This window comes from Schistocerca americana, chromosome 2 (genome assembly GCF_021461395.2).
Source record: "Schistocerca americana isolate TAMUIC-IGC-003095 chromosome 2, iqSchAmer2.1, whole genome shotgun sequence".
NCBI lineage: Eukaryota > Metazoa > Arthropoda > Insecta > Orthoptera > Acrididae > Schistocerca > Schistocerca americana.
In genome coordinates this window covers 1,058,105,254-1,058,377,755 of record NC_060120.1, presented here as the reverse complement: position 1 = coordinate 1,058,377,755, position 272,502 = coordinate 1,058,105,254, and the positions used below count along the sequence as shown (strand labels likewise).

The 272,502-nt window shown below is 42.4% G+C and overlaps 2 protein-coding genes across 2 annotated transcripts; one reads left to right on the top strand and one right to left on the bottom strand.

Moving 5' to 3' along the window:
* Positions 1-47,042: 47,042 nt before the first annotated feature.
* LOC124596470 (transcription initiation factor TFIID subunit 9) lies at positions 47,043-151,554 on the bottom strand. Its single transcript, XM_047135611.1, has 5 exons — positions 151,348-151,554; positions 90,591-90,727; positions 90,383-90,514; positions 73,571-73,877; positions 47,043-47,457 (listed from the first exon to the last, which is right to left on the bottom strand). Exons 1-5 carry the CDS (start codon positions 151,466-151,468, stop codon positions 47,309-47,311), a joined length of 846 nt encoding a protein of 281 aa, XP_046991567.1. The 5' UTR covers positions 151,469-151,554; the 3' UTR covers positions 47,043-47,308.
* Positions 151,555-153,900: 2,346 nt separating this feature from the next.
* On the top strand, positions 153,901-272,257 carry LOC124594673 (YLP motif-containing protein 1-like). Its single transcript, XM_047133041.1, has 4 exons — positions 153,901-154,081; positions 238,199-238,270; positions 266,366-266,724; positions 272,192-272,257. Exons 1-4 carry the CDS (start codon positions 153,901-153,903, stop codon positions 272,255-272,257), a joined length of 678 nt encoding a protein of 225 aa, XP_046988997.1.
* Positions 272,258-272,502: the final 245 nt, after the last annotated feature.

Sequence of the window (272,502 nt, the reverse complement as noted above, 5' to 3'; positions counted from 1 at the left end):
AATGCAAAGTTCATAACGGAAGAGGAGAATGAAGAACAACTTCTAGTTTTTGACGTAAGGCTCTCAGAAAAAGTAACTGAACTTAAGGGACAAAGTACACAGAAACCACGCTCACGTGGATAGATAGTGTCGCAAAAATCCCAGTCGTAAGGAGAGAGAGAAGTGTACTATGTTACAAGAATCTGAGAGCTACAGTATTTGAAGGGAGAACTCGATCATTTAAGAAATATGTTCAGAAGAAAGAGATAAGTAGGGCATTACATCCCGGTGCTGTTGTTTCTAGAAAAAAGGATTAGCTAAGGGGAAAGTTTTCACATTTCTTAAGAAGTTCTTATCACAGATCACGTCAGTCAAGTGCTAAGAAGACGCAGCATCTAAACTGACACAAAAGATGTGTGACTATTTGAATAATGCAAATGTCTTACACCCATTGCTGGCTCTGGCAGGAATATACAAATCTTTTGCACACATGGTCAACTCAACGTAGCAACAATACAACAGGCATCAACACCTCCATTAAAGAAACAAGCAGTTGTGTCCTGGGCAACACAGGTACAACGCCAGTAGCAGATCATCCGTCAGAGCCAGGTAACCATCAAATTCTAGTCTCTGATATTACAGTTTTGTGGAGGTACAATCGTGACTATCATAGCTTGTACAGAGAGGCCATAGAAATTCAAAAACACCTTTAACAAAAGAAGGAAGACTGAAACAAGACAAGTTTTTAGCCTTAGTGCAATATACACTCAGATGACAAAAGTCATGCAATACTTCCTAATATCTCCATTTGCCTAATGTAGTGCAGCAACTTGATGTTGCATGAACTCAACAAGTCGTTGAAAGTCACCTACATAAATTTTGAGGCATGCTGCCTCTATAGCCATTCATAACTGCAAAGGTGTTGCCGGTGCAGGATTTTGTGTGCGAACTGACCTCTCAATTCTGTACCGTTAATGTTCATGGGATTCGTGTTGGGCAATCTGGGTGACCAAATCATTTGCTCAAATATTTCAGAATATTCTTCAAACCAATCGTGAACAGTTGTGGCCCAGTGACATGGCGCAGTGTCAACCGTAAGGATTCCATCATTGTGTGAGAATGTAAAGTCCATGAATGTCTGCAAATGGTCTCCAAGTAGCCAAACATAAGCAGGACTCAGTCCATTTTACTTAAACACACCATTAACATCATTATGGGGCCATCACCAGTTTGCACAGTGCTTTGTTGACAACTCGACTCCACGACTTCGTGGGCTCTGGACCACACTTGAACCCTGCCGTCAGCTCTTATCGACCGAAATTGGGATTCATCTGACCAAGCCATGATTTTCCAGTTGTCTAGGGTCAAACCGATATACGTGTGCTGCAGGCAATGTCATGCTGTTAGCAAAGGCACTCATCTGTCGTCTTCTGCTGTAGCCCATTAACACCAAATTTTGACACACTGTCTACATTACATATGTCGTATGTCCCATATTGATTCCTGCAGTTATTCATGAAGTGTTGGTTGTCTGTTAGCACTGACAAGTCTGCACATGTCACTGCTATGTCATTAAGTGAAGGCCATCGGCCACTGTGTTGACCGTGGTGAGAGGTAATGCCTGAAATTTAATATTCTTGGCACGCTCTTGACACTATGGATCTCAGAATATTGAATTCCGTAATGATTGCCGAAATGAAATGTCTCGTGCAGCTAGCTCCAACTGCTCTTCCATATTCAAAGTCTGTTAATTCCCATCATGCAGCCATTACCTTTCACAAGAATCATCTGAGTACAAATGACAGCTTTGCCAATGCACTGCCATTTTATACCTTGTGTACGTGATACTTCTGCCATCTGTATATGTGTATAGCAATATCCCGTGACTTCTGTCATCTCAGAGTAAAGCAAAGAGCACCAACTCTTCTGCTGTACAGATGCCCTAACATATGAAGTGAGATGCTGGGGATCATTGACAGCAATCGGATGACATTTCAGATCAACTATTGCATGGTTACTAATAAACAATTTGGCAATTTCGTCTGTTTAAACAAGTTTATAATTGAAAATGAGTAAACTACATTTTTACAGAATGAGATTTTCACTCTGCAGCTGGGTGCGCCCTGATATGAAACTTCCTGGTAGATTAAAACTGTGACCCTTGACCGCGAAAGGCAAAGGTCCTGAGTTCAAGTCTCAGTCCAGCACACAGTTTTAATCTGTCAGGAAGTTTTTACATTTTTACAGTCTCTGAGAATGTCTAACGTATTAGAGGACAAAATGCTAGCCTTAGACCGCAACCTAATGCCCATATACTCAATGTCACCCAGGGCATAAATATTGACTGTGAAAGCCAGCATTGTATGATTGTGCATGAAATGTTAAATTTGCATGTATTCTCTGTAATATATAAACTTTAAATAATTTTCCCATGACTGCAGATCCTAAATGCTTAAACATTACGTTACATAGAAAATCATACAGGTGAGGTTTGTTCTCTCATAAAATTCTGAGAAAATGTCTGTTGTGCAGAACTCTGCACATTCTTGGAAAAAGAACACCACCATAAAGCATCTCCTAATGAGATGATACAAAAACTCATTCTGGGATTAATAAAATCAATATTTGCACAGTTAACTCAGTGTTAAATAATACTCTCATGAGTTGGTATTAATTTAAATTAAGGTTTCAGTGTGACAGTTTCTGCGTTAATGTAACCATTGAGACAAGTCCTTATGAATGGGTTCAGGAACAGGGAAGGCAGGGAGGGTGACGGCTGGGAAGAAGATGCAGCAGGGGATTGGCTGGCTACAGGTGTGGCACTGCTAGCCCATCTGGCTGCTTTGAAGAAAAGTTGCAATGAAATGAGATGATGATAATTGGAGATAGCTAGAACAGAGGGAGGGGAGACTGCAGAGAGGCACAAGGGACAGCTGGTAGGGAGGGGATCAATGAGGAGTTGTGAAACCAATCTCATCTGTGCAATTCAGAGAAGCTGACAGTTGTGAGAAAATTGGGGAAAGGGGGGGGGGGGGGGGGGTTGATGCAGTCCAGTCCTGGGTCATTTTGGGTAATGATTGGTGCACCTCTGCAGATAGTTTGTGGTGGGCTCTTGGATACCTGGGGATATGACTATGGAGATATGTTTGTGGATTGGATTTGCAGAGTAATAGCAGCCTGTGAAAGCCTCAGTAATATCTTCAGTATGCTGGTTAAGGAATTGCTCCGTACTGCAGGAGCACATATCGCGTCCGTTGGCCGTCGTAATTTAATATATCATTATTGTTGTTATTATTTTTTGATTGTTGCCAACTTACGTGGTGGACCTTAATAAAAATGATATTTCATTCAATTTTGATTTATGGTTCAATGCTATTGTGAAGTTCTCCTTTTTAACAATATTAATCTCAAATTATTTGTTACGTTAATGAATGTTGGACTCGCTGAATCTTAAAACATGTGCATACAAGTTGAACAATGGAATAAACTTTTCATATCAATTTCCTCGGCTAGTCAGTTCACTTTAAAGCAAGAAATCTTTAGTTATTAATTACAATTGCGGCCCCCACACGCGCGAGAGTATTTCTTACCTCCGTTAACCATTGTATTGTAGTCGGAGTCCTGGCTCTGGCTGTTGGCTATGCTACTGAAAATAAGAACCTTAAAGCTATGTATTTCTGCAACGTCGTGCAGCTATGGAGAAAAATTAATATTATGTTAATAGCGGGCAAGTGTTTTGCTTCCGCAAATTTTTCACAAGTTAATATCGCCATGTAATGGCGTCGTTGGCTGCATCGGCCGCTGCGATTGTTGAACTGTAAATTACTTGAATGCAGGTTAATTCAAGGAAGGCGGACATGAAATCGGGATCACCTCTTACAAATTAAATGTGCACAATAATATTAAATGAATATATTACATGCTTAACTCATACAAATATGCTTACATTTGCCAGCACTCGCAAGATGTCCGTCTATACACAATCAAGACAAGAGAAGAAGTGAAGACGACTAAAAAATTAACAGAAGAGCGTATCTTGTCATCTCTTTAGATCATTTTGCTATATTTCCTTGCACTCGAAACCTACCCAGAGAAATTAATATTTTACGGGTACATGATAAAAATATATTATTCAATTTTTAAATGTCTCTTCTTTATAAATACTGTTTTTTAAGTCTTTTCGTAATATAGCACTGGAGACGCTATATTGCCCTCCAAAATGTTTATGTCATAAAAAATGTTCGTGTTTTTTGACATAGATATTTCCTCTTTCATGTCCACAGTGTCCACACGCAGATTTTTCTTTCACAGTCTACATATGTCACATTGTATGTTTAAACCGTTGTAATTACTGAGGTATGTTGCACACAAAGTGTAATACAGATGAACTTATTTACATAACAATATAATATACAATTGGTTACGTATACAGTCATGTACAAAAGGATATAGAATACAATTAGTTTCATTTTGGCTGCTTCTTTTTAGGGTTGCAACTTTTGCAGCATTCAAAGGTATACAATCACGAGTTAGTCCGGAATATTTGAAGTCCCAGGGGTGTCAACTGTTCGCTCCCCATTTGGCGTGGCCGTAGGGAAACCCTGGGGAAAACCTCGGCGGAGCGACAGACTAACTGCTTTGGTCACTTTCACTTAATTGTTTCTGGGATGTCATTGGAGTACAGGATGTGCATACATTACAAATATTTTTTTGTTGCACTATGCAAAGAAATGAGGTCATTATAACAATTCATTGCGGTGGCATTGATGATCTACGCCGCGACGGTGTCGGTTGGTGTGTTCGGTGCTCGGCGTTCGCGGCGGCTGCGGAGAGGTCAACGCCCGCTCGACGCCAGCGTGTCTCTCACCATCGCGGAACGTCAGAATCAGCTGATCGTCTGCACGGTTGGCGATGCGTTTCTGTCTCGGACGGGCGTGGTGGTGTGGGATGATATCCGCCCCCCGCGCTTGTTGGCAGGATTCAGCTCTGCTACGCATCTCCGACGTAGTACGTGAAACATACACACAACCAACGTAATATTTGTTTCCTGCTGCAGATGGTTACGCTAGTGGTAAAGAAGCATTTATTAGTGCGGCAGTTGTTGTTAAGTTTTCGCCAGTTTCTGAGTGTCAAGCTAGCACTGTCTTGCAGAATACATGACATGGATCTCCTCCCGTGAATGAAGTTTTGATGCGCCACTGTTTCCATTACACGTCAGTTTTTGTCTTGATAAAATTATTTATGTTTTCGCCGCACTCGCAGGCACTGGTGAGTGTCCCAGTACAAGCTTAGCACAAACATTCGCCGTTTCTGCGGTCGCTGTTTTGCTACAGTCCACGCATCGCATTCCAATCTCGCATTATTGTGCTCACTGAAACTACAGTCTGTCTCAAAAATATTGACTGTGGGTTCCCTTCACGTTAACAGCTCACATTTATAAGCAAATTCACAGTTTTTCGTGCGTAATATTGGCGTTTGGCGTCCTTACCGCTGTTGAACGTTCAATACTAGCACTTCACTGTTCGTATCACAGTTTCACCTTCACAGTTTTTCACACGGCTTAAAGTAACTGTTTCGATTAGTTCACTAGCACTAATGTATTTCATTCAGTCTGAACTGGATTTTGGCTCGTGCTGGATTTTACTAGTCTCTCGCACTAATTATCTCTTTTCATTTTCCACTTAGAGTCGTACTTGCCTTCAGATTTTTTGACTATACAATTGTACTTCCGTCTCATCTGAGGTAAGTCTCCATGTCACGTCTGCCCACTCATTGCGTACTTGCCCTCCAGAGCCAGGCTCGACTTTACAAAACTTTGCCTCTCGCATTATTGTACACATTTTATAATCTAGGCCTAGCGTGCAAGTTTCTAGATTAATGTTAGATTTGTGACTTTTGTTTACATGATAAATTCGTGCAAATCTCTGCCTTGGCAGAAGGCAATATATTTTAACAGTGCTTAGCGGTAGTCGCATTTACTGATTTGCTTTGTACCTTGTCCACAACACGTGAGGTACCTTGGGTGATGTACACCCTGCACTCATGTTGTTTAGTAAATTATGATTGAGCATATTTCAAGATCGGTATAGACATAAATACATGGAACAACATATACACTATAATATTGAATTTCATAAGTTTCATTACTACTACAGTTCAAAAAGATTCATGACACACTAATGAAAAATTCCTTCATCATTACATGTTGTTGAATTTTTTTAAAAATATTTTTAAAGCATTTTTAAACATGAAATTTGTAAAATATTCTTAAACCTACGTTCATTTTCTTTTCTTCAAAATGCAATTGCTTAAAAATACTGTTATTCCATAACATCTACAAAATTGAATTGCACTAATCTTGTGTGCCTCATTGTCTTTAAATGTTACACTAAAATCTGAACGTTTACTCACAAAAAAAATACACTATAAACTTAACCTACTACTCATATATGTAAACGTTGCTCTACTGAGCGAACTTCTTTAAGTCTTTGTATGTATTTTTCTTGTTTCCTTCATAATTGCCTCCTTCTTTGACCACGGGATGGTGTAGTTCGCGTGACAGAAAGTATTGTGAGGTACCACTTCGATATTATAGGTATAGCCCTCGATAATACCGGGTTTTTCCGAAAACACATTCTCATAACCTGTAAGTAGCTGAGTCAATTCGTTTTGTTGTGCTTCAGTCAAATTTTCTGACTCCCTGACTTTCATGGCTATCAGTTTCCTTTTTTCCTCTTTGCTTCAGTAATAAATTCTTTATAATATGCTTGTCTTGTACTTAAGTCAGAATATAAATTCATTACCTGTATTCCTTCGAATCTAGACTGAAAGCTCCGGCAATATTTACCGTGCACTTCCCGTGTCCTCACCAATGGCAAAATTACCCGTCTACCACCGGCCGCGGTGGTCTTGCGGTTCTAGGCGCTCAGTCCGGAACCGCGCGACTGCTACGGTCGCAGGTTCGAATCCTGCCTCGGGCATGGATGTGTGTGATGTCCTTAGGTTAGTTAGGTGTAAGTAGTTCTAAGTTCTAGGGGACTGATGACCAAAGATGTTAAGTTCCATAGTGCTCAGAGCCATTTGTACCATTTTTTGAACCCATCTACCCTCATTCATAAGGCTTACTTCCCCGCACAAGAGGTCGATTTTTGCGTCCCTCTGGCGTAAAAATTCCATCCCCAGGATGCAATCAACACCTAATCCCTTAACTACTAGGAACGAGCTTTTCATTGCTTCATTTCCTACCGTAAACTCGACTTGTACGTGGTGCTTTATGCTATGAGATTGTGCACCTATTGCACCTGTTACCCGACAATTCTTCACTGGCAATACTGGTATTCTATTATTTTGACTCAAGTACTTGTAAAAATTAGCACTCATGACATTGATTGACGCGCCGGCATCGACTATTATCTGTATTGGTGCTCCGTACATATCTGCTTGCAGTATAGCCTGCACAACACTTTTGTCGGTTCGGTTACGTTTCTGCGGTATGTCTACAAGTTCCTTTTCTATTTTTATTCCCTCATTGTATCTCAACATACAAAGTTTATGGCTGTCATTCGTGAATGTGCCCTCACTACACCATCCTGCAGCCAACAACAGAGAGCATATTGTGGCTGTCATTAGTTTAACGGATGACCATTAGTGGGTTGACAGTTGTCTGTCACTTCCACTAACCTCACATTGTGGTTCTGGTTGTTGTTGTTGCTGGTGTTGGGTTGGCCGTCCTGCCTCCCCGATGGCGTATTTTGATACTGTGTATGGCCCTGGTTTTGCGGTGGTCGGTTGTAACTTCCTGACATGTTCTGTGATGGACCTGGGTTGGCGTTCCATTGTGGCGCTGTGTTTTGCTGCCACTGTGGTGTCGGTTCATTACTACCACGCCACTGGTTTTGGTTGTTCCGCCATTGCAGATTGCCGTTACCATTATATCCATTAGTCGTGCGTCCATCATGATGTCCCTTTCGATTTTAACGATTATAACCGTTGCCGTTATAACCATTGCCATTGTTTGTGCCTCAATTCTGTTGCCGGTGCTCGTGCCTATTCCCGTTACCATTTGGTACTACCATTACTGTGGCTGCCACTGTAACAGGCTTTTTGTTGATTACAGCATGCATGGTTCCACTTGTTTTCGGTTTTCATATCTTCGATCAATAAGTCAACAGAGTCCACTATTTCCATGAATATCGTATTCCGGCACATTGATGAAATATCTTTTAATTTCACTGGACAACTTCATTTTTATTAATCTGATTATGTCACGATCGGACATTGGCTCATCCCAGTACCTGGTTTTGTTTATATACTTTTCAAAATATTTGCGTAACTTTCCCATCTTAGGATTGTACATTTCTGGACTGTACAACTCCTTTCGTAGTCTTTCTTGGACGCTATCGGACCAAAATTTTTGCAAGAAAACACCTTCAAACTGTTGCATCATTAGACATTTTTCGGACATGTCGGTCACCCACAGTGCCGCGTCACCTTGAATAAAGGAGACCACGAACTGTATTCTTTGTCTCTCCATCCATGTTCTGGGAAACACATTCCTGAAGCTCTTAATAAATACAACAGGGTGGACATTTCGTTTTTCGCTATTGAAGGGTTGGAATGTCCTGTGTTTTATTACATTGTCCTCTTTTTTGCACATCTGATTGCTACATTCTGGGACATTCACTACTTTGTGATGTGCGCTGCACAGTATCGCATGTTGTTCGTGTTCATAATTCGCATTAGGTTGCGGTTGCGCACTCGCACCCTGCCTACCGTCAGCGTTATTATGGTAATCAGTCTGCGGAGTCGGATTCATTATCTGTCCGCCACTGTTTACATTGCTTTCCAACGCAGACAGTCTCCGCGCGACCTCCTGTTGCCAATTTGGCAACTCCGCTGTCACACGGGATTTGATCTGTGTTAATTCGGCACGTAGTGCGGCAGTGCTAGCGTCAATCTTTACACTCGCGGCTGCAGTCGCTTGTTCTACAGCTGTTTTTACGTCGCTTTCAATCTTTGCAGATATCTCGCGATCCTTTATTTCTAGCCATTCATTTAATTCTTTTTCTACTTTTTGAGCTTGCACTTCCAAATATGCGTCAATACTTTTCCGTGCATCTATGTCCACATTATCCACGTGGTTGGTTAAAGCCTGGACATTGTCTTCAAGCCTAGCCTGCAATATCTGTAATTTTTGCATCTCGCCGGCTAAGCTTTGCACAAGATCGGAGATTTCTTTGAAAGCGTCCCGCATCTCGGCAAGTTCGCTTTGGATACTATCTAGCTTCGCTTCACTGCACTGCTCTTGCTCAATGAGCTTTTGCGTTAATTTTTTCTCTTGCTCATGTAGCACCTGAGCCAGTTTTTCGTCTCTTTGTTTTTCCCTCTGTTCTGACATTCTTTCCTTTTCCCTATCTCTTTCTTCTAACCTGCGCAGAAATTCTGCAAATGGGTCTGCAATCGGTGAGCACACTTGTGCCCCGCTTGATCTAGCACTCGATTGGCCCCCCTGCCCAGGCAGTGGAGTTGTTGTTATTCTATTCCCATTCTGCTGTGGAGCGTCATTCATCCTTGCCCCCCGCTCCAGAAATTATGTTATCCGAGGCGGTGGCTTGGGATTCGTTTGCGTATTGCAAATGACCCTCACTTTCCATATTAACAAAATTTTGTTCGTCTGGTACGGATGCTTTAGCTTGTCCTATCTTACCCATAATAAATTCACTTTAAGCCACTGACGAATCTTTAACACTGATACACACATGAATAATTATCCCCTCCAAAAATAAACATATAAATACACAAAACGAATAATTATCCCCTCCAAAAAATAAACACATAAATACATAAAACACCAAAGGTATCTCATGTGCACATGGGTTCGATACTCCGCACAGAGCTACACAGGATGCTTGCACAATAGGCCTTACCTTTATTTTTCTTTCTCGTAATCCCTTTTCTTTTCTACACTTTTTCCTCTCCAGCTCTCCTCAGGGTGTGGTTTTGTTGTTGTACATGTAAAGGAATTCATATAGGCATTAATATTTTACAACAATTATACACATACATAATTACATTCATTACAATAGAGTCAGATTTAGTAAATTTCGTATTTTCTTTGATCGGGCCCCAAAGTTGCGGCGCCAATCTCGCGTCCGTCGGCCGTCGTAATTTAATGTATTATTATTATTATTATTTTGATTGTTGCCGACTTACGTGGTGGGCCTTAATAAAAATGATATTTCATTCAATTTCGATTTACGGTTAAATGCTTTTGTGAAGTTCTCCTTTTTAACAATATTAATCTCAAATTATTTGTTACGTTAATGAATGTTGGACTCGCTGAATCTTAAAACATGTGCATACAAGTTGAACAATGGAATAAACTTTTCATATCAATTTCCTCGGCTAGTCAGTTCACTTTAAAGCAAGAAATCTTTAGTTATTAATTACAATTGCGGCCCACACATGTGCGAGAGTATTTCTTACCTCCATTAACCATTGTATTGTAGTCGGAGTCCTGGCTCTGGCTGTTGGCTATGCTACTGAAAATAAGAATCTTAAAGCTACGTATTTCTGCAACGTCGTGCGGCTGTGGAGAAAAATTAATATTATGTCAATAGCGGGCAAGTGTTTTGCTTACGCAAATTTTTCATAAGTTAATATTGCCACGTAATGGCGTCGTTGGCTGCATCGGCCGCTGTAAATTACTTGAATGCAGGTTAATTCAAGGAAGGCGGACATGAAATTGGGATCACCTCTTACAAAGTAAATGTGCACAATAATATTAAATGAATATATTATATGCTTAACTCATACAAATATGCTTACATTTGCCAGCACTCGCAAGATGTCCGTCTATACACAATCAAGACAAGAGAAGAAGTGAAGATGACTAAAAAATTAACTAAAGAGCGTATCTTGTCATCTCTTTAGATCATTTTGCTACATTTCCTTGCACTCGAAACCTACCCAGAGAAATTATTATTTTACGGCTACATGATAAAAATATATTATTCAATTTTTAAATGTTTCTTCTTTATAAATACTGTTTTTTAAGTCTTTTCGTAATATAGCACTGGGGACGCTATACACTGTACACTGGCAGCTAGGTTTCATGGGAGAGGCCTTTAGTGGCGAAGGGATGATTGGTATTGACATTAATGGTTAGTGTGCTTTTTATGGACAGAGGTTTGTATGGAGCTGTGGGAGAGATGGAAGTCAATGTCCAAGAAAGTGGCATGCTAAACTGAAATGCACTGGGTGAAATGGATAAGTGGAAAGTTGTAAAGTTTGTAGATAAATGGGTAGAATATCTTGAGGTACAGATAATGAAGATATCATCAGTGAATCACAGACAGTATCAAAGTCCAGTACAGGATTGACACAAATTTAATGCAGCATTCCATTTTTCAGGATTGTGTGGATAACGCATGGAAAAGGAAATGTTACACTAAAGTCATCCTGTCTGTTTTCTAGAACTGTTCCAAGAAGAGACAAAAACTTTTCTGCTGTGGCATAGCCATATACGCCCAAATATTTTAATCAGTTTCTTGAATATTGGGAGGAAATAGAACCTGAAGGAGGCAAGAGGTTTAAGATCTAAGGTTGCTGGTTAGGTTTCTTCCAGTTATTCAACAAACAGATGAGCTTATGTGGGTGCCGCCACCGACTTGATTGTATATCTTCCTCTCAGAAGAAACCTAATTGTGGAAAAAGATAAAGTCGGTCATGTGTGCGAGGAATGAATTTGTGGGCTTCAAACTGGCTGGACAGCGGGAGAGGTAGGGCTCAATTGCAGCAGCTCATCCGTTGGCATCCGATGTTAATGTGTAGGTGGCAGCAATGATGCAGGTGGTATTAGAGGAGAAGTGAGGAAGGAAGTTGGTTGTGTCCTTAATATTCTAAAGCTGAGATTCTTCTCATGGGAGCACAGAAACCAGTTTTTGATCTTTTAATCTGATTTGATGGAACTGTTTGAGCTAGAGCTGCCTGGTCACAGGAGTCATTACTTACAGTTGACAAAGAAATTTAAGAATAAAAAAAATAATTTACATGTTCAACTTAACTGATTATTTTATTAGCTTTTAATGACAATTTTGCTTAGTCTATGGTTCCACGTAAAAAAATGTATACATTCCAAAGAACATAACACGCCTACCGTTGTTCAGGTTTGTACGGAGGTGGAGTATATAGGCCATCAGTTTTTGTGGTCGCCTTTTCTTATCTCTATTAACTGTTTGACTGGACCATGTTGCTCTATCTTGAGACAGCAGATACTGCTCTCGAAGATGCCAAGTCCTTGACAACTGGAAACCTCAAACACTAGCCGCTAAAAAATAAGTTAACGCGCTGCTTCTTTATGACACACGTATTTTACCTCATTCAGTGTTAGATTTTACTGTAGCAAATTTTGACATGCTCTTAATACATTTATGCCTCTGTAATTTAGCTCTGTCTGTCTTTTATGAGCCTTCCTGGACAAGTGGCATCATGCATGGCGAGGTTCTGTGGTCCGCAGCAAATCTCTGAGGTGAAATGCCTTTCTCGTGGTATAACTTTCCCGATGACCAGGTTCTCCATGCACAGGAAATCCAGATGCCCATCATCCGTGCCATGCAGGTACACTGCGTCCACTTCCATTCTCATGACATGCATAAAAGAAACAAATTTTCCTGCACAATATTCGGCCCAAAACAAACACTTACTTAGTGAAGTAACAAAAATGCTTATTCGAGGTCATGACTGTCCTTTGCCAGTTACAGAGATGGAGGGAATGACACATCACTTTTCCCAAAGGGATGTTACCTTTCATATCCCACCACTTAGACAAAGATTGTCATGACAATTCAGTTATGTAAACAACTAAAAATATGTTTAACAAATCAAACAATGGAAACTCCATGTAGGAATTCAACAATGTAACGTCGAAAGCTTTATGTAAGTGTCTTTTAATTGTGCCTGTCTGCAACTTGACTTTTCTGCTTTATGTTAATTAGCAATCTGTCTTTTCCTTCAATGTTGTAAAAATATGTTTAACTGTTTTACAAGTGACTTTGCACTTAACTCATTACAAGTAGACAATAAGCCCTTCTTTGCATTACTTATATCTACTTACACAAACAGATTACAATATATCATTTTACAGTGTTTTAGAGCTCATTTCAAAATGAGGACATAGCTTACACTAAATCCCATACCCTTATGTCGGTATTTCAGTCTTTGGAATTTGCAAGTACTAGTAATTACCTAGTATTGCCATACCTTTCTGTTTATACGTATTGCTTTTTCACAAACTCCTTTTATTAATAGTACATGGCACAGCAACGTTTTGCTCACTACACCATTCTTGTTAATTTTACCATAATTTGCAAGGACGAATCACCTAAAAAAACTGTTCCTCTATTTGTAACTTCCACTAAGTCATCTTGACTTTTTGGGCATCTGGTCTATCTTTATATTTCCAACTGTTTCACTCAAGGAACTGTTAAGTACATCTACCAGTAATTTTCTTGTTGCTATGTTCATTTTGTTCCGCAAGTTATGTAAGAGACTCTTGTACTTGGTATAGCCAGTTGGACCAGCCTTCTCAGGTGGACTCTGTTATTCGACGTTCTGTCATAAATTTGACGGGTAAGTATCTGGTTGAAGCTATATTGTCTGTCTTAAGTAAAGGGCTAAATTTTGCCCCTACTCCAAAGACTTTGCCGATATCATCTTTCATCAGTGCCATCTGAGCACTATCAGAGGATTCTGCTGAAGAAATCAGATGAGAAACCTGCTGAGCAATTATGAAGCATTGTCCACAAAGAAGTAATGTTTCCATGGAAGAAAGGTGTGCAATATGAAAACTGCGTGAGGATACTGACACAGTTGTCCAGCATGCTGATAAAGGTAGTGCTACTGTCCTTTTGCCTCAGGAAGACTACAAGGAATAGATATGTGGTCTACTTAGTTCTGGTACATACTGGAAGATTAACAAAGATCCTACTAACAAGGCGACAAGAAGGACTGCTGCCTTGCTGAACACTTCATCACTACCGAAGGAAGTCGTAAGAAGTTACAAGGGCGGGGTGCAGTACCACCGAGATTTTATGGTCTTCCTAAAGTTCCCAAGATGGGTGAGGATGAGCGTCTAGAGGACTTGTCTATGAGACTTATAACGAGCACTATTGGTTCACCAATGTATTTTTCTGCCAAAACTTCCTTATTAAAACAATTGGTAGGAAAATGTAGTTACCACATTCGTAATTCTGTGGATTTTATTCAGAGACTTAGCAATGTCAGGCTAAATAGTACGGATGTGCTTGTTAGTTTTGACATGGTATCATTATACACCAAGGTACCTTTAAAGGGCTCTTTTTTATCTTTTATCAGCCAACATTTTGATAAGAACATTACGGCCTTATTTGAGCATGTGCTTTTATCAGCTTATTTTCAGTTTAATGGTGAGTTTTATGAGCAGATTGATGGTGTTGCTATGAGGAGCCCCCTCTCCCCTCTGGTACCTAATTTTTTCATGGGAGACTTCGAGGACAAGGCACTGGACTCAGCAAGTTTTAAACCAACGGTCTTCTGGAGGTATGTGGACGACACATTTGTGGTATGGCCGCATGGGATGGATGAATTACATTGATTTTTTGAGCATTTGAATTCCATCCATGCTAGCATAAAATTTAATATGGAAATAGAAAAAGACGGCTGCCTCCCCTTTCTAGATGTTGTAGTTTGCCGTAAAGTTGATGGCACATTAGGACATGCCATATATCAGAAACCAACACACATAAATCTATATCTTCATGCCAGTAGCTGCCATCACCCTTCACAGACCATAGGTGTGCTTAAGACCTTAGTGCATAGGGCCCATTGTATATCCAGTAAAGACAATTTGCAAGAAGAGCTCACATACATCAAGAACATTTTTAAATCAAATGGATTTTCTCCACAACAAATTCGTAGAGCATTCAATGCAAAACCAAGAATGCTGGTATGTGACGGGACAGAAGATAGTAATTCCTTCAGATCTAGTGCGTTTTTGCCCTATGTGGGTGCTCTTTCCTCGAAGATAAGCCGTATTCTTGAGAAACACTGTGTTTAGGTGATCTTCCAGCGTCCCCTGTCGAGGGACATGAAAGGGAAGCAGTGGTTGGGAAGGGAGTGAGACAGGGTTGTAATCTCTCCCCGATGTTATTCAATCTGTATATTGAGCAAGCAGTAAAGGAAACAAAAGAAAAATTCAGACTAGGTATTAAAATCCATGGAGAAGAAATAAAAACTTTGAGGTTCGCCAATGACATTGTAATTCTGTCAGAGACAGCAAAGGACTTGGAAGAGCAGTTGAACGGGATGGATAGTGTCTTGAAAGGAGGATATCAGATGAACATCAACAAAAGCAAAATGAGGATAATGGAATGTAGTCTAATTAAGTCGGGTGATGCTGAGGGAATTACATTAGGAAATGAGGCACTTGAAGTAGTAAAGGAGTTTTGCTATTTGGGGAGCAAAATAACTGATGATGGTCGGAGTAGAGAGGATATAAAATGTAGACTGGCAATGGCAAGGAAAGTGTTTCTGAAGAAGAGAAATTTGTTAACATCGAGTATAGATTTAAGTGTTAGGAAGTCGTTTCTGAAAGTATTTGTATGGAGTGTAGCCATGTATGGAAGTGAAACATGGATGATAACTAAGTTTGGACAAGAAAAGAATAGAAGCTTTTGAAATGTGGTGCTACAGAAGAATGCTGAAGATTAGATGGGTAGATCACATAACTAATGAGGAGGTATTGAATAGGATTGGAGAGAAGAGAAATTTGTGGCACAACTTGACCAGAAGAAGGGATCGGTTGGTAGGACATGTTCTGAGGCATCAAGGGATCACCAATTTAGTATTGGAGGTGTAATGGATCTGGGAGATGTGTTATTTTATACCGGAATTGTCGATACCAAATTGTAAATGTTTTCTTATATTTTTGTCAGAATTTTTTTTATTGTCATTTGCCTTATTTTATGTTAATTTACTTATATTTTTAAGAGTGACAGCATATTGATTGCTATTAGTAGATGTGACGAAGAATATCAAAGAGACTGGTTCCAAGTGGAAGGTTGTGTGTTGTGTAAAATGTCTTTGACACTGGAGTCGTCTTTGGCTGTAGTCAGTCGGCAGTGAACTCTTGGTGTGTGTTGATGGTAGAACAATGTGCAGGTTGCCGTCATAATAATTTGCTAGTGAACAGGAAAAAATGAATTATGTTACTACCTTTTTTATATAAACTTTAAGAAGAAACCAAATTCGAAGAAATGGTATTTGAAGTACCAAAAATGAGGCAAACGCATTGAACCAGATCATTTCTGCAGCTGACGAAACTGCATTGTGGAATCATACTTCCACTAGACGACTGAAGCCAAGACAAATATCATCTTGTAAACATTTCACGGAAAAGGTACTGTCATGAAATATGCCAAATTTAAGTAAATAAAAATAGTGAGCATATTTCAGAGGGCAGCGTGGAGGGTAAAAATCGTAGAGGGAGACCAAGAGATGAATACCCTAAGCAGATTCAGAAGGATATAGGATGCAGTAAGTACTGGGAGATGAAGAAGCTTGCACAGGATAGAGCAGCATGGAGAGCTGCATCAAACCAGTCTCAGGACTGAGGACCACAACAACAACAACAAATAAAAAGCTATAAAAATAATGGCTGGTGAAGTGTTATTTTTACAGTTCATCAACCAACCACAGTCAGGCACTCCATAATTGCGAGGCAGAGTTATGTTTAGTAGCTGTTGTTATCAACACCAACCAGACCATGAGTGGAGCAGCCCTATAACAGATACTGAAAGGTTCTGGCAGTCGCTACAGTTCTTCTCCCATAAACTGATAGAGGCAGAGACAATATGGAATGCCTATGACAGGAAACGTTTCATGATCTATGAAGCCATTAAGCATTTTAGAACAGATATAGATGCATGCCATTTCACAGTTTTTCCGTCTTTGGCATTGAACACCCTGGCGACTTTTTTCACCATATCAATTATGCCTAGAATTCATCATCCAGTTTATTACTGACATTTGTCACTCGTGGCGTGCTGATAATGTTGTGCCTGATTACTTCTGAATAAGTGCAGTATCCATGGCCAGCAACTTCACACAACTGGGTGTGGCACAAGAACTGACCCTGGGCTACAGGAGTTTACCAAGAAATCAAATGCCGGACTCCCTGTCAAGGTTTCAAATATGTATTAACTGCAGTTCATAGATTTGCCTGATGGGTAGAAGCATCTTGGCAGAAACTGTCACACAAATATTTCTAACCTCATTGATAGCACGATTTGGTGTCCTATCGACATGGCAATGGAACAGGGCTGTCAAATTGAGTCAATCTTGTTCCGTGAATGGGCAAATTTATGTGTTTTTATGCATCGTTATACCACCAGCTACCACCCCTCTAGCAATCTAGCAGTGGCATGGTACAAGGTTGCCATCAGACCTTCAGGTCTACCATAATTAGTTGCAACTCTTCTTGGCTGAACATTCTTCCTGCCTTGCTTTATATGCAATTTGTATATGGCGAGTCTGTCAGGCTTCCATTAGAATCTTTCAGTCAGCAATGAGGCACCAAAACAATCTAAATCTGACAATAGGATGGATCCAGCGGATGCTGCAAGGCCACATGCCTGTTGCAGTGCAATAGAAAGGCAATACTGCTGTGCCCTTACAGCCAAATAATCGTCCACTCTTTCTGATGTCACACGTGGTCGGCCCTGTCCTGGTCTCCGGGATACAGTTTTGGTCTCTATAAGCTGTCGCCTCATCTCAGAAACAACTGAACAGTTCATATTAAGCCATTGGGCCACATCAGTTTGCAACACTCCTGCTTCCATTCTTCCTGTGGCCCTCCACAGCAGAGAGTCTGTAGGTGTCTTCTGTGTGCCATACCCTTCAAACAATACACTACTTGATAGGTGCCCTGATGTCTTCGTTGGCATGGTTGTCTGTTGATCGGAATGCCATCTCCCGTGTTTTACATGATCGTAATGACATCTGCTGACACTTTGTATGATTATACCATGAATTAGAAACAGGATGGGGAAATAACAGTTTGTTGCTTTAATTTTGGACACTAGTGCATAATTCCATTTCATATCCCTACAAAGTGTTACACACAGGTATTTGTATGAGTTGGTCAATTCCAACAGTGACTCATTTTATTTTATATTACGTGCCTAGTTCCGTTGGACCAAACTGAGGAGCAAATCTCCAAGGTCATGGAATGTGTCAATACATGAAATTATAACTTAAAAGTAATAACAGATAAAATAAAATAAAATGTTTATGAACCCAAAAAAAGACAAGCCACAAGTTTAAATAAATGCCATCACCAATATAACATAGGAATCAGCTTAATTTGTAAAGGAACTCCTCAACAGATGGGAGAACTCACCCACGAGGAAATACATTTTTTATTTGAAAGTGCGTGGATTACTGCTATGATTTTTGAATTCTTGTGGTAGCTTTTTAAAAATGGATGCAGCAGCATACTGCACACCTTTCTGCACAAGAGTCAAGGAAATATGATCCAAACGCAGATTGGATTTCTGCCTAGTATTAACTGAGTGAAAGCTGCTAATTCTTGGGAATAAGCTGATAATGTTAACAAGAAACAACAGTAAAGGATATATGTTTTGAGAGGCCAATGTCAGAATACCCAGATTAGCGAACAGGGGTCGACAAGAGGTTCATGAACTTACACCACCTATTGCCCAAACTGCCCATTTTTGAGCCAAAAATATCCTTTGAGAATGGGAAGAGTTACCCCAAAACATAATATAATACGACATAAGCAAACAAAAATAAGGAAAGTAGACTAATTTTCATGTCAAACGATCACTTACACCACATACCATTTGAGTAGTAAAAATAGCAGCATTAAGTCTTTGAATAAGGTCCATGTGGGCTTTCCACAGTTTACAATCTATCTGAACACCTAGAAATTTGAACTGTTCAGTTTCACTAATCATATGCCCATTCTGTGAAATTAAAATGTCAGGTTTTGTTGAATGGTGTGTTATAAACTATAAACTGAGTCTTACCATGGTTTAGTGTTAGTTTATTTTCTATAAGCCATGAACTTACGTCATGAACTGCACTGTTTGAAACAGAGCCAATGTTGCACACAACATCCTTTACTACAAAGCTAGTGTCATCAGCAAACAGAAATATTTTAGAATTATCTGTAATACTAGAGGGCATATCATTTCTATAAATGAGGAAAAGTAGTGGCTCCAACACTGATCCCTGGTGCATTCTCCATTTGACCATGCCCCACTCAGACCCCACATCACAACCATTCTCAATGCTGTGAATAATGACCTTTTGCTGTCTGTTGTTAAAGTAAGAGGTGAACCAGTTGTGAGCTACTCCCCATATTCCATAATGGTCCAACTTCTGGAGCAATAATTTGAGATCAACACAATCAAACACCTTAGTTAAATCAAAAAATATGCCTAGCATTAGAAGCCTTTAGTTTAATCCATCCATTACCTCACAGAGAAAAGAGAGTATAGCATTTTCGGTTGTTAAACCACTTCTAAAGCCGAACTGTACATTTGATAGCAAATTATGTTATATAAAATGATCCATTATCCTTACGTACAAAGCCCTTTCAATAACTGTAACAAACACTGATGGCATAGAAGTAGGTCTAAAATTATCTACATTATCCCTTTCTCCCTTTTTATAAAGCAGCTTTACTACTGAGCGCTTTAAGCGTCCAGGAAACTGACCATTCATAAAGAAAGAATTAGAAACATGACTAAGTGCAACACTAACAGGTGCAGTGCAGTACTTTAATTTTCTGCCAGGCACTCCATCATATCCATGAGAGTCCTTAGTCTTCAGTGATTTCATTATTGACTCCATCTAGCCTCTGTCAGTATCACAGAGGAGTATTTAAGACATCAATCTCAGAAAGACATTTTCCAAGAGAGTTGTATGATTCCTTGTAGAAACTAAGTTTTTATTTAATTCATCAGCAGTGCTCAGAAAATGATTGTTAAATGCTGTACATATATCAACTGTACATATATGAGACTTATCAGTATCAGAATTAATCCTGTGAATTAGCTATTCTATTTGCCTACCACATAATCTTTGGATTCATAATAATGTTTTTAAGCACCTTACAATACTGTTTGTAATGGGCCACTGTAGTCTGATTGTGACTTCTTCTAACATTTTGATATAATCCCCACTTTGTTTTACATGATAGCCTTATCCCATTAGTGAGCCACCCAGGCTACCTTTTAGTGGTAGTACCCTGTTTCTAATGTTATAATGGAAAGCAACTCTCAAAGAGTGTGGTAAATGTGTTAAGGAAAGCATTATATTTGTCATCTATGTTATTGGCACCATAAACATCCTGCCACTCTTGTTCCTTAACAAAGCTTAAAAAACTTTCTATTGCCATCGGATTAGCTTCCCTACATTGTTTGTAATTATATATAACATTTGTTTGAGTACAGAAGCCTTTTAGTGTTACAATTTGTGCATTCACCCTTTTACTAACAGAATGCCCATCTAGTAATGAAGAACGAATAAAAATATTGCCTATAGCTGTGCTACTGTTCCCCTGCACCCTGGTTGGGAAGAACACAGTCTGCATTAGATCATGTGTACGTGGCCACTCCCCCACTCTGCAGAGAACTCCTTGAAAAACAGCCAGCTGATCTGTAGCCTGGTAAAGGAAGCCTCTGAACTGTCAAATTATTTAGTGGTGCTTCAATATACCAATAATGCCAGTCAATATCTATAGGCACTTCAGTAACTTTATCTCTAATAAATCTTATATTTTGATGAAATGTGCTAATTCCTTTTCAACTTGGATACCTGAGCTCTGAAAATGATTCGTTTTTCAGAGGGATTTCCTTTAAGCAGGTATACGTATCAGCTGACTTCAGTCTAAAAAAGGTTCAGCTCTAAGACCAACTACTACAGGAATTTTTCCATGAGTCATCCCACCACCATCCACTACACTGTCACCTGTAAGCTTTGCCAGCCTCCTCTTCCCATACCTGTCGAGGTGCAGGCCATGCCTAATGAAACCTGATGTATTGATAGACTCAAACGGCACCTAACAGCAGCATTAAGATGAGGCTGATCATGACACTAAAACAGGTGCACAAAGTGCATATTAGTGCCACCAGTTTGAGTAGCTGTCTTTACCATTGATATAACAGTCTTAGGATACTTCATTTTTTGTTTTGTGATGTGCAAAGGTTTACATTTCTGAACATTTGGAGCATGTTGCCAATATCTGCACCACGTTGGAATCCTATCAAGATCTTACTGAATATATATGCAGTTTCTCTCAGATCGTACTTCATTATACATAGCTGCATCATCTGCAAAAAGCCTGATTTCAGTATGTCTGCAAGATCAGTTGGTCTTGCAAGAAAATCAGTGAATCACAAATGCATCACGCTCTGTCTACAGGTGAACAGAAACTGGTAATACTGACAATAATGCTTCATAATAAGGTATGCAATAATGGTTTATGGCTGCTGCAGTCTGAGCATATAACTCCTGTCCATGACGTGCAGGAAGGAAGGTATAGTGATTGTTGCTGCAAGGTGACAAGAGGGAAGAGGAGGAAGCTCAAGCAATGAGAAAGCAACTGTAAGATTAAATTTTGTTTTTAATTATTTTTCTAAGGGAAATAGTTATTACATTTTTGCATTCCAAGCATTAGTAAATTATCAAGAGACATGAATGATCATGAAATACACGTAAAAACAACTGAAACTCTATGATTCAGTGACATAAGCTACAGCTTAATCATGGAGAAATACTTTTGAACATGTGGATAATTGCAGTTTATTTACAGAAAACAAGAGTATATAAACATACATTTCACACATGAGAAGAATATATTTATTTTATTGTCTGTTCTTATTATGACAGACACTTTCCTTGATGTGTAACTATTTTGTAGGGAACCTGATGTTTTGCACGGTCTCATCTCACAACACACTCAACTTCCAGTACATAAATATTTTTGTAAATATAATTACTTTTGTTTCAAAAGTGAATGTGTTGAAGATTCTTGCCATTTGTGGCTCAAATGCAGCAACAGTTATGGAATTGGTTTCTTCTGTAATTGGAACCAGCTTTATTGCTTTTGTTCTTTTATTATCACGCGTGAGTGGTTTTTCCTGTACAGTTGTGGTACCTTATCTGCTTTGATAAATAATGCAGGTTTTTCATTCCTTACACGTTTCCCATATTCACTGATTTGACTGGAGGTGTAATGTAGAATACTTCACTTTTTGAGCAGAAACATGACGACTTTCTACAAAAGGTCAGGTCTTCTGCTGCTTACTAGCAATTTTTTTGTTCTTTCAAAATGTAACATTTTCCACTAAATATCTGTAGGTTACAAGAAATTCATAAATAAACTGTTCTATAATGTAGTAGTTCACACCTCCTAGGATTGTTAGTAGACCTGAAAAGAGACAAATGTGGTGTCTCCTTCTTCTTGCTACTGCAATTTATTGCACTACTGATGCTCCCATTTGTAAAAACCATTGTACAGACCAATATAAACAATTATGATTCACTACCACTCTCACAAGCTCTCGCTGAAGTCAACAGTATAACTTTCTGGCCGCTTGGCATGCTAGAATCGCAGTGGGTAACAAAAAAGAAGCGGAGTGCCGTGAGTGTTATGTAGTCTGATGCTGGCCGCTATGCATTTAGTCTCAAGTGACTGGTTGTAAGTGTTACTAACTCATATTTGTAACCACCATGGACATTTGTTATACATATAGCCATGAAAACAACCACATTATGGTTCCCTAGCATTTAAAGTTCTTCTGAAATTAAGGAAAGTATTTGCATGAAAATGGTCCAAGAGGATTAGGGACCCCAGGGAAGGAACTACAACTGCTTCAGGGTCATTGATACCACTTTAGCTACTGACATCATCAAAGATGTCAGAGCTATTTGTTTCCATTAGGTCTAATATATTTTCATCATGAGTGGCCTTCTAAACTACCTGTTCTAGATTCCAAGTCTTTACCCACTTTAATACTAGTTCTCCCTTTATCTGACTGCTCATTATATCTATTGGTGAAAACACTTTTGCTGAATGTGGTAATTCATTCAAAACCACCTCCACTTCTGACACAAATTCTACCCACCTCCAATACTGAACAACACTCTCATGATACATGTACATGACTAATCCGCAGTTCTCAATTAAGGACCTGGCAGATGGATCACCAAATCACATTCAAGCTATTTCCCTACCATTCCATTCTCAAACAGAGCACAGGAAAAACAGACACTTAAATATTTCAATGTTGAGCTTTGACTTTTCTATTTTATTATGATGATCGTTTCTCCGTAGATAGGTGGCAAAAAATATTTTTGCATTCCGAGGAGAGAATTAGTGATGAAATTCTGTGACAAGATCCCGCCGCAACGAAAAACACCTTTGTTTTAATGACTGCCACCCCAACTCACTTATCACTTATCATATCTGTTACAGGATCTCCCCTATTTCGTGATAATACAAAACGAATCAAACTTCTTTGAACTTTTTCAGTGTCCCTCATCAATCCTACTTGATGCGAATTTCATATAGTGCGGCAATACTCCAGAAGAGGAAGGACAACTGTAGACTAGACAATGTTTTTAGTAGATCTATTGCTTGTTCTAAGCTTTATGCCAATAAAACACAGCCTTTGATTCACTTTCTTGCCACAACATTATCAATGTGATGTTACAGTTATTCATAGTGTGATTTATCATGTAACCAGAATTTAGCTGATTCCTTTTATGACTCTTGAACATTTTTTCATACTTTTCATTGAACAGATCAATTGCCACTTTTTGCACCTTACAGATATCAAGTCTGAATCGTTTTGCAATTGGTTTTGATCTTCTGATGATGTTACGAGACTGTAAATGACAGCATCATTTGTAAACAATCTAAAAGGCCTACTCAGATTGTCTACTAAATTGTTTACACAGATCAGAAATGACAGAGAGATCAGCAGATATAACTTCCATTTTACTCAATGTCTTTCCATCAGTCACTATGAACTGTGGTCTTTCTGACAGGAAATCACAAATTCAGTCTCACAATTGATACACCACTCCATAGGCATGCAATTTGATTAGAATTCACTTGCAAGGAACGATGTCAAAAGCTTTCTGAAAATCTAAAAAAAAAAAAAAAAAAAAAAAAAAAGGAATCATTTTGAGGTCCCCTGTCAATAGTATTCATTACTTAGAGTGAATAAAAAGCTAGTTGTTTCACAACAATATTTTCTCAACCTGTGCTGCCTGTTTGTCAATAGATTGTTTTCTTCGAGGTAATGGATAATGTCTGAACATAGTGTATGTTCCAAAATCCAACTGAAAATCGATGTCGGTGATATGTAATTCAGCAGGTGACTCCCATTTCCTTTCTTGAGTGTTGGTGTGATCTGTGCAACTTTCCAGCTTTTAGGTATGAATCTTTTGTTGAGCAAGTGGTGGTTTATGACTGCAATGTATGAAACTATTGTGTCAGCATACTCTGAAAGAAAAATAATTGATATACAATCTGGATCAGAGGCCTTATTAAGTGATATAAGTTGCTTTACTACATGAAGAATATCTAAGTCACTTATGTTGCTCCAGTTTCAGAAGATTTACTTCATCTTCTTTGGGGAAGGAATTTCGAAAAACTGTGTATAGTAACTCTGCTTTAGTGACATTTTCATCAGTAACATTAACATTGCTGTCACACAGCGAAGGAACTGATTCTATCTTGCCACTGGTGTACTTTTTTTTATATCTATGAAGTACTAATCTTAATAAAAGTAAGCATATTAAGAGAAGAAAATATCTTCAAGCATAATTGTGATTTCCTCACTTGTGACACTAGACAGAAGCATTACCCACATACAAATTCTGTAAGTACAAACATTTGTGCGAGAGGATTGTATTGTACTGGCATTATGTTATATAACTTTCTGAAAGATACAAAATTTACCTAAATTTAAAGTGAAATTAAAAGAGTACTTGCTTGACCACTGCTTCTGTTCTGTTTCTGAGTTTTTGGAGCACCAAGAAAATATAATGTAATTGATCACATAGTTATTCTTCACCAGACTGTTCTTTCAATCATCTTATTGTATTTATAATTATGTTACCAGTATTCAAGATTTAATTACTGTTGTTTTCTAAATCACAGTATGTATAAACTTGTGTGAAGTATATCAAACATGACTTATCCTACATCGTTTGAACAAAGTTTACTCTTAATGACGACTTACAGGATGAATAAAGAAATACAAATACAAATTCAGTACATATGACCAGATTATCTCTGGTTTTTCTGACAGATTGTGACACAGAATTTCATTGTATAGACCAGTAAATTACCGAACTATCAGTTTAATAAGTCACAGCTGCAAAATACTAACACGAATTCTTTACAGACGAATGGAAAAACTAGTAGAAGCCGACCTCGGGGAAGATCAGTTTGGATTCCGTAGAAACACTGGAACACGTGAGGCAATACTGACCTTACGACTTATCTTAGAAGAAAGATTAAGGAAAGGCAAACCTACGTTTCTAGCATTTGTAGACTTAGAGAAAGCTTTTGACAATGTTGACTGGAATACTCTCTTTCAAATTCTGAAGGTGGCAGGGGTAAAATACAGGGAGCGAAAGGCTATTTACAATTTGTACAGAAACCAGATAGCAGTTATAAGAGTCGAGGGACATGAAAGGGAAGCAGTGGTTGGGAAGGGAGTAAGACAGGGTTGTAGCCTCTCCCCGATGTTGTTCAATCTGTATATTGAGCAAGCAGTAAAGGAAACAAAAGAAAAATTCAGAGTAGGTATTAAAATTAATGGAGAAGAAATAAAAACTTTGAGGTTCGCCGATGACATTGTAATTCTGTCAGAGACAGCAAAGGACTTGGAAGAGCAGTTGAATGGAATGGACAGTGTCTTGAAAGGAGGATATAAGATGAACATCAACAAAAGCAAAACAAGGATATTGGAATGTAGTCTAATTAAGTCGGGTGATGCTGAGGGAATTAGATTAGGAAATGAGGCACTTAAAGTAGTAAAGGAGTTTTGCTATTTGGGGAGCAAAATAACTGATCATGGTCGAAGTAGAGAGGATATAAAATGTAGGCTGGCAATGGCAAGGAAAGCGTTTCTGAAGAAGAGAAATTTGTTAACATCCAGTATTGATTTAAGTGTCAGGAAGTCATTTCTGAAAGTATTCGTATGGAGTGTAGCCATGTATGGGAGTGAAACATGGACGATAAATAGTTTGAACAAGAAGAGAATAGAAGCTTTTGAAATGTGGTGCTACAGAAGAATGCTGAAGATTAGATGGGTAGATCACATAACTAATGAGGAAGTATTGAATAGGATTGGGGAGAAGAGAAGTTTGTGGCACAACTTGACCAGAAGAAGGGATCGGTTGGTAGGACATGTTCTGAGGCATCAAGGGATCACCAATTTAGTATTGGAGGGCAGCGTGGAGGGTAAAAATCGTAGAGGGAGACCAAGAGATGAATACACTAAGCAGATTCAGAAGGATGTAGGTTGCAGTAGGTACTGGGAGATGAAAAAGCTTGCACAGGATAGAGTAGCATGGAGAGCTGCATCAAACCAGTCTCAGGACTGAAGACCACAACAAGAACAACAGACCAGTAAAAGTATTTTGCATTGAAATCCGCACTAAATTTTGAGCTTGAGTAAAACATTGCAAATCTCGTAGTTTTTTGTTCTTTTAAATCGGAATGCTTTCTTCGTTGTGTTCTGCAACAGTGTTCTGATCTGTCTTGTTTATCATGGTGGACCAGAACCATCTCTTATTAATTTATTTGGTATATATCACTCAACTGCTGTCGAAACTATTTCTTTGAATTTAAGCCATCTCGGGTCTACACTTACATAAACAGATTGGACGGAATGGAGTCTGTAACTTAGAAACGTGTCAAGCAAATTTTTATCTGCTTTTTTAAATATATATATTTTGCATTTATTTTTGGTGGATTTGGATGGTATGGTATTCAGTCTTGCTACAGCAACCTTGTGGTCACTAATCTCTGTATCCATTCATGATGCACTCTATTTGTTAAGGATTATTTGTTTCTAAGGGGTCAAGTATACCTTCACGACCATTTACACTTTAAGTAGACTCCTGAACTAATTGTTCAAAATAATTTTCAGAGAAAGCATTCAGTACAATTCCAGATGATATTTTATGCCTGCCACCAATCTTATAAACATGTATTTTCACCCACATATCGAGGGTAGATTGAAGTCATAACTAACTATTATATGAGTGGGATACCAATTTCATATGAGACTCAGGTTTTGTAGGAAACTTTCAACAACTGTATAATCTGAGTCAGAGGGTTGGTAAAAGTAACCAATTATTAATTTAGTCAGGTTATCAAATATAATCTCTACCAAACTAACTCACAGGAAATATCTACTTCAATTTCACTATGAGATACACTACTTCTAAGAGCTATATACATTGTGCCACCAATATATTTCACCTATCCTTTCTGAACATAGTTAGGTCCACTGTAATAATTTTGGCTTAACTTATTTCGAACTGAAGCCAGCTTTCAGTACCTATAGTGATTTGAGCTTTAGGGTTTTCTATTAGCATATGGAGCTCTGGTTCCTTCCCAACACACTTTACAACTACAATACCAATTGTTGCTAGGACTCCCCTCACTCTCTGTTGCCCTGCACACTTTCAGACTGAAGCTCTTTCTGTAATTTCCCAAAATCGTCTAACCTAAGAGACTGCTCAGTCCATTCCACACTGCCCCTGCTACATGTGTAGCTACTTCCTGTGTTTTATGTACCTCTGATGTATTAAGTGTAACCTTAAAGCCCACTTGCAAGTTGAGAAATCTGCAGCCTACGTGGTTGTAGAACTGTCTGAGCTGCTGATTCAGGTCCTTCACTAGGCTCTGAACTGAAGGACCATGATTGGTCCTGTCGACAATTCTACAGACGGTGTGCTCTGCTTTCATCTTGAAAGCGAAGATGGTAGTCTTTAAAATTTAGGTAGCTTCCCAAACCCAGAGAGAATCTCGTTCAATCCAAAAGACACACATAATTACTACTTTCATGAGATACCATATGCAGTTGGCTGCACCATGTGCTCTTCATGGTATCCGGAAGTATTCATTTCACATCCGGAATGACTCGCTATTATGCTTACATAGTACGCACTGGGCTTCTTCCCCTCCTTGGCAGCTATGTTCTGAAGGGGCCCAATTATGCACCTTACATTTGAGCTACCAGTAATCCAGTAATCCCACCCTCTGTGACTGCGCAAATCTTGCGGGTCGAGAGTGTTCTGTTCAAGAAGGACAAGTGACTGCATCTGGCTCAGGTTCTTTATCAGACACAGATAGTGCCAGAAAATTGTTCATCACACATACTGGTGAGTGGCGAGGGCTTTTGATCACCCCTCTCCCCAGGAAGGCCTTTCACTGCCGAGCATGCCTTGAAATAACCTCCCACTTGACCACAGATGAGGAGTCAACCTCAATATTCATGAATTGTCTTTTCTCATGTCCTGTAGCTTCACAAGTTTTGACCAACATTCAACAACAACTAATAACTATGGATTTCTCTCCACACACTAGACAATGGACCATACACATCCACAATCACTATATCCCACCATCCCTCTGGGAAAAATGAGTATAAATGTGTACTCATTTTTAAAGTAGATACTTTCAACTTTTGACAAACAATTTATGTCCTAATAACTTGCTTAATCTTTTGGTGCAAATTTAAAAGGAAATATGTATGCTAAAATTATGCATCCAACATTTCTAGCACAAAGATGCTAATATTCATTGTGAATATAACACACCTCGGTCTCAACAAATTCTTGTGGTACACATATTAACCATTAGTCATTTCCTGAATATACATATTTAAGTAGCACTCCTTCGTAAAGTTTCAACTTTTGAACTCCTTACTTGGAATCAACTCCAGATTTTTTAATAATATGTCCAAAATAGTTGTCCCACCATGGTATGGTCCCAAGATTTACACAAATTTGCTTCACCTCTTTTTCTTCAGTGCTCTTAGAAATAAAATATTCAACTTTCCTCACTTGTAAATCTTTTCATGTCCCTTTAATCCTAATGATAGTATCAAAAGAGCATATACTACTCGTTTTCCAACCTTTTGAGTGTCCATTTGGAATCTAAAATTCTGTCCACTGAATTACCGTACTGTAAAGTTACTTTTTGCCAACAATATTAAAAAAAGGATAGTTGCTACTCATCATACAGCGGAGATGCTGAGGTGCAGATAGGCACAACAAAAAGACTCAGAAAGTGAGCTTTTGGCCAGCTGGGCCTTCTTCAGACAAAACACACACACACACACACAAATGCAACTGACACACATCACACATATGACCACAGTCTCTGGCTACTGAAGCGAGACTGCAAGAAACAATGCATGATGGGAGTAGCAACCAAGTGGTGGGGTAAGGATAAGGGTAAGGGTAAGGAGGAGGTCGGGCTGCAGAGGGGGAAGGATGCAGGGTACATGTGGGGGACAGTAAAGTGCTGCTTGAGAGAATGTAGAGTGAAAAGGTGGAGTGAGGGTAGGGCAGCCAGGTGCAGTTGGGAGGTTAGACCAGGCAGGTGGGGGAGGAGTAATGGAAAAAGAGGGAAGTAAAAAGACTGTGGGTGCATCGGTGTGATAGAGGGCTGTGTAGTTCTGAAATGGCAACAGGGACGGGGCTAGATGGATAAGGACAATTACCAATGAAAGTTGAGACCAGGAGAGTTACAGGAACATATGGTATATTACACGGAGTGTTCCTACTGGTGCAATTGAGAAAAGCTGGTGTTGGGGGGAGGATGCAGATGGCACAGATTGTCAAGCAATCATTGAAATGAAGAACATTGAGTTGAGCAGCGTGCTCAGCAATGGGGTGGTCAAGCTGTTTCCTGGTCACAGTTAGTTGCTGGCCATTTCTGCAGACAGACAGTTTGTTGGTTGTTATGCCCACATAAAATGAAGCACAGTGGTTGCAACTTAGCTTGTAGGTCACATGATTGGTCTCACAGGTAGCTGTGCCTTTGGTGGGGTAGGTGATACTTGTGACCAGACTGGAGAACATGGTGGTCGGAGGATGTGTGGGACAGGTCTTGCATCGAGGTCTATTACAGGGATGTGAGCCATGAGGCAGTGGTTCGGGAGCAGGGTTTGTGTTGGGATGGACAAGGATATTGCATAAGTTTGGTGGGCGGTAGAATACCACAGTGGCGGTAAGGGGAGGGGGTGGGGAGAATAGTGGGTAGGACATTCATCATTTCAGGGCAGGACAAGACGTTCCAAAACCTTGGTGAAGAATGTGATTCAGTTGCACCTGTCCTGGGTGGTGCTGAGTCACAAGGGGACTCTGTGGCCGGACGGTGGGATTTTGGAAGGTGGTGAGTGACTGGAGAGAGAAGTCACAAGAGATCTGTTTTTATACAAGGTTGAGAGGGTACTTATGGTATAGAAAGGCCTCAGTGATACCCTTGGTGTATTTCAAGAGGGACCACCTGTCACTACAGATGTGATGGCCATGTATGACTCGGCTGTATGAAAGGGGTTTCTTGGTATGGTATGGGTGACAGCTGTCAAAGAGTCCCTCCCCCTGCCTGCCCCAAACTCCTCCTTACCCTCACCATCTCGTCGCCTATCACATTATGTGCTGCTACTCACAATGTGGCTTCAGTAGCCAGAGTGACTTGCAATTTTGTGTGTGTGTGTGTATGTGTGTGTGTGTGTGTGTGTGTGCGCGCGTGTGTGTTCTATTTTCAACGAAGGCGTAGTTGGCCAAAAGTTCTATTTTTGTTGTGCCTATGTGCGACTCAGTATCGCCCTTATATGGTGAGTATGACTATCCTTTTTATAACAATCTTACATACCATCCTGGATTTTCCATTGTTTAATTTAATTTTTTCCGAGAATGTCAATTCCTTGTGGTCAGTATATACCACAATATCTTGTCCTGTAAGAAATATTTAAATTTTTTGAATGCCCATACAACCACAAAGCTTCTTTTGCCATAATCCCTTAGTTTCTCTTGTGTTTTGTCATCATTGGGTGATGTTTAACATCGCCTTTACTTTCTAGCACTACTTCGGTTTCTACAAAATACATATGAGACCAATCTAGGTAATGAGAAAGGTAGATTGAGATCTGGATTATGTAATTGTGCTGCCTCCTATAAGCAACTTTTAGCTGTTTCAATCTCTTTACTACATCAATCCATCTATTGCCATTTGGTTTTTACTTTAAAGATGTGTAAAAGGGATGTCGTGTTCAGAATTGATCCTCGTATAAACTTTCTGTAGAAACCAACTATTCTTAAGAATGCCTTCACTTATGTTTTGTTAGAAGGAACTGAACATTTCGTTATGGCTCCTAATTTCTTAGGATTGGGCCTAATTTCCTTAGTACTCATTAAATGCCTGTGAATTTAACTTCCTTATGACCAAATTGGAATTTTGCAAGTTTGGGCATGATCCGTTTGTTTTGTAACCTGATTAATACTTGTTCCAAAATGTTCTTCCCAAGTCTGAGAAGCAATAGCTACCTCATCCACATATCCACATATACTATCATGTTCTATTTGAATTTCAGTCCAATAGCCTTGTGATTTCACACACTCCGGGGGTCAAATCAGAATTAGGTTAATTAGAGGTTAACAAATCTCTGAGGCTAGCAATGATATTCACTGATTTTGACAGTGATGAATGATTTAATGTGTGTTTCTAAGGCAAACAAGATACCAAACAGGCAGTAATGATGGCCCAGTATAGTAGTATTACCCATAATTTTTGCTGTTCATAATTGCAACTAATTCAGAAGTTGATAATTTTCTCCAAGATAGCAGTTTCTTTTGTAAGGGAGCCCTTTGTGCCGTTTGAACAGTCCTTTGTGCAAGAATACACCACAGAGGTGACACAGAACCAGTTTTGCCTGTTATGCTTCGTCAGTGTTGGCAGCCTCAGTCAAGAAAGAAACCTGCCCAAAACTGCAAATCAGTGCAGTCTGGTTGGCTGTGAAAAGTAGAGCCCTCATGAAGTCATTGTTCTACCATCTCGATTTGTCCACATTATGTATTTTTCATTTGACTTACATCATAATGGAAACACTCTACTGTTTAAATCTTGGTATTGCTTCCAAAATCAAGTTAAATGATCCATCCTCACCGTGCCTAGCAAAGATTCAGTTAAATGGTTCATTGTCACCTGACATTGCCGTGTTTATACAATATCACACTAAAATCAGTTCCCAACCAAATAAATTAATACTGATTGACAGATCATGCAGTCATCTCTATATGCACACAGCAGCTTGTGCCCACTGATCTGCACACCTTCACTGTACCAGTCAGCTGTGCAGGCACCACTAACTGTTCAGCTCTGCCATTGGTTCATTTGATGCACTTGCCCAGCCTCCATTGTAAATGCTGCACCCCTCTGTCACTGGTAGAGAGGCAATAGCTGTTAGGGCCTGATGTCATGAGGAAACTGCAAAATTGCACTAACAAAAGTGGGGGAGCGTTTGTCCCTCTCTTCATTTCTTCTTGTCCTCTTTTCTAATTGCACCAGACCTTTTACTAAGATAGTATTTCGTGCTAATTTCTGGTTGTACATCATCTTCTTTGACTCTATACTGTTTCTGAACTACCTCTCCTTATAGTTTTGATCCAAATAAATATGAATAATCTTCAATTGATGGTGTTAATTCTTCATTAACTAATAGTAACCCATCTTCCTTTCGTAAGACTTGCTCAGCATATTAATTTTGTGAGTATATTTGCTGTTGCTGAGTAGTTGTCTATGTGATCATTTGATTTCAATAAAACTCAGCATATTTATTAATGTTAATTTTTTCCCATTCTTCAAAATTCTTCTTCTTTGCTGGCTTACGTAGCATGCTGGAGCAATTACACAATAGCTTTCCAGTTTTCAGTCACTAATCTCAACTGTTTATTCATGGTCTTACTAACCAAGAAAATTTGAATTATCTTTAACATTGTCATGCCAAAATGACAATCAAGTCCAACTCCAAGAGCAGAGTTGTCAATGAAGTTTGACACTTAGCACTGAAAGTACGTTTATTACAGACACCAAGATACAGCCAGAACAGAACTGAACTCCAGGATGGAGAGTGCTGCTATTTACACGAACATTGAATATTCAAGAATGGCACTAGTCACATAAACATTGAGTATACCAGAATACACAAACACTTCAAACATATGACAATGACAAGAACATTCCAGAAACAGTAAATACTAAATAACGAATAACTGCTGGTGGCTAGGTTTGAACTGGCTACCTATAGCATGCCAGTCAGCAATGCTAACCACTATACCACACTGCTAACACCACAATTCACAGCAGTATTAATGGCTTTTTGCCCTCTATCTTCTTTCTTCATATTCAAAATTAACTCTCCACTAGACTAAATGCTCTTTGTAATCAATTTCAGGTCCAGTTACTTGGTCACCCTGAACAAGAGGCATTCGGTCTTCAAGAATTCACTTCATTGTATGGTATGATGCTTAAATAAACCACTCTTGAACTGACTTTTAACCTGTATGCCTCACTCAGGACTTCTAACTTTCAATAACTTGACATTGATTGTTATTCTCATAACAAACTTGCCTTACAGCAACCAAAATCAATTAGAGCCTTAAGGCTGACAACTTACTCCAGACTCCAGTAAACTGATCAGTCTTCATGTATCTCAAGCTTATTGACCAAAACCTGGTGCCTGCCAATGTTGCTTTGGTATTATCACTTCCAACCTTCTTGAACCAGTTTCTTTACTTGCTTACAGAAATAATGTTGATAAAAACACGTTACACATGAAATACTTTTATGAAGGTACAAATCTGTTTAGCAGGCATAATGTCATCTCTTAAGTCTTACTTCCCTGTCTCTCTTTTAAAAATAAAAAAAATATTGACTTGATTTTACTGTCTGATCTACCAATTTCTGATAATATGTGTGATGTGCTTTCACTCAGGATGTGCATGATTTCAGAGGGTGCGCATCCATACAGTTCACAGGCCTGCTTATAGAGGCCAGCTAGGTCAGCCCCCTGGCGCACTCTGGTGAGCTGCCAAAAAAGCAGCATTACTTAAGTGATTGCAAACAAGTGCTCAGCCTATTCTTTACACCGTATTACTATTGTCTAGTCAATATATTCAGTGCTTACCTTACTTGTTGCTCTATAAAGTATTATGTTCCATACACTGTGTTTGTTTTTGCTATACCAAACTTGGTGACTAGTGTTACGTTTTCTCCGTGTGTTAGTGTCAGTGCTAAATCACCCAAAGAGCATCTCGATGAAAGAAATACAACAACATCCAATAGCCCAGCAGCAAGCTTTTGTGGAACAACAACAGGCTCCTGCCATGACTCTCAATCAAGTGGCATCAGTGTGTTCGCAGCAGGTTACTCTCCTGTCAGTGCAACCATTGCTCTTTCTGACATGATGAATCGGCTGAAGATTGGGTCTTCTATGAGACATAGTTACGCAAACATTTCCATGTTTTTCATGTTGGCGATGCAAACCTATGTAGGGCATTCTTTCTTTGCTGGCTTTCACTGCACATGTATCAATTGTTGTGCAAACTTGCACCTTTGCAAGAACTGGTCAGTTTATCATTTGATGAAATGTGCAAGCTTCTCCTAACCTATTACTGTGACAGAGTGCATGTCATTATACCGTGTGTAGAATTTTACTATTGTTGGAAATGCCCAAACAAATCTCACAAAGCCTGGACTACAGAATTACAAGGATTGAGCCGTCGTCATAAATTCGTCACTAGTACCCATCATAATTCCTACGCTGATCACATGATGCGTGATGTTATTATTCGTCTCGCCTCGGATAGGGAAGTCCGCAAAAAAGCACGTCAGTGTGAGAATCTAACTCTTATGGATGTGCTCAATATTGCACAACCCTGTGACGTGTCATGGGCTGCAGTGAATTGTCACGGGCCGCAGACGATAAGGCTGCTGCATGAGGGGAGGTATCAGAAGTTGCTCAGTCAATGCCTGTTCTGCATGCTGTAAGTGTTCAGGATGATGGGGCAGTCCTTGCAGCAGTACAACCTTCAACTCAGTATCGCATGGGGCAGCTTCAGTTACAGCATCAGTTACGGCCACAGCAGAAACAGGCTGTGTCACAGCAGCAGTCACGAGCCGCCCTTCCGTCTTCCTTGTACTATTTTGTCCAACACTTGCGTGTTGCATGCCCCAAGTGTTGGCCTTTTGCAACAAGTGTCAAAAGAAAGGCCACATTGCTCTTCAAATGTGGTCGACACAGTAGTACCGATGGACATAAACTGTATCTCTACAATGAATGTTTCCCCAAACAAATTGCTTATAGACTTGAATGTGTTTAATAAACTGCTTAAAATGCAAGTGGACACAGGAGCTGCAGTAACTTTAGTAAATAAACAAATGTACTTGGATTTGGGCCCCCTCCCCTCACACAGGTTTCATGCTGTTGGTTAGCTACAATAAACAGCTGATTCCAGTCCTAGTTCAGCTCTCCACTCCTGTATCTTACAAATCCATTGTTGCCCTCTCACTTTCCTTGCTGTGGATCATTCCCATACCACAGACCTGTTCGGGTTAGACGTTTTTAACACTTTTGGTTTCTCCACTGCCAGTAAGATAAATTTAGTGTCAGATCAAGCTCCATATCAGCAACTGGAGTCCCTCTGCTCTAAGTTTTCATATCTGTTTTCCCAGGGCTAGAATGTGCTAAACGGTTTTCAGGTCCATATTACCACGAAACGGTCTGCCTGCCTTTGTTTTGTTTGGGTGTGACAGGTTCCTGTCTTATTGCATGACTGTCAAGGCCAAATTAGAGCATTTGATGTCATTTCACTTATTTGTTCCAGTGAATGGGCTACACCCCTACTCATCATTAAGAAGCCATCAGGTAAGCTTTATCTCTGTGGCAAGTTCAGTGTCACAATTAATATACATTTCGTGATAGATACCTATCCTTTGCCCCGCCCTGACGACTTGCTTGCAAAGTTGTCAGGCGCAGCCACTACTTTTCCAAGATTCATTTGTTGGAAGCATATGTTCAACTCCCTTTGGACGAGGCTACTAGCCACGTTCTCGTAGTCAGTACATCTTTCGACTTATACCAATATTAACACTTGCATTTTGGTGTCACTAGTGCGACTACAATTTTTCAACGTTTCTTCAAACTTACTTTACTGGGCGACCTGCAGCATATATTATGTCATAGTAGGACATTATGTAGAGAATTGGTAAACAGCATGCTTCTCGATATTTTAGTTTGGTATGTAAGCTTATTTCAGCTTTATTCCCTTCATCAGTGCATGACCTGATGATGTAAATGGGCATATGTTAACTTTGTGTAAACAGTTGTTGCTGCCTGTGGTTGTTATATTGTCACGTAGAAGAAAGTGTAATTAGATGAATGACGAACACTAACTTCACTAAATGAAGGTTTATTCAGCACCTGCACATACAAGAGCGCGGAGCGAACTGCCTCCAGCCAGAACACATTCCGTATATATTGTTGTTGTGGTCTTCAGTCCTGAGACTGGTTTGATGCAGCTCTCCATGCTACTCTATCTTGTGCAAGCTTCTTCATCTCCCAGTACCTGCCACAACCTACATCATTCTGAATCTGCTTAGTGTATTCATCTCTTGGTCTCCCTCTACGATTTTTACCCTCCACGCTGCCCTCTAATACTAAATTGGTGATCCCTTGATGCCTCAGAACATGTCCTACCAACCGATCCCTTCTTGTAGTCAAGTTGTGCCACAAACTTCTCTTCTCCCCAATCCTATTCAATACTTCCTCATTAGTTATGTGATCTAACCATCTAATCTTCAGCATTCTTCTGTAGCACCGCATTTCGAAAGCTTCTATTCTCTTCTTGTCCAAACTATTTTTCGTCCATGTTTCACTTCCATACATGGCTACACTCCATACAAATACTTTCAGAAACGACTTCCTGACACTTAAATCTATACTCGATGTTAACAAATTTCTCTTCTTCAGAAACGCTTTCCTTGCCATTGCCAGTCTACATTTTATATCCTCTCTACTTCGACTGTCATCAGTTATTTTGCTCCCCAAATAGCATAACTCCTTTACTACTTTAAGTGTCTCATTTCCTAATCTAATTTCCTCAGCATCACCCGACTTAATTCGACTACATTCCATGATCCTCGTTTTGCTTTTGTTGATGTTCATCTTATATCCTCCTTTCAAGACACTATCCATTCCGTTCAACTGCTCTTCCAAGTCCTTTGCTGTCTCTGACAGAATTACAATGTCATCGGCGAACCTCAAAGTTTTTATTTCTTGTCCATGGATTTTAATACCTACTCTGAATTTTTCTTTTGTTTCCTTTACTGCTTGCTCAATATAGAGATTGAATAACATCGGGGATAGGCTACAGCCCTGTCTCACTCCCTTCCCAACCACTGCTTCCCTTTCATGCCCCTTGACTCTTATCACTGCCATCTGGTTTCTGTACAAATTGTAAATAGCCTTTCGCTCCCTGTATCTTACCCCTGCCACCTTCAGAATTTGAAAGAGAGTATTCCAGTCAACATTGTCAAAAGCTTTCTCTAAGTCTACAGATGCTAGAAACGTAGGTTTGCCCTTCCTTAATCTATCTAAGATAAGTCGTAGGGTCAGTATTGCCTCACGTGTTCCAACATTTGTACGGAATCCAAATTGATCTTCCCCGAGGTCGTCTTCTACTAGTTTTTCCATTCGTCTGTAAAGAATTTGCGTTAGTATTTTGCAGCTGTGACTTATAAAACTGATAGTTCGGTAATTTTCACATCTGTCAACACCTGCTTTCTTTGGGACTGGAATTATTATATTCTTCTTGAAGTCTGAGGGTATTTCGCCTGTTTCATACATCTTGCTCACCAGATGGTAGAGTTTTGTCAGGACTAGCTCTCCCAAGGCCGTCAGTAGTTCTAATAGAATGTTGTCTGCTCCGGGGCCTTGTTTCGACTCAGGTCTTTCAGTGCTCTGTCAAACTCTTCACGCAGTATTGTATCTCCCATTTCATCTTCATCTACATCCTCTTCCATTTCCATAATATTATCCTCAAGTGCATCGCCCTTGTATAGACCCTCTATATACTCCTTCCACCTTTCTGCTTTCCCTTCTGTATATATGGCTACAGAATATTCCAGTACAATGATTCTTGACATTTGTGGATACTTTTAGAATGTACTCCAACCGAATATAGAAATTAAAATTGTACAGTCCAGGTGAGTTTTGAACTCATGACCCTTCATGCAACAGTTTATTATCATAACCACTACGCCATGGGGCTACTCAGCTTCTTCTGCGACATTGCTCCCTCCTTAAGGGAACAGTGTCTCGGTGTTATGTCCTCCTAGTCCGGAAAGGAGTCATCGGCCCTGCATACTCCGACTCCTGATTCTCGTCCTGGCAGTGATCTTCTTAAAACTTGTTTTGCCACTACACTCTTCATCACCTTTCTGCTTGTTGCCTGTCTCTGGAGCTTCGAATTTACCCTGGGTTGCAGGACTGATCTTTCATCGTCTTGTGTCGAGGTCGAAATCTTCAACTTCATAAGCAACATCAGACAACTGTTTTACAACCTTTTAAGGTCCAAAGTAGTGCCTGAGCAGCTTCTCAGAGACACCAACCTTCGAACAGGAGTGAAGATACAGACGAGGTAGACAACAGGGCGCGGATCGCGTCATACCTTCGGTGATCATTTTCTTGAGACAGCAGTGTGGGGATTCAAGCTAACTGCCGGGCTTCCTCAGCTCTGGTTAACACCTGGCTGATGTAGTTGTCGTCCACATCATCAGGATGTAACGGAAACAAAGTTTCCATCGCCGTAGTCGCCTCACGCCCATGCACCAGGAAAAGTAGCGTAAATCCTGTGGTGTCTTGTTTGGCGTTGTTGTAGGCAAACTTCACGTAAGGTAACACCTCATCCCAGTTGCTCTGCTCAACATTAACAAACACTGATAGCATGTCGGCCAAGGTCTCATTAAGGTGTTCAGTAAGCCCTTAAATTTGTGGATGGTAGGCAGTCGTCATGTGATGAGTAATGTTGCACTGATGGTTTATCTCTGTCACAAGATTCGATTGAAAAACTTTCCCTCAATCTGTAATTAACGAAGCTGGGGCACCATGTTTTAATACAATGTCTTCTATGATGAATTTGGCTACCTCGAATGCTTCGGCTGTTTTCACGGCTTTTGTAATGGCATAGTGTGTCAGATAATTAGTGCAATCAATAATCCATCTATTGCCACTAGCAGACTTTGGAAATCATCCAAAGAGGTCAATCCCAACACGGTGGGAAGGCATTTCGTCTGGTGGAATTGGTATGAGTCGGCCAGGTGGTTTCTGAGGAACTGCCTTTCTCCTCTGGCACTCTCGACAGTGTGGCACATAGTGACAGACACTCCTAAATAAACCTGGCCAGAAAAATCTCTTGCGGGTCCTATCATATGTCTTAATAAATCCTAAATGTCCAGCCTCAGGTGTGTCATGGAATTTCAGTAGAACATCTAAGTGCATGTGTTTAGGAATCACTGGTAGCCACCTCTTTCCAAATGGATCAAAGTTTTTCTTGCAAAGTAATCCATTAACTACTCTAAATTGTCCTTTCACATCCTTTGACCGATTTAAGGCAAGCATAATTTGAGATATCTTGGCGACCTTCTTCTGCTCAGCAGAGAGATCCTGGAGTGCAGTGACACAGTCACTATCTTCATCAAAGTCTTTATGGTCTTGCACAGGGTTTCTTGAGAGACAGTCAGCATCTTGGTACACTATGGTAATGTTATACTCTTGAAGATGTAGTGCCCCTGATGAGTCATCCTGTTGGATCCTTAAGACCTGTCAACCATCAAAGTGAATGGCCTTTCATAGAGATACTATCGAATTTGCACATGGCCCAGATCACAGCAAGACATTCTCTTTCTGTAGTTGAGTAGTTTCTCTCGGCTTTTGTAAGTGTCCTAGAAGCATAGGCTATAAACTTCTCTTTTCCATCTGAAATTTGAACCAGAACAGCACCGATCCCATACCTGCCGGCATCTGTGTGTAGTTTTGTAGGTGCTCTCTCATCATACAGACCAAGTACAGAGTCAGTTTTCAGAGCTTTTCGCAGCACATCGAAAGAATCTTGTTGAGCACCACCCCAGATAAATTTAGCATCAGCTTTTAACAACTCTTGGAGTGGCCTGGCTTTGATAAAATGATGGTAATAGGAACATAATCTGAGGAAGCTTCTCATATATCTAATACTTTTAGGAATAGGAAATTCCGTTATAGATCTCACCTTTTCTGGGTCTGGTCGCACACCTTCATTTGACACAAGGTGTCCAAGTATTTTGATTTCTTTTGCTCCAAAGAGACACTTTCTTGGATTAAGTTTCAGTCCGCCTTGTTGGACACACTTAAGAAAGGCACTCAGTCTTTTTACATGTTCATCAAATTTCTCTGAGAACACTATAACGTCATCTAAACAACAAAGATACATCGTCCACGTCAGGTGACTTAGAAGATTATCCACCATCCGTTCAAAAGTTGCTGGTGCATTACACAAACCTTAAACTCATACAGACCCTCAAGGGTAATGAATGCAGTTTTCTCACGATCAGCCTCATCTACTTTGATTTGCCAGTATCCCGAGTACATGTCCATGGTTGAGAGAAACTTAGCCCCCTTCAGACAATCTAGTGTATTGTCAATTCGTGGAAGAAGGTAAATGTCCTTTTTTACTTATTAAGCTTCCTGTAATCAACACAAAAGCGCCAACTGCCATCCTTCTTCCTGACGAGGACCACTGGTGATGACCATAGGCTCTGCGAAGGCTGAATAATGTCATTCTCCATCATTTTCTCTACCTCGTCACAAATTATTCGACGTTCCGTTGCTGACACATGGTATGCTCTCTGGCTTATTGGTTGATGGTCTCCAGTGCTAATCCGGTGCTTCACCGTCAATTTGCCTAATTTGCTCTTCACCTTTGGACTGAAGCATTCAGAGAATTCTTGAAGAATGGCAAGTAGCTTCTTCTGTTGTCTCCTGGCAGATTAAAACTATGTGGCAGAGCACTTGCCGACAAAAGGCAAAGGTCCTGACTTCTCGGTCCGGCACACAGTTTTAATCTGCCAGATAGTTTCATATCAGTGCACACTCCGCTGCAGATTGAAAATCTCATTCTGGAAGCTTCTTCTGTTGTTCCTTAGTGACATCTGGTGATAGTGGAGTTAGAAGATCTTGTCTCGTAGTGGTAGCGCTAATTTCGCCCGCAGACTCGGCATGGGAGGTTTCTATGATGCTCAGTTGTTCTTCAATTAACGGCTCAGCGTTTGCTATGCACATGCGTCTTGGAAGGATCTGCGGTTCTCAGTGATAGTTAACTATCCACAATTCACCGAATCCATTCTTAAATGAGACGACAAAGGCTGGGATGACCAAGTTATTCTTCAGTTGTATGCTTCTCTTACATTCCACTACAAGATCCATGGGTTGGTGCATGGCATGACACATGACAGTTACCTTTCTAGCGCTGACTGCAGGAGTGATCACTTCATCCAGCACACAGTCTCCCCACACACTCAGATGCGCATCTTCCTGTCTACAGTATCTCATCTCGTCTAGAATTATCTTTGAGTGACCACAATTTATAATTGCCTGAGAAGCTTTCAAAAAGTCCCATCTGAGAATGACGTCATGACTACACTTGTAAGACAATGAATTCTAAGGGCTGTGTAAGGCCACTAATACCCACATGAATGGTACATCTTCCTGTAGGTTTTACATATTTCCCATTGGCCACCTTCAGCAGAGATGTTTTGTTGTTGATGAATACGGTTTTATGCAATTGGCGACGGTACTTCTCCGAAATGACTGAATATGATGCTCCACAGTCCACAAGAGCTTAGGCTGGTCAGCCATCCATGAGGATATCGACGTAGTTTTTGTAGTGTTCGACGGCAGAGGGTTTTTCTCTTTGGCGGCCTCACCTCCAAGGAGTTTTCCAGGTTGCAGCGACTAGGTGATCGGCTGGAGCTTCTAAACGGCGCTGGAGACCTTGATCGTCCTCTCCAGCAGCTAGCTTGCGGCAATGGTGACCTATGTTGTCCTGCACCCACATCCTCTTATTCATCCTCGTTGTCCAGGAGATGGCATCAGCCAAGATCGGTCTGCTGTATTCTGGCGCGGGTGTCCTCAAATGTCCACTGCCTTCCTCGACAATAGTGCACCACATGTCCTGGTTGGGCACAGTGGAAACATACTGGTTGGTTATCTTGGGTCCTCCAGACATCAGTCTTCCTTGGTGCCCAAACAGGTTCCTCATGCGGCATTGTAGGAACATAACTCTGCCTGGGCCTCGACTTTTTCACCGTTTTAAAGGGAAATGAAGAACGAGAGATTGGGTTCAATGTCTGTTCCACTTCCTGCCTTATGACCTCTTGAAGAGTCTCGGTTTTTTGCTCGCCATGCAATCCAAGTTCCTTCTGAACTTCCTCTCTCACTATCTGATGAAGAACACTTGTGAAATCAGTTGCTACCTCCATCACAGACATCGATATGATGTTTGGAAGCTGTTCAAACTTCTTGCCTGTAATTCTTTTTTGATGCATTGTCTCGATATACTGGCACCATTTTATGAAGTCGTCTGCTGTTGAAACCTCCTTCAGGAGTAGGGTTTGATACATGTCCTCAGCAACACCCTTCATGAGATGTGCAACCTTATCTTCCTCCTTCATTCTAGGATCCACTATTTTACACAGCTTCAAGATGTCTTGAATGTAGGATGCTGTCATTTGTCCTGGATGCTATGCCCTGCACTTTATCTTTAGCCTTGCACTTCTGTCATTGTGTGTCGCCTAAATACTTGCGCAGTTCCGCCTGGAGTACTTCCCAGCTTGTGAACTTCTCCTCATTGTTCTCATACCATTACTTGGCAGTGCCTTCCAAGTAGAAAAATACGTTAGCCAAACACTCCCATTTGTTAAACTTGGCTATACACTCACATACCTTCAGCCACTTGTTTGGATCTTGGCCATTGTCACCAGAGAACCTGGAAGGCTGTCTCATGTGGTGACACATAGTTGCTGTCATCATAATGTCCTCCTCTTCTTCTGTCTCCTATAGATTGTGATCTGTTGAATATGGCTCAAACTCTGGTTTCTTGCCATGTAAATGGCGGCTCAGTCGTGGCCTGATGGGAGCCACTGTGTTGTCGATAATGTGTGCTATCACAAGTTCCATTACCCAGTGCCTCCACCGAATAATGTCACATAGAAGAAGGTATAGTTAGATGAATGATGAACACTAACTTCACTTAACAAAGGTTTATTCAGCACTTGCACATATAAGAGCGTGGGGCAAACTGCCTCCCATCAGAACCCATACAGTATATATATGGGTACAGAACATTCCAGTACAATGATTCTTGACATTTGTGGATAGTTCTAGAATGAACTCCAACTGAATATAGAAATTAAAATTGTACAGTCCAGGCGACCCTCCATGCAACAGTTCAGTATCATAACCACTACACCACGGTGCTACTCAGCTTCTTCTGCGGCAATATTATTTTCAGCAACGTTTTAAAGCTGTTCCACTTACATTATAATACGTCTTTTACTATCTGGCCGTTGTAGAAATTTAAGGTTGACATCTAGTTGTTTACTGAAAGAACAGCTGACCTCTGTACCCAGGTGCAACTGTTACTTCAACAACATTGTTTCATATTCTTACACTGAAGACCATCTTACCAATCTCCGATCGTTGTTTTCTGTTTTGCAGTCTGTGGGTCTAAAGTGCACTATTGCCAAATCCCAATTTTTTCAGCTGTCAATTGAGTACCTAGGTTTTGAGGTTTCTCGCATGGGGATCTAGCTGTTGGGTCACCATGTTGACACAACTGCAGCTTAGCTGCGGCCGACCTCTATTAGGGAGCTGCAGGTGTTTCTCGGTAAAGTTGCGTACTATCATGAGTTTTTACTGGAACGATTCACTGTTGCTCAGCCACTGCATGTGCTTTTACATAAAAATGTGCCTTTTTTCTGGTCCCTAGCTTGTGACTGAGCATTCACTTTCCTTAAATCTAAGCTTCAATCTGCCTCGTGCCTGGCCACTTTTCAGCAGGGTCAGCATCTCGTGTTGGCTACAGATGCCTCTCAGTACAGTCTTGGTGTGGCGTCGGCACACAGATACATGGGCAAGTCTAAATGACCCATTACTTACACTTCTAAGATGCTAACTCCTGCTCAGCGGCGGTTTCCTCAAATTGAAAATGAGGCTATAGCAAATGTCTTCACCTTCAAGAAATTCATGTTTGCTTGTGTGGTTCTAAGTTCCATTTAATCACAGATCACAAGCTGTTGATTGCTCTTTTTAGCTTTTCAGGTTCTTTGCCGGACAAGGCAGGGTCTCATTTGCACTCCCGTTAGCATTATCGGATCCATTACTGGCTGACAGTGCAACACGCGGATGATGATGCCTTATCTCACCTTCTGATCAGCCTAGACCCGGTTTTCAATCAATATGAGTTGCTTCAGCCGGCTGTTGTGGCCAAGTGGTTCAAGGCACTTCAGTCCGGAACTGTGCAGTTCTGGCCAGGTGCACCTATTTGGGCTCATAGTTTTGGCTGCCAGCCGAACTGAGTTCCTATTGGTCATCAAGCATCGCTGGAGCTGGCACATGTGTGTCATCCGCACTCCTGTCACATCGACCAGCTATGGGGCCTGTTCTGGAGGGTCTACCACCTCCATTGCTGATGCCTGCTCCTGCATCGCAGATTGTCCAGTTTGCGCCGCAGAAAGGGGCGCCGACTGCTGACCTTGACGAAGACATCGCTAGGGAGACACCATCCGCGATCCTTCCCTATGGCCTCTCATGAGTGGGGGGACAATGCGCCAAACCACCCCTGCTCGCCACGTGCTGCAGCTCTACATTTGCAGGACTTCCGTATACCATGGTTATCGATAAGGCTCCCAGTTTGTTTCCTGAGAATTTGCATCTCTTTGTTACGGTAGTTGTGTTCGCCATCTCATAACTCCCCCGTTTCATCCTCAATCTATGGCGAGACCAAACCCATGGTTCAAACATTTAAAACTCAGATGCATCTGGCAGGTCCCCTGAAGCTGCAAGCTGCTTCAGACAACCCCCCCTCCTCCCCACAGTAGCATTGTTTTCTTATGGGCTACGTTTTCTGTGTCTAGTGTTTTATACGTATGTGTGGCTTTCCCACACCCTAGAAGGGACGAACGACATAGCTTTACTCATGATGCACGATTCCAGAGAGCATGTGTCCATACAGTTCACAGGCCTGCTTAGAGAGGCCACCTGGGTCAGTCCCCTGGTGAGCTGCTAAAGAAAAAGTATTATTTAAGTGATCGCAAAAGAGCACTCTGCCTATTCCGTAACCTGTATTACTGCTGTCCAGTAAATTTGTTCATTGTTATGCACAACTTGTATCTTACATTTTGCTGTATTAACTACTATGTTCCATGCATCATGTTTGTTCTTGCTATAACAGTGTGGATACTGCTAAGGTTTTTTTACAACATTCCTTACACTGTTACAACAACATATAAGCACTTTGAGATATTTACTTGTTCTGGCTATTTTGTAGGTTTCCCTCATTCATTCTGAAGACACTCTGTTACCTGTAGTGATCCAAGATTTCCTAGTATCGCTTTTTTTCTTTGTGGAAACTACTTTCAATCATCTTTACAAACTTATTACTAAACATTTTGAATTTAGACCTGGCATTGTATTCACTGTAAATTTCATCCCAGTCAACATTTTTAAAATTTTCCTTAATGCCTTCTATTGTCACTAATCAATCTCATTCTTCACTTAATTATGAAGAGCCTCTGACAGGCACAATGATAAGACTGCTATACATTTAAGCTGCCAGCCAAAAGGCCTTCACACACACACACACACACACACACACACACACACACACACACACACACACGACCACTGTCTCTGGCCGTTCAATTTGGCTCAGTGGCCAGAGACACAAATAATGTGTGCGTAAGTGGAGACAGAAAGATTGTGGAGCTATAGAGTTTAACAAAAGTATAAAACTACATTTTTTTCACCAAGTATCTTTCAGAGTACTGTATTTATTAGACATTGTGATTATAATATACAGCCGTGCTCGCCTAATTACACGTGACATATGAGGGTGCTAAACTGGATGTAATAAAATACAACATGAATGCAACATCACAATTGCATATGGGTTGCTGCATATATCGAATGTGTATGTATTTTATAAATAAAAAGTAAGTATTAATCTGTTCATGCATTTGGTACCTATGGCTTGTATGACATATTTCAGAGGCTTCCATGAACCAGGGAGTTAATGATGTGCAACCAAGGGTCGAGTAACAAGTTTACTTGAGCGTTACCCTGTGCTTTTGGATTACTGAGGCTCTGTATTTTGTAATCCATTAAAACTGCCGATGGGGCCAATGGGGAAACCAGAAAATATATTACTCATCGATAATGCTTAAAATCAAACATTACTGGTTTCATCTTGTTAGTGTCATAGTTGGTCTGTGTTCACATTAAGTTTGCATTCGACTGGCGCACAATGTGCACAGATTAAAAAATGTATTAAAACCTGTTATAAGGATCACTGTGGATGCCATGTAAAGTAGTGTGTGTGTGTGTGTGTGTGTGTGTGTGTGTGTGTGTGTGTGTGTGTGACATGATCTCCCATGTTGTCACTGTTTGCTGCTCTCAGTACCAACAATTACTTCAGCTATTTTGTTTCATTTAGTGTTGACTGAATGCAGTACCATACACCGACTGCAACATATGATCAAAGTTATTACCACACTAAAATATTAGAGTTGTCTTGTGAAAATTTTGTTACATGCGACAGGAAACAGGGTAGTAATTTTAACACCAAAGAGTAAAGAATGACAGCACTGATGAAAACAGAACCATTTTTAATTGAATTGTACAATGCATATCTTGAAGTCCACAATAATAATAAAGTAGCTACAGTACTTTACGTCTCGAGCACTAACTGTCACCTCACAATTTTCTTCAGGACATAAAATAAATAAAAAATAATAATAAAAAAAAGCCATTTAACATAGTAGGTAGTGAAAACAAAGTTTCTCTAATTGTACAATATCATCCATTCAAAAACATAGTTAACTGAAACACAATCTCTTCCAGTTCACACACTTTCACTCTAAAGTATCATAATCTTCACTCTCATCTTCTCGCTTTCGTTTTAAGCTTCCCCCACTTGTGTCACTATCCTCCAGTTTTAAGGTGCCAGTACCTGACGTTATTTGGACTTTTGGCTTGGTTACAGGTTTCTGGATGCTGGGTCCTGGGAAAAAAGATAATCAAACAATATTTTTATGACTAAGTTAAAAAAATATTTTACATGGAACATCAATAAACGATTAGCACTGCTAAAATAATTTATGCAAATTCTGTAGAAAGGTTGACAGCAATTATATGAATTGGTGCATGGTGACAAATCATTAGATTTACACAGGAGGTGTGTTCATAAAATTTTGTTACCTTGAAAAGAAACAAAAAAAAAAAAAAGCATACCAGCAGACCTGGTAGAGACTGATATCAACAAGACACGATACCACAGTATCATGCTAGAAAAGTTAAAGCAAAATAGAACAGGACACTAATAACATGCAGCATCAAACATTAATTCGTTTTTGGCAGCAGTGGAAGTGTTGAGCCGTGTCCCGACGGCAAAAGAAGAGAAATGAATCAGCCTGAGACAGCTAAAACATTTCAACTGTTGCCGAAAATGAATTAGTGTATGGTAATTCACTACATCATTTTGTTTTGGCTCCTCTAGCAAGATGCTACAGTACATCTGCAGGTGTAGCTTAACAAACACCAAAATTAATCATGGAATTCCACTAAGTCTGTTGGCAAGTTCATTGCCATGATATCCGAGTAATTCAGCATCCACAGGAAAATTTCATTTCTATGGAAGACCTATAGCAGGCTGTGAATGTTACAGATCAGCGCATCTTCGATCTACTGCTTGCAGTCCACTCAATGAGTCACTCCATACAAGTAAGTTCAGGTTTGAGAGAGTTCCAGTGTGTTGAAGAGCTCAAAATACAGCTGTCAGTTTTGAAGTAAATGTGCCGATCATATCTGGTACCGGGCCTTGCACATTAAACTGACCTTGGAGCCCTCTGTATATACAGTTTAGTGAAGTCTATAATTGTCGTATAGAAAGTTAAATATCTAGTGGTAAGTGGTGGAGCCTTCATGCCACAGTGTGCCCTTTTCTCAAATGATATCCTGAGAACTGTGGATGTAGGGAAACACACAGATTCCGCATTTCTAGATTTATGGAGTGTGTTTCACATGGTGCCACCCTGCAGATTGTTAACAGAGCTCCAGGCATATGGAATAGGTTCCCAAATATGTGATTGTCTCGAAGATTTCTTGAGTAAGAGAACACACTACGTTGTTATCAACTGCGAGGGTTTGTCCCAGGGAAGTGTGATATGACTACTTTTGTGCTCTATATACATAAATGGATCTGATGGACAGGGTGAGCAGCAACATGTGACTGACTGCTGATGAGATTGTAGTACACAGAAACATACCATTACTGAGTAGCTGCAGAAGCATAGATGGCTTGGATGGAATTTCCATTCGTTATGACGAGAGGAACCTGGGTCTAAATAAAGAAAAGTGTAAGCGAATGCAGATGACTAGGAAAAACATCCTGCACTGTTCAAATACATTATTAGTGCTGTGTTACTCGTCTCAGTCATGTCAATTAAATATTCAAATAATAGAGGGAAAGATTCCACGTGGGAAAAATATATCCAAAAACAATGATGATGTAACTTACCCAACGAAAGTGTTGGTATCTTGATACCAATGCTTTCATTTGGTAAGTTACATCATCTTTGTTTTTGGATACAATTAAATATTCAGGCATAGCAAATCAATATGAAATGAAACAAACACTTAGTAGTACGATACGCGAATGTTCATCTTTGATTTATTATGAGAATTTTATGAAATTGCAGCTCATCTATAATGGAGACTGCATAAGACCACTAGTGTGACCAATTTTTGAGTACTGCTCTAGTGTTTGGGATCGCCACGAGATTTGGATTAATGGAAGATACTGAATCAATTCTGAGGCTTCCTGTAGATTTGCTAGTGGTAGATTAGAGCAACAGACAAGTGTTACAGAGACGCTCTGTGAACTCAAATGCGATCTGATATACTTTTCCTGAAACACTGAGAAAAGTTAGAGAATCTGAATTTTCAGCTCACAGCAGAACAACTCTACCGTCTCCAACATACATTATGTGTAACGAATGTGAAGACAAGATAAAAGAAATTAGCACTCGTATGGAGGAATATAGACATTCATTTTTCCCTCATTACATTTTTGATAGTTGATAATGATCGCTTAGCTGAGCAGAAGGAGCTAGTGTTGTACTCTTTGAAATGAGATGCCTGCTTCTTCAAGGATACTGTTGACTGGGCTTGTATGAAAGGCTCCAGTTGCTAGTTTTACGCTGTTATCGAATCCAGGTTCTAGTAAACCTAGTACAATGGAGCTGCTGAACCACAAGCAACACGTCCATAGCCAAGCTCGATAAAATTGGCATGCTCTAAAAGAGTCATAAAACCCCCAAAATCCATTCCCTGAGGAGCAAGTGGAGTAGGTTCAGTTTCTTCATGCAATTATCCTGGTGTTGTCATATGTTAGTTTACTGCAAATAATAATCCTAAAAAGCGAAGTTAGTCAGCTACTTCAAGTAGTTGGTTTCCTAAGTAAAGCTGTGGATGGGGAGGTACATACTAAAGTACAGACAAAAATACACAACATGCATTGTGTTGATGACACTACGTGTGCTTCTGGGCTCCATCTTGTATCCTCTGTGTGGCATTCTGAAGTTGCCATTACAAACTACATGGTGATGGAGATCTGTAATATGTACAGACATCATCGACAAGTAAAGGCAATAAGACTGTGGGGGGGGGGGGGGGGGGGGGGGGTCGCACAGTGAAGAGGGTAGCACTCAGCACCAATCCCTGTGGGACTCCATCTCCTGGACATATTGGGTACTAGGAATTGTGCCAAGTTGTACACGAAATATACCAAATGGTAAAAAGTGCTGTAGGAAAAAAAAATCAGTAGGCAACCCCAAAGACCACACTTGTGCAATATTGACAAAATGTGATAGCATGCTGTAGAATCGAAATGCTTTTTGGATATCAAAGAATACAGCACACAGGTGTTGTCGGTGCGCAACTGCAGACTCTAGTCCCAGAAAGTGGTCAATGGTAAACTGAAATTGTCAGAGGATGCACTGTTATGGAGAAAGTAGTCATTTGGATTCTAAGCACTAGCATAGTTACCTAGATACCATTATAACAATTTACATTAAGTAACTGTCTGATGAACTGGTTTGTAATTATCCAAGTTGAGTATGTCTATTCCCAGCATCAGGTAGGGGCCACTCTGCTCTCCGTCAACTTGGAGAGAAAAATTCCCTCTCGCCACATTCAATTAAGATGTTCCACAACACAGTACTCTTTTAACTGCTGTTGGTCAGACATCGAAGCATTGGTTGAGTATTCTGTAGAATACCCGGGGACATCTCTCTATACGAGGGCTTTTGAGTTTCCATTCAGTAAAAAGAGCATTATAAGTTTTTAGGTGGTGGGAGTGAAACGACAAAGTGCTGCATTCTGCTACATGTCAGTAGTCTGTAAAGGTAAGACGGTAATTAAAGGATTGATATTTTTCTCAGCGATATGTACAGCAATCCAAAGACACAGTGATAACGTCTTTACTCTGTGAAATGCTAAACTGCTGTGGGTAGTCAAGGTGTACAAATCTGTCAAAGTTTAAACTAGACTCAAGTATGTACTCTCATAGAGGAGACTTAGTGTTCACTTTACTTTCATCCTTTTTTCTGTTTTTTTTTTTTAAAAAATTGAACATGCACTGCAAGTCACTTAAATGCAATTAAGTTGGTCACAGAGTGATGGCATTTTAGTGCTCATCATCATTCACCAATGGCCCTGGTTATTTCATAGGACCACAAGGGTATGGATTTCCATTTGGGACAGTGTGTGGAAAATGGTATCACTTCTGCAACACCTTTGCTCACAGAAGTAGAATCCTACACCATATTTCTCCTCAGTGACTCAAACTTGCACTTTGGAGGTATGTGCTGGCCAATTAGCTCTTCTAAGGGACCAACGTGGTAAAAACTCACTGATGTTTTGATTTGGTGAGGAAAGTACCATCAGAAAGTGATCACTATTTCACAGGTCTCTGCAAACATTCTAACAGCATAGCAGATGCCATAGGCAGCAATAAAATGTGATTGTTCTCCTGTGTTTAATAGCCAGAGTTCAAATTCAGAGAAAAACAGTTGTCCTCTACGTTACTAGCACTGCTCCTCCACAAAGAATTGTCGGCAATAAAGTCCCCCATTAAACAAATAAAGGGTTGGGCTAGTTATACTATAAGGGTTGCTATTGCTCGATAAGATATTTCCCAATATGTGGATAGAGACAGTTATAGCTTTTAGTCTGGTGTTTAGTGGTAGCTGTTTGCTGTAGATGTTACAGTTTATTAGTGTGAATATGCTTCAAGACTCTCTCTCTCTCTCTCTCTCTCTCTCTCTCTCTCTCTCTCTCTCTCGACATGAGTATTGTAATAGGCTTGGTAATGTCTAACACTATAGAAAAGGTCTTCTAAGAAATTTTATTCCTGTACTGCAACACAGATGCAATTAGCTGGCATGCACAATTGTGCTACTTGGCCTTGCACCTCGTATGAGGTTGGTGGAAAATCCACGTACGAGGATTCTTCCTTATGTCAGGCAGGGATCCAATTTGGTCAGAATCGTCAGATATTTTTTTGGTTTGAGTTTTTGTTCTCTTTTCTTTCTTTTTGTTTCTGGTGAGTTAGAGTTTGTGTGAGATTTTGCTGTCTTTTTAGCTCTGGATTGGATTATGACCAGGCTTCTCTGCAATACAGTGCCCAATGCTCTTCGGTCCACTAGTTCGTGTGAGGTCACATCTCTGTTTCACGTTTGGAGGAGGATGCCTTGGACGGTGTCCTCTCCTATGTTGGGATCAGAGACATTCAAAGTGTTTTCGGCTGCATCAGCATGGAGGCCTCAGCTGGTGCTATAGGTTTGGGGACCAAAGGAGTTAGCAGCCTCTCCTTCCGATAGGTGGTTGAATGATTTGCATGGATGTAGCTAGAAGGTGTATCAGGTATAAAACTGATCACAGTACCTGCAGAAGCTGTGATAACGTTGATGGAGGGAAGATGTTCATACTTCTTTCTGGTGTAATCAGTTTAGTGTTTTACATTCTTGGATCTTCCTTTCTTATTTGAGCATGAGGCAGGCCTAGAACATGGAGAACGCTGGTATGGACAATTAACACATGTTGTCATGTTTGGTTCCTGGGTAAAGCCCTTTCAAAATATCCACATATAGGTTCAACGCTGCAGCTAGAGGACAAGTGACCATAATGTAGGCTCTGAAAACATCTCATCTCATAGGTGGGGTAACACAAGGTTTAACATTGCATCTCTAAACTATTACTTTAATTTTCTTGGGTAATATATTGCCTTCAAAACCAAGGATAAAAGCACTTGGGTCGTTTCAATTGTCCTTCAGGTCTTTCTGGATTTGGAGAATGAAACTGACTCATCACTTTCCTAGGTTGGTTCACAATTTGTCACTTTCTGAGGTATCGAGTCTTGGTGGAATGCAAACCTTCAGCCATACTGAAATTTTATGTGCAGTGACAATGTTTGTCACATTTCAAAAGTGCTTGTTGTTAACATAGCCATTGATGTTTTGATAAGCAGGGAACAATTTCTCATTTTTTCCAATCCAGCAAACTTGCGTAACTTATCCTCAATATGTTTGACGGCAGTCCAACAGCTCATTAAGCACAAGCTGCTGCATCTCATTAATGCACGAGCTGCTGCATCATCTCTGTCACAACAACCAGCCACATACATGGCACAACTTCCTTGCATCATGCCGTTCCAAGCTTTCAATGAACAACAACAGGAATGTAACCAGTGCTCATCAGGTCAACAATCACTGCGCTACACACTGTGAAACACTATCAGTGGGTCACTGAACTTCAGGGTTTGACACGGCAGTGTCTTTTCAATGTAGCTGTGAACAGCACTACAGTGATGCAATTACATACAATGTACCAGACAGTAGGATTTATTAACGAATTCCCACTATGATCCCTTTGAAACAATTGCTATAAATTATTGAACGTCAGAACTCATGTGGTAATGCCATGGAAATTTTTGAGGTGGCTCTGATTTGCAGTGTGACACAAAGTAACAAACAGTTATGGCCTTGCAACCAACCACTGCGTGCAAACAGGCCACCTCACTGTGGACAGAGTAAACAAGTGTGTCTACTGGGAGATCATGACCCCAGTGCTTTTCCATGCATAAAAGACAAAACTGCCATTCAGGTAAATTACATGTACCAACCACTGGAATGTCCTGACTGTTATATGCAGTAAGTTGCGTGCAAGATTTTGTCAACTGTGATGAGCCCATCTGCTCATAAGTGGTACATTTAAGCAATGTAACCGAAGCACCATTGCTTGCTTTGCTTGTAGAAAGCCAGGTCATGTCCTGTGTGTGCTTGCAACAGAACAAGAACTTTACCCACATTTGCTCTCGTAAGTGTGGGCACCTTCTCGCTCAGTGAACATAGTTTTTTTCTAAACCGGCTACTGGTACTAGTAATGACCAACTTCGGAACATGCCTTCACCCAGCCCAAGTGCTGTGCAATGATAGTCAAACAAACTGTTTGTGAACTTAGTCATTGCCGGACACCATGTGCGACTTCAGTTGGACAATGGTGCTTCGGTTACATTGCTTAAATGTGCCACTTATGAGCAGATGGGCTCATCACAGTTGACAAAATCTTGCATGCAACTTACTGCATATAACAGTCAGGACATTCTGGTGCTTGGTACATGTAATTTGCCTGCCAATTCCAGTTTCAAACCACAACGGTGACACATACAATTTTATGTTCGCGAATGTTAATATAGTTTTGGGTTAGATTCTTTCAATTTGTTTGGTCTCTGTATTCACGACATTGTACTTCCTGTTTCTACTTTCAATTCAAAAGACAGTGTTACTAATTTGACTGAGGAGTTTCCCAATTTATTTTCTGAAGCTCTTGCCAGGGCAAATAATTTTGTGGCACATGTTACAATGAAAGACAATGTGCAACCTCAGTTTTATCGGCTGTGTCTCGACCCTCACGCACTTAGAGACAAAGTTGAAAATGAACTTAAAGAATGGCAAGACAATAGTGTTATTGCTCCTATCCAGGCTAGTCAATGGACTTTTCCCTTAGTCATCTTACCAAAGCCTTCTGGAAGACTTTGTGTTGACTTTCCATCCACTGTGAATTCACGAACAATTATGGATATTTATCCGTTGCCTTGCCCTGAGGAATTAATGGACAGACTTGGTGCAGGAAGCTATTTTTCAAAGATTGACTTACACAATGCATATTTGCAAATTCCACTATACAAGAAGTCTCAGGAAGTGTTCGTCATCAACACACATTTAGAGTTGTTCAAATTTTTGCACTTACCTTTTGGCAGCACTTCTGCACCTGCCATATTCCAATGCTATTTAGAACAGTTTACTGCAAAAGTTCCATTCTGTTCAAATTACTTGGTTGATATTGCGTCAGGATGTACACCAGAGGAACATACAATAAACTTTGCGCGCTTTTTCAAGTGCTTTCAGCTGCCAGTCTGAAGTGTTGCCTGGACAAATGTGCCTTTTTTCAGACTGAAATTCAGTACTTAGGCCATGCTCTTAATTGCCAAGCTGCTCATCCCTTTCACTCACATTTGCTGGCCATCTGGAACCTCCCTGACCTGCAGAACATGAAATTGTGGGCAGTTTTTGGGAAGCTGACATTTAATATACGGTTATACCCATTGCAGCCCAGATCGGGGTTCAGTTGCATCCTCTGTGCCGAAAGCATGTGCCTTTTGTTTGGACCAAAGGGTGTCAGGATCCATTTCAGAAACTTAAAAATGCTTTGTCGAGTGGCAGATGCCTTGTTCGTTTTGATCCCGCGAAGCCTGTGGTTTTAGCAGTGGATGCTTCTTCGTATGGTATCATAGCTGTGCTCTCACACAGATTTGGTTCACAGGACACGCCGAATGCTTTCACTTGCAAATTACTGACCAAGACTCAATGTAATTATTCCCACCTCGAGAAGGCACTCTGTATTATCTACGGCCTGATAAAGTTTCACAATTATCTGTTTGATCAGAAGTTTTACCTAGTGATGGACCATAAGCCACTTCAGTCTTTTGTTTCAACCACCCAAACCTGTTCTGCTGTGCATGGCTCAGAAGCTGCCATGTTGGGCATTGTTACTATCACTGTATCAGTACAAAATCTTGTACCGGCTCACCCTTTCTTGTCTTCCTGTTTGTCCTGATTCTGAATTCTATGCTACTGCCACATCTTGTTGTCAGATAGATGCGCAGGACACTGAACGTTTACAGACTTTTCCACTCCACTATAGGAAAATTACTCAGGCTACAGATGCATACTTGAACCTTTTGTTGCACTACATCTGTACAGCCAGGCCCTCGTTCAGTGAAAAACATTCAGAATTCTTTTGCGAGTCGATATTTTCCAGTGTTAAAGCGTCGACTGCACACCGACCAGCGCAGTGCTGCGAAACAGATCAAAAATGGGCTGACCTGCATGCCAATGGAAAGAGCGGGCAGGAAGACAGAGTTCCGTGCCTGCTGTCAATGCTGATTAAACCAGCCGCCTCGTCGCTGCTCAGCCACTTTGAGAGCATCAGTACTCAGTAATAGGAGGACAATACTTAGCCTGTGCTCTGCGAGTGGTTGTAGTAGTAGTAGTAGTAGTAGTAGTAGTAGTAGTGTATGTACGAGGCACAGGCAAGCACTTTATAATGAGAAGTTATGTTTCTTTTCTTTTTAGAAATAAAGTGCCCTATTAATCTGAAAGTGTTTCATTGTTTTGTACAGATATTTTGGATTCCTGCCACCAGCCACTCAAACTTCTCTCTTTCCTTGTTTGTGCCAGTGCTGACTCCCACAGTAAAGAGACAACACAATTGGACGAAATTTTTTAGGAGGCAAGATTCATTACAGACAAAACCACGAGCGCATTGACTTTAAACACATCTGTGTGTCTACCAAGTTGTTGGTAATAGAGGATATGTAGGTAAGTTGATGCTATCTAACGTGTCCCTCCCCAAACAATTCACACTACAGGAAAAATAGTAGTTAAACCCAAAATGAGATAAAAATTACTTTACCCAGAAAGTTTGATGAAAAATAAAGGGAAAAGATCTAAATGAAAGAATGAACAACCTAGATAAAGACCCAGGTCAAGAGCAAGGACTGCCATCATGAGTTTTGTAGTAAGAGAAGTAAGGATAGTCTGTAATGGGAGACTGCAGCACACTAAGGGAAGAAAATGGTCCAGTAACTTGTGGTCTATACTTGCCACACACATACTCTTGAAAGAGTTGTGAGCTCCCTGAAGTGCCAGAGTGATGGCAATAGTCACTTAACGAATGCAAAACCACTTCAAGGAAACTAAAGAAGATATCTCTTTGTCAAATAAACATTTCTCACCAGAACACTAAGGTATTTAGTGCTGGATAAACTACTGAACTTCTGAATGTTTTGGAACACAAACAGCATTTAGCTATTGGAGGAACTGTATTTGAAGAAAGAATACAAAAGTGGAGATTAACAACAGAGTTCTAACAGACCAATCTCCCTTGCTATCAAAACTTCCTGAGAAAGTAGCTTACAAAAGAGTGAAGAAGCATCTTTTTGATAATAACCTTGTAGCAATAGTTCACTTTCACTTTTGTAAAGAATTCACTACTGAGAAGGAAATATATGATCTCACGAACTCAATTCTAGAAAAATTACCCTGTTGGCATTTTCTGCTATCTTACTAAGGTCTTTGGTCATAAGGGAAACTATAATTGTACACCACTAAAAGTCTTCCTCTTGCATGGATGGAGTCATATCATAATAACAAAAAACAGAAAGTCATATTAGCATATTATACGACAGGAATAAGAGATAATTCAGAGTGGGAAAACATTAAATACAGTGTGCTGCAAGGTAAGGTGCTCAGCTCACTTTTATTCTCAGTCTATATGCGTGATTCACCTGCAGCATTGGAGGACTCTTCAAAAACTGTAATGTTTGCTGATGACACAAAAAACCTATAAAGTGCCCAAACACAGCCAGGAGAATAGTGGGACAGCCTTTAACTTGTTCACAGGTAACAATTTAACCCTGTAATCTTACCTAAACTTTTACTATGCAATTCCAAACAAATAGAAATGATTTACAGGTATTAGAAGTAAAGATCAATGACCATACACTGGTCAGGGCTCCATGTGAGACACTCCTGAGCATCCAGATGGATAATAAACTGCTGTTGTACCAACAAGTGGGTAAGTTAGCCGAAAAGCTCAGTTCTGCCTGGTTTTCAATTAAAATCACTCTCGCCATATTGACATTTGTGAAGGATCGCTAGCACACTTTCAGTTTTGCCCTAGATCATAATATTCAGGGGAATTCCAGCTAATTAGAAAAAGGATTTATTCTACAAGGAACTCAACAATTCACAACCACAGTATTAGAAGTAGAAACAATTTCCAAATTGACCATATACCACTCTCTACAGCTCAAACTGGAGTTTCATATTCTGGTGCAAAAGTTTATAACAGATTATTTGTTTTTGTTTTCTTTTGTTTCAGAGTGCAAAAACAACTAGAGTCATACACACCCATGTCAAAACTGTAGAACACGAAGACAAAGGGAGGAGTTAAAAACGACTACATGTCGATCCCAATCGATGGAAGAGAAGATAGCCAAAAACAGGGACGTGGAGAAAGGTCTATAAAATACACCCTAGAGAAACGGAGGTCCAGAAGTAAAATTAAAAAGCCTTCGCCATATTGCTACAATGGATAAAAAGTAAAACGCGGTTGACAGACCGCACATTGTTCGCTAAAATGGTCCAAAACTCAGATGGCAAACACAAACAGGAATGTAAGCTGTTAAAAAAAAGGGGCATTCCGTCAAGAAATGGCGGACACTCACAAGTTCAGTGCAATGTGCACAAAGTAGTAGGGAGGACCACCACTTAACAAATAGTGCACAATACAGAACCTAGTTAAAATGATTTCCTCGCAGCGAGAGGGCTGAGGGGAGGTTGTCCAGACTGTTGCGAGAGGCTTAACAACTCAGACCTTGTTCTCATGAAGGGAAGATCAGTGGTGATGCCAAAGTGACACCACCTGCTGACACATGGCAACACAGAGATCATCAGGGGAATGTGAGAACTAGGAGGCTTAGGTACAAGGAGTGCAGCCTTGGCAGCAGCATCAGCAGCCTCATTTCCTGTCAGACCAATGTGACCAGGAACCCACATAAACATCCATCAAGAGTGAACAAGTGACAGCTTTCCTAGATCCCTTAGACGAAGGGATGGATGGTGTACAGCACACACAAACTTTGAAGGGCAGTAAGAGAATCTGAGCAGATGACACAGTTGAAAAACCTGTGTCGCTGGCTGAACTGCATGGTCTGATATAGAGTGAACAGCTCTGCTGCAAATACCGAGCATTTTTCTGGAAGCCGATACCAAAAAACTTCAACGCCATTGACAATGGCACACCTGGCACCATGGTAATCCAAGAGCCATCAGTGTACACAAAGGTACTATCATGGAGTTCCATGCAAAGGTCGTGAGACTGATGGCGATAGAGCGAGACTGAAGTTATGTGCTTAGGAAGGCCAAAGTGAACATGGGCAGCCTCATGATGCCAAGATGGTGAAGGGTTCACACCCACCGGGAAAGTTGCAGGTAGTGTGAAGTTAAGCTGCTGGAGCAAGAGTCAAAAGTGAGCTTCAGGAGGCAACAGAGAAGAGGGGCGCACCCCTTGCTGGGGTCATCAAAGAAGGAGGCATTGGATGGGTGGCCACACATGGCAGACAAACGGCATGCAAATCTGCTGAGGAGGAAGCCATGGCAGTAGGGCAGTGGTAGTTTGGCAGCCTCTGCATACAGACTCTCAACCACGGTAGTGTAAAAAGTGCCAGTGGCCAAACGGATGTCACAATGGTGGATAGTATTGAGACTACGTAAGATGGATGGACGTGCAAATCCATAAATGAAATACCCATAGTCTAGTTTTGAATGGACAAGGGACTGGTACAAACGGAGGGGGCTGGTTCGATCCGCACCTCAGGAAGTACCATTGAGGACACGTATGACATTGAGGGACCGCATACAGCAGGCTGCCAGGTAAGACACATGGAAGGACAAAGAAAGTTTCTCATCGAGTATGAGCCCCCAGGAATTTCGTAGTTTCAAGAGCAACAGGCCCAAGTTGTAAAGACAGTGGAAGAAACCACATGTGCTGCCAGAGATTTGAACAAATGGTTTTGTCAGTGGAAAAACGAAAGCTCTTGTCATTCATTTACTGTAATTACAAGGTAGAAAGACACAGGTACGCAATGTGCATAGATTTGAATAATGTGTCATTATGAGGAAAACAAATCCATTCCTACTGTGTTTATTAAAAGCGAAATTGTGGCTGAGTGTATATGTGTGTAAGCTGGATTAATGTTTGTAAAGAAATTGCAACTCACTTTTATTGTGAGTATTAAGAAGTAAGTAAACCTTGAGCACATAGTGTGCAGAGATTTAAATGATGGGTTGTAAAGAAATTTAGAGCTTTCATTTCAAATGAAATTATTAAGAGATTGAAAGACATCGGGCACATAATGAGCACCTAGTTGAATGACATGTTGTACTGTGGCTGTATTGGCATTCTTGTAGTAATGTCACAATGTATGTTCAAATTGCCCGAGTGGCATCCAAGTGAAAGACTAGCGTCAGGCCACTGAGTCACACAAAATTATTATGTTGTATCAGCGTTCTTGTAGTAATGTCACAACACGTTTGTTCAAACTGCCTGAGTGGTATCCAAGTGAAATGTATCAGGCTGTTGAGGCACATAAAATTATTATTATTATTATTATTATTATTACAGAATGATAATCTCGTAACAGACTACTGTGGTGTAATAGTCAAACAGCTAGAAAACTTGGCATGTTAAATTCTATTACTTTGAGGAGTAAGTTATTAGATTCATTTATCCAGCACTGTGCTGTAATTGACTTGTTATAGAATTAAAAAGTAGCAATCATAAAAATCTATATTGCTCATTTAGGAAGGGGAATATGCAGTGTTCCAGATATCGGTGGTAATTCTGATGTTCTTTCCACCTTAGCTACAATGGGTAATTATAAATTTTCATTTCAATGTATTTATAGTAGCCATCTTTCATAATATTCACTAAATGCTGTTTGCTTTCTATTATGTAAAGAGTTTAAAAGATTGTGACAATGTAGTATCATATTTCTCAGTTGATGCAGCACTTTGCAGTGCTGGTCATAGCAATGTTATAGCCAATGGCTAACGGGTGTGAGAAGCTGGGATCTGCAGTGTCACAAATCTTGTTTTGCATTATTGCAATAATTAAAAATAACAAGAAATTAGAAGTTTTTTTTCTTTAGAGCCTCCAGCATAATATATGTCTGATAATGACATGATTATTAGATCAGATGCACCAAATAATGCTTATAATAGGCAATCTTTATTTACAACATACTGTTTTGGCATTATCGCCATTTTCAAGTCCATCTAAATTGATGTGACGTCCATATTACACTGTTAGAGGACTGTCTGATAAATGTTACTCTTTTAATAAGCTGGTAAATATTGTCAATATGTTGAAAATAAAATGTTAATTATGATGTCACAGTAGTTTGACAGTTCCACGCTTACTGTCAAACTACTGTCACATCATAATTAACATTTTATTTTCAACATACTGACATCATTTACCATCTTATTAAAACAGTGACAGTTATCAGACAGTCCACTAACCACGTAATATGGATGTCACATCAATCTAGACATACTTGAAAATGGCGATAAAGCCGAAACAGTCTGTTGTAAATAAAGATTACTTATTATAAACAGCTATTTGGTGCATCTACTCTAATAATCATGTCATTATCAGAAATCAAAACCTTTGTGACTGAGCTTGTAATTAGATAATGAAAATGTTAAATCTCCATTAAGTCTTGGTCCATTCACATTGATAACATCAGTATTGTATACAGTTAGAGAGGAATTTATTAATGTAATCCAAACAATGTAAAGTCCAGATTGGAATATCAACACTATTATAAAAAGGACAGATTACTACTTATTGTAAAGATGACACGCTGAGTTGCAGACAGGCACAACAAAAAGACTGTTTACACATTTAGCTTTCGCCCAAAGTCTTCTTCGAAAGGAAAACACACATTCCTGCACGCAAGTACACCTCAGGCACACAACTGCTCTCTCTGGCCACAGAAGACTTTCACCAAAAGATAAGTGTGTAATAGTCTTTTTTTGTGGCTGCCTGCAACTCAATGTGTCACCTTTATGGTCAGTAGCAATCTATCCTTATCAGAATATTGTTACTTTCTCAGTTCTATGTGATAGGATTTATTACAAATTGGCACTGTGGATTCAGCAGCCAGAGATTGCAGTCATGTTGGTGTTGGTGTTGGTGTGTGTGTGTGTGTGTGTGTGTGTGTGTGTGTGTGTGTGTGTGTGTTTTGTCTATTTCTGATTAAGGCCTTTTTGGCTGAAAGCTTATTTGCTGACAGTCTTTTTGTTGCACTGATCTGGGACTCGGCATCTGTGCTACATGGTGAGTAGCAACTATCCTTTTCATAATATTGTCATTATTTCATGCTGGATTTTGCATCATCTGAACTTCCTTATTTATGAGAACAGAACTTCAAAGCTATGAGAGAGTTAGTTCTGGATGTGCGGTGTTTCGAGTTTCCAAGAAGTCCAGTGCTGATGAATTAATTAACACTGCAATCAGGATCAACACCAGTTTCCAGAGAAACACTGCACATTTGCCTGTAACTGATGAAAAACTGTTCTGTCAACATGCCAATAGTTTGTTCCACTGAAAGAAAATTTCCTTCTCATTTACTTACATGAGGCCTACTCCTCTTTATCTGTTGTACAATATGTTTTTCGTATTATTGTAATTATACTATCTACTGTGATGATCTAGATTTTCTTTCACAACAATTCTCTCACTGTAATCACTACAAGTTCAGGATGACAAGAATGTGTCTAAAAAAAATGAATATCCACATCTGGTGTGGTTTGGGTTAACTTTGAATGTTTCACATTCTTCCCTTTGCTGCTTTTAACGAAACATTAGAGTTCTGAATTGACAATAGTTTTAAGAAGTGGAATATATTTTTGTGAAGCCAATTTGAGTATTTCCTCTTTCCAAGAAGAAAGGTAGGCAATTGATTAACTTCAACCCTCGCAATATTAATGCATTTTCAGTAATGATTACTACTGACAGAGGTGTGTGTGTGTGTGTGTGTGTGTGTGTGTGTGTGTGTGTGTTTTTTTGGGGGGGGGGGGGGGGGGGCGGGGCAGTATTTCATTACCACCATAAGAAAAATAAAAGAAATACAACTTTAATTAATTGTTACACAAGAACTTCATTCATCCATACCAGGTGGGACCTGATATAATCTGACTTACTGAAAATCCAGACAATCTGGAAATATTCCACTAACAAGGGAACCTCCCCATCGCACCCCCCTCAGATTTAGTTATAAGTTGGCACAGTGGATAGGCCTTGAAAAACTGAACACAGATCAATCGAGAAAACAGGAAGAAGTTGTGTGGAACTATGAAGAAATAAGCAAAATATACAAACTAAGTAGTCCATGTGCAAGATAGGCAACATCAAGGAGAGTGTGAGCCGAGGAGTGCTGTGGTCCCGTGGTTAGCGTGAGCAGCTGCAGAACGAGAGGTTCTTGGTTCAAGTCTTCCCTCGGGTGAAAATTTTACTTTATTTATTTTCGCAAAGTTATGATCTGTCCGTTCGTTCATTGACGTCTCTGCTCACTGTAATAAGTTTAGTGTCTGTGCTTTGCGACCGCACCGCAAAAGCGTGCGACCGTGCGATTAGTAGACGCTTTTGCGGTGCGGTCGCAAAGCACAGACACTAAACTTATTACAGTGAGCAGAGACGTCAATGAACGAACGGACAGATCATAACTTTGCGAAAATAAATAAAGTAAAATTTTCACTCGAGGGAAGACTTGAACCAAGGACCTCTAGTTCCGCAGCTGCTCACGCTAAACACAGGACCACGGCATTCCTTGGCTCGTATTGTCCTTGATGTTGCCTATGTTGCACATGGACTACTCAGTTTGTATATTTTGCTTATTTTTTCATAGTTCCACGCAACTTCTTCCTGTTTTCTCGATTGATCTGTGTTCAGTTTTTCAAGGCCTATTCACTGTGCCAACTTATAACTAAATCGGAGGGGGATGCGATGGGGAGGTCCCTTGTAAGCAATACAATATAGAATGCTATATTTATTATAGTTTGCTCCCATTTATTTACTGAAATATTGTGTAAGTTTCTTTTGTTTCAAACTTGTGAGACATTTCAGAGCTGTGTGGGCGTTTCACTAACATCACTTAGTCTGAAGTTGTTCCCAGCTGTGCCATTACCGCAGCAGGGAGCATTATTTCTTTTCCTCAAGTGCCACTTTCATCATCCACTTCACCATTAGTATAATAGTAATGGTAGCTGGAAGTGTGGTACCAGTGATCAAAAATTAGGTACGAGCTCTGTACACTAGCTTAAACTTGCCAGTGAATCCTGTGATGTCATCTTTGGGCTTGCTGTCTCTGTGTGCTCTGAACTCGTACTCATGAGTGTCTGGCACTGCCCATGTAGCTAAAAACTTGTCACTCAAATCTGTTGTTGGGTACAATTCAACTTGCCCCACATACAAAGGAGAGCAAGTACACAAGTTCACGAGTAAAACTGCAGACACATGACACTGCCTCTACATATGAAACTGTAGACATGACAATTATTACATACAAATACAATGACTGGCCATTTACCAATGAATATTTTTCTGTTTATACGGTACATACGTTTATATAGAAGTATATGTGTGCTTTATATGTATGTACACTGAGATGACAAAAGACATGGGATAGCAATTTGCACATATACAGTTGGTGGTAGTATCCTGTAAACAAGGTATAAAAGGGCAGTGCATTGGTACTCAAATGGTTTATATGAAAATGTTTCCAATGCGATTTTGGCCGCATGATGGGAACTGACAGACTGAACACATAATAGTAGTTGGAGCTAGGCGCATAGGACATTCTATTTCAGAAATAATTGGGGAATTCAATATTTTGAGATCCACAGTGTCAAAAGTGTGTTGGGAATATCAAATTTCAGGCATTATTTCTCACCATAGACAATGCAGTGGCTGACAGCCTTCACTTAACAACTGAGAGCAGTGGCATTTGCATACGATTGTCAGTGTTAACAGACAAGCAACACTGTGTGAAATAACTGCAGAAATCAATCTAGGATGTATGACAAACATATTTGTTAGGACATTACAGTGGAATTTGGCATTAATGGGCTGTGGCAGCAGATGACTGATGCAAGGGCCTTTGCTAATAGGACAACATTGCCTGCAGCACATCTCCTGGGTTCCTGACCATGTTGGTTGGACCCTAGACCATTGGAAAACTGTGGTCTGGTTAGATTAGTTGAGTTTTCAATCGGTAAGAGCTGATGACAGTACTCGAGTGTGGTGCAGACCCCACAAACCATGGACCAAAGTTTTTAACAAGACACTCTGTAACAGATGATAGCTCCATAATGCTGTGGGCTGTGTTTACATGGATCATTGACTGGAAATTGTTCTGTTCGGCTGCTTGGAGCCATAGACAACACTTAGTTGCTACAAATCTGTATGGTAGATGCACCAGTGTCTTCAATCAGCATTAATGCAATAAACAAAATTTGACACAACACATTGAATTCTAGGTTCCTTGTACAGTTATGTGAAGGAAATTACAAGATCTTTGATTAATTACTTCTTTACAATTAAGTATGATGGCTGTCAAAAAGCCTTTTATTTGGCAAGATTTTTCTCATTTTGCATGACCGTTCTAGAGTATTTTGATGCTAAAGACCCAATTTTAAATGGAAATTTGAGCAGAAATCGGACATTATTTGTTTAACAGATATGTTCAATAAATTCAGTGAGGTTAAGTTGCAGTTACATAGAACGGTCATGCTAAATGAAAAAAATCTTGCCAAATAAAAGGCTTTTTGACAGCCATCATATTTAATTGTAAAGGAGTAATTGATCAAAGATCTTGTAATTTTCTTCACATAACTGTACGAGGAACCTAGAATTCAATGTGTTGTGTCAAATTTTGTTTATTGCATTAATGCAGATTGAAGACACTGGTGCATCTACCATACAGATTTGTAGCAACTAAGTGTTGTCTATGGATGACATTGTATATTCCAAACAACCCAGTTACATTTTGTTTTAAATTGCATATATATCCATGATAACACCCTAACATAGCAAGTGCTCCGTCTGGTCCCACTGATATTATATTTGGTGAAGGGATTGGTGAAATAATCTTTCAAAGCATGACATAGGGAAGAACAACTGAAATGCTGAACTATGTTTTTGTAAATTTTGACTATAACCTCACTAATGCTGCATCTTAATGGGTTTTTACTGTTCTCGCGAAGAGCAGTTCTTCATGGGTTTCTTTGTCAATAATAATGCTTCATTACAAGGTAAAGTTCTTCCCAGAATTAAATTAATGAAGCAAAACAATGGATGGCACAAATTTTCCCAGTTTCTCAGTTTGTCACAGACAGACTGTCACGGCGATAACGTTTCTGTCTATGTTTGACTTTTAAATGTCCTTCACGCACACTCTGAAGCTGGGTTTGAGAATGTTTTGAATATGAAAATACTACAGTGGATTATCAATCCACATAGTGGTGTTCAAGAAACAGATGTTATGTTACAAGAAAAACTGATTAGAGTAAGCTCTAATGAAGAACTTAGGATATGGTTTAGAAGAGGGATATAAGCAATTCTGGGATCAGAGATCGAACGTGTTACTTGTCCTGTATTATAGACTACCATGAGATGGAAAAGATGTCAAACACAATCTTCATATTTTATGGAAAGGGGTTTCAACACTGTAATATCCTTGCAAAACATAAAGAAAATTGGAAATCACTAACCAAGGAGATTTAACTTTAAAGCTAACTAAATTGAAGACTAATATTAAAAAATTGCTAATAAAGCACCACTCTTGTCCCTCCCACTAAAAGCATTCATGTATTATTTTCACCAGATTTACATTTTGCATCATTTAAAGTAATAAATGTATAGAATTTAACATGTTTTTTCAAGTTTTTCACTCCAAACTTCTACCTATAAAAGCAAGTAGCACTGCCTCAGCTGTCAAAAACACACTGAAAAAAGACAGCTAATTGTTATTCAGCTATCGCACTAAGTCTGCCATCAAACATACATAAAACATGCACACATCCACACATGCATAGCTCACACACACAAGGTCACTGTTGTCTTTGAGTGATCAGGCCTGTGCTCTCTGGATTATTCCCACTGACAACAGCTTTTCTGAACTGTACTTGTGAGAACTTTTCACGAATCTACCATTTGCACTCCAGCCCTGAAAATGCCTTCTACCCTATCAGCACACCTGCATTGTCCTTTTCCTTTCTTTGTCCACTTCTCTCTTCTCCCCTCTCCCCCTCCCTCTCGCACGCACGTACACCAGCAAAGCCTCCTGACGCTGCACCTGACAGCCCACTATCCTGTCTCCATCACACTCCTGCACACTACCACAGACAACAATAGGATTATCCTCCATCCCTGCCCTGATGCTGCCCCTTCTCCTTCCTACCCAGGTTTCTTCTGTATCACCACTACTCGTTCCAGTCAATTTTTTTTTTTTTTTTTTTTGTTTGTGGTTTTAGGGCGCAAAACTTCTATGGTCATTAGCGCCCAGCCCGTGACGTAGAAAACAGGAAAAAAACGAAATTTAAAATCAGCAGCAATGGAAACATAGTCAGAAAATTGGAGAAACTAAAGGCAGAAGGAATGCTTAAAAGTCCACTATAGAAAGGGGTTGGTTGTCCACAAAAAAAAAGCTTCAAATGACTGACGTCATTTCACTGTCACTAATAAACTGTAGAACGCGGTCAGCTGAGCGCGTGTCATCTGCTAAAATCGACGATAGATCAGGCGATAGCTGTAGACGGGAGCGTAACGGATTAAAATAGGGGCATTCAATTAAAAGGTGTCTGACCGTCCACAGCTGAGAGCAGTGGGGACAGAGTGGGGGAGGATCACCGCTTAAAAGATGTCGATGACTAAAAAGACAGTGCCCTATCCGGAGTCGAGCTAAAATTACCTCCTCCCGACGACGCGTTCGGGAGGAAGAGGTCCAAGCGCAAGGAACGGCTTTCACTTCCCGCAATTTATTGTGGGGAAGTGTTGACCAATGCGCATGCCATAAATGAGTAACTTGGCGACATAAACCGCTCCGTAGATCGGTAAACGGAAGAGACTGAAGAGCTGGCCGAGGAAGAGAGACTGCAGCCTTGGCCGCTATATCGGCCGCCTCATTTCCACAGATACCAGCGTGTCCCGGGAGCCAGAGAAACGCCACTGAGACGCCCCCCAGGTGGAGCAAGCGCAGACAGTCCTGAATCCGGTGGACCAGAGGGTGCACAGGGTAAAGAGCTTGGAGACTTAGGAGAGAGCTGAGAGAATCTGAGCAGATTACGTACTGTATCCGCTGATGGCGGCGGATGTAGTGGACAGCCTGGAGAACAGCGTAAAGCTCTGCAGTATAAACCGAACACTGGTCGGGAAGCCGAAAGTGATTTGGGGTGTCGCCAACAATATAGGCACTCCCTACACCTAACGATGTTTTCGAGCCATCGGTGTAAATAAATGTGGCTTCCGTCATTTGTGCACATAGAGCAGCAAATGCCCGACGGTAAACAAGTGTAGGGGTACCATCTTTGGGAAATTGACATAGGTCTCTGAGCAAGTCGATCCGGGGACGGTGCCAAGGCGGTGCTGTACCCCAAGTTGTCAAGAAGGTTTTAGGAAAGCGGAAGGAAAGAGAATGGAGCAGTTGACGGAAGCGGACTCCCTGGGGTAGTAGGGAGGAGGAGCGGCCTGCATACCCGACATCAAAGGAGGCGTCGAAAAAAAGGTTATGGGCTGGATTAGCAGGCATGGAAGACAGATGGCTAGCATAACGACTCAGAAGGACTGCCCGCCGATTGGACAGCGGAGGTTCAGCAGTCTCAGCATAAAGGCTTTCCACAGGGCTGGTGTAAAAAGCTCCAGACACTAAACGTAATCCACGGTGGTGGATAGAGTCGAGACGCCGAAGAATAGACGGCCGAGCAGAGGAGTAGACTATGCTTCCATAATCCAATTTCGAGCGCACTAAGGCGCGACAGAGGCGGAGAAGGACCACCCGGTCCGCTCCCCAAGAGGTACCATTCAGGACACGGAGGGTGTTAAGGGAACGCAGACAGCGAGCCGAAAGATAGGAAACGTGGGAGGACCAGCACAGTTTTCTGTCAAACATAAGACCCAAGAATTTAGCGACGTCGGAAAACGGAAGGTTGACAGGACCTAGATGTAAGGAGGGCGGAAGAAACTCCTTACGTCGCCAAAAATTAACACAAACGGTCTTACTGGGTGAGAAACGGAAGCCGGTTTCGATGCTCCACGAGTAGAGGCGATCGAGACATCCTTGAAGACGTCTTTCAAGAAGGCTGGTCCTTTGAGAACTGTAGTAGATCGCAAAATCGTCCACAAAGAGGGAGCCCGAGACATCAGGAAGGAGACAATCCATAATTGGATTAATGGCGATGGCAAACAGTACAACACTCAGCACGGAGCCCTGGGGTACCCCGTTTTCTTGGGAGAAAGTACGGGAGAGAGTAGTGTTCACCCGCACCCTAAATGTGCGCTCTGCCATAAATTCGCGAAGAAAAAGGGGCAGCCGGCCTCGAAAGCCCCAAGAGAACAGTGTGCGGAGGATGCCTGTCCTCCAACAGGTATCATACGCTCTCTCCAGATCAAAAAATATTGCTACCGTTTGGCGTTTCCGGAGAAAAGTGTTCATGATATAAGTGGAGAGAGCAACAAGATGGTCAACAGCAGAACGATGCTTTCGGAATCCGCATTGGGCTGGTGTTAAAAGACTGCGGGACTCCAGCCACCAAGCTAAACGGTAATTCACCATACGCTCCAAAACCTTACAGACACTACTCGTGAGAGAAATGGGGCGATAGCTAGAGGGGAGATGTTTGTCCTTTCCAGGTTTCGGAACGGGAACGACAATAGCTTCCCGCCATCGCCTGGGGAAGGTACTGTCGGTCCAAATTCGATTATAAAGGCGAAGGAGGTGACGCAGGCTATGGGTTGATAAATGCAGCAACATTTGGACATGGATACCATTCGGTCCTGGGGCGGAGGAGCGAGAAGTAGAGAGTGCATGTTGCAGTTCGCGCATGGAGAAAACAGTATTGTAGCTTTCGCGATTTTGAGAGGAGAAAGCAAGATGCCGCACTTCTGCTGCACGTTTCTTCGGGAGAAACGCTGGCGGGTAATTTGAAGAGCTCGAAATCTCAGCAAAGTGCTGACCCAATGAGTTAGAAATTGCGACGGGGTCCACTAAGGTATCATGCGCGACAGTGAGCCCAGAGACCGGGGAGAAACTAGGCGCGCCTGAGAACCGTCGAAGCCGACTCCAAACTTCCGAGGAGGGAGTGAAGTTGTTAAATGAGCTAGTAAAGAATTTCCAGCTTGCCTTCTTGCTATCGCGGATGACGCGACGGCATCGCGCACGGAGCTGCTTATATCGGATACAGTTGGCCAATGTTGGATGGTGACGGAAAATGCGAAGAGCACGTCGCCGCTCACGTATTGCGTCACGGCAGGCCTCGTTCCACCAAGGAACTGGAGGGCGCCGGGGCAATTCGGAGGTGCGTGGTATTGAACGTTCCGCAGCTGTGAGAATAACGTCGGTAAAATGTGTGACCTCATCGTCGACGCTGGGAAAGCGACGGTCATCGAATGTCGCTAGAGACGAAAAAAGTGTCCAATCGGCTTGGGCAAACTTCCAGCGTCGCGAGCGCATATATGGCAGTTGAGGCTGCAGTCGAAGAACACATGGAAAGTGGTCACTCGAGTGTGTATCATCAAGGGCGAACCATTCGAAGCGCCGAGCTAGCGGAACAGTACCGACCGCAAGGTCCAAATGGGATAAATTTGCCGTGGAGGCAGACAAAAATGTAGGGACCCCAGTGTTGAGGCAGACTAGATCCGCTTGGTGGAAGACGTCTAGCAATAGTGAGCCACGTGGACAAGGATGTGGAGATCCCCAAAGCGGGTGGTGGGCATTGAAGTCCCCAACCAGCAAATAGGGGGGTGGAAGCTGATCAAGAAGATGAAGGAGATCAGCTCGTGCCATTGGTGTAGACGATGGAATGTATACCGTACAAAGAGAGAACGTGTATCCAGAAAGGGAAAGACGGACGGCGACAGCTTGGAAGGAAGTGTTTAAGGGGATTGGGTGATAATGGAGAGTATCATGGAGCAGAATCATGAGTCCTCCATGGGCTGGAGTGCCTTCAACTGAGGGGAGGTCATATCGGACGGACTGAAAATGAGGGAGAACAAAGCGGTCATGGGGACGCAGCTTTGTTTCCTGAAGACAGAAGATGACCGGCGAGTAGGATCGTAAGAGGATCGACAATTCCTCCCGATTGGCGCGAATGCCGCGGATATTCCAGTGGATAATGGACATAGGGTGAACAGAAAATGGAGGAACGGCACCAAGGGTGCTGTCAACTCAACGACTGCTCAGAGCTTGCGACCGACAGCATGGAATGGCATTCAGTCGAAGGCAGAAGATCCTGATCCATAGGTTGGTCAGGAGCAGCTCCTGCCACCAACGATCGGCCAGTTGACCGGCCACCAACAGTGCGCCTCGGCGACACAGAAGATGGCCGAGGGCGATTTCCGCCAGGTGGTGCTGTAGATGGGACACGCCTTGGCGGAGAAGGAGAGGAACTGTGTTTCTTCGTAGCCTTCTTGGAGGTATGTTTAGATGAAGGAGGAACCGATGGTTGTGAAGTTGCAGTACGTAAAAACTCTTCACGAGAATGCTCTTTTTTTGTAGTCTTGGCGTCTGACTTTTGGGCTCGAGATTTAGCAGAACCCGACGAAGGGTGAGCCATAGAGTGGGCAGGCGAAAGAGGTGAGGTTGAACGGGCGATCTTTGCGCTGGCCGATCTGACGACCGTGGTACTAAATGTGAGGTCGCAAGTCTGCGTGGCCGCCTCCTTTGTTGGCCGAGAAGAAGCAAGGACAGCGCTGTATTTTCCTTTCTGAGGCACGGTGGGCTGTCGACTGGCGAGTAACTTTCGAGCAGCAAAGGTCGACACCTTTTCCTTCACTCTTATTTCCTGGATCAGCTTTTCGTCCTTAAAAACGTGGCAATCTCGAGAGGAAGCAGCGTGGTCACCCATACAGTTGATGCAGCGAGGGGATGGAGGTGGACAAGCACCCTCATGGGCATCCCTGCCACACGTAACACATTTGGCCGGATTGGAACAGGACTGGCTGGTGTGATTAAACCGCTGACATCGATAGCAACGCGTAGGGTTTGGGACATAAGGGCGAACGGAAATTATCTCATAGCCTGCTTTGATTTTTGATGGGAGTTGAACTTTGTCAAAAGTCAAGAAGACAGTGCGGGTTGGAATGATGTTCGAGTCAACCCTTTTCATAACCCGATGAACAGCGGTGACGCCCTGGTCAGACAGGTAGTGCTGAATTTCTTCGTCAGACAATCCATCGAGGGAGCGTGTATAAACGACTCCACGCGAGGAATTTAAGGTACGGTGCGGTTCCACCCGGACAGGGAAGGTGTGGAGCAGAGAAGTACGCAGCAATTTTTGAGCCTGGAGGGCACTGTGTGTTTCTAACAACAGGGTACCATTCCGTAATCTGGAACAAGACTTTACAGGACCCGCAATTGCGTCGACACCTTTCTGAATAATGAAAGGGTTGACCGTGGAAAAGTCGTGACCTTCGTCAGACCGAGAAACAACAAGGAACTGTGGCAACGATGGAAGAACCGTCTGTGGCTGAGACTCAGTGAACTTACGTTTGTGAGCAGACATAGTGGAAGGTGAGGAAACCATTGCGGAAGAATCCCCCATGATTACCGGCGTCTCCGATGGCGCGCTCCTCCCTTGTGGGGGCCCTCACCGAGGGCACACCCGCCTTAGGTGATTGTTCACACCTCAGGTCACACCTCCCGACATACGGACGGAGGGACCAATCGGCACTTTCGGAAGGTATCAGCTCGGGTAATCACCCCTCCCTGGGCCTGGCCTTTACCAGGGGGTACGTACGTGTCCTACCTGTCTACCCGGGGCGGGGAATTACGCGTTACCCCGTCACCGGCTACGCATGGAAGTGCGTGGGTCGGCCTTCAGACACGCACAGGGAGGAAGAAAGAGAAAGGGAAAGGAAAGAAGAGGGGGTCTCAAACGCCGCAGCGGAGAAAAGGGTAAAGAGAAGAGGTAAGGAAAGGAGATGGACAAAGGAAGGAAGAAGACATACAAGCAAGGAAGAAGAAGAATGCGGTACATTTACAAGCGTCCGTCTCCGGACGTAGGCGCAAACCATACTCCCAGAGGGGGAGAAAGTGAAGGAAAGAGCAAGAGGTGAGGGGGGGGGTGAAGACAGGGGATGGGGAAGGATGCGGAAAGGGAAGGTATGCAGCCCGGAAAGGAAGGAAGGCCACATTAGCTCGGGGCCCCGTGCTCGCTACGCACGTATCCACGAAAGAGTTGTGGATCCCCTGGGGGGCGTTCCAGTCAAGACTGTTGCTCACAGCAGATGAAGTCACACCCAGAGATGACAGTGTCCACGTTTGTATATTATGAATTTGTGAATGGCGTGCATTTTGTCTATATATGATGGTCTCAGCCCAACAGTTGACAATGGCTAGCTGGATTTTTTCAATGCCACTCAATGCCTCCTCTATGTGGCGATAGTGTTCTATCCATATCATATTGTTGTTGGATTTTCTAGAAATGGTAGTAACACACTAATTTTCAAAAATTGCTAACACTGAGAAAAATATCAGCACATTGGCTGAAGAAGACTTACCTTTGGACCATATTATTAATGTGAAATCCTGCTATAACATGTAGTCGGAAAACTTTACATGACACATACTCCACTGTGAAACATTATTACACACACTGAAACACTAAAATATGTTCTATGTTACTGACTCGAGTGCTGCAGTTATACAGTACCTGCAGAGAGTTTAATTACTGGTTTTGGAATTGTAATTGTCTGTGTTCTTGAAACTGTCGTCAATGGTCCTTGTCGTTTCACAATTGACATAGACTGTTGTCCTTGAGACTGTTGTTGCTGCTGTTGCAAGTGCTGCTGCAAGTGTTGTTGTTGCTGCTGCTGCTGTTGTTGTTGTTGTTGCTGCTGCTGCTGCTTACTGCCAGATAGTTTAACATTCCCAGAGTTTGATAAACTTGCAATTGAGCCAGACATGTACGTGCCTGTGTTACCAGCCATATGGTGAACCATCTGTTGCTTGGGCTGTGGCTGGAACATAAAATTAACAAAGTTTATTATAGCTATTTAATAAAGAGGAAAATTGAAGCTGTCACACTTTTACCTGATATTCTCTCTTTGGATTGAAAACAAAATCACAAATCCAAGCTGATGCTGGTGTTTTAACTTTGGAAAAGAAGTTGCCTTTAATACTGTGATAACTCTTTATGCTCTTCAACTAAAGATAAAAATATTATATGAAATTGCCATCAAAGTCTTATTCGTGGATGTGGAATTCTAACAGTCTGTTGGCAGAAGAATCAGCAAATAACTGTATTCTATTAATGTATATTATTTGTCTGGCTCAGATGCACAGACAAGCACGCATGTCCATTCATTACTGAATGATTACCCAAGCAGTTCTGAAATAATTACTGAAATAACATTTGTACAGTTTGCTTTATTCAAAACTGTTCAAACTTTGTGTCCTTAATATAAGTGTCTACTAAACACTACACTATACTATACTACACTACACTACACTGATGATCCAAAACATTACGACCACCAGGGATCCGGCAGTTTACTGGTAGGTTTGTGGAGGTATTTGGCATTCGATGTCTGTGCACAGGTCACGTAATTTGTGTAATTTAATTTGCGTATATGGTAATGTCATCCGATAGCGGCCCAGACGGGTTCCACTGGACGTATGTCAGATGGATTTGGTCGCCGAGACATCAATATGAGTTGACTATAATGCTCCTAAAACTACTGTAGTACACTACTGGCTCTGAGACACACATCACCATCAGAGAAGACATCAATCATAAAGGGATGCAGGCAGTTCACAGCAGTCAGCACGTCTTCGATTACTACCACAGGGCCCACACAAGCTCAGGAGGATGCCTTCCATAGCATAATACTGCTCCCACCAGCCCATATCTCTGGAAACAAACATTTTGTTTTTCATCCTCCCGACTGTGGATTAGAAAAAACAGCGCGAAAACTACTGTGCCTTTCTTTTCTGCATTGTATGCAGAGGCTATGACAGTACCTAATTGCAGTCTTCCCATTCAACATCAACGTACATCACCTTACTAAAAACATTCCTTGAGGCCATTGACAGCAGACGTTCATTATTCTGTATATATTCTGTACGTTCATTATTCAGTTTTGACTGAAACAGTTAGCCATTATCATCATATGTGCTGCACCATGCCTCAAAATTATATTTACAACAAGCAATCTGACGATATCTGGAACTTCAGCAGTTAGTACAGCCTTGGTGGGCAAGGCAGTCAGGGTACACTATTTATCCATTAAGTCCTACATCAATTTGGGAAACCTTGTCAAGAGGTCAATTCCAAAGTATATACCACGAGGGTAACTGACAGACATGCTCCCATAGTTCGCATTCCCTATAGTGTCTTACATAATGTCTGACAGACCAGCAGAGATGACACATACAATACCTGCTTCTGAGTCTATCAAGGGTTTTCACATGTAACAGATGCCTGATTTGGAGGGTTGCGAAAATACTTCGGTATGGTTGGCCATAAGTGAGCTGCAATAATGAGCAACATTTTCCATCCTATTGGGTCGTTCTTGTAGTGGCAGCAGTTGGCAATTAAAATTCCTTTATGAATTGTCTGTAGTCAGACCATTTTCAGAGGAAGCCTCTCACGTATTATATATAAAGACTGGTTGCAAAATCTGTTACGGTTCTTACATTTTCTGGATCAGGATGGGCTCAATTTCCATTAACCAGGTGCCCCAAGATTTTTATTTTTTGGACAAAAAAGAGATACTTTCTCTGACTGAGTTTTTGACATGCATTTCAGCACAGTTGTCAAATAGCTTAAATTCTCTTCAATTGTCTGATAGAAAACAACAGTTCTATTCAGATACAAAAGATACATCATCCATTTAAGTTGTCTAAGTAGGATGTCCATCATGCACTCAATGCTGCATTGTCACACAGACCAGACAGCATTACTCTGAACTGGTAGAGGCTCAAAAATGTAACAAGAGCAGTCTTCTTATAAACAGCCACACCAACCTTGGTTGTGAGGCTTGCAAGAAGTCTCATCCAAGTATCATCGTTGCCACATTCTGGTAAAATGACAAATTACAACGGCAGTGTTCAGTCACTGATATTTGCTCTCACACAGAAGTTCCTGCTGACTGGACATATTTTTCATTTGGAACCCTCAGCACAATGATCCTTAATCTCAGAACATAATCTTCGTGGTGACTATAGCCATCTGTCACCACAGAAAATGATGACCCAGAATAGACTAGTATCAGTACAGGTCAGAGATCGCTAATGATATCAATGTGATTTTCCAACATCTTGCCACTTGCCATCAGTGGAGGATTTTCATTTGCTTTAGGCCCACAACTGCAGGTGGTCGCCTCGTTTAGTTTTCCTGACTTTGGAAGCTGGACAAGTGACTGGAACTTCTGTATTATGATGGTGAACACCTGCATGACTATAGCGCACTGAAGAGCAACCTAGATTAGGATATGGTGAGGAGCTGTGTCCGGCAGGGCGGCAGCACATAGAACTGCCCTGTATGGTGTCTTGCAGTACATTAGTCACTGAACATTCTTCTTCGTTCTTTACACTTGAGTATGACAGGCCCCGACAGCCACAATGGAAACATATTGGCCTGTTGTCATTCAATAACAAAATGTCCATTTTTCTGCACACTAAACCAACTGGCAATGGAACCAGTTATATCTACGACAAGGAACTTAGATGTTGTCTTATGGCTGCAGAATAAATCCGGGGTTTCCAATTCTATTTCTAAATGAACTATTTGGCTTTCAGACATTGGTGTCAATGAATGTCCAGGCCCTTTGTGATTTAATGATGCTATCTCCTGCGGGCGAGGTTAAACATCCAATGCTGCTACATCTGGCTATCTAGGGTTGACATTAACAGATGTCATAAATCCTCATATCTCTTTTCTGATGATCTCTTAACCTAGCAATGCGAGGCCCATCAAGACTGCCATTGATACTACAATAGGACATCTATGAAACATAATTCAGGATTCTCTATTGTGACCCAATTCTTTGTGCCAGCAACACTTGACGAAGTCCTCTGGTGTAGGAAGATCTTTCAAAAGAGGCACCTGATAGATGTTCTCTGCCACACCCTCCATTAAGTGTGAAACTTTGTGCGCTTCTGTCATATTTGGTTGGTTGGCTGATTTGGGGGAAGGGACTAAACAGTGAGGTCATAGGGCCCATCAGATTAGGGAAGGACGGGGCAGGAAGTCGGCTGCGCTCTTTCAAATGAAACATTCTGCCTGAAGTGATTTAGGGAAATCACGGAAAACCTAGGATGGCCAGACGTGAGTTTGAACCACTGTCCTCCCGAATGCGAGTCCAGTGTACTATCCACTGTGCCACCTTGCTCAGTATCATATTTGGATACAATGACTGACACATGCCAACACACTTCGTTAATACAACTGTGTAGTCTGCCCTTGACATTGGCCTTGGGTTCAGTTGTACTTTGGCTATACCAACCTGGTGCTGGATGTCACCAAATGTTTTGTTAATTTCTACCAGACATTTGGCCAGCTCTTGAGCTTTACCTCTATTCACAAACCACTGCTGGGCTGTACCAGCCATGTAAAAGCATATGCTGGCAAAAACCATTAATGTCATCCTATCACTTGGATTTAATGAGAACAATGAATCTCTTTCAGCCACTGCGTTGGATCCTGGCCAGCTTCTTCCGAAAACACTTTCGATTGCTTGATTGTACCTGACTCACTGACACTTTTGTAACCATTGATACCTTGACAATTTGGATTGTAAGAGGAATGTACTACTTATATTCAGTCATGTGTCAGTGAGGGTGGCAGCTTTTACACAGTCTTATTGGAGCCATCGTTATCTCAATGACTAGATATGCCCAGTAACTTTATTAATGTATTGTACGTACTTGATTATAGATGAGGTTTTTTCCCAAATTTGTGATTAGAAAACTACGGGGTCATCTTACATTTAAGCCAATGACCATGTCGCTGTAATAACACCAGTTCCCGCCAGATCACCGAAGTTGAGTGCTGTCGGGCTTGGCTAGCACTTGGATGGGTCTCCGTCCGGTCTGCCTAGCGCTGTTGGCAAGCGGGATGCACTCCGCCCTTGTGAGGCCAGTTGAGGAGCTACTTGATTGAGGAGTAGTGGCTCCGGTCACGAAAATTGACAACGGCCGGGAGAACGGTGTGCTGACCACATGCCCCTCCATATCTGCATCCAATGACGCCTATAGCCTGAGGATGGAATGGCAGTTGGTCAGTACCATTTAGTTTTTCATCTTACATTTGCATATTCAACTATTGCTGCTGAGGTCAAATTTTCACGTTGTTTAATAGATTGATACAGGTGTCTTCTTACTGTAACAGATGACACTTTGGCTATTGAGATCATGGGCAGATTTATTTTGAAGAATGCAGGTTAGGTAGGGCAAATAATACATGCACTCTAACAAGTTCAAGATTTCCTGACAAGCTGAAGTGCTCAATACAGTACCAACCTCGCTCGAACAATTATGTGACATTTGACTTACGTGGCATAATGCAAGGGATATACGAGAAACTATGAACTACCTAGCAGAACAATCCAGAACAATCTATTGCTCTGCTTAAAATCTGACATTTTGTGAAACACAGGAAGACATAGAATTTAATGCTATTATGTTACAATTTTTGTTGTACTTGAAGAGGTTTATGATAAAAGTTCTCATACCTGTATGGCTACCACATACAAACAATTATGGTACTTGTTAAGTAAAGTTAACATTGAAAGATGAAAATGCTGCCCTTCAAAAAACATTACTTTATTCTGAATGCAAGCCAATATTTTGTTTGATTATGAGATATTATTCTGTGCAGCCAATGAGAGAGCAGAGGGTAGACAATATATTAGGAAGCAAGAAACATTGTAACATTCTCACGTCAGTATAGAAGAGAAATCTGATACGTATTTGGAAAAAAGACTGCTGCATTCCCAGGTTCCACTGTAACCACAATCTCAGATATTGCAACATATTTGGAAGAAACAGCGAAATATATAACCAACTTTGATTCCACCAACTGTTGCGCACAGCGATTATAAACTATAAGGAAGGAGAGGCACACAGCAATAAGTCGCAATCCCATTAGCTTTTATTATTCTTGCAAATCTAGATTTCAGCTATGAATATAGCCAAAATCCACATTTTTAAGAATAATAAAAGCTAATGGGATCGCGACTGACTGCTGTGTGCCTCTCCTTCATTAGTGAAATATTTGTGAGAATGAAGATATAAATTACACAACTATGCTATTAGGATGATGGCGATGATTAAAAATAGTGATACCACAGCCGATAGGCTTAGTACGTGGAAAAGGTTGTGGAGATTAGAACGTTTCTTTTTATTTTATTTCTTCCTGCATTATTAAATTGTAGACACTGAAATGGCCTAGGTTTAAATAGGAACAATTCTAACATTGTCGAGAAATATTTAATGTCAATAAAACAGTTTTTAATTTTGTTTAGTCAGAATACACTAAAAATATAGTTTTTTCAACAAAACTCTTCAAGAAAAAAGGGATCGCCTTACAATCAGGTAAATATGTCACGTAGAAACCACCCACTTATAACAGCAGGATCATAAACACAACTAGGATTTCACACTGAGAGCATGTTTATTAAGAACACATAAAAGCACAGACGGAGCTGAACTGTCTCCCTCAGCAGAGTTTGTGATTTATGCATACAGACAATGTTCTAGTAAATTCCAATATTCCATAAATAAATAACTGCCAGAAACTTCCAGAAATTACAGTTCTCAACTGATAAATAAATGTAACAGGCAGAAATGAAATTGGTGACCCAGTGCCACTATACAACAACTTTAACCACTACACCATAGCAGATGAGTTATTCCCAATGCTTTAACCTACAAAGATAATTTTTTTATTTAATTTTGACTAACATCAGTTTGTTTGTTACTTTTCCAATGAGCAAGTCCTTCTTAACGCTTCTTCAAACTCAAAATTTTAATGCACTTATTTTTATATTATTGCACAGCTATATTTGGTTATTAGAAACATTATCATGGCCAAGACAGACAAATCCTGCCACACAAGTGTAGTATAAGTTCATGTGCCAACTAGCTCTGCAGATCATGAGGAAATGGAAGTAATTATGATGAGAGAATGGAATTTGATAGGAGGAAGAGGAAGAGAAGTTAAACAGTAGAACATAAGAGAGTTTGAAGGCATTTGTACTATTTTTTGACCGTGAGTGTCTCAAAAAATACGTAAAGGGTTTTAACTACCACTACCAGCCACAAAATTTGTTAACTAATGTGTTATTTATTTATTGTGCGACACGTTGTGAGGGTATACCTCATCATTAGGCTATATGACATAACAAAAACAATTTCACAATAGGATCATGCAGATGTTAAAAAGTCTCTTCATAAATGCTGTGGTTCTCCTGTGGAAGAAGAGAAAACCTTGTAAGAGGCGAAGTCACTTTGTAAGCTGGAGTGATGTTTGCATGAAAATGTTTTGTAACAATCACTCACTTTGTTCTTATGGCGTGACAGTCTCGTTGTGATGAGCTGAGGTGTTTTGGTTTCTGTGGCTCTCTCAGCTTTCTTGATCACTGTTCACAAATCTTCACACACATACCAGTGATCAAGAAAGCCAAGAGAGCCACAAAACTGGAAACACCTCAGCTCATCACAACAAGACTGTCACGCCATAAGAACAAAGTGAGTGATTGTTACAAAACATTTTCATGCAAACATCACTCCAGCTTACAAAGTGACTTCGCCTCTTACTAGGTTTACTCTTCTTCTACAGGAGAACCACAGCATTTATGAAAAGATTTTTTAACATCTGCATGATCCTATTGTGAAACTGTTTTTGTAATGTCCTATAACCTGATGTTGAGGTATACCCTCGAAACATGTCGCACAATAAATAAATAATACATTAGTTAACAAATTTTGTGACTTGTAGCTGTAATTAAAAATCTTTACAGTAGAACATAAACATGGGGGAAAGAAATGAGAGGGAAGCTTTGTGTAAGTGGTAAAGACCTGGAGACAGAGGATGGTTTCAGACTGATTATATAATGATAAGATAATTATTTCAATCCCCGATTTTAAACTGTGAAACACTTCCAACAACAGATGTGGAATCCTCCAGTCTGTCATTACAAAAGCAAAAGTCATGTACTACAGTATAACATTGTTGACACAAATCTGACAAGACCAAAAAATCAAGAGTTCCTGTTAAAAAAAATTCAGGTTACAGCAGTACAGTAACCCGTAATGCACTACAACATCAATCACTTTACATTACTATAGACTTGTAACACTATAAAGCGACTGTAGAAGTACAAGTACTCACAAATTACACTATTTTCTTGGGAATAAATCGAGCATGGTTTACTGACATTTATGGGAATGAAAATATCTAATAATTTCACAACTAATTATAACCAAAGCACAAGTAAACCCAGCAGTGACACTGAATGTTTAAGAAAACTGTTCTAAACAGTCCAAGGCTGTAAACATATCCTGAAGTATAGGTGGAATGGTACCTGTATTCTCTTCCTCCTCTTTTTTTTCTGATGACCCTTCTTGCACCTCAGTCACAGCTTTCAGCACATTAGATTCTACAGAACCACATACAGCAACACTCATATGCACTACTGAATGTCTCAAAACTAATCCCAGGGTTTGCACAATGTCTTGCAGAACTATCCATTCATCAGGTGACGCGGCATCGTTTAACTCGTGGGCATCTTCAGTGTTGCTATGTCCCCATGCTCTGTTAAAGCACTTCCTTATATGATGTAGCAACACAAGAGTTCCAGGCTGCTGCAATGGTTTTTATTGCATCAAGCAGTGTTGTTTCCAGCAGCACAAACTGCAGTGCTTACAATCTGCTTGCGATAAGCTCTCTTCATGAAAGAAATGATGCCTTGGTCCAAGGGCTGAAGGCAGCTTGTCACATTTGGTGGAAAAAATTGAACATTTATGTTGGTTAGGTTCAGATACTGTATGTTATGGGTGGTACACTTGTCCAATGTAAGGAGAACAGTCCGCAGCTCGTGGTCGCGCGGTAGCATTCTCGCTTCCCGTGCCCGGGTTCGATTCCCGGCGGGGTCAGGGATTTTCTCTGCCTCGTGATGACTGGGTGTTGTGTGATGTCCTTAGGTTAGTTAGGTTTAAGTAGTTCTAAGTTCTAGGGGACTGATGACCATAGATGTTAAGTCCCATAGTGCTCAGAGCCATTTTTGTAAGGAGAACATGTTTGTTTTGCGCAACCATTGGAATGCTGAATTGAAGAAGCCACTAGTGAAATAACGTGCTGTTGATCCGAACTTTCTCATAGTGAGAGTAGATGCAAGGTAAAGTGTCAATATTTATATTTTTAAAACAATGTGGTTTCTCAGACTTACCGATAACCTAGGGATGAAATTTCTAACGCTTGTCTGCACTATATTCAAGGGCAACAGTTACACATTGTTTGCTGTGTCCTCTACCACGACACTTACCACCTTCTACCCCAGCGTGCAATTTAGAAAAAGTTTCTACAAAAGTCCAGCTTCATTCATACTGAACACATCACACAAGGAATACTTTTCCTTCACTCGGCTGAACTCATGCAACCAGTTGTTCACACTTTCTTCATCTACTGTATTTACTTTACCACAAATTCGTAAAGATAAAACTGAATGTCTCTTTAGGAAATGATACAGCCAACCAGCAGAACAACTGAAGTTTTCGATGGCTATACTTTTGGCAAGCTCATTTGCCTCTGACTGAATCATCAGGCTACTTAAATGTGTGTTAGATGCACACAGTTGATTGAACCATTCTAGCAGTAAGGTCTTGTATCTTCATACTTAGCACTACAAAATTGTTTAGATCTGTTTCTCGAATCTGAATCAGCAGCATTAATGGTTTTTTCTCAATTCTTAATCATCGTAGAATAACGTAGATTTAGGAATTCCAAACTATTATGCAATTGCTCTTTTCTTTGTACCATGGTCATCTCACCTAGAATCTTAAGCTTTACTTGTACTTTTAGAGCCATCTGTTTCCTCTTTACCACATTTAGCGTGCTTCTGTTTGCAGATTTTTATTCAGTATTCTAAGTTGATCTGGCTATGACTAAAAGAACACCTGGCATCGAATATGTTTATACATGTTAATGCATGCATTACTGAATTTATTTAAATGTACTATACACACTGATTGTTGAGATGATAGTTGTGGCTGCCAACCTACAATAAGTTAGAAATGAGTCAACAATGGGTCGTTAGCTTTGTAGTTAAATTTATTGCATTCATTTCAGAAAAAATTTAACACTTAAAAAAATACTGTAACATTGGAAGTTTGTGTTACAATGAAATTTAACTACGCTAGGGTTATGAGTTGTTCTTTAGTAAGTTCGTACTAACGGGATTATACTGTATGCTCAAAAAATAAAATACTTCTAGAATAAGGCTGAAACATCAAGAATAAGGGAAAAACTGTTATAAACATTAGTAAACAAGAAACACACAAAAATAGTGATGCAAACTGAATTGAATTCCCAGAATATAGCTCTGTCAGACTGGGGAAACTTTTAAATCACATGAATCACAGGTCACCAACTCCAGTTATTACTTCTTGCAGTTGCAGCAAACACTGAACACAGAAATACACAACCAAATAGAGATGCTTTACATTTACTTGTGCAGACACTGTGTGTGCACCATCAACAGGGATTAATGCCCGAAATTCAACTCCTAAGAAGATTACAGAATTCATTAGGTAGCTAAACAGGAATAATTCTGCTGACTTTAACTAACTCTGGGCATATATCTGAATAAACAAATATGCATAGGTGATCCCCTCCCCCTCCATGAATTATTGACTTCACGGAAATGGGGTAGCTTAAATGTCTCATGGATACGGCAACCACAATGAGGGGATATCTGTGGAGAGACCAGACAAAGTTATGGTTCCTAGAGGGGCAGCTGCTTTTTCAGTAGTTACAAGGGCTACGGTCTGTATTGTTGACTGGTCTGACCTTCTAATACTAGCCAGCATGGCCTTGCTATGCTGGTACTGCAACCAGTTCAAAGTCAAGGAAACTACACCCATTATTTTTCCCAAGGGCTTATGGCTTTATGATTCTATTGGGTAAAATATTCTGGAGGTACAATAGTCCCCTATTCAGATCTCAGGGCAGGGACTACTCAGGAGAACGATGTCATCAGGAAAAACAGAATGAGCATTCTATGGATCTAAGTGTTGAATGTTTGATCCCTTAATTGGGTAGGTAGGTTAGAAAATTTAAAAAGGATGGGCTGAAGCCAGACATTGTGGGAATTACTAAAGTGTGGTGGCAGGAAGAATACGACTTCTGGCCTGGTGAGTACATGGTTAGACAAAGAAAATGAAACAGGGCTACTGCAGGAGTAGGTTTAATAATTAATAAGAAAATAGGAATGCAAGTTGCGTACTACAAACAGGATAGCGAATGTCTCCTAGTAGCCAAGTTGGATATAAAGCCATCATCCACCACAGTAGTACAAGAATGCCCAGTTTCTCCACAGATGATGGAGAAATTGAAAGACTGTGTGTGATGAGATAAAAGAATGCTACATACAGCTAGGGGAACAAAACTTACACTGTGATGGGAGCTGCAATTTGAAAGTAAGAAAAAGAAGTGAAGGAAAAACAGTTATAGAACATGGACAACAAAAGAGTAGGAAGGGGGTATGAAAGTGGAAGTTAATGTGGCAGAAGCATAATTTTGATTTAAGAACAATGAAAGAAGGTTGTATACATGCAAGAGACCTGTAGACATCAGAAGGCTTAAGAAGATATGTAATGGTAAGATGGACATTTAGAAACCAGATTTTAAGCTGCAAAACATATCCAAGGGTGGATGTGAACTCTGACCAAAATTTACTGATTCTGAATTACTGACTAAAACTGAAGACATTGGAGACAGGCAGGAAATTAAAAAGATGGGATCTGGATAAATTGAAAGAAACAGATGAGAGTTTCACAGGCAGTATTTGCAACGTTTGACTCATGCGTAAAGGAGTACTATAGCAGACAAATGGATAACTATCAGAATGGCGGATCATGGAGGGCTTGGCAGTTTGAATAGACTGTCTTAATAGTCCTCAACATCTGCTGAGGTGTCATCAGATCAGATAGATAAAATTAAAGTTGATTGGTCTTACAGATTTTGACTCCACCTCTTACACCTATTAATTTTTATGCCTTGAGTAACATTGACAAAGCAATCAAACAATGTAAAATCCAGGAAAGTTGCTACCCACCATATAGTGGAGATACTGATTCGCGATAGGCGCAATAAAAAGGTTCACACAATTATAGCTTTCAGCCATTAACGCCTTTGTCAGCAATACACACACACACACACACACACACACACACACATACACACACACACACACACACAAACAACTTGCACACACGTCTGCAGACAACTGAAACCCGACTGCGAGCAGCAGCACCAGTGCATGATGGGAGTGGTGGCTGGGTGGGGGTAAGGAGGATGCTGGGGCGGAGAGGGGCAGGGATAGTATGGTGGGGGTGGTGGACAGTGAAGTGCTGCAGTTTAGACAAAGGGCAGGAGAGAAGGTGGGGAGGGGGTAAGTAGCACTGCGCAATTCAGAAAAGCTGGTGTTCATGAGAAGGCACAAGCTGTGAAGCAGTCATTGAGATGAGGGATATCATGTTTGGCAGCGTGTTCAGCAACAGGGTGGTCCACTTGTTTTTTGGCCACAGTTTGTTGGTTGCCATTCATTGGACAGACAGCTTGTTGGTTGTCATGCCTACATAGAATGCAGCACAGTGGTTGCAGCTTAGCTTACAAATCGCATGACTAGTTTCACAGGTAGCCCTGCCTTTGATGGTTAGCTGATGTTAGTGACCAGACTGAAGTAGATGGTGGTAGGAGGATGTATGGGATAGGCCTTGCATCTAGGTCTCTATTAGTAGGTTTGATAAGGCATTACCTACAAACAAATCTGGGGTACAGCTATGGGCACCCACATGGCACCATCCTATGCCAAACCATTCATGAGCCATCTACAGGAATCCTAAGTATAAAACACAGAATCCTAAACCCCCTCACCTGCTTCACATTCACTGATGACATTTTTGCTAGCTGGATTGAAAGTGAGGACATACTATCCACATTCCTCCAGAACCTCAGCAACTTCTCCCACATTTGCTTCACCTGGACACACTCAACCCCACAAGCCACGTTCCTAGACGTTGACCTCCACCTCAGAGATGGCTACATCAGTATCTCCGTCCATATCAAACCTACTAACCACCAGCAGTACCTCCACTTCGACAAATGCCACCCATACCATACCAAGAAGTCCCTTCCGTACAGCCTAGCCACCCGTGGTTGTCGAATTAGCAGTGACGAGCAGTTCCTCTCAAAATATACCGAGGGTCTCACTGAAGCCTTCACTGACTGACTGTGATTGTCCTCCCAACCTTGTACAAAAACAAATCTCCCATCCCTTAGCTTTCCCGTCTCCCACCACCTCCCAAAGTCCAGCCACAGAGGAGCATTCCCCTCGTAACTCATTACCATCCGCGACTGGAGCAACTGCATTATATTCTCCGCCAGGGTTTCAATTACCTCTCATCGTGCTCTGAAATGAGGAATGTCCTGCCCACTATCCTTCCCACCCCTCCTACAGTGGTATTCCGCCATCCACCAAACCTACACAATATACTTATCCATCCTTACACAACCGCTGCTCCAGTCCCTTATCTCACAGCTCATACCCCTGTAATAGACCTAGATGCAAGACCTGTCCCCATACATCCTCCTATCATCATCTACTCCAGTCCGGTCACTAACATTACCTATCACATCAAAGGCAGGGCTACCTGTAAAACCAGTCATGTGATCTTCAAGCTAAGCTGCAACCACTGTGCTGCATTCTATGTAGGCATGACAACCAACAAGCTGTCTGTCTGCATGAATGGCCACCGACAAACTGTAGCCACGAAACAAGTGGACCACCATGCTGCTCAACACGCTGCCAAACATGATATCCCTCATCTCAACGACTGCTTCACAGCCTGTGCCATAAGGATCCTTCCCACCAACACCAGCTTTTCTGAATTGCGCAGGTGGGAACATTCCCTGCAATACATCCTATGTTCCTGTAACCCTCCTGGCCTCAACCTCTGTTAGTCACTGTCCTCGCCCATCCAGCCCCCCTACCTGTTCCCATTCCAGCACTATACAGCCGTCATTTCACTGCCACACCCAGTCTTTTAGTTTCTCTCCTTTCCGCTACGTACCCCCTTCTCTCCTGCCCTCTATCTAAACTGCAGCACTTCATTGTCCACCACCGCCACTATACTATCCCTCCCCGTCCCCACCCCAGCCTCCTCCTTACCTGCACCCAACCACCACTCCCATCATGCACTGGTGCTGCTGCTCACAGTGTGATTTCAGTTGTCTGCGACTGCAGACGTGTGTGCAAGTTGTGTTTGAGAGTGTGTGTGTGTGTGTGTGTGTGTGTGTGTGTGTGTGTGTGTGTGTGTGTGTGTGTGTGAGTCTATTGCTGACAAAGGCCTTAATGGCCGAAAGCTATAATGTGTGAATCTTTTTGTTGTGCCTATCGCGACTCAGCATCTCCACTATATGGTGAGTAGCAACTTTCTTTCTCTAGTATTGACACAGCAATGACAGATATAAAAGCAAGGTTCAAGAGTGGGATTAAAATCCATGGTGAAAGAATATCAACGATAAGATTCACATATGACACTGCTATCCTCAGTGAAACTAAAGAATAATTACAGGATCTCTTTCACTGAATGAACAGTATAGTACAGAATATGGACTGAGTGCAAATCAAAGAAAGTGAAAATAATGAGAAGTAGCAGAAATGAGAACAGCAAAAACATACATCAGAATTGGAGATCATCAAGGATACATACTTAAGGAATTCTGCTACCTAGGCAGCAAAATAACAGATGATGGATGGAGCAAAAATGACATAAAAAGCAGACTAGCACTAGAAGAAAGATAGCACTTGGCCAAGAGATGTTCACTGGTATCAAACATAGGCCTTAATTAGAGGAAGAAATTTCTGAGAATGTATGTCTGGAGCACAACATTGTACGGTAGTGAAAGAGGGACTGTGAGCAAACCAGATCAGAAGAGAATTGAAGTATTTGAGAGGTGGGGCTACTAAAGAAGAATGTTGAAAATTATGTGGGCTGATAAGGTAAGAAATGAGGTGGTTTACACAGAATCGGCAAGGAAAGAAATATATGGAAAACACTGACAGGAAGAAGGGACAGGATGGTAGGACACCTTTTCACATCAGGAAATGACTGCCATGTTATTAGAGGAAGCTGTAGACTGTAAAAATTGTAGAGGAAGACAGAGATTGGAATACATTCAGCAAATAATTGCGGATGTAGGTTGTAACTGCTATTCTGACATGAAAAGGTTGACACAGGAAGCTGCATCAAATCAGTCACAAGACTGATGACTTAAAAAAAATGTTATTAGTGTGGAGATTTAATTACTGCACAGACACCTGTAGTTTGCTTTTGTTTGTTCTTTATGTTGGTGTGATTTGCTATGCACTATTTGTGTGTGCTCTGCTATCAGCTTGGAGACAGTAACTTGCTACGTAGTCACTGAACCTCCACAAATAGGTATATATAATTTTGTTTCATTATTCGTCTCTCTTCTACACTGACATGCTAGCATTTTGTTACATAATCTTCACAGTGTGTGCAAGTGACAATGCAGAAGTAGGTTGCTGTTGTGGCCTACGTATCTTTTTTGCTTCACTGTATGGTACTTCGCCAGTAATTTTGATTTCCTGAATCTTCTTCTCTCCCAAATAAACGGGACAATCTCGACTCCAGTACTGATGGCTCTCACCACAATTAACACCCAATGATATGCGAGTTTCATGACATCTTTTCCAAACTTTTTCAAGTTGCCTGGCCCTTGCACATTAATGCAGTGTGTCCAAATTCTGCCATTCACATGTCTTAAAAGATTTCATGTGTAGGACCAGAGTTTTAAGCAGATAGACCATGCCATGATGAATTGGGGAGAACAAAAGCATGAAAAGTCAAAATAAATGCAGCTGTCTTCCATAGACTTTTTTCACAACTGTAAATACATTTGTGACTACATTAGCCTCCTATTCTTCCTTCACTAGTGGCTAGGTCTACTATGCCCCTACAAGTCACATCACTACTAAAGTTTAGGTGGAGCTCCGGAATGACTGGGTGCTCACTATGATATTTTTTATCCTGCAGCTGTGTTGCTTGACATGCAGCAACTGACTGGTGTTCTGGTGCTGTTATCTACTTGCATCTAAGATTGAAAGTGTTCAGGAGGGCTGAACTCCCTTATTGATTTGGATGTTGCTACTACCCAAAGGCCACCCGAACACGTATTAATGGGTGTCCCAAGAGCAGCTAGGGATACACATGTCAACTCAGACAGAGCTCTCTGCTTGCTGAGTAAGCCCAATATAACTGAGATGCAGCAGGTTTCCCGGACATTGCCCTTTAATGACTGCTTTGCCGCAACAGTCATCCATCTCAAAGGCATGTAGCACACCACAAGGTTGAGCTTTTCATTTTGTTTTAGAGAAACGAACTGTACGTGTGATCCAGGCAGTGAAGCCAATATCCATGCTCCCTGTCACACACAATATTTCACAGTGGTTTCTGAAGCTGAAGTGTACGCAGAGCTCGCAGTTACAGTAGACTGTGGTCATTACTTGGCACAGCCCAGATTATAGCTCTTAACATATGCATTTTACAGACCATTTTTATTTGACTCTTTTTCTTCCTTTGACCCATACTACCTCCACTCATAATATGGAAAGAAAGATGAATGCATTTGAAGAGATATGTTACTGATATTGTCAAAAGTAATGTCGTGAAACAGCTACGCACTTTCGAGAGTTACACTCTTGTCATTCAGATGTTCGTATTTAAACACTTAAACAGACATAGTTGAACAAGTGGGTGGTAGTTGTAAAATAAACTCGTCTGGACAAAAAGCCCTCGTCTTACTGTGAAAGCTATCCCATCACACTACTGCTCCTTCTCCAGATTGTCCTCCTTCACTAGTGTCTCCAAAAATGTCCACTTGTTATCACACAAGCTGACTACCAGAACAATGGCTTGGCCAACTGTTCCCTCCCATTCCATATATAACAAAATATTACTGCACTGAGATGTACATTTACATTAGTTCTCTATTACAGTCTTTTTTTCTCTTATAACTTTCTCTTATAGCAATTCCATTATGGACATGTGATTGTGCAAGAACTGCATTTGGACAGAAGGATATCAGGAAAAAAATAATAGCGTAAAAACTGACAGAAAACTAATCCACCCTAAATAAAAAATGGAATGCATAATTACAGAGTTCCCAGCACAAAATAATGAATCAGAATTTAATTATAAACTCAAGTGGACTTACCTTTTTCATACTCTTGAGTCGGTAATTGCAAGATGAAAGACAGTACCGGTCAGGTGGTAACCTTAGCCCACAATGAGGTTTCACTAGTGGCAAAGGTGTACTGTTCTTCGTCCTAGCAACGTCCAAAAGAATCTGCAAAATTTAAAATCCAATACTAAATCATTTTATCACATCCAACTACAAGAAAAGGAGAAACCAAATAACATACTTCTCGAGGTGGAGGGTTGGTAAATATCCTATCTGTTGTCATCTGGACAGCCAGTTTCAGATCATCCAGATCAATTGCCTTCTTTTTTGCATGGTTTGCAAGCACTCGTGCGTCCTCCAGAACAGTTGTGACGTAACCTATAAACAAAGAGAATAAACATCATTATTCAGTTATCCTATATTACTCAGACATCCTCAAAATACTTAAAACAGGAAGAGGGGTGGGTGGGCCATGTCTGCTGGACTACAATAGGAAAGAATATAGGTACAGGAGTCAAAAGCAATGAAATTCATTCCAAACTCAGATTACATGAGAGACACAGAGATTTCCTGTGAACACTGTAGCTGTCCACAGTCTCTTGTACTGGAACTTGATCTTTGCAAGAAAAAAAGTTCTCCTATTTCACTCATTTGTTAAGTATAGTTAAATTTGAAATGTACAACAATATAAAATTAATTTTACTTAATGGTTATATAAACAGACACACATTAAATATTCTGAAGTTGCTAGATATTTGTTGTTGCATAACGTTATTAGAAACCCAGTTCAATCTCATATCAGACCTAAATCAGTAGAATTTCTTAGTGACAGGTAGTATGCATATTCTGGAGGATTATTATCACAAGAATACTTCTTCACAATACACATGAGTTGAGAATATAATATCTCTAGACCAACTTCTATGGGTGTAACAAACTTACTGACAGATTAATAAGTGTGTCAGACGAGGACTTTTTAACTTTCGTCATATTATCGAGTGGTGGTTACTAGCCAAATTGAAATTTAAGGGTGCGGGCTTGAGGGAAACAGGTGGCAAGTACCCCTGCCTGAGAGCAAGTGGTTGTACATATTGAAATTAAAGGAGAAAAATAGACTGTCATCAGACCTTCAGTCATAAAATAAGCCTTAAAAGGGTAATGTCATCTGTGATAAAGGCCATCTGGTTGTATCGCCAAGCAATGTAGTGTTGGTATCTGCGCCAATTACGATGTTTGGCATTAACAAGACATAATGTGAACGTAGGGCTGAGTCACCTTGGGAGCAAATGGGGGACCCTCAGGGCTCATGCATGATGACTGAGTGCCCCCGACACCTGATCCCCATCCCCATCTGACATGATGCAGGGATGAAACAGTGATGTAATAAACAATGCTCCTCTAGACTGATGGAGTGGAAGTCAACACAAGTAAAAACATAGTAAAGATGAAAAGGCATAGATTGTGATAAAACAATATAAAAGACTAGAGAGCCTGGCATCTCAGACATAATAAAGGCATCAAAGCTACTGTGAAGAGAGGCAGGGGGCAAGGGGTTTGTACTCATTAGGCAGTACGAAGCCCAGAGTCAGATGAGCATGTCCAATACAGAGTTGACAAAAAATCGTGGAACAGAAGGTGGAATACTCCATATCAGTGGTTTCCTTGATAATACATAGTTCATTAGAAGTGTCACCCACCATTCCCTGTTTGTGCTGCAATAGACTGCCTGTCAGAGGTGGGTTCGTAAGTAAGTGCTGGATATTCCTATTACAAGAGCCGGTAGTGAGCTTAGTTTCCTGGTTAGGCAATCAACAATCTGATCCTCATACTCGAGGGTTCAGATATGACTCAGGAACCAGTGGAAGACAACTGAATGGCCAGTGTTATCAGATCATATGGAAGATCAAGGATAGTGAACAGTACCGGGTAGCATTGCCTAATGGCCTGCAGATTACTCGTTGAGTCGCTGTGTACCAGACATTGGACACAGTCTTTCTTCTCAATAAAACAAGACAGTATGATAGTACATTTACTTCATTAGGCATTTAAGCTGTAAATTAATATTTAACAAAAGCCTGCCTCCCACTTTTCTGTGTGTCTTCAAATGAGAGTGAGATAGAAATTAATTAACATTGTTCCTTACATAAAAGAGAAATTTTAGGTCCGGGTCGTTTAAGGCAATGCATTTAAAACTGTAATTATTGGTGATTACCAAGACAGCAGTGACCGTTAGAGAAGCTCCTCTGTTTGAAGAAGGATGTTAGGAGTACAGGGATACATTCCTGGACGGTAGTTGGTGATTAGGACCAGCCATGTAATGAGGTAATGGTAGCCTAATAGATCTCGAGAGTTTCCTCAGAAATCACTGGTAATACAGACATAGCTTTTTTAGGAATGGTCATTTCGGGAGTCAACAGAAAATAGTGCCTATCGTGATAGTCTGCAGTTTTCTTGCTGGAACTGCGTTTTTACATAAGGCCTAGCAGGTCAACCAGCCTCACTTTTGTCGGTTTCCTGGAGTAGCCAACACTTAGCATACATGTCTTCCACAGAGGACCTCGTGGACAACTGCTGGCCACTCAGCATAACACAGTGAGATGCTATGGCCTACAGCATAGCTAAGGCACCATCGTGTTCCTCTGTTGTTCCACACTACTAGCACCTCTTAACACCCTAACTCTCTTTCTCTCTATTCTTAACTTACAGGGCCTTGCAATTTCATACTTATATTTTAGTTGATGGCTGATAACATGTAAACTTGATATTGAACACTAGTGTGCTCTTACATTCCAATTTTAGTGCTTAGTAACTGTTTCTGTCACTTTGTAACTATTAAATGCAACATACATTACAATTAAGGAATTGAATTTGGTCTCTTCCCACAGTTGTGATTGTGGCACTGTCCTCCTTTTTCACATGTATCCCCATGATTAGCTTTGATTAATCAATGGACACTGCAAGGGATCAAAGTTTAAGGTCATGGGATAGATCTAGCCAAACATGCAGGCTAGGGACACACCAATGCATGAAATGTTTCAATGGATATAGTCGAGTGACGGGAGAGAAATATCTCTATGGAGGATTTCCAGTCAAATCTCAATTTGGAATCCTGCTCTTTGTCAAGCATCAGGGGGCTGGGACTCCTGAGAGAATATGGAAATTGGCATGGTTACAAAGCAGTAACTGGTGATGCCAAAACCACAAGGAGACTGTTTACTGGGCACTTTCAGAAAGCCCTGATGGGAAGCTTCACCCCACAATGATGTACTGCCTCCAGCGGTTGCAATGCTGACAGTGCCACCGGATCGTATACCTGCCACCCACAGTACAATTGTGATTATTTCCAGGTCCAAGTGGATTGTGGTGTGAAAACGAAGTGTGTGATCCGTGCTTTGTCAGGGGAGAAATGAGGTTCACGATCCAGGACCCAAGACTACACCCTCCGTGTGGCTCCTTGGAGTTGACTGTTGCTGAGATCATTATGTATAGCCCATTGTAATAACATAACTAAGTTGGGTGAGCAAAGAATAAGTACTATGGCATAGAACAAGCCTTTTGCTGTGCTGAAATAATATGTAACAGAAATAAAATTCAAAATCATTAAGCAACTGATCATCAAGGAGAATCCTACCAGTTCGTCAGAAACTCACCCATTCTTTACACTAGTCTATCCTGTGTAAGTAACTTCATCGCATATAACTAATGCAATCAATATCTGCTTGAAACTGCTCACTGTATTTGGCCCTTGGTCTCTCTCTATCATTTTTAACCCTCACACTTAATTCCATTACCGTACTGACAATTCCTTGATGCATTATGAAATGTGCTATCAACCAACTCCTCCTTTTGGTGAGGTTGTGCAATAACTTTTTTTGGTCCATTTCCTTTAGTACCTACACATAAGTTATTTGATCCAACCTTCAGCATTCTTCTGCAGCACCATCACATTTCAAAATTTTCTATTATCTTCTTATATGAAATATTTATATTTCCCATTTCACTTCTGTTCAAGGCTACACTCTGGACCTTTAACTAAGCATTCTAACATTTATATTTGACGTTAACAAATTTCCCTTTTTCAGTTATTCATTTTTTGCTATTGCCAGTATGCATTATAAATCCATTTTATTTTGAACAGCATCAGCTATTTTACTAAGCAAACAGCAGAACTCGTGACTTCCTTCTAGTGTCTTGCTCACTAATCTAATTTGCCCAGTATCATATAATTTAATTCTTTTAGATTCCATTAGCCACATATTACTTTTGTTGATATTGATCTCATAATATCGTTCTAAGACACTACTGAGCCATTTAAAGGCTCCCTCAAGTCTTTAGAGGTCTTTGACTGAAGTACAATGTCATGAAATTTCCAAATTTTTTTTCTTCCCTCTGAACTTCATCTACATCTACACCCTGCAAACAACAGTAAAGTGCATGGCACAGGGTACATCTCATTGCATGAGTTATTAGGGTTTCTTTCCATTCCATTCATGTATGGAGCATGGGAATGACTGTGTTACTGCCTCTCTGTAAGTATTCTAACCTTGTCATCATGATCCCTATGTGAGCAATACGTAGGGGGTTATAGTATATTCCTCGAGTCACCATTTAAAGCCAGCTCTTGAAATTTTGCTAACAGTCTTTCTTGGGATTGTTGATGCCTATATTCAGGAGTCTTGCCAGTTCAGTTTCTTCAGCATCTCTGTGACAGTCTCCCACAAGTCAAACAAACCTGTGACCACTTGTGCTGCCCTTTTCTGTATACACTCCAAATCTACTGTTAGCCCTATTTGACACCAGTCCCACACACTTTAACAATATTCTAGAATGGGTAGCATGAGTGATTATAAGCACCAAATCTACTGTTAGCCCTATTTGACACCAGTCCCACACACTTTAACAATATTCTAGAATGGGTAGCATGAGTGATTATAAGCAATCTCTTTTGTAAACTAACTGCACTTCACCAATATCCTAACAATAAATCAAAATCTACCACCTCCTTTACCTGTGACTGGGCCTAAGTGGTCATTCAATTTCATATCCCTACAAAATGTTACATTCACGTATTGGTATGAGTTGGCTCATTCCAATGTGAATCATTAGTATTACAGTCATAGCACACTACACTTTTCCATTTTGTTAAGAACACAATTTTACATTTCTGAACATTTAAAGCAAGTTGCCAATCTTTTTATTTTATTTTTATTTATTTATTTTGCACCACTTTGAAATCTTATCAAGATCTGACTGAATATTTATGCAGCTTCTTTCAGACAGTACTTCAATATAAATAACTGCATCATCTGCAAAATGTCGGAGGTTACTATTAATATTGCCGTCTGCCCAGACAGCGTGATGGAATGCTGTGCAAAGGGGCCCGTGTTTGATTCCCGGTTGGCTTGGAGATTTTCCCAACTCAGGGACTGGGTGTTCTGTTGTCTCATCCCCCATCGACGCGCAAGTCACCGAAGTGGCGTCAACTCAAAAAGACTTGTACCATGGGCGCCCCTAGCCACACGACATTTCATTTCATTAATATTGTCTGCAACTTCATTAACAGACAACATGAACAGCAAGAGTCCCAACGCACTTTCCTGGGGGCACACTCAAAGTTACTTCTACATCTGACAATGACCCTCCATTCAAGATAACATGCTTTGTCTTCCTTACCAAAAGGACCTAAATCCAGTCACAAATTTCACTTGATACACCATATGATCATACATTTTACAATAAGCATAGCTCTGTTTCTGAGTCAAATGCTTACCAAAAACTAAGAAATACTGTGTCTACCTGACTGCGTTGATCCAAAGCTTTCTGTATGTCGCATAAGAAAAGCATGAGTTGTGTTTCACATTAGTGATGTTTACAGAATCCATGCTGGTTGGCATGGAAGAAGGCCATTATGTTCGAGCTCATAATATGTTTTAAGACTCTACAAGAAACCAATATCAAGGATGTTGGATGGTAGCTTTGTGGATAACTTTTATTACCCTTGCAACGCAGAGGTGTGACGTGATTTTTTTCTACTTACTGGACATGGTTTCTTACTCGAGGAATTAACAATAAATTATAATTAGGAGACGGGATAATTCAGCTGCAAATTCAGTACAGAATCTGACAGGGATTGCATCGGGGCTTGAAGCTTTGCTCAATTTTAACGATTTCAGTTGTTATTCAACAGTACCGATACTGATATGTGATTATAGGTTTTCCCGGCGTACGGAAATCTTGAATATTTCTCAGGCGAGTGGTGAAATACAAAAGGCACAATATTTCAGCAAGATGACTTCTTGCCATCTTCAGGCATTCCTGGAGTTCGATTTCTGATGGATGCCGCCTCTATACAGGCTTTACCTCCCTCCTGCAGCCTTTGTCTCGGCACCTCCACGGTCTGTGGCTAGTGATGGGGAAAGCACAGTGCCCTGTGACAGATGTTGAACTACAATCCTCTCATGGTCATGGCCATGTGCAGATCTCAGGCACTGTGGTGACAAAGCATATTCTTCTTCAGATGTCCTGACAGGAGCAGATTTCTGCGCAGACTGCCGATGTGATCTGATCACACTCAAGACTTGATCCCAGGCCTCGTTCAACTGAAAGCTGCTGTCCTTATTTATTAGCTCATCATGCAGTCAGATCTCCACTGCCTATTCAAGAATACAATCCCAGAAGATATTTGATTGCTGAAACACCTTCATGCCATTGTAGTTCATGTCATGTCTATGGGAGATGCAATGCTCTGCCACAGCTGATTATGTTGGCTGTGCATTGTCTATGTGGCATTTATGCTCAGTACATCTCTCCTATACCATTCCGATGGTCTGGCCTACATACATTTTCCCGCACTGGCAAGGAATGTGCTAAACTCCTTGTTTCCAGAGTTCTAAGTTGTCCATGACTGATCCGAATTATGTTTTTGTCTTGGATGGTGGGTGAAACACACACCTGACATTGTGTTATCAGAGTATTCTGCCAATCTTTGCCAATTTGTTCCCGACGTATGGCATAATCGCCATCACAGCTGGTTTGTCTTCATCCTCAGTGTAGGCTGCGGTCTCAGCTTCTTCGGTCTTAGGGGCATTTTATCTGGCAGTAGTTGTAACTGTTTGTGCAGAACATTGCCTTTATGCACTGCAATTCAGTTGCTAAGCTGTCATGGTCAAAGATTTTGCTTGCTCTGTGCTTTTGCTTAGGACACATTCTCACTATGAAAGAGCATGACAGTTGGAGGCATGGTAGACACTGTGTCCTAGTGTGCCATCTGGTCTTCACTTGACGAGCACATCCAGATATGGAAGATGGTTGTTTTCTCCTACCTCAATCATGAACTTGATATTCTTATGCAGAAAGACTTGTAGGCAACCTCGTCCATGCGGCCGGATTATGAATGTATCATCTACATATCGAAAAAAGCAAGAGGGCACGTGAACTGCAGACACCAGGGCTTCTTCCTCAAAAGTCTCCATACACATATTGCCCACTACTGGCCATAATTGACAGCCAGCCACTACTCCACCTGTTTGATCATAGTAGTTCCCATTGAATAGAAAAATACATTGACATAAGTAACAATTCGAACAGTTATAGTAGCACTGGTCTGAACTTCTCTGTTATGAGGCTTACAGAGTCAGAGGTATGCTAGTAAAGAGGGATACCATGACAGAGTTCACCATGAGGTCTTCTTGGTTCAGTTGGAAGTTCTAGATCTGCTGGAAAAAATGCACCGAATTTCTTATGTGGTGTTAACATTTGCCCACAAAGGGGCTGAGTATGACATCAGTTATTTTGCTAATTCATATGTTGGTGCTCCAGTGTCGCTCACAATCGAGCAGACAGGCATTTGTTCCTTGTGGACTTAAGGTAGTCTGTAAAGTCTAGGAGGAGCAACTGCTCGTGGATGAAGTTTCTGCACGGTCTTCTTATCTGGGAAGGTGTGCTGGAGAAATGCACTGAACATGTCACACACACAGCCAACATGGTCTGCCTTGGCAGAGCATTTCATCTCCCACGGACATGACATGAACTACGACGGCATAAAGGTGTTGAAGAAATAAAATATCTTCTGGGATTGTATTCTCAAATAGGCAGTGGAGATCTGGTTGCATAACGAGCCTAATAAATAAGGACAGCAGTTTTCAGTTAAGCAAGGCCTGGGATCCAGCCTTGAGTATGATCAAATCACACTGACAGTCTACAAAGAAATCTGCTCCTGTCAGGACATCTGAAGAAGACGCATTGTCACCACGGCGACCAAGATCTGCACGTTGCACATGCCACACTTCCCCACCACCGGGCACAGACCTCGCAGAGGCACTGAGACAGAAACTTTGGGAGGAGGGGTAAAGACTATACAGAGTCAGCATCCATCAGAGATCACAGACTTCAGAAATACCTGAAGATGGTAAGAAGTTGGCTTGGCTTTTGGGCAAGGCCACATGGCTGAATAAGTGAGAAATATTCAATACTTCCATACGCTGGTAAAATTTAAAATCCACATTAAGTACCTCTACATGCAGGAGATGCACAGCAAAACCAACAAGCTTGAAAAGCTTTGGAACAGCAAGAAGCGTTTTTTGGTCTCACTTGTCTTTGTACTGAGATGGCGAGAGGACCAAATCATACCATATTTTGTGAAGGTCGTTCACCATATCAGAACTGCAGCAGCCAACTGGATCATCAAAAAAGCTACCATCATCCTTGTTAGGTAGAGGATCCAGTACACTCAACGAGACATCACGAGAACTCTTCTCACTCCACTTACAGCTGGCCTTGACGCCCTCCTCTGACTCAGGGGAGTGGATAGATGCAGTTAGCTTGTCTCAAGGTCCAACAGGGCATGGCAATCAACCACCTGCACACAAACTTCTGAATGTGAATGCCTTGCAGCCAAACCACCACAAAAGAGCCTGAGAGAACTGTTATCACCTTTACAGAGAAAATAACTGACAATCCCAGCTTATCCCATTTGGATAGGGGCTACATTTCACACCAACGCTAACAACACCAACAGTGCAATTCACCACAAAGGTAGAACATGTAAAAGACGACACCTACAGGAGAACTGAAGATAATCCTACCAATTTACAGTGATCGATCGAATCCGGAGTAGTTTCCTTGGGAAGCAAATGAAGTCCAAGATGAACATGGGCCACTGCATGAAGCCAAAGCAGTGAGGGCTTCACACCCATCAAGAACGTGGCAGGTAGTGTGAAGTTAAGCTGCCTGAGCAGTAACTGAAAGCGAACTCCAGGAGGTAACAAAGAAAAAGGGCCATGCCCCATATTGGTGGTCAAGGGAGCCATCGAGAAAGAGGACATAAGATGGGTGGCTGGGCATGGGAGACACCGGGCAACAGGGTCTAAAGACACAACAAGGTGAGAGGGAAAGAAAGTACCCTGTGGTCATGTGGAGGGTACCCACTGCAGGAGGACACTCCCCCTCCCCCTCACCCCCAACCATTTCTAACAGTGAAAGTGGAGGAGTATTACAGTTTAGTGCAAAATCTGCTCTCCCTCAGGAAATGCAACACTTTGATAGTGGCTGTCTCATTATTTGCAAGCATCTGAGGTAGCGAGGTAGGCAAAATGACAGCGTGTCACACATCGGCCAGCAGTGTGCACTCAACAAGAACATGCACATTGTCAGTAGACTACCACAGCTGCAGTGAGAATGATCCTCTCAATGCACAACACATTGGCTCCTTCCGGAGAGGACTGGAAAGATGTATGCAACGCCTTAGTGGACCCTCAGTCGCTCTCAACTTGTTTTGTGTCACAATAGTCTGTCATTCCAGTTCCCAGAGCCTCAAAATATTGTGCCAGTATTACAATGTCAGGTTGATCTCCTGTAGTTGCACCTTTAGCCATACAGTCGGCGAGTTCATTTCCTGGAATGCCTATGTTGCTTGGTGTCTAGATGAAGGTCACTATCTTTCCACAGCTGTTAAGGTCAACCAGAAGGTCCTCGATGTTGGTGACCAAAAGCCAGGGCTACACCTTTTAAGCATCTCATGGAATTGTTACAGACCGGAAAGTTCGTTGTGGCCAGGGATTTCATTTACCGCAAAGCCTGAGATATGGCAAACAACACTGTAGTGCATTAGTGTATACACCGCAAGCACTTGACTTTTGATCTGTCCGTGTAGATGCACACCGAATTAGAATAATCATGGAGGATTGAATGAAACAGATGTTGGAGACGAGTAGGATCAGCATTCTTCGTGAGGCCACAAAGAGGTTCATTCATATCACAGGAAAGGGGAGTGTTGAGAGGGAATTCTAGGAACACAGACTAAAAGAGGCTGTTGGAAGTCCTTCAGCAAAGTACCGAATTGGTTCCCATATGGTCTATCCAGTTCTGGGCAATGCGCAAACAGTCTGAACTGTTGATTGTGGAACAGAGCTGAGTAACATGGATGAGTAGGCATCTGACAGATTGTGACTGCGTAATTTGCAAGCAGCTGTTGTTGTCTAACCCGCAACGGTGGGACACTAGCTTCCTCCAGGAGGCTGTCAACAGGCTCATAGGGGAGGCCCCATTGCTAAACACACACCAGTGTGGTGAACAGGGTCCATCCAGCTTAGTACAGACTGTGCTGCTGACCCATAGGCAACACATCCATAGTCCAAGCGGGATAAAATCAGTGCTTTGTAAAATCTCTGAAGAACTATATGGTCTACACACCACGAGGAATTACTACAAAAATGGTGAGCATTTAGCTTCTTCATGCAAGTTGTTTTGAGCTGGCTGACATGTGGCCACCAAGTTAGCTTGTTGCCAAATAAAATTCCTAAGAATTGAAAAGTTTCGACTTCAGCTAAATGGTCACCCAGATAAATTTCTGGGTGCGGGTGCACAGTCCGGAGTCAGCAAAAATGCACAACTCATTTTGCAGGAGAAAATTGATAGCCGTATTTCAGGGCCCAGTCATGAATTTGCCGCAAAGTCCCCTGAAGTTGGCGATCAGCAGTGCACAGTGATGCAGAGGCATAGTACAGGCAAAGATCATCCACATACAGTGATATAGACTCTGTGGGGCTCACTGAATTTATGATGGAGATAGTGAACAGCATTACACTCAGAACCTATCCCTGAGGGACTCCAGTTTCCTTTACATATTGGTTACTGAGAGTCGAACCTATCCAGACTTGAAAAAGTCGGAGAGATAGGAAATTCTTGATGAAATTGGTAAACTGCCCTGGAAACTGCACTCACACACTGTAGACAAAATATGACATCACCAGGTGGTATCGTATGCCTTTTGTAGGTCAAAGAACACGGCAATCAATCAGATATTGGCTGTGGGTGAGAGCATTGCAAACTGCAGATTCCAAACACATTAGATGATCTGCAGGGGACTGGAAAGCCTGACAGCCACTTTGGAATCACAATATGTGCATACGCTTCAAAAGGCACCAACAAAGTTGACCATTTGTTCAAATAACTTACACAGCCCATTCATCAGAGAGACTGGCTGGTAGTTAGTTAAAACATCTTCCAGCCTTTGGGAAGGGAATTCTCCTTTCTGCCAAATACAATTAAAAAGCCTGAGGATATGTTCATGCAGTCAGCACAAAGATGTCTGCATTTATGGTTGTGGTGTTTGTTGGGTCCAGGGGCTGTATCTCAACACCCTGCCAAAGTGCTCTGAGCTCCCAGCCATTAAATGGGACACTGTACGAAAGACAGCTGCGAGCAAGGAAGGATAACAGGCGGCACTCAGTAAGGTGTTTCTGGGTCAGGAAACGAGGAAGGTAATTACTGCAAGTGGATGCTTCCATGAAGTGTGCCACAAAACATCCAGCAAGTATCATGAGATCAGTGGAAATGTTACCACTGACAAGAATGACAGGAACCGCAAATGGTGGTGGATGGCCACAAATGCAAGGAGATTTGCCCATGTTCAGGATAATTGCATAGATGATACCTATTGCTCCCAACAATCCTGCTTCCTTCCCTTTATCAAAAACCACGCTTTCGCCCAGAGCCTCTTGAATGCTATTAAATTATCCACAGAGGGATGGCACTTGTGCTGTTGAAACAACCTGTGGTAATCCCTAATAGCTGTGGCTGTATCTTCAAACCACCACAGTCTTCAAGATGAGCAGGAGGAGTAGCATATCATTGGTGCTGCTGCATGAATAATAATATCAATGATATCCTATGCCATTTTGTCAACATCTGTTGCACAACTGGCTGTAAAAGTGGCTGTAGAGGAGAAAGCCACCAGTCAGCTTTCAGAGCGACCAACATGGAGCACATTCCAGATGTCTGTGAGTGGAGAGGGAGAGAACAATAGGAAAATGGTCACTGTCCCAAAGATTGCCATGTATGCGCCACTGAATCAGAGGTAGCATAGTCGGGCTGCGGACTGTGAGATCAACAGTTAAGCTTTTTCTGTGGGCTGCACTGAAATGTGCAGCAGCTCCAGTGTTCAGTAGGCATACGTCCTATTTCGAAAGCAAGTGTTCTAGTACTTGGCCTCTCCGAGACATAGTGTCACTACTCCACAGAGGATTATGGGCATTAAAGTCCCTCAATAAGAGGAATGGGGGAGGTAGTTGTTCCACAAACTCTAACAGCTCATGATATTGGAAAGGCCATCTGGGGGTAGATAAACATTACATATTGTCATTCAAACTGATAAGTAGAGGCTAATGGCCACAGCCTCTAGTGCATGACCTCACCAGAAGTTCTCTCAAAATTAACACAATTGGTATAGCAGGGTTTGTAGTTTTTCAGAGCAGGGAGATGTGCTGCTGTAAACTGTATTTCCAGAAGTGCTATGCCAATTACAGAGTAAATAACAGTTAAATGACAGAGTTTAGTCAGATGGCAATAGTAGCTGTTACAGTTCCACTAAAGGAGCATTAGTCAGATCTGAGAAAGTGGTGAATGGAAAAGATGGGTGTGATTACTTCGCTACCAAGTTGTAGTCCACCTGATTGCTTGATCTGTTGTCAGTGCATAGTACCGACCTCTGCTGGGATGGAGACTGCTACATCTGCAGCCTCAAAAAGTATTTTATCTTTTTGCTTTTCCTTCTTTTCCTTGTGAGACACAATTTCTGTGAAGATTTCCCCATTTTATCTTCCAGAACTTAAGAGGACAATACTTTTCTTTGGCCCACAGCTTGTGCCTGCTGGTCCACGTCTCGAGAATGGGGGTACCTCAACAGGTGTCCTCGTCACTGAAGATGACTAGACATTTCTGGCCATACCAATGGTCTCTATACGTTGAGGGGGCAAGAGAGTTGACATTCCCTCCGCTAACTGTAGCGCAGGACATGGAACACAAAGTGGGCCAGGAGGCATCATGGGAAACCTTGTCATTGTGTGAGGTATGGACTGTGACACAACAGCTGAAAAATTTGAGGTCCTAACAGTCGGATTAAGTCTTTCAAACTTTTTCTTTGCATCTTGATAAGACAGACAGTCAAGCATTTTATACTCTTGAATTTCCTACTCTCTCTTGAACAATGAGCATTGTGGTGGATGAGGAGGGTGTGGTTCCGGACAGCTGAGACACTGAAGGGGTTGGTCAGCAGAAGGACATTACCTTTGGCACTAATAACATCAGAAACTAAGGCCTTACATAACACCTGCAAGCCACGACGTAAACCTTCTCAGGTAAAATGTTGCCTTTGAAAGCTAGCATAAAACCTCCAGTGTCCATCTACATCTACATCTGCATAGAGACTCTGCAAATCAACTATTATCGGGTTTTTATACCTCATGCCGCCAAGATTTTGGCGTCCCTGACAGAGTTATTGCGCAAGGGTATGTTGGGTTTGGGACACGTCTCAAGTCAGCTCTCTCCTGCCCTCCTTGTCTGGCCTGCCCTCATCGTCCCCGCTGACGCCTCGGACTATAGCCTGGGTGTGGTCCTCCCACAAGTGGTTGACGGTGTTGAGAGGCTGGTAATATTCACATCCAAAAAATTGACCGACGCTAAAACCAAAAATAGTCAAATTGAAAAGGAAGCATTGGCGCTGGTTTTTGCCCTGTTGAAGTTCTACGATTTCGTATATGGTCATCATTTCACACTGCAGTCTGATCACAAACCTTTGATTTCTTTGTTCCACCTAGGTGCTGCAGTGCTCACCCAGATGGCGCGCCGTCTCCAGCGTTGGGTGCTCTTCCTTGCAACTGTCGACTTTAATATTGTCTACCGCACCTCTGAACGGCAGACTGCAGTTGCTTCACATTCTTGTGCAAAAAAGTCACACTTTTCTTTCTGGCAACACAGGTTAGCCTTGGAAAAAACATGAAACAGCCGTCCAGCTTGTGCACGAGGTCCACCGCTGAAGAGCCACAGACGATGACATCGTCCAGGTAATTGGTAATTGGCCGCCCCGAGCACCTGGCTTGTGAGGCGTTCCAAATAACATTGGAAAATGGCGGGGGCATGGGCAATGTCAAACGGGAGGTGGTTGTACCAGAAAAGGCCACATGGGGTATTGATGACTAGGATCTGCTGCGATACCTTTCCAATGGCAGCCCCAAATAAGCATTGCGCAAATCAATTTTGGCAAAAATGGTCGAGCCCACAAGACGTATGAGTATGTCATCCACTGCTGGGACAGGATAGGCATGCAAATGCCGATTTTCTGTCCCGGCTACCTGCCGGGGTGGACCGTGAGTTTGACGCTTCCCCTTTGGTTTGTTTCCATGTGGACCCGGTGTGAACGCAGCTCTGGATGCGTTTCCGTTGGTTGCTAACGTGGTCCGGCGGGCCATCGCTCAGGATCAGACACTGCAAGCTCTCTGCCACCAAATCACTGCGTGTTGGCCGACCAGCCATCGTAGCGTCCGCAATGCAAAGGTCCAGCACTTTTGGGATCATCGGCATAGTCTCTTTTTCCGCAGTGGTGTTATACTTTTGCATAGTGATTCCGATGTTCCCCAGGTGGTCATTCCGCATGCTCAGACTATCAACATTCTCCGGCGCCTCTCTGCTGTCAAGGGACTCCCCAAAACAATTGTTATGGATAACGGTTCACAGTTTACTTCGACCGAGTTTAAACAATTCTGTACTGCCAATGGAATTTCCCCTCATCCATACTGCCCCATTTCACACTGCATCAAATGGCTGGACGGAATGTTTTGTGCAGACATTCAAGACCTAGCTCAATAAGCTGCTGAGCCATCACACGCTGGAGGAGGCTGTGCTGCTTTTCTTGGCTGCGTACCGCGCCGCCCCCCATGCTGGTAGAAGTCCAGCAGAGATACTTGACAGTCGACCACTCCACTCCCCCTTATCTGTCCTGGCTCCTGAGGCTTCTCACCCTCCACCCACACGCCGACACACTCCTTTTGTGTCTGGGAGTGGACCTTCTCTCACCCACAGGTGCACTGGGCGACTGCCATCATCACTGAGCTCTGCGGCCAGGCGATGGCATCTCTCTAGTGGACCAACGGTTCCGCCACCCGCCAGCACTTCAACCACCTCCTCCCCTGTCTGGTGGACCACAACGCCCCAGGGGAGCTGCCAGTGCCCATCGCCAACTGCCCTGTGGCGGAACCCTCACTTCCACCTCTGCCTCAGCTGCTGTCTCCTCCGCCAGCTGCCCGTGCTGCGTCGCCACCTCCCGCCCCTGCCACCCACGAACCCATGGATGTCAACCAGGACGCCCCAACACCTATGGATATTTGTGGTGCTGTGCATTTTTTTTCTTTTCCAGAGGGAGAAATGTCGTAGCGGCCCCTTATTGTTAGAGGGCCCGCAGAACCGACACACAAGACGGGTTACTAACGCCCTTTCAGCAGCGCAGAGAGAAACATCGCCAGCGGACAGAAACAATAACAGAGTTTTCAAATAAACATGGAACTACTTTGCCAGACAACATGTGACACTGTTCCACCGATCGGAACTCATATGACTACTGTAGCACCCTGCTGACCTGGTTTTATAAGAACGCCTAGACTGTCAGAGTTTACCAACTGCTAGGAACAGCTCCGGCCAGTACTTACACCGACCCTAGCCTTGTATTCGCTCGCCGTACTCTTGTAGCAGCAAATTGTATTTCACAGAGTAGTTCTGGTCAGTATTTTCTTCCATTGTCTTGTTTCCTTATCTGTTTTGTTACCACGGAGTGTGGGTCTTATTTTTTGTTCTGCGTTTAAAGCTTAGTGTATGCCAAGAAGGCATTTTTTCTTTTATTGTAATAAAGTGTGTTAAAATCGACTGCTGGTTCTTTCCTGTCAACCGCAGGACTCTATAGTATATCCCCTATCTTGACATAGGCCTTAGGTGCCCGAGATGGGTTGGCGTGCGATATTTTGATCAGCAAAGATCCATTTCTCATCTTCTCTATTGCACCCACCTCCCCAGATTGATCTTTAACATTTGTAAAGAAAAACAGTGGCTCCGTCATAGTGAAAGGTTCACCTTCAGTTCTGGAACAAACTAAGAACTTGGCAAACTGTACACTTCCATTTGGGTCATTCCACGTCAAAGGGAGCAATGTTAAAATCCAGGCCTCTCCAAATCTAATGAAATTTGATGTGGAGGTTATATATGGCCTTTGATGGATATATACCAAATTGCAGTCCAATATCTTAAGTGGTTGAATTTTTAGGGGCTTTTAAAGAGCAGCTACTCATCTTCGCATCACGTACGAAGGTGCAAATGTGCCAAGTTTGCTAGGCTTCTTTAAACGTTCTAGAAAACATTTAGTCATTTGCTTTAATATACATATAGACAACCTTTTACACTGAATCACACCATGGCAAAAATTATGGATTTAGCCACACCTAAATATAGATAAAAGCCAAGTGTCCAAAAATTACATCGTACTACTCTGAGAGCTAAGGTTTGATTGACCACTGCTACTTTTCATAGGAACTAATCACACCAAAACTTCAGACAGTTATTTCTACCTATGATGTCTATATGTGGATCAAATTTAATTAACATTGGATGCCTACATGAAAAGATATGCATCTGCATAAGTTGATCAAAATTTTCCACGTGCAAATTTTTGGATATTTTTGGGGGGCAATATCTCAACTGTGTCTTGTCCAATTGTTTTTTTTCTTGCCACAGCTGGGAAGTGCATGCCTTAAGCTTTCAAAGCTATATTGTTTAATTTCTGGATCTTGCATACTGATGAGTAAGAATACCTATCAAAAGTAGGGAAAACGTATTACTGATAAATACAAAAAATTAATATATTTTGAAGATGTAAGTCAAAAAACGTGTAACTATAGTGTCTTTTAATAGTATAAGATTTGCCTGTGGTTTAGGGAATGTAACTATGCTAATAAGAAATGTTTTTACATTATTTTACAGTTGTTGTTGTTGTGGTCTTCAGTCCTGAGACTGGTTTGATGCAGCTCTCCATGCTACTCTATCCTGTGCAAGCTTCTTCATCTCCCAGTACCTACTGCAACCTACATCCTTCTGAATCTGCTTAGTGTATTCATCTCTTGGTCTCCCCCCACGATTTTTACCCTCCACGCTGCCCTCCAATACTAAATTGGTGATCCCTTGATGCCTCAGAACATGTCCTACCAACCGATCCCTTCTTCTGGTCAAGTTGTGCCACAAACTTCTCTTCTCCCTAATCCTATTCAATACTTCCTCATTAGTTATGTAATCTACCCATCTAATCTTCAGCATTCTTCTGTAGCACCACATTTCAAAAGCTTCTATTCTCTTCTTGTCCAAACTATTTACCGTCCATGTTTCACTTCCATACATGGCTACACTCCATACAAATACTTTCAGAAATGACTTCCTGACACTTAAATCTATACTCGATGTTAACAAATTTCTCTTCTTCAGAAACGCTTTCCTTGCCATTGCCAGTCTACATTTTATATCCTCTCTACTTCGACCATCATCAGTTATTTTGCTCCCCAAATAGCAAAACTCCTTTACTACTATAAGTGTCTCATTTCCTAATCTAATTCCCTCAGCATCACCCGACTTAATCCGACTACATTCCATTATCCTCGTTTTGCTTTTGTTGATGTTCATCTTATATCCTCCCTTCAAGACACCATCCATTCCGTTCAACTGCTCTTCCAAGTCCTTTGCTGTCTCTGACAGAATTACAATGTCATCGGCGAACCTCAAAGTTTTTATTTCTTCTCCCTGAATTTTAATACCTACTCCAAATTTTTCTTTTGTTTCCTTTACTGCTTGCTCAATATACAGATTGAATAACATCGGGGAGAGGCTACAACCCTGTCTTACTCCCTTCCCAACCACTGCTTCCCTTTCATGTCCCTCGACTCTTATAACTGCCATCTGGTTTCTGTACAAATTGTAATAGTCTTTCGCTCCTTGTATTTTACCCTGCCACCTTTAGAATATGAAAGAGAGCATTCCAGTCAACATTGTCAAAAGCTTTCTCTAAGTCTACAAATGCTAGAAACGTAGGTTTGCCTTTCCTTAATCTTTCTTCTAAGATAAGTCGTAAGGTCAGTATTGCCTCACGTGTTCCAGTATTTCTATGGAATCCAAACTGATCTTCCCCGAGGTCGGCTTCTACTAGTTTTTCAATTCGTCTGTAAAGAATTCGCGTTAGTACTTTGCAGCTGTGGCTTATTAAACTGATTGTTCGGTAATTTTCACATCTGTCAACACCTGCTTTCTTTGGGATTGGAATTATTATATTCTTCTTGAAGTCTGAGGGTATTTCGCCTGTTTCATACATGTTGCTCACCAGATGGTAGAGTTTTGTCAGGACTGGCTCTCCCAAGGCCGTCAGTAGTTCCAGTGGAATGTTGTCTACTCCCGGGGCCTTGTTTCGACTCAGGTCTTTCAGTGCTCTGTCGAACTCTTCACGCAGTATCGTATCTCCCACTTCATCTTCATCTACATCCTCTTCCATTTCCATAATATTGTCCTCAATTGCATCGCCCTTGTATAGACCCTCTATATGCTCCTTCCACCTTTCTGCTTTCCCTTCTTTGCTTAGAACTGGGTTTCCATCTGAGCTCTTGATGTTCATACAAGTGGTTCTCTTATCTCCAAAGGTCTCTTTAAGTTTCCTGTAGGCAGTGTCTATCTTACCCCTAGTGAGATAAGCCTCTACATCCTTACATTTGTCCTCTAGCCATCCCTGCTTAGCCATTTTGCACTTCCTGTCGATCTCATTTTTGAGACGTTTGTATTCCTTTTTGCCTGCTTCATTTACTGCATTTTTATATTTTCTCCTTTCATCAATTAAATTCAATATTTCTTCTGTTACCCAAGGATTTCTACTAGCCCTCGTCTTTTTACCTACTTGATCCTCTGCTGCCTTCACTACTTCAGCCCTCAAAGCTACCCATTCTTCTCCTACTGTATTTCTTTCCCCCATTCCTGTCAATTGTTCCCTTATGCTCTCCCTGAAACTCTGTACAACCTCTGGTTCTTTCAGTTTATCCAGGTCCCATCTCCTTAAATTCCCACCTTTTTGCAGTTTCTTCAGTTTTAATCTACAGCTCATAACCAATAGATTGTGGTCAGAGTCCACATCTGCCCCTGGAAATGTCCTACAATTTAAAACCTGGTTCCTAAATCTCTGTCTTACCATTATATAATCTATCTGATACCTTTTAGTATCTCCAGGGTTCTTCCATGTATACAACCCTCTATCATGATTCTTAAACCAAGTGTTAGCTATGATTAAGTTGTTCTCTGTGCAAAATTCTACCAGGCGGATTCCTCTTTCATTTCTTAGCCCCAATCCATATTCACCTACTACGTTTCCTTCTCTCCCTTTTCCTACACTCGAATTCCAGTCACCCATGACTATTAAATTTTCGTCTCCCTTCACTATCTGAATAATTTCTTTTATTTCATCATACATTTCTTCAATTTCTTCGTCATCTGCAGAGCTAGTGGGCATATAAACTTGTACTACTGTAATAGGTGTGGGCTTCGTATTTATCTTGGCCACAATAATGCGTTCACTATGCTGTTTGTGGTAGCTTACCCGCATTCCTATTTTCCTATTCATTATTAAACCTACTCCTGCATTACCCCTATTTGACTTTGTGTTTATAACCCTGTAGTCACCTGACCAGAATTCTTGTTCCTCCTGCCACCGAACTTCACTAATTCCCACTGTATCTAACTTTAACCTATCCATTTCCATTTTTAAATTTTCTAACCTACCTGCCCGATTAAGGGATCTGACATTCCACGCTCCGATCCGTAGAACGCCAGTTTTCTTTCTCCTGATAATGACATCCTCTTGAGCAGTCCCCGCCTGAAGATCCGAATGGGGGACTATTTTACCTCCGGAATATTTTACCCAAGAGGACGCCATCATCATTTAATCATACAGTAAAGCTGCATGCCCTCGGGAAAAATTACGGCCGTAGTTTCCCCTTGCTTTCAGCCGTTCGCAGCACCAGCACAGCAAGGCCGTTTTACAGTACAGAATATAAATATAATAAAACTTCAGAAAATGCTCTTAAGATTATAATATCTAGAAGATCATAACGGAATGCTATGATGCTTCAGAATGTTTTGACCCTACAATACTTAGCGATGTATATATGGCCTGTCACTCAGTTCCCATCAACATTATAAAGCTGCAATAGTTTTTAAGGCTCTATCCTCACAGCAGTGATACATTGCTGAATCACTACTTTCAATTGTTGCTTTCAATATTGCCAGTTTTCATAATGTCAGTCTTCTGTGCGGTGTAACCTTTGGTGCTGGCATTGTACAATCTTAGTGTTGAGTGCTGAGTGTTTGAACAATCAATAATCATTGTTAGTAGCTGAAGGTAAACAATAAAACAATATGTTTTGATACGCTAATTTGTATGTTTTATGTATAAACAAGTCTAAATCTGCTGCACTTCAAACCAGAATATTTACGAGCTTTCAAAACTGCTTGTTATAGTTTAATAAACTATTGCATGAAATGCACCCCCCAGCTAGTTTGGTGGATCAGACGGAGCTGAATGTCGTAAGTCATCACCTTTCTATTATGGAAAAAGTCAACTACAATCAGTTAAGTAAATGTTACCATTGGACAGGGAGCTTCTACGACGTAGGTGTGGGCATGATTTTACTGAAGATGCCCAGATTTGTCCATACCATATTCCCTTGTTGATGACAAAATTTCAATTCCTGCAAAAGAATTACTGCAACTCTTTTGGTAAAGAAAAAAGTGTAATGAAGAAGGCTTTAACACTGGTAACCATTGCAATGTCTGACAGACTGAAGTTACTGACTAATGAAGTTTTTAAACCTGGTCAGAAAATATGTACCAAATCTAGACATGAAGTGGCCCAAAAAGAATCATCCCACCAGGATGAGCAAGAATCACCATCCACTGAAGACATGGGGTGTTGTTGATGCTCACTTTACTTCTAATACTTCATTATCATCGACTGGACAGTCACCATTAAAGCTTCACCAGATCAGCAAAAGGCATTCAATGGGATACATAAAGCATGGAGTTCTGAAAGCCCAAGGCAGCATTACTAAGGTAGTTGCCACAACTGCTGGTGTGAGCCAAGCAGATGTTGCTCAAATGCAAATGGAAGAGTGCCAAAAACTTAAAGACATGGACACCTTAACTGAAGAACTTAAGATTATGCTTCAGACTTTAGGCAATTGCAGTAAAGTTCAAATTTTGACCCCGGCCCCAAATAGCTGGACTATTGAAGAAGAAGAAGAAAAAAAAAAGACTAAAGAATTTGCTGTTTCAACTAAAATGGTGAAGAAGGCTAGAAAACTAAAGATGGAAGAAGGGATTTTGGCAACACCTGCAAACCGGAAAGGGGAAAAGCTCAGTGTTGAAGTAAAGACAATGTCCTCACGTTTTTGAAGATGAGTTTTCTTGTTTATGTCCTTGCAAAAAGGATTGTGTTGCACCAAGAAAAAAATGGGGAAAACATTCACAACCAGAAATGCCTGCTCCTTTGTAACCTGAAAGAAATGTTCATTGCTTATCGTACGCAATATGGAACACAACTGAGATTCTCTAAATTTCATGAGCTTAGGCCGAAATGGTGTACTGCAGTTGGTGCTTTTGGATCACATTCATTATGTGCATGTGACTTCATCAAAATGCCAAATTGATATTGGCTTCAGCAACAGTCATCCAAGATGACTTCAATAATTTGATGAAAAAAACAAACAAACTATGTAGTCTGGAATGAAAAGATTGTATGCTGCAACAATGTGCGAAATGTCCAGGAAAAAATGCAACCAGAGGATTTTCTTGAAGATGCTTTTAAAGACGAAGACTCTGAAGAAACAATGGAATACGAGCAATGGTCCATTCTTACAGAGACATATAAGAGAACTGTTCCAGATTTCATGAGGGCACTGATTTTGAAAATTACCGGTTTAAGGCACCATCACTTTGCGTCAAAACACCGAAGTTTATACCTTAAGCAGCTAAAAAGAAATCTTGCAGAAAATGAATTAATCATATTTATGGAGTTTGCTGAGATTTATTTATTTGTTGTTCAAGATGCTGTGCAAGGATTTCATTGGGAGAATAGTCAGGCCACATTACATCCATTTGTTGTCTATTTTGGTGGCAAAGAATGTCAGAGTGTTAGCATTTGTATGATCAGCTACTGTCTCAGTCACGATACCATTGCTGTTCATGCCTTTCAAATAAAGTTAATAGCATATTTAAAGCAAAGACTGAAAATGTTAAGAACATGTATTACTTTAGTGATAGTTCAGCTGCTCAGTATAAGAATTTCAAAAATGTCATCAATTCATGTCTGGATGAAAACGATTTTGGCATCACAGCCGAACAGAAATTTTTTGGAATAAGGCATGGTAAATCGCCTTGTGATGGCATTGGAGGAACACTAAAAAGACTAGCAGCCTGTGCTAGTCTGCAGGGCCCCTTAGGTAACCAAATATTGACTCCATATGTGATAGTAATCGAGGCATGAGGTTTTTTTATCTACCAAAAGAAGAGATTGAAAAAATCAGCCTGATCAAGAAACAAGGTTGCCATGGACATGCAATACATGGAAAAGAGAAAATTGTCAATTTAAGCAAATTAATTGTAATCAGCTCAGAGCAAGCAGAGTTTCCAGTGATGCTCCAGTGTTCACAGTTCATGACTTCGAAGCAGATGAAGAAGCTCCAGCAACATCAACTGAAAGTTTACAACCAGGGCAATATGTTGCATGTATGTATGACAATTTTTGGTGGGTTGGAAACGTGTGAAGTTTCACATGAACAACAAGATGTCCTCATCACGTTTATGCACCTACATGGTTCTGCTTGTTCCCTCCACTGGCCAACTACTGAAGACACCTGCTGGATTCCTAAGCAACATATTTTCATGACTTTAGATGCACCATGATCATCATCATCAGGAAGACAATACAGTTATCCACAATCTGTCCTTAACAAAATTGTAGAACTGTTTAACCAAAAATGGAACTGACACTTTAATATTTTTGTTTTGCAAATTTGTTGTGTTGTGTACTATATCTGTTTTCATGGTACGTGTTAAATTAATGTTTGAAACTGATTTATACACTGGAACAAAAAAAATTATTTACAGGACTGCATGAGCAAGATATTTCACCTTTTTATCTTCTCAAAGTGCTAAAATAATAACTTTTGAAACGTATCCTAACTCATCAATATGCAAGATCCAGAAGTTAAACAACATAGCTTTGAAAGCTTAAAGCATGCTATTTCCAGCCGTGGAAAGGAAAGGACTGAACAAGACACAGTTGAGATACTGCTGCCCAAAAATACCCAAATACTTGCACTTAGAAAATGTTGGCCAACTTTGCAGATGGATATCTTTTCATTTAAGTATCCAATGTTAGTTAAATTTGATCCATATACAGAAATTGCAGCTAGGAATAAATCTCTGAAGTTTCTGTGTGATTGGGTCATATGAAAATTAGCTGTGGTCGGTCAAACCTTGGCTCTCAGAATAGTGCAACGAATTTTTTAGCCACTTTAGAGGCTTGTATCTATATTTAGGTGTGGCTAAATCCCTAATTTTTGCCCTGGTGTGAATCAGCACAAAAAGGTGTCTATGTTTATTAAAGCAAATGACCAAATGTTTTCTAGAACGTCTAAGAAATGCGAGCAAACTTGGGACATTTGCACCTTCGTATGTGATGTGAACATGAGTAGCCTCTCTTTAAAAGCACCTAAAAATTTAACCAGTGGAGATACTGGACTGAAATTTGGTATACAAGCATCCAAGACCATATAGAACCTTCACACCAAATTTCACTACATTTGGAGATGGTCGAGTGGGGACCCTTGGAATGACCCATTTCCCCTTACCTGGTTCTCGTCTTAAAGCATGATGAAAGATGGAAATGCCGTAGGGTTGTAAACCTCTGCATTAAAATCATGGTTTCTGACTGCTGAGATGGCTGTGTTGGCATGGTCATTGTTAAGTTCGATCCGTTTCATTGCAGATCATCTGCCCCAATGCCACTCACACCGATCAGAGGCTCTCCCAGTGGTGACAACCCCACCAAAGCAAAGGCCGCCTGGTGCAGTAGCTGCTGCCCAGAGCCCTGGTACCCTGGAGAGGATAGGTACCTACCCCTTGGGTGACACAGGGAGGTTACAGCTCAGGCATTGGCAGAGCATCCCTGCGTTGGCAGGGGGCTACCACTGAGAGGGTACATGACAACTCCACCGCAACGGACTGGATACTGCACTGGGTTTCAGGTGCAAAGATAAGATCCACTTGATTGGTGTGTGCAAAAGATAACAGCCCACAGTGGAGAGTTAATGCACCATAGTAAGGCATCCTTTTCCAACTTGCCCGTATGTCTGTAAAATTTGGAAAGTGGAGACCAGAATTTAAAAAGCCAAAAAAGGTGAGGGAAAAACTATTAAAAAAGTGAAAACCTTCAGAAGTCCAAAGAAATGTCAAAATACCAAGGAAAAACGTGACCAAACGAAAAAACTCAATTAGCTGCTTTTAATGCCAGCAAGGAATGGCTGCATGTCTATTCTAGCCTCTACACTGCAGGGTGGAAGAAGGGGGCGGGGGGACACTTTCCCAGGCAAGATAACGGTGAAGAAACTCAGTCCATGAGTGGCTACGCCTGCAAGACTTTACAGACTAGCTACAGTCCATAAGGAACAAATGCCTCTCTGCCCCACTGTGAGCAATACTGGAGCACCAACATATGAATTAGCAAAATAACTGACGTGATGCTCAGCTCCTTTGTGGGCAAATGTCAGCAGCACATAAGAAATTAGGCGCATTTCGTCCAACAGCTCCGGAACTTCCGACTGGGCCAAGAGACCTCATCGTGAGCTTTGACGTAATATCCCTCTTTACTAGGATACCTCTAAGAAACTCCCTAAGCCCCATAGGAGAAATGTCCGGAACAACAGTAAGGAAACTTCGAATTCGTGGTTACATCACCATGCTTTCTGTTTGATGGGAACTACTACGAATGAACAGGTGGAGTAGCAATGGGCTGCCCACTATCACCAGTAGTGGCCAATATGTTAATGGAGGCTTTTGAAGAAGCAGCCCTGGGATCTGCAGTCCGCAAGTCCTTTTGCTTTTTCAATGTGTGGATGATACGTTCATAATCTGACTGCACGGATGACATAGCCTACGATACTTCCTGCACTAGAATATCAAGTTCACAATGGAGGTAGAAGAAAACAATCAGCTTCCATTTCTGGATGTGCTCGTCATGTGAAGACCAGATGGCTCACTAGGACACAGTGGCTACTGTAAGCCGACACACAAAGATTTGTATCTGTGTGCCTCCAGCTGTCATGCTCCTTCACAGCGAGGAGGTGTCATAAGTACACTGGTGTACAGAAAATGTGAAATCTCTGACTAAGACAGCTTAGCAGCTGAATTACAGCACTTACAACCATGTTCCTCATGAACAGTTAAAACAATTGCCCAATAAAAATGTACCCTGAGACTGAAGAAGCCTAGACCGCAGCCTACCGAGGAGAAAGACAAAATGGGTGTGATGACGATTACACCACACCATACGTTGGGAACACATCGTCAAAGATGGGCAGAATACTCTGAAAACACAATGTCAAATGTGAGTTTTGCACTCCATCCAAGATGAAAACCTTGTTAGGATCAGTCAAGGACAACTTAGGACCCCAGAAACTGAGAGTTTATCACATCCCTTGCCTGTGTGGGAAAATGTACACGACAAATACACTGAGCATAAATGCCATGCAGATAACGTACAGTCGACACAGTCTGTTGTGGCGGGGCACTGCATCTCCCATGGACACGACATGAACTACGATGGCATAAAGGTGTTGCAGCAATCAAATGCCTTCCGGGATCGTATTCTCCAAGAATCAATGGAGATCCAACTGCTTGACAACAGCTTTTAGTTATCAAAGCCTGGGAGCCAGCCTTGAGTGTGATCAAATCACATTGACAGTCCACACGGAAATCCACTCCTATCGGGACATCTGAAGAAAAAGAAGCGCTGTCACCAAAGCAGCATAGATCTGCACATGACAATGACTGCAGAAGGACTGCGGTTCATGATCTGTCACACGACACCGCGCTTCTCCCACCGCCCTCCAATAGCCGTGGATTGCACAGAGGCACCGAGACGGAGTCTGCAGGTAGAGGGTAAGACTATTATAGAGATGGCATCTGTCAGAGATCACTCAGACTTCAGGAATGCCTGGGATGGCAAGAAGTCGTTTTGCCAAAATATCAGGCCTTTTGGATGACGTCAGGTAGTTGAATACTTGAGCAATATTCAAGACCACTGATACTAATACCTATTTCACTCATATTTTCAGTTGCACAGGGATTAAAATGAGGCATTTGAAAACAGAGTTAAGCATTTCAGCTTTTGTTTTGTCACCCCCAATTTCAGTTCCTACCTCATTCACTAGGGACTGGATACAAATTTTGGTGCCACTAACAGACTTTACACACGATTAGAATTTATTTGGCCTTCGTGAAGGATCATTTGACAATATTCTATTGTAGTAGTCACTGAAGACTTCATGCATTGCTCTCTTAACAGCCAAACACATTTAATTCAGCATTGCTGTATCTGCAGTCCTGTGCTTTGTTTTACAACTATTATGCAGTAGTTTCTGTTTCTTTAGAAGGTGCTTTACAGTTATATATACCATGGATGGTCCCCTCCCATTACGAGTTGTTTTACTGGGTGGATATCTATTCTTTTAAACATGAGGCATAGTTCCTCAGCATGCTCCTGCCCGGTGCTGACAGTTTCAAGTTCCTCATTGAGATATGACAATATTGATTTTATCAATAGTTTACTGAACATATATAGCTTTCTGCTTATTTTCTTTATCCGCTGTATTCTGGTAATCATTGATGCCACAACTACGCCATGGTCACAGATAAAAGTTCTGATGCAAACATCCTCAAAGAGGTCAGGTCTATTTGGTGCCATTAGATCCAGTGTATTAGGATCATGAGTGGGGTTCTGAACTATCTGTTTTAGACAGTTTTGACAGAAGGCATTTAATAATGTTTCACAGGATGTCTTATCATGGCTGTCACTAACAAAACTGCAATTTTCTCAATTAATTGTTGGATAATTAAAGTCTCCACCAATGATTATAGTATGACTGAGGAACTTACGTATAAGCGAACTGATGAGTTTTCAGTTATATCAGGATGAATCTGGTGGCTAACAGAAGGATCCCACTGGCACTTGATGCCACTACTAATACCGCATGTTGGCTAAACAATCTCACATGTAGCTTCAATTTCCATAACAGATCTGAGTTTCTTGTCTACTGCGACAAATACACCGCCTCAATTTCCCATTTCCTATCTGTTCGATACACACTTAAGCTTTCTGCACTTAGTATTTTATGAGCTGCACCAATTTTCAGAAGCTGGGTTTCCTACAGCTATTGTTATCTGGATTGAATGGGGAGCTGTCTAATCTAAAAAACCCAAATGTGCACCCCACATACAGTCAGCAACCTGGCTGGATGCCTCTGTTGTGTAGTGCACACCTGATCCTTTTAGGGGGACAATACAGTTCTCGAACCCATGGCACAAGTCCCTTTCCCAATTTATCTTTAGTTTCATTCACATTTTTTTTTTTTCAATGCAATACCCTAAATCTGATATCATTCCCTTCTTAATCGCTGCCACCCTTTCATGTCCTAATAACTTTTCTCTCTCTGAATTTACCGCTGCTACCTTCAGAATTTCAAAGAGTGTAGGCTTGTCAATATTGTTAAAAGCTCTGCCTAAATCTACAAATGCTGTAAACATAGGTTTACCTTTCTTCAACCATCTAAAATAAGTCGTAGAGTCAGTGTTCCTTCATGTGTTCCTATATTTGTTCCAGAACCCAAACTCATCTTCCCCAACATTGGCCTACATCAGTTTTTCTGTAACTAATGTTAGTATTTTGCATCCATGACTGACAGCTCGGTAATATTTACCCCATTAGCACCTGCCCTGTCTGGAATTGGAATTATTACATTTTCATTGATTTTTGAAAGAATGCTGCATCTCATATCTTGCACACCAAGTGGAACAGTTTCGTCATGGCTGCCCCACTTAAGGACCTTAGTACTTCTGAGGGAATGTCATCGACTCCAGAGGCCTTGTTTCAACTTAGATCTTTCAGTGTTCTGTCAAATTCTTCTTGCAATATAATATTCCCCAACTCATTCTCATTTACTTTTGTTTTCCTCCGTATTTTACTGTATTAGAGTTCATTTCCTTTGTATAGTCACACTGTACATTCCTTCTATCTTGTACGGTTTTCTTCCTTTATTAGCACTGGCTTAGCAATTGTGCTCTTGATATTAATACATCTGCTTCTCTTTTCTCCAAAGGTCTCTCTAATTTTCCTATAGGCAGCATACATCTTACTTCTAGTCATATATATTTCTACAGACTTGCATTTGTCCTCCAACCATTTTTGCTTAGACATTTTGCTCTTTGTTAATCTCAAGTTTTCGACGTCTGTAGTCCCATTCACCTGCTTCATTTGTTGTGTTTTTTCCCCCCTCCCTCTGTTTGTCAATCAAATTCAGAATGTCCTGTGTTAATTAAGGATTTTTACTTGGTCTTGTTTTTTTGTCTATTTGATACTCTCTGCCTTCACTGTTTCATCTGTCAAAGCTGGTCCCTCATCTTTTATTGTATTCCTTTCCCTTGTTTAAGTCAAGTGTTGCCTAGTGCTATCTTTCAAACAAACTGTCAATAACCTCATGTCCTGTCAATTTTTCAGGTCTCAGCTCTTTAATTTCCTACCTTTCTGCAATTTCTTCAGTTTTAATCTGCAGTCCAGTCTACACCTGCCCCTGAAAATATTTTGTAACGCATCTAACATCCCACATTTCAAACTTACAATGACAGTTCTGTTTTTCCTAATGATAACATCTTCCTGAGTATGCCCCTTCTGGAGATCCAAATGGTGGACTATTTTGTCTCTGGAATATATGGGGTTTATCCACAAAGTAAGTTCTGTTTGGTTATATAAAACAAATGTGTACAGATACAGAAAAAAATATTTAATGTACAAAAATCTACAACTGTTAAACTACTTTTCTACATGTTGTGGTCTTCAGTCCTGAGACTGGTTTGATGCAGCTCTCCATGCTACTCTATCCTGTGCAAGCTTCTTCATCTCCCAGTACCTACTGCAACCTACATCCCTCTGAATCTGCTTAGTGTATTCATCTCTTGGTCTCCCTCTACGATTTTTACCCTCCACGCTGCCCTCCCATGCTAAATTTGTGATCCCTCAATGCCTCAAAACATGTCCTACCAACCGATCCCTTCTTCTAGTCAAGTTGTGCCACAAACTCCTCTTCTCCCCAATCCTACTAAATACCTCCTTATTAGTTACGTGATCTACCCACCTCATCTTCAGCATTCTTCTGTAGCACCACATTTCGAAAGCTTCTATTCTCTTCTAGTCCAAACTAGTTATCGTCCATGTTTCACTTCCACACATGGCTACACTCCATACAAATACTTTCAGAAACGACTTCCTGACACTTAAATCTATACTTGATGTTACCAAGTTTCTCTTCTTGAGAAACGCTTTCCTTGCCATTGCCAGTCTACATTTTATATCCTCTCTGCTTCGACCATCATCGGTTATTTTACTCCCTAAATAGCAAAACTCCTTTACTACTATAAGTGTCTCATTTCCTAATCTAATTCCCTCAGCATCACCCGTCTTAATTTGCCTACATTCCATTATCCTCGTTTTGCTTTTGTTGATGTTCATCTTATATCCTCCTTTCAAGACACTGTCCATTCCGTTCAACTGCTCTTCCAAGTCCTTTGCTGTCTCTGACAGAATTACAATGTCATCGGCGAACCTCAAAGTTTTTACTTCTTCTCCATGAATTTTAATACCTACTCCGAATTTTTCTTTTGTTTCCTTTACTGCTTGCTCAATATACAGATTGAATAACATCGGGGAAAGGCTACAACCCTGTCTCACTCCTTTCCCAACCACTGCTTCCCTTTCATGCCCCTCGACTCTTATAACTGCCATCTGGTTTCTGTACAAATTGTAAATAGCCTTTCGCTCCCTGTATTTTACCCCTGCCACCATCAGAATTTGAAAGAGAGTATTCCAGTTAACATTGTCAAAAGCTTTCTCTAAGTCTACAAATGCTAGAAACGTAAGTTTGCCTTTTCTTAATCTTTCTTCTAAGATAAGCCGTAAGGTCAGTATTGCCTCACGTGTTCCAGTATTTCTATGGAATCCAAACTGATCTTCCCCGAGGTCGGCTTCTACCAGTTTTTCCATTCGTCTGTAAAGAATTCGCGTTAGAATTTTGCAGCTGTGACTTATTAAACTGATAGTTCGGTAATTTTCACATCTGTCAACACCTGCTTTCTTTGGGATTGGAATTATTATATTCTTCTTGAAGTCTGAGGGTATTTCGCCTGTCTCATACATCGTGCTCACCAGATGGTAGAGTTTTGTCATGACTGGCTCTCCCGAGGCCATCAGTAGTTCTAATGGAATTTTGTCTACTCCCGGGGCCTTGTTTCGACTCAGGTCTTTCAGTGCTCTGTCAAACTCTTCACGCAGTATCTTATCTCCCATTTCGTCTTCATCTACATCCTCTTCCATTTCCATAATATTGTCCTCAAGTACATCGCCCTTGTATAAACCCTCTATATACTCCTTCCACCTTTCTGCCTTCGCTTCTTTGCTTAGAACTGGGTTGCCATCTGAGCTCTTGATATTCATACAAGTGGTTCTCTTCTCTCCAAAGGTCTCTTTAATTTTCCTGTAGGCAGTATCTATCTTACCCCTAGTGAGACAAGCCTCTACATCCTTACATTTGTCCTCTAGCCATCCCTGCTTAGCCATTTTGCACTTCCTGTCGATATCATTTTTGAGACGTGTGTATTCCTTTTTGCCTGCTTCATTTACTGCATTTTTATATTTTCTCCTTTCATCAATTAAATTCAATATTTCTTCTGTTACCCAAGGATTTCTATTAGCCCTCGTCTTTTTACCTACTTGATCCTCTGCTGCCTTCACTACTTCATCCCTCAGAGCTACCCATTCTTCTTCTACTGTATTTCTTTCCCCCATTCCTGTCCCATTCTACATAGCATTCGAAATTTTGTAGGCACTTGTCATAGTGTGGCACAAGTTTTTGTATGCCTTCTTCATAGAAGGATGCCACCCGTGTATTCAACCATGTGGTAACATGTTCTTTCAGCTCATCATCATTGTTGAAGTGTTGACCACCAAGGACAGATTTTAGGTGTAAGAAGAGATGAAAGTCGCTAGGAGCGAGGTCCGGGTTGTATGGAGGATGATCAAATTCGTCCCAGTGGAATTCCCGTTGAGAGTTGTTTGGTCACATTCGCCATGTGAAGTTGGGCATTAACGTAGGTGGGAGGGGGGAAACACCTTCTGACAGTAAACCTCGGCATTTGTTCTGTTTCTTAATGGTCTCGCAGTAACTATGTGCATTGATTGTTTGGCCTTGTGGTAAGAAATCAATTAGCAAAATGCCTTTTCTGTCCCAAAAAATGGTGCACATGACTTTTCGAGGTGTCAAGATTTGCTTAGACTTAACCTTTCTTGGGGATGAAGTGTGCCTTCATTCCATTGATTGCCATTTTGTTTCAGGGGTGTCATACGATACCCAAGTCTCATCCCCCGTGACTATCTGAGAAAGAAAACCATTGCCTTCTTCATTGTAGCATGTCAAAAACAGAAGTGCACAGTCCATCCGTTGCCTTTCGTGCTGTTCAGTAAGAATTTTGGGTACCCAACGTGAGCAAAGTTTTCGAAATTTCAGTTTTTCAGTAACAATTTCATGAATTAGTGATCATGAGATTTGCGGAACTTCCATAGAAAGGGCACTAAGTGTAAACTTATGGTTGTGCTTAACCTTCTCTTCAATTGTGTGAACCAGTTCATCAGTAACCACAGACGGGTTTCCACTTCGTTTTTCATCGTGCACTTGATCACGTCCTTCACTGAACAGTCTGACCCATACTCTAACCATTCAATCACTCATAGCATTTTGTCCGTGCACCTCGAAGATTTGCTGATGAATTTCCTCTGGCTTAACTATCTTTGCATTTAGAAAATGAATCACAGATCTGATTTCACATGCGGTGGCATTTTCAAATATGGCTGACATTATAAAGAAGCACTACAAAGCACACGTTGGCAGCAGTGATCTGAAAATGGCATACATGTCTTCTCCTCAAGTCAGAGTAACTGTTGCGCATGCTCGGAACTGTGATCGTAGTGCTGCCGCATATAGAAATAGAAACGGAACTTACTTTGTGGACGACCCTCGTATTAACCAAGAGGATGCCATCATCATTAAACCACAAAGTACACCTGTATGCCTTCGGGGAAAAATAACAGTTCTTGTTTCCTGTTGTTTTCAGCCATTCACAGTACCAATAAGAGGGGACATGCCAACTAATGTTAAAAGGCTCGATCAGTCAATCATCCAGACTATTGCCCCTACAACTACTGTCTTCAGGAACCACAGGTTTACCTGTCCTCCCTATACATACCCCTCCATTGTGCTTGTACCTACCGTACGGCTGTCTGCTGTCTGTATAGTTGAGGCATGCAAGTCACTTCATATCTCTGAAGTCCATGATTGATAAGGGTTCACAGGTTATGCACACTGAGATCTCCAAGGAGGTAGGGTTGAGGTACTTATCCTATCAGGTTCACCAATGCATTGTATCTGTCTAGTGACAGGTAAATATGGCAAACAGTGCTATCAACACTCTTTCTAATCTGCACAGTCACTATGTTTGGAGAGGCACCCATTGACTGTGAACATGTGTGTGAGAGCAGATGTATAGACGCCTCAGGACATCCTCTAAGGAGCGTCAGGTTTCTACAACAAGTGCAGTAAGACTACAGCTTAGGATAATAATTACCAAAAAGGCAGATTGGGGAAGAATGCAGTAGTTGCCACAGTTCAGGGAGACAGTAGTGGCACATTTTACCTCTATATAATCACCCTGGAGGTATGGGTGGGGGAATCAAAAGCCCACAGTAGCAAATCATGCTACAGCCTTCACTCACAATCACCTGTGTTTGTACCAGATCCCGGAACACAGGTTCTATGCCACATAGAAAAGGGAGACACTGGACCACTGGGCCTGCCAAAACCACCTTCATCTTGGATTTATTCATCAAGTTGTCTTTTGAAGTTTTGGAGACTTCTAAGTCTGCAAAGGCGTGACCAATTTAAGATCAGGAACACAATAAGGAGGGGCAGCTCTACAGCTTCAGTTCCTTCAATGGACTGGCAGTGTCAGGCTGCAAATATCTACAGTTCTTGGAGGAGGGTTCCTCAGAGGGGATGCAGATGAGAACAACGCATTTCCGTGAGTGTGAGGGGGCAGGGGTCCCCAACATTGGTAAGAGTGGAGAAACTGATCATCATAGTAACTGTGTGAAGAAGTTCATATTTCTTTCTAACATCAATGTACTACCAAAGGTCTTATATTCTTGGACTGTCCATTCCTTCTTGCAAATGGGACACACTGGTAAACAGTGGGTGTGTTGAAAACCTTGTGGCAGATTAAAACTTTACACCAGACCGAGACTTGAACTCGGGACCTTTGCCTTTCATGGGAAAGTGCTCAGCTACAAGATGCCCCCCCCCCCCTCCCCCCAGGCTGTGGCTAAGCTGTCTCTCCACAATGTCCTTTCTTCAAGGGGTACTAGTTCTACAAGTTTTGCAGAAGAGCTTCTGTGAAGTTCGGAAAGTAGGAGAGAAGGTACTCGGGGCAGTAAAGCTGTCAGGACGGGCCGTGAGTCATGCTTGGGTGGCTCAGTCAGTAGAGCACGTGCCCGGAAAAGGCAAAACTCCCAAGTTCAAGTCTTGGTCCAGCACGCAGTTTTAATTTGCCAGAAGGTTTCATATCAATGCACACTCCGCTGCAAAGTGAAAGTTTCATTCTAGTATGTATGTTGGTCCAGACAGCTGATACAAATTGTAGGATGGATACAAAGTGTTCCATAATGTTAAATATGTTCACAATTGAAACAGGCAGGTTCACTGGGACACTGGGATGACATGTCTGAAATGGTAGCCCTTGAAGTACTGTGGTAGTACATACTACACTCATGTGCCAAAGAAACTGGTATACACATGCATATTCAAATAAAGGGCTATGTAAATGGGCAGAATATGGAGCTGCGGTTGGCAGCACCTATATAAAACAACAAGTGTCTGGTGCAGTCGTTAGATTGGTTACTGTTGGTACAATGGCAGGTTATCAAGATCTAAGTGAGTTTGAATGTGGTGTTGTAGTCGGCGCATGAGCGATGTGACACATCTCCCAAGTAGTGATGAAGGGGGTGTTTTGCGGTACGACCATTTCACGACTGTACCGTGAATATCAGGAATCCAGTAAAACATCAAATCTCCAACATCGCTGCAGCCAGAAAAAGATGCTGCAAGAATGGCACCAACGATGACAGAAGAGAATCGTTCAACATGACAGAAGTGCAACCCTCTGCAAATTGCTGCAGATTTCAATGCTGAGCCACCTATAAGTGTCAGCATGTGAACCATTCGATGAAACATCATCAATACGGGCTTTTGGAGCTGAAGGCCTATTCATGTGCCCTTGATGACTGCACAATACAAAGCTTTACACCTTGCCTGGGCCTGTCAACACTGACGTTGGACTGTTGATGACTGGAAACACGGTGCTTGATCAGACGAGTCTCTTTTAAAATTGTATTGAGCTGATTGATGTGTACGGGTATGGAGAGAGCCTCATGAATCCATGGACCCTGCGCGTCAGCAGGGGACTGTTCAAGCTGGTGAAGGCTCCATAATGGTGTGGGGCATGTGCAGTTGGAGTGATATGGGACCCCTGATACATCTAAATACAACTCTGACAGGTGACACACGTACGTCAGCATCCTGTGTGATCACCTGCATCCATTCATGTCCATTGGGCATCCCGAAGGACTTAGGCAATTCCAGCAGGACAATGTGACACGCCACACATCCAGAGTTGCTACACAGTGGCTCCAGGAACACTATTCTGAGTTTAAACACTTCCCCACCCACCAAATTCCCTAGACATGAACATTTACTGAGCATACGTGGGATGCCTTGCAACGTGCTGTTCAGAAGATATCTCCACCACCTCGAATTCTTACGGATTTATGGACAGCCCTGCAGGATTCATGGTGCCAATTTCCTCCAGCACTACTTCAGACATTAATCGAGTCCATGCCATATGCAAGGTTCCAGGTTGTGTTGTAGCATTTCTGCGTGCACTTGAGGTGGGGGTGCACACAATGTTAGGCAGGTGTACCAGTTTCTTTGGCTCTTCAGTGTACTTGACCTGTTCTGAGCAAGTATTTCCCTTGAATGTTAGAGTAAATGTTATCTTATACCTCTCTTATGCTTCTGCCACTTCTGGTTATGGCGGACAATTGCACTCCAAACCATTCCAGGTCAGTACATAGTTCTTCACCCAATTGTAATATCAAGTCACAGTGAAAGATTATGCCATGTGGTTTGTTTAAACTTCTACTGAGAATAGAAGGAACAGGAATGTCACTTAAGGAAGTACACATGAAACTAAGGCTTGAAACTGAATGGCGTTCACTGTCTTGCTCAGCGGGGAGCCTCCTAACGTCTTTCGCAATACTGCCACCTCTCCAAACTTATCTTCCATGAGTTCCACAATGAATCAGCATGGTTTTAGAAAGTACCACTCAGCTTGTCCTTTTCTCACATGATATATTGCGAACTACGGATGAAGGGCAAGAGGCAGATTTCACTTTTCTATATTTCTGGAAAGCACTGCAGGCTGTTAATTAAAGGAGGAGCATATGGAATAAGTTCAGAGGTACGTGAGTAGCTCGAAGACTTCTTAAATAATAGAACCCAGTATGTTGTCCTCGACAGCGAGTGTTCATCAGAGACAATGGTATCATCAGGAGAGCCACAGGGAAGTGTGCTAGGACCACTATTGCTTTCTAAATACATAAATGACAGGTTGGGCAGCAATCTGTGGTAGTTTGCTGATATGCCGTGGTATTCGGAAAGGTGTTGAAGTTGAGTGACTGGAGGAAGATACATGATGACTTGGCCAAATTTCCAGTTGGTGTGATGAGTGGCAGTTAGTCCTAAATGTGGAAAAATGTAAGTTAATGCAGATGAGTAGGAAGATCAAACCCGTAATGTTCGGGTACAGTATTACTAGTGTCTGCCTGATGCAGTCAAGTCGTTTAAATATCTGTGTGTAATGTGGCAAAGCGACATGAAGTGGAATAAGCATGTGAGAACTGTGATAGGGAAGATGAATGGTCGACTTTGGTTTATTGGGAGAATTTTTGAAAAGAGTGGTTCACCTGTAAAGGAGGCGGCCTACAGGACGTTGGTGTGACCTATTCATGAGTACTGCTCAAGTGTTTGGGATCTGTACCAGGTCAGATTGAAGGAAGACATCGAAGCAATTCAGAAGTGGGCTGCAGATTTGTTACCAGTAGTTTCGAACAACACACGTTACAAAGATGCTTTGGGAACTCAAATGGGAATCCCTGGAGAGAAGGCGAAATTCTTTAGAGAAAAACTATTGAGATAATTTAGAGAACCAGCATTTGAAGCTGACTGCCAAATGATTCTACTGTTGCCACCATACATTGCGTTTAAGGGCCATGAAGATAAATTACAAGACATTGCTCTATTTGCAAGCGGAACAGGAGGGGAAATGACAAGTAGTAGCACAGGGTACCCTCCCGCCAAGCACCATACGGTGGCTTATGGAGTATCTGTGTAGATGTACATTTTTGAGGTTTGGTTGTCGTAAAGGTCTCGTCCTACATTCTCCATGTTAATGCGACTGTCCCTCCTCCCACTGAATAGCCAATGGGTGTGACATTTCGGTGTTGTACTAGTGAGCATCACAGTGAGTTCCAACATGAGCAGACTACTGCCTCAAGCAAGTTTGGGTCACCTGATATCACCCAATCTGAATATGAGCTCTCCACAGGCACCGTGCAGCCCTGGCAACAGCCACCTGCCATAGTAAACGTTATTCACAGACCCAGTGCATTAATGGGGTAGGTCTCTACTCCTTGGCATACATATCAAGTTTGAAGCTGATACACCAGCAGCAGGATTCTTGCATTATCAAGGATACAACAGTTACAGGTAAATTTGTCCACAACAGATTAGTAACTACATTAGGTTTTGGGTGTGGCAAGTTGTCTGCTCAGAACCGGGTGTCAGATTGATTGTGTGCAGGTAAGTATCTACGCATCACATTGGGCACCATTCCCACCACAGTTCAAATTTTGGAGAATTTTGGTAAACAATGGATGGTAAACCAGGGTAGGCCAAACAACCCGAAGGAATTAACGTCAGATTCTATACAGAATTTGCAGCTGAGTTAACACTTGTCTTAACCATGGTATACTGTAGACTCCACTGAACAAAAAACCGTGCCCAGTGGTTGGAGGAAAGTACATGTCACACAAATATGCTATCCAATATCACTGCCATCTATCTGCTGTCAACACTGCCATCTATCTGCTCTCAAATCTCAGACCTATTCCAAGTTCAAATGTGATGAGGCGTCTCTAACAGAATGACCTTCTCCACAGCATCTGACACGGATTCCAAAAACCTTAATCATGCGAAAACCAACTTATGTTTCTTCTCAACAACATCCTGAGAGCCATGTATAGATGCAATCAGGTGGTCGTTGCTTTGTTTTACTTCTGTAAAGCATTTGACCCAGTACCATACCAACACATATTAATAAAGTACACTTGTACAGAATATCAAACTAAAGTTTGACTGTACTGAGGATATCTGGGCTAGGGGGATGTCAGGTGTTATCTTGGACAGAGGGTTCGTCAGACACACCCCACAGGTGTTGGTACACTTGCTGTCCACACCGTATATTAATGATCTGGCAGACAATATTAATAGACAACTTACAAGGGGATCACATGGCACTCGGATTTTTGTAGTTTTTTATATTTAATGTACAAAGTTCAGAACTCGAATATCAATTGGCCAAAGCAGTTCAATGGAGCCCTCAAAAATATTTTAGGAAAACTACTTTAAAGTTCTCTGAGCAACTTTACTTCTCTAACGGCAGGATAATTTTCTAAGGGCTGCATGGCTCTATCAGCAGTGCTTGAGAGCAGTAGCCATTGGATTGAGTCTCACTTCGGTCATTACTTTTATCCTTTTTATTCATTCATTGCCTCGATTCTCGCAGAAGGAAAAGGCTCTCCATGGCTGCATCTAGCACATTAGGTTGACTGGTACCCTTCTGTTCATAGAGATAACCAGTGTCCCTATAACTTCAGTAGCAAGGAACAATGCCCTGTTTACATGGTAGTTCTTTCCCATAATTCCTTCTGAATAAATATTACACTGTTGTAACAAACATCTCATTCTATTCTTTTTTGTAGGTGCTGCACTCTTAATGTCAATTGGGGAGCACAACACAAACTTAGTGAATTTACGGTTTTAATCCTGCATCAGTCATATTTGTACATGTAATAAGTTGGGAAATACAGAACTTTGAAAACGAATGGATCATTTAAAGAACCCCAGCATTACAAACAAATCCCCACAGAAAATAGCCTTCTCAAATCAACACCACTGGTGGAAATTGAGAGAATGGCATCAAGTCTGAGTCATCTGCTGCACACCATGAGGAAGAGCACACAATTCTGCCCCGTATCATCACAAGAGACAAACGTGCTATCACCATTTCTAGCCAGAGGGCAAATGTCAAAGGCAACAGTAGAAACATCTCACATCTCCACCACCAAAGAAACTCAAAGCTATTCACGCAAGTTACAGTAAGGTAATGATGACCAACTCCTTTGACTGTAGGTGGCCCCTGCTCGTCGAGGTCCTTGAGCGTGGAACCACAATCAATGTGTAGCGCTACAAAGACACTCTGCAGGAACTGCAACATGCCTTAAAATCAAAACGCTCAGGAATGTTTTGGATAGGAAATTCCTGTTGCATGATAATGCCCGCCCCTACACTGCCAATCCGACGAAGGCTTGGTTGTGAGACATTGCAACATCCTCTGTACAACACGAATCGTTCATCATGGTTTTCACACCTTTGGCGATTTGTAGAAATACTTGAATGGATGTGGTTTCAGCAGGTCGAGGAAGTGCAAGAGTAGGTGCAGTTGTGGATCTGTTAGTTGCTGATCGTGTTCTGTGAAACAGGAACCAATCATCTCATCTTGCAAAGGGATAAATGTCTTAATACTGGTGGTGATAACTATCGAATGGAATCTTTCTATGGTGCCAAGGTGGCGGGTGTTCGGTTTTCAGTGACTGCTCCTCATACATAAATTATGAATGTTAAAATGTAGCTTGCCTTATTCCTGCACTTTAGTGTTACAAATTAATTATTTTGCCGTGCTGGCTCTAACAGTTTATAAGCCCAGGGAACACATTCCGAATACGCATCTGGTCTATAGAAGAAAGCAAATATCAGAATACTCCTGGATATGAACGTGTGAAGTGAAAGCTATAGGGATGAGCTGGTTGTGCAGCAGTTCACATAATTTAATACTGTCAATGGTAATTGTAAAAAATAAGTGCAGCATAAATACTGCAAATAGAGCGACCTATAGGTTGTGAAACTACACTGCGTGGAAATTTGCTGTTGACGCATACTTGCATTTACATAGTTTAGGGGACATTGTGAATGATACACAGAAGCCCACTGAGCAAAATTACGCAAATACGGAATGGAAAGCAATTCAAGGTTGATACGGCTGAAAGATCCAATACACATACAGAAGTTGACATGGCAAAATAATTTAATACATGTTAATAAGCGCATTTAAAGATGGTGGCCTAACAAGAAAACTCTGTGAATTTATAACACTCAACTCAAGAAGTGCAGTATCATGGATGAGTATGGTTGGTAGGTTTGGTGGTTGGAGAAGGGACCAAACTACGCAGTCATCAGTCCCTACAACCTTAGGTTAGCTAAAACCGATAAAATCCCACATTAAAAGAGGGAACTACAATACCCATAAAATGATAAACTATTGACAGGGAAGGAAGGAAAAGGACAGAAGAAAAGGTGAGGGAAAGAAAGTGACTAATGACAGGGGAGTGAAGGAAGAAACACGGGAGACAATATAGATGCTCAAGACATAACAGACCCCATAAGGAAAGGAGTGGGAAGGCAAAGGGCCGGGGTGAACCACCAAGCCCAGTTGAAGACAATCCAGTCGGGGCAGGGGGGGAAGGGGGGGGGGGGGAGCAAGAGGGCCTGTCATCCCCTCCACTCACCGATAAGGTGGAAGGTCCCTCCCTTAAATAAAGCGATAAAAATCCCCATCACGAATAAAATGTAAAACAAGTTCCACCGTTGAGGCATTGTCAGTCAACACCAAGGGTAGCAAGTCTGGAAAGCTAAAAGTCTGTCACAGGGTGGCTAAGTTGGGGCAGTCCAATAAGATGTGAGCCACAGTCAACATCGATCCACGACAGAGAGGGGGGTCCTCACAACGTGAGTCAACCAAGTATGGCCAATGCGGAGCCGGCATAGGACGACAGAGGCCTTACGAGACACCCAGAAGGAAGACCGCCATGGAGTTGTACAATCCTTAATCGCCCTGAGCTTGTTCGGCGAAGAAAGAGTGTGCCATTCTGCATCCCAAAGGCCCAAAACCTGATGACGTAATGCAAAGGTCTATTTCCGGAATGCCAATAGCAAGAGATGGCCTGATAATAGCTAACTTAGCCAGTCAATCGGCAAGTTCATTGCCAGTAATCCTAACATGGCCTGGGGTCCAAATGAAAACCACCGAACACCCACATTGAGCAAGGAAAGAAAGGGAATCCTGGATAGCAATGATCAATGGGTGGCGAGGGAAGCACTGGCCGACAGCGTGCAAACCGCTCAATGAGTCACAACAGATAGTGAAGGATAGTCCTAAGCAGGAGCGGATATGGTCCAGTGCACGCAAGATGGCTACCAATTCTGCAATAAAAACACTACAGCCATCGGGCAAGGAACGAAGTTCTGTGTGTCGCGCATAGGCGTAAGCAAAAGCAGTGCCGCCAGAAACCATGGAGCCATCCGTATAAATCACTTCTGAACACTGGAATGAACTGAGGAGAGAGTAGAATTGGTGGCGAAGAGCCATCGGAGGGACAGAATCCTTTGAATCGATTGAGAGATCAAGAGACAGTTGTGGCCAAGAGACACACCGAGGAGGGGTATGTGCATGAGCTGAGAGGAGAGGTGGTAAAGGGAATTGCTGGAGTTCAGAAAAGAGCAACTGAATGCGGGCAGCCATGGTAAGCCCAGATTCGTGGCCACCGCTACGGCAGGGTGATTTCTGTGTCTGGATAAAGGAGACCATAATTAGGGTGCTTTGGGGTGCAGCGAATGCGGAGTGCATAAGATATCAGCTGTTGTTGGCGCAAAACTCACAGTGGTGGAATCCCTGCCTCTGCGAGAAGGCTAAGTATGGGGCTCGTCCGGAAGGCACCAGTCGTAAGTCGGACCCCTCTGTGGTGGATGGGGTCTAGGACCTGCAGTGTTGAAGGTGATGCAGAACCATAGACAGGACTTCCATAGTCTAAATGAGACTGGACCAATGCTTGATACAATCGCAGGAGGACAGAGCGGTCTGCACCCCAGGCGGTATTGCGCAGACACCTAAGAACATTGAGATGGGACCATCACATCCTCTTCAGCTGGCGAAGATGAGGGAGACATGTCAACCTGGCATCGAAGACGAGACCCAAGAAGTGATGGGTCTCCACTACCTCAAGTGGCTGGCCATCGAGGAACAGTTCTGGATGAGGATGGACTGTATGGCGACGGAACAAATGCATGACACGTGTCTTGGCGGCTGAAAACTGAAAGCCATGGGGGAGAGCCCATGAGTGTGCCCGGTAGATTGCCCCCTGTACACAGCGTTCTGCAGCGCCCATTACGGAGGAATCAAGGTAGATACAAAAATCATCAGCATACAAAGAGGGGGCACTGTCGGCCCAACAGCTGTCACCAGACCATTAATGGCTATGAGAAAGAGAGGGACGCTCAGCACGGAACCTTGTGGAACCCCATTTTCTTGCCGATGGGGAGTGCTGTGGGAGCAGCCAACTTGGACCTGAAAAGAGCGACAAGAAAGGAATTTACAGATAAAAATGTGCAGAGTGCCAGGAGGGCCCCATTCATGAAGGGTGGTGAGGATGTGGTGGCGCCAGGTGGTGTCGTAGGCTTTATGCAGATCAAAGAAGACTGCAAGGAGGTGTTGCCGATGGGCAAAAGCCGACCGGATAGCAGATTCCAGGTGCACCAAGTTATCCACCACAGAGCAGCTCGATGACAAAAACTACGGGATTCAAGGATCCAAAACAGCCGCCAACTCACCAAGCGCTCAAGGAGCTTGCAGAGGGTGTTAGTACGGCTAATTGGACGGTAGCTATCCAACAGAAGAGGCGGCTTCCCTGGCTTCAACACCGGAACAACAATGCTTTCCTGCCACTTGGTAGGACAGACTCCCTCACTCCACAGATGGTTGAAGAGGGTCAATATACGATGGTGGCCAGACACCGATAAGTGTTGGAGCATTTGGTTATGTATCCGATCCGGTCCAGGAGCCGTGTCAGGACAAAGGGCAAGGGCGCTGGCAAATTCCCACTCGCTGAATGGAGCATTATATGGCTCCGAGCGGTAAAAAACAAAAGACAAAGGCAGTCCTGAGTGCTCTTTCAGGAGACGGAACATGGGCGGATACTGCGCCGATGCCGAAGCTTGAGCAAAGTGATGAGCAAAATTTTCTGCTACAAAATCCGGATTGGTAAGGGCAACACCATGCAAAGAAATTCCTGCAACCCCGCTGGGAGGACGGTGGCCAAAAATTCGCCTGAGTTTTGCCCAGACTTGTGAAGACGGGGTGTGTGGTCCTATGGCAGCACCATATTGTTCCCAGCAAATTTGTTTCTGAAATTTGATTAGGTAACAGGCCCGGGCGTGGAGTCGTTTTAAGACCAGAAGAAGAGTAGTACAAGGGTGCCGCTCGAAGTGTTTAAGAGCATAGCGGTGGTCTTTTATGGCTGCAGCAATTTCCAGAGTCCACCAAGGGACCATCTTCTGGCGTGGGGAACCTGAGGAAGAAGGGATTGCTGAAACAGCTGCTGAAAGGATGGCAGCAGCCAAAATCTGAGTAGATGTATCAACAGTGGCATGTGGCAATACAGGAGGGATAGGAGCAGAGGAGAAGGCACCCCAATCAGCCTTAGATATGGCCCACCCGGGAGAGGGACGGAGCGAGAGACACTGAAGGAAGGTCAAAACAATTGGATAATGGTCCCTATCACGTAAGTCTTCATGGAGTCCCCACCGAATGGAGGGAAGAAGGCCGGGACTGCAGATAGAGAGATCAATGGTAGAGAAAGTGCCGTGCGCCACAGCAAAGTGTATGGGAGCATCTGTGCTTAGTAAACAGAGGTCAAGCCCTGCCAGAACAGCTTCAACTGTCCTGCCCTGGGCAGTGGTCGTATGACTACCCCAAAGAGGATTGTGGGCACTGAAGTCCCCTAATAGCAGGAAGGGAAAGGGAGTTGTTGAAGAAGGGTGGTGAGGGCATGGGATGTGGGCAGCCTGTCAGGTGGAAGGTAGAGATTACAGATTGTGAATGGAGTGGCCAGATGGACCCAGACAGAAATGGCTTCCATAGTGGTGTGGAGGGGAACTCATTTGCTAACAATGTTCTTGGGGATCAAGGTGCAAACAACATCAGAAGCCCACAAGGGGCCAATTCGGTTTCCACAGAAAGCTTGGAACCCACCAAGGGTGGATGAGTAAGAATAGACAAAATGGGTCTCCTGGAGAGCAATGCAGGCAGCAGAGTAGGAGGAAAGAAGGGGCTGCAACTCTGGAAGGTGACAAATACCCATTACAATTCCACTGGAGGATTCTCAAGCCAGAGTCCAAAGGGGAAGCGAAGGGACTGGAGTCGGTCACACCGCTGAGTCGTCATCCATCACCGATAAGGATGGGGTAATATCCATACAGCTGGGGTTAGACTCTGTTGGTTTATTGACTGGAGGAGGGGAAGGCTGCACCTCCGGGGGTACCGGAGGGGATTTGCCCTTGTTCTTGCGTTTCGGCTTCTTCTCTTGGGAAGGAAGTGAAGGGCAAACTTCAGCGAGGGTGGGCACGGAATTACACCGGGCAATCTTGGTGCCCACCGGCTGCGGATCGCATTGCCAATGTGGAGCTGTAGATCGCCTTTCAGGGGGGTGCCGGGAAGAGGAGTCCCGGGAGGGAGCTCCAGTACTGGTGGCCACCAAAGGAGGCCAGCGGGGGAGGGGGAGCAGCACCCGAAGGAGTGGGTATGGGCACTGACGGGGAGGTGGAGTGGGAGGAGGAGGCTGAAGGCATGGGGCGAATGGGGTGGGGCTGGGAAGAGCAGGGGGTAGGAGGGGGAATGGACATAACAGAAGCAAAAGTAGAAGACATAGACATGGGATGGAGCCGGTCATACTTTTGATGAGCCTCAGTGTAGGTGAGCCGATCTAAGGTTTTGTACTCTAGAATCCTCCTTTCTTTCACAAACACTGGGCATACAGGCGAGCGTGGAGAATGCTGTCCATGACAATTTACACACAATGGTGGGGGAGCACAGGCACTCCCCTCATGGAGGGGGCACCCACAGTCACCACAGAGGGGATCAGTGCTGCAGCAGTAAGACGTGTCCAAACCGTAAGCATTTAAAGCATCTCATCCGTGGTGGAATATAAGGTTTCACATAACACTGATACACCATTACCTTGACCTTCTCTGGGAGGATGAATGGTTGGTTGGTTTAAGGGTGGGAGAAGGGACCAAACAAGTCATCGGTCCCTTGTTCCTAATAAAACAGTGTCACAAGTTTGAGAATAAAATGGACGAAACATAAAACACAAAACGGAAAGAAAGGAAAAGCCACAAGAATGAAGGGAAGGCAACAAACACTAAAAGGAACAAAAGAGGACAAGAAAACAGAGATGCTAGTAACAGAAGAGAGTAAAACATGAAAGCAGATTACAGTGGCTGGCCACCCAATAAAAAGGGAAAGCCAGCCACTCTGCAACACATTAAAACCTCCACCCCAAAAGCACTAGGGTGGAAGAGACAGAGGGACAAAGGACATGTGCTATAACTTACATACAAGTATAAAACTCACTCTCACGGATAAAAGGTAAAACTAAAGCTGCTGTGGAGGCATTGTCGCCCAACATCGAAGGCAGGATGCTGGGAAAGTTAAAAGTCTGCCGCAGAGCAGCTAAAAGTGGGCAGTCCAGCAAGAAGTGGACGAATGTCATTTGGGAGCCACAGCAACACAGGTGGGTCCTCGCGACGGAGTAGGTATCCATGCGTTAGCCACGGCAGAGTGCGGAGCCGGCAGAGTGCAACTGATTCCCTGCGAGAGGCCCGCATGGAAGACTTCCACACATTTATAGTCTCCTTAATGACATGCAGTTTGTTATGTGTGCTGTTATGCCATTCCGTCTCCCAAAGCTGGGAAACCCTGCGGTGTAAGACAGAATGCAGGTCAGCTTCGGAGATGCTTATCTCCAACAGCTGTTTCCACGTCGCCTGTTTGGCCAGCCTGTCGGCAAGTTTGTTGCCGGGAATTCCAACGTGTCCTGGGGACCACAAAAACACCACGAAGCGACAGGACTGTTCCAGGGCATAGATGGACTCCTGAATGGACGCTACCAGAGGGTGGCGAGGGTAGCATTGGTCGATAGGTTGTAGGCTGCTCAATGAGTCAGTAACAGGAGAAATGACTCGCCAGGGCATGAGCGGATGTACTCAAGAGCACGAGATACGGCCGCCAGCTCTGCAGTGAAAATACTGCAGCCAACTGGCAAGAAGTGCTACTCAAAATGTCCTCCATGAACATATGCGAAGTCTACATGACCATCAGCCACTGAGGAATCGGTGTAAACCACTTCAGAGTCCCGGAACACGTCAAGAATCAAGAGGAATTGACAGCGGAGAGCAGCAAGGTTAACTGAGTCCTTAGGGCCATGCTAAAGGTCCAGGAGAAGCTGCGGCCGAGGTGTACACCATGAAGGCGTATGTGAACGTTTTTTGTTTTTGTTTTGGTTTGGTTTTAGGGCGCAAAACTGCTATGGTCAGTAGCACCCGGTCTGTGACTTAGGAAACGGTAAAAAACGAAAATGGAAAGCAGCAGCAATGGGAACGAAACTCAAAAAATTGGAGAAACTAAAAGGAGAAGAAAAGCTTAAAAATCCACTACAGAAAGGGGTTGGTTGTCCCCAAAAAGAGCTTCAAATGACTGACGTCATCTCACTGGCACTAATAAACTCGAGAACGCGATCGGCCGAGCGTGTGTCATCTGCTAAAATGGAAGATAAATCAGGCGACAGCTGTAGACGGGGGAGTAACGGAGTACAATAGAGGCACTCAGTTAAAAGCTGTCTTACCGTCCACAGCTGAGAGCAGTGGGGACAGAGTGGGGGAGGATCGCCGCTTAAAAGATGTCGATAGCTAAAAAGACAGTGCCCTATCTGGAATCTAGTTAAAATTACCTCCTCCCGACGATGCGTTCAGGAGGAAGAGGTCCAAGCACAGAGAAGAGCTTTCAAGTCCCGCAATTTATTATGGGGAAGTGTCGACCTACGTGTGTGCCATAAAAGAACAACACGACGACATAAAACTCTCCGTAGATCGGCGAAGGGAATTGATCGAATAGCTGGCCGAAGAAGATAGACTGCAGCCTTGGCCGCTATATCGGCCGCCTCATTGCCACAGATACCAACGTGTCCTGGGAGCCAGAGGAACGCCACAGAGACGCCCCCCAAATGGAGCAAGCGCAGACAGTCCTGAATCCGGTGGACCAGAGGGTGGACAGGGTAGAGAGCATGGAGGCTGAGGAGAGAGCTGAGAGGATCTGAACAGATAGCATACTGTGTCCGCTGATGGCGGCAGATGTATTGGACAGCCTGGAGAACAGCGTAAAGCTCCGCAGTATAAACCGAACACTGGTCGGGAAGCCGAAATCGAATGGGGGTGTCACCAACAATATAGGCACTCCCTACACCTAACGATTTTTTCGAGCTATCAGTGTAAATAAATGTGGCTTCCTTCATTTGTGCACATAGAGCAGCAAATGCCCGACGATAAACAAGTGAAGGGGTGCCATCCTTGGGAAACTCGGTGCTGTACCCCAAGTTGTCAAGAAGGTTTTAGGAAAGCGGAAGGAAAGAGAATGGAGCAGTTGATGGAAGCAGACTCCCGGTGGTAGTAGGGAGGAAGGACGGCTTGCATACCCTACATCCTAGGAGGCTTCAAAAAAAATGTCATGGGCCGGATTAGCAGGCATGGAAGACAGATGGCTAGCATAACGACTCAGAAGGACAGCTCACCAATTGGACAGCGGAGGTTCAGCAGTCTCAGCATAAAGGCTTTCCACAGGGCTGGTGTAAAAAGTTCCAGACACTAAATGTAATCCACGGTGGTGGATAGAGTCGAGACGCTGAAGAATAGACGGCCGAGCAGAGGAGTAAACTATGCTTCCATAGTCCAATTTCAAGCGCACTAAGGCGCGATAGGGGCGGAGAAGGACCACTCGGTCCGCTCCCCAGGAGGTACCATTCAGGACACGGAGGGTGTTGAGGGATTGCAGACAGCGAGCCGAAAGATAGGAAACGTGGGAGGACCAGCACAGTTTTCTGTCAAACATAAGACCCAAGAATTTAGCGACGTCCGAAAACGGAAGTTTGACAGGTCCTAGATGTAAGGAGGATGGAAGAAACTCCTTACGACGCCAAAAATTAACACAAACGGTCTTACTGGGAGAAAAGCGGAAGCCAGTTTCGATGCTCCAAGAGTGGAGGCGATCGAGACATTCTTGAAGACGTCGTTCAAGAAGGCTGGTCCGTTGAGAGATGTAGTAGATCGCAAAATCGTCCACAAAGAGGGAGCCTGAGACATCGGGAAGGACAGTCCATAATTGGATTTATGGCAATGGCAAACAGTACAACACTCAGCACGGAGCCCTGGGGTACCCCGTTTTCTTGGGAGAAAGTACGGGAGAGAGTGGTGTTCACCCGCACCCTAAATGTGTGCTCTGTCATAAATTCTTGAAGAAAAAGGGGCAGCCGACCTCGAAAGCCCCAAGAGAACAGCGTGTGAAGGATGCCTGTCCTCCAACAGGTATCGTATGCTCTCTCCAAATCAAAAAATATTGCTACCGTTTGGCATTTCCGGAGAAAATTGTTCATGATATAAGTGAAGAGAGCAACAAGATGGTCAACTACAGAACGATGCTTTCGGACACCGCATTGGGCAGGTGTTAAAAGACTGCGGGACTCCAGCCACCAAGCTAAACAGCAATTCACCATACGCTCCAAAACCTTACATACACTACTTGTGAGAGAAATGGGGCGATAGCTAGAGGGGAGATGTTTGTCCTTTCCAGGTTTCGGAACAGGAACGACGATAGCTTCCTGCCATCGTCTGGGAAAAGTACTGTCGGTCCAAATTCGATTATAAAGGCGAAGGAGGTAAAGCAGACTATGGTATGATAAATGCAGCAACATTTGGATGTGGATACCATCCGGTCCTGGGGCGGAGGAGCGAGAAGAAGAGAGTGCATGTTGGAGTTCCCGCATGGAGAAAACAGTATTGTAGCTTTCGCGATTTTGAGAGGAGAAAGCAAGAGGTCGCACTTCCGCTGCACGTTTCTTCGGGAGAAATGCTGGCGGGTAAATTGAAGAGCTTGAAATCTCACCAAAGTGTTGACCCAATGAGTTAGAAATTGCGACGGGGTCCACTAATGTATCATGCGCGACAGTGAGCCCAGAGACCGGGGAGAAAGTAGGCGCACCTGAGAACCGTCGAATCCGACTCCAAACTTCCGAGGAGGGAGTGAAGGTGTTAAATGAGCTAGTAAAGAATTTCCAGCTTTCCTTCTTGCTATCGCGGATGACGCGACGGCATCGCACTCGGAACTGCTTATAGCGGATACAGTTGTCCAAAGTAGGATGGTGGCGGAAAACGCGAAGAGCACATCGCCGCTCACGTATTGCGTCACGGCATGCCGCGTTCCACCAAGGAACTGGGGGGCGCCGGGGCAATGCGGAGGTGCATGGTATTGAACGTTCCGCAGCTGTAAGAATAACGTCTGTAATATGTGTGACCTCATCGTCGACGCTAGGAAAGTGACGGTCATCGAATGTCGCTAGAGACGAAAAAAGCGTCCAATCGGCTTGGGCAAACTTCCAGCGTCGCGGGCGCATATATGGCTGTTGAGGCTGCAGTCTAAGGACACATGGAAAGTGGTCACTCGAGTGTGTATCATCAAGGGCGAACCATTCGAAGCGCCGAGCTAGCGGAACAGTACCGACCAAAAGGTCCAAATGAGAGAAATTTGTCGTGGAGGCGGACAAAAATGTAGGGTCCCCAGTGTTGAGGCAAACTAGATCCGCTTGGTGGAAGACGTCTAGCAATAGTGAGCAACGCGAACAAAGATGTGGAGATCCCCAAAGCGGGTGGTGGGCATTGAAGTCCCCAACCAGCAAATAGGGGGGTGGAAGCTGACCAAGAAGATGAAGGAGATCAGCTCGTGCCATTGGTGCGGATGATGGAATGTATACAGTACAAAGAGAAAAGGTAGATCCAGAAAGGGAAAGACGGACAGCGACAGCTTGGAAGGAAGTGTTTAAGGGGATTGGGTGATAATGGAGAGTATCATGGAGAAGAATCATGAGTCCTCCATGTGCTGGAGTGCCTTCAACAGAGGGGAGATCAAATCGGACGGACTGAAAATGGGGGAGAACAAAGCAGTCATGGGGACGCAGCTTTGTTTCCTGAAGACAGAAGATGACTGGCAAGTAGGATCATAAGAGGATTGACAATTCATCCCGATTGGCTCGAATGCCGCAGATATTCCAGTGGATAATGGACATAAGGTGAACAGAAAATGGAGGAATGTGACAAAGGTTGCTGTAAACTTAGCGACGGCTCAGAGCTTGCGACCGACAGCATGGAATGGCATTCAGCCGAAGGCAGAAGATCCTGATCCATAGGTTGTTCAGGAGCAGCTCCTGCCACCAGCGATCGGCCGGTTGATCGGCCGCCAGCAGTGCGCCTCGGCGACACAGAAGACGGCCGAGGGCGATTACCGCCAGGTTGTGCTGTAGATGAGACACCCCGTGGCGGTGAAGGAGAGGAACTGGGTTTCTTACTAGCCTTCTTGGAAACATGATGTTTAGATGAAGGAGGAACTGATGGTTGTGAAGTTGGGGTACCAAAAAAATCTTCACGAGTATGCTCTTTTTTCAAAGTCTTGGTGTCTGACTTTTGCGTTCGAAATTTAGCAGAACCCGATGAAGGGTGAGCCATAGAGTGGGCAGGCGAAAGTGGGGAGGTCGAACGGGCGATCTTTGCGCTGGCCGATCTGATGACCATGGCACTAAAGGTAAGGTCACAAGTCTGCGTGGCCGCCTCCTTTGTTAGCCGAGGAGAGGCAAGGACAGTGCTGTATTTTCCTGTCTGAGGCACGGTGGGCTGTCGACTGGCGAATAATTTTCGAGCAGCAAAGGTCGACACCTTTTCCTTCACTCTGATTTCCTGAATGAGCTTTTCGTCTTTAAAAATGGGGCAATCTCGAGAGGAAGTAGCGTGGTCACCCATACAGTTGATGCAATGAGGGGATGGAGGTGGACAAGCACCTTCATGGGCATCCTTGCCACACGAAACACATTTGGCCGGATTGGAACAGGACTGGCTGGTGTGATTGAATCGCTGACACCAATAGCAATGCGTAGGGTTTGGGATGTAAGGGCGAACGGAAATTATCTCATAGCCTGCTTTGATTTTTGATGGGAGTTGAACTTTGTCAAATGTCAAGAAGACAGTACGGGTTGGAATGATGTTCATGTCAACCCTTTTCATAACTCTATGAACAGTCGTTACGCCCTGGTCAGACAGGTAGTGTTGAATTTCCTCGTCGGACAATCCGTCGAGGGAGCGTGTATAAACGACCCCATGTGACGAATTTAAAGTACGGTGCGGTTCCACCCGGACAGGGAAGGTGTGTAGCAGTGAAGTACGCAGCAATTTTTGTGCCTAGAGGGCACTGACTGCTTCTAACAACAAGGTGCCATTTCGTAATCTGGAACAAGACTTTACAGGACCTGCATTTGCGTCGACACCTTTCTGAATAATGAAAGGGTTGACCGTGGAGAAGTCGTGACCTTCGTCAGACCGAGAAACAGCAAGGAAATGAGGCAATGATGAAAGGACTATCTGTGGCTGAGACTCATTGAATTTACACTTGTGAGCTGACATAGTAGAAGATGAGGAAACCATTGCAAAAGTATCCCCCATGATTACCGGCGTCTCCGATGGCGCGCTCCTTCCTTGTGGTGACCCTCCTAAGGGCACTCCCGCCTTAGGTGATTGTTGACACCTCAGGTCACACCTCCCGACAAACAGACGGAGGGACCAATCGGCACTTTCGGAAGGTAGCAGCTCGGGTAATCACCCCTACCTGGGCCTGGCCGTTACCAGGGGTATGTACATGTCCTACCTGTCTCCCCCGGAGTGGGGAATTACGCGTAACCCTGTCACCGGATACGCATGGCAATGCGTGGGTCGGCCTTCAGACACGCACAGGGAGGAAAAAAGAGAAAGGGAAAGGAAAGAAGAGATGTCTCAAACGCCGCAGTGGAGAAAAGGGCAAAGAGAAGAGGTAAGGAAAAGAGAAGGACAAAGGAAGGACGAAGACTTGCAGGGGGAGAAGGCAAAGAATTTGTTACAGTTTCGAGCGCCCGTCTCCAGACGTAGGCACAAAACGTACTCCCAGAGTGGAAGAAAGGGAAGGAAAGAGGTGGAGGTGTGGGGAGGGGGGCGAAGAGGGGGGATGGGGAAGGATGCGGAAAGGAAAAGTATGCAGCCCGGAAAGGAAGGAAGGCCACATTAGCTCGGGGTCCCATGCTCGCTACGCACGTATTCACAAAAGAGTTGTGGACCCCCTGGGGGGGGGTGGGGGGGGGGGCGGGGTGGGCGGGGAGGGGGAGGGGGGGGGTACGTGAACGTGCGGCCAGCAGAGATGGTAAAGGAAAGGGCTGCAGTTCGGAGAGAAGGGACCGCACGCGAACCGCAATCATTAGCCCTGACCTGGGCCACCAATGCGGGAGATGGACTGCCACAGGCAGGAAAAGCAGATTGTTATTCGGATGCGCGCATGAACTATGAATGTGTGCTGCGTAACTGGCGAGCAGTTGTGCACGTCTGATCTGTAGTGGAGGGACACCAGCCTCCACCAGTACCCTGGTCACCTGACTATCCTAAAAGCTCTTGACACCAATCGAACCCCACAGTGGTGCACAGGGTTGAGTAAATGCAATGCTGAAGGTGCCGCCGAACCATAAACCACACTCCCATAGTCAATTCGGGATTGGACAAGGGCTCCGTACAGCTTCAGCAGTGTGCAGCGATCTGCACCCCAATTGGTGTTGCTCAGGCAACTGAGGGCATTGAGGTGCTGCCAGCATTTCTGCTTAAGCTGACAAATCCAGTACCGAAAACCAGTCCTAAGAATTGATATGTCTCCACTACAGTGAGTGGATCATCATTAAGTTAAAGTGGGGGTTCTGGATGAACAGTACGACGACGACAGAAGTGCATGACACACGACTTTGTGGCTGAGAACTGGTAGCCGTGGGCTACAGCCCATGACTGCGCCTTGTGGATGGCTCCATGGAGGCGCCACTCAACAACAACAGTACTGGAGCAGCAGTACAAAATGCAGAAGTCGTCTGCATACAGAGAAGGGGAGACAGAGGGCCCCAACTGCTGCTGCTAGACCGTTAATGGCCACTAAAAATAGAGACACACTCAATACATAGCCCTGCGGGACTCCATTCTCCTGGATATGGATGGAACTACAGGAGTCACCAACTTGGACACGGAAAGTATGGAGCGACAAGAAGTTTTGGATAAAAACTGGGAGTGGTCCCCGAGACCCCACTCACACAATGTGGCAAGGATATGGTGTCGCCAAGTCGTGTCGTATGCTTTACGTAAGTCAAAAAAGACGGCAATCAGGTGTTGTTGTCTGGAAAAGGCTGTTCGGATGGCAGACTCAATGTGCACAAGATTATCAGTGGTAGAGCGACCCTGGCGGAAGCCATCCTGACATGGAACCATCAATCCACGTGACTCCAGGACCCAACCCAACCACTGACATACCATACGTTCCAGCAGCTTACAAAGAACGTTGGTGAGGCTGATCGGTCGATACCTATCCACATCAAGAGGGATTTTACCGGGTTTGAGCACCAGAATGACGGTGCTCTCCCACCATTGCGATGGAAAGATGCCATCACACCACATCCGGTTGAAGATGATGAGAAGATGTCACTTGTAGTCAGATGAGAGGATGTTTTATCATCTGGCTGTGAATGCGATCAGGCCCAGGAGCTGTGTCAGGGCACTCTGCAAGGAGCTCCCACTCTGTAAAGGGGGTGTTATAGGATTCACTGCAGCGTGTAGTGAATGAGAGGGGTTCCATTCCAGCCGCCGTTTGAGTGTGAGAAAGGCTTGGGGGTAATTCTCCGACACAGAGGCTCGAGCTAAGTGCCCAGGAAAGTGCTCGGCAATCGCGTTTCCGTCGGTACATAACTCGCCATTTATGGTAACACCGGGGACAGCTGTAGGGGTCTGATACCCGAAAAGACGTTTGATCTTTGCCCAGACTTGGGAAGGTGACGTGTGGTACCCAATGGTGGAGACGTATCTCTCCCAACACTCCTCCTTCCATTGTTTGATAAGGTAGTGAACACGGGCACGGAGTTATTTAAAGGCTATGAGTTGCTCCAGGGAAGGGTGCCCCTTATGCCACTGTAGAGCTTGCCGACACTCTTTAATTGCTTCAGCGACTTCCAGCGACCACCAAGGGTCTGCCTTAAGTCTTGGGCACCCTAAAGAGAAAGGGATTGCATTTTCTGCAGCAGAAACAACTGTGCTAGTCACTTGCTCAACCATCACATCGATGTTACTGTGTGGGGGAGATTCAGCGGTGACAGCATAGGTGAAAGTTCCCCAATCCGCCTTGTTCAAAGCCCATCTCGGTAGGCGTCAAATGTGTCTGACACTGGGGCAGTGACAGGAAGATGGGGAAGTGGTCACTACCACACAGGTCATTATGTGCTCTCCAGTGGATAGATGGGCTGCAAATTGATAAATCAATGGCCGAGTAACTACCATGAGTCACACTGAGATGTGTAGCGGCCCCAGTATTTAAGAGGCAAAGGTCAAATTGTGTCAGTAAAGTTTCGACATCTCTGCCTCGGCCACTAAACATGGTACCACCCCACAAGGGGTTATGGGCATTAAAATCTCCCAGAAGTAGGAAAGGTTCAGGGAGTTGATCAACCAGTGCAGCTAATACATTTGGAGGTACTGCACCATCTGGAGGAAGATACACATTGCAGACAGTTATTTCCTGTGTTGTCCTTATTCTGACAGCCACAGCTTCAAGAGGGGTTTTAAGGGGCACATGTTCACTACAGACTGAATCTAGGACATAATGGAAACTCCACCTGACACTCTATTATAGTCGCTATGGTTACTGTAATATCCCTTATAGCTGCAGAGGGCAGGACTCGGCATTGCTGGGAACCAGGTTTCCTGGAGGGCAAGGCAGATACCAGGTGTAAAGCTTAACAGTTGCCGCAGCTCAGCCAGGTAGTGGAAAAAATCGCCGCAATTCCACTGGAGGATCACATCGTGTGACTGGAAAGGCATGGTACATTTAATGAGGCAGTTTACGCTTCAGAGTCACCTGCTGCCATCGATTTATTGCCTGAGCAGTCTATATCCATTGTGGCTGAGGGTCTGACGTGATCTAGGTCCTCAGCGGATGCCAAACTGTCCACCCCATCCTCAGCCGCAGAGCTTGTAGGTAGCGGTGGTGTGGGTGCTACCGCAATTTCATTGGTCTTAGGGGTTTTCGTTTTGGATTTCTCTCGCTGCTCCTTGGGTTTCCCTGGCTGGGAGGACTTCACTGGCTCAGTCTCCGGGACTGAGGATGAGCATGAAGCTCTACGACCAGGTGCTTTTGAGCTCCTCAGCCACTGGTGGGTGTCGTCTTTCCTGCTAGAAGAAACCTGTGAAGGGAGTGATCCAAGGGATCCCTTCCTAGCTACAGAAGCTGAAGAAGACTTATGCTTCTCCGGCATAGAAGTGGGGATGGATGTCGCCAATGGTTGGGGGGAGGGGGTGTTGCTCCCGAAGTAGGTGGTGCACGTCTAGTCTTCCGGCTCTGGGAGGTGACCTGCATTGGCGGAGCTGATGGTGCCAGAAAAGTTGTAGCAGCGGCGTAAGACGATGTCACACGCACAGGATGCAGGGGTTCAAATTTTCTCTTAGCCTCAGTGTAGGTCAGTCTGTCCAGGGTCTTGTACTCCACGATTTTCCTTTCTTTCTGGAGAATCCTGCTGTAAGGCAAGCAAAGCGAATGGTGCTCTCCACAGTTGACACAGATGGGAGGTGGGGCACAGGGAGTATTGGGATGTGATGGGCGTCCGCAATCTCAGCATGTGATGCTGGAAGTACAGTGAGAAGACATATGGCCAAACTTCCAGCACTTAAAGCATCGCATTGAATATAGGGCTTTACATCACACCGACAGACCATCACCTTGACCTTGTCAGACAATGTATCACCCTCAAAGGCCAAAATGATGGCACAGGTGGCAACCTGATTATCCTTCAGACCCTGTTGGACTCGCCAGACGAAATGTACACCTCACCACTCTAAATTGGCACACAGCTCATCGTCGGACTGCAAAAGAAGGTCTCTATGAAATATGATACCCTGGACCATACTTAAACTCTTATGGGGCATGATGGTTACAGAAACATCCCCCAGCTTGTCACAAGCGAGTAACTCCCATGACTGGGCAGAGGATGCTGTTTTGATCAAAATTGACCCAGACCTCATTTTGGACAAGCCCTCCACCTACCCGAATTTGTTCTCTAAATGCTCAACAAAAAACTGAGGCTTCATCATCACAAAAGATTCCCCATCAGCTCTTGAACATACAAGGTACCAGGGCGAATAAGATCTGCTGCCATCCTTAGCCTGATATTCCTCCCATGGTGTGGCCAGGGAGGGGAACGATTTTGGGGTCGTACTTCTGTGCATTGAATTGAGCTCGTGATCGCTTAGAGGCTGCTGGTGTTTCACCACCAGCAAGAGATGATGGACTATGCTTCATTGCGTGTCATCCACCCTGATGCCACCCACTCTGACCAGGGGCCCTGCCCATGGGCGCCACCCAGTCGCAGCAAGAGACACCTGGCAGAATGGCCCTTGCAGGAGTCCTGATGCCCCAGGGAGATGGGCATCTACCCCCTGGCATACGTGAGAAGTTAACGGCGCAGGCATCAGCAGAGTTATCCCTGTGTGGTCAGTGGGCTAGAACCAACAGGGTACATGGCGGGCCCCTCCACAACGGACTGGCTACCGTGCTGGATATCAGGTGCAAAGAAGTCCATGGTCACCATCGACACATAAATCGAAACTGCACAGTGCATGCGTGAAAATGCACTCAGGATGGTGTCTTCGCCCAAGAGATGGAGAATGGGCAGGACAGCATGCGACGATGAGAAAGTGGGGTAAGGATCTCAATGCATTATGGACACGACGCACCTTTTAAGGTGCCCTTCCTCAACTGGCTCGCTCTTCGGGAAAACTTTGAAGAATGGATGTCAAACCCTACAGGGGACCGTCACATAAAGGCCGAAACATATGAAACTCCTTGTAGTTGCCTCGTACGAAAGGCAGGAATACCTCGGGCCTATTCTAACCCCCGGACCCGCAGAGGGATTCTGTGAGGACATCGCCCTCGAAGGCATTTTTACCACCCTGGTGGCCTAAGAACGTCATTCAAGAAATCTACTAGTGACAAACGTTTGTATACCAATGAAAAACGTTTTAAGGAAATTTTCAGTGCTTGAACTTACCACAGCAACTGTTAGGTCTTTTCTGTATCACAGAAGCTGTCTGAAGAAATAAGTGTTCTAAACATTCATCACCAGGTTTAGGAACAGTCACATCTCGAAGGATTTTAATTGAAAATATTTATTTTAAGTATGTCAAAATAATATAAATGTTAATTTCAGTGATGTTTCCACTTTTTGTATATAATTCACTACCTTACTTCAATAACAATTGATTATATCCCGCAACATCACACATGAATTGGCAACAGTCATAAGATCAATTGTGGAGTAATGTGAATTATTCCCTCATTTCAAAAATTCATATCTTTGTTCACAGTCAGACATTAACGTTGAAATTTTTAAAATATGTTGCTATCATATAGGTGTACAAACTGTGAAAAAAATCATATTTTTATATTCAGTTCCACCTGAGATAACTAACCCCAAACTTTATAAAAAATGAAAATTTTCAAATTTCAAAAATTCATAAAAAATTAAGGAAACATTTGTAAGTGTTCTTGCTCTATATGAAGCTAGTAGTGTACGATAACTAACTATGGGGAAAAAAATAGACACTCATACATCACTCCTTGTTTGTTATTTTTGAGCCTAAAAAGTGGATTTTTGAAAATTTGGATATCAAACTTGGAGGTAATTTTGACTGGTTATTTTTGAATTTAGGGTATTTTGTGTAATAGACAATGTTGTACAGGACACTTTTTCTAAAAACAATCATGTCAATTGGAATGTTGTAACTTAACCCAGTGCAAAGATATTCAAATTTTCACTAATGTCTGCAGACTGAAAAATCGTCGCGCACCAGTAAAGATGCAAGATAAATTATTTTAAAAAACTGTTTTGAACTTCTCAAATACAGGGCAATCACACACAAAAAATTAAAATATTTAACAGACAGAAAGAGCACACATTAACAATGTTTCTTTTGTGTCTGTATTAGTTGTACTGACAGACTGATCCATAGCACACCCCGAGGTCTAGGTTAGATTGGAAGGGGACAGTTTGGTTGCAAGTTGGCAAAGCCAATGAATGCAAATATGAGATCCTAGATGTTACATACTGGTATGTCATGTATCCCATGGTCTAGGATAGTTTTAAAGGTGACAAGATTGGTTTTGAATTAGTAACGCAGTATCGAATGCTAAGCTCAAGAAAGCAATGTAAATGCTATCAGGTGGTTTAGAATATACTGCACATTAGAACAGAAAGAAGGCCAGCATTGATGATAACGGCATCCTTCTTTTTTTTTTATTGCATTGCAGATCTAGATTTTAAATGACAGCGCAGCTATCATCAGTGCATTATAAGTAGTCATGTAGACTGAATGCAATTATAATGACACATTCTAATCCAACTCAAATATGTACACTCATTGATTAGTTGGATCAGAATCTGTTGTTATAATTATGTTTAGTCTACACGACTGGTTATAATGATGCTGTGGCGATAGCTGCCATTTCTGTTGAAATCTTGAGAGAGAGAGAGAGAGAGAGAGAGAGAGAGAGAGAGAGAGAGAGAGAGAGAGAGAGAGATGACATGACCAATGCTGACCTCCTTTCTGTCCCAGCTTACGTCAAAGTCATGGGGCACAATCATTCCCATGGAATCAAACATGCACATTAAATATTTAGGTAAGACTTTATAAAAGGCCATCAGGAAAATCCAAGTTTGTTTTCTATTTTTTGTGATCAGTTTTTACTGTTGAAAATAATAACACATTTGCTCTTATATAATTTTAGCTGATATTGCTACAAAGGACACATGACTATTCCGTAATCTGACAAACGCATCTGACTTGGTAAATCACTCGTTACTTATCTAAAAAAAAAATAAGGATGTATATGATAATGAAGAGTAGTTCAGCTCATTTGTAACAGAAGGGAAGGAAAATTGTAACATTAAAGTCAAGCAATCATGCCTCTGAAGGAAAAAAATTTACACAGTAATCCCACAGGGTCAATAGTGTGCCGTCCTCTTTCATGTTTCTATATAAATGACTTACCAACATTATTTATGTTCATTTAGCCTTAATTGCAGATTGAAGATTAATTCTAATTCAAAATAACTTGCCTAGAAAATTTTAGTGTGACGAAAATACCACAATGGAGAAAAGTTTGAATTTTGGTTGCATCAAACTGGACTAAACCTAAAAACCCAGATGTTACAACATGAAGCTAAACAAACAGAATGGAGACATCCATCAATCTGCCGTATCAGCTGTCATAACTCCGATTAGAATATCCTTTTAAGTTTTCTTGCATATAAAATACATCATATAAGTTGCAACAATTAGTAAATGATTAGAGTCATACATAAAATTTATTTTGGATGTAACCTTAAGGTAAATAAAAGACTTACAGTTGTTAAGCTTAAAGCCTGACAAAAAGATTAAACTGTAAGATCCCTATAGCCGAGGCCTACTTAACAAATAAATTTACGATGTGTTTGACACGTGCCAGGAACACGAACAAGAAAAGGAAAATTCATTACCACTGTTACTGCAAATTGGTAATTTGTTATGGCACAATCATCTGGAGAAAGTCAACAAATGTCCCAAAGCTACCACATAATACTAAAGAAATTAATGGGAAAAATATGTATCGGCAAACACATTTATGCGGTCTTGAATTTCTCCCACAAAAGGCAGCACACACCTGAAAGTTTTTTTTCTTACTTGAACAGCACTACTAAGAACTGTATAATTCTCTACACACTGTTTAAAACACTATTCCCAAACACCAGGGCAGAAGAAGTCAGAACTACTAGCCTGTACAACACGAAGATTGGTTGCTTGAACAAAACACTCTCTCTCCTGTAGCCGAAAACGACTATTAATATCGTGTAGAATCCACACATGACAATTTCGCAATTTCCCACCGTCTTTGAAACTAGATTATAAATTTTCCAATATGATGAAGCACTCAAGTAGACGATATATCTTCATAACAGCTTAACGTAAATTCCGCTGTTACAGCTTTTTACTAATGTTATTTTCTTATTATAATGTAATACACAGTTATGCCATTCCAGGCAATAACAACTAGAAATTATGCACTAATTCCGAAGAATATTAACAAATAGTCTGTGTGATCAATTCGATGCGACAATATTTTACAGGGTCTCTATTGCACACAGAAGTAGTAAAATAAATTACGAACTGTGTAAAACAAATCTAGCTTCTGAGTGATCAGTTGCGTGACTTTTGAGAGAGAGAGAGAGAGAGAGAGAGAGAGAGAGAGAGAGAGAGGATGAAGCTCTTCAAGATATGCAACTAACTGCAACGAAGTACAATGTCACTTCAGCATTCTTCTGCTGAGAGTAGCCCAGACAGACGGGGCTGTCCGATACAAATCGTCGGCTTCGGCCAATGACGTACGAAACATGCGACAAACGCTGTAAACAATACGGCGACTATAACCTACAGATCTATCTATCACCACAAACTTTTTTTTGGTTCCAGATTCGTTTGCTTCACCAGCTCACAACCAAACTGTCACCTTCTTACACAACAAATAATTTATTGGCATCAGTTTATCAATATGCTTACGATACGTGAATTCCAGAAGTTGTGTCAGAACTCGTTGATCATAGTCCTGGATCCCCATGTCTTTCATTATTGCCAAAATTACTTGTGCATCTTTCGGCATGTGCCTCGGCACTCCCGCCATAATCAACAAACACAAGAATTACAGAATTTCACACAATGAAATATAAACACCAACAAGCTCACACACGCTCCAATAACTATTCCATAGAGTCATAGACTCAATTGGCAATTGGCATCGAGTCGACTGTCGAACGGACCGATATATGTCTTTGCGACGATCGAACAGTGATCTCTTTATGTGTTCTTTGCAGTCTGCTCGGTGAAGCGTCTAGCTGCGGCATATGCGGAGGACTTCGGACTATCGGCGGCACCAATATACGTAGTAAGTCTACGCGTTCACAGCACTGTATCTCACACTGCGGTACACTTTCTAGCGGACAAATAAAAGCAACAGTTGCTTATAAACCAATTTACACGCTCTGTCACGTGAAGCCACGCCTATTCATTCCGCAATGTACTTCAAATTGTAGAAGTCACACTGGTCGTCAACGGTACGTCACATCATGTCATGTCAGTCAAGGTTTCTGGGGAAGAAAGTTTTGAAGGTGCCGTCGTCTGCTAACATCGGACCTTAACACATTTTTGCCGCACTTACACATCTGACAGTAGTGAATATTGTGTTTTTGTATCTTCTTAATCTTCACCATTTTGCTTCTTATTTGGGACAAATTTCAAATATTCCACGACGGCTTGGATATTTTTTCCATTGAGTGTTCTTCCATTAGCGAGGTTAGATATCAGAAAGCGAAAAATGATGTATGTTTGACAATACCGGAAGAGGACAGCTCCATGTTTGTCACATTACTGTGCCACCTTGATGAGCACACTGATGTTATTTTGTCACCCCTGGCTACCAAAATGCAACATGATGAAGATACTGTTTATACAGTGCCTCGTACGAATGCTGCAACAACACTTGTTTCAGTTTATTTATGATGATCGCCAGAGATGTCTCCAAATATTGATTGATGCAACACTTGTGCTAGTTTACAGTCCATGAGCACTGTGGATTATAAATTTATCTCCCCAGGTACAGCTAATTTTTATGGACTGACTCCTAACCGTGTTACAACAGTGACAATGCTTTAATTCACCAAACAATAATGACCAGCCCTACCTCACTAGGGAACCATGCCATGACACGCAGCAGCAGGCAGCCAAATGACTCTGAGCATACACGGACGCCATCAAGGATGACGTCACCTGCACGCACTGCGGCAGGGATCCCCAGCCAGCCATAACAAATGCATGGCCAACTAACAACGACTGACCGTTCACCAACAAGAAGACATGACTAGGCCTTTGTTGGTTTCATGACCGTTTTGGCGAGAGAGAATGAACTGTGCAACATTTCATGAATATCCGCATGGGATAAAGATCCAGCTCGTTGCACCAATTCAAGTCGCCTAATGCCTTGTCATGTGAGCCAATCTCATTACACACCATTCTCTTGGGGCAGACTCTAAATCGTGGATTACCCTTGCAACCAATATTTTCTCATTGCCACTGGGTCCGAAGTGAGTGTCATACCATGCGAACGGCCACAAACAGGAAAACCTCTGTTTCAACTCCAGACTGCGGCCGATTTGTACATTGTTGTGCATGGAACTACATATCGAACCTTGGACTTAGATAATTCTCTTGGCAATTTTTCATCACTGACATTGTTCGCCCACTGCTTGAATACTGCTCAGCAGTGTGGGATTCATACCAGATAGGGTTGATAGAAGAGATAGAGAAGATCCAAAGGCAGCAGCGCGCTTCGTTACAGGATCAATTAGTAATCGCGAAAGCGTTACGGAGATGATAGATAAACTCCAGTGGAAGACTCTGCAGGAGAGACGCCCAGTAGCTCGGTACGGGCTTTTGTTGAAGTTTCGAGAACATACCTTCACCAAGGAATCAAGCAGTATATTGCTCCCTCCTACCTATATCTCGCGAAGAGACTACGAGGATAAAAACAGAGAGATTAGAGCCCACACAGAGGCATACCGACAATCCTTCTTTCCACGAACAATACGAGACTGGAATAGAAGGGAGAACCGATAGAAGTACTCAAGGTACCCTCCGCCACACACCGTCAGGTGGCTTGCGGATTATGGATGTAGATGTAGATGTAGATCAACGGTCCAGTACTGTGGCTGCCTTTCTAAGTCGTTCTCATCTCTAAACCGATTTGGTAAAGGGAACTCTCCTACACCATTGCAGTGAACATTCTGTGACAGTAATCATCAGCGCCCTACCGTGCCACACGCAAACACAACTATAGACTCCAGCTCGCAGACTGTCAATTCCTTTGACAGATACTATGAGGCTACCTATCACCAGCGCTAAAATTGCTCCAAAAGACTCGGCAATACATCATCAAACAACACGAAAAGCTTCTCCTACACGAAGAGAACCACACTATACGTCGCATAATTTGCGCGTCTGCACACGATCTCACAGCGGTGTGTTTGTACTTGGAACAGCACACTCAGGAGCAGCGTCATCATGAACGAGTCTGCGGACGTCGAGCAGCGAGCAGCAGACATCCACACACCATCGGTGCAGCCTTTAACAACTATACCAGCACCACCATGGGTTGGTCCAGGGCTTTCTTCTTCTGGTGCTCATGCACCTGTTGTGTGTGCTTACCCTTCTGCATCAGATTTACATTTGCAATTGAGACAGTGTGATATTACGAACGAAACACTTCATATAGTAAATACCACGCTGGGCTCACCAATCTGACTCAGGGCACATATGTTAGCTCCATGTGAACTTTGTGTGGCTAAGCTGGTTACAGAGGAGCTATAGCAAGATGGTATTGTTAGACAAAATGGCACCTATAGACTGTGCAGTGACTACTGGACTGTACAGTACTGGACATTTATCCTGTCCGTCATAAATATTCAAGACTTCGCACATTATTTGGCATATGGCTCGGTCTTCAGTGCGCTGGATTGTGAGAATGCGTGTTTTTAGATCTATATGAGCCCACAGGACGTTTTGAAACAGCTATCATCACCACTTTGAGGCATTAAGAATTCCTTTATAAGCCTTATGGACTTAAAAATGCAGTGAAGCCTTGCCAAAGATTAATAGATAATTCTCTTTTCTCATTTCTCTTCTGCTGCCGCTACTTGGATGATATTTTATTCTTCTCTGCTTCCCAAAAGTAACACGACGAGCATCTCAGATTAGTTTTTTATGTTCTACACAAACTTTATATCTTCGCTGATGACAGTAAGTGTTGGATGAGACAGTCTCATGTCCATAGTCATTTGTTTTGCCATGATGGCATACAACCTACACCATAATGTACCGAACTCCTTCAGATCCTACCACAGCCACAGGCCTTAATGAACTATGCAATTTCTTGGCAAGATAAATTTTTCAAAGACACCTGCCTAATGGAGCTGCCATCCAACCACCTCTTACAGAAGCAGGCAGGTACATCACAGGCAAAAAAATATTAACTGTACCCTGCAGATGCAAAAAGGACTTGAAAAAATTAAAGACTACCTTTCTTGGACTGTAACGCTAGCACTCCCACTACCCTCTGCCCATCTGACGATCACCTCTGATGCAAGCGATTTTGCGATTACTGCTGTTCTCTAATAGTCATTAGAAGGCATGCAACAACCACTTCTTTTCCAAAATGTTGATTGGTCCTAAGTATAAGTGGTCGGCCTATAACAGGGAGCTGTTGGCAGTGTACAAAGCAATTCAGTGCTTTAAAGACGACATGGACGAGTGCAGATCTTTGACAGTCTATATGGATCATCAACCACTAGCATATTCTATTCACAACTCAGCAAAAGATTGTTGCCCACAGTTCTTCTGCCTTTTGGATTGCATCGGGCAATTTACAACAGATTCCATCATCTTTACAGCACAGGGAATTTCATGGCTGATTTCCTTTCATGGGCTAACACTCTCTCAGTAGAGACTGATGTTGACCAAGGGGCAACAGCTCAGCTATAGAACCCACAATTACACAAACACCTACACAACGACACAATGGGATTGCACATCGAATACTGTGATGTCTCACAGAGATTCAGCAACTGCCATTTGGTGGATCTACTTTCCTGCTCTCATTTATTGGACAGTATATATTTTCAATTGCTTGTTTATGTAGGTAAATAGTTACTTCCACAATAAAATAATGGACTTAGTCTTGAACTAAATAAATAAGTACTTTGTAAGGTGGGAAAGTGATCTTTACCAGTGCAGTGGGAATCTTATTCTAGCATTCCGAATTCCTTGTAATCTCTTGTTTGTAACAAAATAATACAGCATTATTTGAAGTGATGTACATATTGCAAATACATTATAATAGAGAGTATGGACTTTCAGATGCTCATATTACTGCAGAACAATCAACACTTTTAAATTCTATGTAATGATAATAACTTTTTGCTTTAGTCATTGAGTATAAACATTATAGTGAAATAGAAATACAAAATTTGCGCCTTTAAGGATTTAAAGCTAGTCCTGACCCTGGTTAAAATCTTATATAATACAACAGTGTTTGTATTGGTGCAGTCCCTGAGTAATGACTGTTCTGCAAAACCATACAAAGTTAGGTTGCAAAATTAAGTTCCTTACCAGTAAAAGAAACACTATATTAAGAGCACCTGTGACCTATCATAATCTTGACTAACTTTAAAAATAGAAACATAGGAGAATGCAGAGACAAAAGCCTTACTTCCTGTCGTACCTTTAGTGCACTGTAGGTAGCATCAAAGTACTTAACATAAAAAATTGGAAATAGTGCTGTTCAGAATGTTATACATGTTCTGGAATGATGAATGTGTCTCCAGTCGCTAGATATCGCGCTTATACTTGTCATTTAATGTGATCTGGCGTGGCATTTCGCATAAGCATATTACATTTCAGTATAGGTTCACAAACATGGCTCAAAATTAGTTAAAAATTGATTTAACTCATTGCAAAATAATGACTATAATGATTTTTCGTGCTCAGCAGATAACTACCTTATTAACATATTGGATGTCTCCAAACAGTTCCTACTAGATACTCATCGCTGTACCCAACATTTGTGTTTTCTTTTTCCTTCTTCATCAATGTTAGTATAAGCTCTTCGTCTAAAATATGCACAACCATATTAACTCCCATATGAATAAGGGGAAGCGAGTTTCGTCCGAAGTTTACTGGTAAGCTTGCACGAATACAGCACGCTTCAAGAAACAAACATCAGCAGTTCTACATGCGTAGTAGATACGTAGCGGTGGAAACAAAACTTGAAACGATTGGGCTGCGTTTCTGGAGATGCAGCCTGCAAATGCAGAAAATCTCAAGATGATGAACCCCTCTTGGTCTACCCAAAGTTGCCTGAATCTTGCACACTTTATGACTTGATCGCAGCAAATGTTCTAGCAGTCAAAACTGCCAATTTTCTTTGCCTTTTTTCATTCTCTGTGTACTTGTACATAGTTACAGTTTTAGCTCTACTTCTTGACTGTTTGTTGAATTGTTTTTAGATCTTATTTGACTATCCTTCATGTCGTGGATCCAAGTGTGGGTCGTTAGGGAAGCTGTGAATATGTTTTAGCACTTTCATGAAGATATTTGCTTTTAGTATTTTCGTCTGTTACTGTGTTTCTTTCGTGGTATAATGGTGGATCGGTTCTGTATTGGATTTATGCAGCTTTTCTAAATGTATCCCAATACCTATTTGTTTGTTTATGGCCTAGAATTTTGCTAAAGAATTCTAAGTTCCACATTGGTGATCACTTGTATACCACAAATTTCTCAAAGAATTTGTCCAGTGGATCACAATGGATCATTGGCAGTGTACTGAAACAGCTGGGAAATATCTGTACATAGTGAAACTGCCTCATGGAACCGTCAAAAGGCATTAAAACCAACACAGAAATAGTGGGCTATGCTGAAGTGAAAATGAATTGCATTTAATTCCACTGTCTGCGGAACCAGCAGTAGGCCAAGATGATTAGGGACCCACGACAATACTTCAGGGATTGAACCAGAAAATCAACAGGCTAAGGGACACCTACCAGACTTAGAAGACCAACAAAGATTCGTGAAATGTGTTAAGCTACTGCCCATCGTCAAATTAACAGTGGAGGAAATGTTATATCTGATCTCTTCTACGTTTGTAGAACTTCCACTAGGATATAAAAGTGCCATGATTGTCAGTTTTTCATAACTGAAAAATGCTCTTGTCAGAATACAAAAAAGGCGAATAAGTTTCTCTTCAAAAGAGTAGGGAACCAACTACCTCTATCCTTATCCACCTTCCTCATCAAAAATTTTGGCGTGTGAACATACTCGGCTTTTTTAGCACAGAAGATTCTAAAACCTTTTCTCCTTGTCCCTCTTTGTAGTGAAGCCTTCATACTGAGCATCTTCTTGTCACTGCCACTGTATTTATATGTCTGTTATCCCACTGTCTCCTTTCCCTCCCATTGGCACTTCCTCCCATCTGTATCCCCCACTGTCACTGTCTCTCTCTTCCTTACCACTGTCTCATCCTCTGTCACTTCTAATGTCTCTTTGTCCCACTCTTATTGACTTTGTTCCATTTCGTTCCCCTCCCTTTGCCATTGTCCCTTTCTTTCTCATTTACGGTCTGCTGTCTTTATCTTCAACCACCATTGTGTCCTCTCCACACAAGTCCTTGGTGATGGCTTGCTCGGGTTCTTCAACCCTAGGATAGGAAACTTTTAACATGTAAGTGTAGGGGATGCGAGAAAGTGGGCAATTTTTTTCATTTTAGATTTCGGCGGTCTGTGGGGGACTCAGATGCTCCCAAGCTTGTATCTCCAGCCATCTCTCTTTCTTTTCTACTGCCACTGTATCTCACTGACCATCACTATCTGGTTTCGCTTTGACTCCCACAGCTATTGTCTTCATCTACCTCTTTCTCTCTTTCACTGCCACACTCTCTCTCTCCTATGATCACTGTCTCCTCTCTCTTTCTCGTCCGTTGCAGCGTGTTTTCTCTCTCTGCTACTGTCAATGTATCTATGCTACTCTCTTTCAGCAGCAAAAGCGCGAAAATTCCTGCTGAGGAAGGTCGAATGAGGAATGAAGCTGCTGGTTTCCCACTTTTCTAAGAGAGTCTTTTAAGAGGAACATATTCCCCTTTTTTGTACTCCGCCAGAAGCATTTTTCAACTGGTTCCCTCCTTTTTCCCATTACAGGAGGGTATGTTCCTTATATCAAACGAATTGCGTAGATCAGGAAGTATTTCACAGTTTATTTGTATACTTCAACACTTTTACATAGTTTGACATTTATAAACAACAAATATGTATGCATAATTATATAAAGTATGCATAATTGTATAAGGTTAACATAAAATCGTCTCCCATCCAGCGCAAGTTCATTTTACACTGCTTTACATAAAAAAGTTCATTTTTAGGGTACAGCTACCGTAGACCAAAAAATGTGCTGTTTGCTTTGCAGTACAAAGAATTTCATATTACAAAATAATTTTTTTTGAGGCATTTTCGCCACCAGGTGCTACCATCAAATAATTTCCAGGTCAAGACATCTTGTATAGGTGTGAAGTGCCCATTATACAGAGACAGCTTGTCATAAAGTTTTATTAGTGAAAAAAGGCCCCTAAAACATAGTTTAATCATCTCAGAACCATTATTATGAGCCCAAAACCATGTATTCACAATGTCAGTTAAAACTATATTTACGCATCAAACTGAATATTACATGAGTACTTTGTGTGCATAAGAATGGTTGCTTTGAACTTCTGGATCTTGTCAACGGATAATGATACAGAACGAAGTTTTAAGATTCCCTGAGAACATCATCTTAAGAACATAGGCTAAAAATTTCGACGATTTGCCACGAATAGAAACTGTAGAAGTGACCATCCCCACACTTGGTACTTCTGGTACCCAAAATCATGGCTTTTCCTGTCTCTTGCAAACGAATAAAGATTTTCGAAACCGGGAAAATGGTGTTTCTAGATAAATATCTAAGGAATCTACGTTTAACAGTTGAGTCATTTGCTATCCGTTACTTATTTGGGGCCGGCCGAAGTGGCCATGCGGTTAAAGGCGCTGCAGTCTGGAACCGCAAGACCGCTACGGTCGCAGGTTCGAATCCTGCCTCTGGCATGGATGTTTGTGATGTCCTTAGGTTAGTTAGGTTTAACTAGTTCTAAGTTCTAGGGGACTAATGACCTCAGAAGTTGAGTCCCATAGTGCTCAGAGCCATTTGAACCATACTTATATGGGTAACTGCGGCCCACAGTGCAAAAACAGCAAAAACCAACTTTTGTGGTTTGCTGCATCAGTTTGGTACCTTTGAACCATGGGCCTCGGCGATTGATAATGATATCAAAAAAGTTTCGAAGTTTCCGAGAACATCGCCTTAAGGACAGCTGGTAAAAATTTCGACGATTTGCCATGAATAAAAATTATAGAAGTGGGTATCCTCAAAATAGGTACTTTGGTACCCGAAAATCATTGTTTTGGAGATTTTCTTCAGGAATAGCCAATGACCAAATGGTACTTTGTACGCTGCCGAAGGCCCGCCCTAGACCATACCTAACACAAAAGAGCCAACCGATTTGCTCAGTTTTCCTGGGCTGGAGGACAAGTGTTACATTTATTTTTGATCCTGTATCATAGGTTAGATACAGTATGCCAGTTCTTCCAGCAGGGATACTAACGGTCGCTGGGTCAAGGGGTGTCCAAATTACTTGATCCCTTATCTGTGTGATTAACAGAATTTGGCATGACCACCTGAAAAATTGCCTCTGTTTGGCACATATAGACTGACACTGGCTGTAATCAGCTCAATCACCCAAAATCATATTACTTTTAGAAGAAGATTGCTAACAAACAAGTTTCCAATGCAGCAAACCACAATAACTCGACGTCCAGTTCTAATTAAGGCTTCACATATAGCACAGAAAACATAGAAATTGTGTAACAATAAAACATCGTTATTAGCCAAAGAATACCCTCAGTTATGGCACATTTTCCCTCTAACATTAAAGCACAATATAACAGCAATATCTAGTAGAGAACGTGCAGTAATCAGGTTTCAGCCTCCTATACAGGGTGTATAAAGGCACATTTGCATGCCGTGTGTGAGTTTCCTCGGAAACGCGAAATCTTAATTAAATAATTAATCTCTGACAAATAAATAAAGCCTATGGCACAGAACTGCAGCGCTATGCCGCTGATAAAACAAAATACAATTATGACACTCTTATGTTTCATTAAGAAGGAGGAGGTCTTGTAGAATAGCTGAGGCTGGAAGCACGTATATTTTATTAACTGGCACACCGCCATTTTTGATGTTATATAAGAACACTGCGAGTTGCAATCTTACTAGGCACTCGATTCTGTAAAGAATTTTTATTTATGAAAGTAAGTTGAATTATTTAACTGTAGGCTTATTCGTTGAATATATCTGATTTAACTAACTGTGTAAACTTTTTTATGTTTAATAGACAGTCACCTCTGTACGACATATTGACATGGCTGGCAAATTATTCTAATATTGAGATTTAGATTTTGAGTCCGCACCTACCGCAGCAGTCTTTGGAAAAGATTTAAATACAAAGTCCGATTATTTGAGTCTTATTTCACGGTCAACTATGAATAACATTGCACTTACGAAAACGCCATTGTCAAGCGTCTGATACCAAATAATTAAACGTCCACGGTCCAGATAAGCAAATATTAATTACAACCAATCACTATAATACATAATTAATAATTAATATTTTATTTTATTTATTTATTTTATATTGGCGACTGCGTGTTGCACTTGTTATTTTGTCATTTGTTACATTGTTCTCTTTGTTTCATGTGAAAAACTAACTTTCTGGACCTGGACTTGAATATATGAGAAATAACAAAAATCTGAAGATATTTTCCAATCCTAAAATTTTGCGGGAAGACGCAATGAAGCTTCCAGCAAAATAAGGTAAGACGCAGCATCTGTGCATTGGCAGGCTTGACCACACGCATAATTCGGTGTATTAGCTCTTCAGTAGATTCTGTAGTATTTCTTTCGCGCGTAGCAGCTTTCAGTGATAAATTTCATTCTCGGTGCTTTTCCTTAAACAATAACTTCTGCAGCAATACCTATACACGAGTGTACAATATGGCCGACTTCTGTACGATACGTTGTAACATGGCCAGCAGCCATTAACAATAATCCCATATTCAGTTTACATTTTTAAATTAACAAACAGCCATTGTTGCTACGAGCGATTCATGTTCAACTGCATTTTATTTTAAAACCAGTGTCAAACTTTATTTTCTCGAAGCATATCTTACGTGTGGCATGGCCATAACTAGAAAACAATACGCAAAGATGGAACAGCAAAGACATACTATTCAGACTCAATCCGACTCGGACGGAGACAAATGTTTGAAAATGACTTTAGGACAGCAACCGGTAGTGATGATTCATCAAATACTGATGCAAGTGTTAACGGAAATTTTGACAATAGGCCGTCCACCAAAACAATTTCAAAGTCTCAGTCAGAGGCCATGTTAATACATGACGTCACGTCTAATGACGCGGCGGGGGCAGATACCTTGCAAACAGCAAACATTGCCAACATGTTACAAATGCTAATGAAACAAAACGCCGAAAATATGGCAACCTTAAAGACACAAAATGAACAGTTAAAGACACAAAATGAACAGTTAAAGACACAAACTGACGAAATTAAATCTGATCTCATAGCAATCAAGACAGGTAATGACACTTTATGTAAACGTGTGGAACTTATAGACGCCACACTGACCAAACAGATGACTGAACTCAGTACGATACAAGAAAAGAATACAAATGACGTAGCACTTTTACAGACACAAGTAAAAAACCTTAATGTCACGTGTGAAGCTCTTACTGAACAAATTCAAACATATCCTTCAGTACACGACAACCTTGAAAAACGAATTACTGACGTGCAGAATAAATTTGACGATGTTGAACAACACCTGACTGACATCTTACAATCTGATGCCACAGCTCATTTTCAAAATATTAATAAAGAATTTCATGATTGGGTAGAGAACAAAGACAAACATTTTGATAGATGCATACGTGAAAATTTACCAACAATTGTCCACGACTCCGTAGCGGAATACATCACTAATAACAAACAGCTGATTAGTGACGCAGTACAATCTGTCACTGCACCCATGAGACAATTCACTGATCAACCACAGTCTGAATGTAACGAAAATATCAGTCAGAATGTACAGTTCAGAAACCAATATACATACGAGTATGACGCACACATACCGCACACGACAAACACACAAGAACAAAACACACCACGACAACAGCACATACCACGACGTGCAAACACAAACACAAGCTATTATCATGGTAAACCACAGCAACATTATCGTAATTACTCGCCATCTGAACATTACAGTAATTACAGTGGAACAAATCCATATCATAATGCAAAGGAAGAAGAAAGCTTAATAAAACACAGGCAATTTCAGACTTTTATCCCAGAAAAACGAACCATTCATCCGGTGATTTTTCTTAAATCTTTTAGTAACGCATTTCCACGCACTTGGGAGGACCGGAAAAAGATTTCATATATTGCCGGTTACATCCAAGGCGATGCAGCTGTCTGGGCATACAGTCAAGCTAATGTATGTACCACGTACAGTGAGTTTGAGCGTGCCTTTCTGAACAAATTCTGGTCGCAATCCGTCCAGGGGCGACTCAGAAGACAAATTTTAGAACCTGAAACTTTTAACAGTAAAAATGGTAACTTACGCAGATATTTTGAAAAATACTTGAACATGGGACATTTTTTGGACGAACAAGTCGCAACAAGTGATATACTCCGTGCGTTGAGGGCCAAATTGCCTTTCAACATTAAAGAAAAACTCTTACATATTCCGGATGACGATCCAGATTATTTTTTAACAGCTTTAGATTCGGTTGACATGTTACTAGAAGATCAGCGCTTCGCGCGGCAAAACAGCAGCCACAATGTTTATACTAGTGGTATGCAAAACATGCAGGCTTGCCAACTCAGTTCTGGCGCGCCCACGGTTGGATACGCGGTACAGAAAAAACAGCAAACTCACATGCCGTCTCAATACGGAAATCAAAATCAACACGCGTATTCCAATACAAACAACAGTTACAACAGTAATAACACTTCATGCGGCAATCCATACAAAAGACACCGCGGTAACAACAACAACAACAACAGCGGTAACAAAGGATACAAATGTAACGACAAAAACACAAACAGAAATAGAAATAATAATAACTACGAGCCAAGACAGCATCAAGGTTGGACTCGTAGCAATCAACACTGCTATACCACAGCAGCCACCAGGACAAAATTGGAGCATACCTTACGACCGACAGGTAAGTCATAATGCGCAACAGCAACAACAACTGCAAAAGTTTGGAGATCACAACAGGCAATATCCGAATGTGAATATAATAGAAGTGACACCTGATACACAACCTCAATCTGTGTCAGTACCTAATATAAATAAATGCTAATCCAATAAACTAGAAACAGTCACTTCTATGCCCCGGGTCGTGGCTGAAGAATTCTTGGGGGGCGACTTCAATGTTAATCAGTTATTAGACACCACCACTGAACAACAAAATATTGATATGCCTAATAATTCTAAACAAAAACTACCTGTTTTATTTATAAGATGCAACCACAATGAGGATGTATCAGATGAACTTTTGCAAGACAGTACACAATGTAGTTCAAACACAAATGAAATTGTTTTAGCATCTACTACTGGTGTAGTAGGTGGGATTCCAACTACTATTATCTTAGATACAGGTGCAGCTGTGAGCGTCTTGTCTTTTAATTTCTATAAAAAGATGTGTGAATTGGAGCCTGTGCCTGAGTTTCCCGCCCAAAACTGTAAAATAACTACTGCTCTAGGTAATAAGTCATGTAGGGTTAAGAAGCAAGTTTTTGTAAACATTAAAATAGGTAATGGAACCATACAATGGGCATTCCTGGTTGTACAAAACCTTGTGACAAATTGCATATTAGGATTAGATATTATGAGCGAGAAGGACTGCATTATAGACTTCTCTAAAGGTAAATGTATTTTAAATGATAAAGGCAGTGTAATGATTATTGATTTGGACAGGAGAACTCTAAAGCATGACAAACACTGTACAGGGCACAAGGTTCAGTTAGTACTTGACAACGACATTCAAGACACGCACACACACTCATCTGACACAGAGTTAATGGACTTGAAAACATTGCTTGATCATAAGATAAATGAAGCTACAGCTCTCAGTGTACATGAACATATGAAACTACAGGAAGTGTTATCCAAATATTTACAAGTTTTTACCAAACGATTAGGTGTTATCAACACGTATGTGTACAAGATTGAAGTTAAGCCTCACAAGATCTTCTACTACAAGACATATAACGTACCGTTATCTCAACGACCTGCTGTGTGGCAAGAACAAAAACAAATTACAACATAGATAATAAGTAGTATAGAAATTTTCATTTCAGCTGTACCAGTGACGCAGTTGAAGGCAGAAGAACTTTTCTTTCAACGCCGCGGCAATACCAAGAAGACTGAATTTTAGGTAAAATTTATGATTACATAGCAGTGAATGATATATTAAGTTTTCACGGAACATTTGTGACTGTAGGTACCACTGACTTGGTATGACACCTGACGAACCGACAGACGTCATCTGTGAAGGGACCTTTTACTTCGAGAAATAGATTAGACGCACATCTCTCAGCAAGAAAAGCATCTACCAGTAGCCACAGACACTATACACACACGCACAAAACGTGAGGAATCTATTATTTTGAATATTTATTGAGTAGTGAAAACGCCTGGTCTTGCCTACTGATGTAATGAATGTTGTCTAACCTATCTTAATTTCAGATGACATCACAAAAAACATCGATAAAATCCCAGCAAAACCGTTAAGGAGAAAGTAAATATCTGCAATTCATGTAATCAAATTTGACATAATGTAATAATTTATAGCTATGTAATGATGATGTAAACATGTTTATGTGTAACTGTATTATGTTTATGCTAAGCAAATATGTGATGTGTATATGTATGATTACTTACGTTTTTTTAAAAAATCATGTATAATGTAACTGTAACTATGTGAAAATTTGAACAATAACGAGTGCCAAAATATGAAAAACTTTAAAAAGAATTGCATAGTGAACCACTGTTCACGGACATTAACGTACATTACTAAGTCTGCAACTACGCAGAAACCTATGTGAAAGAAACTGTTAATGACATTCATCATGCATCGTATCTTTGTAAACGCGATGAACGATTTCTTTGATAAGTAACTATGAACATTTAGGTGAGCTATATTTTAAAAGAAAAACTGAAAATGTGAAGTGCATAATTGGTGCATCGTCTAGTGACATTACTACAGTACCTAACTTCAAGATGTTAACTGGATTAAATGGTCACAACGCGCCTGTCCAGACAACAACACGACGAGTGGAAGAATTTTGGTTGGAACTTCAGGGAATGGAATGTCCGATTATTTGAGTCTTATTTCACGGTCAACTACGAATAACATTGCACTTACGAAAAAGCCGTTGTCAAGCGTCTGATACCAAATAATTAAACGTTCACATTCCAGAAAAGCAAATAATTACAACCAATCACTATAATACATAATTAATAATTAATATTTTATTTTATTATATTTATTTATTTATTTTATATGTGTCACAAAAAGGTACAGCCAACCTTTCAGGAAACATTCCTCACACACAAATAAAGAAAAATGTTATGTGGACATGTGTCCAGAAACGCTCAGTTTCCATATTAGAGCTCATTTTAGTTTCGTCAGTATGTACTGTACTTCCTCGATTCACCGCCAGTTGGCCCAATTGAAGGAAGGTATGTTGACTTCGGTGCTTGTGTTGACATGCGGCTCATTGCTCTACAGTACTAGCATCAAGCACATCAGTATGTAGCATCAACAGGTTAGTGTTCATCACGAACGTGGGTTTGCAGTCAGTGCAATGTTAACAAATGCGGAGTTGGCAGATGCCCATTTGATGTATGGATTAGCACGGGGCAATAGCCGTGGCGCGGTACGTTTGTATCGAGACAGATTTCCAGAACGAAGGTGCCCCGACAGGAAGACGTTCGAAGCAATTGATCGGCGTCTTAGTGAGCACGGAACATTCCAGCCTGTGACTCGCGACTGGGGAAGACCTAGAACGACGAGGACACCTGCAATGGACGAGGCAATTCTTCGTGCAGTTGATGATAACCTTAATGTCAGCGTCAGAGAAGTTGCTGCTGTACAAGGTAACGTTGACCACGTCGCTGTATGGAGAGTGCTACGGGAGAACCAGTTGTTTCCGTACCATGTACAGCGTGTGCAGGCACTATCAGCAGCTGATTGGCCTCCTCAGGTACACTTCTGCAAATGGTTCATCCAACAATGTGTCAATCTTCATTTCAGTGAAAAATTTCTCTTTACAGATGAGGCTTCATTCCAACGTGATCAAATTGTAAATTTTCACAATCAACATGTGTGGGCTGACGAGAATCCGCACGCAATTGTGCAATCACGTCATCAACACAGATTTTCTGTGAACGTTTGGGCAGGCATTGTTGGTGATGTCTTGATTGGGCCCCATGTTCTTCCACCTACGCTCAATGGAGCACGTTATCATGATTTCATACGGCATACTCTACCTGTGCTGCTAGAACACGTGCCTTTACAAGTACACAACATGTGGTTCATGCACGATGGAGCTCCTGCATATTTCAGTCGAAGTGTTCGTACTCTTCTCAACAACAGATTCGGTAACCAATGGATTGGTAGAGGCGGAGCTATTCCATGGCCTCCACTCTCTCCTGACCTCAACCCTCTTGACTTTCATTTACGGGGGCGTTTGAAAGCTCTTGTCTACGCAACCCCGGTACCAAATGTAAAGACTCTTCGTGTTTGTATTGCGGATGGCTGTGATACAATATGCCATTCCCCAGGGCTGCATCAGCGCATCAGGGATTCAATGCGATGGAGGGTGGATGCATGTATCCTCGCTAACGGAGGACATTTTGAACATTTCCTGTAACAAGGTATTTGAAGTCAGTCTGGTATGTTCTGTTGCTGTGTGTTTCCATTTCATGATTAATGTGATTTGAAGAGAAGTAATAAAATGTGCTCTGACATGGAAAGAAAGCGTTTCCGGACACATGTCCACATAACATATTTTCTTTCTTTGTGTGTGAGAAATGTTTCTTGAAAGTATGGCCATACCTTTTTGTAACACCCTGTATATTTTATGATCTGTTGTGATGGCAGTTACTGATTGCTGTATTGCATACCAAGTAAATGCCACTTCCAATCAGGGTGGCTAAATGATTACCATGACAGCATTAATAAAAGTTACCACATTTATTCAGTGCACAGTATGTACAGCTTGGATAAAAACGCAAGTTCACTAAAGATCACTCAGTAGCAAAGTCCAAACAGAATAAGATATACGTTCGTGATCTAAAATCCAATCTAGGCTAGTTGGCTTGCAGTGTGTAGACCAGACTGTGATTGTTGATAAACCTGAGTAGAAATGTGGAAGGTTACTTGAAGGTTACTCGATGACCACTGTTAGACTACTCTTCGTTACACACTTACAGAATGCAGAAGTAAGTGCTGGAGACACAATTTAACCTCTTGTTGTGGAGCAGGGTGGCCTCCTGAATACTGGCCAAGTGGAAGGTTACTTGTCCTGCTCTGTTTTCATATATGCACAGCGATGTTGGTGCTACCTGTCCAAGTGGCACCTTCTGGAAGCCTGACTGCAAACATGTAATTGCTGTTATGCTGTTGATGTCTGGTGAGTAGGCAACATGGCAGACCTGAATGTACAGCAGGAAAGGCAATAACAGACCACCTCCACTAGGACCTCGCCCAGAATGGTGATCCAGGCTTCCTGCACCTGCTTTCCTACACTCATTTCCTGAGTATGGGTCTTTTTTATGTTTTTGTGGGCTGGTTGTACAATCTCCAGCTGGTAGCCAGTTAAGCTCTATTCCCAGAATATCGCAAGAACCGCGTTGTACGAACCCAGAATAACGCCTAACCAGAGAATAAACTCAGGAGTTTTGGCTGGTTACCGAAGTCAACTGGGGATCAAGTTTTCAAGGGGGCAGGAATAGTGACAGGTGAAGTTGCAGACGGCAATGACTAGATTTTGTCTGAAGTGTTCATGAGAATGAGGAAGGAGCAAAAAATGAGACGACACCAATTCCGAATTTACATCCAGATTTTGTTTATCAAGTATTTTCAATCTTGTTTGCGAGAAACTGGAGCATATGAGGGACAGGTGAGACTATATCTCTGTTTTGTAAATTAATACTGTTTGTTTGTTGTAGTATGCATTTAATTCCAGTACTTCTTGAATTCTGTCAAGTTATTTATGTAAATCAGGCATATTAAAATGACAATTCTTGCCAAAATAGTCTTTTTTTATATGTGTTACGATTCCTGCAGTAGTGCAAAAGACTGTTTCCTTTTATTTAGCAGTGCTTAATAGACTTAACCAAGGTGAAGAATCACACCAGTTATGGGTACTATTTGCTTTAACAGCTGTAACAGTAACAGGAAAATTAGTATTAAAAAAATGGTGCTGCCTCATCAGCTACAGAACTTAACTGTTGTTTCTCAGTTATCAGTATTACTCACATAGGCCCATCCATATTTATCATAAAGTAGTAGCTATAAGTACAATTTTTCTGAAATTGACAGCTTATTATGACTGTTTATTGTAACATAAAAAGTTTGATACTATGCTAATATCCAGAGTTCACTCAGCTACACCTGTAGCAGAAAATACTATTCACTCCTATCTCCCATTGGGACAACAGATTTCCATCTTTTAGCGAATGCTTTGGAGCAAATAATTATGCACCACCTAGAAATATTCTTATAAACATATGAATTATTTGTGCATACTCAAGCTTTAACACAATACACTTGATAGGAAAGTCAGTCTTTTTAAGAAAGCAATGGGAAATGGCTGTTGTGTTTCTCTGTTATAAGTATTATCCACATAGCCACATCCACATTTGTCATAAAGTAATTGTTATCTGTGTGTCATAAGAACATAGGTATTTGTTATTCAGTTAACATTGAATCTTTAATTACTGAAACAACATAATCATAACAGCAGAAGGAGTGGCTAGCTGATTATGGTTTTAAATTTCTCTTGAATTATTAAACAAACCATCTTATGTAATTGTTTTTCTTTCTTTCAGGAATGACTGTTCCACGAATGAAGCAGCTATTACTGACCCTCAATTATTTTGCCTCTGGTGATTTTTTTATTTCTATTGGAGACTTCATTGATATTGGCAAGGAGACAGCCAGCAGGATTATTAAAAGGATATGTAAAACACCGGACGACAGTTGGAAACTCGGAAAAAAACCAACTATTTCACAAAAGCATTTCACAGTTGCTTTTTTATTATGTCCCTACTTGTACTGTGGCATCCTTCCCTTGACAACTGTAACAAATCGCAAATTTCATTGTCCACAACTTGGAACTTACACTTCGCATGTGGGGTGCCACCGATCTGTAGCCTCAGCTACCTTTTCTAGGCATAATATTTAATTGTTTTTTTCCAGAGAGAAAAATCGTACGTCTGTTGTAGCTGCTCGTTCATCTGTGTGAAGCTGTTTATGAATGGAAACTGTTGCATATTTTTTCCCAGACTTTAGTCGGAAATCTAGAAAGATCTCTTACTGGTCTAAAAGAAATACCTGATCCTTTAACTAATTTCGCAATAGATCGTTATACTGTTATACAAGCAATTATCCCACAAACTTCATTAAATTTTTTGCACTAATGTTTTCCTTGAATGAGACGCAGTAGTTTTCGTACTTTCTACTACACTCTTAAACTCTTTTACAGTATCTACCAGCCTCAAAGTATCCTCAAATGAACAACCTTGCGATCACAAACACTTATCGTTCACATAAGACACACTGTTTCTGCAGATGGCAAGTAAAATAAATATGAAATGACGCACGCGAAAATACCAAGTGTGCCCTTAAGTTACCAACTTAACTGTATGGGAACGCTATCCCAGGAATAACTAACTGGGGAACAAAATGGTCTCATACAATGTGCACTCCAGGTTAATGTGTGTTGGCCTGTTCCTAGGTTAGCTATCCATGAATTTAATCCGAGATTGTACAACTGGCCCTATGAAAATTAACATTTTTACAGCAGAAGCTTTTGCATTAAGGATGAGGTCGAGTGTGGCATACCATGGGGTGACAAAATTTGGGTTTTAACAGATTAAAAAACTGCTTTACAAACTCTAGAGCAACAAAATGGAGTCTATGAACGATTGGTTATATATACGATGCTCTGGAGTTGTATGTAACAGCTAAAGCACACTAGAAAACCAATAAACTAGTGTGGATGAAGGCTTCCACAAGCAAAGAGCAAAGCATTGAGGAAGGGATTCCTAATTTCATTCATCTGCCTTACACAAACTTTATGTACAATATCAAACGTTACTTTTTTCAATGGCGACTTCATCATTGATCTGAATCACAAACAGAAAAGTGTAGACGCTTTCCTACAACCCAACAATCAATGTTAACACATAAATTGTTCAACAACACTTTTAAGGTCAACAGAGAATAAAAGTCAGTCGTCAGCTGCACAAGAAACTTTTATTTGGTTCACTTTACCGTTTTCAGTTTAAACTGTAACCTTCAGTAGTGAAATGGCCCACATCACTGATAAGACAACATCAAAATAAGAATCGGACGGTATCGTCCTACAAAAAGATTGGCAAAAAGTATATATATATATATATATATATATATATATATATATATATATATATATATATTGTTATAACACTCTACATCTTTCAGGGTGTATGCTACCAGTTCTTCTACTGCACATTCTTCTGCGTAGAACTTTATGCTTTTGCAAACAAGTGATCATTAAATGTCGTTATTCTGTAGATTTTAAGCTCTGCAAACGATTCTTCTGTTACTGTCTGCACACCATGCAGTCCACCTTATTTAGATACAATGTAATCATCCTTTTTAAGCAGATCCAGGTGGGAATGGAGCTTTATAAACTGATTTTCATGTGTCCTTTAATGAAGTGAATATGCTCTGATGCATCATTTCGGTCAGAACTCCAACATGTGGCCACTTAACAGTACTATTTACAATAAATTAAGATATTTTATACTCCCCAGTCGTAGCCAGTTTTCTGCATAGATTGTGTTTAAGGCAATTTGTGAGCCTTGCCTGCAAATTTCTATAGTTTTCCTATTTTCCAAGTTGCAGTTTATATTCTTCCTTCATGGCAGTTATCTTCGCTGAATGCTCCAGTTTTCGTTTTTTGCCTTTGATCTTTTATATTTCCAGTTATTTTTCGTACATCCACCAGAGTAACTGCATTTAAAAGCGTAATTTCTATAATCGGGAATGGGTTAAGTCTGTGTGATGCATTTACTCTTTTTCTTAGGACTTGTGGGATAACATTGTTTGTGGGTAGCAGTACTAATTCTGCAATATAGTGGAGACCCGATTATCCGGACCTCCGTTATACGGATTCTCGACTATCTGGATTGTCAACCTCGAGCAGATGTCTTTATAGTCTAGTCAGTGCGTGCATGGACACATCGCCCTTGCACTACACGATAGTACCCCGCGTGTTTCATGAATGTTTAAGTTACACAGAGCACGTTTCATTATTCTTTGAGTTAGATAGTTGCCAGTCACTATCACACTGCGCCATTTCGCGTCTGTGCTACTAAAACCTCAAAGCGCAAGAGAGAGGTGTTATCACTTAAACATAAAAGAAATATTATTGATTCATTAATAAAAAGAAGAAATTGGTCGTAAGTTATCGACAAGTATGGTTTAGGTACTTCTGGGATAAGTGATGTTAAGAATACCGATTCAATTTTGAAATATACTTGCACATTTCATAGTAAAGATGGAAGTAAACATCGAAAAGTTATGAAGAAATCCATAAGTGAACTTTTGTAAGAAGCTTTGTATTGTTTGTTTTTACAAAAACGGTCAACTGAGCAACCAGGTCCTTTGCCCTGTGGAAATTCCTTACAGTTAACTAAAAATATAGGTAGCGATGAGCCGTTTGTGACAAGTAATGTATGTTGGTACAGATTTAAAATTCATTATGGAATTCCCAAATTGAAAATACAAGGTGGAAGAATGTCAGCTGATGTAGATGTAGCAAATTCTTTGAAAGATGATTTAAAAAAGAATTGGACGAAACTGACTGACTTGGAGTTTGTTTACTGATGAAACCAGATTAAATTGGAAATCATTACCACGAAAATCTTCATCTTCTCAGCGAGACAGTTGAGCTCCAGTATGTAAAATTAGTGTAGAGCGAGTACCAATATTAGTTTTTGCACACATAGCAGGGCCAATAAAATGCATTCGTTCCTTATCAGAGAATCCAAGAACCACAAAATGCATCAAAAATATCAGGGTTCCCTTAATTTATAAAAACCAAAAAAGCAAGTAGATAAAAGCTGAAATATTCAACAGTTTAATCCTTGAAGTAAAAAAAATTCAAAACGTAATCGGTAAACAAGGAAAAGTCCTACTTTTACTGGATAACACGCCAATCAATTCTTCAGCTGAACTGTTACAGAGAGAAAATGGAATGCTTACGGTAAAATTTTTACCTCCTAATGTGACATCCTTGCTACAACCAATGGATCAAAGTGTTACTGAAACATAAAAACGACTTTATAGGGAACAACTTTTATGTGGATGTTAACAATTGACAAAGATAATGTAGAAGCCATTTTGTCATTTTCAAAGCAAATGTATTTAAAGGAGTGTTGTTATATGGTTGTAGAAGTCTGGGATTTGATTGAAATGAAGAGTTTGAACTAAAAATGGAACAGCATATTAAAATGTGGGCAGGAATGATATGGATGATTCTGTTTTTAGGATATAAATCACTTTGTGATAAACATAGCAATATGCAAGGAATGTGACACTGATGATATTAAAGAGTGGCTTACTTGTGACTGTAATGTTTAAGATTTTCAGATCATGTGGAATGACGAAATTGAAACTGGAAACAGCTTTCAAACAGTTGGAAAAACTGTGCATGGTACTGTGAGTGTACAACAATTAAAAAGAATTCTTGGTGTTGAAGAAATGAAGAGAAAAAATTTTTAATGTCAAATGGCAATTGCCAAATACTTGAAACAAATTTAAGGTACAGTGACCCTCCTATTTGACTTCTGTCAGGTATTTCATGATGAAGGTTGAAGTATTTTAGTAATTTTAAAAAGTATGTACATATGTACGAATATGTGTCTCTAATGCCTTAATAAAAGCATATTTTTGTTGGTTTTAATAAGAGTAATTTGTTTTTGTAGTTTAAGATACACACCTAACATTATGTATTAACCCTAGAAAGATACAACTATAGAGAGGCGACATAGATTATCCTTCTAGAGTTAATACTACAAAAATCGATTTCATTCACACATTCAGTTATCTGGATTTTCGATTATCTGAATGACTTACGACAATAGTGTGTCCAGTTAATCAAGTCACCACAGTAACAGTATTGTGGAAAGAATGTCCTGTATTGAGGCAAATATGTTTCTCCCGATTTACTATAGCACTTCTGTGTGATACTTATATCGTCTTTTTTGGAATCAGTGTTAAGAATCATCACATAGTTTACAGGTACATAATTAAAACTGTATGCAGACATAACATAATTTATAAGCTCTTCTCTGTCTTGAGTGTCAGCAAGTTTATTTATACAACAGACAATTTTCGTGTATTCTTATTACCCCAGTGGAGAAACTGAGAACGTTGATAAACACCACACAGCAGCTGTTCTGCTATTTATTTGTTGAGTGAAACCACATGTTCATCATTGGCATATAGTACATCGTAAATACTGTTTCTTAGAGATTAAAACACTTAGTCTTGCACAGCGTCAAGCACACGATCCGTTCAGTAGCAATATATTGTAGCCTCCAGCCTGGTAATAGAGTGCTCTATAACCAAGGAGGGCACAAAACTTTCTCATAGGTGCACGTACTAAATTCATTATGAAATATACAAGGTGGTTACAGATAACTTTTTTCATGCTTGGACTTGTAATTTCACACATAATTTTATTATGCAACTTTACAATTGGAGATCATCCACATTTAAAACCAATTCCAACTGTCTTATCACTGTCCCCAATCACATTGCTGTTTCCCTGGTAATCCCCTTCCACACAGAAAACCTGGTTTGATGTTAGACAGTTGCAGGTCTCCCATTTATTAAAAAACCTTGCATTATGTGCAGATCCAAAAGATAACGGGAGTACCCTTTTTCTGTGGAGTGATCGAAGACGTTTTTGAAAGAAGAACTTTATTAATAAAATGAAATTCAGTTATAATGTCTTTTGATGAATATGTGCATAACTACACGCAACAGAAATATCTCTCCTGCGACACTCTCCATGACGTGCCCATATGATGAGACCCAGAGTTGTAGCAGGTGGCAGCGTGAAGACCTGGGACGTTACTGGGCTGGAACTGGCAAAAAAAAAAAAAGGTTCAAATGGCTCTGAGCACTATGGGACTTAACATCTATGGTCATCAGTCCCCTAGAACTTAGAACTACTTAAACCTAACTACCCTAAGGACATCAGACAACACGAAGTCATCATGAGGCAGAGAAAATCCCTGATCCCACCGGGAATCGAACCCGGACGCAGGAAGCGAGAACACTACCGCACGACCACGAGCTGCGGACGGTGCTGGCAGAATGTGACGGCAAATGTGCTGCTGGTGCAGACCAGGACGAACTGGACTGTGTCTGCCGATTTGGAGCGGTGATACGAAACTGTTGGAACTACCAACTGGTAGCGATGAGACTGAACTGCTGGTGTGGCTGGACGGACCTGCTGGCACTACCAACTTAGGGCGTAGTATGTGACTGACTTTGCACGGTTCGGCGGTGGCCTAAATAGTCGGGAGAGGATGAATATCTGCGTGGTGCTGCGAGAGTACGTGAACTGGCGCGTCTAACTAGTCTCCTGCCAACGGCGCAATCCGCTGTGACAGGGGCGCTGTCTGTCGGCGAGGTTGGCGTCCCCAGACGCCATGAAGGCGACAGGTGACTAGCCCAGGCCGTACAAGGAAAATATCTATTTTGATGAGGGCTGTTTACCCGCGTCCTTCTGGCTAGGTGGCTGTCCACGTAGCCTGCCTGGTATGCAGAGGAATCGGCCACCAATCGGATACAATAGTACCAGTCGAGCACACAAAGCTTGTGCAGCATTCCAGGCAGCTCTTCCATTAGAACGTCCAATTTAACGCTGTCCCACTTTACATGGCACAGCCGCAGGATGTTTGTATTTCCTGGAAACGGTTTCCAGTGCTTCCTTGCCGATTCTTTTCCAGCATTCCTCTTGCTATCACACAGTCGTTTCCATGTAGGGGGAAAGGTAGCTTCGCGTTGACACCATATCTCACAGTGACGAACCTGGAGAATTTGCCACACAGATAACAGTTAAATGATCCACACTTCTCCTTCTTAACATTACAGACCGTCCCTTCTCTAACTGCTGTTGACAGTCCACTTGATCACAGATTTTAAAAATCATAATGTTACCGCAAAACGTTCTGTAATGGATGCAAGCACATTTAAATTCTTCCCAGTAAGGAGCATGCCATATTTGATGTAATTTATACTACCAGTATCACTAACAAGATATCCAGTTTCTCCAGTAACAGACGTGGGACGGAAACATTACCACATTTGGCGAGGAAGAGAGCACCAGAGACGTCACAGCCCACAGACTGTGGGATTTTAACCACCAGACGTAGCTGGAAGCCTGAGAAGGTTTTATTAATTCATATCGCTGTGAGATCATGCGTTCATACATACCTTGTTTCCCTTGTTTTTCCACTGGCAGCACAAACCCTGGTAGGAAATTCCTTCTTTCCATTGTCTGAAATAGGCACAGGTTCATGTTGCTTCATATCACCCGACAGCCTGTCAGGTGGATCTTTATGTGGCGCTCCCTCTGCTCCACTAGGGGATTGGCTGAGCATGTCTCTCCCTGGATTCGGAGAGCCTTCAGTATCATCATTGGTGATCCAGTATCCACCGAAAGGAGAAACTGGTTATACCTTTTTTCTTTGGACTCAGGGTACTGCAAGTTTTAAATGAATTGAAAAATTACGGTTCAGTAGGTATAGGACGATCTTTTGTCCATTTAATCAGTTTCCTTGAAATATGATAGTACAAAAAACACTGATCCACACGATCAAGTAGGCATTGTACTGATTTACAAAAATGGGCTTGAGTATATGCTCTCCAGTTTTTCAGTTTTACTTCTCTGTACTTGAGGCAGAAGCCTCGCGACCTGTTGATATCATTCTGACATCCCGCTTGTCTTTCCATACGAAGAGAAGAATGTCATCTTTCCACAGAAGACTACACCAACTCTTCATACTTGATGCGTTGGTTTTCAGAGTTCGCGGTAAATCTTTGTTCATAGTAATAGTACCACAGACAGTGATTTTGTATTGCGGTAGAGGTACTCTTATAATAATTATCCTGGTAGCTATAGTACAACATTGCAAGATAAGGGCCAAGAACTGAAAGATTTAGATTCTTTCATTTCTTCCCTTTTCCAGCGTAAATCTCCGTTACTGGTGATCTAGCTTGTGTCACTGTCATACAGCAGTTAACAATTAACCCATGGTTTGGAATCTTCACAGGATTGTACGTTCAGAACCTCAGGTGTCCTCTCCATAGAACCATCACCTTGCCTAAGGATAACTGTTTCTTTGGTTTGTTAAATGCTCTGAATTTACTGAGGAGATAGACCAGCATAGGTTGAACTTTGAAGAGTCTCTCAGAGCTGTTGTTTAGTTTAGTGTTGTCATTAAAGTGCCAGAATGTCAAAATATCTTGTTACCTATTACGACTCATAGTCTGCGAAAATACTGGGGTAACTATTTGAGGTATATTGACCAATAATCTTTCCATCTATCTTTTACGCCAAGGAATTTCTCCATGTCTCTTTGTGTGACAGGTAACCACTTTAGTGCTTTAGGTGTGGTTTCACTGAGGTTTGAACACGATAGATGCTCAATTCCTTGCAAAACAGTTGAAGCAGATCATTGCCAAACCTCAGGCTGATCACAGAGGCTATAGAGACATACTGCATTCGAGATGTACGGACTCCAGGATGACCTTTGAACGATTGCACTTGACAAATTTTTCCATTTTACGCTTCTTTAAAGATCTAAAAATGTCACTGTCATTGGAATCGTCCTCAGAAACATAAATTCGTTCCTTCTTACAGTCATCCGGATCTTCATTCTCACTAAGATCATCTGAATACACATCAGCCAAAACCTCCACAAGTATTTCAGAGTCGTTCATTTCCCCCCATTTACTGAATAGGGTCACTCCTAAACGCAGGAGGAACTTCAAGATGGAAATCGTAACTATTCGATATATTGAAATACACTCACAATGCTAAATAAGCGAAAAGTACATGGAGTTTCCTACGTTGTCCATGGGTGTAAACACGTAAGTCGACGAAATTTACAGGCAGCACGTAGTAAACACGAGATATCTCGCGATTCGTCCGCCGCCAATGGCGCACGGAAAACGAGTAAACTCGGTATCCGAACGAAATGCGGGGATATTGAGGAAGTACTTGCGTATCTTCTGGTTCGCGCAGAACAAATTGTACATGAGAACAAGTATGGGGCAGCAATAGGAATCCGAGAAAACATCGACATGGAAGCGAAGGGAATCAGGGAAGCATTGATTTTTTTCTCCTTCGAGGCAGCATTATACTGTATGTCTATTGAGGTACCAGCGATACACGGGAGTTGACTACTGTATTTGACGCTTTTCAGGAAGACAGAGAACCATCTGCCTCTAAACTTACTTGCATCTGCGTTAAACGATAACAGAGAGTGGACGGGGTGATGGATTGAGATGGAGCTGTAACGAGGTACGATTTAATGGTAGACTGACGATGCATTCTAGAGAGGGAGAAGTTGCTGCAGGTCAATTTTTCCACTGTTCTGTCAGGATGCATCAGTGACATAGCCTGCGTTCTACTCGTATACAGCCACGCGTTCTGTATGTGGTTTAAACCACTGCCTACTTACAGTCGTTAATGGTAGACCTATCGGTTATCAGAGACCTTCCATCTCATGTGTGATAAAATGTGACACATTCGTCTAAACGAGCTATGACTTATGCGATGTACTCCATCTCCCTGTCGCATCTTGGGTGTAACATCAAGACTTCAGCTTCATAACTAAGTTAGCGATAGGTGCTTGTGAGACACTGCAATCCTCGTGCATACATTTGCCTGACAGATGTGGTGTTTACATAGTGGCTGAATGACTTTTGATTTTCACGTGTTGGACGCTGCTGCTATACGTTTATCTGTTTCCTTGTAAGAGGTATCCCCTGTTACTAACGATCGTTTTATATAGGGGTGATGCAGGCCTCGTATAATTTTTCAAGCATGATCGGATGTGAACAGTGGACGCTATACGTCTCGGACGCTATACGTCTCCAGAAAGCTATATTGTGCTCGTATCACGCAGAACAAATGTTTTACGGAAGTAGTTTTTTCGTTTTACGGTTCGATAACGTAGTTTATCGTAGAGAAGCCGGGAAGAAGAATGTATGTCATGCGCTTGAAATATATTTATTACATTGGAATATTAACAGCGCTACATTTCATACGACTTACAGGTCTTAAAGCAAGTGATCTAATATTATAGCCCATTTTAAGTGCAGAACGTTGTAGTCTTAGGAGTACGTGTGTTTATTTTCTCTCTTACCATTACCTTCCAGGTCCTCATCCTAGACTCTGGAATAACACTTTAAAATTGATTGCTTGGTTGATTTATATAAAAATGTTTCGAACTCTGTCCGTCTGGAGCTCCATCGTGCATAAAGATCGTGTATTTCTTATTCTTCTTAACTGTCTGCTATTACATCACAACACTTTCAAATCTGTGACCATAGATCGATAAGGAGTGCTAACCTCCTCGACATGGATGCATCTCGAGAAATCTTGTGCACTTGGATGGGTGAGGACTCGGTATGCTCCATTCATTCACGAGCGGTCTTCTTCTGGTCGGTTGCAGATTAAATCGGTAACAGTGCTGCAGGGTGGGATGGTCAGCGACAGTGTGAAGGTAGTCTTTCACTCTCTAATTTTACCCTAAGACAGCGAGAATGCTCTGTGACTCCCATACATAGAGAGATAGATCGTAAATTAAGCACTATGTTCGAGGTATTAGAAATATGTAGAGTGCTGTCTGATATACTTTGATGGTGTATGTGTTCGAGAATTAACGATGAATGGATGTACTGCACAGTCATCTGTCCATGTTCGCAATGATACTCGCAAAGTGGAGAAGGGATGGTTTAGCTATGATACTGAAATTGGAAAACACGCTGTCACATCATTGGTCGGTGTTGAAATTACTGTAAAATTGCTAAAATTGTGAACACTGTCAACTGTGATGTTTATTATTAGAGTACATCAATGGTGTCTTTTCCATCCCATCCGTGCACTGGCACGCTGTTGGTTAACACATAATGATTGACTGATATCGCTTTTTTGAGTTGGAGAAAGAGTTTTGGTGGATGGACATCACCTTCTGGGGTGGATAGCACCGAAACAGTGATCGCGTGTATGACTGCAATATGAGGAATCAGTCGAAAAGGAACGCTGAGCCATAAGCTATTCAGTCAATGTGACGGATGAGTTTAAATGTAAAGATAGCCCAGTTGACCTATCTTCCCTCCAAAATTCAAACTTCCGGCCAGGGGGCCTTGGAAAGTGGTGTGGCACTTTCCTGCCATCTTGGGTAACAATACTCGCGTCATCAGCTGACGTCACAGCAGTCATCTTGAATGAGTCAATGGCGTCACAGTGCAATGTCTTGGATAACTGTGCTTTGGGGTGTTGTCTGCGAGAGGACATGGATCAGGACGTCTTAATGTCAGTTTATAACCTGACACAGACCTCGAAGTCGTGGCATAAGAATAAAATGTTTGGCAGTGTACAAAATGTGATAGAAAATAAAGTTTCAAACAATGAGACAATGCCACATGAGGGCGTCTCTTGTGACTTACAGTATAGTTCGTGGGATACGATCATCCTCCTAGAGTACAGGTGATGGGGCTTTAAACTGGTCTGTGCAGTTGATCAATACCTGTATATTTAATAGGATCGTCACATGTGCTCGATGCCTGCACGCATGTGCTATTTGTTTTCGATATATGGGAGGAGGGGGATGTGTTAAAAATCTTATGTAGTTCTCTATCGGATGAAGTTAGTTGAGATTTTATAGTTCATAATTTTTCTCTGGTGGATGGTGCAGAATAACGAAGATAGCATGTTGGGGAGATAGATTTGAATGGACATGCATCTGTAGTATCTGTATCTAGTTGGGGGCGCACCACAATGCGCCCATTTCCACTGAATGGTCAGAACACTGTCCTGTCATACTAACTCAGGTCACTCAGTTTCTACACAAGTTTCATGAGGTGGTGGATATGCCTTTCTCGAACTTCTACCCAGTTCTGACTCAAACTGGAACAATCACATGAGCAAAGCTGCGAAAATAGCAGCAGACGCAGGATGCGTAGGGACTGACTAAAACCACATTGTAATTTTACTGTAGCAGACAGGTTCGAGAAAGGTGACTCATTTCGAGATATAAGAGTGCCAGAAATATGATTCACTTGTGGCTGTAATCATTAAATGACATCTCCAAAGGATCGAACGCAGGTATGTGGTTGAATGGAAAGACTTGATTCCAAATCCCAGACAGCATTTCTAATGGATAGTGTAGCATTAGAGATCTGAAAAGTTTGTCTACATTTCTTACGACCTCAATCAGCACACCATCTACTGTTTGTGATCCTTCTCAATCAACCATCGCCTATAACCCAGTGGATATTGAGACCTGATAGTCAAGGGAAGGCACGATTCGGTTAAGATTGTGGACGGGGCCTTAATCAGTTACTATTAATAGCCTTTTAGAATTACACACAATTTATTTTAAACTAGTAATTCCAGACTCAACACTAAATAAAATACCACACGTTATTAATGAAGGAATAAACAACTGTGCAAATAATAGTGTTTTCAGTGAGCTACAATTTAGCAGATCACCATTAAATACAGACACAAAACTTACAGGTATTCAAATATTAAAGGCAAGTCGCCACAAACACAGCAGAAAGCATCAGACGCCAGGAACGGCAGTAAATAAGATTTTAAAGGCTTACTGCCTAAATACAAATACCAAAATAGAATTTTAAGGCAAGTGACCACAATCATGGCTGAAGGCCTTAACACGCCAGGAAAGGCAATAATATAAAAAAACTTAGAAACCTGCTGTAAAACAGCAAATACAATAGCAAAGGTTAATTAAAAAGCAAGCAACTGATCAGCAAACGGGTGAAATAAAATGATGGTAAACTTTGTAACGTGAGGGGCCACAGACGGTGCTCCAGGAATCGACCTCTGAGTAGGTCTGGCAACAAACACTTTCGCGAGCGATGAGATAGGCAGCCAAGAGTTGCATTCACTTCACAAGACGGTAATTCAGACTAGTGGCAGTATAACGAATGACTAATGATAATCTTGCTGAAGATACCTGACGTCCAATAATCCAAATGCTACGATGGAACAATACACCAAAGCCAGAACTGGCGGTCTGCACTAAGACCCCAGAATAATGTTTAGAGCGCCTGGAACGAGAAAGGAGCCACTACCATCAGAGTAGAACGCACTTCACTCTCTTCTCTACGCCTCGGCGACACTATGAGCAGCAACACGAACCGAAGTCACTGGAGAATCGCGAGATACCACAGTGGTGGAGGTTTCTCTACTTGGATTGAAATGCACTCATCTTAAGGTTTGCTGGATCCGGTTCACGATGAGGTCGTGCACCCTCGTGACCACAGCCCTTCCATCTGGCAGTCCACACGGGCCGCTAGCGGTCCCGTCGTGTTGTGGCACTGTGCGGATCTTGCTCCTCCTGAGTCCCCAACCGAACTGGCACACTCACATGACCTGGAAAAACAACGACGTCGCCCCAAAGATAGGGCAACAGTTACTACATATAGATAACCGAAGCTGCTGTCACTAACGGACAGGCAACGCTTGCGAAACCGAGTGGCGCTAGTCAACACGAGAAGAACACAAACATCCGCAACCATGCCAACTAAACGATACTGTCTGGCCTGCGACAGAGGGCGGAAACCTACAAACAACACTAACGCGAGCCGCAACACGGCTCAGATATATCACCGAACCTCTGACATGAGATCGAGACAGAATGCACTACAAACACTGTATAAATATGTAGCTGTGGTGAAGTGAGGGATTCGCGAATACTGGTTTCATACCACGTTCCTTAGCCAAATCACTCTCTAAACTGAGTAACTTTATTACGAGGCTGCACCGTCGGCGATGTGCAAGCACACTGTCGGTCTGATACAGTATACTCCAGCGATCGCCGTCGCGATATTTGTCTGCACAAAAAACCACATCATTCAGAAGTTATGCCGTACCTCGTTTTGTAAAGTTGGTATAGCTTTTAACATGGATACTTGTATGCACCTGTAGAACCAATACCCCTTGTGACAGTAATGTACAGTAGTTGTTGGGATCGGGTTTTTTAACATCTGGTGGTTTGTAAGATGGTTAAACCTCTCTTTCTAAGACGTGGTGGAAGCACTCGCAAGAAAAACTTATGAGACATGTCCACCCATGGTTGAATTTATCTCAGTATTATTTCGTATCGCCAGCAATCCGTTATTGATGAAGTATTATTACTTAGTAGTTGGGGGTGCATGATAGGTTCGCATTTGAGCATCAGGCTCATAAAGTATGTGTTTGTGTTCCGACATTTGCAAAGGAAATGACTAGGTTCAGTTGTAAGGAAGGTATGGATTTGATGTGGAGTACTGTGATAGCAAGGGAAGAGTATGTTAAGTCATAAGAATGGGTATCGATATTTCTATTTCCAGAGCCACAGCCGTCAGCAGGGTGTATTTCTGATACTTCACTCATTGTCGAGTGTCATTCAACTGAGATTGCAATGGTAACATTTAGTTGTAAGTACAGGGATAAAATATATATGTGAACGATTTCGTAGGATCATTCTGTCCATGCATGCTTGGCCTGCAGCGCCGGTGACCTGTGCGGGAATGATTCACGTTTCCCGTTAACAGCAGCAGCCATCCGAATGCAAAGACCTGTTGGAAGTCAGGAATGTAGCTGAGTTAACTTTGTCGTCCTCTAGAATAGTGAACTAATACTTAGTTTGTGTTGGGCAGCTTCCGTGATCGCGTGGAAATTTGAGAAGATTGAATATGGAGCTGTGTTTGTGCCGGACCATTATTCCCTCATATGTAAATTGTTAGGTTGACTGCTTCTGCACATTTCGAGACTTAATTTAGTTGAGGGAACATCGATTGTGGTGTGTGCATCTAGCAGGTGAAAGAGACATTTGTTTATTCTCTAGACATGAGAAACACCTTAGTTGACTTTGTAAATTATAGGGATGATTTGGAATCTCTTGCATCACCGACATCGGTATTCAAGAGTGAAAATATCATTTTCCTCTATTTGTTTCGAGTTCTCATAAAAGGTCTTCGCAGACGGGATAAGCACTAAGGTTTTGGGTTTGTAGAAAAATAATTTCCAGTCTGTATCTTCGGAATTATGTTGCGTGAGCGGTCTGTAGGCTACTGCTGTGTGCAAACCATGCGAAAATACATGTGTTCTTGTAATCCCGGAATGTGGAGATGTGTGTAGAAAAAAGCAAGCAAGCAAGCTGGTCCTGACCAGAAACAGTAATGCGTTTGTGCCGAGGGGGAACGAGCCCGAATTTGTAGAACAGTTCTGCAAGTGACTTCGATCCACTGAGGGCACTCTGGTCACCCGTCAGGGGTGGATGACCACCGGCCTCACAGGGGAATATCTAGTGCTGCGAGGAGTATATATGGTGCTGTCTGTCTTCACAGTATATCTACGAATGATGTAAAAGGGCGATTTTGTATGTTTACTATATCGACACGATACGTGGTGATATATTGCTGGGTTGCAGACTTGTTTCACGCTCTTATATTCAAGCTCCTGTCCTCAGTGGGAGAGCAGTGTAATTGAGTAATAGTCTTTCCGTATTTGACGATATGTAGGGGCACTTTGGAGGGTTTAATTGTCGGTGCAGTATGGCTATCTGTGTAAAATAGTTTTTTGACACTGTAAGCCTCATCTGCAGAAAGAAAGAAAAGGCCTTCAGTGCTTCCACACTGGTTGCGTCAGTAATTCAGAGGGTAAATTCGATAAGAGCCAATCATTATGCTCGATTAATCCTTTGTGCTGGGATATAGGAGTCTCTACATAGCAGTTAGAATGTTTGCATATGTTGAAAGCAAGAAGGGTAACATTTGATGAAGGGTAACATTTGATGGACGGGGTGCAACGTCAGGACCACGAGGAAGAATGAATTCACGATTATTCTGCGCTATTTTCGTAAACAGGTTCTGTTAGGGCAAGATATTCCATGTATACAAGCTGAGATATCACGAAAGCTCTTACAAAAGCGAATGTTAACTATTTCTGGGACGCTATACAGTTTCCGAGAGTTCGACTAGGCTCTTATTTTTACATAGCCATGTGATATCAGTATAAGATTGAGAACCTTGTTAGATACGCTTGTGGTGGTTTGTAGCTATGCGAGCGCATTTTGCGCGTGTTCCATTAGGAATAGCGAGCGGTGGGGCAGTTTTCTATAGCATTTGTGAGGATGAGTCGCTCTGCAAATAGGTCTTCGCTGGACCGCAGGTAGAGAGAGGAGATGGCGTTAGCAGTGGTGAACACACGCGCGTGTGGTCCAGAGGATGATTTGGCGCTTATTTAGATAGACATGTGACATCAGTATATCATTCGAAGAACTTTCACATGCTGTCAGCAGCAGCGTGAGGGCAATGGCTTCTGCTGGCTTGCGTCCGGCGGTGGCTTGCGGAGGCGTCGACGTACGGGCGCTCTTGGAGAGTCTGCGCTCTGCAAATAGGTCTTCACTCCCGCCTGGAGGCATAAGCAACGGTGCCCATATGAACACGTATTTCAAGAGGAATTTCTCAGGTGTCAAGTATGAAAGGGGTGTCGCCGCCTCATGCTTGTGAGACCAATGTATCATTTTGCTGGGGCTGCCAGTGTATCTCGACTTCTGGGTGCGTGTGTGGTCCAGTGGACAGGGGGCAGCAGTCGGTGCCTAAGTGTGTCTGTTGCATTATTTCGCGAGCTGGTCTGTAGGTTGCGCTATGCATTATTTGGACAGTTTCTGAGTTGATTTCGTGCCTGGACATCAGCGTGCTGCATTATTTAGGAAGAGTTTGCATGTCTGTACTAACATTATTTTGGTAATTTAGGAGTTGTTTGCGTGTCTGCAGAGCTTTATTTGTGAGTAGTTTGCAGGTCTGTGGGCTGTGTAGCGTGACCCCAAGCATGTCAGAGCGTGTGTTTTGTATCAGTGTGGTAAATATAATATCTTTCAAAATCGCTCCCTAAATAAATTGTTCCAAAGTAAATAAGGTACACTCCTTCCTCTCTCCAGCAGCCCAGCACAGGCTGAGTCATTTTCCCGTCCGGTCCCATAAGCAACAGTGCCTGTATGAACATGTATTTCAAGAGGAATTTCTAAGGTGTCAAGTTTGAAAGGGGTGCCGCTACTTCATGCTTGCGGGACCAGTGCATCATCTTTCTGGGGCTGCCGGTGCATCTCGACTTCTGGGAGCATGTGTGGTCCAGTGGACAGGGAGTGGCAGTCGGTGCCTGCACATGTCTGTTGCATTATTTTGCGAGCAGGTCTGTAGCCTGCAGTACGCATTATTTGGACAGGGGGCAGTGGGTGGTGCCTGCGGGTGTCTGTCGCATTATTTTGCGAGCAGCTGGTAGTACTGTGTACTAGGTCAGTTGGAGTCTGGACCTCGTGGTGAACACATTGGATGGCTGTACTGCATCTTGGGTTATGTCGTGGAACAGACCACTGCGCCCTCTGGTGACAGTACTGTGTACCAGGTCGAGACCTTGTAGTAACCACACTGTTTCCCGCCATTTTCCCCCACTGTCTTGGGTTACGTCATGGAATGGACGACGGCGCTCTCTGGTGGCAGTAATGTGTACTAGGTCCAAACCTTGTGGTGAACACACTGTTTCGCTCCATCATGGGTAATAGTACTTGTGTCATCGGCTGACGTAGTGTCCGCCATCTTGGATTATGTCACGGATGAGAGTGCTCTCTGCTGGTGGTACTGTGTACTAGGTCAGTTGGAGACTGGACCTCATGCTGAACACACTGGATGGCTGTACTGCATCAAATTGTTTAAATAAAAACTGGTACATTCAAAATAATAAAGACTTGTGTCCAACACAGGCTGAGTCCTTCTCCCACCAATCCCTAGGAAGAGGTGGCGGTCTGGTGTCTTAGATTAGTGGAGGTAGCTCAAGTGACCTATTTTCCCGCCATTTTTTTAGGTGTGTTGCATTGTCCTGATGGAATTTGAACCTTCCGCCATTTTCTGGGGGAGGGGGATTAGGTTAGTGGAGGTAGCCTAATTGAACTATCTTCTCGCCAAAATCAGCCATCTTGAATGACGTCATCGCCGTCGTCTTGGTTGGTGTCATGTGCTTTTGCCAAGTCTACACGTCACCATCTTGTATGACGTCATCGCTACCACCTTGGATGCATCTCATAACAATGGTGAGCAGGCCCGTATGAACTTTGTCCCATTACTTCCTGTATTTAACTGTTTGTCTCAACTTCCTGTACATTACTGTAGTAAACAGTGCCAATGACGATGTTTGAATAACACTGAAAACAAATAACAATGTACGTGAAATGTGTTCTATCTCAGATACCATTTGGAATAGAGCATATGTCCATAAGAAGTTTCTTTTTTTCAAATCACTAATACTATCATCCCGCAAAACATGTACCTTGTAATATTGTTGCATTAATTTGTTCTGAAAGCGATGCTGATAGACAATAGAAGCGGGTTAAAAGCTGTGAGCTGTCTGTGGAAGTTACCTTGCATTACTGAGCAACTGTTTCACCAAGTATCCAGTCTAGCTTACCAAATTCCCAACCAGACTAACATTAATTATAATCTTTTAATAGTCATACGACAACCAGTGATATATATATATATATATATATATATATATATATATATATATATATATATATATATATAAGAGAATTTAAATAAAAAGAAATAAATCAGTTTATATTTGGAAATTTATTTTAACATTGATCATTGAAATTTCAGCATATTAGACTTGAGTCATAACTAAGCTGGTGCCTTATTTAGGACTGTGAAAATTTGAGTTTGTAATCTTACGGAAAACATCAAATATGGAGCCAAGATTGGGAGACTGCATACAACACTTCATTCATAAAATAACACACGAAGAACGTTGAAACATATGCAAGAGGAAATTAACCACAACCAACCGATTCAATTTTCACCCAAAGAAGTTACGTTCGCAGCGCAATCCTGTCCGTCATGAAATTACCACACACTGGTGTACTAAATTCACACTAACTCTCTGTGAAATCTTCCCGAAAAGAATAGCTGAGGGCTACATTGATGATTACACCACGTGCTTCACGTGGTCAACTTGGTTTACACAAAGAATGTAACTCCACAATAATTTTGATAATTAAAATAAATTAGATCGAAAAGCAATTTACAAAAGAAAAACCTCGAACTGGTTACTATCGTCTTACTATTAACCTGATGGGTCAAACAATTGTATAAGCACGTGGTACTGGTCTCACAAAGGACGCCCCACGTGGGTTGAACATAAAGAAAAGTTGCTATATTGAAAAATATTGACAAGACGAGACGTTATAATCTCACGCACATTCGCATTTAAGATTGATGATCTTAGAGTTACTGATCAACACATGGTTCCACTTTACTCACAAAGTAGTGACAAAGTAACTACTGCAAGATGTTCTGAACTTCACACTCGAAATACACTGTGTTGCAATTTAAGATAACATTAGATATTTTAGTTCCAAACCTGAAATAAAGGTGATTAAATTTTCATTAGGCTGAACTTAAGAAATCCGTTGTCCTACTGAATTAGCAGACACGCGCTTAGCCGGAGATCTTACCACTTCAGACGCTCGCCGCGGACAGACTGACCTCCGTTCCTACCGAGTGTGCTGAACAGATACAAACGGAAGTGACCAGAGAGGCAGCTTCCTATGCCAACATGACAAGGTACGGACAGGAACATACTAAGAATGGAAACCTCTCTGCTTTTAGAAAGCGTAGCTACCTGTTCCGACGTTGGTCCTACTGTTCTCTAGCAGACAGGCTTTTCTGCTACCATCAAGTATGCAACTAGAAATACATTTGCTCATTCATCCTCTCACACAAAAGGGAAGGGGGATGACAGTATCTTATCATATACAGCATATAAAAGAAAGCGGATGTAGGTTCCGTATGAGACTGTGTGACATGAATTATATGTAAACTGTGTTTGTAGTGTAGTAGTGTGACAGCTCTTTCGTGTTTATGTGTAAAAGTAACACGTTTCACTGCTCAGTCTCCTCCCAGATAGCCAGAAACACCACAGTAAATTTAGAAGAGGAATTTATGCCGTAAATGACAACAGATTTAAGAAAATAACATGAAAGGAATCCAGCAGAGACCTTTCATCCTGACTCACCCTGTATATTAAAACATCACACACATTGCTGTAATTTTTCAAGCATCTCGGCACCTATGGATTGACATCTCTTCAACTACACTACTGACCATTAAAATTGCTACACCACGAAGATGATGTGCTGCAGACGCGAAATTTAACCGACTGGAAGAAGATGCTGTGATATGCAAATGATTAGCTTTTCAGAGCATTCACACAAGGTTGGCGCTGGTGGCGACGCCTACAACGTGCTGACATGAGGAAAGTGTCCAACCGATTTCTCATACACAAACAGCAGTTGCCCGGCGTTGCCTGGTGAAACGTTGTTGTGAAGCGTCGTATAAGGAGGAGAAATGCGTACCATCACGTTTCCGACTTTGATAAAGGTCGGATTGTAGCCTATCGTGATTGCGGTTTATCGTATCGCGACATTGCTGCTCGCGTTGGTCGAGATCCAATGACTGTTAGCAGAGTATGGAATCGGTGGGTTCAGGAGGGTAAATCGGAACGCCGTGCTGGATCTCAACGGCCTCGTATCACTAGCAGTCGAGATGACAGGCATCTTATCCGCATGGCTGTAACGGATCGTGCAGCCACGTCTCAAACCCCGAGTCAACAGATGGGGACGTTTGCAAGACAACAACCATCTGCACGAACAGTTCGACGACGTTTGCAGCAGCATAGACTATCAGCTGGTTACCCTTGACGCTGCATCACAAACAAACGAACCTGGGTGCACAAATGGCAAAACATAATTTTTTCGGTTGAATACAGGTTCTGTTTACAGCATCATGATGGTCGCATCCGTGTTTGGCGACATCGCGGTGAACGCACATTGGAATCGTGTATTCGTCATCGCCATACTGGCGTATCACCCGACGTGATGGTATGGGATGCCCGTCTCAGTCACCTCTTGTTCGCATTGACGGCACTTTGAACAGTGGACGTTGCATTTCAGATGTGTTACGACCCGTGGCTCTACCCTTCATTCGACCCCTGTGAAATTCTACATTTCAGCAGGATAATGCACGGCCGCATGTTGCAGGTCCTGTAAGGGCCTTTCTGGATACAGAAAATGTTCGACTGCTGCCTTGGCCAGCACATTCTCCAGATCTCTCACCAATTGAAAACGTCTGGTCAATGGTGGCCGAGCAACTGGTTCATCACAATACGCCAGTCACTACTCTTGATGAACTGTGGTGTCGTGTTGAAGCTGCATGGGCAGCTGTACCTGTACACGCCATCGAAGCTCTGTTTGAATGGCTCTGAGCACTATGGGACTCAACTGCTGTGGTCATAAGTCCCCTAGAACTTAGAACTACTTAAACCTAACTAACCTAAGGACAGCACACAACACCCAGCCATCACGAGGCAGAGAAAATCCCTGACCCCGCCGGGAATCGAACCCGGGAACCCGGGCGTGGGAAGCGAGAACGCTACCGCACGACCACGAGATGCAAGCTCTGTTTGACTCAATGCCCAGGTGTATCAAGGCCGTTATTACGGCCAGATGTGGTTGTTCTGGGTACTGATTTATCAGGATCGATGCACCCAAATTGCGTGAAAATATAATCACATGTCAGTTCTAGTATAATATATTTGTCCAATGAATACCCGTTTATCATCTGCATTTCTTCTTAGTGTAGAAATTTTAATGGCCATTAGTGTACGCGTCGTACAGTGATGTATTTGTGTAGATACATTTAGCGGGGTGTGTGTGGATACTGTCTGCAAAATATATTCTGAACAGAGTTAGTAGCGAAGAAATAATAAATTTATATATCATGCATGATGAGGCAGTTTTTCACGCCTCTCGGTGTTTATGACGTCGTATCTCCTGAACTAACTCGAGTTCCTGAGCTGGGAACTGGCAAATGCCACCAGTCCTCTGTCACTGTAAGCTCTGGGTATTCTTCAGTGACCACTGTGCGACGTGGCGGTGGAATGTTGTGTGTCTCAGGGAACAGGGATCTTGACTTGACTGCTCGGACCTAAAAAAAAAAAAAACCTCAATCTCAAGCTGTGCTGCACACTGATGAGATGCTTGGCTGTTGAGGTGGAACAGTCATTAGCGGGCAATCTCTGGGGAACATGCCGCACCTCAGTTGTATAAGGTTTACTTAGGCAAGTGGGGCTCTGTCTGTGTGGACCTTTCCCTAGCTGCCCGTGGTAGCAAGATGGACCCATTGATATCTTCCTCTTCTCCTCCCAGTGTGATGGGTGTACTGCCAGGGAATACTCACACCCATTCATCCAAAAGAAAGAGGGACGCTAGTCCACCTGATAATCAACTTGTTGTTAGTAATGGGGTTCAAGGAATCATGAATCAGAATCTCTTTCTATCGATCAAGAGGCAGCAGGGAACGTCTGAAAAAGTGTCCCCCTTCTATATCCATTAAAGCTTAGAAGGGCTTTCTGGTACCCTAAAGTCTATCAAGCAGTTGCGAAATGGTTCTGGTCTAGACTAAGTGGGCAACGCAGGTGGAACTATTTAGCAGGTCACAAAAATTGGGTGATTATGACATCAGTGTTGAGTTGCATAACTCTCTTAACTCCAGCAAATGCGTGGTTACCTGCCATTATATTATGGACATCGACATTGCCGAACTCAAACGAGAATGGGCATCACAGGTGATACTGGATGTGGAGCAGAGGACACGTAAGAATAATGGAGAAATAGAAAAGACTGCCACCTTCATTGGGACCTTCAACTCTCCAAGGTTTCCTCTGACTTACGGTTAGGTCCTATGTATCTAATCCTATGTGCTGCTTCAAATGCCAGCGTTTTGGCCATACAACAGGGGCGAAGCGACCTGTGGGAAGTGTGGAAAGACAGCCCATGAAGCTGGGAGTGATTGTCTATCTCCAGCAGACTGCAATAATTGCTCTGTGATCCACCCAATCTAAAGCCAAAACTGCTCTGTTTTTGCAGAGGAACGCAAAATTCAGGAAATAAAAGTGACCGACTGGATCCCCTACGCAGAAGCCAAAAAGGAATACTAGGCGACGAAACCACTGTATTTGCCACTTTTTGGTGCAGAAACCTGTTCCTAAGGTCAATACTTCGACGCAGACAATGTCAAACGTAACATTATCTACCACCAGGACCTGTACGTGCACCTATATATGTGCCAAAGTAAAGTTAAAGATATAGGGATTCAGCCAGCTATGACGGAAAGAACAGTAATGCTCTGGCAGTAAGCATTTAACCCAAAAGCAGAGTGCCTCTCAGACCCCACTTTCTTCAAAGAAAAGTGGCTCTCACCACCCACTTTCCCCCCTCATCCTTGCTGAGAAAGAGAGCAAGGAAAGGATCTCAGCATTTGAGTCGAAAGCTGTCTATCCTGGACGCCACCAGAAGTCATTCTTTCACGTCTGAGTGGTAATGAGGACATCACGGATTTTAATGCCTCATCATTGGACCGAGGCAGGTCCTCCAGCCCACCTCATTCTACAAGCGCCTCACCACCAAGACGCAAAGTTAGGGGTAAATCAAGACCACACTGATGAAATGGCTCCCATACTCAAATGAAACATAAATGGATACAGGACTCATCTGGAGGAACTGAGACTCCTTGTACAAAACAGTCCCTTTTGCCTCTAAGAGACTCATTTTAAAGAGGCTGACACACCTGCACTTGGAGGCTATTACCTCTATAGAAAAGACGACCTTATTGGTGACAGGGTGGAAGGTGGTGTTGCGGTGTTCTTCAAGGACACTTTTCACTCCTCACCTGTGTGATTAACCTCAATACTACATACGGTTGCTGTTCGGATAGTGGCAGTAATGGTGTGCTTTTCATGCCTACCGCCCCATGAGCCTCTTGACAGTAGGATCCTCACTTATCTTCTTGATGAACTACCCGGTCTCTTTCTCCTTTTAGGGGACTTCAATGCACACTGTGCGCTGTGGTGTTCTAACATAATTTGCTCCAAGGATGTGACACTCACTAGCGATATAATAATGAACATGGGTCAAGCTACACATTTTAGCACCGCTACCGGTTCGTCTACATACATAGACCTCTCCTTCTGCTCGCCTGTCCTTGCAGACACTGATCAATTGTGAGTGGACGATGATCTTCATGGTAGCGACCACTATAGTGATCGCTATAGCGAGCACTACCCCATCTGGATCCATCTGCCTGAGGGAACAGATCCCGAAAGGAGGCCACTGAGAGGGTTGTCAAAAGGCTAACTGGGTGCTTTACAGGCAATTAGCTGATTTCTAGCAGTGTGATGGGGTCCAGAACTGGGATAATCAAATCACAGCTGTGATTCGCCATACCACTGATGCATCCATCACAAACAACACCTAGGAGATTACCTGTCCCTTGGTTCGAATGACGTGTGCAAAGGCGAGACGAACAATTCTTGAGAGTAGATAGAAGTCTCGGCAAGAGTTCGTAAACTTCATCAACAGGTCCACACTTGCAAGTGAAATATGGGAAGCCATCAGGGGGACCTCTAGGCGCAACCCTCGACCGCCAATAGCAGCTGTATGAATACAGGGGTCTCTTGTAACATCGCTGAGAGGTATAGTTCAGACAATGGCTGAATCATGTAAGTCCCTTATGGCCAATTCTATCCAAGATCCTACTTTCTGTCGATACCAGGAGATAGATTTTTTTTTTGTCGTCAGTCTACTGCCTGGTTTGATGCGGCCCGCCACGAATTCCTTTCCTGTGCTAACCTCTTCATCTCAGAGTAGCACTTGCAACCTACGTCCTCAACTATTTGCTTGACGTATTCCAATCTCTGTCTTCCTCTACAGTTTTTGCCCTCTACAGCTCCCTCTAGTACCATGGAAGTCATTCCCTCATGTCTTAGCAGATGTCCTATCATCCTGTCCCTTCTCCGTATCAGTGTTTTCCACATATTCCTTTCCTCTCCGATTCTGTGTAGAACCTCCTCATTCCTTACCTTATCAGTCCACCTAATTTTCAACATTCGTCTGTAGCACCACATCTCAAATGCTTCGATTCTCTTCTGTTCCGGTTTTCCCACAGTCCATGTTTCACTACCATACAATGCTGTACTCCAGACGTACATCCTCAGAAATTTCTTCCTCAAATTAAGGCCGGTATTTGATATTAGTAGACTTCTCTTGGCCAGAAATGCCTTTTTTTGCCATACCGAGTCTGCTTTTGATGTCCTTGCTCCGTCCGTCATTGGTTATTTTACTGCCTAGGTAGCAGAATTCCTTAACTTCATTGACTTCGTGACCATCAATCCTGATGTTAAGTTTCTCGCTGTTCTCATTTCTACTGCTTCTCATTACCTTCGTCTTTCTCCGATTTACTATCAAACCATACTGTGTACTCATTAGACTGTTCATTCCGTTCAGCAGATCATTTAATTCTTCTTCACTTTCACTCGGGATAGCAATGTCATCAGCGAATCGTATCATTGATATCCTTTCACCTTGTATTTTAATTCCACTCCTGAACCTTTCTTTTATTTCCATCATTGCTTCCTCGATGTACAGATTGAAGAGTAGGGGCGAAAGGCTACAGCCTTGTCTTACACCCTTCTTAATACGAGCACTTCGTTCTTGATCGTACACTCTTATTATTCCCTCTTGGTTGTTGTACATATTGTATATGACCCGTCTCTCCCTATAGCTTACCCCTACTTTTTTCAGAATCTCGAACAGCTTGCACCATTTTATATTGTCGAACGCTTTTTCCAGGTCCACAAATTCTATGAAAGTGTCTTGATTTTTCTTTAGCCTTGCTTCCATTATTAGCCGTAACGTCAGAATTGCCTCTCTCGTCCCTTTACTTTTCCTAAAGCCAAACTAATCGTCACCTAGCGCATTCTCAATTTTCTTTTCCATTCTTCTGTATATTATTCTTGTAAGCAGCTTCGATGCATGAGCTGTTAAGCTGATTGTGCGATAATTCTCGCACTTGTCAGCTCTTGCCGACTTCGGAATTGTGTGGATGATGCTTTTCCGAAAGTCAGATGGTATATCGCCAGACTCATATATTCTACACACCAACTTGAATAGTCGTTTTGTTGCCACTTCCCCCAATGATTTTAGAAAATTGATGGAATGTTATCAATCCCTTCTGCCTTATTTGACCGTAAGTCCTCCAAAGCTCTTTTAAATTCCGATTCTAATACTGGATCCCCTATCTCTTCTAAATCGACTCCTGTTTCTTCTTCTATCACATCAGACAAATCTTCAGCCTCATAGAGGCTTTCAATGTATTATTTCCACCTATCTGCTCTCTCCTCTGCATTTAACAGTGGAATTCCCGTTGCACTCTTAATGTTACCGCCATTGCTTTTAATGTCACCAAAGGTTGTTTTGACTTTCCTGTATGCTGAGTCTGTCCTTCCGACAATCATATCTTTTTCGATGTCTTCACATTTTTCCTCCAGCCATTTCGTCTTAGCTTCCCTGCACTTCCTATTTATATCATTCCTCAGCGACTTGTATTTCTGTATTCCTGATTTTCCAGGAACATGTTTGTACTTCCTCCTTTCATCAATCAACTGAAGTATTTCTTCTGTTACCCATGGTTTCTTCGCAAGTACCTTCTTTGTACCTATGTTTTCCTTCCCAACTTCTGTGGTGGCCCTTTTTAGAGATGTCCATTCCTCTTCAACTGTACTGCCTACTGCGCTATTCCTTATTGCTGTATCTATAGCGTTAGAGAACTTCAAACGTATCTCGTCATTCCTTAGTACTTCCGTATCCCACTTCTTCGCGTATTGATTCTTCCTGACTAATGCCTTGAACTTCAGCCTACTCTTCAACACTACTATATTGTGATCTGAGTCTATATCTGCTCCTGGGTACGCCTTACAATCCAGTATCTGATTTCGGAATCTCTGACTGACCATGATGTAATCTAATTGAAATCTTCCCGTATCTCCCGACCTTTTCCAAGTATACCTCCTCCTCTTGTGATTCTTGAACAGGGTATTCGCTATTACTTGCTGAAACTTGTTACAGAACTCAATTAGTCTTTCTCCTCTTTCATTCCTTGTCCCAAGCCCATATTCTCCTGTAACCTTTTCTTCCACTCCTTCCCCTACAACTGCATTCCAGTCGCCCGTGACTATTAGATTTTCGTCCCCCTTTACATACTGCATTACCCTTTCAATATCCTCATACACTTTCTCTATCTGTTCATCTTCAGCTTGCGACGTCGGCATGTATACCTGAACTATCATTGTCGGTGTTGGTCTGCTGTCGATTCTGATTAGAACAACCCGGTCACTGAACTGTTCACAGTAACACACCCTCTGCCCTACCTTCCTATCCATAACGAATCCTACACCTGTTATACCATTTTCTGCTGCTGTTGATATTACCCGATACTCATCTGACCAGATATCCTTGTCTTCCTTCCACTTCACTTCACTGGCCCCTACTATATCTAGATCGAGCCTTTGCATTTACCTTTTCAGATTTTCTAGTTTCCCTACCACGTTCAAGCTTCTGACATTCCACGCCCCGACTCGTAGAACGTTATCCTTTCGTTGATTATTCAATCTTTTTCTCAAGGTAACCTCCCCCTTGGCAGTCCCCTCCCGGAGATCCGAATGGGGGACTATTCCGGAATCTTTTGCCAATGGAGAGATCGTCATGACACTTCTTCAAATACAGGACACATGTCCTGTGGATACACGTTACGTGTCTTTAATGCAGTGGTTTCCATTGCCTTCTGCATCCTCATGTCGTTGATCGTTGCTGATTCTTGCGCCTTTAGGGGCAATTTCCCAGCCCTAGGACAAGAGAGTGCCCTGAACCTCTATCCGCTCCTCCGCCCTCTTTGACAAGGCCCTTGGCAGAATGAGGCTGACTTCTTATGCCGGAAGTCTTCGGCTGCGAATGCTGATTATTTATCAAAATTTAGGCAGTGGCGGGGATCGAACCCGGGACCGAAGACGTTTTGATTATGAATCAAAGACGCTACCCCCTTTTTTTTCTTTCTTTTTTTTTCATTTTGTTTGTTATTGATCGTTGTGTTTGGTCGTTGCGGACGTCGCAAGACATCCTGCTCAAGTTCGGTGGTTGATCCTTCCACTCAGTTTTTTATTACAGAGGCCAACCGGCCAACACCCCTAGACCACAGTAGGAAACACGTAAGAAGACTAATTCTGATTTCCGTTCGACCAACATGGAGGAATACGACCTGCCTTTCTCTCTATGGGAGCTGGACAATGCATTGTCCGTAGCTTGTGATAAGACCCCTGTAAACGAGCTGATAAAGTACAGCACATTGAAACAGTGGACCTACGATCAAAGGAGTTCCTCCTTCAGCTCTTTAATGAAATTTGAATGATGGGCGACTTTCTCAACTCGTGGAAAGATGTCCACAGCTTGTGGTCTAGGGGCTAGTGTTGCTGCCTCTGGATCATGGGGTCTGGGTTCGATTCCCAACCAGGTTGGGGATTTTCTCTGCCTGCAGACTGGGTGTTTGTGTTGTCCTCATCATTTCATCATTATCATCATTTGTGAGAGTGACTAGATTGGATTTTGAAAGGAACATGGACTGTGTAAAAATTGGGACTTTGTATGGGTGCTGATGTCTGCGGAGTTGAGCGTCCCACAAAGCAAACATCATCATCATCATCGTGGAAAGAATGTATTTTAATCGCAATTTTAAATCCAGGGAAGGATTGGACAGACCCCAGTAGTTATTGCAGTATTAGCCTGACAAGCTGTGTAGGAAAGACACTGGAGTGTATGGTCAATTGTAGATTCTCAAAACCAGGTCCATACTCAATTGCTCCCAGTGTGAGTTCAGGACATATCACTCCACACTCGATACCCTGACCCTGCCTGAAGTAGCAATTCAAGCTTTACTTCGTAATTAACACCTTATCGGTGATTTTTTCAATTTGGACAAGAGCTACGATATTACCTGGAGGCATAATATTTTTTCGCAGCTCCATCAGTGGGGATCCTGTGGACATCTACCCACCTTGATACGGTCCTTTCATCTCGGACAGATATTTTAGATAGAAGGTTAGAAATTTCTTGGCTCTGAGCACTATGGGTCTTAGCTGCTGAGGTCATCAGTCCCCTAGAACTTAAAACTACTTAAACCCAACTAACCTAAGGACATCACACACATCCATGCCCGAGGCAGGATTCGAACCTGCGACTGTAGCTGTCGCGCGGTTCCAGACTGCAGCGCCTAGAACCGCTCGGCCACTCCGGCCGGCAGAAATTTCCTGTCTGACCATTTTAAGCAAGAGAATGGTGTCCCTCAAGGGACTGTTTTAATTGTCATAGCATTTGCCATTGCAATACGCAGTATTACGTCCACAGTGCGACGATTTCTCCATCTTCTGTGTATTCTCCAGCCTTGCAACGGCTACTCGGCAATTGCAACTGACGATAAGGTGGTTGGAGGAGTGGTCTTACACCACAGGATTTAAATTCTCTTTGGAGAAAACTGTTTGAGTTGATTTTAAACATTCCCATTCACTTTTTAAATTACCCACTTTAAAATCGAGGGACACCATTCTGACTTTTAAGGAAAAGTATCTTCGCCTTTCTTTTGATTAGACGTTAACGTGGCTGCCACACCTTAAAGAACTGAAACTGAGATTTCTAAAGACCTTAAACATCCTTAAATATGACAGTCATAGGACTTGGGGAGCCGACAGGGCACGTCTGCTCCAACTTTATAAGGCCTTTGTGCGACCTGGCTTGAATATGGATGCCAGATTTATTGGTCAGCAAGGCGTTCATAGCTCAATATGCTCGATGTGGTTAACCACGAGGGTATAAGGCTGTCAGCACGAGCCTTGTTGTTAGTTTGTTTGTGGATGTTGGTGAGCCTCTGCTGTCCATCGACGTCTTCTTCTCGTGGTACGCCAGGCATATAGTGCTTTGTCCATTCCTACATCGCAAGCATCCAGTTATGTAGCGCAGCCGCCACTGGAATGACAGTTCAGTCTTCAGTCACAAGCTACAAGGCCATTTGGAATCAGTGCAAGGGAGAGCCTGGAGTTATTACAGCATTAAAGTCCAAGGCCATGGGTGGAGTAGGGCATCCCTTTGGCTACTACAGAGCCCCTGATTATTTCTAGAACTGAGTCTTTACAGTAAGCGTTGGACACCAGACTACATTTTTGCGATCAACTCTAATGAGATTTTGCGTCGCCGCTGGTTTGTCGTGTTCGCCGACATTGTCCCAAGGGTAGGCCCCCAGAGCAGTTTTCAGTTTACTACGCGGAATTGTTTGCTATCCTGAGGGCAATGGAACAGATGAGACGAGTCAGGACAAGAAATTCCTCATCTGCTCAGTTTCTTAAAGTACCCAACAGGTCGGATGGTGCTACAAGGACACTCTCCTTCTCTTGCAAAGACAATACAAGGAAATCATTTTCTGCTGTCCTCCAAGGCACATAGAGATTTGGGGAGACGAACTCGCTTATGCGGCTGCCAAGGAGGCTTGCTCTTTTCCCCCTCCTGCTCGCTGGTCAGCCCCCCTGCAGGCTGTCAGTTTGTGACCAGGAAGGTCAGGCGTTGGTGGGAGGCTCAGTAGCTGGAAATGAAGAACGATAAACTAAGTTCCATGTAAACTTGAGAGCGGCAGTGGTTTACCTTCTTCCAACCACGATGGTCTGAAGAAGTAGCCCTTACACGACTTAGAGTGGGACATTAACCATTGACGGCTTCCTCTCACTTCGGAAGGAGGCTCCAGTATGTAGGAGACGTGGGTCACAGTTGTAAAAACAACTGAGCGTGTTTTCTTTGTTGACCTGGGCGTTGAACTGGGGCTCCCACAGGATCTGTCCTCTATTTTAACTGATAACAAGGAGATGTTGTTCGTGTTTTAAGAATTTGTGTGGTGTCCGGAATTCTTCCCAAAATATTGGGTGTGGGGCTGGGTCACTCATTGTTTATAAGCAATCATCCAGCTGCAGTTATCTGTCCCTGCCTTAACAGCGTTTTTACAGTTATTTTATCCCGGGTTTTATCTAGCTATTCTGCTGTGTCTCACTGGGATTTTGTTAAGAGCTTTTCTGAAGCTCCCCTTGTTGGGGTTGTCTTGCAATTCTTGTGGTGGGATGAAATTTAGTTTTACGTTTATTGACCTATTTTCATTGATTTTCACCTTTCTCATCGTTAAATCATTACTGCAATGGCGCTGATGACCTTTCTGTTTACCGCCCTCAGCCCTCAGTCATTATTATCATCATCTCCTGAACTACGTGTAGCACCAAGATATAATTTTGTAGGTACATTTAGCTGCATATGTGGATACCATATGTGAAATTTACCAAAATTTTTTGAAACTGATCCAGTGGTTTAGGAGATACCATTGTCCACTATATGTGGCCCCTTGTTACCGTTATCCATTGTAATAATACAGTTTGTTCCATAATCTAAGACACCATTCCTTTTACAAGTTGATATGGTTCTCCTAACTGTTGTAACTTTTGTAATAGGATTATCTGAATATTGTTGTAGGCTCTTGTGGTACCAGAGAATAGAGCAGCTGAATATTTTAGCTCACGAAAGCTGAGGATACTGGAATAGGGATATTATCCATACAACTTCTACCTCTAGGAAATTCGAATTGAGAATCGGCTAATATGGGCAAGTATTCTAACCACCGTTCCAAGTGTCTTTTTCTTAGCTTTACCGTTGTTTTTGTGATGCTTAATGATAATGTGATCTTTCCCCATTTTGTGTATAGGAATTATTTGGGCTAATTCTTGTAGTAGGCTATCCATTATATACTTAGAGAAGCAGCTCTAAGACATTCCCAGGAGAAGTAGGGCAAAGAGTGTGTCAGCCCACTGTGCATTGTTGCCATATTTATTCAAGATGACGGATCCAAGATGGCGGTGGTATATATGGCAACATCATAATGACATCATGGTGATAAGTTCAAATTTTTGCGTGAAGATAGGTCACTTGGGCTACCTCCAGTAATCTAACTCCCTCCCCTCTCCCCTCCCCTCCCCTCCCGCAGAAAAATGGTGGGAAGTTCACATTCCTGCAGGACAATACAGCACACCACGGTAGTTTCCACTAACTTAAGAAAACGGTGGGAAAAAAGGTCACTTGGGCTACCTCCACTAACCTAAGTCATCTGACCGACACCTCTTCCTAGGAATTGATGGGAAAAGGACTCTGACTGTGCTGGGCTGCAGGACAGGATGGACGAAAGTCTGTATTTTGCATGTAGTGTTTATTTAAACAATCGGAGGCAGTAGCTCCATCCAGTGTGTTCATCATGAAGTCTAGAGTCCAACTGACCTAGTACACAGTACTGCCACCAGAGGGCACTGTCATTGCATGACATAATCCAAGATGGTGGTCTGGGGGGGGGTGATGGGAACCAATAGGAACCCTTAACCCATTAACGTGTTAGATTTCAGCCAGTGGGATGGTGGTATCTGGTAATGTCATTGAAGCAGCATGTCTGGGACCTCAGTCTCACTCAGTCAGCAGCAGCAACAGGAGAAAAAGAACCATGAAGTGTCAACAGCAGCCGCAGTCCAACACATCCCTGCAGAACAGGAAGAAATGGAAAAGTAAGTACCTCCTATCACATATATGTCTGTGGTTAGCATTATCATTATTATTATTATTTTTATTATTGGTTGTTTTCGCGTCTTGGTCCATATGTAATGCTTCCTCTTCTTCGTTCACCTGTAGCCCTCGACACGTCCTAGCCCGCAGGGTCGAGCGCCAACATGCCAATCTCTGCCACATGTGGACCTGTAGCAACCTCAGCTGCCATCTTGTAGAGAGCTATACCGATTTCTGGACCTGCAGCAGCAACAACCTGTAGCGACCACGTGGGATCCTGTAGTGCACATAGCCCACTTGCTGGAGCAGGACAAGGAGCTTGCTGTCTGTGCCACTCATCAATTTGTGTGATGAGGACATGCGATGTGCTCCCCATACATCGAATGCTGCTGGTGATCCTAAACAACAGCAAGATGGATGACAGTACCGGCCACCAACATATGACCGATCCCATCAGAACATCCCTGTGCTAGTGCAGGCACACAGTACAGATGCTGTGGATTAGAAGGAATCGAGTGCACCCATGCTTTTCAGTTCTACATGCAATTTAACTCTGAGTGGAACGAAATGTGTAAACGTTGGTATAGAAACACATCATGTCTGGGGCTTGCATGCGATAATAGAAATTGAAAATGTATTGAAGGCTGTTAAAGTGCCAATTTCTGATATCGACTGGGACGAAATATGTCGTGCATAGCCCCACATCAATCAGCAGATGACTACAGAGTACTATCCAACTCGTTCTCCCCCAGACATTCGCCTTATTCGTGTGGCACTATTACAACAGTGTATGATGACTGTGGACTATGTGTGAAATCGGGTGACAACTGTGTTTATCTAAGGCACACCTCAGTTATGAACTTATATGATCTGGATACTGCGCTATGTCTTGCATTGGAAAGAATGAACCGTTGGTTTCTGAGCATAGACTCTGCATACAATGACGTTGTAAACTTCCTAAGTGTGCATAGTGTACATGTTGATGATTTGTTGCAGTACCTTTGTTTGCACATGAAAGCTAAACCAAGAGAAAAACAGATTAAACGTGCATGTGAAAAACCCGAGCACTGTGATGCATCCATTGGCTTGAAGGAGATAAGCGCGGAATTTATTGCATATCAAAAGGCTTTGTTTGGGAAATAGTGTACAGGTGCGAAGAAGAAGAAGATACAGAAAGAATCTGACGATTTTCTTGAAATACTGTATCCTATGTATGACATTTAAATAAATAATATATGTATATATAATCTTAAACCGTGTTTGTGTTTTATTCCATACCTCTCTCATTATAGTCAAAGTATTACGCTTATTAATATCATTATTTTTTCAATGCTACACCTATAATGATGCAGCAGCAGGCAGTTACTCCAGACATCGTCTCACCAGTTATTGACATAATGAATGATCAAGTTACTCTTCATGGATAAAATATATATAGCTGATTTATCTGTGTAGCCAATATAGCTCAGTCGGTTAAGTGATGCAGCTATAGTGACTACACATAGTATGACCTTCCCTTCAAGCGTCTTTGTATATAAGTCAACTACTTGTCAGTATGTGGCGCAGTTAGCATCATGGCAGGGTGGGTGAAACAACCGCATCACAAGGTTTTGTTGTCGGTGACTGGCCCTGTGAAGATGCAAAAGAAGATCTGAAGAAAAATAAGAATGGAATTCTCCTTCCTGATAATATACGAGCAGTTATTGTCGGTCCGTCCAATTGTGGCAAGACTAATGTCCTCATGACGTTGCTAACACATGTAGATAGAGTCCGATTTCAACATTTTTGTGTATTCTCAAAAACACTGCTTCAACTCAAGTATCAGCTATTACAGGAGATATTGCGCGCTGTAGATGGTGTTATATACACGACATACAGTGAAAGCGGTGATATCCTTCCACCTGAAAAAGCAAAGCCAAACACTGTTTTCATATTTGACGGTGTTGCTGTGGAAAACCAAGACCAAATTCCAAAATATTACTGTTTCGGTCCTCATACGGGTGCTGACGTATTTTATCTGAACCAAACACATTCCAGAATCTCGAAACAGTTGTTTAGGGGTAAGGCAAACGTCATTATAGCCTTCAAACAAGACAGTCAGAATTTAAAACACATTTACCAGGCACATGTAGGAAATGACGTGTCGTTCAATGATTTCGTAAGGATACGTACTGATTGCTGGAGTGCGATAACGATGGTGTTGCCATTGACGAATTCATTATCCGTCGCTCCCCTAAACAGACAGATAGAACATTCGGCGTTAGCAGGGGAAGACCGTACATGTTGGACATGCATCCTATAACTGTAACTGATGACACAATACAGATTGTTGATAGGCGGTTTGAGAGAGCACCTGGCTTAATGAATCTTATTCTCCTAAGACCTACCAAAAAACCTATAAATTATTCAGTTAATGATAGGAAAACGTACCGTGAAATACTGCTCAAGACTGGTGTACATAAGATCGCGAAAAGCCTGAGCAACAAGAAATATAAAACCATTATAAAACCAATATTTGGTGGCGAAAATAACAACAACAGCAGCAGCAGTGGTGACGGTATTGATATTGAGCATAAAGAAGTGAACAACCGAATCCCCCAGTATATACACTCCTGGAAATGGAAAAAAGAACACATTGACACCGGTGTGTCAGACCCACCATACTTGCTCCGGACACTGCGAGAGGGCTGTACAAGCAATGATCACACGCACGGCACAGCGGACACACCAGGAACCGCGGTGTTGGCCGTCGAATGGCGCTAGCTGCGCAGCATTTGTGCACCGCCGCCGTCAGTGTCAGCCAGTTTGCCGTGGCATACGGAGCTCCATCGCAGTCTTTAACACTGGTAGCATGCCGCGACAGCGTGGACGTGAACCGTATGTGCAGTTGACGGACTTTGAGCGAGGGCGTATAGTGGGCATGCGGGAGGCCGGGTGGACGTACCGCCGAATTGCTCAACACGTGGGGCGTGAGGTCTCCACAGTACATCGATGTTGTCGCCAGTGGTCGGCGGAAGGTGCACGTGCCCGTCGACCTGGGACCGGACCGCAGCGACGCACGGATGCACGCCAAGACCGTAGGATCCTACGCAGTGCCGTAGGGGACCGCACCGCCACTTCCCAGCAAATTAGGGACACTGTTGCTCCTGGGGTATCGGCGACGACCATTCGCAACCGTCTCCATGAAGCTGGGCTACGGTCCCGCACACCGTTAGGCCGTCTTCCGCTCACGCCCCAACATCGTGCAGCCCGCCTCCAGTGGTGTCGCGACAGGCGTGAATGGAGGGACGAATGGAGACGTGTCGTCTTCAGCGATGAGAGTCGCTTCTGCCTTGGTGCCAATGATGGTCGTATGCGTGTTTGGCGCCGTGCAGGTGAGCGTCACAATCAGGACTGCATATGACTGAGGCACACAGGGCCAACACCCGGCATCATGGTGTGGGGAGCGATCTCCTACACTGGCCGTACACCACTGGTGATCGTCGAGGGGACACTGAATAGTGCACGGTACATCCAAACCGTCATCGAACCCATCGTTCTACCATTCCTAGACCGGCAAGGGAACTTGCTGTTCCAACAGGACAATGCACGTCCGCATGTATCCCATGCCACCCAACGTACTCTAGAAGGTGTAAGTCAACTACGCTGGCCAGCAAGATCTCCGGATCTGTCCCCCATTGAGCATGTTTGGGACTGGATGAAGCGTCGTCTCACGCGGTCTGCACGTCCAGCACGAACGCTGGTCCAACTGAGGCGCCAGGTGGAAATGGCATGGCAAGCCGTTCCACAGGACTACATCCAGCATCTCTACGATCGTCTCCATGGGAGAATAGCAGCCTGCATTGCTGCAAAAGGTGGATATACACTGTACTAGTGCCGACATTGTGCATGCTCTGTTGCCTGTGTCTATGTGCCTGTGGTTCTGTCAGTGTGATCATGTGATGTATCTGACCCCAGGAATGTGTCAATAAAGTTTCCCCTTCCTGGGACAATGAATTCACGGTGTTCTTATTTCAATTTCCAGGAGTGTATATTATGACGACCCCAACGAGCAAATAGATCGACTGCGGCTGCTCATGGCATCAGGTGCTGCAGGTAGTAGAGGTCATTTGAATGAGGCTGTTTCAATAATCTCTGTGCTTAGAGAGAGATGTATCATCGAATAAATATAGAGACAGTAGTTCCAGAACTGCACAAACCAGCACGCAAAACATACCCTCGTAGGCATGTTATGATTAAAGATTTGGATGATTTATGGCAAGCTGATCTTGTAGATATGAGGGAATATTCACATGAGAATAATGGTTTCAAATATATTTTAATGGTTATTGATACATACTCCAAATTTGCCTGGGCACCACCTGTTAAAGCAAAAACGGGTAGAAATACCGCAGACGTTTTCGAGCGTTTGCTACAGACAGGGACGAATCGATGCCCAGATAACTTCCAAACTGAACACGGTGGAGAGTTTTACAACAGGTATATTTCAAGACCGTAATGCAGCGGTACGGAATACATCACTACTCAACATTCACTCACCTGAAGGCAAGTATCGTGGAGCGTCTGAATATAACCATAAAAGGTGGAATGAGGATCCGTTTTAACCTACGCGGCTCATAAAAATGGACAGATATCCTCCCAGAAATAATTGCTCAGTATAATCCAACCAAAAACATACCACAATAAATATGAGACTAATCGACGTTCGTGATAATGGACTCATGGATATGGTGCACTACCGCAATAAAATGCTGGTTTCACGCAGTCAGAAGTTTAATGTAGGTGATTTGGTATGTATCGCAAAACACAAGACGGAATTTGAGAAATCATACTACTGAACTGGTCAACAGAGATATTTACAGTTTTAAGGGTGCAAAGAAGGAATCCTAGAACTAATATATATGGTAAAGGTGAAGACATTGCAGGCTGCTTCTACACCGAGGAGTTGCAGAAAATTTCAGAACCGGATGTTTTTCTCGTGTAGAGAGTCATAAGACGTCGGGGAAATAAAGCACTAGTCAAATGGCTTAGTTTTTCTGCTACACAAAACAGCTGGATTCACGCCGACGATTTGCTATATAATGGCCGTGCATAGTCCACAACCACCACAGTGGTATAAAATGCGTGCTAGGAGACGCACTGGAGGAGGTGGTGGTATTCTAGACAAACTGCCAGTGGAATTACATATCCGTGGGTATAACTACTGTGAACCTGGGACAAAGCTTCAGAAACGTTTGCGGCGAGGTGATAAGGGAGTTAATCTGCTCGACGAAGCTGGTATGGAACACGACATTGCATACACTGCAAATATAGATCTATCAAGTCGTCACACTGCAGATAGGATTTTAGCTGACAAGGCTAAGGCGATACGGAGAAGAAAGGTTATTGGTGTAGGTCAATGCATCGCAGCATTTGCAGTTGATAAAAACCATGCGTGGAAAAATTAAGTTGGGTTTAGGAGCGATGAATTTCAAGCGAGTTATGAATGCTGCACGTTGTGCACTAAACAAGAAGAAGAACAAGAAGGGCGGGAAGCAGGGCTGTTTGAAGAACTGTATCCTGACGGCGATGTATGCAGCTAAAAACGCACTGAAGTGGAAAGGTGTGGGAAGAAGAAGAAGAGGATCGGTTAACGCATCTCGAGTTCTACCAATTCCCAAGACACCCCGCGGTTTTCTCTCATTTCTCATCCCGGCCCTCTCCTCGCTCTCGGCGGTAGGGTCCCTCGCTGGTGGTGCTGCAGCTGTTGCTTGAATGGTCACGAACGAGCAAAACTTCCAAGCGCAGTTAGAACAGGCGAGAGGATATAACTGCATGATGGAAGGCGCAGCCATCGGAAAAGGACTATACTTGAAACTACACAGGAAAGGGCTTAGTCTATTCATAAATAGAAAAAGCCCATGAGCGGGCCTACCAGACAGACCACTCACAAATACTGCTATCCTTAAGTTTGTTAGAAAGAAATTCAGCATTCCAAGGTTCCGTGGTGGGTTTACGCGGAATACATTACCGAAGACTATGTGGAAAATGTGAATGTGGCATTGTGAACTTAGATGTTGCTGGAGGCCCCGGCACCCACTGGGTATCTTATGTTATGAAAAGTGCAGATACCGCCTACTATTTCGACTCATCTGGTGATCTGCAAACGCCAGAAGAATTACAGTGATACTTCACTCACAGAAGACGCGTGTTCTGCAATTATCGGCGCTATCAGGACTTTAATACATATCTCTGTGGACATCTGTGGATCATGTTTAACTTGACATTTACCAAGAAGAAGAAGCGTGCTATATAAGGAGTCATTCAAGAAAACCGACGTCAACAACATAGTGGGATCCAAGCTTACACGTAATGCTTTAGCATTCCTGTTCCAAGAGATACGCTATGAACTCAATGGGTCTGAGAACGACCGTACACGCAACGTCGGCATAACATCAACACTTAAAACATACGCCTCTGCATCACCCGCGGATTTGCATAGTTAAGAAAATGCGGGGTGGTTCGTAGACGATCCGGCGGATAGAACAGTTTCAAAGTACAAGCGATTTACTGCATGCATACCTCTAAAAATGCTTATGGGCTACTTTGAGGACATGAGACAGATTATTATGAACGCTAAACAAGAACTTATTCTGGTACAGAGTGTGATGGACAATAAGTCATACCTTCAAGGAGTTCAATAGGAGAATGTGATCACAATCAGCAAGATAATATGGAAAATGCCTCACATCAGTGTATCAGACGAGGAGCATTTGAAGCTTTTAAAAGTCCTGAATTCCGATACGTTTCTATCACTGACATTTCGCTTGTGGGAGGTTTTCGAGTACCCAGTGTTACCAACTGTGAGCAGACAAACATGGGCTATTAAAACCTCCTCTCCGCTAGAGACACCTAAATTCATCATACTTGCGTTTCAGACTGATGAGAAGAGGTAATGCCGGCCAGTGTGGCCGTGCAGTTCTAGGCGCTTCAGTCTGGAACAGCGTGACCGCTACAGTCGCAGGTTCGAATCCTGCCTCGATCATGGGTGTGTGTGATGTCCTTAGGTTGGTTAGGTTTAAGTAGTTCTAAGTTCTAGAGGACTGATGACCACAGATGCTAAGTCCCATATTGCTCAGAGCCATTTGAACCATTTTTTTTTTTTTGAAGCGGTAATACGAGGTGCATTCAAGTTCTAAGGCCTCCGATTTTTTTTCTAATTAACTACTCACCCGAAATCGATGAAACTGGCGTTACTTTTCGACGTAATCGCCCTGCAGACGTACACATTTTTCACAACGCTGACGTCATGATTCCATGGCAGCGGCGAAGGTTTCTTTAGGAGTCTGTTTTGACCACTGGAAAATCGCTGAGGCAATAGCAGCACGGCTGCTGAATGTGCGGCCACAGAGAGTGTCTTTCATTGTTTGAAAAAGCCAAAGGTCACTAGGAGCCAGGTCAGGTGAGTAGGGAGCATGAGGAATCATTTCAAAGTTGTTATCACGAAAAAACTGTTGCGTAACGTTAGCTCGATGTGCGGGTGTGTTGTCTTGGTGAAGCAGCACACGCGCAGCCCTTCCCGGACGTTTTTGTTGCAGTGCAGGAAGGAATTTGTTCTTCAAAACATTTTCGTAGGATGCACGTGTTACCGTAGTGCCCTTTGGAACGCAATGGGTAAGGATTACGCCCTCGCTATCCCAGAACATGGACACCATCATTTTTTCAGCACTGGCGGTTACCCGAGATTTTTTTGGTGGCGGTGAATGTGTGTGCTTCCATTGAGCTGACTGGCGCTTTGTTTCTGGATTGAAAAATGGCATCCACGTCTCATCCATTGTCACAACCGACGAAAAGAATGTCCCATTCATGCTGTCGTTGCGCGTCAACATTGCTTGGCAACATGCCACACGGGCAGCCATGTGGTCGTCTGTCAGCATTCGTGGCACCCACCTGGATGACACTTTTAGCATTTTCAGGTCGTCATGCAGGATTGTGTGCACAGAACCCACAGAAATGCCAATTCTGGAGGCGATCTGTTCAACAGTCATTCGGCGATCCCTCAAAACAACTCTCTCCACTTTCTCGATCATGTTGTCAGACCGGCAGGTGCGAGCCCGAGGTTGTTTCGGCTTGTTGTCACACGATGTTCTGCCTTCATTAAACTGTCGCACTCACGAACGCACTTTCGACACATCCATAACTCCATCACCACATGTCTCCTTCAACTGTCGATGAATTTCAATTGGTTTCACACCACGCAAATTCAGAAAACGAATGATTGCACGCTGTTCAAGTAAGGAAAACGTCGCCATTTTAAGTATTTAAAACAGTTCTCATTCTCGCCGCAGGCAGTAAAATTCCATCTGCAGTACGGTGCTGCCATCTCTGGGACGTATTGACAATGAATGCGGCCTCATTTTAAAACAATGCGCATGTTTCTATCTCTTTCCAGTCCGGAGAAAAAAAATCGGAGCCCTTAGAACTTGAATGCACCTCGTATAACAAATGATTCCACTGTGTTTGACAACTGCAAGCTAACTAATGCCAAAGTCTATCTGAATGCAGAATTCTGCCCATATGAGATTTTACATCTGCAGTGGAATGAAAATGTATACAGTCTAGTATATGACATGTATGCCTGGTTTCTTGCTTCTTACTATGAAACTGCTGAAGGAGAGGCAGAAGGGTGTCTACTTAGTCCACGGAAGTTCAAGGAACTTTCACCGATCATCGTAATAGACTGCTCGTAACAGAATGTGATAATTAAGTCTGGACCTATGGATGTGCGAATTGAATTTGAATCTTTGACAAATTTCTTCAAGCAGAGAAGATATAATTTTAGACATGTCCGCTATATATCTTTAAAAAGCCGACACGGTCACGTGCATTCTGCTCCCATAACCCATATTTTTCTGTTTTCGCTTTTTAATATTTTTTTGTTTATCCTTCTCTTAAAATTTTTCTTTCTTTCACACAAACACCGACACACACACACACACACAATTACTTACAATATGATAAAAGGGTCATACTACTACTCTGCAGACTCTCTCTCTCTCTTTCTCTCTCTCTCGTTGGTTTTCTTCCTCTCACTCAATCAGGGTCCCCCACCCCCTCTCTCGCTACAAGTGAGTAGTGTGACTATGGGAGAGTTTCAATCCCGTCATCACAAATGACCCTTTCATCGACATGTGGCGACAGACCGATTTTAGACTGCAGCACAGTGTACACCTCGTGTCCTCTCGATCGAATACTGGTCTGCTGTACCATATGCGGTGGCTGCGGTGCTGCACCGTGAACACCACTGCACGGGCACCACAAATAGCTTTCGATATAGAGGGCTCTCGATGCCATACGACGCATGCCCTTAGCCCGCCTGTGGGTGGCACCTTCCAATATGCAGTACGCATACATTTTTGAGTGTAGACCTACAAACTCCACAATCAGCAATCCATTGGCCTCGTCCTTCATAAGACCGATAATCTACTTGTGCTGTGGAATAATACCATAAGGATTATCGGTCGTGTATGAGGACGTGTCGAATTCATTACTGCGGCACCTCATTCTTCACCCTTAAGATAAAGTTATCTGTATCCTCATAAAGCGATTTAGGATCTGCGAAATAATTTTTTGCATACTCATTATGAAAGCGGTACATGTGGAGTTTGGATAGGTCTAGTATGCGCATTCCCACACAAATAAGTTTCATAAACTCTACTGCAGTCTTCTCCACCTCCACAGCAACAAAATTCTTATTAAATATGGTAACCTGCTTAAAACTTGGTCTGGCAATGCATTTTCTTACGCCATAGCGCCCATCCCATTCGGTTCTAATCAAAATTCCACATCGTTCCTTCAAATTCTCCATTGTTTTACCAGAAATTGAATTATTCATTAATTTATAAAAATCTTTCTCATAGTCACACGTCTGTCTGTCTTGTATTCAAATCAATATACTCTTTCAACCAGGGGGATTGCTTGAAGGAGATGGTGCGGGTGATTCTAACCAGCTCCATACCCAAGAAGCTGAGACACTGCTGGAAATTACCATAATGAATAATGTATCTCCGCTTATCCCCCTGTGTTGTCACCTTTTTTGTTGTGGTGCCACCTCGCGGAACTAGTTGCTCTGGACGCAGCGGCAAATTGGCGTGCGCATCATGCAAACTAATAGTGTACGTGAGTTCTGTCTCCACCACATACCCTACATCAGAATCAGCTGCCGTACCCCCCATGATTTTTTCCACCTAGTCCCTTGCATTCGTCTTTGGGCACCCATCAAAACTCACCAATCGGCAGTGATTGCTACATGTCATGCCCGTATAAGTTACTTACGTCCAGGTATATTATTTAACACAAATCAAGGGATGCGTTGAACGTGGCACCCATCTGCAACTATTTGCATTTGCGTGCCTATGGACACGTTGGCAAAGTTCCCCACGGATACCTTGCTCAAAGAAAAGAAGCATGTCGGTGTCGGTCAATAATTCAATGCTGCCATTCATTTTCTTCAGCATTGTGTCCCAAGACAACCAAGGTGCTGTGTAATAAAAGGTGGGATCCAGAGAATATGTGGCGACGCATAGGCTCCGGAATTTCTCGAAAACGTCCGCAAGCGACGCATGTCTATGTCTATGTTAAGCCGTGCATACTCTCGTAAAGTGGAAATATTGAATTCCCGCCAGACATTCACGGCATGCTCATACTTTGCCTCCGTTATGGCATCACCTGTAAGGTCACTGGAGAATGCAGTTATGTCGGATAGCCTGGTTTCATTGAGTTTCGCCATACTATCCACGTACTCATATGGGAAAATCCCCTTCCTAGTCACAAGTTGAAACTTTCCTCGTCAAGAAATGCTGCTCGAGTGATATGCATATCCTCCCGAGGTAGCATTTCAACGATTTTCTGGAGTATCAAGGAAGCATAGCGTAATTCTTGGCGTCGTTTGCTTAGAGAATGAAATGTATTTCTCGACGCTCTCAGGTAGGACACTGAGCTGATTTTTCTCCCAACCGAAATCAGCCAAGTGCTCAACCAGGAAGTGAGCGTCATACCCGCTTAAATTGTGGAAGAAAATGGATATGTGTCTTGGTAGTTGGTACTTCAAATGCATGTATTGTGAGCTGCGCCACGGAACTTCCCCGTAAGATGACAGTGGTCTCTACAAGGAGTTTCCACTTTTATGTCTAACGGCAGCCCACAAATATGACAATCAACCGCGTTATTATACAAATCTTCATTCCTCTTCGATTTGGTCACGGGAACATTGTCGCTGTAACGCTTATCAACCTCCCATGAAAATTTTTCGAGCTCAGTGAGCAGCCAAACCACAGGATTATCCCTGACATAAAATTTGTAGCGACTAAGACTGGAATCATAGGACGATAGAATTTGGTACACTGCCGCATATGGTACGTGTTTTTTGTAAAGGTGGTATGTGAGGCTGTGGGGTCATCTTCACAGCGGGTCAAAGGAGCGAGGAGGCATTTGAAGTCGGCGTACACTACAAACAGGCATCGCTCCTGTTGGTGAGAATTCTTAAACTTTATGAATTTGTATTCCTCAGTAGGCATAATAACACGTACTGGGTCCTTGAAAGCGGAATCTACTAGGTTCGCCGCTAATAACTTGTCTGACGAAAAGGCAATGAGGCACCTTAAGCAAATATGCTGCTTACCATGATGATTAATTAGTTGGGCGGAAAGGAGTCGGGTCATGTGTTTGATCCAAACATAGTGATAATTATCACCTTCAGAGAAGAGTAGCATGTTTACATGCAACTCACGCTCCGCGGCAAATTTTGAGAAAGGAGGGGAGCGACGACAATATGCACATGTTGCTCACCTGATTTGCTTTTTTTCTCCAGGACATAAACATGAACCGATATTCCAGTATTCTGAGCCTCAAATTTAGGTATGTCCTGGATCTTGACAGGGAATTCGGTACCATCAAAGTGATATCACCCACGAATATAATCACGTATATAGTATGTATTCGGACGCTCTGGATGATCTCTGACCGCAAGCCAGGATCGACCACGCAAAACAAGCCTGATCGTTTCTGTTTTCGACATTAATTCATGCCCTCTTGTTAGCTATATCTTTAGGGAGCTTGATATAGCTTGACCCTCCATTTACCGCATCATAGACCTGTGTTTGCCCACACAGTTCCGTTTCAGCCGCGCTCGCGAGTGGCCGCTGTTAACTGTTGCGCTGCACTTCAGTGTTTACATCGCTATACTTGTGCTTCGCCGAGTGCCGTCCGTCCGTTAATCTCCGTGTTCGTTCCTGTTCCTTGTGATCTGATCGCTCTTTCTGGTCTTGCTGCTGCTACTTGGAATTTCGGTTGTTAAACCGAAATTGCTTCGCTGGATTAACCATGGCTACAAACCTCAGGAAGAACACTCTGGTATTTGCTTTTGACAAAGAATCCCGTCCTGTTCAGCCGACATCCCTGGAAATAGATGACTGGATTACACAGGTAATTGGTCTAAATTCTGAAACCGTTCATACCTGGCAACTGGATCAGGAAAAATACTGTGTTTTTGTCAAGTTAATCAGTGCTTCGACTGTTGATAAAGTGTTACGAAAGTGGGGCTATGAAGTAGATTTTGTGCATAGAAATGGTTATAAAAGTAAGGTTTCCATCTATAGAGCGGACATTCATTACAAAACCGTTCGTGTCTTGAATCTCCCCATTGAAATTGAAAATGATAAGATTAAGGAAGCTCTTTTAAACTACGGAGACGTTAAATCAATTGCAAATGAAAGATGGTCGCCTCGCTTTAAACTGCAGTGTTTTAACGGGGTCCGCTGTGTAGAGATGGACGTTAAGACGAATATTCCGTCTCACATAACTGTTTGTGGGTATAAGGCACAAATTGTTTATACAGGTCAGGAAGCTACATGTCATATATGTAACGAAACCGGCCACTTCAGACAGGAATGTCCGCGGCCAACTGTTGTGCTTAAAAGTAATTTGATACAGCGTCAGAAGCTTACCTTAAATGATCTGTTACCAAAGAATAGCCCGGAACAACTGGTTGAGGATGTTAACGCAGCGGGACAAGCTGATGTCTTCCTTCACGATAACAGTCAATTTCCCCCGTTAACAACAAAAGGAAACCCCGTTGCCACTACTCGTGAAACTGAAATGCAACCGAAAAAACGACCTCTGGAGATAACTGATAGTTGTTCAGAGGACGAGCTGTCTTGTCCCACTCCCTCACTTCGCAAGCAAAAACAGTGCGATGAGAAGGCAGAGGAACCTGAAGGCAAAATGCGAATGGAAACTAATGAACAGAAAGATAATACACATACGGTACCAGAAAATGAAAGGGGTGTAAGCAGCATTAATTTGCAAGAAACAACAGGTGCAGTAGCCGATTGCTAAGATCAGAATCTATCTGTTAATAAACAAATTCAGGGAGAGGATGCAAAACTGCAGTCTCCATTTGTTTCCCTCGATCAGAAAGTGAGTGAAATTAATAAAGAACGAGGAAGTGGTGGCCAAACTGAAATCACGGTCAACACCTCAGGGCAGGCGCCGGCAACCGAAATTGCTAAAGCGTCTGCTGCTGCTCCAGATAAGCCGCGAAGTAAAATACCGACGCAACCAAATGAGAATGTAGCTCGTAACCAAGGGAAGGGAAAATCCAGTAGGGGCGACCCAAACCCAAAGAATGTTCAGTCCGAAACGGTCGTACACGAATCACTGGAGGAAAAATCAGAAAGTTTACCAGGAAATCAGTCTGCTTGCGGTACAAGAGAAAACATCAGAAGTAGAAAAAAAACGGGACAGTAACTAATAAACTGATTGAAGTGTTATTCCATGTTCAGCCTTCCGAGAAAACTGTTACAGCTTAACTGAACCCTGAACCACAGTAAACTAAATTAGTTCAACAAAACAACTACATAGTGACAGCACAATGACGCAATCTTATTCTGTCACCACTATAAACATAAATAAAATCACGACCGGTTTGAAATTATCGGCCCTTAAGGAATTTTTGTACGAATCCGCGACTGATATTGCCCTGTTACAAGAAGTTCTAATTTCGGATTTGGTAATTCCCGGTTTTGTCAGTTACATAAATGTATCTCCCGAAACAAGTGTTGGAACAGCTATTTTGGTAAGGGAAGGGATTACAGTAAGCGAGGTGGAACGACTGGAATCCGGAAGGGGAATAGGACTAAATATCTATGATGTGACTATCATCAACTTGTACGCCCCTTCAGGAAGTTCTCATCGAGCTGACAGGGCACGTTTCTTCAAAGACGACTTGATATACTTGTTAAGGAAATCACCAAGACAGTTATTACTTGGAGGTGATTTTAATTGTGTTTTAAATCGAAAAGATCAGTTACCTAATTTTAATTTCTCAAGTGAACTAAAACAATTAGTTACTGGTTTAGAATTAAAGGATATATGGGAAATCAAATACCCCTCCATTGTTGAGTTCACTTATGTCACGGCAACATCACGTAGCAGGATTGATAGACTATATATTTCTAAAAATCTTGTAACTTCCGTGACAAAAGTAGAAACCATTCCTACGTACTTTTCAGACCATTCAAGTGTCTTAGCTTGCATAAATCTAACAAGACAACCGGTTCGCCGATTCAAGAATCAGTGGAATTTGAACACTTCCTTGTTAGTTAATCATGATTTAGAAGATCTGATTAAAGAAACATGGGCAATATGCCTGCGAGCCCGTAGTAGATATGCCACTGCTATTGACTGGTGGGTTAAAATGGCAAAGCCAAAGTTGAGGAAAGTTCTTATTCAATACAGCGCCCAGAGCGCAAGGGAAATGAAATGCACTATAGAGTATTACTATTCCGTTTTGAGAGATCTATATGATCAAGTCTCAGCAGGTTCCTCACTTCGGATAGCAGACATCAAAAAAGTCAAAGCCAAGTTACTTAATATCAAGAGAAGTCAAATGGAAGGGTTGAAAATAAAATCGAAGGCAAATTCGGTGTCAGCAGATGAAACTACTTCCCTATATCATTTAGTGAAGCATACGAAAAACGGGAGAAGGACTTTTATTGAAGAAATTCGAACAAAACACGGCACGATTCTCAGCACCCAGCAGGATATCATGGACGAGATTTATCGCTATTATTGCGAGCTATATTCTGTACATCAAAGTAGTGATGCTTCCTTGGAAGAATTCCTTGACATCCTATCCCCACAGCTGACAGAAGATGACAACGAAAATTTTCTCGAGGTTGTCAGTGAAGAAGACGTGTATGAGACTCTGTGCGCCTCGCCACCAAAAAAATCCCCAGGACCGGATGGTCTGCCAGCAGAATTTTACATCCGTTACTGGCCAATAGTGGGTGCGAAAATCACGGACATTGTAAATGAGGTTATTCAGGGCAAAATGATTCCGGCTGAGTTTAAGGAGAGTAAAATTGTTCTGGTGCCAAAAAATAATGGAAACAAAGATTTAAATAATTTTCGTCCAATTTCACTGCTGAATTCTGATTATAAATTAATAGCTAGAATAATAAACAAGAGAATTTCATGCCTTACAGATAAAATTATTAGTCAACATCAGAACTGTGCGCAAGGCAGAACCATTTTTCAAAATCTAGCGGAATTCAGGGATATCATTGCAATAACTTCTGTAACAAACATAAAGTGTGCTTTATTGTTTTTAGATTTTTATAAGGCGTTCGATGTAGTAAACCATGAATATCTTCTACAGACATTGAAGAAAATAGGTTTCAACGATAGGGTTATACAGTTGATTAAGAACATAGCAACTGGAATAAATGCTAAAATAGCGGTGAATTGTCATCAATCCAGGCCGATGAAAATACAACGAGGTGCTCCTCAAGGAAGTCCTCTGTCCATGTCGCTCTTCGCAATTTCGCTGGAACCTTTCCTCCGACATGTCCATGCTACATTAAAAGGCTTAACATTATCAGGAAACAAAACAGTTATAAGAGCCTATCCTGACGATATAGGGGTCATTATAAGGAATAATGACGAGGTAACCACGCTAGCAACAGTGATTGATTCGTACTGTAGAGCATCTGGAGCCAATGCAAACGGAAAAAAAAGTAAGGTGTTAAATCTCAGAGGTTTTGATAATATCAACGTCGAGTGGACAAACTTAGTCCGACAACATAAAACACTTGGGATCACCCTGACAGCATGCCCTATGAAAATGACGGCTTTAAATTGGAAAGTTGCAGCAGATAAAGTGCAAGGAGCCATTGTAGAGAATTTAACTCGATATATGAACCAAGTTCAAAGAACACAGTATATCAACTCATGCATCCTTGCTAAGGCTTATTATACTGCCCAGCTGTTTCCAATACCGAGAATGATAGCGAGGAGAATAATGTCCAACATCACAAAATTTTTGTGGAGAGGTGAAGTGTTCAGAGTATCTGCTAAAGTAGCCACTTTAGATCCTAAAAATGGTGGACTAGGATTAATTAATATAACGGATAAAGCCTCTGCTCTTTTTATCAAAAGGCAAGTTAATTTAATAAGAGACTCGCGAGAAAGCATAACCAGCCAACTTTTCGACATCATTAAACCTCCAAGCCTGCTTCCCCCGATTGACGTGCAGAATATCAACAGTCGCTTACAGCACGTGAGGATTTTCTATGTTGAGTTTAGTTATGTCAGTGTCGAACTCAGGCAGTCCCGACACTTAACATCGAGAGCCATAATGCGGGAACGACAGAAAAGCGAAGGAAGAAACAAAATAGAACGACAGTTTCCAAACATTGAGTGGACTGAGATTTGGAAAAACATTAGTTCTAATGTGCTCACGTCTAATATAAAAACGTCATGGTACAAGACAGTTAACAACATAGTTAGCACCAATGAAAGACTGCACGCAATCGGACTCTGTGAAACAAATTTATGTCAACAATGTCATCTAGTTGACACAGTAATTCATCGATATACTTGCAGTGGTCACATGAATAGTTGGAAGTGGATCCGGGAGCAAATAGCTGTGATTACAAGAACATCCCCTGAGTATATATCGCTGTCATTGATACACAGGCCTGAAGCACGCTATTTCCCAGAAGCAAAAAATAACGCTGTGTACTGGTTGCTGGGAAATTTTGTTAACTACGTCCTTAACAAATTAGGATCCGATAGCATCATAGAGTTCAAGGTACACATGCTGCGTGAGTTCCACAAAATTAGAAGCTATTCGAATCACAAGAAAAAGTTCGGTAATATGCTAAAAATTGTATTTGAAAGAATGGGCATTGGTTAATATAAAAAAGAAGACTGTGTTGACAGTGATGTATTGTAGTTACCTTAAGGATACTATTTAAGATTTTACAGTATATTTATGAAGTGTGCTTTCTCTACTTCAGAGAGTAGTTTTTTGAAATTTATAATCTAATGTACAGAACTTATGTGACATTGAGGTTGTGTGTCTAATAGTGCCAAACACAAATCATGAAAGGTGCATTATTGGCTTATACTAGAAATTTGGAAATAGACAGTTTTTATAGAAATCTCCTTATCGATTGGTTAAAACCATAAGATACTATCCGATAAATGTAATATTCAATGGCTGGCACATTGCCCTGTTCATTTTTGCAGTGAAAGACTGATTACATAGATCTGATCACTTCAAATACTTAGATTCAATTTATGTCCAGAAAGTGTAGTTGGAAGGCTAGTCAACTTTATTATATATCTCCTTTCCGCCATTCTCAAGTATTTATGTTTAATTTAATTCTTTCTGGTGATTTAGTCAGTAACACAATCTTCTGTTGTCTTTCCTTAATGTCAGCGCAATTGAAATGATCAAACCGCTTTGTTTAAATAACTTCATGTATGTATAACTAGTATGTATTTGCAATGTGTAACATTGTTTTTTTTTAATAAAGGTTTTATATATATATAAAAAAAAGGGGTAGCGTCTTTGATTCATAATCAAAACGTCTTCGGTCCCGGGTTCGATCCCCGCCACTGCCTAAATTTTGATAAATAATCAGCATTCGCGGCCGAAGACTTTCGGCATAAGAAGTCAGCCTCATTCTGCCAAGGGCCTTGTCAAAGAAGGCGGAGGAGCGGATAGAGGTTCAGGGCACTCTCTTGTCCTAGGGCTGGGAAATTGCCCCTAAAGGCGGAAGAATCAGCAACGATCAACGACATGAGGATGCAGAAGGCAATGGAAACCACTGCATTAAAGACACGTAACGTGTATCCACAGGACATGTGTCCTGTATTTGAAGAAGTGTCATGACGATCTCTCCATTGGCAAAAGATTCCGGAAGAGTCCCCCATTCGTATCTCCGGGAGGGGACTGCCAAGGGGGAGGTTACCATGAGAAAAAGATTGAATAATCAACGAAAGGATAACGTCCTACGAGACGGGGCATGGAATGTCAGAAGCTTGAACGTGATAGGGAAACTAGAAAAATCTGAAAAGGGAAATGTAAAGGCTAACTGAAATGGAAAGAAAACGAGGATTTCTGGTCAGATGAGTATAGGGTAATATCAACAGCAGCAGTAAATCGTGTAATGGGAGTAGGATTCGTTATGAATAGAAGGTAGGGCAGAGAGTGTGTTACTGCGAACAGTTCAGTGACAGGGTTATTCTTATCAGAATCGACAGCAAACCAACACTGACAACGATAGTTCAGGTATACATGCCAACGTCGCAAGCTGAAGACGAAGAGATAGAGCAGGTGTATGAGGATACTGAAAGGGTGATACAGTATGTAAAGGGGGATTAAAACCTAATAGTCATGGGAGACTGCAATGCAGTTGTAGGGGAAGGAGTAGAAGAAAAGGTTACAGGAGAATATGGTCTTGGCACAAGGAATGAGAGAGGAGAAAGACTAATTGAGTTCTGTAACAAGTTTCAGCAAGTAATAGCGAATACCCTGTTCAATAATCACAAGAGGAGGAGGTATACTTGGAAAAGGCCGGGAGATACGGGAAGATTTCAATTAGATTACATCATGGTCAGTCAGAGATTCCGAAATCAGATACTGGATTGTAAGGCGTACCCAGGAGCAGATATAGACTCAGATGACAATATAGTAGTGATGAAGAGTAGACTGAAGTTCAAGACATTAGTCAGGAAGAATCAATACGCAAAGAAGTGGGATACGGAAGTAATAAGGAATGACGAGATACGTTTGAAGTTCTCTGACGCTATAGATACAGCAATAAGGAATGTCTCAGTAGGCAGTACAGTTGAAGAGGAATGGACATCTCTAAAACGGGCCATCACAGAAGTTGGGAAGGAAAACGTAGGCACAAAGAAGGTACTTGCGAAGAAACTATGGGTAACATGAGAAATACTACAATTGATCGATGAAAGGAGAAAGTACAAAAGTGTTCCAGGAAACTCAGAAACACAGAAATACAAGTCGATGAGGAATGAAATAAATACGAAGTGCAGGGAAGCTAAGACGAAATAGCTGCAGGAAAAATGTGAAGACATCATAAAAGAAATGATTGTCGGAAGGACAGACTCAACATACAGGAAAGTCAAAACAACCTTCGGCGACATTAAAAGCAAGGGTGATAACATTAAGAGTTCAACGGGAATTCCACTGTTAAATGCATAAATGGAAAGAATACACGGGGAAGATTTTTATGATGCGATGGAAGAAGAAACAGGAGTCGATTTAGAAGAGATAGGTGATGCAGTATTAGAATCAGACTTTAAAAGAGCTTTGAAGGAACTGAGATCAAATAAAGCAGAAGGGATAGATAATATTCCATCAGATTTCTAAAATCATTGAGGAAGTGGCAACAAAACAACTATTCACGTTGGTGTGTAGAATGTATGAGCCTGGCGATATACCATCTGACTTTTGGAAAAGCATCATCCACACAGTTCCCAAGACGGCAAGAGCTGACAAGTGCGAGAATTATCGCACAATCAGCTTAACAGCTCATACATCCAGGTTGCTTGCAAGAATAATATACAGAAGAGTGGGAAAAAATTGAGGATCCGCTAGATGACGATCGGTTTGGCTTTAGGAAAGGTAATGGCACGAGAGAGGCAATTCTGACGTGTGGTTAAAAATGGAAGCAAGACTACAGAAAGTCAAGACACGTTCGTAGGATTTGTCGACCTGGAAAAAGCGTTCGACAATGTAAAATGGTGCAACATGTTCTAAATTATAAAAAAAGTAGGTGTAAGCTATAGGGAGAAACGGGTTATATACAATATGTACAAGAGCCAAGATGGAATAATAAGAGTTGACGGCCAAAACGAAGTGCTCGCATTAAAAAGGGTGTAAGACAAGGACGTAGCCTTCCGCCCCAACTGTTCAATCTGTACATCGAGGAAGCAACGATGGATATAAAAGAAAGGTTCAGTAGCGGAATTAAAATTCAAAGTAAAAGGATATCAATGATACGATTCGCTGATGACATTGTTATCCTTAGTGAAAGTGAAGAAGAATTAAATGATCTGCTGAACGGAATGAACAGTCTAATGAGTACAGTGTATGGATTGAGAGTAAATCGAAGAAAGGCGGAGGTAATGAGAAGTAGTAGGAATGAGAAAAGCGAGGAACTTAACATCAGGATTGATGGTCATGAAGTAGACGAAGTTAAGGAATTCTGGTACCTAGGCAGCAAATAACCAATGATGGACAGAGCAAGGAGGACATCAAAAGCAGACTAGCAATGGTAAAAAGGGTATTCCTGGCCAATAGAAGTCTACTAATATCAAATATCGGCCTTAATTTGAGGAAGAAATTTCTGTGAATGTACATCTGGAGTACAGCATTGTATGGAAGTGAAGCGTGGACTGTGGGAAAACCGGAACAGAAGAGAATTGAATCATTTGAGATGTGGTGCTACAGACGAATGTTGAAAATTAGGTGGACTGATAATGCAAGGATTGAGAAGGTGCTGTGCAGAATCGTAGAGGAAAGGAATATGTGGAAAACACTGATAAGGAGAAGGGGCAGAATGGTAGGACATCTTTTAATACATGAGGAATGACTTCTATGGTACTGGAAGGTGCTGTAAAGGGCAAAAACTGTTGAGGAAGACAAAGATTGGAATACATCCAGGAATTCATGGTGGGCCACATCAAACCAGGCAGAAGACTGATTAAAAAAAAAAAAAAAATGACGTATATGGATGTCAAGATGTAGTAATCAGGTAATCGGCTCCACTTTGGGAGAGTGCGATAATTCTACGGAAAGCATCGCACTGCATTTAATGGCGGGATATCACGGATCGTTGACTACCCTGAGGAGCTTTGTTTCCACGACAGTAAGACACGCCCTTAGAAAACCAACAAGGTCGTGGTGTGACGCTACAACGCAGTCATTGCTATGAATTTTTTCGCTTACTTAACACATGAAACTGTTTGTATACGATGTATTGTCTAGTGTAAATATGTACTGACTGTGGGCCCAAGTCGCAACAGTAAAAGCCCGCTGCCAAATTGTGCCGCCGCCGTGGACTTCCGTCGATCCACCGGCAACGAGGGAAGTAAGATCTACGTAATTTTCGTAGGATAAAATTGTAGAAGGCTTGCCAGTGACTGTGCTTTTCTCTGAAGTCGAACAATTAATAACAAGCAGTTTATAATCGAAGTGTTGCAGTTACATTCCACCCGACAATAACACCAACTAGGTTCCTTCCAATCCTTACCTTATTGAACCGAGTGTGTCACGCCATATCAGGAGAAAATATGTTAATTTTTAAATTATTTGCATAGACGGTGAAGAGTAAATTTCAGACTGTTTTGAACGATTGGTTATCGTTGTTAATTGTTGCACTTAATAAGCTTACGCCAACCGTAGTAACTTAATAATAGACTGAAGTAATTAATTTGATTATTAAGATTTATTTCAATGCATATTCAGCTGAAGTTAGTTCAAGGATATTTCATGAAACTATAAAGCTTATGCCAATCTCCCAATTAATGAATTATTATCATTCAAAACATAGTTAATTAATTATTGGCAATATATTTCATTATCAGTAGATTAAACTGTGCGAAGTACGTAATTTTAAAGACAGAATGACAGTCCATTATTCAAAATCTCGATAGATAATTATCTGTGTTGTCAGCATTGCACTTAGTTGACAAATTATGAACAAAATAATTATCAAAATACTTATTGAAAGTTAACCATTAATGTTTAAGTGTAGTTAGATTGTTATGACAGTATTTTATATGACTACTGAGCCTGACACAGCACTTACGTAAAAGTTCCGGTTCCACCTGCTGCGCTACAAACAGGTAAACTTTATTTTTGACACTATTATTCACGTACTTAACAGTACCGTCGCTCATCAGTTGAGCTGGCGACCGATTTTTTAATTGCTTTTACAACTTAATCATTTCTTTCGGCAAAATTTCCACTGCCAAAATTTATTTCCAAATTATTTCCATTATTTCATTTACCGATCGTTATTGAATGAAATTACTCATTCAATAACGATCAAGTTATAACTTCTCCTGCTTCCCGCGGAATAATCATTATTTACTTCGGATTCGGATGCCTTATTCCGACACGGGTCAAAACTCATAATTCACGGTCATTGTTAACTTGTAATTTCGCAAATCCCGGGAAGCAGGGGGAAGTTATAGTGGTACCCTCCTGCCGGGTTCTCCATCCTCGTGAATGATATTCGTTCCTCAAAAGCGTCTGCAATCACCGAATATTCTAACTGTGGTATGGCATCACTGACCTGATGTCCTTCACTAAAAGGACGGGAGAGAGAACTACCACTAGCCACAGGATCATCAATATTAGTATTAATACGATTCTGAGTCCACGCCGTTGATGATGGTGTTGGGGAGGGGCAATTCAGTATGTGCTGAGGCACACGTACCTTGCGTCTACGCCGATTCTGACGAGGTTCATATGATGATGATGATGATGACGAAGGAGGATGTTGCGTTGCTGCTGGGCCAGAGCGATGGGAACAGCCAGGCTGCGGCGATGGTTCCCGATGCTGCTGTAGACCCGACCCGGTAACCTGAGGGGTGGTGGTTCGTTGCTCGGCCCACGGACGGCAGAGCTGCGGCGGCGGCGGTTTCCCGCGCAGCGAGTAGCGGCCCCCTTTTAGGCGAGGCGTGCCTTACCGGGCTCCGCTTCGGCGAGGATGACGGTTTAGCCGCCCCAGGTATGCGCGCCACACTGTGCTGAGGTTGCTGAGACACGACTGCTCTAGAAGAAGAGATAAAATAAATAATAGTTGCGTACATTGCTTAGCGTTGCTGGCACGGTGAAAGAAAGAATTCTGTCCATCACAAGGTTAGAAGCAGAGCTCGTAATTACCTTTTTCGCTATGGCTCCAGGGCGTTAATAATTCTTCATCGGGCTACTCCACTACACCCTCAAAAAAGTCATCATCATCGTTGTCTAATAGGGCCAGATCAGAGAGCCTTTATATGACCCGTTCAGGTATGTCATCGTCCTCGTCAGAATCTGGAAATTGGTCTGTCTCGCCTACAACAACAACAACAACAAACAAGATATATAAATCGATTTATTACAGAAAAAAATCTTCCTATACTACTACTATTAGCCATACTACTAGAGGCACGTACAAACGTAACCTTTTTCTTTTTTTTAACTTACGAGTATACTGCTTGGGCATCTCATTATTTGCTGGAGGCTGTTCCTGCATCTGCTGATTAAAAGCCTCCAGCTGCCTGTCCAAGAAATTGAACTCCTCTAGAGCAGTTCCTGTAACAGGACGAGACATAATTTTATCTATTTTGAATGCCGAGTTACACAGGAAAAGCACACGTGGATATTTTTTTCTGTGCTTACGCGAGTGTTATTGGTTATACACAGCTGGGGGCTGTTCCACATAGCGCTGCTGCTGCTGCAGCGGATAGTCCTTTTCAGCCCCCAGCTCGGCCTCCAGCTCACTTTGCATTTGCATCAAGTGAGCCAGAGAAAAAAAGTATGAAATAAGAAAATTTTGAATCGCTACTATACAAGAACAAATTACAATACAAATTATACTCACATGGCAATTCTGGCTGTGAACCCAGCCCCGGAGGCTGGACGTCGAGAGTCTGCCGCTGTCCAGCCCCCTCCTGCCTCTCCTCACACTCAAAGAACGAATCCTGGAGTTGTACTATAACAAGAAGACGGAATTAATAAGGCTAATTTAACATACACACGAAAATTTACACTCAAAATAGAAATTATTTACTCACTTAATAATCCTGTCTCCAGAACTGTAAGCCTCTTGCCGCAACACTCTGAAGCGTTGCTGCAGCTACCTCTCTTCATCTTGCAGAGAGAAAGAACGAGTACACACAGATAGAACGCAAAGCAAGGCTGACAGCAGCGGACTGAGGCCGTTGGAGGTTGGTTGTGGGTTTATACACACATCAAAAAAAGTCTTGCATTACCCCAGTTCCCAGAACTCAAAACAAAATTTTGCATTACCCCAGTTCCCAGAACTCCTAAAGATAGACGTTGACTGTGAATATTGCATCACGGACACAGTCCATTTGACTGTTCAGAGATGTCATTACACCCACCCAAAGATGTAAACAACCATGTACGAGCATCGCCTATTAGACGGAGCGGGCCTGACAGTCGATCAGTTCCTGTCAAGAATGACGTACACGGCTCGTGTTGTCTGTAGTTCAACCATGCCTAGATGGTCAATACCGCGATTCGATCGTGTCCGCATTGTCGTGCCAGGAAGGGCTCTCAACAACGGAAGTGTCCAGGCGTCTCGGAGTGCACCAAAGCGATGTTGTTCGGACATGGAAGAGATACAAAGAGACAGTAACTGTCGATGACATACCCCCTCAGGCCGTCCAAGAACTACTACTGCAGTGGATGACCGCTATCTACGGATTATGACTCGGAGGAACCCTAACAGCAACACCACGTTATTAAATAATGCTTTTCGTGCAGCCACAAAACGTCGTGTTACGACTAAAACTGTTCGCAATAGGCTGCATGATGCGCAACCTCACTCCCGATGTCCATGGCGAGGTCCATCTTTGCGACCACGACACCATGCAGCGCGGTATAGATGGGCCCAACATGCCGAATGGACCGCTCAGGACTGGCATCACGCTCTCGTCACTGATGAGTGTCGCATATGCCTTCACTCAGACAATCGACGGAGACGTGTTTGGAGGCAACCCGGTCAGGCTGAACGCCTTCACGCACTGTCCAGCGAGTGCAGCAAGGTGGATATTCCCTGTTGTTTTGGGGCGGCATTATGTGGGGCTGACGTACGCCGCTGGTGGTCCTGGAAGGTGCCGTAACGGCTGTACGATATGTGAATGCCATTCTGCGACCGCTAGTGCAACCATATCAGCAGCATATCGGTGAGTCATTTGTCTTCATGGACGACAATTCGCGCCCCCTTCGTGCACGTCTTGTAAATGACTTCCTTCAGGACAACAACATCGCTCGACTAGAGTGGCCAGCATGTTCTCCAGACACGAAGCGTATCGAACGTAGCTGGGATAGATTGAAAAGGGCTGTTTATGGACGACGTGATCCACCAACCACTCTGAGGGATCTACGCCAAATCACCGTTGAGGAGTGGGACAATCTGAACTAACAGTGCCTTACTTGTGGATAGTAAGTCATGACGAATACAGGCATGCATCAATGCAAGAGGAAGTGCTACTGAATATTCGAGGTACCGGCGTGTACAGTAATCTGGACCACTACCTCTGAAGATTTTGCTGTATTGCGGTAAAACATGCAATGTGTGGTTTTCATGAGCAATAAAAAGGACAGAAACGATTTTTATGATGATCTCTATTCCAAATTTCTGTACAGGTCCGGAACTCTCGGACCCGAGGTGATGCAAAACGTTTTTTTGATGTGGGTATATAGACCGAGGCGACCAACGAGAGAACTTCATTTTTAATGTTCAACCAATGAAAAGCTTTAATGGAACGTCACTATTTCTGGCTCTGAGCACTATGGGACTTAACTACTGTGGTCATCAGTCCCCTAGAACTTAGAACTACTTAAACCTAACTTACCTAAGGACATCACACACATCCATGCCCGAGGCAGGATTCGAACCTGCGACCGTAGCAGTCGCGCGGTTCCGGACTGCGCGCCTAGAACCGCTAGACCACTGCGGCCGGCGTCACTATTTCTGAAAGGGATTGATGCTACCATCGTCTCTCTCACTCTCCAAGTAACAAAAATGACTTTATGATTAACGGTGGTTTTGCAAGCGTGCACATTAGGGTGTGTCAAAAATCGAAGTAGTTTTTATTTGAACGCATAACCTCTTAATTTATTTGTACGATGCCAAAACAACTATATGCAATATTTCAGAACCGTAGGATGGTGGCAACCCGTGCCGATTTGCATTGAAATACGTCAGGTTGGCTGTACTTGGCAAGAAAGGCGAAGGCGCGCTCCCCCGTGTCGGTGTGTCTCTAACATTGTTAGTCTAAATTGTTGTCAGTAAGTGAAACTGTCAGTGGAATTACGTAGACTTCTAAAACGAGTACATTTTTAATACTTGCGGAAAAACATCAGATAACAGGTTCGAAACTGCCATCTAATGGACAAGTTCTAGCAGTTTTATTTTGTAATATCCGGGAAGTAATTTAACTGTCAGTGAAAGTGAAAATCTCACTATTCGGGAGTGTATGATCCTTTGGGAAAAGGCGCGTATACCTACCAAATCTGTACCTAATTGTTTGAAGAAATTAGTGAACCTGTATCAAGTTTGGAGGAAGTTGCAAAAAAATGCTCAAAAAACTCAAAAGGTATTTTAGCAGCGCCGATAAGTTTGTCAACAAGTTGGATGATTTGTTCGACATTGCACACGCCGATGCACTTCAGTTAATAAAAATAAATGAAGATAAAATCTTTTTACAGCGACGGAGAGAGCCAGGTCGACCTCGCCACTTAGCTGGAGTGGACAAGAAACTGGCTAATAGAGAGGAAAGGTCGCGCATCAGAACTATTGAGTAAGAAAACCGAAATGCTAAATATTTTTCCACGTCAGCTCCTTCGACAGCATCTTATGAAGCATTACAAAATGACTCATCTTCAGATTGTAATGAAAATGAGATGTGTTTGCAAGAAAATTTCCCAACTGTGATTGATAACATAAAATCTGGAACCAGTAAAACAACTATGGGAAAAATTTCATTACTCCAAAATTAGCAGCAGTGCTAGATAGGTGTCAGTTGAGTGTGAGAGATTCAGTGTATATTCTTAAAGCTACCGTTGAGGCACTTGGATATAATACTGATGCATTTCACATAAGTAAGTCCTCGACTCAAAGAATTCCTACAGAGAAACGGAAAGAGTGTGAGGAAGCTATAAAAGATAATTTTCAAAACGAAGTACCAGATGTTGTGACTGTTCATTGGGATGACAAACTGTTGCCTGCTACACATGATCGGGAATCAAAAGAAGGAAGTCTTCTGATAGTTATTTCATATAGAAATAAAGAGCAAGTTATTGCAGTGCCAAGGTTGTAAAACTCTTCACGATGTGAACAAGCGAAAGCTGTTTGGAACGCGATTGTAGACTGGAATGTCGAAGACAAAGTGCAGTTTCTTTGTTGTGATACTATGGCTTCAAATATAGGTCATATCAATGGTGCCTGTGTGCTACTTGAACAAAAACGTAACAGAAGTGTCATTCTTTTTCCTTGCCACCACCACGTGTATGAACTAGTGTTAAAAAACGTCTTCCAGATAAAAATCTGTTCAGTGACAAGTCCTAATATTCCACTCTTCGAAAAGTTCCGAGACAACTCGAAAAGAGTAGATCCAGATAACATACAGTGCTACAAAGAAAAGGTCACAATGAACCTGACTGTTTCAGAAATTGACAATCTGATTGAGTTTTACCGCACTGAACTGACAAAAGAAATAACCAGAGATGATTACCGAGAGTTGATAGAGTTTTCTGTTATATTTTTAGGTGGAGATACAGACAGAAAATTCAAGATACCGTCTCCAGGCGCCATACAACAAGCTCGATGGATGGCGAGAGCTATACATTCCCTAAAAATATAATTACTTTGTGCTCAGTTAAAACTTTCGAGCAAGGAGAAGATAGCGCTGTTTGATGTCTGCCTGTCCGTCGTGACATCCTACGTCAGGCCATGGCTCCAGTGTATTTTGGCAGTAAAGGCACCCTACACAGATTTGTGCTTTTTGAAGTCAATGAAGGGATATGAAAAAGTAGATCAAGACATCTCAAAATCAGCTCAACAGAAGATAATCCAGCATTTGTGGTATTTGACTGATAAAGTTTCTGTCTTGTCACTGTTTGACGATGATGTGATCTAAAAACAAAAGTAAAAATGGTTGAGAACTTAACCAAAGATAATTTATCAGCTCATGCTAACTATTAGGCCCTACATCCCTTCGAAGGAAGAACTTTGCGGTCCATTGTATGGTGAATTAAATAAATGCACAGAGACGTTGTTTCATTAGTTTTCTGTTTACATCACAATTTTGTTAACTGGTTTGCTCTCTCTTAATTACAGAGAAAAACATCTACGACTTCATTTCAGTCAGAAGCAAGTCATTGTTCCATCGTCTTAAAATTGATGACAGTTTTCTCCACGAATGTCCTGCCATGTGGTCAAACAATGCTTCCTTTCAAGAAACCAGAAAGAAAGTTTCAGCACTGAGAGCAGTGAATGATACAGCTGAAAGAGGGGTCAAGTTGATGCAAGACTTCCATGGTTTAATCTCGGTTGAGGAGGAACAAAAACAATTTTTGTTACGTTGCGTACCGAAAGATTTATCCTGACTGAAAAAAACTAACTTTGAAATGAAAATTTAGAGACTAATGTTTTTACATGTTAAATAGTGAATAAACACGATTTGGGCAATTTGGTGTTTTATTTGCCAAACAATCATTAAGTTCTAGAATCCCTCCATTCCCAATAGTAAAAGTTTTCAAGTCTTATGTTTAGCGTCAAGTCGGCACGTTTTATAATAATTTAATTGTAATAATATTTAGTATGTGAGTTATTAAGAAAAAAATAGAGGGTATGCGTTTTCGATTTCACGAAAATAAGATCCCCATTATATCTTGGGACACCCTAATATATATATATATATATATATATATATATATATATATATATATATATATATATATATATATACGTTTACAGCTAATGCAGAGGGGTACTACAAGCTAATTATACTATCTTACACAGTAAATACTATCGCTAGTGAAGTTCCACCCGAAAGGCGAAAATATTTCTTTGAGGTGGCTGGCTGTAAACATTTTACACTACCAGAAGCAAGTGAGAATTTAATTGGGTGAAACTCACATACTTAAAACTAGTTCTGACTGCATGGCTAGCGGTAGGTGAAACTTACAACTAAAATCTAACCTATAACCACTCACATGGAAGCACATATGAAGTGTGAAAACTTGGTTTTTTCTTCATATATAGGTACAAATGAAGCGCGAAAACTTGCTTTTTGTTCATATATTAAGTAGTAATAATGATGAAAAATATTTACATAGATAGAGACTTTTTTCTAAATGCTTTTTCAGCTTTTTTCGTTTTTATGATTTTCTTTGGCAAAATAATCAACATATATTTACACAGACATATACTTAACACAGGCCCCCACACTCATTCGCACTCTCAGGCATACATGGAAGCATGCAGACTGATACACACCACACAACACACTCATCCAATGTGATAAAAGAGCCATACTATTTCCATACATAATCCCCATTCAACCCATTCACACGCTCATTCCCTCTCTATCAATCAACCAGAGTCCCCCCCATCCCCCCCTACTTTTGTTTCAAGAAAATAGTATGAGTATGGGAGGGTTTCCTACCCCATCCTCACAAATGACTCTTTTATCGCCATGAGGAGAAAATCCGATTTTAGACTGCAGCACAGTGTACACGTCGTGACCTCGTGATCGAATGCTAGATTGCTGAACCATGCGTGGACGGGCGCCTTGAATGCTGCAACCATACAGGCATTGCAAATACTAATGAACCGTAAGAGCATGAGATGCCATGCATCTAACAACCTTTGCCCGCCTCTAAGTGCCTCCATCCATTGTACTATATGCATACATTTTGGACCTCAACCCCACAAACTCTGCAATCGGTAAACCATTCGAGTCGTCATGAGACTGACAACTTTCTTGTTCTGAGGAACAATACCGTAAGGATTATGGGCCCCATAAGAAGATGTGTCGAATTCTTTACCGTTGCATCTACTTACTTTATATAGATCGCAGTTCTTGATCCAGTAGATAAAGCTGTCTGTATCCATATAAAGTAACTTTAGTTCTACGAAATGAGGTTTCGCAAACTCGTAGTGGAATCAGTACATGCAGAATTTGGAGATATCCATTATGCACATCCCCAAATAGATAGGCTTCATAAACTCTACTGCAGTCTTTGACATCTCCAAATCAAGATGATGGCACGCTTAAAATTTGGCCTGGCTATATATTTTCTCACTCCATAACGCCCTTCCCATTCGAATCTAATCACAATATCGTGTTCATTTAGTACATTCTGCATAGTTTTCCCGAAAATGCAATTATTCATTAATTTATAAAAGTCTTTTTCAAAACCACTACTCGCGACCGCCCTCTTTTCGGTATTTAGTTCAATATACTCTTTCAATCAGTGGGATTGCTTGAAGGAGACTGCCTGGGTGACTCAAACAAGCTTCATCCCTAATCTGAGGCACTGCTGCAGGTTACGATAATGAATAATGTACCTCTGCTTATCTCCAACAGTAGCCAACAGATTAGGGTTCGTGCTTCCTAGCAGAAGTTACTGCTCTGGACATAACGGTAGGTCGCTTGTCTCTCCATGCAAATTATTAGGATATGCGATGTTTGCCTCAAGCACATACTCTACATCAGAATCAGCCGCAAGACCCATTATTTGTCCACCTAAACCCTCCAATTCGTCTTCGGGCACCAATCGAAACCCACCAACCGGCGGTGGCTGCATCATGGCGTGCCCATATAAGTTGTTCACACCTAAGTTCAAAATGTAACTAGAATCAAGGAATGCATTGAACTCGACACCCATCCGGGGGTTATTTGCTTGGCGTACCTGTGAACATATTGACAAAGACCCCAGTGATCCCTCGCTCAAAAAATAGAAACATTGCAGCATCAGTCAAAAGTTCAGTGCTGCACTCAGTTTTTTTTAGCATAGCGTCCCAGGACAATCCAGGTGCCATGTAATGAAAGGCGGGGTCCAGAGAGTACGTGGTCATACATACACTCTGGAAATTTTAGAAAACAGCTGCAAGCAAACGCACGTCCGTGTCCATGTATAACCTTGCATATTCTCCCAAATTAGGGATGTTGAATTCCCCCCGGACATTCACAGCATGCTCATAATCTGCTCTAGTTATGGCATTGCCTGTGAGATTACTGCTAAATGCAGATATGTCTGGAAACCTGGTTCCATTGAATTTCGAAATACTATCAACATACTCGCATGGGAAAACTCCTTTCCTAGTCGCAAGCTGGAACTTTTCCTCATCGAGAAATGCAGATCGAGTGATATGCATATCATTCCGAGGTAAAGTCTCATCCAGTTTCTGGAGTGAAGTCTGCATAAAGCGTTACGAGTCAAGGAAGCGGAGCATAATTTTTGTCGTCATTCGTTTTGAAAAAGAAATGTACTTCTCAACACTTTCAGGGAGGACACTGACCTGATCATTCTTCTTACCGAAATTAGCCAAGTGCTCAACGAGAAAATGAGCGTCATACCCGCTCAAATTATGAATATAGACGGGTATGTGTCTAGGTAACTGATACTTCAAATAGCATGCGTTGTGAGTTGCACTGCGGAACTTAGCCGTAAGATAACAGTGATAGGAGTTCCCGCTATTCTATCTAAAGCCAGCCCGAATATGACAATTAACCGCCTTTTCATACATTTCATTATCTTCCTTTGATTTGGCCATTGAAATGTTAGTGCTGTAGAGGCTATCAACTTCCCATGAGAGTTTTTCAAGCTCAATGAGAAGCCAAACTGCTGGATCGTTCCCTATATAAGACTGGTAGTGGTTAAGTTTACAATCATACGCACATAGAACTTGGAACGCTGCCACATAAGGTACGTGTTTTTGTGTGAAACTTGTGTGTGAGGCTAAGGGGTTCCCTTCACAGCAAGTAATAGAGGACAGCAGACATTCAAAGTCGGCATACACTACAAAAGGACATCGCTGCTGGCGGTGAGCATTTTGAAATTTAATGACGTTATTTTCGTCTGTAGGCATAATCACTCGTACCACATCCTTGGAAGCACAATCTAATAGCTGTATCGCTAATAACTGTTCACATGAAAAATAATTGAAACACCTTAAACAAATATGCTTTTTATTGTGATCTTCTGATAGTTGGGTGGAAAGGAGTCGGGACATGTCTTTGATCCAGACGTACTGGTAATTATCACCTTCAGAGAAGGGCTGCATGTTTACGTGCAACTCTCTCTCACCTGCAAATTTTGAGAAATGGAGGAGACCAACTACTGTGTGCTTGTCTTGCTCATTTGACTTGTCCTTCTTCTTCTTCTTCTTCTTCTTCTCCAGACCATAAACGTGAACCGATATTCCGGTATTCTGAGCCTCAAACTTACGTATGTCCTGGATCTTTACAGGGAACTCAATACCATCGAAGTTATACTGTCTCTTAATATCTTTGACTTTGTAACTGCTGGGACATGCAGGATGATCTTTGTAATTGTAATTTCTCTGACTGATTTTGAACGTTAATGCACGCATGCTTGTTCTCAATATCTTTAGGGAGTTTAATACAACTGGACCCTCCATTTATTGGATCATAGACATTTATATGGATGTCGAGGTATGGTATACAGCTCAGCAGTTTAGCGGAGCTACGTACTTCCATCTCAGAAAATTGGGCCATAATAGTGCTCAAGGTGGATTCTCGATAACACTCAGCAATGGATGAGCTCCGAGAAATAACTCCTTTAGCACTCCATATATAGTGCAGGTTCGTTGTCTCTGCGTCACCTTGATGTTTAGGGGGATGATTCAATTCGTAGCATAATACTGCACTGCATTTAATGGCATTAAATCTTGGATCTTCTAGGACTTTGAGGAGCTCAGTCTCCAATACAGGGAGGCATGCCTCTAAAAACCCGACAGGGTCGCGGTACCTCCCTCACGGATTCTCAGTTCTAGTGAACGAGATGCCCCCCTCAAAAGCCCTAGCAACCGCTGAGTATTCTAGGGGGGTCATTCCGCCATTATTCTGATCAAAATCACTATCGATAGGGCAGGAGAGAGCACTACCACTAGCCACAGGATAATCACTATTGCTATTGCTACTACTACTAGAACTAGGGGTCCAGCCGGTCGAAGATGGGGCTGGCGATGGCTCGTCATCGTCTACAGGGAACCTTGCGCTGGCGGCGGGGGTGAGCTGGTTGAGGAGGAGGCGGTGACTGCCAGCTGGAGCAGCAGGGCTGTGGCGACGGCCCCCGGGGTGCATTGCTCCTGCTACCAGCTGGTGGGGTGGGAGACCGTTGCACCTGCTGTTCTTCTTCTTCTTCGTGGCCCGCCGGTTGAGTTGCCCAGGGGTGCCGAGGCCCTGGGACGGTGCGGAGGGCGGTGATGGTGTGGCTGCTGCTGCCTCTCACGCCGCTCTGATAGGGGCTACACAGGGTGCCACATGTGTTTGCGGCTGTGTGCCCCCGATTCCCGCCCCCGCAAACACCGCTCTAGGTATATGGCCCACGCCGAGTGATATACCTACAACATAAATAAGAAAAAAAGTTTAATGATGTAAATTTAAAAGAGCAATAAGTAATAATAAGACAAAATAATGGTAATTATTTGGTCTAATAATAATGTTCAAAACTATTCGCCTTCTCCGCTCTGGCTCCATGGTTTGAGCAACTCATTGCCACATTCAACCAGGTCTCCCACCCAATCAGGCAGATCGAACTCCTCCGCCTCCTTCTCTAAAAACTCCATAATTTTGTGGTTTTCTGCAGCAGCTGCCATTTGAGACCCTCCTTGCACACCACCCTCTGTGCTCCCCTCCCTATGCATGGAACCATGATCATCTAGAAAAAAAAGAATATATCTTAGAAAGCTCAGTCTTGACACTTTAAAAACGAGTATATACATTAATCGAAATTATTTGATCTAAGAACTACGATTTTATTAGAAATGTACTTACATTCGAGCTGTGCTTGTGCCCTCTCCATCTCTAGCTGCTGGTCAAGCTCCTCCAGCATTTGAGGGATGTAATCTAGAAAGATGGAAAAGACTGACTATAATATCGAGTATGGAAGAAAATATCAGTAGAACAAGTGCAATGAGTTAAATGGTACAGCAGTCAGCGGCCCAAAAACGGATATAACATATTGACACACAAACACATAAAATCTTTATAGTGAGCGATCGAAGAAAGATATAACATACTCACACACGAAACATAGACACACAATTTGTTAAAAGACCCGGCAAACTGTATAAAGAGCGGTCCAAAATAGATATAACACGTAACACAGGACATATAGACACAAACAATCTGTTAAAAGACTTGGCAAACTGTATAGAGAGCGGTCCAAAACATTTATAACAGAGACACACACAGAACACATAGACACATACAATCTGTTCAAAGACCTGGAAAACTGTATAGAGAGCGGTCCAAAACAGATATAACACGTAACACAGAACATATAGACACGCACACACACACACACACACACACACACACACACACACACACACACACACACAAAATCTGTTAAAGGACGAAGCATTCTGTATAGAGTGAGATCGAAAACATATGTAAGACAGATACACTGAGTTAAAGGATGCAGATATTGGAGCAATGAAAATGTACTTACGAGGTAATGGAACTTCTTCCACATGAGATCGTTTGCTCCTGCTGCTGCCACTGGCACAGTCGCTGGTGCTGCATGCTCGCTTCATAATGACTGAATTCACAATCACGTCTACACACATACGCTTATCGAACAAAGTATAGGAGCAGAGTGAAGGTGAATTGGGTTGTGGTCGGGTTTATATTGGTTTTATGATGTAGAGTCACGTGACTAGTGCAGTAGCCAATAGGGGAGCAGCATTCTAGGCGTGGGGGTGGTAAATCACTGCGCTCCTAGTGGGGAAATGTTTTTTGAATATCGAAGTGGTACACTAAAATTGAAATGGAATTAAGTACTTCAGTAACTCATATGTTAGATGCACTATGTCGGTGTTACTTTAGTTAGAATATTTACAGAAGACTATGTCCGGCACGAGTATAATGGTCTAGGCTGGGAGACTGTGACGTCAGCGGTCGTGCGCTCGTGGGACTCTGACACGGCGTGAGAGAGAGAGCAGATGATCTTGCGTCACCACCCGACGTCACAGTGGCGTCCTCTGGTGGCGACGATATGAACTAAGGCAGTTGGGCTCTGGACTCAGTGGTGAACTCGCTGGGTACGGCCATGTTGAATAATGGTATTTGCGTCATTACCTGACGTCACAGTGGCGTCCTCTGGTGGCGACGATATGAACTAAGCCAGTTGGAGTTCAGACCCACTGGCGAACACACCTGCTTGAAATTGGATAAATAATAAAGACAAGTCCTTTTTTTCCACGAATCCTTAGGTTAGTGGATGTTGGCCTAGAGTCCTATCTTCCCTCAATTTTCTTTGCTTATAGAGATAAGAGTGGTGTGGTGCATTATCCTGTTGGAATTTAAACTTTTCACCATTTTTCTGGGGGAGGGAGGCTTGGCACTTTCCCACCAAAATTCAAACATCCCGCCAAAACCAGTCATCTTGAATGACGTCACGGCCGCCATATTTGATGACGACATCGCTGCCATCTTGGATGACGGCATCTCCGCCATCTTGGATAATGGTACTTTGGACTAGTACAAAGATTGTTCTAATGCTGTCGCACTGCCTAAGTGAAATGGTGGGTGGAGGGTGTTGAGGTTATACAAACCCCCATCATGGTGCAGTCACTATCATTCTGCTATCGTCCGCGGTGGGATCAGCTTGATTGTGCCGTTCTCACTCGTGTGTCTGTGCTACCAGCTTATTTGAAAAAAAAAAAAAAAAAGAAGCAGTCTGCAGCAACAGGTGGCAGTGGTAGTGCCAGTGGCGGCAAATGCCGGAGACAATGGGAATTACTAGGTGAAAAATACTCATATTTAATTTCATAGCATAGGGTCGCCTTTCGCATTGTATATCTTCGTAAAAAGTTTCGTAGCTTCAAGTTCAGATTTCCCTTCTTTAAAATAATGTTTCGTTGTATGAATTCATTACATGTTCAGATTTCTAAGCTAAAAGAAGTCTCGTAGCATATGTTTTCGGATTTAGGTCTTAATTGTTTTCTTATTCTTCAACAAAATTCTTCAGGGTATCAGACCGCATCGTCATTATTTTAAAATGCGTCAACGCATTGGCGCATTTTAAAATTATGACGATACGGTCTGATACCCTGAAGAATTTTATTGAAGAAGACAACGGCCGCGGAAGCCTACGCTTACATGTTTTCTTATTGTTTCAGCATACGTCCACCAAATCGTGGAAGAGTTGGAGGCAGAGGTTCAACAGCAGCAGCAGCAGCAGAAATATCCTCGTAAGTAGTATATATATTTTTCATCGAATATGTAATATGACTTCCCATGAACTATGGACCTTGCCATTGGTGGGGAGGCTTGCGTGCCTCAGCGATACAGATAGCCATTCTGTAGGTGCAACCACAATAGAGGGGTATCTGTTGAGAGGCCACACAAATGTGTTGTTCCTGAAGAGGGGCAGCAGCCTTTCAAGTAGTTGCAGAGGCAAAAGTCTGGATGATTGACTGATCCCACCTTGTAACACTAACCAAAATGGCCTTGCTGTGCTGGTACTGTGAACAGCTGAAAGCAAGGGGAAACTACAGTTGTAATTTTTCCCGAGGGCATGCAACTTTACTGTATGGTTAAATGATGATGGTGTCCTCTTGAGTAAAATATTCCGTAGGTAAAATATTCCCACATTCGGATCTCCGGGTGGGTACTACTCAGGAGGGCACCGTGATCGCTATCAGAAGATAGAAAACTGGCATTCTATGGATCGGAGCATGGAATGTCAGATCCCGTAATCGGGCAGGTAGGTCAGATAATTTAAAAAGGGAAATGACTAGGTTAAAGTTATATATGGTGGGAATTAGTGAAGTTCGATGGCAGGAGGAACAAGATTTTTAGTCAGGTGAATACAGGGTTATAAATACATAATCAAATAGGGGTAATGCGGGAGTTAGATTAATAATGAATAAAAAAGTAGGAGTGCGGGTAAGCATAGTGAACGTATTATTGTCGCCAAGATAGACACGAAGCCCACGCCCACCACTGCAGTACAAGTTTATATGCCAACTAGCTCAGCAGATGACGAAGAGATTGATGAAATGTATGATGAGATAAAAGAAATTATTCAGATAGTGAAGGGAGACAAAAATTTAATAGTCATGGGTGACTGGAATTCGATAGTAGGAAAAGGGAGAGAAGGAAACGTAATAGGTGAATATGGAATGGCGGTAAGAAATGAAAGAGGAAGCCGCCTGGTAGAATTTTGCATGGAACATAACTTAATCATAGCTAATACTTGGTTCAAGAACCATGAAAGAAGGCTGTGTACATGGAAGAGGCCTGGAGGTACTGGAAGAGATTTAGGAACCAGGTTTTAAATTGTAAGTCATTTGCAGGGGCAGATGACGACTCTGACCACAATCTATTGGTTATGAACTGTAGATTAAAACTGAAGAAACTGCAAAAAGTGGGACCTTAAGGAGATGGGACCTGGATAAACTGACAGATCCAGAGGTTATAGAGAGTTTCAGGGTGAGCATAAGGGAACAATTGACGGGAATTGGGGGAACACTGTTTTAGTAATACGTCCATTAATTTTCTTTTTCATCTCCATAGTAGTGTGTACACGTAATAAAATTTCATTGTATATGTAATATGGTGCATATCCTTTGTTATTGTGGATGATTTCCTGGTAGACGAAGAAGGGGAACAGGGAGGGGTATGTGCTGAAGATATCCAGGAACCACTGCAGATGTCATGTGAGTGTATATTCTAAAGAAAATATATTTGTGTCCCATTGTTTTTGTGTGTATGTGTTTTTACTGTTAGATCATTATTGTTGTAGGCAACATCAGTGAGATGAATCAATGGGCCCTGCCCAATTCAGCCGACAGCTAAATGCCACAATTGGTAGAGGAGTTGGGCGAAGACCTTCGTCGGCGTGAGAAGATGACAGAGATGCCAAGGAGCCAGTGAGAAGAAATAGGCAATACAGACTCACTCTACGTACAAATAATCAGCATTCTTTCTTTCCTTGTAGCAGTAGCAGGGCAGCAGCAGCAGAAGGCGATGTCTAGAAATTTGTGCTTATTTTTTTGTCGTTATTCTACAGCGGCTGCATCAGGGGAATAACTCACGTAATACGCAGAGGCTCAGGTGCCAGAGGCGGCGAAGCCTGTAATATCGAGACGGGGTCCTGTGCGACATTATTCACCAGCAAGAGCGCGAGGGCGGCCCCAGTCGCCGCGTGGGTCACTGCCGGCGCCGCCCCTGCACCGCTCTGGCGTCCGAGGACCACCCTCCCTCACGCTAGCTGCAGCAACCAAACTGCTCGCACTGGCACGATTCTGTAGCATCACCTCCTCCTCCGTCATGGCGTTCTCGCCGATGTCGTGAGGCACAGCACACAACCGCCGGCCGGTGTGGCCGTGCGGTTCTAAGCGCGTCGGTTTGGAACCGCGTGACCGCTACGGTCGCAGATTCGAATCCTGCCTCGGGCATGGATGTGTGTGATGTCCTTAGGTTAGTTAGGTTTAAGTAGTTCTACGTTCTAGGGGACTGATGACCTCAGTAGTTAAGTCCCATAGTGCTCAGAGCCAACAGCACACAACCCTCAACACATTACCACAAGAAGCTTCATCACCTAGTTATAGTATTAATAATGGAGACGATCCTCTGGCTAGAGGCAGTTCCCTCTCCCATCCTTTTGGCGAAGGCATCAGGTCAGTGACACCATACCACAGTTAGAATACTCAGGGATTGCAGACGACTTTGAGGAACGAATCTGATTCATGAGCATCGAGGATCGATCAGGAGGGTATGGTAACCATGTCGGGTTTCTAAGGACGTGCCTTCCTGTCATGGAAACAGAGCTCCTCAAAGTGATCAATGGTCCTTGGTATGCCACCTTAAATGAAGTGTGCTGCTCTGCGTCGAATTGTCGCATGCTCTCCCTCCCCAAAAGTTGATTTTGTGGCATTGAAGAGACAGGTCTTCATTATCTCTGGGGGAAGGGGGGGGGAATGATGTGATAACGCGGAGCACATCAATCACCTAGTGGTTTTATAAATCCATCTGGAGTGCTATACTGGCCTAGTTTTCTGAGAGGGAAGTGAGAGGGTCACCTAAGGCACTCAGCCGAATACTACACCTGGACATCCATACACGTGTCTATGATACGGTAAATGGAGGGTATAGCTATATCAAGCCCCGTAAAGATATAGCTAATAAGCAGGCATGTATTAATGTCGAAAATAAAACCGATCAGGATTGTTTTGCGTGGTCGGTCTTGGCTTGTGAGAGAAATTACACAAAAGATCTGCAGCGGACATATTGATATGGTAGATACTTTGACATTCATATCTTTGATGTTATAGAATTCACCTTCAAGATATTGGACAAATCTAAATTTGAGGTGCAGAATACAGGAATATTGGTTCATATTAGTGGCCTGGAGAAGAAAGGCAAGTCAGATGAGCAGGACAAGCATATTGTCGTAGGCCCCTCCATTTCTCAAAATTTTCCAGTGAGTGTAAGATGCATATAAATATGTTGCTCTTCTCTGGACGTAATAATTATCATTATTATCGATCAGAGACGTGTCATGGCTCCTATTATCTCAGTTGAGTTACCGCAAGTGTAATGATCATATTTGCTTAAGGTGTCTGAATCATTATTCCTAATACAAAGTTATTTGCGGCGCCTCTCGTAGATTGTGCTCCTAAGGACCCGGTACATGTTATTATGGCTACTTAGGTAGACAAATTCATAAAGTTTGAAAATTCTCACCACCAGGAGTGATGCCCGTTTGTAGTGTACGCCGACTCTGAATGTCTCCTCGCTCTTGTGACCCACTGCGAAGGTGACCCCACGACGTCACATAACACCTTTACAGAAAAACATACCATATGTGGCAGTGAACCAAATTGTTTTGTCCTATGATTTGAGTCTAAACCGGTACAGATCTTATGTCGGGGATAATCCCGCTGTTTGGCTGCTCACTGCAACTGAAAAACTTTCATGGGAGGTTGATAAACTTCACAGCGACAGCGTTCCAATGACCAAATCGAAGGGCAATGGAGATTTGTACAATAACGCGGTTGATTGTCGTTAGATAGAAAGGCAGAAACTTCTCGTAGGAACCACTGTCATCTTACAGGGAAGTTCCGTGGCGCAGCTCACAATACATGCAATTTGAGTACCAGCTAACAAGGCACATACCGGTTTTCTTCCATAATTTAAGCAGGTGTGATGCTCACTTTCTAGTTGTGCACTTAGCTGATTTCAGCATGGAGAAAGATCAGGTCAGTGTAATATCTGATAGAGTCGAGAAACACATTTCATTCTCCAGACGAATAGCGCCAAGAATTACGCTACACTTGCTTGATACGCTACGTTTTATGCAGGCACCACTCCAGAAACTCGTCGAAACGCTACCTCGGGAGGATATGCATATCACTCTAGCTGCGTTTCCCGACGAGGAAAATTTTCAACTTGTGACTAGGAAGGGGGTTTTCCCATACGAATATGTGGATAGTATGGTGAAACTTAACGAAACCAGGCTACATAACATAACTGTATTCTCCAGCAATCTTACAGGCGCTGCCATAATGCACACAGAGTATGAGCATGCTGTGAAAGTCTGGTGAGAATTCAACATCTCCACTTTAATAGTATGCGCACAGCTTAACATGGACACAGGTGTGCGCTTGCTTACAGACGTTTTCGAGAAATTCTGGAGTCTATGCATGACCACATATTCTCTGGATCCTGCATTTTATTACACGACACCTGGGTTGTCTTGAGACTCAATGCTCAAGACAACAAAATACATCATCAAATTATTGACTGATGCTGACATGCTCCTTTTCTTTGAGCGAGGGATCTGTGGGAGACTTTGCCAATGTGTTCATAGGCATGCGAAGGCACAAATAACTCATGGATGGGTGAAAAGTTCAACGCATCCTTTGATTCAGGTTACATAATGTACTTGGATGTAAATAACTTACTGCCGATTGGTGAGTTTGATGGTTGCCCAAAGACAAGTGCAAGGGATTAGGAGGAAAAATCGTGGGAATTATGGCGAGTGAACCTGATGTAGGATGTGTGGTGGAGACAGAACTCACATACCCTATTAGTTTGCATGATGCGCACGCCAATTTGCCACTGTGTCCAGAGCCACGAGGCGGCTCCACTCCAAAACTGATGACAACACTGGCGAATAAGCGGAGATACATTATTATCACAATCTCCAGCAGTGTCTCAGAGATGGAGCTGGTTAAAATCAACTGGGATATCTCCTTTAAGCAATCCCCTTGGCTGAAAGAATATATTGATTTGAATACAAGACAGAGAGCTTCTGCGATTTGTGACTTTGAAAAAGGTTTTTATAAATTAAAGAATAATTCATTTTTCGGTAAAACATTGGAGAATTTGAGGGAGCGGCGAGAAATTTTGATTAGAACCAAATGGGATGGGCGTTATGGCGTAAGAAAATGCATTGCCAGATCAAATTTTAACCATGTTCACCATGTTCAGTAACAACTTTGTTGCTGTGGACATGGCGAAGACTGCAATAGAGTTTATGATACCTATTTATGTGGGGACGTGCGTACTAGACCTATTCTAACTCCACATGTACCGCTTTCATTATGAGTTTGCGAAAACTTATTTCGCAGATCCTAAATTACTTTATATGGATACAGATAACTTTATCTATTGGGTGAAGAACTGCAATCCACATGAAGTAATGAGGTATCACGGTAATGAATTCGACACGTTGTGCTGTGTCAAAACGTACGGGTTACGTTCACCCTTACTAGTGCTGAGCATTCTACACGATAACTTTATAATAACACCTGGTGGTTACTGTAAATACACATGTACAATGTATTAAGAAAAAGAAAAATATGTTGTAGATGAGCCGCGAACGTCGACCAAAACACAGGTGGTGAGCGCGCGCGACTTCAGCGATGCAACAACTCGCCATCACTGGGTCCAGAGATGCTGCCTGAGCAACGCGCAGTAGCCGGCCGCTGTCGTAGAGAACCGGCAGCAGCAACGAATAATTAATTAAGTGTCAAAAGTTGGCGTGGCTCTGCGTGTTTGTTCGTTTTAAATTATTCCTATGGTATGACATAAAGAGTTAGTTAGTTCCCATGTAGACCTCTCACCGACTAAGTGGATATATCGGTGTGCGTCTAGATCTGATAGTAGAGCAACCCACTGCGTGGTGTAGTGAGGCACCGCAGCCGGCGGTTAAGGTTTGGGAGAGGGAAAGGAGTTTTGATTGGTAGCACCAGTATTTTAATTTGGGTACAGGTCGCGGAGGCAGCGTGGCTATTTAGTCTGTTAGGGGCCTGCTTATATACCTGGCTGTGATGGTTGTTTCCTTCAAACGCTGAGCAATGGAATATACAGAGATTCTGTGGGATTTTCTGAATAGTCGCTGGTGATACACTGGTTTTAGCGAATTTAGGTGCACGAGCTATCAATTGATTGTCGTCTTGTGGACAGTTTCGGTCGTAAAGTTTGCTGTGGTAAATCCAGGGTGAGCCTGTTCAGAGAGAGAAGTAGATTTGTAGGTGCTGTGTTTTTGGGAATCAGTGGAACCGATATCCTGTCTGTGTTGTGCGATTAGCGGTCGAAGCTCACCCAGAGGTAATTGGGTTATTAGCCGTTCTATTGAAGTGATTTGGTAGTGGTACTACTATTTTACTATATTGTGATAGAGTGCACCGGCAGTTGAGTGGATAAGCGACGTGAAACTAAAGGAACCATTCTACAAGCAGCACGCAGATAAACAAAAACTGGATTAGCCAAAGTGACGAGTGGCCGAATTCATGTAGGGAACTTAGCGGATCGCGTATTGTCAACGCCTGAAGAGGTTCAGAATTGTCTCCAACAATGCCTCTGAGCACTATGGGACTTAACATCTCAGGTCATCAGTCCCCTAGAACTTAGAACTACTTAAACCTATCCAACCTAAGGACATCACACGCATCCATGTCCGAGGCAGGATTCGAACCTGCGACCGTAGCAGTCGCGTGGTTCCAGACTGAAGAGCCTAGAACCGCTCGGCCACACTGGCCGGCTAGATTTGTTTTAAATTGTTACTTAGGGTTAGATTTAAAGTGGCGGTGGCACTTGTGGTTTTTGTTTAATTTTTTTTTTACTGAATTTCCGTGTTGTGGGGTGTAGACTTTGATCTTTGATGGCACTCGCTCACTTACGTGAATTAAATTGTATTGAAATACCCAGAGAAAATAAATTCAAGTTTTCTTGGGTTAACATAAACCTTATGTGTATTTAATTAGTATCTGGTATGTGTATATATATTTTACGAGAAAATAAAAGGGGCAATTCCAGAGATCTTAATACCACGTTGCAGGACACAAGCATACGCTGGTATTTGTAAGTTTGCCTAATCAAAAGTTCATTGATTGAGTGGAACCACGATAAATCTACAGAAGGTAGATATTCTGAAAAGTTAAGACGTTTTCATTGATGGAAAGGGTGTCTAAGTAAATGCAAGTAGAACTGAAGTTGTCGTAATTTATTGCGGAAAGGTCAACGATTACACCAAATCTGTGAAGTACATGAAGTCGTATTATTTACATAGCAACGTTGGGCTAAATGGAAAGAGATTTAGTGGTAGCATAAACTATTTCAATTCTTATCGATATTGGTGGAATCGTTTTAATACAAACTGGTCATAACACTACGGTATATGGAATAGGAATTTTGTAAGTAATTAAAAAGTTACGAGTTTCTTCCAGAGATAATGTGCTGCGTTGTGAGAATTTCGTTGTGTGGGAGAACATTTGCAAGCTAGTTGGGGCATTTATCTCGACACAATATAATCAGATACTTTATTTAAAGAGATTTGGTGCTTGGATTCGACCAGTACCTTAGATAACGGGAATTGTTATCTAAATCGGCCTATCTCGTAATTACTGCTTGATATTGGTGATCATTCTCATTAGGTTTGGATCTGTCTATTTGTAGTGTAATCGTGTCATTGTTCGATCTCGGCGTTATGTAAAGTAAGGGTGTTGTCTATCATTATTCGATACTCGAGTCGGCTGCGTAGTCAGTGGTTGAGGTTGCCACAGTAGTACTAAGGTTGATCTATCTTCAATTTGACCCTGAGAGTGCCATTACGGTACGAGTTGGACTTCGAGTAGTCGCCAGGCGCTCCACTACGACTGGAATCTTCTAAAATCAGATAGCGATCCGCAGTCATAACATCAAATGTTCAAATGTGTGTGAAATCTCATGGGACTTAACTGTTAAGGTCATCAGTCCCTAAGCTTACACACTACTTAACCTAAATTTCCCTAAGGACAAACACACACACCCATGCCCGAGGGAGGACTCGAACCTCCGCCGGGACCAGCCGCACAGTCCATGACTGCAGCGCCTAACACCGCTCGGCTAATTCCACGCAGCACAGTCATAACATCGACTGTGAAATTACAAGCTGTAAATAATTAAAGCTGTAGTGGTCGATTGGTTCGCCCAAGTATATTGTGCTGCAGGAAGCCACACAATAACGTCCTAGCGACGTTGGTACAGTACGATCCATTGTCGTTGTAAGTTCGATCCAGGGTACTGCCAGTCGGCGCATTACAACGTCCTCATACACGTCCGACAATCCTTATGGTATTGTTCCACAGTACAAGAAGGTTATTGGCCTTATGAAAGACGAGGCGAATGAATTGCCAATTGCTGAGTTTGCGGGTCTGTGATCAAAAATGTAAGCGTATCGCACATTAGAAGGTGCCACCCAGAGGCAGGCTAAGGGTGTGCATTGTACAGTATCGAGAGCCTCTCTATCGAAGACTATTTGCAGTGCCTGTACAGCAGTGTTCACGGTGCTGCACCCCTGACACCCCATACGACAGAGCGCATTAGTGTCAAGAGGATACGAGGTGTACACTGTGCTGCAGTCTACAGTCTAAAATCGGCTTGCCACCTCATGACCATAAAAGGGTCATTTGTGATGACGGGATTGAAACTCTCCCCTACTCACACTACTCACTTGTAATGAGAGAAGAGGTAGGGGACTCTGACTGAGTGAAAAGGAGAGAATTAGTCATATATATAAGTAACCTTGCATATATGTGTATGTGTGTGTGTGTGTGTGTGTGTGTGTGTGTGTGTGTATGTGGCTTGTAAATATTTATGTGTACTATGTACACATGCAACATATGTGGAAAAAAGATAAATATATGCACACCATGTGTTTGATAAAGAAGTTTAAAAAAGCATCATCAAAAAATATTTATTAAAAAAGGCATAAACAGAAAAAATATTTGTATATTTACTTATTCATATACAACATATATCTACCTTGTAAATATATATCTACACACCATGTGTGTCTTGTTAAGTTTTCACCTGCTGCTAGCCGTCCAAGTCAGATATGTTTTTAAATATATATATCTGCATACCTCACAGTTCATCAGAATTATTATTGTAAAAACCTTTTCTATTGGGGCTGTGGAATTAGATTCTACACAGCTGGAAATGGAAAAAAGAACACATTGACACCGGTGTGTCAGACCCACCATACTTGCTCCGGACACTGCGAGAGGGCTGTACAAGCAATGATCACACGCACGGCACAGCGGACACACCAGGAACCGCGGTGTTGGCCGTCGAATGGCGCTAGCTGCGCAGCATTTGTGCACCGCCGCCGTCAGTGTCAGCCAGTTTGCCGTGGCATACGGAGCTCCATCGCAGTCTTTAACACTGGTAGCATGCCGCGACAGCGTGGACGTGAACCGTATGTGCAGTTGACGGACTTTGAGCGAGGGCGTACAGTGGGCATGCGGGAGGCCAGGTGGACGTACCGCCGAATGCTCAACACGTGGGGCGTGAGGTCTCCACAGTACATCGATGTTGTCGCCAGTGGTCGGCGGAAGGTGCACGTGCCCGTCGATCTGGGACCGGACCGCAGCGACGCACGGATGCACGCCAAGACCGTAGGATCCTACGCAGTGCCGTAGGGGACCGCACCGCCACTTCCCAGCAAATTAGGGACACTGTTGCTCCTGGGGTATCGGCGAGGACAATTCGCAACCGTCTCCATGAAGCTGGGCTACGGTCCCGCACACCGTTAGGCCGTCTTCCGCTCACGCCCCAACATCGTGCAGCCCGCCTCCAGTGGTGTCGCGACAGGCGTGAATGGAGGGACGAATGGAGGCGTGTCGTCTTCAGCGATGAGAGTCGCTTCTGCCTTGGTGCCAATGATGGTCGTATGCGTGTTTGGCGCCGTGCAGGTGAGCGCCACAATCAGGACTGCATACGACCGAGGCACACAGGGCCAACACCCGGCATCATGGTGTGGGGAGCGATCTCCTACACTGGCCGTACACCACTGGTGATCGTCGAGGGGACACTGAATAGTGCACGGTACATCCAAACCGTCATCGAACCCATCGTTCTACCATTCCTAGACCGGCAAGGGAACTTGCTGTTCCAACAGGACAATGCACGTCCGCATGTATCCCGTGCCACCCAACGTGCTCTAGAAGGTGTAAGTCAACTACCCTGGCCAGCAAGATCTCCGGATCTGTCCCCCATTGAGCATGTTTGGGACTGGATGAAGCGTCGTCTCACGCGGTCTGCACGTCCAGCACGAACGCTGGTCCAACTGAGGCGCCAGGTGGAAATGGCATGGCAAGCCGTTCCACAGGACTACATCCAGCATCTCTACGATCGTCTCCATGGGAGAATAGCAGCCTGCATTGCTGCGAAAGGTGGATATACACTGTACTAGTGCAGACATTGTGCATGCTCTGTTGCCTGTGTGTATATGCCTGTGGTTCTGTCGGTGTGATCATGTGATGTATCTAACCCCAGGAATGTGTCAATAAAGTTTCCCCTTCCTGGGACAATGAATTCACGGTGTTCTTATTTCAATTTCCAGGAGTGTATGTGTTCACAGTCCATCAGAGTTACTACAAAAACAGTGCTACGGGGACTGTGAAATTTAGTTGTAGCATTAACAAAAGTATCTCTGCATAGTTTTTAGCATAAATTTATATTTCTGGAAAAATTATAACATTCTCATCAACTGCTACTGAGAAAAATTTGTAAAAAAAAAATTATCAATCAGTGTCATTGTTGTAGCATGTAAGTTAAAAATATCTTTGTACTGGAACAGCAGAGTTAAATTGTACCTCGAGAACTATACTGTACCTCAAGAACTGAACTGTACTTCAAGAACTGAATTGTAATCTCAAGAACTGAATTGTATTTGTGTGAATTGAATAAACGATAAATTCGTTACCATTCGTCTTTGTTGTTGTTATTTACAAAAAGAACCTATCACTTATTGCATTATGTATGTTTATATATAAAGGCTGTGCTTACAAATGAAATTAGTTTTTCTCAAGATGAGTCATATCAAGGAAGTGAAGTTTAACATGGAACATAACAAAATAAAGTGTATTTGAAAAAGAACTCCCTAGTTTTAATGTGTCCTAGAATCTGTACAAAGTGATATATACAATTCTAATTTGTGGTATTTGATTCATCAGCTCTCCACGTTTGGCTCCCCTGCAGTTGGAAGGTCTGCTTGACCTTGAGACGGCACCATTACTGTTTTTTTCCTCTGTTCCATCGGTTCAGTTCAGTCCAGGCGTGCGTGCAGTGCAGTATAGAGCAACTCAGTAACAATGTGTACTCCACTACAAAAAGCGCAGCGTCATTTGGATTGTTAAAACTGAGTTATAACAGTGCAACGTAATATTAGACGTCAGTATGGTGGTGAACCACCTACTGCAAAAAATGTCATTGGCTGAAGTCTTTCAAGGAAACCAGTAGTGTTTTACAAGCAAAATCACCAGATAGACAGAGAACTTCTGAAGATGTTGTTGAACAGATCCGTGTTTCGTGTGTTCAGAGCCTGAAGAAGTCATTAGACAGACGTAGTCTACAATCAGTAGTACCTAAAGGTACTGTGTATGACGTTGTGCAGAAAAGACTTAAGTTGCTCAGCTAAAAATTGCAGCTGTTACATGAATTTTCTGCTGACTTTCTACACAGAATTGATGATGATGTCAATTTATAAAAAAAAACTCTTTTTGATGAGGCTACATTTCATGTCACTGGAAAAGTTAACTGTCATAACAGCAGAATGTGGGGGGCAGTTCATCCACATTAAGTTATTTGGTATCACCGTGACTCCCCATAAGTTAATGTCTGGGGTGGTTTGATGAAAGACCATGTGACTGGTCCACTCATTTTTGTAGAAAAAACAACGAATGGGGACGTTTACTGTGACATGTTGACAAAGTATTTCTTTCCAGAAATGAATGATATTGAGGCGGGAAAGGGGCTTGTGTTTTTCCAACAAGATGGCGCCTCATCACATTACAGTAACCATGAATGTGCGGCTCTTGACACTCGTTTTCCGGGAAGGTGGACAGGCAGAGCTGGCCCAATATCTTGGCCACCACAAAGTCCAGACTTAACCCCACTGGACTTTTATTTTTGGGCCACATAAACAATGTTGTGTACAGTGAAAAAATCAGAGACATCAATCATTTTTGGGAGAGAATCGTCGTGGCAGTTGGGACATTAACACCTAAAATGTTGGTAAATATGTGGCGAGAAGAGGAATATCGCCTCGACGTGTGCAGGGCAACAAATGGATCCCACATTGAAGTCTACTAACGTTAAACAAAACTTTGTGGAATTCTCTTTCATGAATGAACTCATTGATGTAATTTTTCATAAATTTCCCCATTACATTTATACTTAAAACTAGGGAACTCTTTTTCAAACACCTTGTATATAGAATGGCTGCATGCGATTACACCTATCACTCAGCACAAATTGGCTTATGAGAGCAGAAGGCATGTGACCATGTCTGCTTCCAAAGACATATAGCAAACATATCTAAAATTATATCTCCCGTCCTTGAAGAAAATCACAGACATAATCTGGGTAAAACTGTATACTATCAAAGGGGAAACAGGGCGGGAAAAAATACAGAGATTGTGAGGTAAAAATTCATTTACTTCTCACCCAACTTAAAAGTAACGTTACATTTTCATAAACAGGCACAGTAAAACTATTTTCACACATCTTCCTCCTGAGTTGATTGAGAACAGGACACCCATAGAATTCCAGGTCTTGAAAGCAGGCAAAGTTCAATATTCTATGGAACCATGAGATCTTCTCGTTCCCCTTATGTAGATGATGGTATCTGTCTGATCAAATAACCAAAGCGACGTCACCATATCTCTGTGGGATATGTCAGGATGATCCTAGTGAATTCCATGGTAGAGAAGTGTTAACCACTTCACAAGCTTGAAATACCTTGGTGATGCAATATTTGCTGAGAATGTTCCTATTATTCTGCCATCTTCTGTGTACACTACAAATGCAACGTCTTTAAATATAAACTGCCTACGCTCAGCATCCTAGAAACCCTGAACGTCTGCATTGACTTTCACACCATGAGATGCCATTGCAGAATGCTCTAGGTATGGCACAGCCCCTGTTCATTTATACAGCTCGGTGCACAACACCAGTGAGGAGGCAGTAGCGGATCACATGGTCATATAGAACTGGAGCATATGTGGCAGTGTGTTCTGTGAAATTTGTCGAAGATTCTAATTCAATTTGTACATCTATAGGTCCAGACTTAATTATCTCGTTCTCTTTTGAGCAGTCTATTACGATGAGTGACGCCAGTTCCTTGAATTACTATGAACTGAGTAGACATCCCTTTTGTTCATAGTATGAAGCACAGAACCACAGATATATGTCATATGCTAGACTGCATTCATTTTCATTCCACGGCAGGTATAAATTATCATACAAGTGTAATTTATAGTTCATGTTGACTCTGGAATTAGTTAACTTACAGTTGTCGAATACAGTGGAATCATTTGCTATATTGCCTCTTCTATTGGTCTGAAACGCAAGTATGATGAATCTAAGCATCTCTAGCTGAGAGGAGGTTTTAATAGACCACATTTGTATGCTTGCAGTCGGTTACACAGGGTACTCGAAAATCTCATATGAAGGGAAAGGTAGCACTAGAAATACACTGGAATTCAGAACTTTTAAAAACTTCAAACGCTGCTCATCCAGTACTGTGATGTATGTCATTTTCCATATTATTTTGTTGATGGTGATCTCGTTCTTCTCTTGAGTTCCTTGAATGCATGAGTTGTCAACCATTGCACTTTGTACAGAATAAGTTCCTGTTTAGCACTCAGAATAATCTACCACATGTCCTAAAAGTACCCCTTAAGCAATTTTAAAGGTATACGCAGTAAATCTCTTGCACTCTTCCATTGTTCTATCCACCGGGTCGTTTATGAACCATGCAGCATTTTATAAATCGTTCAAATCCGAGGGAGAAGCAGAGATATACATTTTAAGAGTTGAAGTTATGCCTACGAGGGGCGTTTGAAAAGTCCATGCAAAGTCCGAGAGATGGCACCACCGCCGAGTATCGAGGTCATGTCTAGTTAGTAGCATCTTTGGAAAGAATGCACACCAAGTTTCAGCCATATTGGGATATTTCTTTGTGTTTGGCATTCGTGTGAATCAAGAAAGTCGAGTGATGGTCAAAAAATGGACGAAAAACAATTTAGTGTGGTGATTAAACATTACTTTATGAAAGGCAAAACGCTTCAGGAGACTAAAGAGAAGCTTGATAAACATTACGGTGACTCTGTACCTTTGATTAGAACAGTTTATAAGTGGTTTCGAAATTTTCGGAGTGGCCATATGGGCACAAGCGATGCTGAACGTTCTGGACGCCCTGTGGAAGTTATAAGTCCAGAAATCATTGATAAAATCCATGATATGGTGATGGATGACAGAAGAGTTAAGATGCATGAGATTGCTAGTGCTGTGGGCATCTTGAATGAACAGGTAAATAATATTTTGCATAAACATTTGGACATAAGAAAGCTATCTGCAAGATGGGTTCCGCGATTGCTCACGCTTGACCAAAAACGGAATCGTGTGAAGTGTTGCAAGGATGTTTTTTTTTTGCAGCTGTTCAGGAAGAATCCGCAGGGCTTAAAGCGTCGTTTCGTCACTGTATATGAAACATGGATACATTACTATACTCCTCAGACCAAACAACAATCTAAACAATGGGTTCCCAAGGGAGAATCTGCACCAAAGAAGGTGAATACCATTCCTTAGGCCAGAAAGGTTATGGCGACTGTCTTTTGGGATTCGCAAGGGGTAATCCTCTTCGACAGGTGCGTATTATTCATCGTTATTGAACCGTTTGAAAACCGAGCTGCAAGAAAAACACTAGCGATTGGACCTTTTCCATCACAACAATGCACCAGCACACACCTCAGCTGTTTTGGTCGCAAAATTAATGGAAATAGGATTCCAACTCGTTTCACATCCCCCTATCCTCCAGATGTGGCTCCCTCGGACTACTATTTGTTCCCCAACTTGAAGAAATGGCTGGCGAGACAAAGATTTTATTCAAACGAGAGGTGATTGCAGTAACTAATAGCTATTTTGCAGACTTGGACAATTCCTATTATTCGGAAGCGATCAACAAATTAGAACAGCTTTGGACGAAGAGTATAAGTCTAAATGGAGACTACGTCAAAAAATAAAAAAGGTTTACCCCAAACACATGAGTAGTTTTTATTTTTGCACGGACTTTTCAAATGTCCCTTGTACATTGCGTGTACGGTCAATCTCGACGCCTTTAAGTTCATACCATATGCCATGGAACAGGAACACTAAAGCATTCTGTGTAAGCTTCAATGCTGTTGTAGCTGTACCATCCCTTTTTGTAAATGACCCATCAAGACATATGAAATTCTTGCACGGGAGGGTTGAAGCATCCTGCTGCTGGATGGCAATCCCAATTTCATTCTTCTTGTTAAATTTGGTTTATGCATAAGGCTGGTGTATAATACTCTCGTCATGTTCCACTGGGCTAGTTATATCGAATAGCGTCATTGTGCGGTTTTGGTTCCGTTGGTTTAAGAAACTCGTTGTTTCCACATGTCTTTACCTTGCTGTTCTGCTGTGAAATGCAGTGCCGCACGTTCTGTACTTTGCTTTTATACCTTCCTCCCATCCTGTCTTCGTTGACAATACGGGGCTGCTGCGATCCCCTGACTGGTTGAGGCTCGCTATTAGCGCTTCTGGGTCTCTGAAATTTCAACGTCGCTGCTGGTTCGGCTTTAGATGTAGCTGTACAATGATTTCATCGCCGCGAAAATCGACAAGTTGATTATCCTGGTCCACAATACACAGTTCCAAATGGCCAAAGCCTGAACTGTTACTGAGAGCTAAATACCGTTGGCAGGGTCTCAACGTTCTTATATCATGTTCCCACTGATGGGAAGAATCCGTAAATTCTATGAATCACTCTGTTGTTGAGAGAGGAGTTCGTTGCAATGTTACACTCGACCCAGACTGTACTGACAGCGAGTATATACACTGACTGGTTGGATCTTTAGAATTTATTAGGATCCTTCTTCAAATGGTTCAGATGGCTCTAAGCACTATGGGACTTAACATCTGAGGTCATCAGTCGCCTAGACTTAGAACTATCTAAACCTAACTAACCTAAGGACATCACACACATCCATGCCCAGTGCAATCAGCGCAATAATCCACTTCCCATTGCTTAAATCAATCGGTGGGAAGTAATTTGCACATAATATCGACGATCGTTCTTTTAAAGTCAGAGTATACGATATTGCATGTAAACCTCGACTTGCAGGTGTATGCTTAATGCATCTCATTACGTATATATGATTCTTTGTGAATGTTATGAGGAACATGATGCGTAGATGCCCACATAAATAAGTACTGTATTTACAGGAATCTAATGCGCCATCAAATGTAATGCGCATCCCAATTTTAAAAATTTAAATCAATAAAAAAAAGGAATTTTGGCACATCGCTGGCAGGGTATTTTTGAATTGTTAAAATTTATTTTACAATGGTAGCTTTACTTCAAAGAATAGTGAATGTATACATGAACTATAAGAAACAACAATAATTTATTTTTAAGTTACTCATTACAGTAATAAGTGACATTCATTATTAAAAAAGAATGCCTAGCTTGATTACCTACATGACATACCGTATTTAAGTGAATTTAATGAGCCATCGAATGTAATGCACACCTAAATTTTGAGTATTTCAAATGGTAAAAAAGATGCTCACAAGGTTAGCGCAAATACGGTATTAAAGTCCCGGTAGCGATGAAAACTGTAGAACACAGGTCTTCTGTCAGTGAAGTTCTTTACTCTTCTGACGGTTGCAAGTCTCCAAATGAGCCGAAAAAGTAGACATTATTTGCATTTTTCTTAAAATACTACATCCAGTGGGTTCCTGGTCCTCCAGCAACATCTAAATTCACAGTTCTACATTCTTTGGATTTCTACATAGTCTTTGGTAATGTATCCTGCATAAACCCATCATGGAATCTTGGAATGCTGAATTTCTTCCTGACAAACTTGAGCAGATCTGTATTTGTAAGCAGTCTGTCCAGTAGAATAGCTAATGGATTACCTTTTTAATTCATGAAGAGACCTACTCCTTACCTGTAAGGTTTCAGGTATAGTCCTTGTGCAATGGCTGATGTGTCCATCATGTGGTTATGCCTTCTTGCTTCCTCTAGCTGTTCCTGGGAGTTGTGTGTGTTCCACCACCACCCTGTGAAACAAAGTGAGAGGACAGGAATAGGGAAGAGGATAGTTCTACCTGATGGCTTGGGCACTGGAAGAACACGAGGTGCTTTAACTGCTCCTTTATGCTTCAGGGCACTTTAAGCTGCATACATTGCTCTCAGGCTACAGTTTTTTAAACACACCTGCTTCTTTATTGGTGTCTTCTTCTTCTTATTCTTCAGAGCACGACATGCAGCATTCATAACTTGCTTGGAATTCATCGCCCCTAAGCCCAATTTAATTATACCACAAATTATTTTATCAACTAAAAATGCAGCAATGTGCTGTCCTATACCAGTGTCCTTTCTTCTGCGTATCGCCTTGGCTTTATCAGTGAGAATTCCATCTGTGGCGTGACGTTCTGGGAGATCTTTATGTTTTGCGTATGCAATGTTGTGTTCTGAACACCCCCTGTCAAGTAGGTTAATCCCCTTATCACCACAGGCCAAATGTTTAGAAGCTTTGTACCAGTCCACAATAGTTATACCCTGGAATGTGTAACTGCACAAGCAATTTGTCTAGAATACCACCGCCTCCTGTAATAGTCTCCTATAATGTATATTACAATACTGTGCTGGTTGTGTTCTGTGCACCCCACTAAATAGCAAATCATCAGCGTCAATCTAGCGGAAAATCAAGCCATTTAAAGGGGCTGATCCATGAATACTAGGGGAAACTTTGAAAAAACTGTCAGTTTTTGAAGCAGTGTAACTCAAAGAATAAGATTTATAAGCTCATATAATGCTTGCCACCTATTGGGAATATTTTTATGTATGAACCACAGCTTTAGGTCCCACACTTTTTAATAGTATTTTATGGCTGCAAGTGAAATAAATCATGCTTATTATTTATGTTCATCATAGGTACACATTACTCAAAATACAAACAAAGTAGAAGGTTTATGTTTTTCCTGCAAGTACTGGGCACTATTATCTTTAAAGGAGACTATTGAAAAGATGATGCTGTCATAAATTGTAGTACAAAACAATTTAAGTAAGATTATAAAAAATTTTGGAAATGACTTCAGGATTTTTATTCAAAAAACATCTTATTTTCAAAGTTAAGTCACAAGAGTGGTCTACTTTTTAGTTAAGCATGTTTTAAGACAGTATACAAAATTTCAGCTCTCTATCTTTAATAGTTTTTAGCCAATGTGTACCAGAACATGAAATAACTTTTGGGAGAATAAAGGCTTAAGTTAAAACTTGCTTTTTCTATTAAACATGGATGGCACTAATGCATCCCAGGTCTATATTCATCGTCTTTCCTGTGTTGTTTTTCCTCTCTTCTCTTTTTCACACTTCTTCTTCTTGTTCTGCGAATATATTTCAAAACTGCATGTTGGGACAGATATGGCACACAGTCAAGAGCAGCTGTGCAAGTAGTGTATGCCATCTGTTGGGAGAGTAAGGAATTATGTGTTATGAATCTTTGCTTTGTGTTGCTAGCTGTTTACATCCACATTTGGTCACACAAACAGTTGCATCCGGTACAGTAAACGATTGATTTCAGTGCTTATATTATTTACAGAGGGAAAAGAACATCTGTGGACAGTTATAAAGAGGTAAGTTTATATATTTGTTCATTAGATTACATATAATAATGAAAAATAGGTCTGTGGCGGATATGGCACAACATGCAGCCTTGAAAGCATAGAGTAAAAATTGAACATAACCTAACCTTTCCTACTAACATATAGCAGTTCGTTTTCTTTCTTTTCAGCTCTGTTACTGCAATGAACATAAAGTTTTATGGCTCTTCGGCCGCAATAAGAGTTATAGAGGACGGAAATGCTAGTGAGGATCCTGATATGTCAGATGACGAAACATTGTCCATGGAAAAAAAACTTGCAAAATGGACATCTTGTTTTCTGTTCGGAATCAGACAGTGATGATGATATTAGGCCTAAGAGTTATAATACAAAAAAACAGAAGTACTGTGATATCAGAAATGGAGTCAGAAACAGAAGACAACAGTGAGATTTGGTCTACTGATGATTGTGACCTTGAAAGCATTCCTCTTGCAGACAGGATGACATCAATGCAACGAGATTCAAAACCTTCAATTAAGGTGGGGAAACCTACCATACATTGGAAAGCAGGACATTTGATTAGAGAGGATGATGAGACGAAATTCCCCGGAAATACTGCTCTTCCTCAGGAAGTATTGGAACTTGACACTCCAGTGGAAAATTTCCAGTATTTCTTCACTAAAGACATAGTACAGTACATAGTCGAACAATCCAATCTGTATTCAGTACAGTGCCGACCCAATAAATGTGTAAATGTTAGTGCTGGAAAAAATTGAACAATTTATTGGTACTGCCTTGTTTGTCAGTCGTTCAACTCCCAGCAACAAGACATTATTGGTGCAAATATCTTGGCCAACCTGCTGTGGGTGACATAATTTGTTGTAATCGATGGGAGAAAATAAAGAGAAAATAAAGCGTTTCATACACTTCTGTGAAAACAGTAATCTAGTTCCCGCTGCTGAACCCAACCATGACAAACTTTTCAAAGTTCGCCCACTGCTAGACCAACTGTGTGAAAGACTGTTGCGAGTACCAAAAGAGGAAGTCTTAGCTGTGGATGAACGGATAATTCCAACAAAATGCAGATCTTCACTAAAGCATTACAACCCCAGTAAACCACATAATGGGGCTTCAAAGATTTTGTCCTCAGTGGAGTGTCAGGCTTCAGCTATGATTATGAAATTTTTGCTGAAGCTCAGAGTAATATCGTAATACCTGGTGCTATGAATCTAGGAGCTAGCAGCAATGTTGTTGTGCGTCTTACACAAACAGTCTCACGACATGTGAATCACAAGTTATTTTTTGATAACTGGTTCACTAGTATACCCTTGGAAGTGTATTTGCTCAAGGAAGGTATACAATCACTAGGGACAGTCCAGTCCAATCGAGTACGTGGTTGCATTTTACCTAAGGAGGCAGCAATGAAGAAGAATGGTCGAGGCAGCATGGAGGAAAAGATAGCTACTGTAGACGGTGTGCAACTGTCAGTAGTCTCCTGGTTTGATAATAAAGTAGTCAACACTTTGTCAACTTACGTTGGATGCAAACCAGAAGGCGAGATCAAGAGGCTTTTCAGGAAGGAAAAAGAATACAAATTGTCCACGCTCTGTGACGATCTATAATGACTACATGGGGGGTGTCGATCTATTAGATTCTATGATAGGATATTACAGCATTCAAATCAGATCAAAGAAATGGTACTTGAAGATATTCTTTCATCTAGTTGACTTGGCTTGTGTGAACAGCTGGCTGTTATGGAGAAGAAGAAATATGGACTACATACCCCTTGTTGATTTCAAGGTCGCAGTTGCAGAGGCCTTTCGTAAAACTGGGAAATCCTTATCCAAGAAATGTGGTAGGCCAAGCAATGAAATACAAAAACAGTTTGACTGCAAGATGAAGAGAGGTCCTACAGCAGATCTTCCACAGCGTCAGGTGCGACTAGATGGGATAGATCAGCCGGCCGCGGTGGCCGTGCGGTTCTGGCGCTGCAGTCCGGAACCGCGGGACTGCTCCGGTCGCAGGTTCGAATCCTGCCTCGGGCATGGGTGTGTGTGATGTCCTTAGGTTAGTTAGGTTTAAGTAGTTCTAAGTTCTAGGGGACTTATAACCTGAGATGTTGAGTCCCATAGTGCTCAGAGCCATTTGAACCATTTGGGATAGATCACATGCCTATCTGGCTGGAAAATCGTGGTCGTTGCAAGTATCCAGAATGCAAGGGAAAATCCTGTATAGCGTGTATGAAGTGCAGTGCGACATTGTGCTTGAATAAGGAGAGAAATTGCTTCATCAAGTTTCATAATGAATAGAGAAAAATGGAAACAGAATTTGTGTTATTTTCTCAAAATATGTGTATTGTAATGAATAGAAAGTGTAATTGTTTTACATAAATACAGTTCTGCTAGTTCATGTACGTATCTTATTGTATATTTTCCACATTGTGCATCATAAATCCCAAAACTGGTATCACATGGTATTAGTCGTTACTGCATGCTATCCCATATATGGCACAAACACTTAATTCTAAAATAACCGCCCATACATAAGATTTAGAATTTTTTAAGCATTTTTAGGAAGTCAGAACATCGAACATAACATGTAAAATTTTTTTCAGAAAAATAAAAAAAAAATCATCCAGTAAGGGGAGAGCAAGACGTTATTTTTAACAGAGATGACTGTGTGCTATGCTTTCTGTGGTCCATTTTCCTGGAAGTAAACTTTTTCTTGTTCAGAAAATTAAAGAGAATTCGATTTTTTGGCCGTTATTTACATACAAGCCCCTTAACTATTACCCTATTCCCTCGACTTCGTAAGACACGTTCCATGAGAAACACGTGCGCTTCTGAGCTCTTATGCATTTCCTAGGTGTAAAAGCACCCTGAAATTTCAGTACCACTGCTATCCTTCAAGATGTAAGCTCTGAGGTTTGTTCGCTGTGCTTTGGAAACTGTGAAGATTTCACTCGATCAGTTTGGGAGGTATGACTTCTCAAATGCCGTCGTGTGTTCTGAGATATGCTCCAAATCACCTGTATTAAATTTCTGATTACGTGGATCCAGCATTTTAACACGATAGTACACTGTATCCATGAGTCCATTATCATGAACACCAATTGGTCTCATTTTTATTGTGCTACATTTGGCTCAATTATACTGTACAGTTATTTCTGGGAGGACATCTATCCATTGGTATGAGCCAAGAAGATTGAAACACATCCTCATTTGACCTTTTATTGTTCTGTTCAGACGTTCCACTATACTTGCATTCTGGTGGTTAATAATGAGTAGTGATGTACTCCATACTGCAGCATCACAGTCTTGAAATACCTATTGTAAAACTCTCTACTATGATCGGTTTGTTGGTTGTCAGGGCATTGATTCGTCCCTGTCTATAACAAATGTTCAAACACTTTGTGACATTTCTCCCTGTTTTTGTTTCAGCAGGTAATGTCCCGGAAAATTTGTAGTATGTATCAATAACCATTAAAATGTATTTCACTCCATTATTTTCATGTGAATAATCTCTCATATCTATAAGATCAGCCTGTCATAAGACACCCAAGCCTTTAATCACAATATGCCTATGAGGGTATGTTTTGCTTACTGAGTTTTGCAGTTATTGGACTACCGTCTCCATACTTATTCCATTATATATTTCTCTCTAAGCTCTGAAATTATTGAAACAAACTCATTTGAATGAGCCATATTGCCCACGCAGCTGATGTCATGAGCAGTCGTAATCAATCTATTATCTCATATATACTGAGGGCACTGACTGCTGACTCTTTTATACAGAATGTCAATACCATCACCACTGCTTTACCGGCTGTCTAATAATAATGGTTTTATAATGTCCCTGTATTTTGCACTGTGTTGGTTTCCTGCTTTCCTGTGTACACTGTTCAGTTGTACTATTTCACCATGCATCTCCAGATCTTTGTGTGAAAATTTTACCGTTTTTGAGTGTTTGAGGAAAATGAGGTTCAAAATGGTTCAAATGGCTCTGAGCACTATGGGACTCAACTGCTGTGGTCATAAGTCCCCTAGAACTTAGAACTACTTAACCCTAACTAACCTAAGGACATCACACACATCCATGCCCGAGGCAGGATTCGAACCTGCGAACGTAGCGGTCGTGCGGTTCCAGACTGTAGCGCATTTAACCGCTCGGCAACTCCGGCCGGCAAAATGAGGTTCAGTACACATGGTGTTCTTTTAAATTGCCTATCTCCTCTGCATTGTTTTTTTCATTCAAAGTTATAGGCCATGTGCGCAACATGTATGGTTTTTCGCCACTAACACCAAATGTTTTGTATATTGCTGTGACGGTTAATGAAACTGGCAATAGTATCATTGTCATCATTGTGTAATTTCACAGAGAGTTCATTGAAAGATTCAGTAACGGGTTTAAATGTTATATCCTAGCCAGTAATGCCACCCGAGCCCGCTGCCAAAAGGTTGGCAGCATCAGAGTCCGGACGCCGTCCGCATAAGCAGCGCCAGCGAGACAGGAAATCGCCACAAGTCTGCGCGCGCCACCGCTGGCTTCTGGTTTCTTAAGCGCTGGAGTCGCGAGCGCTAGGACAGTTCTGTATTCGCCGCTCAGTTGTATACTCGCCACCGAATTGTGTACTTGCTAGTCAGTTGTGTGTTCATCGCAGCAGAGTTGTTGTTTGTCGTCAGCCGACGCTGACCTAGCCGCTCCGACTCGAACTAGACAGATTTCTGTAGACACGGAGTTCACTACTGTGTTTCTGTATCTTCGTTAATAAAGATAAGTACCGAATTTTATTTAATCAGAGTGTTTGGGTTTTCATCTTTCTGTTCACTGTTCCAGCGGACCGGTCGGCCCGCTATTAAAAGTGTGGCGGTGACTTCGTAAGCCGTTTCTACAGCGAATTGTTTGTCGCTACGAACGCCGCCACAAAACTGGCGACGAGGGCTTCCGAACTCGTGTGCAGGGCTGGTTCAACTTGTTTCTGGTTATACTAATTATAGCGATAAAATTTTGGGGGCTGGTTTAATTTGTGTTCACTATGTCTGCCGAATTACAACAGTTGATCTTGTTACAGAGTCAGCAAATACAAAGTCTGGTGGAAGCAATCGCCAAACAAGCGGCTAATCCTCCAACACAAAAGGAACAAGCACAGGCAGCACCACCTTTCCGTGCTTTTGATGCATCAAGAGAAGAATGGCGAGAATATTTCGCGCAGTTGCAGGCGCACATGACAGTCTACAAAATCACGGGTACTGAGCGGCAGCTTTATTTAATTTCCACTGCAGGCGTGGAAGTCTATCGACTACTTTGTAAGTTGTTCCCGGAATCCAAGCCAGAAGCTTTAGACTATGACGTTGTTGTTAACAAGCTTGCTGAGTATTTCGAGTCGCGAGTTCATGTGGCAGCAGCCAGATTCAAGTTCTTCAGATTAAAGAAACTACCACATCAATCTAATAAACAGTGGTTAACAGATTTACGGGGCCTCACCCGTCAGTGCCGATTTAATTGTGTGTGTGGAGCTTCCTACAGTGATGTCATGTTACGAGACGCTATTACTCAAAACATTGCAGATTCTCGTATTCGTGCTGCTATCTTAAAGTTGCCTGACCCGTCATTAGAGACTGTGATGAACATCATTGAAGCCCAAGATACTTTTGACTATGCTGAGTGTGAGTTAGATCAGCCATGTATTTCTCAAATTGCCTGTGCTAAGCAAGTTATGTCACGCCCGCGGCCCCACCGGCAGAGTCAGACTGTAAACACTAGCCGGCCGCGTCATGTTAAACACATTCGTCAGCCGCGTGTGCAAAATGATAGAGTTACGTCTTGCCCTAAGTGTGTTCTCGCTCATCCTCGTGAACGTTGCCCGTTAAGAAACGCGGTTTGTCACTTTTGTCAAAGGAAAGGACACATCCAGACTGTTTGTTTGCGTAAACGCAAGAACAATTCTAGTGCTGCCCAGCCCATGGATGTTCATGTTCTTCAAGGCCAGCCCGCCCAGAAGGTCGCGTTTAAAGACTCTTCCACGGTTCGTGTGGGTAATAAACTTGTTCGCAATAAGCCACCCACCCAGCCCTCTGCTATGCGACCCAAGCGTAATTCAAACGCTGTAAAAAGTAATGTACAGACTGCAAGTGAAGCGGGAGTTGTTGTTCCACCCGCCCAACCCACGAGTTGTCGTAAGCAGCGAACACGCGCTAAACGCGCTGATTTTGTGTCTTCCGCCTCCACTGCACCGATCCAGAGACAGTGTAATAAACTATTTGTGAAGCTACGCATCCAGGATAAGACCTTCAATTTTCAATTAGACACTGGTGCGTCTGTGACTCTCATAAATAGTGCTACGTATGCGGCTATCGGCCGCCCTAAACTTTCGGCGGCAAAACATTCTTTGGCTACTTATAGTGGAGAACACATTCCTGTGTTAGGTGTATGTAGCGTGCCAGCCACATTCCGTGGCAATACAAAAACAGTTTCATTCACAGTGCTCCGCGCTACAGACAGTGTAAACATTTTCGGATTAGACTGTTTTGACTTGTTTGGCCTGTCTATCCAAGACAATGTGTTGCAAATTAATTCTGTTGTTGTTCCTCAAGACAGCATAACCGATTTGTGTAAACAATACAGTGACATATTTAAAGACGAACTAGGTTGTGCTGCGAACTTTGCCGCTCATATTACGTTAAAAGATAATGCTCAGCCTCGATTTTTTCGTGCTCGTCCAGTGCCTCACGCCCTCCGGGCACCTGTAGCAGATGAACTTCGTCGTTGGCAAAACGACGGTGTTATTCAACCCGTTTCAGCGAGCCAGTGGGCTTCTCCCTTAGTTATTATAAAGAAACCGTCTGGCAAGTTACGTTTGTGTGCTGATTTTAAGTCGACAGTTAATCCTCAGACTGTCATTGATTCTTTTCCTTTGCCCAGACCGGACGAGCTGATGGATAAATTAGGGGAAGCTCGTTTCTTTTCCAAAATTGATCTCCGTGAAGCATTTTTGCAATTGCCCCTCGACGAGCAATCACAACAGTATTTTGTCATAAACACGTCGTTGGGGTTGTTCCGTTTTCTGCGTTTTTCTTTTGGTTGTGCGTCAGCTCCAGCTGTTTTTCAGCGTTTTTTGTCACAACTTCTGGCTAATGTGCCATCGTGTTGCAACTATTTAGACGATATTGTTGTGTCCGGTCGGACGCCTGCTGAACATTTCCGTAATTTGGAGTGTTTGTTTACAGTGTTGTCTCAGGCAGGCCTACGTTGCAACATCGATAAATGTTCATTTTTCCTTACGGAGATGGAGTATCTGGGACATGTTATTAATGCTCAAGGCATTCATCCCTCCCAGTCACATTTAGCAGCTATTCGTGATTTGCCCGCCCCTCGCAATCTGCAGGAATTGCAAGCAGTTCTTGGCAAATTGACATATTATATTAGGTTTATACCTAATGCATCACAGATTGCTGCACCGTTGCATCGTCTCCGCCGTAAGAATGTTCCGTTTGTGTGGTCAGCTGATTGCCAATCAGCCTATCAGCAGCTTAAAGAGGCTTTATTGAATGATCGTTGTCTGGTCCATTACGACCCTAAGAAGCCTCTGGTGTTAGCTTGTGATGCCTCTTCTTTCGGCCTCGGTGCTGTGTTGTCTCACCGAGTCGGTAACACCGAACGTCCTATTGTGTTCGCATCTAAATTGCTAAACAAAGCTCAGTGTAATTATAGCCAATTAGACAAGGAAGCGTTGGCTATTGTGTTCGGTGTCACAAAATTCCATCACTACCTCTATGGTAGACCATTCTATTTAGTAACAGATCACAAGCCCCTGACGTCACTGTTTCATCCGTCTAAACCAGTTCCTCAGCGGACAGCTCAGAGACTACAACGTTGGGCTCTTTTGTTATCACAATACCAGTATGAGATACTGTATCGCCCTACAGCTCAGCATGCAAACGCTGACGCGCTTTCTAGATTGCCGATTGCTGCAGATGATGTCTTCGATTCCTCTGAAGACCCTTGCCATCAGATTGACGCCGATGAGCATCAATCCCTCCGGGATTTTCCGATTGATTATCGTCAGGTAGCACGTGGGACAGCTACGGATCCTCATCTGAGTTTACTATTACGTTTTGTTCAACGTGGTTGGCCGTCCAAGGCAAAGGACATATCGGATCCTGTGGTTCGTCGCTATTATCCGCAACGTCATCTGTTGTCTGTTTCGCACGGAGTTTTGCTGTTACGCACCGAGAATGACCAGCTTCGTGTAGTGGTTCCCCAAGTGCTCCAATCCAAGGTCCTCGACTTGTTGCATCAAGGTCATTGGGGAGTGGTCCGCACCAAGCAGCTTGCCCGCCGTCATTGTACATGGATCGGTATTGATAAGCAGATTACGCAGATGTCTACAGATTGTTCGACGTGTGCCGAACACCAAGCTGCTCCGCCTCAACGCTATCTTGAGTGGGCACGCCCTGCCGGTCCCTGGCAGCGAGTACATATTGATTTCGCTGGTCCATATTGGCATTCTCGTTGGCTCATCGTGATAGATGCATTTAGTAATTTTCCGTTTGTTGTGCCCATGCAGTCTACAACGTCTGCACAAACTATACAGGCGTTGACTTCAATTTTTTGTATTGAGGGTCTTCCAGAAGTTTTAGTGTCTGACAATGGTCCACAATTTACCTCTGCTGAATTTGAAAGTTTTTGTTCTGCCAATGGCATTCGCCATGTTCTTACTCCGCCGTTCCAACCTCAATCTAATGGTGCAGCGGAACGTTTTGTACGCACATTCAAGGATCATATGGACCGCCTTCGTGCTACGCACTCTCGTCGGCAGGCCCTCATCACGTTCCTGTCGTCGTACCGGACCACGCCACGCGACGGCCCTTCGCCTGCGGAGCTTCTCCACGGCCGTCGTCATCGCACCCTACTACGGTTGTTGCACCCCCCGGATCGACCCGCCGCTTCTGAGCATCGCACGCGTTTTCAGCGCAACGACGCCGTTTTTTTCAGAGTTTATCACGGTCGCCGTCGTTGGGAACGTGGTACCGTGATAAACGTCCAGGGTCGCGGTTTTTATACTGTTCAAGGTGCTACTGGGGTGCACAGGAGGCATCAGAACCAGTTGCGCCGCGCTGGCCGCCCGGATTCTGCCGCTCGTTCTTTGTCCACAGATTTGGTCCGCGGCGGGTTCCAGCCGCGCCTTCCGACTTCGCTGCCGCCCCCAGGACAGCAGCAGCAGCCGTCGCCGCTACCACGCCGACAGCCCGTCCCGTTGATGCCTCCCGCGCAGCTTCATCCGGGAGCGCCCCAGGTGGTCGCTCCGGCGCCTGCGGTCCCTCTTCCGTCGCCACCGCCTTCGGAGCTGATGGACGTCGACCCCTCAGCCGGGCCGCCTTCCCCAGCGGTGGCTGTGCAGCCTGTCCTGCAGCCGCTTTCCTTGGGCACCCCCAAGGAGTCTGACACCGCAGCGCCTTGTCCGGCGCCCACTCAGCAGCCGTCGACGCAGCGTCAGGAGACGCTGCCTCTCTTCGTGAGTCCCGACGCCCCGTCGCGTCCAGTACCAGAAGCTGCGCCCGTGGTCACAGGCGTGCACCCTGACCTCGGTTTCAGTCGGTGTGTCCCGAGGCCCCGCGCAGCCAATGCTGGGGTGCGGACCGGGGACTGCCACCGACAACAGTCTCCGCCCCGGTCTCTTCTGCTACGCCTGCGGCCAGACCCCTCCCCCGCCGTCGACGCTCGCCACGTCATTATTCAACGACGGTGCGGCGATTTGGGGGGGGGGGAGGAGTGTTATATCCTAGCCAGTAATGCCACCCGAGCCCGCTGCCAAAAGGTTGGCAGCATCAAAGTCCGGACGCCGTCCGCATAAGCAGCGCCAGCGAGACAGGAAATCGCCGCAAGTCTGCGCGCGCCACTGCTGGCTTCTGGTTTCTTAAGCGCTGGAGTCGCGAGCGCTAGGACAGTTCTGTATTCGCCGCTCAGTTGTATACTCGCCACCGAATTGTGTACTTGCTAGTCAGTTGTGTGTTCATCGCAGCAGAGTTGTTGTTTGTCGTCAGCCGACGCTGACCTAGCCGCTCCGACTCGAACTAGACAGATCTCTGTAGACACGGAGTTCACTACTGTGTTTCTGTATCTTCGTTAATAAAGATAAGTACCGAATTTTTATTAATCAGAGTGTTTGGGTTTTCATCTTTCTGTTCACTGTTCCAGCGGACCGGTCAGCCCGCTATTAAAAGTGTGGCGGTGACTTCGTAAGCCGTTTCTGCAGCGAATTGTTTGTCGCTACGAACGCCGCCACAAAATTAAATATTTCTCCCAGTGTATTCCCTTGATCCAAATGTCCTAACTCCAGCATCCGTAACTTTTCTCGAATGGCCTTCCTTGCAGTGATGACCTTATGCTTAGTTGACATCTTGCTACCTATTAAGCAGGGTGCTTCAGCAGATGCACCTTATATGCATTTCATTCAGGCTTTACAGTTAAGTCATGAACTTTCTTTTCAGTTCCATCAACTTTTACTGCTAAGTCATCTACTTTCTTTCTCAGAATGATGTAGGTGTATATGTATAGTTCTTTAACCCTAGCATATAACTTATCGATCTGTCTTGGAAAGGTCTGCGCATATGTCTCTAGGTCCTTACATTTACGTTTGAGAGATTGAAATTTTCCACCTGTTTACAGATATATTCTCTGTCTATGCACACCTATCCTCTCAGGCTGAGTGCCTGACATATGTGCAAACTTGTTGATGGTGTAATGTAAACTGACATGCTCATGTCTTTTTCCATATATACACTCCTGGAAATGGAAAAAAGAACACATTGACACCGGTGTGTCAGACCCACCATACTTGCTCCGGACACTGCGAGAGGGCTGTACAAGCAATGATCACACGCACGGCACAGCGGACACACCAGGAACCGCGGTGTTGGCCGTCGAATGGCGCTAGCTGCGCAGCATTTGTGCACCGCCGCCGTCAGTGTCAGCCAGTTTGCCGTGGCATACGGAGCTCCATCGCAGTCTTTAACACTGGTAGCATGCCGCGACAGCGTGGACGTGAACCGTATGTGCAGTTGACGGACTTTGAGCGAGGGCGTATAGTGGGCATGCGGGAGGCCAGGTGGACGTACCGCCGAATGCTCAACACGTGGGGCGTGAGGTCTCCACAGTACATCGATGTTGTCGCCAGTGGTCGGCGGAAGGTGCACGTGCCCGTCGATCTGGGACCGGACCGCAGCGACGCACGGATGCACGCCAAGACCGTAGGATCCTACGCAGTGCCGTAGGGGACCGCACCGCCACTTCCCAGCAAATTAGGGACACTGTTGCTCCTGGGGTATCGGCGAGGACAATTCGCAACCGTCTCCATGAAGCTGGGCTACGGTCCCGCACACCGTTAGGCCGTCTTCCGCTCACGCCCCAACATCATGCAGCCCGCCTCCAGTGGTGTCGCGACAGGCGTGAATGGAGGGACGAATGGAGACGTGTCGTCTTCAGCGATGAGAGTCGCTTCTGCCTTGGTGCCAATGATGGTCGTATGCGTGTTTGGCGCCGTGCAGGTGAGCGCCACAATCAGGACTGCATACGACCGAGGCACACAGGGCCAACACCCGGCACCATGGTGTGGGGAGCGATCTCCTACACTGGCCGTACGCCACTGGTGATCGTCGAGGGGACACTGAATAGTGCACGGTACATCCAAACCGTCATCGAACCCATCGTTCTACCATTCCTAGACCGGCAAGGGAACTTGCTGTTCCAACAGGACAATGCACGTCCGCATGTATCCCGTGCCACCCAATGTGCTCTAGAAGGTGTAAGTCAACTACCCTGGCCAGCAAGATCTCCGGATCTGTCCCCCATTGAGCATGTTTGGGACTGGATGAAGCGTCGTCTCACGCGGTCTGCACGTCCAGCACGATCGCTGGTCCAACTGAGGCGCCAGGTGGAAATGGCATGGCAAGCCGTTCCACAGGACTACATCCAGCATCTCTACGATCGTCTCCATGGGAGAATAGCAGCCTGCATTGCTGCGAAAGGTGGATATACACTGTACTAGTGCCGACATTGTGCATGCTCTGTTGCCTGTGTCTATGTGCCTGTGGTTCTGTCAGTGTGATCATGTGATGTATCTGACCCCAGGAATGTGTCAATAAAGTTTCCCCTTCCTGGGACAATGAATTCACGGTGTTCTTATTTCAATTTCCAGGAGTATATATATATATATATATATATATATATATATATATATATATATATATATATATATATAGGCACATGTATTGACTGGCTAGTCACTCTATGATTTTGTAAAGGTATGTGCAGATTGCTGGAATCACCCACAGTATGGGTTTCTTGTTATTGACAAGTCAAGAAAACTGAATGACAGTAGGTATATATGGAACTTCTTGGAGTTTATATAGAAACTCTAGGAAGTTCCATCTATGTTATTGACAAGTCAAGAAAACTGAATGACAGTAGGTTTATATAGAAACTCCAGGAAGGTCCATCTATACCACTGTTATTCAGTTTTCTTGACTTGTCAATAACACAGATGGAACTTCCTGGAGTTTTTATATATATATATATATATATATATATATATATATATATATATATATATAAAGAAACTCAAGGAAGTACCATCTATACCTATTGTCATTCAGTTTTCTTGACTTGTCAATAACAAGAAACCCATACTATGGGTGATTCCAGCAATCTGCACATGTCTTTACAAAATCATAGAGTAACTTGCCAATCGATAAATGTACCTGGTAAATGTGTTTTACATTCAAATTGTCTCACCTGAAAGCTATAATGACATTTGCATTATCCCTCATCAACTGTTTTGTCATACTGGAATATGTCTGACACAAATAAAAAACGAACACTGAGTTTGGGTTTACTTTTTCTGGTGGGGAAACCTGACTACTGAATGTCATGCATGTTACACCATCAACACTGCAGTATCTTTTGCAGTAGATGGTACTTGAGTTGAAACAGCATTTTTGAAAATATGCACATGCTCAATGTGGTCTCCATCTGTGTGTGTTAGTAGTGACATGAGAACATATGTCTTGCTGCAGTGAGCTGTACCTACAATTATCGCTCTTATGTTATGTGGGAGGAATATTCCATTCTTTTCCTTCTTCTTCTTCTCCTTCTTCTTCCAGTCTTCTTCTGCACCATCACAGGACCAGTCACATACAAAAAATGCTGATACTTCACCCACCCAGTCATGATACCTACTGTGCCAGGTTTTGGTGTGCAACAGGGTTGTATAGAAAAAATGAACACTTGTACTAATAATAATATATTTTTGCTGCTACAGCGCAATCATCTTACCAAGTGAACTGCAATGGCTACACCTTATATTACATAATTATGAAATAGTAAATAAGAAAAAAACAAAGATTTACAATTATGTCTATTTTCAGAATGAGATTTTCACTCTGCAGTGGAGTGTGCGCTGATATGAAACTTCCTGGCAGCACTTACCTGCAAAAGGCAAAGGTCCAGAGTTCGAGCCTTGGTCCGGCACACAGTTTTAATCTGCCTGGAAGTTTCTTATGTCTATTTTATTTACATTTCAGCAATGATGCATAGGCTGCATTACATCAACAACAACGACAAAAACAACTGATTGATTTTTTACAGTGTTTCTCAAATAACTTTTCCTTGTATACAGTAAATTCAACATGTATTTCTCTCAAACTGATGGGAGTTCCTTTAGGTTAATCCTTTGGCACCATATTGATTCACTGCTCTATATAATCTGCATGCACACTGTATGTACAGAGATAGTTCACAGTGTCTTTGTACACAGTTTGAATACACCACAGCCCACAGGTCGAACTTTCCAGCACAAGGGATAGCATTGTCCATAGACTGAATAAGTTTGTAATGGTGGAGTGTTGCAGATAAGTGGGTCGACCTCCAGATCTCACCATGAGTGTCACATCATTGTATAATGATGTATAGAAAGTGTTAGACCTGCAAAGTAAATGTCTGGAGATGGAGACTATTCAGAGGTCATCTGTTGGTTGATGTAATGTTCTGCATGACTCAGTTCATCCCATTCCAGCTCCATAAACAGCACTTTAACACTTTTCGATGCATTTTCAATCTCTAACACAACACCAGTCACTATCCACTGATGCTTATACACCAACATTTAAGCGCTTTGAACCACTAGCTGTTAAATTGTAAGTTGAAGTGAAAAGTAGTAGAGCACTGGGAGGAACCAGCAGCTTCTCATCCATCACATCAATACTCTGTTCTTGCAGTAACACCAGAATGTTCTGAGATGGTGCATACGTTGGAGACCAGTACTGGCCTCCACTGTATGGGGTAGGGCACAGTTCTTCTGAGAGTCAGGGACTTCCTGGGTTGCTAAATCAATGAGTGGAATGGATAGTAGCAGCTCGTTATCTGCTTCAGCATGCTGGTGGTCAGGTGCGCTACAGGATCTTATGGTGTTGCTATCACTGCTGATGTTGACAGGCCAGGGTCCGCTGCAAGTCCTGATGAGCTGAAGGTGGCTGCTACAGGTCCAGACACCACAGGCGCTGCTGAACAAAGAAGAAGAAGAAAGAATAAGAATCTACAGACAATTACAAAGAGTTGAACGAAGAAAGGGAACTTGACAAAGAAGAGGAGGAGAAGGAACTACTGTATGCAGTAATAGTATGAATGAAATATAATAAGTACTTACTTTTACGCTTTTTCTGCGATGGAGAGGCCATGAGCATTTCGACTGCTGGCGATGCTTCATGGTTGTTCTTCTTTCAGAGACTGACTGTGACTGAGAGTGGTGAGCTATCGCACCCACCATACAGCCCCTATATCATGATCAAGTGATCGGAAATTAATTATTTATTGACTTCAGCGATATTCTTGGATGGATTCTGAGTCAGAAATTTGCCTTCGAGGGAGTTCTCGGGTGCGTCGGTATTCCGCAGGGGTTTACTGGATAAACGCTGCTTTGTTTGCAGTTCGGTCCGACCACAAGCAACGGTGCACGCAGGCCAGGCGGTGGCACGCTACAAGACGAGAGATAGAGAGAGAGAGAGAGAGAGAGAGAGAGAGAGAGAGAGCGAGCACGTGTTTTGACATAAATTTCTTGTGTGTCAAGTATCAAAGGATTGCCGCCGCCTAATGCTTTTGTTCGGGGACTAGGGAGACATCTGGTCTGTCAGTCGCGGACCCTGAGCCGACACTCTTGGACACTGGCGCGTGGCGCGACCACTGACGGACGCTTAGCTTTGTGAGACCCCGAGCAACCTGCATGTGCAGTGGTGCAAGC

Coding starts and splice junctions, on each gene's coding strand:
- LOC124594673 (XM_047133041.1), top strand. CDS start 153,901: ATGAACGAGTCTGCGGACGTCGAGCAGCGAGCAGCAGACATCCACACA. Junction 154,082..238,198: donor ACATTTGCAATTGAGACAGT/GTGATATTACGA, acceptor TTATTGTTTCAG/CATACGTCCACCAAATCGTG. Junction 238,271..266,365: donor GCAGCAGCAGAAATATCCTC/GTAAGTAGTATA, acceptor CTTTGTCCACAG/ATTTGGTCCGCGGCGGGTTC.
- LOC124596470 (XM_047135611.1), bottom strand. CDS start 151,468: ATGGCGGGAGTGCCGAGGCACATGCCGAAAGATGCACAAGTAATTTTG. Junction 90,728..151,347: donor ACTTCTGGAATTCACGTATC/GTAAGCATATTG, acceptor CTTTGTTTATAG/GTTACGTCACAACTGTTCTG. Junction 47,458..73,570: donor AGTAATTAAACTCTCTGCAG/GTACTGTATAAC, acceptor CTTTTTTCCCAG/GACCCAGCATCCAGAAACCT.